The sequence below is a fragment of the Orussus abietinus genome, unplaced genomic scaffold (genome assembly GCF_000612105.2).
Source record: "Orussus abietinus isolate OABI.00-Male unplaced genomic scaffold, Oabi_2.0 scaffold160, whole genome shotgun sequence".
NCBI classification, from domain to species: Eukaryota; Metazoa; Arthropoda; class Insecta; order Hymenoptera; family Orussidae; genus Orussus; species Orussus abietinus.
Window position 1 is genome coordinate 1 of NW_019394352.1, and position 211,146 is coordinate 211,146.

Below are 211,146 nucleotides of genomic sequence, written 5' to 3' on the forward strand. Positions count from 1 at the left end.
CTCTCCGGCACTCTCCGGCACTCTCCGGCACTTTGCGGCAACTCTCCGGCACTCTCCGGCACTCTCCGTCATTCTGCGGCACTCTGCGGCAACTCTCCGGCACTCGGGAGTCGGCGCGTCGGAAAGGAGAATAGGACGAGACCAGGCCGATCCCGGAGCCGAGTCGAATTTCTCCTGAAACTGAATTTGAATTTCCCGCCTGTAAGAGGAGTCAGTCAAGTACCGATCGAAATTATCCTCACTCATAAAACTGACACTGTTTGGAATTTAACTTTAATCGATATCATCGAATTAATTAATTTCCTATTTATCTACGAGAGATTTAAAGTGCTATTGTCGATCGATCATCTGTTCGGATATTGTTTGATGTTCTGCTAGTTCTTTTGACTCTTTTGACTGCCGTCCTTTTGCGGAGTCCGCCATGAAGGTGTAGTTCTTTCGTTGCCTTCGTCGTTGGAAATAATTCTGGATTCTTTAGCTGGTGACCACTTTCTAAACAAACATGCCGAAGAATAAAGGTGAGCGTCGTTTTCCACAGGGATAGAGGTTATTTCGCATTGAGAAAATGTATCGCGAAGGGAAGCATTGGGTGCGCGTGACTGGCACGATTTCACGTATTCAGTGTAATTAGTTTGGCATAACCTGTTAGTGTCAACTTCGACTTCGACGAGCTAATTCGTCATCGAATTCTCGTCGTCCGCGTTCTCCGAACATCAAGTGAAACTTAGATAACATTTTCTTGCAGGAAAGGGAGGTAAAAATCGAAGAAGAGGAAAGAACGAAAATGAAACTGAAAAGAGAGAGCTGGTTTTCAAGGAGGATGGTCAAGGTGAACATTTCAAGTTTTATATTGTAGCTGTGCATTATAGTTTGATGTCAATATGTAGCATAATCCTTAAGATGGTCGGAAAAAATAGTGTAGGTTTTTCTATTCCTTCACTAGATTTACGTACAGGTAATGAAACTCATTCTCTTTGTTACTTTGTAGAATACGCTCAAGTAACCAAGATGTTGGGTAATGGAAGGTTAGAAGCGATGTGTTTCGACGGTGTCAAAAGATTGTGTCACATCCGAGGAAAGCTACGCAAAAAAGTCTGGATTAATCAAGGTGACATCATTCTTATTGGCTTGCGTGACTATCAAGATGCAAAAGCAGACGTCATTCTGAAATATACCGCTGATGAGGCACGTAATTTGAAAACGTATGGAGAATTTCCAGAAACTGGTGAGTTTTTGCCCGTGGACGGGCAACTAAGTTTGACATGGTTTAAAGTTGAAATCGACTGGCTTGTAGATGCATTTATGGAAGAAATTCATTTTAATTCATTAGCGTATGTGTTTTAATTATATTGAGATAATGTTTTAAAATTCAAATTCATTTTCAGTGCGTATCAACGATACGGTCACCTTTGTGGAAGATGGCTTCGATGAAGATATTGAATTTGGTGATGAGATCAGTGACGACGACGAGGATGACGTCGATAATGTAGGTTGAAACAAATCGCAATTATAGTCAACTATTTTTGGTAGTTAATTATCTATCTACTTTTGTGGTTGGATTATCTCATCGTTATACTTTTACAGATCTGATGACCCGTCGCATGAACAATGGTAGGGATTGTGAACAGCAAGGAAGTAGGAATATCCATTGATTTTAGGATCAGTGAGGCAACGATCGAATTACAGTCAGGAAGTCATTTTTGCTTCTCACAGGGACTCTATTAATTGTATCATAAATAAATCACCATTTTTTTTGGTACGTTCTGTTAACATCTAAAACGGTACACTTATGTTCAGTTAACGAAGTGGAGATTCGAATCCTATCGAAGAAGCGGTCCATTAAATTTTCTTACCAAACATTGAACTTTGCATGACTCACCTCAGTGTTAGTCGATAACGGTTGTACCGATCTTTGGCTACATGATATTAAACCTTTGTTTAGATAAATATTTGCGTGTACATGTAGTGTAACATAAATAGTTTCGATGCAAGTGTTTTATTCGACGAGAAAAACGATCGGTTTGTTGTCAACAGACGATTGTCCTAGCTAGCTAATGAAAAATAATTTAGGTGGTATCGAATAAGGAACTTTTTTAGGCATGAAGTCATTCGCCGAAGCCATCTATTGATATCACTAGTGCTGCTCTGTTGTCGGGTATACTATAATTGACTAATGCCACACATCGGTTACATTTAAATATTTTAATCCTTACCGCTTTTGGTTCCATTATAATTGGCTATTACTTTGGTGCAATTGTTTTAGAAGTTCCGGTGTGTGTCCTATTACACGTTCTAACCAGCGAGTTGTATTCGCTTTTATTTCGATGCGTTAAATTTCGGCACTCGTTTCATTTGTAATCGATAACGTCGCTAATTGGTTTCCGATAAACACGATTCGTTCACCAAAAATGTTCAGTGATGTCTTTTCTGGTATTTCGTAGTACGTATCGACCCCCCCTCCCCCCGTAGCGATTAGGTTGGAATTTGAGCTCTATCGGGTGTATTTAAAGTGATCCAATAAAAACAGCCAGAGATTGCGATCACGCGATCCTGGCCCCTTCATCCGACGTGTTTACACGCTACCAGTCTCCAGTGAATTTTTTCTTCACGTATTTATTTATTCAACATAAAGTTAGGTACTACAACTTTGGTAGAAAAACCTAAAATAGCGGCCAATGAATTGTATTTACGTGTTACTTATTAATTCAACGTAAAGCTAGGTACAGAAACCGTAAAGTAGTGGCCAATGGGTTTCGTTTACGTATTATTTATTTATTCAACGTAAAGTTAGGTACTACAACTTTGGTACAAAAACGTAAAGTAGTGGCACTGGAGAGTCAGTAAAAGTTGATCGGTAAGATCGTGAAAACGCGAAGAAAACACCGATTCGATCGTGGCCGGTGGCCACACCTGCGTCAGCCTTCTGCAGAATCGTTTACAATCGCGGACCGGCAGCGCTAACGAAAAATGATAAGCGCAAAGACTGAAGAGTGGGAGGTCGCGGGAGCGGGGGAAAGTAAGCCTAAAGTTTCAGCACCCAATTTAACATCTGCTTCCAGTGTCGGCGAGAAAGGGTTACACCCTCGGGAACCTGACGACCTTCGCTAATGGCCTCGGCCGATGTCCCTCTTTAGGTGCCATTTTCCCAGAGCTCGGCTTTATCATGGGCCGAACTCTCGGACGGCACCGAGGCAAACTCGAGCCGGAGATTCCGAACCCTTTCGATGCGAGAAGCTCACCCTAAGAAAGTAGTTTTACACGAGTACGTCGTACACTATCGATAGATATCAATTATTAATACGTATGCATACGTATAGATTGGATATAACGAGATGCTGGTAGTTATTACATACACGAGACACGAAGAGTTGCGCGGCGTTGAAATCACATCGACGAGTTTAACCTGGAACGGCTTCACCGGGACCCAGGGTCGCGTTAAGGGGATGCGAAAGTGGCATCGGAGAGGTCTCTTTTATGAAACTTTCCTCCGAACTGAGTGTATTGAATCCTCTCAAACTTTACATCGTGAACATGAAGGCAATAAGGAAGGTCCTGACGCTAACGAAAATCCATTTCTTTTTTCTCTTTTTAAATTTGTTTATATGTAATTTCAAAACTTTTGTCGAAGAATGAAGTTTCATGGGTGTCAGACTATTCCTTGTAGCCTTCGCATTAACGTTGTAAGGTTTGAAAGTATTCGACGCACCCAGTTTGGAGAAAAGCTTCGTGAACGATTGACTCCTCGGATGCCACTCTCGCACCCCCTTAATCGTCCTTATGGTTCTGCCGGGAGTTTCCCACCTCGTCCCAGGAATACCCGGAGGTGTCCCCAATGCGAGGACCGGGTTCGGGCATCCCTATGGACGACGCGACCGTGGGACCGCGGTTGGGCCGACCGGGACAACTACGCATAGCTACCTAGCTAGGATAGTAGGAGCGCGATAAAAACGATGAGACTATGAGATGCGTACTTAAGCGCGCGTTCGCGCTGCGCTGAACCGGTACGCGCTCGAGCCAAGGACAGGAACCCCCCCGTGGTTCTAATTCAGCGCCGCGACGAGGCTCGCAAATAGTACCCCCTCGCGACCATACGTCCTGCTTACTGGTCCTACCTAACTTCGTTAGCGTTAACGTTTACCTTTAATCGCTTAATCTTAATATCATCGCGTAGAGTTATCCTCGTATAACTCAAGTATAGTCGGTATCGACTTAAATCGACGGTTACAAAGAGGCCCGACGATCGTCGGTAGCGGCGAACCTAAAACGCATCGGCCTAGTCGACCTCGTTACGAAGCTAGAGGTCGGGGCCGTGCGCGCCCTGGGGAGACTCGACCTCGTCTACGGAGTCTGATGGGTTCGTCATACGGAGTCGAGGGGTTCCCAGGTCGCGCGCGACCCCGCTACAAAATGACTCGCCAGGGAGCGGCAGTGTGGCACAGCCTCGACTCCTCTCTAGAAGAGTACCGTCCGCTCGCGTCACGCTCCTGCTGGATCACAACCGTAGACTCGGGGACGCGACCCGATTAGATAAAAAGGGGAGAGAGTGAGATAGTAGCGCGAGGGTGGCGGGCGACGCGCCCCGTCCTCCTCGAGAGACGGGCTGGTGGAGGCGCGCGTACCTAGGGGGCCGCGGACGGGACCCCTCCTCGGGGCGGCGAGGCTAGGTCGCTCTAAATATCGTTAAATCGTTGCAATTGGACCGACGAGACGCTGGCGGGGACTCGGCCGCAGCTTCGGGACACCTTCCGAGGAGCTCCATGCTGCAGCTGTGCCGGAGGCCTCCGGGAACCCCCTTAGAGGTTACACTGCCACAGTATCGTAGGGTGTGAGGAGTCCACCGTGGCTGCCGGGGGCGGCGCTGGCTTGCCGGCCGGGGACTTCGTTTCTGAAACGTTAATCCTCGTTAAAATGGACCCTTCTCGACGATGAGACTTCCGGTGCTCTAGCTGCGCTCGGTGCGGGTGTTCGTCCTGAGGAAGTTAAAGCCCTCCTCGAGGTTCTCGACATCTACGGATATATACACGTGGACGGACACTCGAAGCAAGCAGTGGTTAGAAAGTTAAGGCGTTACCAGCAGCGCACCATCACCTATGAGCAATTAGCGGTTCACCGGCTCCCGGGGAAGATGAGGAACGTCCGCGGTGGTCCCGGGTTGCTGGCAAGGAGAGGAAAAGACGTTTCTTTTGGAAAAGGCGAAGAGGATGAACCTCCTCTGGGGGTCGACCAGCAAGAGGACCACCGCGCACGCGAAGTTAGTAGGTGCGATTCCCTCCAGGTGTTCGGCCAACCCCGACCAAACCCGATGAACTAGGTGTGCCTCCGTCGACTCTCTTGGATGGAATCGCAGCATGCGGTTTAACTGGCCCCGTCGTGAGAATTTACATGGACGAGGGGAACCACGGTCTACAGCTCTCAGACGAATTCGTGCACGCGGAACAGTTCTACCTCTACTCTAACTACGTCTCGACTGGGACTCGTCCGGTCGCTGGGGATTTTCTACATCCGATCACCGCGTCGACGCGAGTCCCGGTTGTGCCAGGGAAAGCTCCTCTAGGTGCATTCAGGGTCGAGGCTACTCGCGCTACTAACCTCTCGATGAGCTTCCGCATCTCCTCCGTGGTCATGCCGTCCTTGCCGCGGGGATTAACTGAAATGAAAGAACACACGAGCCGGTTGACACAACAGCGATGACTACGGGTACGCGACATGCCGGGCGAAGCTGGTGGCCTGGACCTCGGCTCCGGGGACCGAGTGGGACCTCGTGCACGTATACGAACGACAAATATGTACGTGCTCTTGTTAGACATGCGCGAGAGGTGCAACCTCCTCGCCGTCGGGCCCGGAATACTGACCACCGTAGTTGCGGTTCACCATCTGGTCGCGGTCGCACTCGGCCTCGCTGATCTCGTTGCTCTCCTTGCTGTCGTTGAAGCTCGAGTTGTTCGGGTCGTGGTTGCGGGGAGGAGGTGGAGGAGGCTCGGGGGACCCGGAGGTCGGGAGGTTGCGCGCCGACCCTACGCTGCGTCTTCCTACGGAGCCACGGGATCCATAATGGTCATAAGGTGCTCCGTACTGGCCGTACTGCGATCCGTACTGGTCCTCTTCAGGGGCGCAATTGGCCGGGTCGTCGTATTCAGGAGAGAACATGTGGGGTCCGGTTCCCACGCTGCCGTTTCCGTTGCACCCACCTTGAGATGGCACCCGGGAGTATCGGCCGTTTTGGCGAGGCTGTAAACAAGGGAGGTCATGGTCACTTCTTAGAAATTCTTTCGTATCAACGAAAGGGTCATTCTATATACATTAAACGCCAAAGTATTTATAAAACCGAGGCATCGAATCGTTGAACGGTTCGGCATCTGATTAAGGAAGCTGACGATTTCTCTGTGTACATCCCAGAGTAGAACAAAGGATCTATATACGTATTTTTTTTTTGTTTACAAAATTTCACGAGCATCACGTTCTTCCTCAGCGCTTCCAGAATCACGTGTTGAAGTTTCAAATGATTTGGTACACCCGGTTTGGAGAAAAGTTTTGTAAATATTTTCAAGAATGACGTATATATAGAAGGACCTTAAGATGACGTCAAAGTGACGTCAGAGAGATCTCTTGTTTGTATACATTTTTCCCCGAATTGGGCGCACCGAATCGTTTCAAACTCCACAACGTGAACGTGGAGGAAGGTCTCGACCCCCATGAAATTATAAATTATTAAAAAATTTGATTGTAGAATTTTGGTAAATTCTCTATAAATTGATCCTTTAGGTGCCTCTTTCATATCACTTTGATAGGGTCGAGTATGGATGGCGACTGGTTTGTAGACATTTGGATGAGCATGTTCACCATGGATTGCGAGCCGGAGCGACTGTGAGCGGGGGCGTTGGCAGGATGTCCAGCAGGAGGGCCCATGGTGCCGGAGTGTCCGTTTCCTGGGTGCGGGAAGGTCTGGAACTGCATGGCCTTGCTGGGGTCCATCTCTTCGCGGAAGCCGAGCAGGTGGAAGGTCGCGTACGGGCAGATCTCGTCCTCCATGCCTGGAACGGAAAGAGTCGCGCACGGGTAGACGCTCTCAGGGCCAAACGCTCTTCGCCTACTTACCCACCTGGGCGACCCGGACACGCGAAAGCGCGGGTGCATTGCGAGGGCAAATTAAAACGATGCGTTACGGGCGCAAGCATGCGAACGTGCAACATCGAGATACCCGTCGAGGACTTACGACGCACGCCGTGCACCAGCCTCGGCTTTAGGGGACCACCTGGTGCTCCTCTTCGAGGGCGAGCTTTTTTACTCGGAATTTGGACGGACTCGGGAAGTCGGGACGTGAACATCGACGGGTACAGGGTGGTTCGGACCCTTCATCAAGGCTATATAAAAACCTCATTCTATATGTACAAAACGTAAGGATATTTATCAAACTTTTCTCTACATTAACTGCACCGAATCATTTGAAATTTCACCACACGATTATGAAGGCCCCGAAGACGAACGTCGTGCTCGTGAAATTTTATTTTTCAAAAGAAATATGTATTCTTAGTTCGAGTCTGGGATGAATACAAATTTTTTTTTTATTAAAAATGAAATGTTATGATCACCACGTTCTTTCTTAGGGCCTCCATAATCATATGCTGAAGTTTCCAACGAGTCGGCGCATCCGGTTTGGAGAAAAGCAATATATGTATAGAATGAACCTTTCGTGTCACCTTAAGGAACCATGTATAACAAATGTGCGTGGATTCTATTTAGTGACTGCGTGAGTCCAGGTTGAAGTCGTCACCCTGTACGGGTCGAGCTTGCTGGGGAGAATTGGAACCTCCTATCGAGTCCTATCGAATGGGCTTCTTTTTATAGAGGTTCCTCGTGGGTGAAGAGTGGCTCTTCGGGGACGTGGAGTCAGGATCGAGATGCGATGCTCGGGACCGAGACAGAGACGTCCTGGGTGTTTCTACCAACCTCTGTGCGAGAGACCCTCGGCACTGTCGATGCGCGGCGGGGGCGGTGGACACCTTCTGCTCGGCGCATAATGGCCGAGTTCCTCGTACATGTGCCTCCTGGGGTCCCAAGTCGAGTGACTCCTTAACGAACCTGTCCCACCTGTCGAACAGACGCTACAAAAGACCGTCCTACCGGCTACGACCCACCGAGCCGGCGAATTAAGAAACTCGGTAGAGTTCCGCGCCAAATACATATATAAAGGCGCGAAACCCTGACCTAGTCATTATCTGCGATATTTAGCCTGGCGTGTCAAACTGGACAATTGACATCATTTTCTGAATCTCTTGAATGAGCAATGTCAACTTTAACCAGGTCATCGAGATTGGACTATGCTTCTACGTTTTTTATGCTATGAACCATTTAGATATGCCAACATCTCTAGGGCCCGATTCGCAGAGGAAAAGTTCGTCTGGCTCGGTGGATTTGCAGCTTCAAGCGGTTGAAAGCGTTCCGGGGAAAGAGTCAGGGTGGGGGAACGGAGAGAAACGGTGACGACGTGCCCAGCAATACAGACCCTCCGGGTATGCACCTGCGAACGCGTCGGTGAAAAATATTCGGAAATCAGGGAGAAAAGGCCGAACGAATGTACGAGTGTCGACTCATGCGTTCGTCGATTCCAGCCAAAATGGTCTCGTGTTCTTTGCGTGTGTCTAGCCTGTTTGGTCTAGGTCCAGGGGTTCCTTTGCTAGCGCAATCGCCTTCTTCCTTCTTGGCAATACTCCTGTATCGTTGGGTAGTCATCGATATAGGAATATTAGATATTTCTGTAGTATTAGATTTTTTCTTTCGCTCCAGGTCAGATTCGGCGAGCTGCGCCAGGAAAGGAACACCTTCCACGGTGGTTGTCGTGGGACGAGTGATCGTGTGTACAAAGAGAGAGTCATTACAGAGAGCGACGATCGTGCCGATGCGACAACATCTAGACGGTGTCGAAAATGATCTAGGAACAGATCGAGAGAGTAGGTATCAGCAGTGATGGCTTACTTATCACTGTACCTCGCTTGATGCGATCGCAAGTGTTGTAATTAGAGCCGGGTACCGGTGGCAGCTTGCGGTTGGGAGGGGCGATGTATCCTAGCTCATCTCGAAGGTCTGGTCGGCGTTTGTCTAGGGTGGATCCCACTACTCCGGATTGTTGGTATACCACGTCGTCTGAAAACGTTCCAAAAAAACCCTCGAGCGTGAGATCAATGGCATGGCGTGTGATCTTGGCACTATCAATGTTGATTTCTAGCGAAATGCCGGAATGGGACGAAGGCTGATGAACGGATCGGATGGGCGACATGCGAGAAGGTCGAAGGGAAGTAGGTGAAGATGCTCTGCAATTAATTTCAACACGTTATCCTAAGATGGTGCTTATGATCCTACATTAGCAAGGATAAACTGATTTTTCAACCAGTGCAGAATAAGACCAAAGGCCGAGAACAACCGCTCGACCGCTGCCAAGCCGAGAGGAAATAGTTAACTCGAGTAAATCTCATCATCTAGAAGGGACGGGAAGAAATGCTCAGGAAGTTCGAGAACTCTCATCGGACAGCGGAGGCGCGCCGGTGCTCGGCCCGAGATGCTACTTAACCTAATATAAATAAGAATAAAAAAATGAGTATACATTGTCCCTCGTAATATTTCTCGTCGGCTGATGAGATACCTCGCAGCCGTGTCTGTTCTGGTCCCCGAGTTCTCCTCGACAGGGCGACACAGATGACGACTATGCCCACGACAATGACTACGATGGTGGCACCTACAGGAACTACGACATTGACGTCGAGCCAGGTCGGTAACCAGGGGAAGTACCGTCGCACATCAGCGCCATCGTTACCGGCATTACGAGTGGGTGGAGCAATGGTACCTGAAGACCGCAAGGAAAGGAAGTGAAAATTATGCCTTTACCTTTATCGCCACCGTGGCCCTTCCCCTTAAGGACGCAGATGACGATCACGGCAACGACTATGACGAGAGCGGCGGCGACCACGGGTACGACCAGGTTCAGGTTGGCTACGAGCATTCTCATCGGGTCGTCAGGGCCTGCCCCGCCGCCGTTCACATCAGGGAGCTCGCGGGCCGGCGCAATGGTGCCTGGAAAAGAAAATCAAATTTCGGGAGCTCGTCCAAGCACCATTGCCGCCGACTCGGCCGGGCCCGAGAACGAGGAGCTTACCTCCCGTTACCGTCAAGGTCGCAAACTCGTATTCGGCAACCGTGAAGCCGGCGTTGTTGTGTGCCGTGACGCGCAAGTGGTACCAAGTTGCCGGGTCCAGATCCAACACGACGAAGTTGCCACTGGGTTTGACGTTGTTCGAGACCTGGTTCCATTCCTTCTGGTGCCTGCGGATGATCGCTAGGTTTTAGACTTGCCTAAGTACTGGCCACTTAAGGTGGACCTTAAGACGGGAGAACGGACCCTTGTTCCAGTCCAGTTCTCTTACTTTTTCTTGTGCTCGACCACGAAATAAGACATTGGGCAGCCGCCATCCGACCAGGCACTCAGGTGGAGGGTGATGCTGTTGGTGGATACTTCGATGAATCTGGCAGCTTCCGGGATGATCGGCTTGGACCCCTTCGTGCGGATGTTTAGGATGTCAGATGGGTCGCCGGTTCCAATTCTGAAAAGCGAGGCACAGTCTTAGGGTTGAACCGAGATTTGTACGGTGCAGCAAGGCCGGAGACTCACCCATTGTAAGCGGTCACGTAAATCTGGTACGGGAAGCCACACCACAAGTTCTCCAAGGTGTATTTCTGGGTGGTAGCGCTGATTTGGATGGTCTTCCAGTCGTCAAATTCAGGCTTGTAGTGGATAGTGTAGCCGTGAATAGGTGCTTTGTCAGTGGGGTGGGGTTCCAGCTTCATGGTAAGAGAGTTGGTGGTCGTGGCGGTGAGGATGACTTTCGGAGAGTGCGGAGGTGCTGAGGAGGGACGAAACCCAATTAGCCAAGAGCGATCTAGGTACTCATAGAAGTTATCGCTAAGCAGCTTTTCTGGTAACTCTACCGTGCACGATCAGCTGATGAGTCACGGTGTCATGACCGAACGAATTCTCCACGTAGCAAGAGTACTCTCCGTCATCCGCTCTGTCGACTTCCTTGATGAACAGGGATCCTTCCGGCAGTTGGCGCAGTCTATCGTTGGGTTGCAAAGTCGCTCCGCGGACCTTCCAGGTGACTTCTGGTGCTGGTACTCCAACAGCGAGACATGGCAGCTTAACGTGCTCCTTGTAGGTCGCAGTGAATTTGTCGTCGAACGAAGCAATCTTTGCAGGTACTGCACGAAGAGATAACATCCAAATAATACAAGAACTCTCGGTACACTTAAGATCTGTGCCAGAGTATTTTTGTTTACCTCGAATGCTTGGCGAAAGGGTTACCACCTTGGACCGATCTCCCTCACCGATGTTGGTACTCGCGGTCACCCAGAAATCGTATCTATGCTGTTTATCCAGACTCGTTGCCTCATAGGTCAGTTGGCTAGGAGGGACTTTGTGAGCGGTAGCTTCTTCTGCATCCTCGGCCTTCGTGTAAACAGTGTACTGAGAGATAACACCGTTTGGTTGACTAGGTGGCCGCCAGGAGATGAGGATCGACTCGGCAGACATAACTAGAGCCTTGATAGCGACTGGTGCTTCGGGGGCTGTAAAAAAAACGAGCAATAAATAAAATGTTATATAGGGATAAACAAGAAATAAACTCCTCACCGTCTTGTTCGGTTTGGCAGTGAATCGGCGCAGACTTCACTCCGTCTCCACCGGAAGTGAAAGCGAGGACTTGCATGCTGTAGTTGGTGTACTTCTTCAGTCCATGTAAAATGGTCTCGCTAGAGGAGGTGATCTTGGTGTCCTTACTGTTCTCGTCATACCAGGTGTCAGAGGGTCCGTAGATGACCTGGAGATTCGGCAACGTACTCCATGAACGTTGTACGAAGAGCGGCAGAGAATAAGTCTCTTCGACACCTTGCAAGATGATAAGTTTACCTTGTATCCAGTTATCACTCCGTTAGCCGCGCTCAATGGTGGAGAAACCCAGGAAACTCGAACAGTTTCAGAGGTCAGGGTGGTGCAGGTGGAATCATGGGGTGGTTGTTCCGGCACTCCTTCGGCAGTGTGTTGTCTACGTTCCTCGCTCATGGGGCCAGATCCAACCTTGTTGAAAGCTTGCACGACCACGCTGTATTGCGTGTACGTCTTCAGGTTCATGATCTGCAGGTGATGTTCCTTGCCGTCTTCCTTGGAGAATTCGACAGTTTCGAACATGTAGGGTTTGTCAGTGGAGGAAGATAGTCTATAGCCAACGTAGTAGCCGAGGATCTCGCCGTTCCAGTCCTCACGTGGAGGGGGCTTCCAGGTAACCTAAGGACGAACAACGCCTCAATAAAAGATATATAACAAAGGCAACCAGATTCTCGAAAACCAACCTTCAAGGTGTGCTGATCCAACGCATCCACTCTGACCGAGCTGGGTGGTCCTGATGGGGCTTCTTCTGCCGTGATGATGGTCACAGTGTCGGATGGGTCGGAGGTTCCGATCTCGTTCTCGGCGACAATTCGGAGATGATAGGTCGTAGCTGGTCGCAGATTAAAGACTCCAGCAATGTTTTGCTGAGAGGCAGGCACGAGTACTCTGTCGATATCGCTTTCCCAGGATCCTTTGCTCATCTTGTACTCGATTACGTATCGCTTTATGGGGCTGTTTCCGTCGTAGGGTGAGGCCCAGGACAGTTGCACAGAGCGTCCGGACTTGTCCAGCACTTTCAGGCCATATGGCACTTCCGGAACCTCTGTAAAAGTAGACGAACATGTAGCTGATGCACCCATGGTAATAAAAAAAAATTCGCCACGTGCTATCCGAACCTTGAACGATCATGTTGATGCTGGTGTCGTCGCTGCCGAAGGCATTGGTCGCAACGCAGGTGAAGAGGGCAGAGTCTCCTCGTTCCGTTCTCTTGATACTCAGGTCGGAAAGGACGCCGTTCGCCAAAATCTCTTCGCGGATGGTGTACCGAGAGTCGCTCTTCGGGTCCAGTCGCTTGTTGTTCATGTTCCATAGGATTCCAATAGGCTTTTCACCCTGAGCCTCGCATTGCAACACGGCTGGTTCTCCTCGACGAGCAGTCTGGTTTCGGAGCTTGATTTCGAAGTGCGGTGGGGCTGAATAAATTCAAGATAAACGTGAAAATCAAACGAGGTAACCTAGATATCTAGGAATTAAGGATTCGCAGGATATTGGTAGTGCTTACCTTGCACGGAAATGAGGATGACAGCAGACAGTCCAGCACCAATGCCGTTGACTGCTTCGCAGAGATAATAGCCCTCGTTCGTCTTTTGAATGTTGTTAATCGACAGGGTTCCATCTTCGACGCTGATATCAGGGTTGCTAAGTTTCAGGTCGTTGTAATCGCCAGGCGTATCCCCTGTTGAAATAGTTCGAGGGTTTTAGTAGAAAAAAAACCTGGGACATTAATATCGAGGCAACTAATATGCTTTACTCACCGGCAGCCTTCTTCCAGGTGACGGAAGGCTTGGGGAAGCCATCGGCCTTGCACTCGACACGAGCATCAGAGCCTTGGGCGAATGCCTTGTCAGTTGGTTCCAGAATCCAACGAGGTGGAACTGGATACCCAAAGAACGAGTTAGTTTATGCCCTCTTTCGCTTATGATAAGAAAAGAAACTAGCACCCATTAGCGAAAGCGAAAGAGAAGTCGTGCTTTGGTCCTCCCATCGAAATCGTATCCTTTTCGATGAAAGAACGCCACGAGATTAGTACCAGGGAGTCCAAACCCTCCACGAATGCCTCGATAATTAAATGATTAGTACTCATTAGATTAGATTAGAAGATTAAGACGTGGATTCGCCTTTGCTTTCGGTAACTCGTGCCAGCCACGCGGCAGTGTTCTCCAAAATGGCGGGCGGTGATTGCGTCTCGACTTCCATAGAGTTAAAAGGAAAATAAATTTAAAAATCTACGAAGTATTTCCTAGAACTCCGTACCCAGATTTTGGAGGACGCTGCTTCGTGGGGTTTGTCATGCATTGCAGAAATCAAACACAGCGTGCAAAAAGTGACTCGAAACTTGACTCGACCTGCTCGGAAGGAGCCTACGTGATGCGAGTTGGATTTTACGGTCGAACCTGCGCAGCAAAATGCAGTTAGAGCTAAAATACCTTTACTCGGTTATTTTGTGCAAGTTATGTGCCTCCGATGTAAAAAATGTGCACGTTAGTTTCAACATATAAGCATATACTACTCGAAAGGAGTGATTCCTTCCTCGTGGCGCTGGTCACGTGACCAGTCCGTGTCGCTGCGCGCGCATGCGAGCTCCCATGATGCACCGGCCGGCGGATGGCGGGACTTTCTTTGTAATCATTTTCGAATGCCCCCAAGTTGGGTGGATTAATTTGCTGCACAGGGTCAAACCAGAGTGGGCGACCTCGTGCACCGTCGCGGGCACTCTACGAAAGCGTGCGTGCACTACGGCTAGGCTAAGCTACGTACACAACAACGACCAAGAAAAGGCGAGGTGTAGGGAGAGGTGCAAGGCTCGGAAGGTGCCAAAGGGGATCCCTCGGAAGGGGAAGGACGAGGAGGGCGGCCCGGACGCCGGACGCAATTTCGAAAAAAGACGTCGAGACTTCTCGCGAAGACGAAGCGGACCCGGTCGGGTGAGACGCGCGATGCGAACGAATCGGACGAGACAAGTTGCGGAGACAGAAGCGAGTATCGGGGAGCAGGACCCTGCCAGTCGGGGGTAGGCCAAGTGCGAAGCGATCGGGGCGCCATCTTGTTTTCTCCCCGAGAGGGAAGACTTCGCCGGAGGCATTCAACGGAGATTTGAGGCTGGTTTTCGGGGGAAGACAAGCGGGCGGCGTTCTGTCGTCTCTGTCGGAGGTTCGTGGGTCCCGTGGGTCCTCGTCGGTCGGAAAAGTAGGTCCTCGTCGGTCGGAAAAGTGGGGCCGCGCGGCGAAAGCGCCTACGCGTGCGTGTCACACATCGACGCAAGTGGCAAGAGGCGAGGGCGCGAACCACGGATCCGTTCGAAAGCGCCGCCTCTTTTTTTTTTTGTTTTTCTTTCTTCTCTCCTCTTCGTCGACAGATTCCTCGTCAAGCCGAGTACACATCTGAACGCGAATGCGTACATGCGTACGCGAACGGAACAAATGCCTCGTACTCACTCAAGTGAAACTTAAGTGGGAGTACTTGTTTAATAGATATTACAAAAAAATCTGAAGGGTAGTTCACCCCCTTGAGGTGATGCGGTATTACTGGACAATATCGCGTTTTCACCGTCCTTATACAAAATACGTTTATGCCAAGTTTCGTCAAAATCCCTCCGCTGCTTCTATGAAAATTAATATAAAAATCGAATTTTCGCCAAAATTTGAAGGGTTGTTTCACCCCTTAAATGTGGACCATTGCAGATAAAAAAAAACACGTGTTTTTTAGATTGTTGTGTTCTTCAACATATATGAAAATCAATAAGATCGGCGGCGGACACTTGGGAATGTTTCCTTGTCAGATGTGTACGCGGCGGAAAAACAAAATGGCATGTCATGACGAATGGTATTCGATTATGGACGTATAATATTTGGACCGCTCACTCCCTATACCTGAATATCGCTGTGATTGGGTCTACGCTGGTCTGCACGACGGAAATGCGCAGTGAAGTAATTTGCGTATCTGTATATACATGTATATTGCTATCACCACCTGTCAAGAATTTACTGCGCATTCGACCTGCGCAGACCCGATCGCGATAATTCTCGTTCTCTCACCGATTGTTAGCGACACACAATGCGCGGTCCATGCATTATATGCCGATGCATTCGAACATATAGTGCGCCGAATGATCCGAGACAGTTTGTCGTTTGACATAATCCACCCTCGTATGTTCGCCTTGAATCATACGCGTTCGTGCATAGATGCGTACCCGGCTTTATAAGGGAAAACAATGATTCTCTCTCTCCGTGCCATTCGCGGCGATTATCGTATTTTCCACGAAGTAGTACAAGAAGATTCAACGACATGTATAGAAATCCTCCCCACTTTAGAGGTCCAAGATCATCAGATTTTTTTCCGATTTAGGGCCAAGAGCGCCTCCTCGATGTAATTTTGCAACTAAAAATTATACTCCGCTAGTCTTTATCGCGTTGAAAACATCACATTCTGTATACCATTAGCGAATTATCGTTTCGTTTTGCGTACCGTAATTGCAAAATTAAATGCATTTTAGGTAACTTACGCCGGTAGGAAATATTTTCGTCACGTAGGGATCGGAGTTCCCTGATTTTCCGCAAGTAGCGCTAGCATCGTTGGATCAGCGAAACTCTGAGATCCTGGGTCCCAATTCTGGGGTCATTTTCTGTGATACCTAGTATTGGCGTAACGTCTCCTTATACCACTTCATTTTCCTAGGTAGGACCATATCATGGAGGAGCGCGCGTTCCCGGTCCTTCCGCGCAGGCCCGGGGACGGCGACGAAGAGGGGGCGCGGCGGTTCGAGCGAGGCCGTGCGACGCGGGCGCACAGGCGGCGGACGGCGGAACTAACCGTCGAGCGGGCTTGCAGCTTGGGACGAACGCAATTCAGGAAGCGACACCAGAAAGACGTAACGAGGACGTGCTCGGTGGTATGCACGAAGCTGGCGCGAGTGTCGGTCTCTCTCGACACCCGGATCCCCTTTCTCTCCCTCTCTCTCGCTCTCGTTCTCGCTCCATCGCTCTCTCTCTCTCTCTTTCACTCTCGCGTGTCGTGTCCGTTCTCGTCCTAACCGTGAACTCGTAAGGTGGCTTCGTGAACGGCCCTTCCCGAGGGATTACTAGCGACACACGCGTATGTTCCCTGGTGGTCGGGCGTTACCGGTTCGATCAGCAGGATGCTCGTGCGTGGTCCTAGCTTCCCGACTTTGTAACCCATGAACTCGGACAACTTCTTCCCCTCGAAAGTCCAGGCGATTTCTATGGGCATGTCCCCGAGGGAGACCATGCACGCTAACTGAGCGGCCTGCCCGGAATAGATCGGTCGGTCCCCGAAGTCGAAGGGCGTGATGCTCGGGAGGACTGCAATAGAGAACGCAGAACGAGTTGCGGCGAGGTCGGCGAGGAGGTTGGGTCGTCTCGGTCGCCGAGGAGGTTAGGTCGTCTCGGTCGCCGTCCGGGGGCGGGATCGGTTCCGGGTTGGGACGCGCGGCGGTCGGAAGGGCGACGCCGGATGCGAGGACCGGTGGCCGCCGGAAGTGGCAAGTCGTCCCTTTCCGCTTCCTCGCCTCGGTGGGAACTTCGAGGAGTCCAATCGGTGAAAACGATTTCCTTCTTCAAGAACCGATTCCCTTCGATTTCACAGGATAAATAACAATGACTACGTTTCCACCGTACTCGAGATCTGGGATTTATTGGGTCTAAACCCGGTAAATCCGAATTTAAGGGTCGATCGAGACGCTCCAGATAGAATCTGCGCATTTATTAATAACTACGTCTCCATCGTGGATTTCTAAATCCGGGATTTATCGGGTCAAAACCCAATAAATCCGAATTTAAGGGCGTTTGAAAGTGGCATCCGAAAGCTCAATCGTTCGTGAAACTTTACTCCGGACTGGGTGTGTCGAATCGTTTATTAATAATTATTAATATTAATAATCGTTTATTAATAAACATGGCCGTCCTGGAGTTAATCGACTTAACACCGTGAATATGCAGAGCCTAACGTAGATCCTGAAACTCGCGAAATTTCCTTCTTTTTTTATCAGAAATTTTTAAGGCATCTATAAATAAATTTTAAAATTATTATAATTACACGGGTGTCAGGACCTTCTTCCTAGCATCCATATTCACATTGTCGAGTTTGTAACGATTCGGTATACTCAGTTCGGAGAAAAGTTTCATAAACGAGACATCTCGTCACTTTCACATCGCCTTAATTGTCAATTGAGACGCTTAGGACAGAATGAGCCTAATTATTAATGGAGACGCTAAATGTTGAAATCGTTCCCACTTTAGGGGTCCAAGACCTTCAGATTCCTTCTGAGACAGTGCCGAGAGCGCCTCCTCGATGAAGCTCTCCAATAAAAAATTCCCGTCCGCTAGTCCTTATCGCGTTGAAAAAAAATCCCACTCTGTACATTGCACGTAGCATGGGGGAAAAGAAAAAGGGAATGGATCGACGACTTGCCATTTGCCACTTTCCTTCTCGCCATTTGTCATTTCAACTTTCGCCATTTTCGGCCCTTCCGACCCTCGCGATCTCTACGCGGAGCAGGGTCCGCCATCGCGAGTTAAGATCCCTGCCAAGATGGCGTCGAGTACCGTTGACCTTGAGGCGAGCGCTATGCCTGGCCCTTCCCGCAGGGTTTTCGGCGACGCAGGCGTACTCCCCGGCGTGTTCTCCCCTGACCGCCGGAATGGTCAGCGCGGACACCCTGTCGTCGAGGGTGGTCACTCGCACTCCGTCGCCAGCCTCCAAGTGGCGGCCCTCGAACAACCAGCGGTGGGTTATCGGCATGTCGCCCTTAACGACGGCGCAGTGCACGATAATCAGATCGCCGTGGTTGCTCTCGTCGAAGGTAAAGGGTCTGACGTGCGGTGCGACTGCCAAACAGGAACCAGACGGATCGGTGAGGCCCGGGTCGAGGTCGGTGCGGCCGCCGAGAAGGCGCCACCCTGGTCGAGGTGGAGGCGGGAGGGGCGGGAGAGGGCAACTATACAAAGCTAGGTGAGTTTCGCCCTGGAGCACCGTTTACGATCAGCTCCGCCGAGAGCTCGTGCCTGCCGGCGTGGTTTTCCGCGATACACGTGTACGTTCCCGCGTGGCTCGCCTCTACCGATCCTATGCTCAAAATGGCCCCTCTTCCTCCTAGGTCCAGGATCGACACCCCGGAGTGCGGCGAGATCGAGTGACCGTTCAGGGTCCAGCGCAGCTTCAACGGCTGGTCGCCCTCTATCACCGCGCAGGGCACCATTACTACTTGACCGGAATTTAGGGGCTCCTCGCCGAAGGATATGGGCGACAGTCGCGGAATGACTGAAAAAGAAAGATGGCCGGTCTCCAGGTTCGCATTTATCCTTTCCTTTTTCCTACTTGTCGTCCGAATGGCTGCGGCGATTGTGAGTCTTTTTCAGGGGACTGAGGGAGAGTCGTGGAAGCCAGATATCTACAAAAAAGCTCTCGCGACCGGTCCAAGGATACAGGGACGATCGACGCGTCTTGACAACTATCAACTCCAATATCCAGGTTTGAGGAGAGAGAGGACCCGAACTGGGGATCTGAATGAATATCAATTGAGTTTTCAGGTGGAGGTGGATTTTGACCGTCCATCGGATCCTCTCCCTGGGATTGACCATGACCAAGGACTACCGTTCACTGCCAGATTCGCGGATCGGCTTGCGACTCCTGCCCCGTTGGCAGCGTGACACGCGTATTTCCCCGCGTGCCTGGCGTTGGCGCTTTCGACGCTAAGCATGGCCGTCCTGGAGTTAAACATGGTTGCGGTTATGGTCGCGTCCGTGGGGTCCAGGGGCTGTCCGTTCAGCGTCCACCTGATTCGCAGAGGCAGGTCGCCCTTGGGTACGCTGCACTGTATCGTCACCATGTCGCCCGCGTTTACGAAATCCTCGGCGAAGACCAACTGTTGGATCTGCGGGGCAACTGCGGGAACAACGAGACGACGTGCCAACCCCGAGCGAATGGCAAGACCTGGGGGGACGGCGCCGTGGAGATCTCCCGAGAACGCGCCGAGGAACCGGCCGGGGGGCGGAAGGAAGGAAAAGAGAGGGACATGGAACGCAGAGAAAGGTACCATTGACCGACAGGGTCGCCGAGCGGCTGGTGGTCCCGGCAAGGTTGCTCGCGACGCAGGTGTACTCCCCCGCGTGTCGCGCCGTCACGGCGTCGATGCCCAGCGTCGAGCTCTTTTTCCCGGTTCTGATTACGGTCACGTCCGGATGCGACTCCGGAGAAATCTCCTCTCCGTTGAGACTCCACTGGATCTCGATCGGGGAGTCGCCCTTCAGGACGCTGCACATCGCGGACGCCTGGTCGCCCCAGTTGGCGGGCTCGTCGCCGAAAGACATGGGAGCCACCTGCGGCGCGACTGCGGTCAAGAAGAACTCCCTTGGTTAACATCAAATTTACTCTTCATCGCGAAAATCCCGTTGGTTAACGTCAAGTTTACTCTTCATTGCGAAAATCCCGTTGGTTAACGTCAAGTTTACTCTGCATCGCGAAAACCCCGTTGGTTAATGTCAAATCTATATTCAAGATGGTTGGACGGTCCAGAGGGATGATTCAACCTAGCAGAATCCATCGTGACCATGTCTTACTGTCAACGGTCAAGAAGGACCCCCTTGGTTAACGTTAAATTCATATTCAAGGTAGTAGCACGGTCAACAGCGAAGGTTCGACCTATCAGGACCTATCCTGACCATGCCTGATGATCAATGGTCAAGGCTAGATCTTTGGTCCGAAGAATCGAGGCCTGGGATCAGAAGAAAGGGTCGTGGAAGAAGAGTGCGACCTCGCCTTTTCTCAGGGTTCGGTCAGAAGGGAAACGGTACCATTGACCGCAAGGATGGCCGAGCGACTGGTGGTCCCGGCAAGGTTGCTCGCGACACAGGTGTACTCCCCCGCGTGTCGCGCCGTCACGGCGTCAATGCCCAGCATGGAGCTTTTTTTCCCCGTTCTGGTTACGGTCACGTCCGGGTGCGACTTCGGCGAGATCTCCTCCCCGTTGAGACTCCACTGGATCTCGATCGGGGAGTCGCCCTTTAGGATGCTGCACGTCGTGGACACCTGTTCCCCCCAGTTCGCGGGCTCATCCCCGAAGTATAGAGGGGCCATCTGCGGCGCGACTAGGGTCAGAGGTCAGGGTATACGGTCAATGTATCTCGTCGTGGAAACTGTTAATTGGGTCCTTTCGTCAGCTGGTGCAACCCGTTCCGATAAAATTCCAGAGCCAGGAAAGAGTTGGTGGAGATGAAAGGGCGGGACTATTTTCGCTACAGGACGATTTTACAGGGCAACTGGTACCGTTGACGGAAAGGATTGCCGAGCGACTGGTGGTCCCAGCGAGGTTGCTCGCGACACAAGTGTACTCCCCAGCGTGTCGCGCGGCCACGGAGTCAATGGTCAGGACCGAGGTCTTGCTGCCGGCTTTGGTAATCACCACGTCGGAGTGGGTCCTCGAGGAGATCTCCTCCCCGTTCAGACTCCACTGGATCTCGATGGGGAAGTCGCCCTTCAGGATGCTGCACGTCGCGGACACCTGTTCCCCCCAGTTCGCGGGCTCGTCGCCAAAAGATAGAGGCACCATCTGCGGCGCGACTAGGGTCAGAGGTCAGGGTATACGGTCAATGTATCACGTCGTGGAATCTGTTAATTGGGTCCTTTCGTCAGCTGGTGCAACCCGTTCCGATAAAATTCCAGAGCCAGGAAAGAGTTGGTGGAGATGAAAGGACGGGACTATTTTCTCTACGGGACAATTGTACAGGGTAAATGGTACCATTGACGGAAAGGATTGCCGAGCGACTGGTGGTCCCAGCGAGGTTGCTCGCGACACAAGTGTACTCCCCAGCGTGTCGCGCGGCCACGGAGTCAATGGTCAAGACCGAGGTCTTGCTGCCGGTTTTGGTAATCGCCACGTCGGAGTGGGTCCTCGAGGAAATCTCCTCCCCGTTCAGACTCCACTGGATCTCCACGGGGAAGTCGCCCTTCAGGATGCTGCAGGTCGCGGACACCTGTTCCCCCCAGCTCGCTGGTTCATCCCCGAAAGACAGGGGCGCCATCTGCGGCGCGACTACGGTCAGAGGTCAGAGTCGACGGTCAACGTACCTCAAATGAAAACCGACTCGTTTGATTCCAACTCGCGGTATAAACGCAAACGTTACGGTCAATTCCAGAGCCACCGAAGGAATGGAGAACATGGATGGACAGGACCTCGCCGCAGGACGATTTTAGTAGAACAAAGGTACCGTTGACGGAAAGGATTGCCGAGCGACTTGTGGTCCCGGCAAGGTTGCTCGCGACACAGGTGTATTCCCCAGCATGTCGCGCGGCCACGGAGTCAATGGTCAAGACCGAGGTCTTCCTGCCGGCTTTGGTAATTGCCACGTCGGGGTGGGTCCTCGAGGAGATCTCCTCCCCGTTCAGACTCCACTGGATCTCGATGGGGAAGTCGCCCTTTAGGAGGTTGCACATTGCGGAAGCCTGCTCGCCCCAATTAACGGGCTCGTCCCCGAAGGAAATGGGAGCGATCTGCGGCGCGACTGCGGTCAAGAACGGCAAGGACAATGGTCAATCGATGACTGACTGAATCAGTTCTCGAAATCGGACGGTCCGGGACCGGGATCAAGGAGGAAAGAAGTTGGACAAGGAGTGCAGGACCTTGGGGTAGGGTACCCTATATGGGAAATGGTACCGTTGACGGAAAGGGTCGCCGAGCGACTCGTGGTCCTGGCCAGGTTGCCCGCCACGCAGGTGTACACCCCAGCGTGTCGCGCGGCCACGGCGTCGATGCTGAGGAAGGATATCTTTTTGCTGTTTTTCGTCACAGAGATGTCCGGATGCCTCTCCGGGGTGATCTCCTCGCCGTTCAGACTCCACTGGATATCGATGGGATAATCACCCTTGACGATGTTGCAGGTTATCGACACCTGGTCGCCCCAGTTCGCGGGCCCGTCTCCGAAGGTCATGGGAACGATTTGCGGCGCGACTATGGTCAAAAATCGGGGTCGTAACGTCAGGTCGCACCAGTGGCGGGAGATGGAAACTCCACCGAAAATTCTAGAGGTAACTATGCCCGATACTAGACCTGCATCTCTAAAATGGACCTGATCCGGAAGTATATATGTCGCCGATTGCAATTGGATGAAAGGATCGGAAGCAAGGATCGAGTCAGGAGGAGGTGCGCGCTCTAGATTTCAGACTACTTCCGATGGCTGACGGTACCATTGACCGCCAGGGTTGCCGACCGACTGATGGTCCCGGCCAGGTTGCTCGCCACGCAGGTGTACTCCCCTGCATGGCGCGCGGTCACAGCGTCGATGCTCAGCAGGGAGATCTTCGTCCCGCTCTTCGTGACCAATACGTCCGGGTGAGTTCCCGAGGAGATCCGTTCCCCGTTCAGATTCCACTGGATGTCGATGGGGGAATCGCCCTTCAAGACGCTGCACGTTGCCGACACTTGCTCCCCCGAATTCGCGGGCTCGTCTCCAAAGGACAGGGGAGCCAACTGCGGCGCGACTATGGTCAGAGGTCAATTACCGTTCCCAAGCTTATACACATTTTTTTTTAAAGGATTAAAGAAGAGTCATGGTCAATTCCGGAGCCACCTGGGAAGAATCAGGGAAGGATCAAGAACGTGAAGGCCGGAGAAGCAATTAATTGCGCTGAGGGTGATACCATTGACCGAAAGGGTCGCCGACCGAGTCGTGCTCCCTGCCAGGTTTCCGACGACGCAGGTGTACTCCCCCGGCATGCCGAGCGGTCACGGAGTCAATGGTCAACACGGAAGTCTTGCTGCCAACTTTCGTGATCACCACGTCGGAACGAGTCCTCTGGGAGATCTCCTCTCCGTTCAGGCTCCACTGGATCTCGACCGGGAAGTCGCCCTTCAGGATGCTACAGGTCGCGGACACCTGCTCCCCCCAGTTCACGGGCTCGTCCCCGAACGATATGGGCGAGACCTGCGGCGCGACTGCGGTCAAGGGTCACCGATTACGATATTGCGGATAAATCCCGCAACGAGTACCCCGGAAACGCGGTCCAGACCGGGGCCACCCGAGAGGGAGCGACGGAGGATGGGGTGCGACGTCTTGCCGCGATGCCAAGCAAGTATTCAAGTACGCAAATATGCAAATACACAACCAACGGTACCATTGACCGAAAGGGTCGCCGAGTGACTCGTGCTCCCGGCAAGGTTTCCCGCCACGCAGGTGTACTCCCCGGCGTGTCGCGCGGTCACGGAGGTCACGCTCATCAGCGATATCATGTTCCCGGTCTTGATTATGGCTACGTCCGGATGCGTCTCCGGGGAGATCTCCTCGCCGTTGAGACTCCACCGGATTTCGATCGGGAAATCGCCCTTCAGGACGCTGCAGACAGCGGAGACCTGCTCGCCCCAGTTGACGAGCTCGGCGCCGAAGGATATGGGAGCTAGCAGCGGCGCGACTGCGGTCAAAGGTCAGAGGAGAAGATCGGTACGGGTCAGCCGTGCGATCAAGGACGTTCATGGACCCCGGGGCGGGAGAGAGGACTGCAGGACCTCGCCGCAAGGAAGCAAGTACTCTATTTTGCATCCAACGGTACCATTCACCGACAGGGTCGCCGAGTGACTCGTGGTCCCGGCAAGGTTGCCGGCCACGCAGGTGTACTCCCCGGCGTGTCGCGCGGTCACGGCGTCGATGCCTAACATGGAGCTCTTTTTCCCGGTTCTGGTCACGGCCACGTCCGGGTGTGTCTCCGGGGAGATCTCCTCGCCGTCGAGACTCCACCGGATGTCGATCGGGAGGTCGCCCTTCAGGACGCTGCAGACCGCGGTGACTTGCTCGCCCCAGTTGACGAGCTCGGCCCCGAAGGATATGGGAGCTATCAGCGGCGCGACTATGGTCAAAGGCCAGAGGAAAAGATCAGCATGGGTAAAGCGTGAGACTAGGGAAACTCATTGACTCCGTTGCAGGAAAGAGAACGGCAGGATCTCGCCATAATGCAATGCAACTACTGCAACGAGTGGTACCATTGACCGAAAGGGCGGCCGTCCGGCTGGTGGTCCCGGCAAGGTTCCCGGCGACACAGGTGTACTCCCCGGCATGGCGCGCAGTAACCGAGTCGATGCTCAGTAAGGAGGTCTTTTTCCCAGTCCTGGTCACGGATACGTCCGGGTGCGACTCCTGCGAAATCTCCTCCCCGTTCAGACTCCACCGAATATCGATTGGGAAGTCGCCCTTCAGGACGCTGCAGATCGCAGACGCCTGCTCGCCCCAATTAACCAGCTCCTCCCCGAAGGTAATGGGCGCGATCTGCGGCGCGACTATGGTCAATGGTCAAAGGATGTCGTGAATTTCAATCGTCTGATTTCGTCACGGAGGGAGGGTGCAGAACCTCGAATGTCAACGCGGAAACGTCCTTTAGGATGATTCGGATCGCGGTCGCCTGCTCACCCCAATTAACCAGCTCCTCCCCGAAGGAAATCGACGCGACCTGCGGCGCGACTATGGTCAATGGTCAAAGGAAGTCGTGAATTTCGGTCGTCCGGTTTCGTCACGGAAGGGGGAATGCAGGACCTCGCCACAATGCAACATCATTATGCGAAATTGTACCATTGACCGAAAGGGTCGCCGACCGACTCGTGGTTCCGGCCAGGTTTCCGACGACGCAGGTGTATTCTCCGGCATGGTGCGCGGTCACGGAGTCGATGCTCAGTAAGGAGGTCTTTTTCCCAGTCCTGGTCACGGATACGTCCGGGTGCGACTCCTGTGAGATCTCCTCCCCGTTCAGACTCCACCGAATATCGATTGGGAAGTCGCCCTTCAGGACGCTGCAGACGGCAGACGCCTGCTCGCCCCAGTTAACCAGGTCCTCGCCGAAGGAAATCGGCGCGATCTGCGGCGCGACTATGGTCAATGATCAAGGGAAGTCATGAATTTCGGTCGTCCGGTTTCGTCACGGGAGGGGAATGCAGGACCTCGCCACAACGCGACATCGTTATGCGAAATTGTACCATTGACCGAAAGGGTCGCCGACCGACTCGTGGTCCCGGCGAGGTTCCCGGCGACGCAGGTGTACTCCCCGGCGTGTCGCGCCGTCACGGAGGCGACGCTCAGCACGGATATCATCTTCCCGGTTTTGGCGATAGAAATGTCTGGATGAGTCTCCGGCGAGATCTCCTCTCCGTTGAGACTCCACTGGATCTCGATGGGCGAGTCGCCCTTCAGGATGCTGCACACCGCGGACACCTGCTCGCCCCAGTTCGCGACCTCGTCCCCGATGGAGAAGGGCGCGATTTGCGGAGCAACTGGAGCGAGATGGCGAAATCGAAATCAAAAGATACCCCAAATTTGTCCGATCGCGACCTTGTTCATGCTCATGATCCGACGCCGCCCCACGTATAGTCGTCTTCAGGAGTCAGGAAAGAAAGCCCAATAAACCCAAAGTGGTGGAATACACCCTGAGAAACGGTGTCAAATCTTTGACAATAATCGTACAAAGTGTGTTGGAAAAAAAAAGGAAATCTTTTCCCCGTTCCAATGCCCGACCTTTCCACGACGAATTCACCGTTGATATAACGTTTATTCTACGTTTATTAAACTATCGTTTTAGTCATGTGACACGAACGTCGTTTAAACATAGTCTGTATAATAATCGTTCACAATACGTTGAAATAACGTCAAAACGTTGCGTTAAAGTACACGTTTATGTAAATGTATATTTAACGTAGGGAAAATAAACCGTGGGAGATAAACGTTTGAATTTTATGTACCACCCTGTTTCTCCTAGTTTTAGGTATATAATGAATTGTGAACGTGAATTCCACTATTTTGTGTCCATTGGGACGGAGGAGATGGGAGGACCTCGCCGCGACATAACCTAAATCCACGTGGGGTACCATTGACCGAGAGGATCGCCGAGCGACTCGTCGACCCTGCGTCGTTGCTGGCCACGCAGGTGTACTCCCCCGCGTGGCGAGCGGTCACGGCGTCGATGCTGATTAGGGATATCATTTCCCCGGTCTTGGTCACGGCCACGTCCGGTCGCGTTTCCGGCGAGATCTCCTCCCCGTCGTGACTCCACCGGATCCGGATGGGATAGTCGCCCTTCACGATGTTGCAGACGGCGGAGATACGCTCGCCCCAGTTGACGGGGACGTCCCCGATGGAGAAGGGCGCGATCTGCGGCGCAACTGGAGGCGACGAGGGGTCATTGACCGAAGAAAGGGTCGAGGTCGCCCTCTTGGGGGTGGAAAACGGACAGAGGGTCTCATGGAGGGATCGATCGGTGCCCCGGCGTACCGTTGACCGCCAGGGTCGCGGAGTAGCTGGTCGCCCCGGCCAGGTTGGCCGCCGTGCAGGTGTACTCTCCGGCGTGCCTCGCCGACACGGCCTCGATGGTCAGCAGGCTGACCCTCTTCCCGGTGCTGGACACGCTCACGTCCGGGTACCGATCGGACCCGGCTAGTGGCACGCCGTTCAACGCCCACGACACCTCGATCGGCAGGTCCCCCTTTAAGACCGTGCACACGGCGGACACGGCCTCTCCCCAGTTGGCGGGCAGGTCGCTCATGGTGAACGGCGCGATTTGAGGGGCGACTGAAAGCGAGGAGCTAGGACCTAGTTTTCTGCGATGCGAGGACCTAGGACCTTGTCTGCTACGACGCGAGGACCTGGGACCTAGTTTGCTACCACGCGAGGACCTAGGACCCAGTTCGCTGCGACGCGTGTATCTAAGTCCTCGTCCGCTGCGACACGAGGACCTAGGACCTTGTCCGCTGCGACACGAATACCTAGGACCTAGTTTGCTGCAACGCGGGTACCTAACACCTAGTTCGCTACAACGCGAGTACCTAAACCGAGGAAAAAAAAATCCCTTAAATCAAAGAAATAATTCTTTGAACAGTTCCAGAAAAACGTGTTGTCAATTCCAGGAATAATTAATCGACTCAAACAAATTGCTACAATCCGGAATAAATGTTGCGTCCAATTTATTCCAGTTTATCCGAGTGAGGTAATTAATCCTTGAATTAACAAGATACTTCTTTGGTAGTTCTAAGAACAATATTTCTTCGGTTCAATATTTTCTTTTCTAGCCCGCTACGTCACGGTCAAGCCGAGTCCTACACCCGACCTAGGGCCGCCCTCCCCGCTCGAACGGCTCGAATCGACTCGCCTATTCCGGAGGATTTGGAAGGAGAGGCAATGCCCGGGTCGTGGGAACGCGGCTGCCATTTTGGACCCTCGCCTCCGCGTACCGTTGACCACGAGGACGGCCGAGTGAGTGGCGTTTCCGGCGCGGTTCGCCGCCACGCAAGTGTACTCCCCGGCGTGTCGCGCCGCCACCGACTCGATACTCAGCACGCTCATGTGCCGGTTGATGCGGTTTATGGTCAGGTCCGGATGCACGCGGTCCGCGGGCCGGCCGTCGAAGGTCCAAACGATGCGCGCGGGGAAGTCGCCCTTGACGATGGTGCACGTCGCCGAGACCGCGTCGCCCCAGTTGGCCGGGCCCTCGCTTATGGAGAACGGGCTTATGTGGGGCGCGACTGCAACCAGGACGAGGGGCCCTTGCGGTTAACCGGGCAGAAGACGGAACAGAGCACGAGCGTCCTGCGGTTCGACCCGAGGGAAAACCGAGAATCGCGACGACCGTTGTCCAGGAAGGGGATCGAATCTCTCTGGGAATCGCCTCGACGTTCCGCGTCGGTGCCGGGAATGGAGGCGCACCGAGAAGAAAGTATCATCGAATCAAAGAAATAATCCAAAGGATAGTTATTGCACTCAAACTCTAATTAATTGCCCAGATAGAAATTCACGATTATCGTATGATGAGGAAAATCGATTTGCAAAACAATTTGCGGACAATTCACTGCATGAAATGTCTGCAATGTATGTACGCACGTTACGCAATAAATTTGAAGAAAAATTTCCGATAAATTTGTCGTTAATGGTTGTAGTAATATATTTACCGCATACTCGAGTCATATGCCAGTTATGCCATAACCGACATTTATGAACTGAAAATTTATGGAAAATTTAACATCATTCCGTGACATTAATTTGTGGAATTTCTATAAAGTTAATCAATACTACAAATTTCAGCTAAATATGACGTTGCTCCATGTTCATGTATCCACCATGACTCAAGTATGAGCTACAGATGCTGCAATTGTTAATCAGCAATGCGTGAGATAAATTTAGCTATACATATGCGGACAAACATCGAGACATTGCATGTACTTAACTTTGTTTCATATTTAAGTATTATTCCTCCGTCATTGTGTAATGCAAGTATGAGTTCCGAATGGGACTCATAAGCAATACCCTAACGACTCAATTCCTGATCATTTATGAGGCTAATTTCACGTATATTTTCCATCACTGGTGACTTATTTGAGCGGAATAATTATTCTCCGAATTTGAAATGTATTTCTTTGGCGCTATTCAATGATATGTTTCTTTCTCTCAGCGGATGTCCGGACTCCTTCCGTACCGTTGACCGCCAGGGCGGCGGAGTAGCTGGTCCCGCCGGCTTCGTTCGCGGCGGAGCAGGTGTACTCCCCAGAGTGTCTCGCCGAGACCGCCTCGATCGTCAGCAGGCTGACCCTCTTGCCGGTGGCCACCGTCACGTCCGAGTACTCCCCCGAGATGGGCACCCCGTTCAGCGCCCATTCTATGCTCATCGGCTGGTCCCCCTTGATGACCGTGCACGTGGCCGTGACCGTGTCGCCCCAATTCGCCGGACCCTCGCCCATCGAGAACGGCGCTATTTGCGGCCCGACTGCGAATTCGGACTTTCTCGTCTACGAGGACCCAACATTGACTCCTGCCGACCGTTCGGTCGGCGAGAGAAACTCCATACCCAGAGAAAAGAGACGGGAGAGGAGAGCTTCCGGGATTCTAGACACCTTCGGGGGGGTGGTGGAGGTGCCGCCGTTGTGTCGAGAAATGTGTCTCGTGAATAAACCGCGACAAATAAGACAACATTTGTTTAAACAAAGTATTTAACGTAGCAAAATTGAGGATTTATGGGAGATACACCGAAGACCATGAAAACGAAACAACGGATTTAGAAACGAAAGTATAAACGCGATGTAATGCATACTGTCACGCTGCAAAACCCTGGCTTAAGGGGATGTGAAAGTGGCATCCGAAAGCTCAATTGTTCATAAAACTTTTCTACGAACTGAGTCTCAAATCGTTTCATACTTTAAAACGTGATTATAGAGACCCTAAGGTAGGTCCTGAATCCGGCGAAATTTCATTTTTTATAAACTATTTTTAAAATACCTATAAAGAAATTTGAAAAGAATTAAAATTCCATGTGTTTCAGGACCTTCCTTATAGTCTCCCTATCCACATTGTAAAGTTTCAAACTATTCGGTAAACCGAGTTGGGAGAAAAGTTTTATAATCAATACCTCTTCGACACCACTTTCTCATCACCTTAAAGAGGGCAGGGCTAAAAGACGAAAGAAGAAGTCTCTGTATCCGTCCCAAACCAGGGGCTCAATTTTTGAGTTCGTGTAATCAACTTTCGCACGTGAAATTGGCGATTTCGTTTACTTTCCAAAATTGACCAATGACGGACCTCGCAACAATGGGAAATTTATCATGGGAGTCTATTTGCATGCGAAAAAATTAGCATTAACTCGAGAATCGACTCCTAGGGCGCCGATTATTGAACTCGTATGGATTTTTTCCGGATAAAGAGAGATTTTTTTCAGGAAATATTTCGCATTGTTGCTAAGCCGTGTCGGAATTACCGGAAAAAAGCTGTCTGCGAGTAGCTCTTGTAAGTTCTACTTCCAGGTGGATACGAGTCATTAAAATCCACGAATGCCTGAGTGAATAACCCTTTGATTCCAGGTGCATACGGCGTAGCTTGTCACGTGTTTCCGAGGGTATCATATGATGAATGATCGATGACGCCGATGGAGCCCGGGCACCCAGGAAGGTTCAGGATACGGAATGAGTCGAAGGAGTCGCAGAGGTGCCAGGAAGATGCCGGCCATTACCGTTCACGGCCAGGATGGACGAATGGCTGGTGGCCCCGGCGCGGTTCGAAGCCAAGCATGTATATTCCCCCGCGTGTCTAGCGGCGACGGAATCGATGCTGAGGATGCTGTTTCGTTTAGTGGTGGCCAAGACGTTGACGTCCGCGTTCCCAGGCCCGATGGGCTCGCCATTCAAGACCCAAGAGATATCGATGGGTAAGTCGCCCTTCAAGACCGCGCAGACGACGGATATCGAGTCGCCCCAGTTGGCCGGGTTCTCGGCAATGGTGAACGGCGCGATCTCCGGGGCGACTGCGGTACGATCAGATTTTTTATCAGGATGAGTAACCATTTTCCCACCCACTTTTCTCCATCGATCGCCTTTCCCAGGATCCGACCACCCCTTTGTCAAGAGACACCGACCCGGACACGAACCCGACTCACACTCATCCACTCGCAGCTATCTCTCGACCCCGCGCAAGCTCGTGCATCCCGATTAATCCCGAACCTGGCGATCGGTGCGGAATAATAAATGCATAAAAATATCAGCCCATCCCCCAAGTTCGGGCCTCTTCGTATTTAAGGGGATGTGAAAGTGGCACCCGAAAGCTCAATCGTTCATAAAACTTTTCTACGAACTGGGTGTCTCAAATCGTTTCATACTTTAAAACGTGATTATGGAGACCCTAAGGTAGGTCCTGACACTGGCGAAATTTCATTTTTCCTAAACTATTTTTAAAATACCTATAAACAAATTTGAAAAGAATTGAAATTCCTTGAGTTTCAGAACCTTCCTTATAGTCTTCCTATTCACGTTGTGAGGTTTGAAACGATTCGGTACCCCCAGTACGGAGAATAGTTTCATAAAGACCTCTTTGACGCCACTTCCCCATCGCCTTAACCCTTTGGCCACTAACCCGTTGCGCTTCGATGAAATTATGAAAAAATTTTCCCCTACAGCATACTTCTAATTATGATAACGAGTACAGTTCGTCACTGCACAGTTGGCCATTAAAACCTCATGAGGAGTCTAGCTGGTCATTGTAGCGCAAGGGGTTAAATTCGTCCGACGTTTGGTCGAATGTCGCCTGCACGTGTCGGCGAATTTCGCCCATACGTCAAAAGGCTTAAGAAATGATTTCTCCCTTACAAAATAACGTCTGGAACTTGCGGCCCCATGCGAAGGTGCGAATGCGAGCGGTGTCGAGACGAAGAAAGTGCAGTCGACGGCGTGGCGAGAATGGGACTTCCGGTCACTTTTCCTACCGGAAGTTCCCGACCTGCGTACCGTTCACGGAGAGCACCGCGGAGTGCGTGGCCGAGCCCGCGGCGTTCCTGGCCGTGCAGGAGTACTCGCCGACGTGGCGCGCCGCGACCGAGTCGATGGTCAGGGTGCCGACCCTCCTGCCGCTCCTGCTCACGAGGACGTCCCGGGTGTCGAGGTCGACGCCCACGGGTCTACCGTTCAAGGACCAAGAGATGTCGACCGGCAAGTCACCCTGGACCACCGCGCACTGTGCGATCGCCATGTCGCCCGCGTTCGCCGCTTGGTCGCCGAACGAGAAGGCGGCGATCTGGGGGGCCACTGGAACGTTCCCCGGGACCGCCATAAGTGGTCCAAAGCGCATTTTCGGAACGGCAATCATTTTTATACATAAAAGCCAAATGCCACCCCCTCTCTGACCGACTCGCCATCGTCCAAGACAAACCGCTGAGCATGTAAACGTGAAATTTTGGGGATATGCTCCTTTTGTAACACGGATGCCCAATAAGAAGGGATTCATCGAAATTCAACCCCCAAGGGGGTGAAGAGGGGTGGGACGTGTTTTTTCAAATTTCTTAATATCTCTCAAGCTCGTTGAAATATCGACTTGGGTGTTACTTCGTCAAAATTCGGGGACGATGGAATGGGTACTTGTAGTTTTTCACTTTCTGCGAGTCTAGTATGGCTGTATATGGAATACAAATTAGTATTATATTAATATCAAAATGTCGTAATGTATATGTAGACGAAAGATGAAAACTTGAAGGCTAAGATCGTAAGAGGTACACAATTGTGGTTGCCCTAATGCACTTTGGACCACCGTGCGTCGATAAACGAGATTTCTCCCTCGACGATGGTCGACGGGGTCTTACTTCGAGGACAATGCGCCTTGGAGACGAATCGTAAACGTCGGGGTGGAAATTGGAGCGGGGATTATCGTAGTATTACGTGGGGAGGGGCGAACGAAAACACAGCGACAGAGTACTTTAGCGACAGAGAGAAATAGAGAGAAAAAGAGAGAGAGAGAAAGAGCAACGATAGGAGCAGATAGGTCTGCACGGTGCAGCGGTCGGCCGTCGAGTGCGCAGAGTGGAGGAGTGGGCGGAGCTAAGAGGAACTAAGAGGAGTGGGGGTAGCGGCTTCCCCCACCACTCCGCCTGGCCGCGCGCTGGACGGGCGAGCGCTGCACGCTTCTCGTCAGAGCTGCCAGATAGGAAAATTCGCGCAGGATTTTTATCCCCACTCCACGTACCCCCACCATTCCCCTTATCAAGAAACTCGATTGAGTTTCGCGCCAAATATATTTAAAAGCCTGCGCGAACGGCACCGAATACTTAACGCCATCCCCTTATCTCATTCCCCAACCCCCTTTACCTATACTGGCCCCGCAACGACCCTGACTTAATTTACACCGATCATTTGGTATGCGTACTAAGGTGCAGTTTTATTAAACTCTGGGCGTAAACAATGGAGTACCAAGATGGAACGATCCGCATTTTTCGAGCATACCGTGTCAAGTTGATATACAGTCGTTTACGCTATTGGATTGATAAAACCACGTAATTAGTACGCATACCGAGTGAGCAGGGTAAACCATAGACGTAGGAATATAGAGACAGAGTGTAATGCTGCGGGGAGGGTGACGAGGTATTTGGTGCCTAACTTTGATTGGCTAATATTTTACGCAAGCGTAATGACGTAGAGATGTATTCCAAGGAGGTTATGACAAACGTGGGAAGTAATAACGTGTTTTTGTGAGGTTATAAAAGAAAAATAGTTTTTATAAAAGTGAAAAAAATTGTGCACTGTATTGTATCGTGCTATAAGAACCGGTCGGACTTTCAAAATTAGAAAAAAAAAAAAGTCTGAAAGTAATAATACGAAAATTATATTTCACGGGTATTAAAATTGTTTACCGTATTTACAAACTATAATTAGCGGTACTGAGCATCTGTACAAATTTAACCAATTCGATTCAGGCACCAAATCCTCCTGCAATTCGGCTTCACTCCCCTTGTCTAAGATTGTACTTTATGTTATAGGTTTGTTCGCTTTGTCTGCACTTTCTACACTCGAGGGTAACGAGGGTACTACACTTTTCCTGAAAGGTGCAGAAGGTTAGGTGCACGAATTTCAAGTATTGAGGATCAATAAGGGTCAGAATATTATTCCAGTAGAATGAAAAACAATTTAACTACAACAGGGAAAAATTATAGTTTAGTTCATTCCAACCGCGGTTACGTAGTAATACATAATTATTGCACATTTTTTCAAACATTATGCACAAAACTAAAACGCTAAATCGTTCTATACATGAAGAAGATGCATTAATAATTACTTCTATTTATATTACGTTGAGACGTTAGCATAAATTTTGTATTTTCCTGTTTGTTGGTCTTTTCAATTTTGAAATTTGCCGCCAAATTCGCAGGCTACCCTTCTTGCACGCGCTCGGGATCGAGGGTAGAAAGTGTAGAAAAAGTGTACACTTGGGGTAGATGCCCTCGCAAAACGAACAGCGACGTCACTTCCGTCAAAACGAACGCCAAAGTGTACAGTTATCGTAAAAGTATAGAAAGTGTAGGGAAAACGAACAAACCTTATATTCCTATGTCTATGGGGTGAACTAAGCCATAGAGGGGCAGAGCGGGGCCGGTAGAGTGGGGGGAAAAATCTCGCCGCGGGCTTTTTGAAGGGGCTAATCGTGCGGGACTTCTGGCAACGCTGCTTCTCGCTTCTCGCAGAGGGTGTACCGTTGACGGACAGGACGGCCGTGTGACTGTCCGCTCCTGCCGCGTTGGCGGCCGTGCAAGTGTACTTCCCGGCGTGCCGGGCCGCCACGCTGTCGATGCTCAAGAAGCTGACCCGCTGGGTGGTCATGACGTGCACGTCGGTCGCGCGAAAGTCGACGGGTCTGTCGTCGAAGGTCCAGGTTAGGTTAACTGGGAAGTCACCCTTGACTATGGTGCAGGAGATGGAGAGCATTTCGCCGGAATTTAGGGGGTCGTCGCCGAAGGAAAACTGCCGGATCTGCGGCGCGACTGCGCGAACAAGAGACCAAGGGGGTGGATAAATTCACCGCGGATATTTAGGTCGAAAGACATCGCGACTCGGAATCGTCCGATATTTATGGGTGGAGGAGGGTTAGGTTAAGGTGCGTCGCCTAAAGTGGAGGGCGTCTCTCGAAGATGCCAGAATTCCGTTCGGAATGCTCTTCGGAGTGCGTTTTAACGGTGAGCTCGTTTCTAAAGTCTACAGGACCACTCGAGAACACAGGTTTTCGTCACGTACCTTGAGGATAAGAAATCCATCGAGCGTAAGAGATACTTCTTTGGGCGGTACCGATGAAATGTTTTCGAAAATTCCGGGAATAATTTATGAAGATTGGACTCACCTAAAATCCAATGAAAATCAATCCCCTTGGTTCTCAAATGTGATGAAAACGTCTAAAATAACGAAGAAACAACTCGGCGCTCACCTCTAGAAATACAATTGTTTACCTTTTAATGTGAGACCGTAACGGCTGTTAAACACGTCGCAACCATCGACTCAAAATCAATTCCCTTTGTTTACAAATGTCCTCATTACACCAAATCCGGGCTTGATATATCCACCGGAATGTTTCCATCGCATTTCTTGTACCTTTGCACTACATATGAAGGCTCACCCCAAAAACAAACCTAACCTATTCGAGGGTCCCGTCGATCGCGATGGCGGCAAGACGTCCGTCCTCAACCCCATAAAAAAGACAAACTCAAATACAGAACAAAGGAATTACACACAAAAAAGTTTAATAGTTTAAGTTGGCTAAAATGTCCTAACGGATACTACAGACCAAAATAGGTGCTGCAAAGCACCATCACAGAAAACCAGAACCTAACCTATTCCCGATTAAAGGACCCCTTGAGGATGTTTACGTGTCTGACAGTCGTTACGGTCTCAACATCAAAGGCAAATAACTTTATGTCTAGAGGTGATCGCCGAGTTTTTTTTTTTTTTCTTCGGTTTAGTCGTTTTCATCACATATGAAAACAAAGGGAATTGATTTTGACTTGGTTTTCGGTGAGCCTGTGTTCTTAAATTTTCAACCAAATTCAGAGAATCATTATTTCACTCGAATAAACTGAAAATATTTCTTCTTATTCGTAAGTTTGATAAGAAATTTGTTTCTCAGGGTACGCGCGTTCCTTTCAGGGTCTCGCGCCATCTTCGAGCGGCACCCTCGGCACTCTTCTTCGAGGACTGGGAGGTACCGTTGACTTTAAGGATGGCGGAATGACTGGTGGCGCCAGCTCGATTCGAGGCGGAGCAAGTGTACTCTCCGGCGTGTCTAGCCGCGACCGCCTCGATGCTGAGGACGCTGTTGCGCTTGTTGGTGCTGGCCAGGAGCACGTCGGAGGCCGAGGTCGGGTCGATGGGGACGCCGTCGAAGGCCCAGGATATCTCGACGGGCAGGTCCCCCTTGATGACGGAACACGTAACCGAGACCAGCTCGTTCCAATTGGCGGGCTCGTCGCCGAATGCGAAGGGGAGAATCTGAGGCGCGACTAATGGAAACCACGGTCAACGAATCGGCGGTTAACTAATCGGAGGTTAAGATGATATGAAAGGGTCGTATACATAAACCGGCACGTCAAAATATTTATAAAATTTTCCCCCAAACAGGGTGCACCGAATGATTCGAAACTTTACAGGAAGTTTCAATTTTCGGGAACAAATGATTGTATTTATCCCGGACAAGAAGTAGAAAAAAAGAGATTTTTCATTTTAAACACGAAATTTCCTGAGTTTTAAGACTTCCATCGTTGAGTGTTAAGGTTTCAAATTATTCGGTGCACTTAGTTTAGAGACAAGTTTTATGAACATTTTAACGTTCTGGTATAGACGTATATATTTCCTTGAATAGTACCAACGAAATATCTTGACGATTCGAAGAATAATTATTTAACTCAAACTCTAATCAATTGAAGGCGACGTTACTTCGGAATGATGACAATTTCTTTGAGTTCATTCGAGTCAAATAATGATTCTTCGAATGAGGAAAAATATTTCTTTGGTTCGCTGAATCTTTTTCTCTCGGGGTAAAAAACGACCCTTTCGTAACGCCTCAACGACGACCGGTTGCTCCGATTTCACGACGAGGGCGATGGGTGTCTCGTTTCGGGAGAAAAGTCTTTGCTTCCGTTTCCGGAGGGCTGGAAGGGCGGCGGAGGGCGAGCTGTGCGTGCGACACCCTATAGGTGCTCCAGGAGTTCCGATTTCTCGGAACCGTTCCTGGTACCGTTCAGGGCGTACCGTTGACGGTCAACCTGGTCGACCGGCTGACCATCCCAGCGAGGTTGGACGCGGAGCACACGTACTCGCCCGCGTGTCCGGCGGAGACCCCGTCGATGCTGAGGGTGCTCAGATGCTTCGAGATCCTGGTCACGGAGATGCCGGAGTCCCGGGAGGAGTCCAGAGGCTCCCCGTCGAACGCCCAGGAGATCTCCATGGGGGAGTCGCCCTTCAGGACCGAGCAGGCCACGGACACCGAGTCCCCCCAGTTGGCGACCTCCGCGTTGAAGGCGATCGGGCCCAGTTGGGGTCCGACTGGGAACCGGGAGGTCATCGCCAGGGAGGAACCGACGCGAGCACCCCCGTTTCTCGCCATAGAAATTCCCCATCGATACCCAAGGACCTCGATACTCGGCACCGGCTCATCCCCGGCCATCCGGGATCGGGAAGGGATATGGCGAGTCCTTTTTCAATATTATTTTCATTTTATAAGATTTATGGATTCTTCCCCCGAGTACCAGGAAGCTGTAAATCGGCAACTCGAGGAGCGGACGTCGATGCTCCGTACCGGTTCATCCCTAGCTATGTGGGATCGGGAAAGGAAATCGCAAGTCCCTTTTCATTTTTTCTTTTTAAAACCCTGGATTTTTCACTAGGATGTGAAGAAGTCTATCGTCCTGTTCAGCGAGGGACCAGGAGAGGTGACGGTGACGGAGTGCAGAAAAACCAGGACTGTGCCGACTATCTGGACCGCTCTGGTACCCGGACGTCCGGTCGTCTGACTGTCCGAACGTCGATCCGAACCGATGACCCATTCGAACGATTATTTTTATCTATCCTCTAGATTCGTAATTTATTCCCCGAACGTCGCTTACTCATCTCCACCCGGAAACCATGAAACGCGCACCATTCGTTACCGCGGTAAATGGATGACTCGACGTTCGACGTCATCGATGGGCAACTCGACGTTCGACGTCATCGATGGGCAACTCGACGTTCGATATCATTAAGAAGCAACTGAACATTAGACGTCATCAAAAGGCAACTCAACGTTCAATGTCATCAATAGGCAACTCGACGTTCAATGTCATCAATGGACAACTCAATGTTCGACGTCATCGATGGGCAATTCGACGTCATCAATGGGCAACTCGACGTTCGATACCATTAAGAAGCAACTGAACATTAGACGTCATCAAAAGGCAACTCGACGTTCAATGTCATCAATAGGCAACTCGACGTTCAATGTCATCAATGGACAACTCAACGTTCGACGTCATCAATGGGCAATTCGATATCATCAATGGGCAACTCAACGTTCGACGTCATTGATGGGCAATTCGACGTCATCAATGAGCAACTCGACGTTCGACGTCGGCGACCGGACGTCGACCAGGACCGGCTCTATGCAAGACACATCGGACAAGAATGGACGCCGAACCGTTTACGGTGAGGAAGGTCGAATGAGAAGCCGTCCCCGCCGCGTTCTCGGCCGTGCAGACGTACTCCCCCGCGTGTTTCTCCGTTATGGTCGTGATCATGAGCATGCTCACGCGATCCGCGACCTTCTTCGCGAGCACGCCGGAGGCACCGCCCATCTCCACTCCAGGGTAACTCCATCGGATTTTCAAGGGCAAGTCCCCCGTGGGCACGGTGCACTGGAGATTCGCGAACTCCCCCGCGTTCATAGGTAGCTTCGTGAACGCGAACTCCTGGACCGTGGGCGCCACTGGGGATGACGAGCAACCGGACGTTCAAGAAGAGTTCTCCTCTCTTTCCTTCTCTCTATCTCCCTCTCTTTCCTTGGAGATTTTTCCCTCGTCCCCTAGGATCGCTCCTAGGTTCTCGGTTTTCCTTTCTTCCCCTCTGATCCTTTCTTATTCGGGCTCGATCTCGCCCGGGAAGGATTTTTTTTTCTACTTTCTTTGTTTTTAAAGAGAATCGAAGAAACCGATTCCCTCGAATCGATCGCCCTCGGGTGAAATATCGTTATGGAGATATAGGCGTTCTTGATCATGGACCCAGGGAGACAGAAAACAAGGGACCCTCTCTTTTTCTTTTTTTACCCTCTGATTTTCCTAAACGGGTGCGAGGTGATAATCTGATAGCAGGAGAGAAAATCGTTCCTTGTTCGCCCTCTCTTAATTTTTTTGCGCACCGAGGAAAAAGAGTGGTATACGTTACTACTATAGTGATAGAATAGGCGCCAGTTCCTACAAGTGGTTTAATATGCAACTATAGAAGGAGATAATGCTACTCTGGAAAGAAATTCAATTTTTCATTCCGAAGTTGTATGTCATATGACTTGTAGAAAATGACGCCGTTTTTACCTCAGTAGTGGGAATATATACCACACTTTTTTATCACGGTCACAAGAACATCAAAGGGATTGGGTATTGACGGTCCATCAAGAAACGCGGTAGAGTTTCGAGCCAAGTACATTTGAGCGAGAAACTCGCAGTACCGCATGTTGAACGAAATGCGATATATGATTAGGACGATTCGATCGGTTCGAGGAAACGCGGTTTCTATTCTTAGGTAAACGATTTTTTACGGTACGACCTGGTGAATTTTTCGCACGAATCGGACGATCTCGCGCGAGCGACCTGCAAAGTTCCGAAACCTAGACGCGATTATGGGCCGAACCTTTGTACCTGTTTGGGGACACTTGCAATCGGGCGAATTGATAACAACGTGGTTACCATAATTGCGGTAATCCGCCGAGACGTAGCTCAACGCGCCATCATAAAAACGTGCCATTTTGGCACCGATGTCCTGAAAGGGGAAAGAAAATGCGGCCGAGAGAGCCCAGACAAAGTGGTCGTTCTCGTGAAGTCATCATACAAATTTCATAACTTCTAGAATAACAAGGAATCACTGAGCGTCATATACTAAACGAAGAAAATTCCATTTTTCTACGATTTGCAGATCTCAACCACCGTGTGCCGTCTCTCTCGGTCAGTAGCCATAGACAATGAGGACGGGTTCCGAGAAAACTCGCTGGGTTCACGGCACTTTACAGAGGACATCCTTACTCTGAGAAACAAATGTTCATGAAACCAGCAAAAATATTTCTTCCAAATAGTACCTAAGAAATATATTGTTAATTCAAGGAACAATCATTTCACGCAAATGAAATGGAATAAATTCGACGAGACGTTCCTTCGGAATCGGAATTTCATTTGAGCGAAATAAATTAATCTTTGAGTTGAAAATATATTTCTTTGGTACTACTCAACGAAATATTTCTTTAGTTCAAGGAATATATATATTTTTTTTTTATCTGAGTGCAGAAGTCCATGAATGCATGGTTTACACTTGGGCCTGGTTCCACGACTCAAGTTAACCGAAGTTTAACAGGTTTAAACCTGCCGTAAACCAAGTGAACCCCGGTTAACTCGAGGACCCGACCTTAAAAGGTTCGTTTAAACGCGGTCAACGGATTAGCCGATTCATGACTCAGTCTCAGGTTTCTCGGAAGACGTCCCGAAAGTGATCACCAGGTGAAAAAGTAGATCGACACTTACCCATGACCTGAACTTCGAGGGTTCCTCTTGCGCTGTATCCTTGAGCGTTGCGAGCCACGCAGGTGTAGGTAGCCTGATCGCTCAGCCGTTCGACGTTTTCGATGATAAGAGTGCCATTCGGGAAGACCTTTTGCTTTCCGTTGATGGGCAAGACCCTGGTGTGACGTTCCCAGACGATGCTCTCGATGGGGTAGCCGGCAACGGGGCAGGTGACGCGAAGGTTTTCTCCAGCGACGATGGATTTCTTGTCCATGTGTCTGATAAAAGGCAGGCCGTAGATGTTCAGTCTTGCGGAGTGCTCAGCAGAGCCAACCTGTCGGCAGGAAAATGTCTCAATTAACCCCATAACGCACAGATTAAAAAAAAAAATGGGCTAAAAAAATCAATTTTTATGTAAAAAAAAAACACTAGAACATTGTCTTGGCAAAAAAATAAAATTCTCGATTATATTCGAGGGTGAAAAATTATAATAGCATAAAATACAACGCCGCTCGAATTATCTCGAATGTGCACAGTTTGGCCTGTTTTACGCGCTTGAATTAACTCGAGAGCACAAGTTAAGGGGACGTTACGAAAACGAAGAAAAGTAAGCTGTTCCCAATGCTTATATGTAATCGTTATAGATATTAATCTGCTATTTATACGAATTTGAGTAACGGATGCTTAATCGTAACGCTAACGGACATAATCTGCTGTCCTTATTTCAGCGGATAAAATCTATACATTTTACAGGTTTTTTATTTCTTTTCTCCGGGTACTACGTCGAAACGGCTGCCAAATTAAATTCCATGATCCACACCTTTGACGCGGCGATGCACTTGTAGAGACCTCCGTCATTCGTGTGGCTGTTGCTGATGTTCAGGTGCGAAACGACGTCCCCGTTGACCGTAACGTACTGTCCGACCTGGAGCCTTTCGGTGTTGGATAGCCTCTTTCCATCGAGCTCCCAGATGATCTCAGGAGTAGGGTTCCCACTGGCGACACACTTCAGGAAGACGCTGGGTCCAGGCTGAAGAGTCTCATCCCTGAAGGATTGTCTGATCTGTGGCGGCTCGACTGCCGAAAAAAAAATCGGTATTAAATATCGGTCGAGACCAACACCAGAATTTCTGAACTTCCAAGATCCAATTGAAATTAATAAGAGTGGCAACACAAACTGCGGAAATGGAAAATCGCAAGTAAAATGAAAATCATAGATTGAAGGAACACTGTTTTCACCTAAAAAGTACCTTGACTACGTGAATATTACTTACTAAAGGTAATAAATTATTTGAAATACACATTCTCAGAATTCTCATAAATTCTCATAAATTCTCTGAGGACCTTTAAATTACAGTAACATCCTCGGTTATATTACTGGAATTTAAATTCCCTTATTAAAACTAATAAATTACTTGAAATAATGAATTCACAGAGTGCTCCTAAATTCTCATAAATTCTCTAGGGATTTTTAAATAACCGTAACAGTCTTCTATTCCTCGGATTGAAATTCTCGAGAATTTATAAACCCAACTCACATCGTCCTCCGAGTTTCAGCTCAGCAGTGGCCTGGGCGCTCTCCTGGTCGTTCCTGACGAAGCACTGATACATGCCCTTGTCCTCCTTCTTGACGCCGTCGATCCTGAGAACGGGTTCCTCGTATCCCAGCGGTTTCCCGTCCTTGAGCCAGGAGATGGTCTTGATGGGGTTCCCCTCGACGTTGCAGGTGAAGGTCGCCGGTCTGCCGAAATCTACGGTCTGCGTCCTGGGCTCGATCTCGGCCGAGAGGGGTGCCGTAACCGTCAGGACGGTCTCCACGCTCTCTCCCCCGACGGAGTTGTTGACGATGCACAGGTACTTCCCGGAGTCCTCGACTCGTGCCTCACGGATGATCAGGGTGCCGCTCACCTGGCGGACTCGCTCGTTCAGCTGCACCGGTTGGCGGCGGGAGGTGCCGTTGATGAACTTGTACCATCTGCAACAGGGAACAACCATGCCCCGTCGGACGTCGCCTCGTCTCGTCTCTTCGGGAGCCGACCTGGCCACCGCCAGGGTTGGGAACAGGTGCTCAGGTCGCGACCAACCAGGTGCCTCTAGCCAAGGAAAACGCGAGCCGACTCCCCACCAGGTGACCTTACCGACGTTGCAGTTTTCTGTATCTTTTTCTTTTTTCCCATCCAGTGCGTGATTAACCCTTTAACAACGGCGGACACGGACGTGGAGGTGTACCACCTGTACCGAGGGAATATTCACTCAGGATATCACGGAGAGACATCAGCTGGAATCCTTCGAAATCACCAAAACTTTGCCACAATTTCAAGGCCCACTGCCACCTCCCACCAAACACGGCTACGTAACGATAATATAATCATTAAGTAACATATAATGTAACATACATATAATACATTAGTAAGATTTGTACTACTATGTCCTACGCAGCTATGTAACACTGTTACAAAAAGAGTAATGTAACGTATACGTAACATATATGTTATGTTAATATCACGTTATATCACGTTATTCCAGTGTTATATAACTGCGATACATAGGGTGCTTGGTGGGTTGTTACCGAACGTATAGTTGCGTATCATGAAATCAAAGGCGATCGGTTCTTAACGAAGGAAATCATTTTCACTGATTTCCGAGTGAATAGCCCCTCGACCTGTACCGATAGCTCGTCCGGGGAGTGATAATATTTCATATGAATCCGATATTCATTTGCCGCTTTGAATACATGGGAATGAAAGGGGCCACTATAGTGGCGCTTCGTAAAAAAACGTCGTCCATGCGGAAGTCACTATAGTAGCGTTTCGTAATTAAAGGGTCGAATGCTTCAACCTCCGTCTTCCCAACCCTGGCTGCCAACGAAACTCGCGAGATAGTTTGCATCGCGAAGAGCTGCCTGACATACTCGAGATAAAATAAAATAAAATAGAAATAGAAATAAAAACTGAAATATAGAAAAAAGAGAAAAAATGAAATTGGTCCATTGCCTCGACTATCGCTAAGCCAATGCCGCCCCGCAATCCGCAGAGATCGAGAGATTCGGGATTTCGGGAATTCGGGGAGAGCGAATATTCACACGGGGTGGAAATTTAATCTTCACGAGGGCTGACTAGGATAAAATATAATAGGGATAAAAATATTCCTTCTCGCGACGAAGGTGGAGGAGGAAGAGACGAGACGGGACGCTGCGTGGCCTTCACCTTATCGACGGGATGATTCTTCCGGAGACAGAGGAGGGATCAAAGGGAATTAGTCGGGATTAGGTTTTCGATCGTTTTCGACCAAGAGCCGCCAATCGATACCAATCGATTCCGGTAATTCCGTCCAGGCGCCTTGGTGGGCGCCCCCCAATTTAGCGGTTTACCGAACAATCGACCACCTGTCGCGTTTCCGGCCTTCGATTTGTCGAAAATGTCCCCGAATATCGGCAATCCTGACGTCGACGATGACATCCCGTCCGGGGTTGGGCAAAAACGACATATCGATCGAGCCCGAGATCGATCGGGATTAAGTGATTGCGGTCGGGAAAGAAAATAACGAAAATTAATTTCCTCGGTCGTTCTGCGGACTTTTTCCAGGAGTTCGCCCGGGGAAAGATAATTCCCGAGCATGATAAGAAATTTGACTTTCTTCGACGGATGCGGTACCCTTCAAGATGGGCCGGCTAAATTCTTCCCCGGAAACATGTTACAATGATAGCGGCAAACAAAAGGATTATGATACTGGGCCAACCGAAATTCTATTCACGGTTGCAATATTCTATCCCAGAAATAAGAAATATTGCATATCGCTCGGTTGTTGGAATATTTATCGGACCTTCCTAGGAATTCACTAGCTAATGTAGGGAGAAATTTTTCTAAAGGAATCCCCTCGGTGGGATTATTCTTGAAGTAAGCCCAAGACATTATCAACAATGCCGTTCTTCGCTAAAGGTACACCGAGAACAAATAAATTCATCGAACCAGAGAAATATATTATCAATTCAATGAATTCTACTCAAGTGAACGCGAAATAATTGAACGCGACGTATCTCCGGAATTGTGACTATTTAATTGACTTTATTCGAGTGAAATAATTATTCTTTGAATTCACCCTTATCACCTCAAGGTGATATGAAAGGGTCATTCTAAATATCAGAACGTCAAAATGTTAATAAAACCTTCCTCCAAACTAGCATCACCGAATCATTCAAAGCGTTAACACGTGATTATGAAGGCCCTAAAGAAGAACGCGATGGTCTAAAAATTTCATTTTTTAACCAAAAAAAAATTCCTATTTATTTAGCCTACACTAGAACCAACATATTTCTTTTTTTGTGGAAAAATGAAATTTCACGAGCATCGCGTTTTTCCTTAGGGTCTTCATAATCCCTTGCTGAAGTTTTCGGTGCACCCAGGGTGGAGAAAAGTTTTGTGTGTGTGCAGGACGACCCTTTCATATCAGCTTATTAATATATTTCTTTGGCCCAACGAAATTTCCGTCTCAGGGTATGAATTTCTTTTCTTCCGGGGATTGGTCGATCGGAGCCGGGAGGGCAGAGGGCCAGGTGAGAAGCAGGAGGGACCACCCGAAGGGGACTTACCAGAAGAGACTTTTGAGGGATTTTTGACGGGCGGATGCAGGGCGACCCTCCCCGGGTGGAAGGTTGACCCACCTGGGCCCGGACCGGGGGAACCGAGGAGGAGAGCCTAAGCTTCGTGCGGCGGGACCACCTCATGCTCACGTCGGCCTTCGGACTGAGGGTTGGCTCTGAAACCAACACGCCCAATTGGCCTCGGAACGATGCTTGCGGGGAGACAGACACGGGCACGAGCATCAACCGTACCCAACAAAAGAAACAAAAACAAAAACAAAGTGAACGAATAAATTTCAAACGCGAAAATTCAAAGAAACTCCCGAGGGGTTATTCACTCAGGCACGCTGATATGCCGCTAGTGCAAAGTACTCCATTATAATAATTCATTTAAAAACCGGCACTCCAATTCGATAAGTATTTATCTGTCGATTAAGAGAATCATACTCCCGTATACACGGGAAGAAATAATTTGGTTACAATTACTATATCAACATGGCTAAAATATTGTTTCAATATGAACCACACAAATGAGATTGATCACATCGAATGGCTAATTTAACCTTGCATGACGCCGAGCTAAAAAGTTGCAGCGATTACCATTTGGAATGGTAATATTAAGGTGGAATGAAAGGGTCATTATATATATATAAAAATTTTAAATATTTATAAAATTTTTCTCCAAACTGGGTCCACCAAATAATTTGTAACTTCAGCACGTGATTAAGAAGGCTTCAAGGAAGAACCTGACGCTCGGGAAATTTAATTTTACAAAAAGAAATCTTTCGCGTTCTTCCTTAGAGTCCTTATAATCACGTGCTGAAGTTTTAAATAATTCGGTACACCCAATTTGGAGAAAAGTTTCATAAAGGAGACCTCCTTGATACCAGTTCAACATCGCCTTAAGGTTGAACATCACTTGTTACCGATCGTATTGTCGTTTACCAGTGAATAGCCCCTCAGAAATTCTCTTTTTCAAGATAATCATAGAATTGGAACCATGTTCCATTTAACTAGGAGCGGCGCCAGAAAATCGCCGATGCCCATGTCTGCAGGGAACTCTCTCGCTCTGTCTCGCTCCGTCACTCTTGCCACGTGTGGTTATCTCTGTCTCTCGATTTCGCAATATTTCGCTCTCCGCCTACGTCGCGTCAAGATGTCAGGATAGGTCAATGGAAGAGCCTGGATAGACACTCGGATCCGTGTCATCCGCAATCGGTGCGCGAATCGCGATGCATAAAAAAGAGTCTTATCATCTCGAGATACGGGAACCAGCGAGCTCGTAAAGCGACTCTTCGGTCTGCACGAGTGTCTATCCGAAGAGATGTACTCGGAAGCCTAATTTGCATTTCCGGTCGCTCTTGATCTCGAAGGAGGGATCGACGTGTCGGCAGCGCCGAGGAAGAGAGGCCGACCCAGGGACTTGAGCTCGGAATGAAAACCAAAACGGGTTAAAAAGCGAGGGTGGAGGAACGCGGGGTACTTTCGGGGATGTACCTAGATATCGGGGCAGGGAAACCCTGAACCGAGCACGTCAGAGCCAGAGAGTCGCCCTCAACCCCGAGGTACTTGTTGAGACCGTCTCCGGTCCCCTTCGGCGCGGTGCGACCGGAAGGTTCTGAAAGGAAAACAGTGCTTAAGAACAATCTCGATCGCCAAAATGGCAAAAAGGGCCCTGACTCTGCCGGCGAGAAATGATTCCCAGACCCTGATCTTCATACTAACTGGATAGCTGATACCTATTTGTTGTAAACAGAGAACTTTGAGGATTTTAAGGCACCCCAGCACCACCAGACGCGCGCAGCGGTACTACATAAGTAACGAATGCGCATGTGCAAAAGCTTTGAACCGTCAATCGCGACAATAACAAATGTTGAACCGTCAATCTACATACTAACTGGATAGCTGATACCTATTTGTTCCAAACAGAGAACTTTGAGGAATTTAAGGCACCCCAGCACCACCAGACGCGCGCAGCGGTACTACATAAGTAACGAGTGCGCATGTGCAAAAGCTTTGAACCGTCAATCCGTCAAAAGTTTTATATTCATTTTGACGTTTCAATACATGGAACGATCCTTTGGTATCACTAACATGTAACGTGTTAAAAAACCACCATTATTTATACATCAACAATAGGTAGTATGTAGATCAGTGTTCCTAGACGAGGGACGCGGTCTCGAAGAAGCGCCTCTGAAGAAGACCCCGGAAAACCGCAACGTCGGACAGGTCGATCTCAAGGGTAGGGACACCTCGTCCTTTCCTCGGTATCTCTCACCTAAACATGGCCAAAGGACTCGCCTGTGCCTCGCAGAGCAACGTGGCCGACTCTCCTCGTCGCATGGTCATCTCGTCCAACTTCGAGCGAGGCGGCAGACGAGGAGGGCTACTCCCTACGGGCTCTAGAACCAATCGGAACAAGGATTTACGAGGTCCGAGGGTCCGCGTCTACACGCGGGAAAAAAAGAGATTTGGCTCATTTAACGAATTGGTCCGATCGACTGCGTTTGGTTCATCTGAGAGAACGACTCGGTCGAGCGAACCGAATTTTACGAGGGGCTATTCACTCGGAAAATCAGTGAAATCGATTTTCTTTGAGAATCGATTGCCTTCGATTTCACGTGGTAAACAACAATGCGATTAGGTGACAAGAAACAGGACAAGCGTCTGCCTCAAAATTGTGGCTCGATTTTTGATTGGGATTTACCAGCTGATCTCCAAGTCATTTCGAGAATTAAAATTCATACTTCCTGAGTGAATGTCCCCTCGGAGTTTTAGCTCACTTGACCGAACTCGTTTGTTTCGATCGACTAAAGTGTTTTGGTTAAATTGTTTTCTTGATTTTAGGAAATAATTTAGTTATCTAAGGTTCCCGGCATATCCGTTTGGTGGCGAGTACCCATGGAGCCTCTCTCGCAAGTGAAGTCACGACCCTTTTGTCGATGCGAGCGAGGGATGCCGTGGTGCCGCATTTTTGACGAAAGAATTTCTCATTTACCAGGAAAACTTTTATAAAAGGAAGATTTTCCTCGAAGAGTATTCAGAGAGATTAAAATGGTTTCTAGGGTACCAAGTCACTTTAATATCTGACGTGATCTACCATAATATTTGATGCGATCAACCAAACGTTATTAACTAAAGAATTTGGTAGTGTCAACCAAATATTTGGTCGTTCATATAATCATATTCTGTGGTTTAACCATAAAAAAAATTGTATTAATTCATTGAAATATTTTTCCGCGTGTAGGTATCTCTCCCTAACCCTTGGCCGACGTCGCGGTTTTCTCCTTTCATTCTCTTTTCTTTCTTTCTAGAGGAAGGAAAAAAAAATCCCCGAGATACTCGAACGTCGGTAGGTTCACCTGGTGGTAACGCGGACGTCGAGCGCCCCTGGAAACGCGGTCGGAAAATTCCGTAAGGGAACCGGTCGACCCTAAGCTCCGATGCGTCGAAATTCCGCCATCTTGGATCCTCGATACTGACCTTCCAGTCGCCGCCATGGGACGTCCTCGTTTGATTTTTTCGCAGTTTCGATGAGAGACTCGTGAAAAAAAGGCCGGAGTGCAAGAAGAACGGAAATTTGAATGTCATGCTGGAATTAGGGTCGTTCTTCTTACACTCGGTAGAGACGAGGAAATACCTGAAGACCGGAAGCGGATGGCCCTGCGCAGGACATAGCATCGCCAGTTCGGTCTTTTCAGACCTGGTCAGGACGTCGTACTTCGAGGTGGACGTGACTCTAGGCGATGCGCCGTTCACGGGCTCTACGATAACGGGTAGACAGTGATAGAAGCTCAGGCGGAAAGCGAGACGGATGCATGCAGAAGAAAGGAAGGAAACGGAAGGAGAAAGAGCCGGGACCGAGAGGAGACGCGGACTACCCTGCGAAAAAAATCAGATGCATTAAACGAAAGAAATATTATCCTGATTCCGAGAATAATTATTTTACTCAATAAATTGTGACAATTCCGAATGAACGTTGCATCCGATCTATTCCAGCTTGGAGTGAATAATTGTCCTTTGAATTAACAGAATATTTCTTTCGTTCAATGGCATTTCTTTTTCTCAGCGTGTACTCCCGGAAGTCGACCTATGATTTCGACCAATTACTTCTAACTCGTCCCCGAATTAATTTTATGCTTTTCGAACTCCACCTTCCACTCTCCTTTTTCATCCACAGAACTATAGACTTGGTTGTCGAATTGACGGAGAAAGGGAACATCGATTTAAACCTCGACGCCCTATTGAGATTTCCGAACTCGCGGACGACTCCAATACGCAACTTCTCTGTCGATCGATGCACCCTTTTTTTTTATCGTAAAAGGTTGAAGGGTTTACCTAATCGCCGGAGGGGGAGCCGCTTGCGCGGAACACAGCAAACTGACAGACGAGCCCGCCACCCTCACGTACGTGCTACTCTTGGCGTCGCTCTGAAAGGCCGGCGCTTTGGACCCCACCGGCTCTAAGGGAGAGACGCGTCTTCTTACTACGGAGTCGCTCCCCATTGACACCCCTTTGATACCTATGGTATCCTTTCTCCGCAAGGTAAATCCTGGGACCCGATTCTCGAGTTCCTATGCTCTACTTTCGCATGCGAAATCGAATTTCGCATACGACTTTCAAGAGCCCCAGAAGGCATGAATCCAGAGGACTTCTGGAGTTTTACTTCGATTTTTTTTATAATTATTGCACAGCGAGAGGTGGAGTATGCTATTTAGTACAATATCCAATATAATTCGACACAGCTATCGATAGAAAAACTAACGTCGGCAACGTAAGTATTTCGAAATATCTTTTTTACCGACGTCGATAAAGTTCTCGACGTGTTTCAGTGTAAATGACATCAAAGAGGTCTCGTTTATAAAACTTTTCTCCGAATTGAGTTTACCAAATCATTTCAAACTTTACAAGATGAATATAGAGGCCATAAAGAAGGTTCTGGCACCCATGAAATTTCAATTTAGAAAAAATTTGTTTATAGATATTTTCAAAATTAGTTATAAGATATGAAATTTCGCGTGTTTCAGGACCTACCTTAAGGTCTCCATATTCACGTTCTAAAGTTTGAATTCGGTGCACCCAGTTCGGAGGAAAATTTCATGAACGACTGACTCCTCAGACGACACTTTCACATCCCCTTAAGCTCGCCGAGTCATACCTAAACGATGGAACGGGGAACCCCTGGGCCGGGCACTGAAGAGCATACGGTTCCTGGGCGGGTCGGAAGAACGAGTTGACGCGGTTGTCGCTCGAGAACTTCGGCGCCTTCACTCCAATGGGCTCTAGAAAGGGCGAATAATCGCGAGAAACCTGGAAGTACGATCCTACCCCTCCAGACCCCGATTTCCCCAGGTGGGCCGAAGATGAAAGAAGGAGAATAGAGAGAGAAAGAAAAAGAAGGAGGGAGATCACGAGTACCTGAATGCCGGAACAGGATACGACTGGGCCTGGCAGGGCATCTCGAAGTCGGTCCCTAACCTGGCCAGGAGCCACCGCTTGACGTCGCCCAAAATCGAGGGTCCCTTGCTAGCCAGGGGCTCTGGATGCGCCGGAAGTCGCATAAACGGAGATACCGGAAATAGAGAATGCCGAATTTCGCGGCGCCGAGGTCATCGGGGAACCCGGAGTACCCGAAAAGCCTCCTTCCTCGTCCCCGATGCCGCCGCGACCCCTCACCTCTCTCGAGTTTTCCGGGATCCTACGGCGTTCCCGAGCCCGAGAGGTTCCTGCACCATACCTGAACATCGGCACCGGGTATCCCTGGCCCTGACACGCGACCACGAGGGCGACCCCCGCCCTGCGCTCCATCAGGCTGCCCTTCTCCCCCAGGATGGATGGAGCTTTCGTGCCTACCGGCTCTGCGACACGAGACACGCTAGCTAGACTTTACCGGAAGCTGGGAACGGGGTATCCCTGAGCAGGACACGGCATCACCAGGGCGGACCTCGACCTCTTCTCCATCCAGACTCCCTTGATCTCCCCCGTGAACGCGGGCGCCTTGCTCCCCAGGGGCTCTGATTAGGCGATTAGGCGATTAGGTGATTAGGCACGCAGGGGAGGACGCTCGTCGTCTCGCGATTACGCGATTGGGCACGCAGGTGAGAACGGTGAACCAGGGTAGCAACTTTACCGGAAACCGGGGACCGGGTAGCCCTGCGCAGGGCAGGTCATCACCGTGCTGGACCTCCACCTTTTCTTCAACCAACCGCCCTTCAGCTCGCCGGTGAACGCGGGGGCCTTGCTGCCCAGCGGCTCTAAAAGGCCCATTCGAGGTCGGCTCGAGACGGAACGAGGGACTATTCACTCGGAAATCGGTGATAACGAACCAATTGCCATTGATTTCACGTGATAAACGACAATGCGATCCGATAACGAGTGACACCGCAAGTAGGTCTTAAGGGGGTGTGAAAGTGCCATCCGAAGAGTCAATAATTCATGAAACTTTGCTCCGACCTGGCTGTGCCGAATCATTTCAAACTTGACGACGTAAATATGGAGGCTGTAAGGAAGGTCCAGACACTTGTGAGATTTCATTTTTTCTCAAGAATTTTGAAAGTATCCATAAACAATGTTTTTAAAGGTTTAAATTTCATGAGTCTCCAGACCTTCCTTATACCCACCATTTTTATTTCGATCGATTCCGTACACCCAGTTTGGAGGGAAATTTCATGAAGAAGAAGTCTCTGACGCCACTTTCACATCACCGCTCGATGGCTATCTCAAAAAGTTTCATATTTCAACTTTTTGGTACATATATACTTTCGTAAAACCTTAAAATTGTGCCAATGCTTTTGTGATTCCCAGTGATATCTGCTTGCGATTTCCAGCCGATTTCCACGTGATTTCTCGCATTAAGATCCATGATCACCTGAGTGAATACCCCCTCGAGACGGGAAGTACCGTCTACGTTAATTCCTACCTAAATTTCGGAACGGGGAACCCCTGGGCAGAACACAGCACCGTCAGATCTCGACCGACCTCCCGGTCGAACCAGGCTCGCTTGGCCCTCTCGCTGGGGAACTTCGGGGCCCTGGTGCCGATCGGTTCTAGGGCACCCAGACAGGACGGCTTGGAGTTCGGAGCCCTCGAAAAAGACCCTTAAACTCGGCCCCGGAAGCTTCAGGAAACGGTACTCCAATTTTTTTTTTACAAGGATGTCCCATGGTCGCTCTTCCACCCGGATCGAAAATATGACTGTCTAGGTCCTCTCATCATTAATCATTAATCATTAGTCATTAAACTCGCGTCCATTGAAACGTTTCTCGTCGAGGAAATTTCTTGGCGCCAGTAGAAGTGATTTCCCTTGAATAATCGGTATTGAAATCGGTATTGTACCTCCTCGAGATTGGACAGAAAATTCGGAGATGCCGGTAATTCCGGGGCCGAGTTTGCCTTCCTGGACCCACCGGAGAGGTTGGACGTCGCTTATCGGGTCTCGCGAGCTCCTTATCGCGCCAGGACAGGGGAGACCCGGAGGCTTATTCGTACCTGGTCGAGGGCACGGGATGTGCCTGGACATTGCAGATCAGTCCGACCTCGAAACCCACCCGGCGCACCAAGAGGGACAGCTTTGCATCTCCGGCCACGGAGGGTGCCTTACTTCCAACGGGCTCTGCAGAAACGAGCAAAACGCGCGCCCGACCCTTAAGGTGATGCGAAAGTGCCATAGAAAATCTCTCATTAATGAAACTTTTCTCCAAACAAACCAAATTCATTTCTACCTCTACAACGTGAACACGAAGGCCATAAGGAAGGTCCTGACACTCGTGAGATTTCTTTTAAATTTCTCTGTAGATATTTTTAAAAGTTTTCACAAGGGGAAAAAAAAAGAAAATGAAATTTCCTGGGTGTCAGGATCTTCCTCGTGGCGTCCGTATGCGCGTTGTAAATTTGGAAACGATTCGGTGCACTCAGTTCGGAAAAAAAAAGTTTCCTAAGCGAGACTCCTGCCGGCACTTTAGCATCGCCTTAATCCCTCGCCTCCAGTCGCAGCGGACGAGGACCTCGCACGAGGTGACCCTAGGAGAGACCGAGGAGATTGGGTTCCCGCAAATCGGATGCTGGGGATATCTGGAGGCGAATGAAGGAGTCGATAAATCGAAGCGTGCGACCGGTTCCCTCGGGAGCCAATTCCCGAGACCACAGTGGACCAATTGCCGGCTAATCGGAGGACGAATTCGCGCAAATCGCATCCCGGACATAGATCGGCGAGGATGGGCTCGTATCTTTGAATCTACATTGGAAGAGGGTAGCGAGGGCTCCGCGCGTTACCTCGTCGTCGGGGCCGGGTAGCCTTGCGCGTTGCAAACCAAGACGACGCTGGTGGAGGCGCGCCTCTGGTACGCGCTCAAAGAGTCGTCCGTGGAGAAGCCAGGTGACTTCGAGCCCATCGGTTCTGTGGAAAACGAGGGGATGGTTCATTCGGCTACCAACTAACGAAGCAGAGGTTCAAGGCTAGACGGACGCGACGACTTAGCAGCGGGGAAGCTCGGCCAGGCACGGGAAGCCGGAAGAGAATTCCTAGTTGCTTCTAGCCAAAAGATCGGGAACCACCGTGGTAAACCACGAATAAGGAGGCTCTCTAGAGGAACCCAAGTTAAGCCTAATCCTTCTATCTAAACACCTAGGTACCCGGATTAAACACCGAAGCCGCTAGATTGAACACCGAAGCCTGGATGGATCGTGGGAGAAGAACCAGGAGAGGAGTTACCTTCAGGACAAAAAGGAGGATCAGGATTCCGTCGACAAGGTCACTCTTTAGGGGGCCGCTCCAACCCTGAACGTTACCTCGTGGTCGGGGCCGGATAGCCTTGCGCGTTGCAGGCCAAGACCAAGCTGGTGGAGGCGCGCCTCTGATAGGCGCTAAGGGAGATGTCGGTGGAGAAGGCCGGCGATTTAAATCCTAGTGGCTCTACGAACATTCGGGGATCGGAAAAATGAGCTGCGAAAAAGATGAGGGAACTACCGGGTAGAAAAAAAAAATAAATAGAAGTAATTAAAAAATCCCGAGGCTCACCTCCTGATGGGGACCGGGTACCCCTGCGCCTGGCACAACTGACTCGCCTCTTTTCCCAGATCCGCCTCCACCCACTCGAGCTTGCGACTGCTCGGCAACTTCGGTTTAGCACTCGACGTGGGTTCTACCGAGTTAAATAAAAAATGTCCCTTCTACTCCTCTTCCAAGATATCGACCCTACGTCCGGGACAGGGTACCCTTGACCGCGCTAAACGACGAATGTCGGGGTTCGATTAAGAGGAAGAGCGATAAGAGGAGGGCGGATAGGGATAAATCGAATAGGAAACGCCGAATGGAATCGACAACGCGTCTCACCTTCTAATGGGGACAGGGTACCCCTGCGCCTGGCACATCAAACTCTGGGAGGCGCCCACGCTCGCGTCCACCAACTCCACTTTGCGACTGCTCTGTAACTTGGGCTTAGCACTGGACGTGGGTTCTGCCGAAAATCGGGTCATGAGCGGCTTATAGGATACAACCTCGGACAGAGAACACCGGTACAGGGTACGCCCAGCTAGAATCTTCGTCAGTAATCGAGCCATCGCTCGATGACGCGGAACGAGATCACGGAAGTACCTCACCTTGTTATAGGAACGGGATATGCCTGCGCCTGGCACATCAGGCTCAAAGGAAATCCTGAAAGCGCCTCGAACCACTCGTGCTTGCGATCATTCTGTATCTTTGGTTTGGCACTGGAGGTGGGCTCTGCCGAAAATCCGGGGAACCGAACATGTTAGGATGAAACGTGCAGGAGAAAGCAGAATGCTGAAACAGGACACTCTCAGCTGGAAAGGGTCCCTGGACCTCACACGTCCTCGCAAAAAAATCACACCGTAGCTCAACAATTCGGAACGAGATCATAGAAATACATCACCTCGTTATGGGAACCGGATATCCCTGCGCCTGGTACATCAGGCTCAGGGGAAACCCGGAAATCGCCTCGAACCACTGGTGCTTGCGATCGGTTGGTATCTTAGGTTTGGCACTGGAAGTGGGCTCTGCCGAAAATCAGGGGAACCGAACAGGTTAGGATGAAACGTGCAGGAGAGAGCAGAATGCCGAAACAGGGTACTCTCAGCTAGAAAGAGTCTCTTTTCCCCGTATTGCCTCCCAAAATTTGTGAAAAATCGAGCCATCGCTTCACAACTCGAAACATCATAGGAATACCTCACCTCGTTATGGGAACCGGATATGCCTGCCCCTGACACATCAGGCTCAGGGGGAATCGCGAAATCGCCTCGGACCACTGGTGCTTGCGATCGATTGGTATCTTAGGTTTGGCACTGGAAGTGGGCTCTGCCGAAAATCAGGGGAACCGAACAGGTTAGGATGAAACGTGCAGGATAGAGCAGAATGCCGAAACAGGGTACTCTTAGCAGAAAAGGGTCTCGGGTCCCCACATGTCTTCGCAAAAAATTGAACCAGGTAAAATTTTCGTGACTTATCGTCAAAAATCAAGCCATCGCTCCATAACTCGAAACATCATAGAAACACCTCACCTCGTTATGGGAACCGGATATGCCTGCGCTTGACACATCAAGCTCAGGGGGAATCCCGAAATCGCCTCGAACCACTCGTGCTTGCGACCATTGGGCGGTATTTTGGGCTTGGCACTGGACGTGGGCTCTGCCGAGAAGGGGGATAATTTTCCTTTGGCCCGAGATATGGGGTACTGACCGTGTCATCGGGACCGGGTACCCCTGGGCTGGACAGGTGAGGGCCAGCGGGACCGACCGAGGCGCAGGGGGCACTACTTTGATGTCGGAGCTCGTGAACTTCGGCTTGGCGCTGGACACCGGCTCTGGGGACACCGGAGAACGCGAATGGGTGGCTTACCTAAACCCGGGGACCGGGTAACCCTGGGCGGGGCACAGGACGTAGCATTTCTGGCCCTCGCGAAACGCGACGTCCATCGTCTTCACGGATGCCGCGCTGAACTTGGGCTTGGCGCTCGAGACCGGCTCTGTCGAGAAGACTTTACTAGCGGCCTCGACATTTATGCCGACCTACCCTATTACTAGGAGGTGGAGTCCGCAATAATAAGAAAAGGTTTCATCGAACCAGAGAAATATATCATTAAGGGGATGTGAATGTGACATTCGAGAGGTCAATGGTTCGTGAAATTTTTCTCCAAACGGGGTGTACCAAATCGTTTCAATCTTCACAACGTGAATATGGCTATAAAGAAAGCCCCGACACTCCTAAAATTTCGCTTTTTATAAAAAATCTTAAGAATACCTATGAACAAATGTTTAAAAAGTTAAAATTCCATGAGTTTCAGGGACCTTCCTTATACCCTCCATATTCATATTGTAAAAGTTTGAATGGACTCAGTACACCCAGTTTGGAGAAAAGTTTCATAAACGAGACCTCTTAGACGTCACTTTCACATCGCTTTTAATTCAATGAATAATTAACTGAGATAAATTCAGATGAATTTAAATAAATTGGATAAAGAATTTCCTCGGAAGTATGATCATTTATTTGAGTTTATTTCAGTGAAATAATTATTCTTTGAATGAATATATGATATCTTTGGCTCAATGAATGTTTCTCTAAGTGTAGGAGGAGATGGAGTAAACGAGGAGGTGCGGTCCACTCCCCAGGATCCGACGACGACGAGACGCCACCTCGAGACGAGACCCAAGATCCGCGTTGCGCAGGACTTGGATAGGACAGGCGAGGACCTCGGATCAAAGGTTGGATCCAGGAAGTCTTACCTAAACGCCGGGACCGGGTAACCCTGAGCAGGACACGAGAGGGAGGAATCCTTGCCTCGGCGGACGGTAACGTCCAGGGTCTTTACGGACACTCCGGTGAACTTGGGCTTGGCACTCGAGACCGGCTCTGTCGAGAAGATGTACGCAGCCATTTTTCCAAGATTCCATTATATTCTTTCATCCCGATGACCTAACCTTAAATTCCCCAGGTAGAGGTGGAACTCGCGGTACCCGGGGCATCCTCTTTACCTGAACGCTGGAACAGGGAAACCCTGAGCAGGGCAAAGCAGGGTGGTGCTTCCTCCGAGCTCCGTCCAGGGGTTGGTCGACTTAACGTCAAAAGCCGTGAATTTCGGCTTTGCGCTCGAGACCGGCTCTGAATCAGACGTCGAAATCCGAAATAACGACGGAGAGAGGCGAGGGGGATCTTTCACAGCGCCTCCACCTCTCTGCCCTGCGAGTCGCCGGATGAGACTTACTTGAAGATCGGCGCAGGGTGGGCCTGAGCGGGACAGAAGAATATGGCGCTCTTGGCTCCCTGGACCTCGAAGGTGCGGCTCTTGTCGATCATCGAGAACTTCGGCCTGGACAGAGCGACCGGCTCTACGGAAAGGACGAGGCGTGGGCTGCGTGCGGAATTTCGAGGCCAAGCGGAGCACCGACCGAAGCGCCAAACGACTTCCTCGCGTACTAATCGACTCTCCCATGTACCGATCTCGCTATTTCATCTCGACCCCGAGAAAAGAATGTCGTCGAACCAATTGAAATATTCGGTCAATTCAATGGATCATTATTTTACTTGAATACACTCGGATAAATTGGCTGCAACGTCCCCTCGAAATCGCGACAATTTCTTTGAGTTAAAGGGACGTGAAAGTGCCATCCGAAGAGTGAGATCGTTCACGAAACTTTTCTCCGACCAGGGTGTGCCGAGTCGTTACAAACTTTACAACCTAAACGCGATGGCTGTAAGGAATGTCCTGATAATCGTGAAATTTCATTTATTATAAACAATTTTGAAAATATCTATGAGCTAAGTTTTAAAAATTCATGTTTTATGGGTGTCTGGACCCATAAAATTTCCTTACAACCGTCATGTTCGCGTTGTCAAGTTTAAAACGATTCGGTACATCCAGTTCGGAGAAAAGTTTCATAAACGAGACTTCTTTAACGCTACTTTTACCTCACCTTAATTCGAGGGAAATAAATATTCATTGGTACCGTTCAATAAAATAAGCTAAACGTAACCTAGAACATTTTCAGATCGGCATAGCGTTTAGCAGATGGCTCTAAAAAATCTGCAAAAACTTGCAGGCTTTACAAAACGAGCATTCTGATAAAATATTTCTATGGTTCGATGAAATTCTTTTTTTTTTCTCGGTGTACAACGAGTCGTTCGTCGCTTCTTTCGAGGTCGACAAAAATCCCGCTTCCGGCGACTCGTGGCGGAGACGAAGAGGAGCTTGCTGGGACCGGGTCGGCGACGAAGGAGGGCGTCTTCGGGTACCTGAACGTGGCCACCGGGAACGCCTGGGCGGGACACGGCAACGTGAAGCTCGAGTCCCTGGCGACGCGCAAACCGACGTCGTTCGTCGACGGAAACCGCGGCTTAGAGCTGCCCACCGGTTCTGCACAAGCGGAAGAACCAACGCGTTGGAAACGTGCACTTCGAGCTCGGCCTATGTCGGGTCGATTTTAATTTCACGAGGACATCGGTCAACTTAAAATATTCCCATCGATGGCAAAGCGAGTTACGAAAGGGTCATTCTACATATATAAAACGTGAAAATATTTGAAAACGTAAGAAACTTCACCACGTGATTATGAAGGTCCTAAGGAAGAACGTGGTGCTCGTGAAATTCCATTTCTCCAAAAAAAAAAAAATATATATATGTATTCTTGGTACTAGACCGGGATAAATAAAAAATAAAAAATTATTATTAACCCCTTGCGCCACAATGACGAGCTAGACTAATTCAGCTTGAATGTGTTCACAATTAAATCGAAGCGTAAGGGGTTAAAAATGAGATTTCATTAACACCGCGTTCTTCCTTAGGGCCTCCAGAATCGCGTGCTGAAGTTTCAAATGATTCGGTGCATCCAGCTTGGAGAAAAATTTTATAAATATTTGGACGTTTTATATACATATATAATGACCCTTTCATATCACCTTAAATGGGAATACGCTTGGCTATACTATTTGAAAAAAATGAGCCCTACCTGGGGGGTGAGGTAGGAGGGGGAGGAAGGAAACGGAAGAAAAGAGACAACCCTACCTATACGAGGGCACGGGGAATCCTTGAGCTGGACAGAGCAGCGTGACGTTTCTTTTGCAGGTTATGGAGAACCTCTGCAGGTCGCTCGGCCCTGATAGTTTAGGTCGCGCGCTGGACGCCGGTTCTACGGGAAAAATGGGTTAAGGTGTTATGAAAGGGTTATTCTATAGGCCACTGAAAGACTGAAGGGTTTGAAGCTGATTTTTGCTTCATATCATTTAGTCTTTCATGACCACCCTATATATAAAGAAGATATTTATAAAACTTTCCTCCAAACTTGACGCACAGAATCATTTCAACTTCAACACGTGATTACGGAAACCCCAAGGAAGAATGCGATATTGGTGAAATTTCAGATTTAAAAAAAAACACTTTTACTTATCTCAGACCAGAGCCAAGACGCATAATTTCATTGAAAAATGAAATTTCACGAGTATCGCGTTCTTCCTTAGTCTCTATAATCATGTGCCGAGGTTTCGAATTATGTGCACCCAGATTGGAGAAAAGCTTAATAGATATTTTTACGCTTTGATGTATATAGAATAAAATCCCTTGATAACACCTTAAGGTAGGATGATATACTCGGGCGGCTCTCGCAGGTTTGGCGGCGTGGTCTCCTCGGAGTTGAAATTGATTATGAAAAACAGGAGACGTCGATAAACTTGCGAGACGGCGAGTCGCCCTGGATTCCTTCCGAGGGATATACATTACTTACGGTAAAGTGCTCGCAACGAAGAGGGCGAATCGAACGATTCGACGAGTTAATTGATTAATCGGATAGGCTTCGCCGCGAGCGATTTGAATTTCACAGGTGGGAAAAGTTACCTGTGCGACGGAACGGGAAACCCTTGGGCCGGGCACAGCAGCGTCATGGCACCGGAGAGCGTGATTTTGAAAGTTTGGGAGTCGGCCAGAGACGGGAATTTCGGGCGGGCGCTCGCAACGGGCTCTACGGAACAAAAGAATCGAAAAAGAAGACGATGGAGCCGAGAATCGCGTACCGAAATTCGCTCGAAATTTTCTCGCTGAAAATGGTAGTCGCCGAAAACAGGAAAAAAAAAATCGGGCCCCGGCGGGATCCTCAAAGGAGGGGAAAACGCGAATACCCGTGAACCGGAACCGGAAAAATCTGCGAAAAGCCTAGCAACGTCATGGCACCGGAAAGCGTGACTTTGGAGATCTGGGCTCGAAATTTTCTCGCTGAAAATGGTAGTTGCGACAAAAAAAGAAGAAAAAAAAATCGGGGGATCCTCAAAGGAGGAGAAAACGCGGATACCTGTGAACCGGAACCGGAAAGGCCTGCGCCGGGCACATCAGCGTGAGCACCTGGTCCCGATCGACCCTGTAGGTTCTCGAGTTCTCCGTCATGGGGAATTTCGGTCTAGTGGCGGCGACGGGTTCTAAGGGCAAGAAAAAGGGGGTCTTCGGGGGTGTTCGAAGACGGAACCGCGAAAGCGTACCTGTGCGAGGGCACAGGGAACCCTTGGGCGGGACACGTAATGGCGGACGCGTCCCCGAGAAGAATCGTGAACCCTCTCGAGTTGTCCACCGTCGGGAACTTGGGCCGGACGCTGCTCACCGGCTCTGACAAAAGACAGATCGCAGACTTGGCAGTTTTCCGGTATCACGGACATCGCGGTCCCCCTCCGCTGCGAGGGCCCTGAGGAGAGAGGCGGGGAGGGAGGAGGAAGAGAGTCCATCGCGCGAGATCCAAGATGGCGGTCCCCCGATCGGAAGAGGGAATAGCAGACTTACTTATGGAACGGGACGGGGAATCCTTGCGCCGGACACATCACGGTGACCGATCCACCCTTGGTCGTGCGAAAGCTCCTGGAGTCGTCGATCGTCGGAAACTTGGGCCTAACGCTCCCGACGGGCTCTGAATCGGGTCGTCGTGGAAAGATTAACGCTCGCCCGTAACAGAATGAGAAGATAAAAAAGAATAAGAAAAAAATGGATAAATAAATAAAAATCTAGAAAAAAAAAAGAGACCCGGCGTCTCCGTCCGACTTTCGGGCTCGCAACGAGGATGTTCGAGGCTCCTTGGCCATGTTTGATCCTTAATCGCCTCTTTTCTTCCCCCTCCGTCCCTCGTCCGCCGGTCTACCTGTAGGATGGAACGGGGAACCCCTGGGCCGGGCACGAGGAGGCTAGGCTCCCGCCGATGATGGACTTGAATCCGCGAATGTCGTCCGTCGCCGGGATCTTGGGCCGGACGCTGCCCACGGGCTCTAAAAACGAAGGCCCCGGGTGTACCCTTTGACCCGTCCCGATCGAGTCCCGCGAAGGGGTGCTGTGCCGTCCGGGGTCTCCGCGCGCTGGAGACTTCGACGCGCGGCAGGCAAGGCCCCTCGCTCGCGCCAGCGTTGAAGTCTCCGGCAGTCCCGACCGGCGCAAGGGGGATCGCCGGGATAAGGGGTGCGGGGACGGGGGGAAAGGGAATGATCGAATGAAATATCGTTCCCGGAACCGATGAGAGTGGGCCCTACCTAGATGACGGAACCGGGAAGCCCTGGGCCGGACACAAGAGGGGCACACTTCCGGCCGCGCTCGCCGACAGTCCGTTAATGCTGTCCAGACTCGGGAACTTCGGCCGCACGCTTCCCAAGGGTTCTGCGTAAAGAGTTAGGATCGCCCTGGCATGCGGCCGCCGCATGCGGCTCGCCCGCTGTTCCCAGTTTTTCCCATTTTCTCGTCTTATCCGCACTTCTCGTCTTTCTTTCTCGAGACTTCTCCCCTCTCCTCCCGTTCCCGTTCCCGTTCCCCGTTCCCAGGTGCCAAGCTCGCGTCCGCGCGTACCTCGGGCCGCGTTCGGACTGCGGTCGGCCGCATGCGGCCGGTGACGCGTGCCCGCAGGGGTACCCTGTCCCAGCATTCAGGCTGCCGCCGAATCTGGCCGCTCTGCGCACTCGTTTTCATCGTTTAACGTTGAAAAAAATAACGTCTCCATATCCCAATTCGGATTTTCGACCTCGTGGAGAGATATTCTCCATACTCCTCAGTGACCAATAAAACTCTAACTTTGAGTATTTACTAGGGAGGTCTTCGACTCAAAACTCTAAAGAATCATCTCGACGACCTCGTAGAGTGCGACTTCGAGCCGGCCAAACTCGGCGGGTGCAAATTTTGCGAGTAGACTAACATTTATCGCAAACCCGATGGGATCGCGGAGTTCGAGCGAATCGGTCCTATCCGTAGATCCCCACTGTCCCAATTCGATATTCAAAATTCCCCCGATCTACCCTGCAGAGACTAAATTCTGCATCCCTCAATTAATCGTAATTAAGGTGTCATGGAAGTTTCATTCTATATAATATCAAAACATCCAAGTATTCGTGAAACTTTTCTCCAAACTGGGCCCACCGAATCCTTAGAACTTAACCACGTGATTACGGAGGCCGTGAGGAAAAACACGACGCACATGAAATTTCATTTTAAAGAAAGAAAAATGATTTATCCCAGACTAGGACCAAGGACACATTTTTTTTTTTCCTATGAAAATTGAAATTTCATGAGCGTCGCCTTCTTTATCAATCATGTGCCGGAGTTTCAAATGATTAGGTGCACCCAGTTTGGGGGAAAGATTCATAAATATTTTGACGTTTCATTTAGAAGAGCCCTACCATACTTCATCGAATAATACTAAGAAAAATCAGGAAACAAGGAGAGCACCGATTCGCTCTCTTAGGCGGGGGCGCTGTCGAATAACATCCCGTAAAGAATGTGACAATCCGCTTTAAAATTGATATAATCTGTTATCACCCTCGAGAGCGCCCGAGTCGCGGCCCATTTTTCCGCCCGCGCGTCCGCATGCGGTTCGCCGCGTGCGGACGCGCGCACGGAAACGAGGGCTCACCGTTCGGACTAGAAAAGCGGAGCGTTCGACGAGTCCGGATTTGTTTTTTTTTTTTTGTATGAATTTTTTAATTATTTTGCCAGCGTCGTCTCGAGGTCGGTCTTGCGAATCCGGAACGGTGCGACCCCGCCTGGTCTCCGGGGCCCAACGAGAGAGGGACGCGATTCGTTAATCGATATCTCTTCGATATTCCGATCACTCACCGGTGATGACGAGGCGGCCTTTAGTAGCTGATAATCTGGTCTCTCCGGTGAGGCGATGCTTGGTTCGGCACTGATAAGTCTTGTATCCATCCTCGGGTCCTACGTCTCTGATGTGAAGCTCTCCGGAAGGTAGCACCAGGTATTTGCCCTCTGTATCCCGCCCGAGAAGAAATCTTGGATTAATTCCCGATCTTTCCGAACTCGAACTAGCAATGGTCACAGAGTCGTATCATAGAGAAAAGAGTGGCCGAGAAAAAAAAAAATTAATTCAACCAAGGAAATATTTTATTAACTCGCGGAACAATTGTTTCACTCGAATCCACTGTCACAATTCCGAGGAAACCGTGCATCCAATTAATTCGAATGTATCCGAGTTCGAATAATTATTTTCACTAACGAAACACATTTCTTTGGTTCGATGACATTTTTTAAACAGTGAAGGTGGAAAAGGAGGTAACTACACCCGGTGAATTAAATGATAAATTTAGATGATTCTAAGGTCATTGCATATACACATATCAAAACGCCAAGATATTTTTTCCATCATCAATCTTTTCTTCAAACCGAGTGCACCGAATTATTTGACACTTTAACACGTGGTTATGGAGGCTCTGATGAAAGTCTTGAAATTCACGCAATTTCATACTTCGAAAAAAAAATTTTTTTGGCCCTTGTCCAGGATAAATATAATTTTTCTTTTTTCAAAATGTGAAACTTCGCGAGTTTCAACACCTTCGTTAGGACGCGTTAAAGTTTAAAATTATTCGGTGCACCCAATTTTGGGAGATGTTTTTTTTTATATTCTGAGTTTTTGATATATATGACACTTTCACAACACTTTAAATGATTTCAAATAATTATAACTCTTTTTGTAGGAAACTTCAAGTATCATACGACTCTTGACTCGGGAATCATGCAATGGCTCCCATCTGATAACCGCACGAGGACGCAAAAAAAAAATCGACATTTCCTCGAGAGGGTTAATAAAATGACTTGCGTCCACGTGGGCCGTCACTCGAACGTTCTTTCTGCTGCGACGAGAGTCCCGTGATCATGTCATCTCAAGTCGCAGATGAAGTTCGAAGAAGCGCTTTCAGAGGTGCCAATATGAAGCCACACTCAGTTGCCCATCGAACCTTGGACTCGATCCACTATCAATAACGAGGAAAATCGACGAGTCCTGATTTTCCGGAGGCAATGCTCTCCGACATAAATTCAAATTCATTCCAAGGCTCGAGGGAACGAGCCTCGGCGCGCATGCAAAGCGCCATTCCAAAAACCATTTACTAAAGAGAGGAAATTCTTGGGACGATTCTCGGATAGAGGAGAGGCGGTAATCTGGGAATGAAGAATAAGCACTGATCGTCCCTTCCACATGGACCACTTCCTGTTCTCACCGACAAGGTGATTAAAAGCCTCGCCTATGGCTGATATTAATTTCTTTTTTCTATCTTTTTAGCCAGGAAGATGATTATCCAGGATCGTCTCAGTGCCCATCCCTGCATCGGGGATAGGATCCGGAACAGCGCGAGCAGCGGCAGTCAACGTCCTCGATATGTACCAAAAATCGCGTTCACCTCGATATCGACGAATTATCAGAGTCGGCGAGTCGTCGCTCGCCAGGGCGAGAATTTAAACGATTCGAGCACGACGAGGGAAAATAATCTCAGTGCAGAGTCCGAGCGAGCCGAGCCTGGACGAACGAAAGCGGCATGGACGACGAGTGAGGGAGCTCGCTTCACCGACGATCTCGTTTATCGATTTCCCTCGAAAATCTCGACGTTTTCATTACCCAGGAACGTGGAAGGATAACGAAGGAAACCGTGGAAACGCCGGAGAACGCGCGCCGCGAGGAGTCGCGTTCGACGGAAAAAGAAAGATGGCCGCCATGCGACGTCTTCCCTAGCCGAGGAGAGTCATTGCAGGAATTGGCAGGTTATCGCATGCATAGAGATGTAACCTGGTTATATCATTAATCCCCTAAATATTATCCGACGCACTATTAACAGGCTACTAAATATCAGTATTCTCTGCAATGAGAAAAAAGATTCACCGAAGCAAAGAAAGGTCTCTTCGAATGGTGCCGACGAAACACTCGGTTAATTCAAAGAATTATTATTTAATAGAAATAAACTCGAATGAATTAGACGCAACGTTTCCTCGGAATTCGTGAGAATTCATTGGAGTTCACTTGAATTAATTCGAGTGAATTCATTAAATTAACGATATATTTCTTTGGGACCGTTTATCATCTTTGGTTCAGTGACATTGGTTTTTTTCCTTAGGGCGCTTTCAATGAAGAAAAACGACCAGGTATAGAGTGAGAAGTCTAGTGGGATATAACCAGGCTCGAGGTGTCGTCATTTCTCCATCTCTAGACATGCAGACGGAGACGGAGTCGGTAGTCGGTCGGTCAGTCGGTCCAGCGGAAGCTGCCAATCGCGTACCGTAATCCGCGCTCGGATAAATCTCAGTGGCGTCGTCCTCCAGCCAAGAGTCGACCTCGACGAATTCGGCGACGAAACTCGGTATGTGACACTTGATAATGGCCGCGTTCCCCCGTAGCACGTGCTCGTCCATCACGTTAACCGCATACCGCTGCCCGACGACTGTAACCAGACACGATCACCGATATTTCAGAGGAGTGGGAATGTGCGGTCTCGTTAGAAAAATCCCGAAATTTGGGGAACGACTCCAAGGAATCGAGGCCGCATCCGGTTTGGATCCCCTGGTACGCGAGTTAAGGTTGCCACGAGATGGCGCAGCGGTTGTCGACTCTCGTACCATAGGACCGGTCGTCGGGAAGATAGGAACCGCCGTTCGAGTCGGTCCACCCGACCACGTCAACGTGATCCCCGACGAAGGATGGGACCTGGCACTTGAAAATGGCGGCGTTCCCGCGAATCGTGAAGACGTCGTACACCTGAACCTCGAAGTACTGGGACACCACTGGAACGAGATTAGGATTTAGGACGCGGCTCGATAACCCGATTTCATGTGTTCCTGTTTCTCTAAATCGCGCTAATTATCCCCGGAGGTTCCCGTCGTCGTCGGTCCAGTCTAGGCCTCGGATGCGCTGAAGGAATAGAGAGAGCGGGTGGGCTAGGTTAGTTTCCTTGTTTCTGGGATTCAGGAAGAAATCGTGTACCCTGCTCGCTGTTCGTCCCCGCCGGATAGGAGATCCCATCCTCGACCGACAGCCACTCGATCACGTCGACGAAGTCGGCCACGAAGCTGGGCACCAGGCACTTCAGAATAGCCGTGTTGCCGCGCAGCACGAACTCATCGATGACTCTCGTCTCATAGAACTGCTGCACCACTGTAAGCCGTGGGCGACGTCGTCGGTGAGAGGGCGGCTCGTGACGCTTAGGGACCGACCGTCAGTCGCATCGCGACCGTCGCGGGGGACGGATCGTGGAAAAACCGCCGAGTCGCTGCGCGACGCCGAGAGAGGAAAGTAGAAACGATGGACGGTCAAAAGTCGACGAGAAATCGTTAATAAGAAATTTCTCAAGGGACGTTTCGCCATAATTTCCCCCAAAGAAAGTCTTCGGAATGACCGTGTTGCCGCGCAGCGCGAACTCGTTGATGACTGTCGTCTCATATTAAGTTGAGGAATAACTCCGCACGGTTTTAATTACATTATGTTATGTTAAATACGGTGGGAACTCATTCCTCGACGTAATAGAACTGCTGCACCACTGTAAGTCGTGGGCGACGTCGTCGGTGAGGGGGCGGCTCATGACGCTTAGGGACCGACCGTCAGTCGCGTCGCGACCGTCGCAGGGGACGGATCGTGGAAAAACCGCCGAGGCGCTGCGCGACGCCGGGATAGGAAAGGAGAAACGAAGGACCGTCAAAAGTCGACCAGAAATCGTGAATAAAAAAATTCCTCAAGGAACATTTTACCATCATTTCCCCGAAATAAAAAGTCTTCCCCCCTTCCAAGTCCCCGACTTTTGACGGTACAGGAGGAGTATCCGAGAGATCGTCACAGACTAAGAACTCGAGGCTCGGACTCTGGTACCGTATTCCACTCCGGGAAGGTAGACCGTCCCGTCGCTCGTCACCCACTGGTCGACCTGGACGAACTCGGAGACAAAGCTTGGGATTTTGCACTTGAGGATCGCGCTGTTAGCCCGGATGACGTACTCGTTCTCGGCCTCGGTGACGTAAAACTGTGACACGACTGCCGCCAAAACCACGTTGGTGCAATTAAAAAGCGTTTTCAGGGAATTCTCGTATCCCTCCGCGATAGAAGGATGAGACTCCGGATCCTTCCAACCCGTAAGGAGTTACAAAAGGGTTATTCTATATATATAGTGACCCTTTCATATCGCAGTAAAGACGACGAAGAACCTTCCGACGCGAAATCCAAGATGGAAGGACCAGGATCGCGATGTTTCGTTCTATGGAAGGAAGGAGGCGCTCCGGGTGCAAGAGGTGCCCCTGGCTCGAAGGAAGAAGACCTGCCACGAGTGGCCCTAGCCTAGAAAGGACGAATACCCTGCTCGATCCTGCCGTTCGGCAGATAGGTCTCCCCGTCCTCTCGAATCCAGGCCTCGACGGTTACGAATTCGGCGATGTAACTCGGGATGCTGCATCTCAAGATCGCGCTGTTTCCCCGGATCACGTACTCCGTCAGGATTTCCGGTTGATACGGTTGCGTAACGACTAAAAAAGGCCCCCAGGACTGAGTGATCCCCGCCATCTAGGATCGGTCGCGCTCGTCTGCCGCCGCTCGTCGCCGTTCCGAAAATCTTATCCGGCAAGGGACACAGGGATCGGGTCTATTTTCGTATTTCGACAAACGCTTCCTTCGCCCAACAAGAAAACCCTGCTCGAGATACTCCGGGGACTATTTCTCTACCGGAACCCTTGCAAAGTTCAAGCATTATAACTGGGTTTAATTACATTCCAGGGCGGTATTGGAGATCGAAAGAGCTCCCTAATGAACCGGAAATTCATTTGGCTAACGACTTAACTAGATTTTGCGCGTCGAACGGCGTTAAATCGTCCTTAATCGATCGAGGGAGAGAGGTCCGTCCGGCGCGCCAGCGGAGATGGGCGTGGCTACTCCCACCACCGCGCAGACCACGTGGTACGGCCTCTCCCCTGATTGGCTGCTTTTAATCGTCGATATCTCTAGAACGGTCGATCGTCCCGGAAATTGGAAAAGAACATTTCGTCGCGATTTTACCAGCTCTACGCGAGGAAGCGCTCGCCGAAGGGGTTAACCATCTGGGGAAACCGGGGGATATTCGAGGGATCGTCGAGAAACTCCACGTGCGATACCGTAGTCGCCGGTAGGCTTATAGCTGGACCCGTCGCTTCCTTCCCAGGACTCGACCGACACGTATTCGGCGACGAAGCTGGGAATGGTGCATTTCAGGATGGCTGCGTTCCCGCGGATCACGTATTCGGAAACCACCTCGGCCTCGTAGTACTGGGTCACGACTGTTAAAAATGAAATTCCTGGGTACCGAGTGAAGCGCTACCTCTATCCCGGCCTCTTCCCCGTAAAAACGATATCCTAGACCCTCGAGACCATCCTAGGAGTCGGAATTAACCCTCCACGTTGACTACCGCTGCCGATGGCGTCCGGCAATCGCGGTAAAAGGTATGAAAAAAGTTTTTTTTTTTTAATTTTTTAATTTTCAAGGTCGCGTCCGAGGAGTACCGTCACCGTCGTCCGGGTCGAAGGAGCGTCCCCGCTCGTCCTGCCAGCCGACGACCTGCACGAATTCGGCCACGAAGCTCGGTATGCTGCACTTGAGGATCGCGGCGTTACCGCGTATCACGTACTCGTTGTTCACCTCCGTCTGATAGTAGTGGTGAACCACTGTAACGGGATAGAGAGAGAGGAAGACACGGCGGGACGTGAGGTCTGCCTCGGTTCCGAACCCTACACCCGGAGGAGCCCTGTCTCCAGAGGCCATTTTGTACCGAAATCGCCACCGGGCGTGAACTCCTCGCCCTGGTCGGTGTGCCATGACAGCACCCTAACGAAGTCCGCGACGAACGACGGCACGACGCACTTCAGGATCGCGCTGTTGCCCCGGATGGCGTACTCCTTGTTGACGTCGATATCGTAGTACTGGGCCACAACTGCGAGTCCGACCGTTTAAAGCTCCTGCATTCGGCGACTCCTGGTCCCGCGTTGTCTCCCGTCACGGGAGACGCCTGCGCCCACGGCGCCGGGGCGCGCACCTGTCAGGGCGGAGAGGGCGCAGGCGCGACCGAAGAGAGAGCCCAAAGGACCACGCTTGCCCAAGGTCAGGGCCGTTCGGCCCTGTAGAGCCCAGAGGTCCTCTGGACACCCGGTCTTCGGTACATCGCGAGCGCCCACTCTGGCTAGGACCACGTCCGGTCGAAATGGTCAAGACTTGCGGAGCCATCGAGGGGTTACTCACTCAGGAAATCATGGATTTTTATTTATTAAGACTTTGTCACAATTTTAAGATCGAATATCACCGAATCCCATTGTTGTTTATCATATGAAATCAAAGGCAATCGATTCTTAAAGAAGGAAATCCATTTTCACCGATTTCCGAGTGAAGCCCCTCGGCTTAACTCGAGTTACGGTGGTCACCGAATCGAGGAAACCCGAGTCGCCCGTTTGATCGACCGAACGTCGTCCGTTCACCTGGTTAAGTGACCTGGGGGGCGGTGCGTCGACGCTCACCTGCTCTGACGTTGACGTCTCTGCTGTGCACCGACCCCACGGAAGACTTCGCCAGACAGCTGTAGATTTGGGAGTGCACCTCCTGCCGGTAGTCCTCGGCTCTGAACGGCGGGAAGACCAGGTTTCCGTTGGGCAAGACCTTCGACACAAACCATTCACGTGTTTAGTCAAAGGTCCTGGACATGCAGTGTAATCACGTCCACAAGAAATATTACGATTGTTCCTGTCAGAACTGATGTGGGACTCGATTCTCGAGTTCCGCACGCTCAATTTTCGCCTGCGAAATTGACAATTTCATATACGGTTCTAAAATGTTGACCAATCGACTTCGCAACAATGCGACATTTTTTTCATGGGAATCTATTCGTAGGTGAAAAAAAAAAATTCCCATGAACTCGAGAATCGGTTTCCTGGTCTGGTCTGATCCGATTAGTTGGTAGCGTGGTCATAATCTTCCGCGGGACCATTGCGACAAACCGAGAGCATTAACGTATGTACCAAACAGAAGACGAACGTAACTCATATGGAATGAGACGGATCGAGCCATTACGCCCATGTCCTCGCCCAACGGTGGCTAACGAGTCGCTGGCGGAACAAGTGAATTTATCTCAATGACTGTCGACGAAACAAGGGCCGTAGAGTCATCCAGAGTCGACGTTGAGCGTCCATAAGTCCACTCGATCGTTTTCCCAGCATTTTCTCTGGAATAGAACTTAACCTTTTAAAGGTCACCTCACCTGTCTCAGTCCGGGAACGTCGCCGACCGCGGTTCCGTCAGATCGTACCCAGATGATGTCCGGTTGGGGGTTTCCTCTAGCTTGGCACTCGACGACAGCTCCGGTTCCATTTGAAAAGTCCACTCGATTTGGGGGTTCCTTGACGAAAACGGGTCCCATAGATTCCTCCTCGGCGAGCACTGAAAACGAAGAAATACTCAGTTACTCTGTATAAGTATATAAATAAATAAATATATATATATATATTTCTAGTAAACACTCAGGCAATTTTTTTATAATTCACGTAACCAGAATATATAAAAAAAAGAACATTTTCTGATAAGTAATGCGGCGAGGGATTTTCAATACTGCCACAGGAGATGCATTAATGTAAGTGGTGGTATTCCAGGTTGTGCACTTTTTTTTAAATCCTAAATACAGGATTGCGAGATGAAATCCGCAGGTAAACGCAACTTTGGAAGTATCGAAAATGCCTGCAATTTTTTACGAGATTGTCTACAAACTAAGTGCCATTTATCCAAATTGTTTCGCCGTGTCTCTGGCTAACTTATCCTCTGATTTAATAAGACTGATTCGCGCTGTGTATAATAAGTATATAAATAAATATATATATACACTCAGGCGCGTCCATTCATCCCATCCGAGGCGCTCGCTTTTTGATTTCCCCGAATTGCCCGAGTTTTGCGTCCAAAGCGCGGGAACTTCTCCTTTCTCTCCCTCCAATGTTGCCGCCTCTCCTTCTAATTGCGACCGCTGCAACCGTGCCGGCAAAAAACCCGCGGCGACCCGGTTAGGTAAATGGACCCCTCCAGCCGACAGTTGACACGCTCGGCTACGGCAGTTCTAGTTCCTATCCTACGAGTTGACCTCACTCCACTTAACGCCATTAGTACTCTCCCTTTTCGACCCTAAACGCGATTGAACGCGTTATGCTTATTCATAAAGTGGACGCGCGTCGGCCGAACGGGACTCTCGTTAAAGGTGAACACCGGACGCTCCCGAAATCCTTGCGACCTCTTTATTGTTCCTTTCCAGGGGAATTACGGCCGATTTAATCTACGCGCATATTTTTAGAGCGCTCCCAACTCGGCCGCATAAATGGCGCACTTTCCTCCTCGAGCTAAGTGCAATACACTCGGATAATAATTCCATTGTCTCGATGGGTGATTACGCGGTGGAGGGCCGATTACCCGATGGTGCCCGACCGGCGGTCGCGGCGTTCGAATTCGTCGCCCTTCTTGGCGACGCCATAAAAATAAACCAAGGGGAGGTCGTAACGCCACGCGACACCCTATATTTACGCCCGCGAGTCTGCCCTCTCGCCGCTTCTCGTAACCCGCGGCGCACTCGAACCCTCTTCCGCGACTCCGGCGCGAAATATAAATATAATAAGACGCCCTTCCAACTCGCCGTTAACCCACTCGTTAAGGCGATGCGAAAGTGACGTCAAAGAGGTCTTTTCGTGAAGTATTTCGCGGAATTGGGTATAGCAAATCGTTCTAAACTTTACAACGTGAACGCGGAGATTATAAGAGAGGTCTTGGCATGGCTGTGGGAACCTGGAAACCAGTTTGAGGCGCAAACAAAATTAACAGACTTATTGGAGTGTTTCTGTGGTGCAGACGTTTGCGTCACGTTGAGGTTTGTTTCTGACATTTTTTTTTTCACAAAAACTAGAGCTGTTCAAAAAAGATAAAGAAATTCCGAAATCGTGGAAATTTGGATTTTTCGACTCTAATGAGTTCTCTGACGTTAGGGAAATTTAGAACCGCGAAAACGTTAAAAATGATCATTTTCACGATTTTACTTTTTTTTTTTTCCACGGCTTAGGATTCTCGTAGTGGCTTGCATTAATTTGCGCAAGCAAATCGCGGGAAGTACTTATGCTCAACATTTTTTGGGACCGATAGGAGTAGTTGTTGGCAGTGAGCAAAAGGTAAACTCCTTAAAAACGTCTTTTCATCCTATCACCTCACGTGAGTTTATTCGCCGGGTTCCCCAAGTGAAAATGTGAAATCACTCGACCGAAGGAACTCGGAGTTTCCGGTCGAGCAGTCTCGCGCGAATTATCTCACATTTCTACCACAGTGAAAGTCACGGAATCCCGGGAGATGTTCACATTTAGAATTTTCCCCAGACTCGTCACGAAATGGACCCCCGATTAATCTTTAAGTAGTGTAAGACGCGTTGCACCGATAAAGGTTAAGTCAATCAAGGATTGAAATCCATTGTTTGGGAACCACCTGGGACCCAATTCTCGAGTTCATAGGATCAACTTTCGCATGCGAAACTGACAGTTTCATATAAAACATTCAAACGTTGACCAATCACGCGACTCGCGGCAATGCGAAATTTCTCATGCGAATCCATTCGTACGCGAACAAAATCCGTACGAACTCTAGAATAGGAGCCTTGAATTCGAGTAACTGTAATCACGCGTTAAGTAATCCGTAATTAAGGATTTTATCTCGAGTGTTGGGGGCAAGTCGGCCATTTGTCTCCTGGGAGCCAATCGGAGCGTTTCGCCGCGTACAGTGAGCGAGCTGCGTCCCCCGTTCCGAAATCCACGTGGGGACGTTAAATCCGTTAAACCGCGGAGGGCGGTTGGAGCTCCGCGGGCCGAGGTTGGCCGAAGTCCGCCGAAGGCGGCCGAAGCGAGCCGAGGGCGGGAGCGCGCCGTGCCCGAGGAACATCCGCCGATTCAGCGAGGAACGGGGCCACCCCTCGTTCCCCGAACGACAGATGTTCCTCTTCTCTTCCCCGCTTTGTGAAGGCGCCTCGCCGACAGCTGCGCGAGCGCTCTCGGGTATCTCCTTCTCGGGCATTTTTCCCAAGATCGCGCCGCCATCTTCTCGCCCGGCCGGAAGCGCCGTGAACTTTGACTGAAGAATCTGGACCGCCAAGTTTGGCGACGGCCTTGAATCGAAGACGAGCTTCAGCTATCATTCAAAAGCTTCCTAAACCTAATACAATCGTTCACCTTTCCCTTATCAAAACCCTACCTTTGGTATATATAAATCCCTTATGAACATCTTATGATCAGGGTTGGGTAATTTCGTATTTTTCGAGGTTTTTCGCATACATTCCGTAAACCAAGGGGTTTTCCGTAGAAAATCGTAGTAAAGCAGTAAATTACGTTTCCAATATAAAGGATCACATACATGCACGATATAAACGTATTTTAACATGTGAAAACGTAAATATTTATTCCCTTAAGGGGATGTGAAAGTGGCATCCGAAAGCTCGATCGTTCATGAAACTTTTCTACGAACTGGCTGCACCGAATCGTTTCAAACTTAACAACATAAATGTAGAAGCCATAAGGAAGGTGTCGACACCCACATTTCATTTTTCATAAAAAAAAAAAATTTTAAATACCTATAAACAAATTTTAAAAAAATTGAAATTTCATGAGTTTTAGGACCTCTTTTATACTCTTCATATTTATGTTGTAAAGTTTGAATCGATTCGGTACACCCAATTTGAAGAAAAGTTTCTTGAACAGAACTCTTAAACACTACTTTTGCATCACCTTAAGTGTTTCACGTAAAAAAAAAAACCTCAAATGACGCGTCACTGCACAATCCTGGTTATACCTACTAAACCCTGGTTATACATGCTAAACCCTGGTTATACGTACTAAACCCTGGTTATATCCACTAAACCCTGGTTACATCCACCAAACCCTGGTTATACCTACTAAACCCTGGTTATACTTACTAAACCCTGGTTATACCTACTAAACCCTCGTTACATTCACTAAACCCTGGTTAAGGCAGATGCGTAAACCGAGATTTTGCCCGTAAACTCCGTCGCGGCGAACTCGCTAAAGCGCCGGCCGGAACCGGAGGATTCGGCCCGGCGTGACGCGAGTGCAAATAGCTTCGCTCGCTCGAATCCATCGGCATAGCCGATCTTGACTCACCGCTCGCGAATGCCAGCGCGTTCATCAGCAACATCGCCAGGAAGGAAGGCCGCGGGCCCCCTGGTGATCTCCACCGCATTCTCGCTCCTTTCCGCCGGATCTCGCCTCTCGATTTGGCCGTGGCACTTCCTCTCGCCTACCTGAATCGATCACACACAAACGCACACACGTCACGAGACCGTCACTCCCCGTTACTCACCCCGATATGGCACGTAACTATTAAGAAACTCGGTAGAGTTTCGCGCCAAATACATATACATATAGAGGCGCGAAACTCTGACCTAGTCATTATCTGCGGTGTTTAGCCTGGCGCGGCAAACTGGACAGAGAATGTGGTTTTCTGAGCCCCTTGAATGAGTAACGTCAACTTTAACCAGGTCATTGAGATTGGACGATTTTTTCGCGTTTTTTGGGCCTACCAACGAAACTGTCTCGATTAATTCGAGACAGGCCGGCGAAGCCAATTAAGCGGAATTAAAGGGCATGAGAAAGTGGCATCCGAAAGGTCAATACCCTTCGTGAAACGTTTCTGCGAACTCGTGAAATTTCATTCATTTTTCTTTTGTTATAACAAATTTTGAAAATTTTCTATGAACAAGTTTTTCCTTACTTTTGTGTGTGTGTTACATTCGATTTGGAGAAAAGTTTCATGAACGAGACCTCTTTGACGCCACTCTCATGTTACCTTGGAAAGAAAATAATTAAAATACCCAGGTTAATTCCTTCGAAGAAAAGGAAAGGGTAAAGTCAACCTCGCGTGGGAAGCCGAACGACCACGTGACGATCCGATTTACTATCACCGAACGCGAACCGCGTTATCGCTACGCATGGCACGTCCACGCAGGTAAAAATCTGGTGCACCGGCCGGCACGTATAAGCTAGGGCCCCTTTCAAAGTGGGCCCGAAGTCCTTGAGCCTGGAGCGGCATACCTGCCGGGGTTCGCAACACCTGGCGGTAAAATCTCGGGAAATTTCCTCCCGGCCCGTCCCGACTTCTCGACTTCGAAATACTCGAAAATAACAAAGATTCCTAATTCTCGATCGTTGCACCAAGATTGCACTCTCGTTGCTCTGCCCTCGATACGCGTTATTACGTCCTATTACGTCCGTTACCATTTTTCTTGCTTATGAGTAGAATCGCGTAAAAATTTTTCACGGGATTCCACTGGTGTGCGAAAAGATCCGTATGAAATTGAGAATAGGATCACTAGTACTCAATTCTCGAGTTCATACGATGAACGTTGACCCACGAAATTGACAATTTCATACACGAAATTCGAACGTGGACCAGTCGACGTCGCGACAATGCGAAATTTTTCACGGGATTCTATTGGAGTGCGAAAAGATCCGTATGAAATTGAGAATAGGATCACTAGTACTCGATTCCCGAGTTCATATGATGAACATTCGTCCGTGAAATTCACACTTTCGTATACGACTTTTGAACGTGGACCAATCGACGTCGCAGCAATGCGATATTTTTCATGCGATCTATTCTTAATAAAAAAAAAATGAATATGAATTCAATGATAGAATCCCTAGGCGTTTGCAAAGCCATGGATGTTGCGAAGTGAGGTCGCAAGAATTAAACAATGACGGGATTTCGCGACAATGCGATATTTTTCATATGGATCTATTCATACGCGACAAAAATCCGTATGAACTCGATAGTAGAATCCCTGGGTGACACGTGCCCCCGAGTATCCTGGACGTTTGCATACTATCAAGAAATGGATAGAGTTAATACCCGTAGTGGTAGAATCTTTGAGGTTAGAGTCGCGAAAGGTCCATGAACGTCGCGAGGTGAGGCCGGGAGATGAGGCCGGCAAGGTCGGTGGACCTCCTGACGGGAGGAAGAACGTGGAGCTCGGCGGCGTGGGTCGCGGGGGCGTCCGCTGTCACGCCGCGGCGCTCCGGCGCGACGGAGGGTTTATTGATCGGGCCGAGGGCGCCGAACGCGGCGTGGTCATTCGCTTCGGCACGCTCTCGCTTTCGGCGAGCGCGGTGGGCGCTCCGGGAGTCCCACCCGGCGCGGCCCGAGGTCCTCGCCCGCGACCTCGGTCACGACCCGGGCCTTCCTAGACAAGAGAGGAAACTCGATCGCCCCAGGACCCAAACTGGCGGCTCGAGTCCCAGGACGCTGGGACTCTTAAGAAAGCCAAAACTGGCAAAAATCTCCCGTACAATCAAGAAACTCGGTACAGTTTCGAGCCAAATACATTTTCGAGCGAGAAACTCGTTGATAATTTCCACCATGTAATAAGACCGACGAGGTGGAGTCGGTCGATCTTCGAGTCCGATGCGAAAGAAAAAAGAAAAAGTGGTCCAGGAGCGCCGACACGCGGAGGCTTCTCCGCCTGGTCCAAGAAACGATCCGACACTGGACGTTATGAACTTATCGTGGAGACTCGCACCTCGAAGGTACTCGAAGGTGCGTCGAGCGACGCCTACTCCAGGGGAGGTGGACGCTCGGTGAACGCACTGCTCCGGATGGGTAATCGGACTCGAAGAAGGCGCGACCGTACGCGAGGACACTCTCCGCACACCGGGCGACGACAACGACCGACTCGCTCGTCGGCTCGGCTGCGAATGACGGCGAGTGGCGTCGCCCCGCGGTACACCCCTCTCGATGCGAGCATCGACCGCTTCGAGCTCTCGCCGGGAGAGCGCGCGAAATTCGAACGCGTTCGAATCTCCCGCCCAACGGAAGCGCGCGGTACCTCGAAAAGAGAAATTTATAAAAATTAAAAAAATTGTCAAGACTTCTCTGGGAAGTATAGGAATATACGGAAGCGTGTCAAAAGTAGGGTTGGGTAATTTCGCGTTTTTCGAGGTTTTATATTACGTAAACCACGTAGTTTACTGTAGTAAACCAGTAAATTACGATTTCAACGTGAAGCATACCGCAGGTGTACGATGTATGGCATCCACTGGGTTGTAAACGTCTTTTAATACATATGTAAACAAGTAAATACTTTTGAGGGATATTAAATTAATTCAGGGAGGGTGTTCAAAATTCTTTAGGACTTTACGTTCCCAATATGGCGGATACCGGGAATGCACGCCATATGTTTCCGCCAGGTAATAAACGTCTTTTAGCGCATACGTAGCACGTAAATATTTGTAAGGAATAATTAATTTGGCGCTTGTTTAAAATTATTTCTACTTAACCCTGTTTAATATCAAATTCCTAGCTGGATGTATTATGTCCTATTTAGAATTAGAAGGGCGTAATATCCTTCGCACTTGCGCAGAAAACTAGGGACGTGCTGTACGTGTTAAACGCGTAGAAATTCACGTATATTACGTGACGGATTACATCTACCCAACCTTTGTCAAAGGGCAGGAGAGTTATAGGGAACCGGCGTAGAAAAAGGAAGGGGATTCGTGACTCACGCATACGTGATGATGCTCCGATTACGCATACCTGGATGAATCCTCGGAACATGGCGCTCATTGTTCCCAAAGACGAGGACGCGATTTCGAGGAAGACTCGGGAAAGCAACCGTTGACGATTGAAAAAGTTATCCTCTATTTGTATTTACAGTGAGCGGAATAATATGCAAAGTCGGAGATGCGAGTCCTGGCGTCGTAGGGGTACATGAAAACGTAGACTCTCTATCCTACGCCTGTAAAAATGCGTGTACGCGTATTGTACAAGAAATTGTCTAGAAAATATCGCCGCGATAAAGGATCTGTATCTTACACCTTCGTCGATACAAATGTACAGGATCGGCCGCGAGCACTGATCAAGAAATGCAATTCGCGCTGATTGTGCGAACGAACTCTTTAACGTACGTAAATCCTCTAATAACGCCAACGAAAGATGTCAAAGGCATACGCTTAATGCCCGGAAAGATTTAAGTACTGGAACGTGCGAAGTATCACCTGATGGCGGATATCCGAGTGTTAAAAAAATAATAAGACGGTGAGTTTGCACTTAGGCGACGTTTCGCATAGAAATCGTGACTCGTCCACCAAACTCTCGGTCGGCCTGTCTTTTTAAAGCATGGAATTCGAGTCTAGAGCTTATGCTACTTCAACACTGCATGCTACTGAACAGAAGCGTCAGCAGTTCAGGTTGCGTGAGATTCCGTTTATACTTTTGTACCATTTCCTGGATCTTCAGTCGTCTGCGTACGTGCGGCGGGTGGTAACTGCGGAGGAGAATGAAGCGTTCCTTAGATAAGAGCTAGGCAAGGATTGCCCGTTAGGAAACGGTCATAATTGTAAAAATCCTCAATCTTTCACCTATCGTTTTCAAGCCTTCTCCTGCGAGCCATGTTCAGCGCCGTCTGCCTGACCAACGTCCCCAGCACTCTTCTGGAAACGACCATGCCGTCTACCAAAGGAGACGCCAGGTTGATCCTGGATACCGGGCCTTGCAGTCTGACCCTCATCAGGCCACTGGCCAAGGACTGCAGAAATATCACCTGGACATCCGAGGGTCGTAGGGTACTCGAATGTTCCAAACCCGTGTGCGTGCAAGGTAATACCGCGGCTAAAAGCAAGCATCAAACGTTTAGATACCACGAGGAGCTGACCCTAGAACATGGATCCAGCATTATCAGGACGGCCATACCGATGGGGAACTGAAGATGATCCTCCAAGCTCTCTAGCCAAACCACCATGATCCTCGTATCGACTTGCAGAGGCACGGAATGCTTCGTCGACCTCCTTGGTCTGACCGGATCACTGTTGGACTGCGTACTCGGTGGACCCGACCCAGCCAAGCTGGAAGGTTGCTTGTCTAGGTCTAGAGACATGGTCCTGGAACTCTGGATAACCGACTGCGAGACCGAGCAGGACCTGCTGCTGGTGCACTCACTGATGCTTCGCTCGAACCACACTGAAAAACCGAAACAAACCCGTCTTTCAACGTCCTCGGCTGAGTCTTTAAGGTCTACTCGCGAGGACGATGATCCTCTTTCTCACCCTGGCCACTGCCGGTGTCACTGCCATAAGTACTGTCATCCATGGAGTCGGAGATCAGCGGCCCCGTGGGTTGGGTGGGCACCACGAAAGCGATCTCCGAGCTTTCATCCGCCCAATACAAGGCATGGGTTTCGCCGTTATAAAGCGAACCGCCATGGTCGGAGGCGAAGCGAACGGGATGCGAGCCAGGAGGTTGCTGACACGTCGTCCTCCAGGATGTGGAGGCATGGCCGGTCCAGCCGGCATGGGTGGCCACGGAGATTGGCCATCCCAGGGAGTTCAGGAACTCCAGGAACTCAGGACAGACGTTGGACGCGTACATCTAGAGGCAACGTAAAGTTCCACGTAGAAAATAAAAAAGAATATAACATAATATCCCGAAAAGAAGTTCCTTACCACGTTGGACAGGATCTCCTCGGCGTGCTTTTGGCCAGCCTTGACGTAAAAAATGTGTACGGTGTCGCAGGTCCTGGAGCTGATGCGATCCAGGCACTCCAGGTCGGCGCAGAATCCCGGGATGACGGGGTCCAACGCGATGAGGCCGCTCGCTCCGGAATCCTCGTTCTTTTTCGAGTCCAGATTCAGGAAGCCGAAGTGGCTCAAGAAGAGCCTCGCCGTTTGGAACTCGTGGCAGATCTTGGGAGGGAGGCACTCCTCTATCCTATCCTCGGAGTTTCGATCCGAGCCGCGGTCGGACGTGATCGACTCGAGGCTTATCTGCCGATCGAGCAGCTGGGAGAGCACTCGGTGCTCCTTCTTCGTGGCCTCGTTGTCGTTCATCACGGCCTCCAAGCTCGGTATCGATTCATCCCTACGGCAAGAAGGTCAATTGGGAATTACCTCATCTGCGGAGTCTAAAAAGAGGAGTAGCCAATTTCAACGTACACCTTGCAGCGCGGAATCCTGTCCACGTTTTCAGGGAAGAACTTCGGCTTGTACTCCGTACGTGGCTCTGGCTCGGCTAGGGGTAGAGGTCTTCCAGGATTGGCGTTGAGGACGCTCCTAGCGCTGGACCTGTGTCTCGGGAGATGTCGAAGCTGCATGATCCAGGCGTGTCTGCCGAACGACCCTCGCACCAGGACGGTCACCATCGGTTGAGGATCCTCGTCACTTCCGAGAGGCTCCTCCAACAGGGCCAACATTGTCGCGTTCTCTGCCACGAAATACCGGAAACGTTCCAGGGCAATCTGCCGAGCGATCCGTCCACCTCCTAGCCAGCTGTTGCATTGGCGCACCAAAGAGACCTCGTCGAGCAACGACGAAAGCGACTGCGCCCCACAGGCACTAGGAAAATATCCGACCTGCACGTCCCAACGCATTCATGTATTAAAAATAACATCACGACCCTTTTCAAGGGTTTATTCTCAATATTTTTTATTCCACCAGGTACCTGCTCCAGGATAATCGTCAGCAGAGCGTCCGCCGCATCGCGCACCCTCATGGAGGCCGGCTTGAGCTCTTTCTCGTCCTTCATCTTAATCGGTTCCCCAGGTTTTCCGATGCTCTTCGTCCCGGACACCCCCAGCTCCACGACCTCTAAAACCGTCGTTAGGCAGTCCTTGTCCTGTAGAAGCTGTGGATGGGCGGTCAACCAGGTGGTCAAGCAGCCGAAAGCCGCAACGATGGAGGAGTGCAGATCCTTGGAGTGAGCCGGAGGTGGCCGCCAGCATTGCGAAGCAATGTAATCGCACAACCACTTGACGGCTCTTTTACACTCCAAGGCGTCTGGAAACAGGTGGATACCTTATGGTAAAATGTAGGTAAATAATAAATATCCACGCAGGATTTACCTGTCTCCTGAATCCGCGTCCTTGCCAGGCCGGACAGCGTCTCGAGGGCTGCCAGGGAGACGTTGAGGTCGGTCTTCCAAGAGGAGATCAGTCGGTGGCAAACTAAGTACGTCGCTCGCACGAACAATGCGTGGGCGGAATCTGAAACGCAGGCATCGAGCGAATCAACGACTCCGGTATAAATGGCGTCGCGAGTTTGAACGTCGTCTAAATAATTCTACTTGCATGCCGAGCATCGAGCCACGTGGCAAGTGGCCGACTCAATTCTACGGCGCTTATGTACAAGTACGGTACAAGGATTGATTAAATTCGAGTATTTACCAAAAGCAACGCTATCCTCTTGAAGGGTCGCGATATCGGATGCATCGCCGAGCGAGCGGAGATCACTGGAAATGCTTATCTGACTGGCTGAATCGCTGGTGACTATCAAGCGATGGCGGCGCGGTACAATGGCGGATGCACAACGGAACACAACCCCAAAAAGAAATAGAAAAAACGGCCACATCACAGAAGCACGTGGAAGCAGCAAATATGAATGGAAAGTGGCGACGGTTATAAGTATATAAATATGTAAATATATAAATACAAGTGTACACGTAGATGTAAATAGATTGAAAAAATCAAAAGACCGCTACGGCGGTTGAACGCTTTACTCTTGGCGGCGCTGTCTCCTGCCTAAAGCAACAAGCCTAACGCGGCGTCTTGCGAGCCATACGCTACAAAGTAGACGTATCGCGAGCAAACGCGACGATGGCACGGATCGACGGCGATTAATCTGAGCGGTCGCTCGAAAGGTATACCTGAAGACAGCAAATTATTCGCCGAATCGTTGCTCGCCGGGTCGGGCTGAGTCACTTGATCCAGCTCTTCGGCCGCTGCCGAGTCCTGCACGCTCAGCAGTAACCCACCTGTTGATCGTAGGGGGAAAATAAATTATCAATTATGACGTAAAACTGGAAACGAGTCTCAATCAGCTTCTTGTACTTTGAGCTGAACCGCGTTTTCTCCCACCAGGGATGTTTCTTTGGGTCGATGCGAACGTACCCAGCAACATGTGCGTGTTCTGTGGATCGACTTCCACCTGCAGAGAGTTGATCAGCAGATTCATAAGCCTCGGTTTCAGCTGGCCGAAAGTGATCTGGCTCTTCTCCTGGCTAATGGCGGACAACATCGTGGGCAGTTCCCTGATGGTTAGATTCTGTAGTAGAAGGAACCGCTTATATCTTACTCGGATGGCCGAACGACGAGGTCGATGGAGGTCCGACCGTGACCGTCCTCACCTGAAAGTGCAGCGGCAGCGTCAGCATGGAGAGCAACAGGTGGATGGAGGCCCTTCTCAGCTCGACCTTCGACACCGCGTTGGACCTCAGCTTGAGGTCCTTCTCCGGAAGGACCGCCTCCAAGGCTACCAAGACCGCAGGCACGAGGACTTGTATTCCATCCAGGTCGAGCCGGAACAGGTCGGCCGAGTTCACCAGAATACTGGCCAGCGTCTCGCCGCACTCCCTCGACTGCAGGAAAAAACGTCGACGAATCTGACTTGGGCTGAGAATAGTCGACGAGCAGGGAGACGTACCTCGTCGACCTTCAGGCCGTGGAACATAGCCTGGTAGAATCTGGCCAGGTACACGGGAAGGATCTCTTCGCCCGTCTTCTTTGCGGAAAAAATCCTGCACAGCGCCCCCATCGCCTCGGCTCGACCCGACTCGTACCGGTCGATGTTCAAGGAGGCTGGGATCTCGCTGACGGTCTCCTGCAAAGAGCTGGGCCCGTCGACGAGCACCGACGATGGACGCTTCGACGTTCCGGATGGCTCTGAAGGAACGACTCTCTTCGTCGATCTACTTCTTCCAGAGAGTGATTCGCAAGACGTAGACTTACGTGGCAGGTTCTGAGACCACCCATCCGTTCCTATGAAAGCAGCCTCGAAGAGCCATTCCCCGAAGAGATGCAGAATACTGTTGCACTTTGGTCGTCCAGGTGCCAGGGGCGGCCTGACATCCTGGCCGAGGGACGTAACGGCTGAAACCATCAGCCAGGATCGAATACCGTCTTCAACATCGAGGAACTCTATCGGAAATATCGTAAATAGCGTTCTTCAACGGTGCTTACATGTACTGCTGGACACCGAGGAGGGTCCAGAGCTAGGCGAGGGCACCGGAGGGTTGCTGGAGGCCCGGCTGCTCGTCAACCCTATCAAGGAGGCTTTCGGTATCCCTGTTAAATGGAAACACAGTTGAACTCCAGGAATGCACTCGGATTGATTCCTATCTTTGCGAGCGTAAAAGAGTATCTACGAGATTTCGGGTGCTGAGAAAATTCCCTTATAGGAGGAAGAGTGAAAGAGGTGCGCCTCGGTATCTACCCTTAGTGACGGCGGAAGGTGTAACGCTGAAGCTCTTGGCGAGTCTGCGCTGTGTCGGGGGTGTAGGGGAGGATTGCGGCTGGTCTCTTCCGCCCATCCTGTCCCCCGCCACACCCCCGCCGACGCCGGCTCCAGGAGTAAAGCTTGTTAGGCAACACTCCTCCCAACAGCACGTCTGTGAAACCCCTGAAACATTTTACATCCGCATGCAGCCACCACCCGCACAAGGACGAGGCAAGAGCTGTGCCACGGTTCTCTCTACGAGGTGCCGATCGAAAGAACGGAGACCCGCGGGGAACCTCGCCATCGACTTACCGAGAAAGGCATCGACTTGCCCGGCGATGCCTTTGATGGCTTTTAAGAATATCTGCGGCAAGTTCTGTAGACATGGATGCTGACAGGGATCTACCACGTTCGGACTGGCGATTGCGTATCGCAGAAACGCCTGCGTCTGCGAAATCACAGCTGGTCTGCATAGATCTACCGGATCACCGACTGTACGCAGCAGTCTGTACCATGCCTGGGTGATTGCTTCGTCCGACATTGTCAGTGGTGCCAATTGTACGTCTTCTTCACCTTGAAATCATGTATTAGGATGTATTACGAGGAATTACTCATCACCTGTATTTGTGCACGAAGTGTAATCTAAGTTGACGGAGTAATTTATAAAATAAAAGTGTATCTACGTACTTATTTTTAATTCTGGGAAAGTTGGACCGTACATGATTTGCAGTAATCTAGCAGTCAACGCCAAACACACGCGATTCCACTGCTCGATCAGTGCTAACCGGTGACGCCATCGAAGACAGGACTCTCTAAGCGTTCGCCACAAAGGTGGCGAGGGAAAATTGCGTTCACAGGCCACAAGCCACACCTACCAGATATAACGTACTTGTAGGTTTAAATAAATGATGGGCGTGGAATTTAGAGCATATAGTTTACCTCCAATAACACACCAAGAACTCTCTCGCAGAGTTGTTCACCGGCATCTTCTCTAACTGCGGGTGGCGATAATAATGCATCGTTAATTCCTATTAAAAATATCAGCAAACTTTCCCATGTTTCTCGCTCTAAGATCACAGGTCCTCTTGCTACTTGCTGTAACGTTCTCAACACTCTGTGACAAAGAACGGCTTGCCTGTTAATTGTATCGGCACCTGAGAAAAAGAATATCGATTCTATATTGCTTTATAAAATAAATCAGAGGTTTGTATCTACTGTACCATGTAGAACGTTAACAAAGAAAAATTTGCAAGGTATTATTACCTAGATCCTGATATATAAATGGCCATGCTAGGAACAAGAGATTAGTTTAAATAGATAACTTAATGTACACGATAACACTTTTTAATGAAAATCCAGAGAATACAATTAATGAAACTTCTAGTTTTACCTTCTCCTTTTCGTGGGACGAATAAATTGTGAAAGTGTCCAATGATTTTTCGGGCGTAGAAATTAGGATCTTCTATAATCGGTCTCGGGACAGAGACTTTTGGTGTAGAGTAAAGAGCGGACAGCCACTCGCAGTAAACGTTGACACAGTCTCTAACCGTATCGTGTTCGGCCAATGGTAAAGACAATCCATAACATATAACTTCCATGCACCATTGGACCTCTTTATCCGCATTAAGCGGGCTAGGTTCAGCTGCGCGAGCGATACCAAGATTGGCAGCAAGCTGACGGACTATGGACAGGGCAACCTCGCGTCCAGCACCTTGAGGAAACTTTTCCAATACGCTTTGACTTCCTGCAGAACCTTGCTGGACCAGGCCACTTAAGGAGGCCCATTCGGAATACATCCCTCCTCCGGAGTCCTGACGAATGCGAGTCTTCATGAGTACCATAACCTAGTTACCTCTAATCAACAACTGTCGTAGCACCACCGCCAGCTAACTTGTCGGGGAGTTGCATTTCATACTCTCTACGTACATGGAGAAATATAATTCTGCAGTTACCTTTAGATTGACTCTGTTGAATACGCCTAAATTCATAGATTATCATGCGCGTACACGTCGTACGATTCGATATATCAAGGAGACACCGACGAGCTTCGCCGGGGGTGTTTATGATTCGATGACGACGACTAACCTCCCAGCACGCCTCCGACTCGTTGACATTCGAATGCGAGCGAGTGAAAGGTAGACATGCGTAACCTGATGTGTCGCGTGGCTGGAAATATTTAACCGCGTTTACTGTGCCACGACTACCTCTTTCGTAGATTTAATACAAACGCTCCGTCGATACTTCATGCAATACGGCGCGAAATTTTGTATAAACTTTTTGATGACGCGAACACGCATCGAATCATCGGTTCGCATCGAGCCGAAACAACTTGAAACAAGCTGTGACGATCTGTCAGAATCTGTCACAAATCACAATCAACATCCCCTTCTAGAGTTGGGCAAGTAAGATACCCTAGGTAATTTTCGTGGTTATGTTACAACAGAGAGAAGATGAGAGTAGCCAGGCCCAAGGGGACACAACAGAGATGAGTTGGGAGATTGCTTACGGGCAGGATGGTGAGATCACATTCTGTGCTGCCCTCTGGTTTCGTACGTTAGCTTTCACTGTTTTTTGCCCCCAAGGGCGACGCAACGAATTTCTGATAGGAGCTCGCGTAATCGCAATGGCGGTACCATCTACCAGTCACCATTGGCGGCTCACGTACTCGTGATGGTAATACCATGCGGCAGTTGACGGTGGTGGGTTACCTACGTTTACCGAACTGCTCGCTTTTGATGGTAAGGGAAGAACACTCGTGACGCTTCATTTGACTTTATCTACTTATCTACTACTATTAAGTACATTGTTGCCGCGAAGTCGACGTGATGTGGAGCTTTGGGGCACGCGTCGGTGTGTCGCGTACGGAACTCTCATGCAGCGAATCTGTGTGAGTTGCGATCGCTCCTAGAAATCTTCGCGCGTCCCAACCAGCCAAGCGCCAAGCTACGGGTCGAGACGTTGAGTATGTGTGCGTGCGGCGCTACACTCGCCAAGTGTGCGTGAGAGTCGAACACTGCGAAAAATCCTCCCGAGGCTTACCTAACTGTGGATATAAGCCGAGATATTTCGTGTATGATTTTTACATTTCCCTACTAGCGTTATTGAGCGTTTCCAAGCGTTTCGAGAGCGTTTATGAAGGTTTTCGGGCGTTATCGAGCATTTTTCAAGTATTTTCGAGCCTTATCGAAGGCCGTGCAGTGCCGTTGCGTGTTGTTAAGTGCAGTACAGTGTCGGAGAGTTGCCGAAGAGTACCGGAGAGTGCCGGATACTCGCTCTAGATACTCCTAAAAACTCTCGATAACGCTAGTAGGGAAATGTGAAAATCATGCGCGAAATAACTCGGCTTATATCCGCAGTTAGGTAAGCCTCGAGAGGATTTTTCGCAGTTTTCGAGTCTCCCGGATACTTGTCGAATGTAGCGCCGCACGCACACATATTCAACTTCTCGACCCGTAGCTTGGCGCTTGGCTGGTTGGGATGCGCGAAGATTTCTAGGAGCGATCGAACTCACACAGATTCGCTGCATGAGAGTTCCGTACGCGACACACCGACGCGTGCCCCAAAGCTCCACATCACGTCGACTTCGCGGCAACAATGTACTTAATAGTAGTAGATAAGTAGATAAAGTCAAATGAAGCGTCACGAGTGTTCTTCCCTTACCATCAAAAGCGAGCAGTTCGGTAAACGTAGGTAACCCACCACCGTCAACTGCCGCATGGTATTACCATCACGAGTACGTGAGCCGCCAATGGCGACTGGTAGTTGGTACCGCCATCGCGAGTGCGCGAGCTTCTATCAGAAATTCGTTGCACCGCCCTTGAAGGCAAAAATCGGTGAAAGCTAACGTACGAAACCAGTGGGCAGCACAAGATGCGATCGCACGATCCTGCCCGTAAGCAATCTCCCAACTCATCTTTGCTGCAACAAATTAACAGAGATGATATTAATCTAGGCCAAAATAACAAGTTAACACTTTCCGCAGAAGCCGTCAGATGGCAGAAACGTCGTTTAGCACGGACGAACTCCTTGATACATGTCAACTCCGAACGTTACCTACATATTCGAGGAATCTTTTTTTCCCGTTGCATTCGCTAGGTGATAGAGATGAAACTCAAGCCATGGACACTCTATGTTATTCTTTAACATGCTCAAAGCATTTGAAAATGACACATTTCAGGAGCTTCTCTTGTTATCAGGGATCTCTGTTGTTATATACCACGTGCGCACTTTGCACGGTTTTGCTCATGTTTACGCTACGATACGCAATATTCATGAAATGGAACTAAATTAATTTCTTGACGAAAAATTACATAGGAGAGAAGTAATCATGAATACTCAATGGAAAACATATCTGTTGTGGTTTGCACATGAACACGTTGATTTTAGAGTTGCCGTAAGTTCATGGTTCATCTGTCAATGGAGTAAGTAATTATAGATGTAATTTTTCATAGAAAAATGGTTTCAATAATTTCAGGAGATCGATTCGATTCTAGACATGCTTAATATAAACTTGAGAGCACAAACGAAGCCTGAAGATCATGTAAGTTGACTATTAACGTTGAATATTTGTATCGATGTTCAGTATTTTTATTACCATAATATGTAATCCTAATATGCTCATTTTCAGCCATACTGGATAATCGAGGTACCGTCGGAAAGTGTAGTTCATGAAATCGCTCGCAGATCCGTGACGCTTCGTTTTTGTCTTGAATTGTGGGCTGATGGTCAGGGTTTTGAAGAATTTCATGACAACCTTAGGTTGTATTCTGGAGAAAACATTAAAGTTCACATTAATCCAGATAAATCGTTCAGAATCACGGTTGAAACGTTTTGCAAACATTTCACTCAACAGCAGAAAGTAGAAAAAATAGAAGTAAGTTTGATAAGTATTACATTAAACAGTATTTATTAATTTCATCGCTATTAATCCATTTGCCATTTATAACAGAGTTTTAATTATCTACCATTGGATGGTCCTGTTAACTTGAAAAATCCAGATACATCCTTGTTTTATATAGAATATTATGGACTGGATCCAAATGCAATTCCAGAGAATCCCTGTGGACTGTTTTTTGGGAGATGGGTAAGATAAAGGAAAACATTCAAATTCTATGTAAAGAATAGTTGTCATAAAAAGTATTTTCAAGATCACAGATGGTCAAAGGGAACTGATTCAAAAATTGTCACTCAAGACTCGGAAGTTCATTGGTAATACAAGTATGGATCCCCAACTGTCATTAATAATGGCAAACCAGGCACAAGTTAAAGAAGGAGACATGGTACTAGACCCATTTGTTGGCACTGGATCTCTTTTAGTCGCCGCGTCACAGTTTGGGGGCTATACCCTTGGAACGGACATAGATTACTTAATGCTGCACGGAAGAACCAGACCCAGTCGAATAAAACAAAAGGTAAACGATTTAATCAATGTATACACAAATACACCGTTTCAAAAATTGATTTTACACCTGTTTTAACCATTAGGCACGCAGTGAGGGTGAATGCGTAGCCATGAATATTAATCAATATGGAAAAGGTTCCCACTATATAGATGTATTAGTTGCCGACTTCTCCTTACCACTGTGGAAATCTGACATGCGTGTAGATTCAATCATCACTGATCGTGAGTCGATTCTCTCTTACAAGTATACAGTATTATTGTGGGTATAAGTATAGATTTTTACATTCAGCGCCTTATGGTATAAGAGAAGCTACGGAACGTTTAGGATCGATAAAAATAAATCCTGTAATAGAAGGACACCAGGTGGCCACACACATCCCATCTAAAGTAGAATACGGTTTACCACAGTTATACAGAGATTTGCTAAGTTTTTCTGCAAAACATCTTAAGATCAATGGCCGGTTGGTATGTTGGTTTCCTGTATTTAGGTAGGCCTACTTATGCTCTCATATAAAAAAAAAGAATGTTCCTCTTGTAAAACTAATAAATTGTACTGATATAAGAATATGTATTTTGCAGGGAACATTATTCAGAGGACCAACTGCCTCAACATTCATGCTTATCATTAATAGCCAATTCGGAACAAGTACTCAGCAATTACACCAGTCGCAGACTATTGACTTATAGAAAATTAAGAGAACCCCAGGTTTGAATATATGAATACATTGGTTTAAGGGATCAGATTGGTTCGATTCGACACTAATTTCATAATTCGCATCATTTATTTAAACAGGATTCAGATAATACATTCATTATGAATGTAACCGACTTTCGAGAAAAATATTTTGGCTTAAGGGACGAGTCACGAAAAGAGAGACGAATGAAGAGAGCAGATGAGAGACTGAGGAATAAAACTATGTGGGAGTTGAGTAAAAAGGACACCGCGAGGTGACCATACATCCTTTTAAATTGTAAACTTATAATTATTTCATAATTTGTCCATGCATAAAACATTTCAAATGTATTATCGTAAGTGAAGAGCGATTCAGGATATCCACAAGATAAACTCTAATTGTTAAACCAAAAGTTTGGGATAATATTTTACAAATGTACAGTTTCAAATCTCTCTCAGTGGAATGTTATTCATTAATTAATAATCTGTTATTCTTTGATAAACATGTACATAAGTAATGTCTACTTCGTGATACCGGCTCAAGTATTCGGTTGAAGAAGTGTAAAACGTGAATACACTGCATTTACATGTATTGCAACATTCAGACAAATATACAAATTATTACCTAGTGTTCGTAAATATTTACTAAATCTTCAGTTGTACCCTAACCTTCAAGCTGCAATTGTCCTAACAAGCCTTCTATGCTTTTAAGGTCTTCGTTTGAGACCTTCTCCCTGTAGTGCTTCTCAATTTGATTGGCTGCCCATTCGGCAAGCTTTACTGCCTGCTTCTTCTTATTTGGTGGGCATTTTGACGTTGAAGCAATATTATTCGCCGACTACAAATATTGAAACGTATCGTTAAGGTGTAATCACTGTTTGATTCATATTGACGCAATGAACTTACCAGTAATAATCCATAAAGTGCACGGACGTTATTTGGATTTAATTTTATCGCCTGACAGAAATATGTCTTGGCAATATCAATATTTGCTAACCCTCCCTGCAAATAAGAATTTCTTAGTTACTAACTCTAACATCTAAAATATTTCAAGTTAATACAAACTTACCTCAGAATATCTTATTTCGGCGTATCTCTGATGAATTAAGTGACTATGTGGATTATGCAAAATGAGTTCTTGCATACAAAATGCTGCTTTTGAGTAATCATGTTCTTGTAAATATAAATCACATAGTTCGTGCCATGCTTCTTGATCGCTCACAAATCTGGAAAAATAAAGTTAAAGCCCTGCTAGATCTAATTCAATAAAATTAAATTCATGTACCCTAGCCTGGACATTTAAATATTTCCCAGGTTAGTAGAACAAAGCGTGCTAGGTAATCATTACAAGTACGAGTTATTAAAGAGGTATGTTAAAAAATGTATAGTGTCAAAAAACAATGCCTAAGGCTTTAATCAGATATTCTCAGGCTTGATGCAAAAGCATAAGGAACATAACTAACATTTTTAGATAATCCGTGAGTTCTTTAATGGCTTCTGGTATTCGACCTTTAGCTTTTAAAATAGCTATTCGCCGTTTCCTTGGAGCTGTATTAGTTTCATCCCTTTTAATAATTGAATCCAGTACTTCTAAGGCTTCATCAAACCTAAGGACATGAAATCATTACAATTTATGCCGGTTCATTTCCTATTATCAGAAATATTGTAATAAACGTTACATTTCAAGGGCTTCCAAGTGCATCGCATGGTATTTATGTACTCTTAGACTTCCAGGGAATTTTCTCATTAGTAGTTTTATACAGAATTCTGCCAATAATAACTGGCAGCAATCAAGTGCTGCGACGCAGACTTGTTCCAATACCAAATACTCTAAAAACATAAAATTCACAGCATCACGTTCATTACAGATACCATTTCGAAAATACAGGATATACTTAATAATCATACTTTCATTTCCAAGTTGATCCATTTTCAGCATTAATACATTTTCCCACAAATCAACGACATCTTTACTTCTACGTTCGGATTCTTCTCGCCATGTTCTGAAGAGGTCACGAACCTCTAAATTGAAAATATAAGAAACACCATGACTCGACCCATATTTTAATCAGTCAATTCAACTATACTACGTGTCGCAGGTACACTAATAATCAACAACTACAAGTTTCAATTTTGTCTCAACAAATCGATCGTAAATATATTAGCAATATCCAACTCACCCGTCCATAACATTTTGTCATAATTCCATGCCATTACTATTTATTCAAGGAGTGTAAAATAAAGTAAATAAATCAAACCAAAGGCTGACACGGAGGTATTTATCGACGCCGTTTGAGGTTAGGTTCTAGGAGTGGCAGGAGGAGTCCGCATTATCAACAGAGTGCGATCAGGAAAATGTTTACGCCTCGGCCTTTTAAACCATGTCGTGGGGATTTAAATGGCTGCTAAGGTACGCTCCAAAGGGTTAAATTTTGTTTTTGCAAACCCTGGCAACTGTATCAAAACACAACAATAAACACTGATAAACCCTTTTCCCGAAAAACTCGTCGTCGAATATAATCATTCAATATTATTGAGGGTGAATGTCCTATCTAGTATCACTGTCCATCTTTCCTCTTTCTGTTGATAAGAACAGGGTTGTTAAGTAAAATACCCCAGATAATGTATTTCAGAGATGAGCTGGGACATTGCTCATGGGCAGGGTCACGCGATCCATCTTGTGCTGCCCCCTGGTTTCGTACGTCGGCTTTCACCGTTTTTTGCCCCCCATTTGCGGATAAAATCAGAGATGAGCATCTTTGATAAAATAGTTGGTTAAAATTTATAAAAGTGTTGGTAAGCGTAGGTAAGCCACTACCGTCAACAGTCGCATGGTATTATCATAACGAGTACGTGAGCCGCCAACGGCGACTGGTAGACGGCACCGCCATCACGAATGCGCGAGCCCCTACCAGAAATTCGTTGCGCCGCCCTTGGGGGCAAAAAACGGTGAAAGCTAACGTACGACACCAGAAAGCAGCACAGGATGCGATCGCACGACCCTGCCCGCGAGCAATCTCCCAACTCATCTCTGTCTCCCAACTCATCTCTGATATTTATATCCCGAGATTTATAAATTTATGATTATGGGATCTTAGTTTTGTCCGCCAAATGGCAGATGGCAGAATGTTAGAATAGTCACGAAACGTGGACTGCAAGCACTCTCTGCTATTTTCTGTCTCCATGCTCCGCAATTAGTTATCGAAACACTCGGTAGAGCCGTTTCGGAAGCTCTTTGGAACGTGCGATTTTAATGATTCAAGCACGACTTGTCCGTCGGAGCTAGAGAAATGATTGATCTACGAGATGATAATTCAAAGAATTCCTCTCCGGCCTACGGTAGGAGAAACGACAGCACGAACGTACCGGGTGAGTTGTCGAGACAGATTTTTCATTATCCGATAGAGACTCTACTCCAAATGTATCCAACTTCCCTCAATTCTTCATCGCATTGGGGTGTCGGTATTTCGTTCTAATACCTTAAAATAATCCAATCCATTATGTAACAGTCTTGCGCAATTATCTCACGACTGGTCCGTGCATAAAAACAATACCTAGTAAAGGTTTTTCGGGACATCTTAAACATAACCTCACTTTCGCAAACGTGCCGTATCACATTGCGGTCGCGGAATCACGTGCGATCGATATCCTCGTATTCATTGAACTGTTTCATGGTTGTATTTTGTTTATCAGTAAAAAGTCATTAAGTTTAAATCACATATGTGTCGACGGATCTAGAGGTTTGTGTTGAGTCACATTTTGTATAATTTTTGTCTAGTAAGTAAATAAAGTATTTAGATTATCAATTGGACAGGTCCAAGTGGTTAGTAAACGTACAAGTATGGTTGACTTCGGGAATAATGATGAAAAAAACATGAAAGGTGTGATGACTTCAGGAAGTACCATTTCTGATCATATATACATTTTATCGAGGTTACGTTATCTTCTACAGTGACATCTCAGCGAGGTCTGGCGCCACTTAGTCCATACCTCAACTTTGACCCATCGTACCTGCCAGCCACTCAACCGGAGTTCATATTTCCTGAAGGAGCAGTGAAACAGCGAGGGAGATTCGAATTAGCTTTTAGTCAAATAGGAGCAGCATGTATGCTCGGTGCTGGAGTAGGTGGTGCGACTGGATTTTACAGAGGTCTAAAGGCGACGACGCTAGCTGGTCAAACAGGAAAGCTTAGACGGACACAGTGAGTTTTGGCTTGGCTTTGTTTAACTATTGTCATAAATTTTATGGCATCATGGAACAAGTGACGAACCCTTCTAATTGTATGTAATTTATGTACTTTTTGTGCATAGATTGATTAATCACATGATGAAGAATGGCTCATCACTTGCAAACACTCTTGGAGTTGTCACAGTCATGTACAGTGGATTCGGCGTTGTTCTCTCATGGGTGAGAGGGACGGACGACTTTCTTAATACTTTGGCAGCGGCGACGGCAACTGGCATGCTATTTAAATCTACAGGTTCACATTTATTTTTTCTTCCAACCTGTGATACTTTATCTCACTAGAAGTATTTATTATTAAATATATGTCTTTTGTAGCTGGTCTCCGCAAGTGTGCTCTTGGTGGTGGAATTGGATTTGGAATTGCTTCGCTCTACTGTCTATGGAACAATCGAGAAGCCATCTCACAGTTGAGGCATCACAGCATAAATCCAGCGTAAGACTGTGTGTGTACCAGCAGCACCTTTAGACAAACTTTGTTTGATTCGAAAGCTCCTACTCCGATAGCTGAATTTTGTACATTCTAATACAACTTGTTATCGATTGAAATTTTGGATGATCGATGTCTACGATAGTCATATCGGTATATGATCGTAACTTTTCGTTTGAGATGTAGCATCGTTTGCTCTTCTTTCATATTCTCCTTATATTTGTCACTCTTTTTTGTTATATTATTTAATATATCCTTGAGTGTCCTAAGTTGGTTGGCAGCACAATTATCATAATCGGAGCAGGAACATCGATGTACTTTCCTAACACAGGAGCCAATTTCTATGACAAAACCATCTGTCGTGAACGGTTAACGTATGTAAATTTATGTAAAGTTACCATGTTATATATTTACGTTTAATCGGTGTCACGTCATACCGTGTGTTATTGCAGCACGTGGCTAGATAATCGAAGGATTGGATTTGTGGCAATATGTCCGATGTCTGTATTTCGATTGCGTTTTCAGCTACAGATAGTAATACAAGAGACCGTTATATTGTCCTTAATAATCATTATAGAAAAATTAGAGACGCTTAGATATTTGGTTCCACGTTTAACTTTGAAAAAAAAAAGAAATTGTTTTATCTCTCGATATCCTTCAATAAGACACGGGGAAAGTATTTATTGCATTCACCAAATGAAGTACCACCAACGATGAAACGATAATAGTAATCGTAACTCGCAGTCCATGCTTACCTACCGTTACCCCCTAAGCGATTGTATTTAGATTAAAAATAAATGATTTTGTAATAAATTGGCTCCTACTTAATGTCCTTCCTCGAGTTTCATTCCCCTCCTACAGGTCATTGTAAAGTTGCAATCAATCAGACTTTTATTAGATTTTGAGATAATGTCACTGACAATTAAACGTCGTTCTCTTCCAGATCTAAATGACGACCAGCACTAGTGTGGACTAGCAACGAAATTTGTCTGCCTTGTACATAGAAAATTCCAAGATGGATCGTAAGACGAAACCTTTATCTATATAAGTTACAAAGTGTATCGGAAATAAAGAAATTTTAATAGCGATGCAGCTCCTAGCTAAGGGCTCGTTATGATTTTAGTTAAGCAAAGAACTGTAATTCGATAACATGTTAAGGCAATACGAAAGAATCATTTTATATATATATACAACGTTAAAATATTTATAAAACTATTCTCCTTAGGGTGTCTATAATCACGTGCTAAAGTTTTGAATTATTTGATGCGCCCAATTTGGAGAAAATTTTTTAAGAAAAAAAAATATAAATATTTTCACGTTATATATATATATATAAGGCCCCCTTTCAGATCACCTTAAGTCATTTTTTTTTGTAAGTGAACGGTTTAATGTATTTTTTTCTTTACAAGGCCACGTTTTTTATTGAAATTGGAAGAGATTGACTGTTGAATCTTCACGTCGGAAATAAGTGATAAACAGAAATCAAGACAAAATATTGTTAGTAAAAGCGAGTGAAGTTGATCATGTAGTCGAACGCTATTATCAATAGAAATAAAAAATCCGGAATATTCAGTCGACGCCGTGAAAGTATAAGCGCGGATTTATAAAATGGCTTATTCCCGAAAAATCGCCGGAAGCGAGGAGCGCAATTTTAATCTTATCTATCTTTATCTCCCGTTCGACGCATTCTCGATATCAGAGGAGCAGTGCCATAAGTCTGTACTGCAGAACGAGGTAACGTTTCTCGTCGACCTCGAGAAGAGAGGAACCGTCCGAAGCTCTCTCTCTCTCTCTCTCTCTCTTTAGTGCAACGCATTTATCGCCCTATTAACATCGCTATTAATTTCCTCTTTTTTTTTTATTTATTTATCGCGAATTCCTTCTCATTCGCCGAACGTCGCGAATGGGCCTTCATTCCAGTTCCGACAATACATATACAAAGCAAGGATAAGACGGACTTATGAATAATGAAGCGCGAATATTTGTCGGGTACACAAATCGCGTGTCGTTCGGAGTAAATATTTGATCATCGCCGCTAGCTCCGCCGCGATATTTCTGATTATTTTCGAAGAGGAGAAAATATACCTTCTGGCCGCCTTCGGGGATCGAAGGTGTAAAACCAAATATACGGGGTCTGGACTTCGTCGCAGATCTTCCCTGAAAAGCAGCTCCGATTACGTAAGGAAGAATAGTAAATTACGTAGACCTACAGAAAGTAATTAAAACGGAGTAATTCATATTTACTTTAAACAAGAGACCGCGGAAGAAGTTCCTTGCGGTCGGTCGGGAAACACTCGCTGGGGGAAAGAAAAAAATATAAAACAAATCCCCCGAAGTTCCGGGACTTCTCTCTTCGCTTTCAGTGGTATCTAGAGACAGACAGGGAAATCATTGCAGAGTTACAGAAATAGAGGAAGAGCTAACGAATGGTAAAACCTTGCCGACGTTATCTGACGTTCGGATTGAATTAGGTAAGACGGGCTTCAAAATGGCCGCCTTATCGCCGGCGTCCCAGTTTTCCTGGAGAAAGCGTTAACCGGAAAAATTGGAACGGTTGGCCGTTCCATGTAATTGGAAGTTGGGTACAAAACGACGGACTGTTTTAGTACAATGTTTGTTATATATATATTAACGCGAGAGATCATTAAATCCGGGGAAAAGAGTACCCGTCGACGGTGGTTAGACGATGTCATTAGCCGGAGAGAATGTTGGATCTTGCAGGGGCTCCTCTCAGATATCTGTGAGAAAAGTCCCTCGATTTTCTCATGAGTACATCCATAGATACGGCCTCCGCCTAATCTCCTTTAAGCATCCGTAAGCGACGCAGTCGTTCGCGGATCTTCGCACCAGGTGGATCTGCCTCGCCGCGTGTATCCTAATAAATTAAACAGAATCTATTTATAAATCGGTACGTCGGTTTTGCTGCAGATCTCGCGCCGATTAATTACAATTTCCCGCGCGAGAATTAATTGAATCGCCGCCTCAGTCGGGATCTTACTGACACGCGTTGCGCCGAGTTGCTACACTTATTGAAACAGGTGAACGTCGTTACTTCTCGCCACTTTTACCGACTTTGTTCTAAGAATTGGAAGAAAAGGATAAAATACGATGCGTGACTTCTTCACGTCGCACGGTTAATTTCAGAGTTTATGAAGTCGATTTGATGAGACGTCGCTGGAGGACCCTTTTCGAGTATGAACACGCAGGCTGAGAGTATCCTGGCGTTCTTGTACTCGGCCTCCTTGGTCCTTTCCGTGACGTCGGCGGTTTCGCTGGTGGTAGCTTGGCAGCATTGGTCTTGGACCCTGGACGTGTGCATAAACATTGACTGCGGATGCATTCTATACGGAGTCAACACGTTTAGCACCTTCATGGGTGGAGACGCGAAGCTGTGCCACTTCGGAGTCTCCGGACTCGCTCCTGCGGCGTTCTTCGGATTGTGCTTAGGGGGTTACCACGGGTACAGGGTCTGCATCGACAAAGGCCCGGAGGAACCTCGAAGAGCGTCAAGAGCGGTCGTTTTTCACGACAGGTACCGTCGATATAATAATACAGAGTACATGAGAAATAATATGAGACGATTACATCTATTTCATCGGTAGAATCACTCGAGGAGACGTGGTCGTCATCGGACCGAAGCGAAGAAGTCCTTTCAAACAATGGATGTCTGCAGCGTTCCTTGGGGCCTTGATCGGCTGCTTGTCTCTCGCCCATGCCGTTGTTCTGACCGATGGATACTACAAAACCTGCGAACAGTATAAGAGGAACCTGGTGCAATTGTTGGGCTCCAGAGGACGCGAGATCCAGGTATTCGTTTCTACCCAAAGTACGCATCGGTATCTGAAGTAGCACCCGGTAATATTTAATTACCATCGTCCAGGTTATACATAATCGCCTCTCCTGTGGAGCCGTCCTCGATTTTATGGACTACCTTCAACCGGACGCCAACAATTGGAGGAGAGGGGACGAGATTAACACAGGACTGGCTTTGCAATTGGCGATTGTCGCGTCGTGGTTCAACTTTTTCGCCTGGGCTGCTTCCGTCGTAGTAAATGCGATCATGGCCAGGCGGAGAGTCAGGGACTCGGGCGAGAAACTCTGTTGCTTCTGTTAGGCCACCTAGAAAAAAAAAAAAAGAAACAATCGTGTTAACGAGAAAAAAGCTTGCAAAAGTTTTGCTTACTTGAAATCGTACCATTTTCCTCCCTGTTTATATATTTATGGCGTATCTCTAGCTAGGAATGGAGGGAAACGTCTGATTGAGGAAAGGGACCTCCAATGCCTCTTTCTAGGGCCTCCAGGGCTGTAATCAAGGAAACCGAACTCCGGTCACGAGAAATCCCTTCCAGATCTGCGAACAAATGTCTTTGAGCTCTTTAACGATCGTTAAGAGATACGAATCCGTGCAGAGTACCATTTCATATTGTAACAGAGTTTATTCCAGCCCTCTGTTTTTACACATAGGTACGTGAACGTTCCACTTTTATGTACAAGGTGCGCCGCTCGCACGGAAAGGAAACTAAGTTAAGCTGTCGATGAAAATAATCCAGCGAAGATGACTCGCCGAGTGGAACCTGCCGCTTAAGTTTCTACCTCGTTTATATTTATAATGTANTGTGTGTGTGTGTGTGTGTGTGTGTGTGTGTGTGTGTGTGTGTGTGTGTGTGTGTGTGTGTGTGTGTGTGTGTGTGTGTGTGTGTGTGTGTGTGTGTAATATAAATGAGGAGAGCTGCATCTATTGAAACGCAATCTTCTTTTTCTTTTTTTTTTCTTTCTTTTCCTCTCCCTCTTCCTTCCCGCGTAAATGCAACAGGAATTACGGGTCGCTTTTAGTATAGGGACATTTCCCGGAAAAAAAAAACTAGGAACGACTGCAAACTAGAATTTCCCCGCAGGTTTCCCTTTGGATTCTTTCGATGATCGAGTGACGACTTTCCCGAGAGGATCGTCAATAGGTAATCAATGGACGCAGAAGACGAAGCACCTAAGATAATCTCTCCTCGCCGCATAGTTAATATGACTAAAATCGTGGATCACAATCGCGGAGCAGCTATTTCCGAAAGCGAGACTGCGAGGCAGTTGGATGGTCCTCTTTTTTCTTTTCTTTTTTTTTTTTCGCAGAGTGAAGGTGCACTTAGAGGGCAAAATGCATTTTCTTAACATACCCTGGAAAGTATACGGAATACTGAGACATTTGGTTTTTGGCGGGCAGTGTGATAAATTTTCTTTTTCTTTTTCTTTCTTTCTTACTTTTTTTTTTTTTCGAGCAAAGGAAAGAAATTACGCTACGAAGTTTCGCTTAGCTGCCTAAATGGAGACCAGCGCTCCGGAACGGAGACCGAAATGCAAACGCAAAAGCAATAAATATTAATTAGTACGGTAGGAAGGAAGGAATGTATTCGGTGTTCTCGTTTCCGGACGAAAAGAAACATCGCATTACCCCAGAAAAGAAGCTTCTTTAGCACCGACCCCCGGCTCGGTAAATGTTGCTAAATCCCCTTGAAAGGCCGAAGGATTTGCGATAAAATTGAATCTAGGCGAGATGCTGCCTAAATGTATCTTGCCTTTGAAGGGGAAAAAAGAAAAAAAAAACAACTAATAAGGATCTTTGAATTTGCTCGGCCTCGGGAGAAGAACAATCGACAGTGTAACACCTGTTTCAAACTAGGATGCGCGGCGTCGAAATACAAGCTTGGACATTAATTTAACGAAGAAAGGCACCTAATTACATATGATCTAGTATCTACACTTGTTTGATACAAAACAAATAAATATATACTATATATATATATTTATTTATTTATATCCGGTTACTCTACGGATTCGTTAATAATATTGTCTGATTTTTGCAATGAACTAGATTTCTGTCGATAGACTCTCAAATAGGGACTAAAGGCGCAGCGCGGTAGCAATACTGAAATCCGACGGAACCTCGGTTTCGCAAACAATTGGAAAAAGTCGCGAACGAGACGGCTTTATCAGGGAACTTCGAGTTCGGTCGTCGAGTCGGTTGTTCGTTTCACTCTTTAGACGGGACGGCGTAGCTGAGCAAAGGGGAACTTTCGTCGAAATTAAAGAAGCTCGCTCTTCTCCGCGAGAAGCAGAAAATCACTTCGCCCCTTCCCTTCGGTCGATTCTTGGTCGGAAAATAAATCGTTCCTCGGACGAAGTTGACGTACATCGCCGTTACTATCACGCGTGCCTAGATTTAGGAAACTCATTCAGTAACCGCTAAAATTTCTTTCCGCACGTGTTAGTCCTTTTAATCGGTGTTTCGCGAACATTTATAAACATGCGTTAGATTCGAGCCGTGAACAATTGACACGGTCGGCGAGTAGATGCGTCATACATGGTCGTTGCGGGTCGATATATCGTGTCTTTTTTATTACGGACTTAAGGTGTTACGAAAGTGTCATATATATACATATGTACATAAAAGTCATAATGTAAAACCTGTCTCCATAAAAACCGAGTGCACCGAATAATCTTAAACATTAACATGTAATTACGGAGGTCCTAACTAAGCTCTTGAAACTCGCGAAATTTTATACTTCGAACAGAAACCCAGAAAAAGTTGGTCTTTCTCGTTTTTTTTTTTCCGGAAAATATAATCTCGCGAGATGTAAGACCCTCATTGGGACCTCCGTAATCACGCGTCAAAGTTTCGAGTTAATCGGTGCATCCCATTTGGAGAAAAGTTATATACTTTAATGTTTTTATGTATATAATGACCCTTTCGTATCACCTTTACGCGACTCGCTCGATTCTACCTGATGAACCTGCAAGCAAAGCTTAAGATCCGAAGCGTAATCAATGACTTCCGTTAATCGCTCCCGTTTCTCTAGATCGGAGGATCGCAATCGCCTTAACGTTAACAAGGACTGTCAATGGTATCAGTCTTATGCGATAAGGCATTCTTTTCTGTCGTCGCGAGAACGAAGCGCGGTCGATTTCGAGTCCCAATAGAGAAAGACGATTCCATCGCCTCAACGCCAAATTCAGCGGCCTTAAGGCGCCATCAAAGTGGCATTGAAGAGGTCTCGCTCGTGAAACTTTTCTGCGAGCTGAGTGTACCAAATCTTTTCAAACTTTACAACGTGAACTTAGAGGCTATAAGGAAGGTTTCGACACTCACGAAATGTCCTTTTCTATCGAAAGTTTTGAAAATATCGATGAACTAATTTTTAAAAAATTGAAATTTCATGAGGGTCAGGGTCTTTTATATGGTCTCCATATTCACGTTGTCAAGTTTTAAACGATTCGGTAGACCAAGTGCGGAGAAAGGTTTCATAAGCGTGACTTCTAACGCCACTTTCACATCACCTTAAATCTTGACGACCGTGACTTTGAATCCCAGATTAATATTTCATACCAAGAGGAATCGCTATGAATCCTTGCTCGAAATATTCACGGTTTGTTCCTCGATCGCTTTTGCGTGCACCCCGTGATCAACGAACGTGCACGCGTAGCACGAGTGCGTGCGAAGTGCGCTGAAGTATTCGTTAAAAAGTGTCCCTGCACGTATCGTACTAACGGTAGAAGAAGTCTACGAGTCTCAAAGAGTACAAATGTAGTGAAAACGCGTAGCTGCAAAAATAGATGCGTGTGCCTCTCTAGTAAATTTCCTTGACTTTGTTACGTACCTACTGCCCCATTATTTTTGGTATCGAGCTGCCAAGTTTAACAACCTGGTATCAAGGGAACTCGCTGATGGATTTTTAATCCTTATCGTTAAATCGACGTGGCGGTTCCTTCCATTATCCCGGAATCGAGACAAGGAACTCCGACAGGTGTTTATCGACACCAGAGGGCTTATCGATCTAACCGATAGCGCGATTCTATGAATACCTGTAAGGCTTTACGAGTCGCAGATCGACCCCGGTGTGGATATACACCGTCGAGGTATCAGCGAAAATGGGAACAAACCGAGACGTTGTTAAACTAACGAGATAAAAGTTACCTACGAGCTCCCTCGAACGGAGAGGTACGCTTAAGGTCGACGGCGACCTCGCCTCTCCTCGCTGTCGCACTCGGTTGGTATAAACGCCCTAAAAATGCGAGACTTGTTTAATAACCCTAAAGTACGAATAAATACTAACTCGAGTACCCGGTACTCGGTTGGAACCAAGCAAAGGAGCCTCGGGACGTTCCTCTTGCGCGAGGAAAGGTACTCGCGCGATCTTGGCACTTATTTCGGAGGATCACCGTACGAGGATCGGAGTTCTCGTTCGCCCTCTCCCAGAAGAGATAACACGCCGATAAGAAACTGATTTCGAGCCAGGCATCTCAAATCAAAAGCGATTCCGTTCCTCGCACAATCACCCACCGACCTAGGACGCTAATGGGTTCTTTCCGGCAGGGAGACATCGGAATACAGTTGTAGTTTGAAAATTCAAGCCCGTGTAAACGTCCCCCTGAATAAAATGTCCACGTGTCAGGAATAAAGTTGCAGATGAAATCCCAGTCGGGGGATGTTTCGTCGAGTATGATTTCTGATATAATTCTATATTCCTGAGTCCATGCCGGAAAAATCACGCGCCACCAGGACGCTCCGGGTCGAAGACCTCGTCACTCCGTGAGGGTACCAAGAGACGCGACCTCGGGCCGACCTGGCATCGCCTCCGCGAACAGCGTTCTCCAAGACCTGTCCATCGATCGGTCTGACCCGGAGACATCGGTCAGAGAGCCTCGTACTAGCCGAGGTCGACCCTGTCTCATGTGAAGGGGTTGCTGCGCCTCTTGAGCGAGCCGAACCGCTTCTCCGGCTCCCGAAAGACCTCGAAGGGGGCGACCCCGGAGCCGGCTCTCCTCTCCTCGTTCTCGTCGCTAGGAAAGTCCTCGAAGCTCATGTTGCTGAAGCCGGCGACGACGACGGGGCTCTTCTTGACCTTGTTGTTCCTCTTGTAGGAGCTCTTCGCCTTGTGCGTGGCTCTCGGGGGCAGGACGCCAGGGTCCCCGACGTTATCTTCGATGAGGTGGTACCTCGCCTTCTCGGTCTTGACCTTCTCCTTGCGGTGCTTCGGGGAGTCGTCGGCCACGAGGGGTTCTGGGGACATGGGGGAACCCACGTCGGGCGAGCACTCCTCGCCTGATAGGCTGTCCGTCCCCCGTACCGTCATCGAGACGGGGAACGTCGTCGCCTGGTCGAGGTGCGCCGTGTACCTAGGGATCCTGCCGGTGCGGGAGGACTGGGCGCTGCTCGAGAGGATCGTCGTCAAGGCGCCCTCGACGAAGCTCGGCGACCCGGAGAGCGGCAACGAGGTGGGTCTCTGCTGGCTGTTCACGGTCATGGTGGCGAACTCCTCGAACGGGATCGAGCCGAAGAGGTCCTTCGGCGACCCTGGGGGCAGGGCTCCTCGACCTGGACGGCAGTCACCTGCGGACGAACAAACGAGGATACCTCCGGTTAGAACCTTTGCGTCGAACCCTCAGAAACCGACGTCCTGGACCGAGATCGGGTTCCCTACCGGATAGACACACCAGGGTGACGTGTACCGAGTCTCGCGCCAAGTACGCGGTACCGACATTCGTTACAGTCCCGTCCGAACTCCTCTATTCCGTCCAAAGGCGGACCCGCGAGCCTCGTTCTCCGAAGGTCAAGGAAACCCTTCGTCCTCGGGGGAATTAACGTACGGTGTATTTAGTTCGCGGGACGCGAAACGTCTTCACTACCTGGAGGCCGATAAGGTTGCGACACCAGGTCGACGAACTCGGGATGGCCAACTTGCGGCCCCACGGAGAGCGAGGCTCCCTGGTGGAGGGCCACCTCCGTGGTGACGAGGTCCGATGGGGCCGAGTCGAAGGGATCGACGAAGCCGGTCGAGCTGAACGGCGAGGAGCCGAAGAGGTCCTTCTCTCCGACCTCGTCCTGGCCCAGTGGCGAGGAAGCCACCCTGTTGCGAAAGCCATGACCAAACTCTAGAGCTTCGAAGCTACCGGGCCTGTCCCTGGGTCCGAACCCGCGCTCGGGTCCGTCTTCTAGGTCGACCAGTGGTGAATTCGACACAGGAGTGACCAAACTGGACGCGCGACCGGGGGTCTCCCTGGCAGCGCTGCTTCTCCTGGAGCTCCCTGGCCTAGGAAACGGCGCCAGCGCGAAGACGTCTTCCTCGGGCCTCCAGGCCATCCCCGGTGGTCGGTCGCCCAGGTTCCCGAGACGCCTGGTCCCCTCGTCGTCGGAGCTGTCCTCGTCGTCCAGAAGCAGCGGTTTCTCCCCGTACTGGTGGCCGACGAAGGGGTCTCCTTGCAGAGGACCGGGCTTAGCCTCCGGATCCAGCTCGTCGTCCAGGAGCAGCGGCTTCTCGCCGTAGCGATGGCCCACCACGGGGTCGGCCTCGACGCTCGGAAGACGCTGTTCCCTGTGTCTCCTGGACCTCCTGGCGCACCTGCGAGGTGGCTCATCCTCCTGGGCGGTCGCCACGGATTCGCACTCCGCGTGGTATGCCGAGCTCCCACAGGTGCGGACGCTCTCGGAAACGGTCTCGTCGACCCGGTCGGCTCGACGATCCTCCGCTCCGCTGTCCTCGGCCCCGACGATGGGACCCGGCCTTCCCTCGTCGTCGTTCATCGCCCTCAGGTCGCTCGCCGAGCCAATGGAGTCCTCGGACTCGCAGGCTCTTGTCGTCTCCTGGCCACAGGGTTCTCTTCTCCTCCTGGCCAGGACCACCCCCTTTCCTCGGCGCCGCTTCTTCTTCCTCAAGCGGTCCTCCGTCCGCTGGGCCAGCTCTTCCTCGCTGTCGCTCGACGCCTCGTCCGCGTCGAAGGAGAGCTTCTCGTACTTGGACCTGTCCTCTGGAGGGGCTCTTACAAAAGGAGGCGAAGCTGGACTCGACCCGGTCAGGAGGGAGGCCTCATCGTCAGGACCCACTGACTCCACGGCCCCTGGACTCCACTGTCCTCCTGGTCCCAGACTCGCCCGGGCATCCGCCGGTTTACCTGGAAGACGATTCTAAAATGAATCTCATTGTCATTATATCCTCCGCACTCCCTTTTTCTCGAGAAATATATAAAAGGAGAGCCGAGGTGGCTCGATTATTTTCTTTTTCTTTCTTTTTTTACCTCGAAAATCCTTCGTTATAAAATATGTATATGGACATCTCCCTCAGCTGCACTGATAAAAACGCTCATATAAATTTACATACTCAGTCATTTATTATTTTTATCTCACGATAAAATTCCAGTAAACCTTTCATTGTCTCTACAATATCGCATTCAGCATCTAAATTAAAGAAAATTATAACCTAATATTACTTCTAATTCAAGTACAAATGTACTAATACGGTAAATATACAATGTCACGTGTAATTATACGCTTTATAATTTTTGTAATTTTTCCATTTTACGTATCTCTATGTAAACCTTCGTTTATTATGTGTGCAAAAATGTATGTAAATTTCCCGTCAATTTTGATCAGTGCCGCGAGTTTACTCCGACGACCGAGGGAGGACCTTCGTTCTTGGGAGAGTACCTACCTGGGGAATACCTGCGAAACACGGTCGACTCGTCCACAGAAACGCGAGATTCTTGATAGTTATCGATACCCCGAGGAAAAACGTTCACGGAAGCAAAGAAATATTTCGTCGATTAAAATAATAAGTATTTGAACTCGAATAAACTGAAATAAATGTAATAACCCCGAAGGAACGCCTGAGTCGGTTCATCCGAGTTTATTAGAGTGAAATAAAATTATTCCTTGAATGAACTAACTACTTCTTCGGTATTAATCAAAGAAATATTTCTCTGGTTCGATGAAATTTCCTTTTCCTCGGTGTACAGAGCGAGGTGTCGCGAATTCGGTCGAGGCCCTTTTTTATCGAGGCTCGCGAGTACAAGAAATGAGCCCCGACTCGAACGAATCAGCAGGTGGATGTCTTGTCGCATATTAAAAAATAATGTCAACCTCGCCCTGGAGCGAAGGGAGTCTCTAAGGGCCGGTTGCACCAATGTTCGAGTTGTAAATCCATCATTATTACTTAACGCGTGATTAGGGTACTCCTACTTGATGGTTGCCATACATTGGATTTTCATCCTCGGTTGGTGTTTCATTTTTCCCGGTGCAGCGCGAATTCAAGATAATCTAGTCATGGTTTAGGAACTTAACAGTAATCACGGTCGGTGCAATCAGCCCTAATTCTAGAACGGAGAGGATCAGAGTCTGATTAGGTCTGCCGCAGACAGTTTGCGCCGCGAAAAGACGACCTCTTGCCCCCGACTCGAAGTTCCCTCTTCTCGACTAGCCCCCGGGGTTAATTACACGATAGTCCGTATGTACATGTATGTACAGATATATACAATATTAGTAGTGCCACCACCTCGTCTGGAACAGTCCTAATCAGATTCTGGAGGGGTCGGGAACGTGCGGCGAAGACGCAGCAAAGCTCTAGAAAGAAAAAGAAAAGGTGGAGCTCCAAAATTTCTAAAGCCGCCTCTGCCTCGTCCCGGAAATGGAAACAAGAAAGTGCATTTAATTCCAACAATTCCAACGAAAGAAAACCAAAAAAAAAAAGAGAGAGAGAAAAAAACGAAAAAAAACAACAATTAAGTGCACTTAATTTCGACCTCTTGCAGGGACCTGCGCTGAGAAAAAAGAAAGAAAAAAGAAAAAAAGAATTCCATCGAACCAGAGAAATATTCTATTCATTCGAGGAATAGTCAACCAGAGAGATACATCTTCGAAAGGTACCAAGAAAATATCTTGTCAATCGAAGGATAATTATTTGACCGAGATTAACTGGAATAAATGGGATGCAAGATTTCTTCGGAATTGTCACAATTCATTCCAGTCAGATTTTAATTGAAAGGATATTTCTTAGGTATTGTTCAAAGAAATATTTCTTAGGTCCAATTAATTTTCTTTCTCTTTTATTTTTTTTCAACGTGGAAACTGAATTTTCACGCGAGAATTGCTGCGTCTCGCGCTTCGGTCCATCCACTGAGAAAGAATCGAACTCGGAGTGCTCACATACACGTTTATTGCTGCAACATATTTGTCTCACTCTCTCACTCTCTCACTCTCATTATCATAATTCTCGTAGGTCATACGTCGAGAAATTCAATAGCGCGTCCAAGATTGTCAGGCCCCTGGAGGTAGCTCGGATATTCAGGACTGATAACCGATATCAAACGTGACCCAGACCGTTTCGTTTTCCGACTGTACGTGTCGATGTTTACGGAAAGAAAGAAATGGCTAGAATGGACAGAGAACTCCGTGGGAATGAAAGGCCGATGCGAAATATTCGAAATACTCAAAATATTCGAAATACTCGAAATACTCTGGCGATTCCCTTTGCACCACCGACTCGGACGTCGCAAAGATAGAAGCGACCACCGTAAACCGGAGTGGCGAAAATTCGATAAAATCGCAAAAATCGCAAAAATCCTCGCCCAATAATAAAAGAAACCCAGAATCCTTCAGTTTACATTCCAGCGCCATTATTTCGTAAAGCGCCCAAAATCGCGCGATGAATCCTCATCATTTTTTTAACAATAGAAAAGAGGAGAGTCCCGACCGTCCTTTCCGAGGTCTCATACACGCAGAAAAAGAATTCAAAGTCGTAACGAGAAATCCGACTTGCTTCAAGAAACGTGAACACTTGAAAATGGACCAGGAAAATTTTTTTATCCAGAAACACATTTGTTACATTAAGAACAAAGAGAAAAAAAAATGATTATTTTACCGAGACAACACAAATACTATTCATGGGTGCAATATTCTTTTCTAGGAACGACAAATTATATATCCGTCATTTGTTCGATGAGGGATAACGATATTTTCTTGTCCATCGCTAGGAGTTAATTTGTTGATTAGGAAGTAATTTTTCTAAATAAAGTTCTCCACTGGCCACATCTACGTTCGGTATAATTGCAAAGATTATTGCTGTTGGTACAATTATGCCTGCGGTAAGAGGAAAGAATGTATCAGCAATGTCCTTTGTTAAAAGTGGAAATTCTTTTTCCCGTGTATACCCTGCGCCAGGAGGCGGAAGTATGGGTCTCCATATTAATTTTTGATAACTCCTACCGAATTTTCTCCACTCTGTGCGTATCAAAGACTGCATCTAAGAATCCGGCCTTAAAGCTGGACGTAAGGACATCATCGCTCAGGCCTCCAAAACTAATCAGGATGTTCCAGACAGTGGACAAACAAATGTATATCTATACAATATGTACGCATGTATATAGATATATATCTCTCTCTTTCACATTACAAACATTTTTACAGTGCGCCGGTACGGCCTCACGTCGACTATCGGTAATTCGGATCAAGCTGATCGATCGATCCGATCTCGGCGTGTCTCGCTTCGAACTTAATCTCGCAATCGTCGAAACCTCCGAAGGAAGTCAATTTATCGAAGATTTCATTCTTTCGACCGGTGCCAGAAGGTGAGCTCGGATAATTTATCATTTTTCAAAGGACGAGAGAAGGCGCGACTCGAAGTTACGATTTTGCATATCTACGGATATTCAAAGAGTAGATCTTTCCTCCCGGGGATTTCGACGCCCCCTCGGCGACGTTTACACGGAGACAATTATTTATAACATTCGTAGTGGCAGACTTGTTTACCCCACCGCCTCCGACGAGCCGTGAAAAGTGTCGATGATAAAAGTATTATCGAACATCCGTAACAGATCTGGACGAAAATTGTGTAAGGACTCCGCATGATCGACCCTAATCAAATCTACCCGACGAACAAATCGAATGGCCACCTGCCTACAATCTCGTGTAGACTAATTTCTTCGTAGCTGTACAGAAGGCGGACGAGCACAGACGGAAGACGGAAATCTACGCCAGCGAATGTTGCTAAAGTTTTAATTAATCCTTTCGATAAAATCTGAGACTTCAAATTCCTCGTCCGGGGTGACTCGGAGCAGGTGGACGAACGTCTGCCATGCCGAGATCGTTCGTTATTCTCTATTTCCTTCATTCTCATTCAAGTCGCGGCGGACTCTGCCGCCAGGAAGAGGTCACGAGTCGCAGGACACAAGGGCGAAAATGGGGTAACCGTGCGCGGGAAATCCGACCGTAAGTACCCCGTCGTCGATCTGGCTCGCACAATCGAGATCACTGTAACTTGAACGTCACGCGAGCTGGTTAAACGGCGGCTAATCTACCGCGATGTTAGTGGCTTTACATGACTAATTACTTCACTTTATGTATATATATATAATATATATAATATATATATTCTCTATCTGTATGTATATATGTATAACAGGAGTTGCGGAAAGAAAGAGTGCCCTTGAAACGCATGCTTCTCGGTAAGATTATCCCTCGACTGGTTGAGAAATAAAATTGTAAATTTTGGCAACGTCACAAGGCTGTAGGGTCTTAACGATTACACGACCCGAAGGTCTGGAGGATATCGAAGTCCATCCCTGAATTGAATTCGTGGAGGTACCCATCCTGAGGAGGCTGCCAGAGATAAACGTATACGCGAATCCACGTGTTCTCTTCTTTCCGCACCCACGACACTATACACTATACAATTAAGGTAATGTGTAGAGTAATTTGTGTGTCTTTACGAGTAACGGAGCGAAAATATCTCTTGCCCGGGCAATCTCTCGTGTTTAACGTGTAATAATACATTTGTATAATATTTATAGGCGACATTCGCGTCCGGTTTGGCCATGGGTCTACCAATTCCTGTCTCTCTCTACATCCAGAATTCCAGATCGTTCCCAATCGCGAGTAAATCTTCAAGATAACAACCTACCAGCCAAGCGAAAGGATGCTCTTTGCAATATATATATATATATTAAATTTATGTATCACTTATTATGCGTTGACGGTAGCCCTCAAGCGCAAAGTTTCACAGTTAATTACAGTACTTGACAATGCGCATTCCTTCACTTTTCTCAAGTATATGTATATATTTATATATCATCTTCGAATCTCGGATTCGATGTTCATCTTCGTATGGTTGGCGCAGAAATCACTTCGATACGGATTAACCTTGCCTTACGTGTTACATAAAGTATGTTAACCGTGCTAATTGAGCATAAACATAACTGAGCAAAACTTAATCACAGAATATACCTTCCACGAGTCTAGCCGAGGATCCGGCGAGCAGAACGAAGTGATTCGATCCGCTCTTCCCCCTGCTATGCGTGATCGTTTTCATATTTTTTCTTTTTTTTTGGCCTTTTCATTTTTAACGAGTTTGGAATTCTAGTATTATCACGGCGTCTAGGACGCAAACATTTGCATGCATACTCGGAGCTCTTAAGTAACGACTGCAACGCTAATCGGATCTACTTCGAGTATGGCACAAACGAGCGATAAGGTAATAAGAAAAAATACCTCTATATATACATAAAAAGTCAAAATATTGATATAACTTTTCTCCAAACTAGGTGTACCGAGTTGTTGGAAACCTCGGCATATGATTACGGAGGCCTTAAGGAAGAACGCGGTGTTCATGAAATTTCATTTTTAATCAAAGAAATTTTTTTCATTCATCCTAGACTAGAACCAATACATATATATATTTTTTTTTAATGAAATCTCACGAGCACCACGTTCTTACTTAGGGCCTTCAAAATCACGTGCTGAAGTTTCAGATGATTCGGAGCACCCAGTCTAGAGAAGTTTGATAAATATTTTTATTTTTCATATATATATAGGATGACCCTTTCAAGTCACCTTAATGTCAAGTTGCAAAAATTAATCAAGAGGTCTGGGACATGATTTGAGTTGACCGACTTGGGTCTCACCGGGAAAGAAACGTCCCAACGTTAAATGTGGAGTTCAGAAGTTCTGGGTAGAAAACTTATTACAGGCGACACGGTAATGTTATGCAATGGCGCAAAAGCTTTGAAAAATCAATGAAATCCGATGGACCGAGCTCACCGGTCAAGGACGTGGCCGACTGACGTTAAAAAGCGACCACTAACGACCACTGGTCCTTAAATCGATCGAGAATTAAATTTCAAAGTAAGTACTGGAACGACTAAAAAAAAAAAGAATAAAAGTTAACGCTCGAATTAACCGGATTTAACGTGACGAAAATTTTACGACCCGCGGTTTATCTACCCTTAAGGTTTTACGAAAGGATCATTAAGAAACTCGGTAGAGTCTCGCGCCAAATATATATGAGGCGGGAAATTCTCTGGTTCTGTGTATATATATCGAAACGTCAAAATATTTATAAGAAGTAATGAAGTACGCAATGCTGATGAAATCTCATTTTTAACGACAAATTTCTTTTCGTTTGTCCCAGACTAGAACCAAGGATACACATTTTTTTTCTTCTAAAAAAAAAATGAAATTTCACGAGCATCATGTGCTGAAGATTGAAATGATTCGGTACGCCCAGGTCGGGGAAAAGTTTTTTTTTATATATATTTTGACATTTTCATATGTATGGAATGGCCCTTCCGTAAGAAATAATTAAATTCCCGAATACCTGAAGAGGTCAGAAGCGGACCAGAAATCGAATGTCGCCGGCACGAGTGGAATCCTCACTAGCGAGGAGTATGCAAGAAAATGTTGCTTCGATCGAGCATCAACGGATAACACCTCCGAGAACGTTTATTTTAATTTGCTACCTCCTAACTAGGCAAAAATGTTGAAGCCTACACTTAACGAGGGAGCACTTCCTTCGCCGCGATTATCACTCATCGCGTGGGCTGGAGGCAAACAGAGAGGAAGTAATTTCCTCCCCATTTCAAAGTACCCGCTCCATTAGTGAAATGAAAAGCCACCTCTACTCGCGAATACTCGGGGACCTAAACTCGACGATAATAACTTTAACGCGTGCGCGATTACAGGACGCACGTATAATTGTAAGAAACTAATTGGATATCTTTGGTATATATTGTCCGAAATGAAGAATTATCTAGCGAGGCGTAGTTTGAAATTTCCCTTCTACCAAGAAGTTACGTTGCTCGAGACAGTTGTTGAACCTCCGAAGAATACGATCAATGACTTTCAACCGAATCCTTTAACATCCACCCTATAACTTCTAGAGTATGACAGCCGTCCGCGTGCCTCCGTTCTCCAAACTGCAGGGAGGAACTAATTGCCCTAACGATGTTCCTTCTCTTCCGTTTCCCTAAATTTCCCCGGGAAACTTGCCACCGCGCTAGAATCCATTTTTGACATCCTTAATTATTCCCCGAGAAAGATTCCGCAGTAGTCGGACTACCGACACCCGAGATAAGGCTCCCTTGCGCATCCTTTTTAAATGTACACCGTGTATGTATGTTACATGTATATCGTGTCGTGATGTAAGGTTAATAAGTGCCAAAGAAAGTACGCGTGAAAAGGTAACGGTGGAGTAAGGATTTCATGCATTACCTCCGGCGGTTGCGGCAGCCTTCGATTCGAGCTTGTTTTTCTTGCCTGCTGAAACAAAACGTGATTCGTTAGTGCTAATTGGAATTTCACCTAAATTTCTCTAGGAACACTTGACGTAGATTTCTGAATAAGAGTAGGGAAAATCCCGGAAAAGGAGGCGCAGGACTTACCAGGCAAGCTAAAAGGTGCCAACTCGAAGGGATCCTCCGGTAATTCGGAGTAAGTCATGACCAAGCTTTCGCGGCTCTTGACGCCGCTGATGCTGCTGTTGCTGCCTTTCCTGATCTTGTCGAATTCAGCTCCGAAGATATGATCCTCGGTCAGCTGGCTAAAGGGTTGCGCATCCTCGAAAGGATTCCAGGCAGCAACGTCCGCACTGAGTGACCTGTTCTCCGCACCTGTTACGCTCGAAAGCTCACCCTGACGTTAAAACATTGCGATCAGTGCCAACAATTAGCGGTACAACTTCGCTAAGTACTTCACCTGTTCTCTAAATATCCAATCAACTACTAAACACTAAACTAGGTGCAGTGCAGAAATGAAAGTAAACGACCCAAACGAAAGATTCCCAAATTTGAGGAATTTTCTTTCTTTTTTTCTTCTACAAAACAAAGGCGAAGCGATAAGGAGCGACATACGACCGAAAACGACTGCGTTCGCTGTCAGAGCTTCGTCTACCAGTGGACAGAAGGGTTTCATTATTGACCAGTAATCAACAGAAAAGGATAAGGTGTGCACTCGAGTACTTACAACACGTACATGGGAGGCGCTAGCACCGATGCAAAGCCTGACGTCGGTTGATAGTTCCGGTGGAGTGCCACCACCGGTACGGGACTTCACCGAAGCCTCATACGGAGCCAGGAACTGAGAAGTCTCGTTTGCAAACACTCTGTGAACATTGAAAAATTGGCTATATGATAAACAAAGGATCCTTGGGGAAAGAAAAAAAAACGAACATAGTCATGATTTGGGGGATTCTCAAAAGAGCATAACGCATCGAAAGGGAAGACTTTCGCGTTCCCTCGACGGAGTAACCTACTTGTTAAAAGCACTTGTATCGCTGACGTTCCTCCTGTGGCGCGACGAGGACAGCGTGGGGCTATCCGGGGGAGAAGAGCTGGAGCTGATGTTCTGACTGATGCTCTCGATTTTGTTAACAGGCTTCGACGGCACCGGAGGCGCGGTGGGGGTCAACTTGGTGGGCCGGTCGCAGGAGGCGTTCAACTTGGCCGGTAATTGGCCAGGAACGGTGAACTTCGAGGGTGGACAGATGCCGGTGGGGGTGGTCATCTTCGGCAAGCCCTTCGTCGAGCCCGGTTTAGGGGCAACCGGAGGTGGTATCTTCGCAGGTGGTGGCATGACCCCGGTGTCGTCCTTAAATGGATCCGGATATCCTGCAAGAGAACCCCAGGAATAAATCATCTCTCAGGACTGAAAACTATTCCAAGCAGTGGGATCAAAAAATCCAGCCAGGAACTTAACCGTTCCGGTTAAGTCCAATTAACACGTTAAGCGCGGAGATGAGTTTACTAAGCTTTCCGTTCAGGTGGCACAATTTTTTATATACAGGATTACTGATACTGTGTATTGACGTCCCCAGGGACTGACATCGCGCTTAACGCGTTAAACAGAAAAAATTAAGAGATTCGGCGACCGTACCAGAGGACGGAAAAAGCGAGTCGAGATTCTCCTCGTTGACGGGGGCAGACCTGACCTCGTGCTGCCTCGAGTCGAAGTAGAAGGGTGCCTTTTCCTGAACAGCGACCGGAGACTGTCGAGACAGCGGGGTAACGCCGATCATCGGACTCTGGGTCTGGCCAAAAGGTGCCTGTTGGGCCTGAGGTCCGAATGGCGAGGTCTGACTCGGCGAGGGCACCTGAGCGAATGCTGGTTGTTGCTGTTGCTGTTGCTGCTGCTGTTGAGGGTTTGTAGGCAAACCCTGGTGGAACGACTGGGGTGTCGTTATCGGTGCGACTGGCGCGATCGGTGTGCTCTGATTCGTCGGCACGTAGGGAACTGGGTTGCCGACGGAATTCTGCGGCTGGCCAACGGATATCTGGCCGGCGATTTGACTTCCAAGGCTTAGCGGACCCGTGGCCACTCCCTGGCCCTTCGGCCTCTGTCGAGGAGTCACCGAGGTGCCCTCGACCGTCGACGTCATCATCGGAGTCGGTGGCTTCGCCATCTTCGCAGAGGACCGCCTCGCACTGTCCGACTCCATCGCTGGACACGGCAGCGACTCCAGCGTGGGTGTTGGAACTTTCTGGAGTAGAAAATCGTCCCATTAATTATAACCGCATTGATTTTACTCTAAGTGATAAAGAAGTATAAGCTCTATCGGCGAATTTACGTGTAAATTCTGTACGGGACACTCTTTGTTCTGGATTTGAAAGGCTATCGATGCCACCTGGTAGATATCCGGTCGTATGTCGGGGTCGGGCTCGAGCATGTACCTGATCAGGCAATGCAACGCCTTGCTGTACCTAGTGATAGGAAAATAGAAAATATCGACACTGTTACCGGGATGAGATCGAAACAAAGAACTTCGAGCTCACCTCGAGGTGTCTGGAATGGTAAAGTTACCGGAAAGGATAGCCAGGGTGCTCTCACCAAAGGGTGTCGTGAAGAAGCAAAGCTTGTACAGCAAACATCCCAAAGCCTATAAATGATGACTCGATTAGTTAATATTTTTCATGACCGCCAACCTTGAACACACCGGGATAATTTATTTTACCCATATGTCAGCTTTGGTAGTGATGGCCTTCCCGCAGTACATGTCGACCATTTCAGGTGCTCGGTAGCTGAGAGTAGTGTACTTCTTGATTTCTTCCTCGACTTGAGCAGCACCCTGAATGCTAGGATTCAGGATCTTCCCCGTAGCTGATCCGAAATCACACAACACATAATGCCCAGAATCGGCCAGTAGTATATTTTCAACCTATACATTAAAATATGAACGTTTAGTATTCACATTATTATTTTGTCAATTTTGATAAGTTTACGTTGTCCAACTTGCTTTCAAATCCCTGTGCACAATTGGAGTCTGACAGTGATGCAGCCGGGACACTGCTTCGCAGACATCGCAGAATATTTGCAGTACTTCTGGTTCGGAGAACCCTGTCTGTAACCTGGTACCGTTAATTCGATATTAATTTCTGATTAACTGGAGCGCCACCAATTAATTTCACTTAAATGTAGTTCGTACATCTATTTCTTTTCTCCCTAGTGAACTATTCGTGCGTACCTGTTAATCATTATTTGAAAAACTTGCGACTTGCAATAGGGCATCAGGAGCAAAAGCTCATGCACTCCGCCTCCTGTGTGCGAAATGCTACTATCTATGTATCCAATGATGTTCTTGTGACCACTTAGGTTACTCTGCAAGTAGCAATAAAATAATAAGCTCGGATCCATTATTGACTATGTTAGGTTTTACCGATCTAGGTACTCACTGCAATTTGGATTTCCCGTTTGCAGACACTGAGATCGTGTTTATTGTTGACATACATGCGTTTAAGAGCATAACGACCAGTCGATGACTTGACCAGGAACACCATTGCAAATCCGCCTGTAATAAATTAATAAAATGAACGTAGAGTATTTTACGAATTAAACAAGACTATAATACAGCGATACATCTTATTTTCGGTACAAATTATCAAAAAGGATTACATCGATGAAGTAGATAAGTGAGATAAATCCGTAACATAATGATTTGATAAGGAATTCCGCTGAAGTTATACTGGAGATAATACTAGGGCGTGTTACGTATCAAATAACAGATTATCACGAACCATAATTACAATACAAATATTGGAACTCCTGGTAGATTAGAAATCACCAACCAATTATTAATTTCTGCCTCCGGTCGCTGTCTGAAAAAATTCATACTACTTCGTAGACTATTTCCTGACGACGGCTTGCTCAAAATGAAACATCATACCGACGACGAATGCCTTTTCCAATCATTGCAATTAATTTTGGATCGCTAATTGAATCAGCCTAATCCTTCCTACGATTCGATGCGTCTCCGAAGAAGTAACGCAGAAAGATCTCCCTTCGCTGAGGATCTCAATATTCAATAGAATTCCGTGCGTTCGAAATTTCTATTGCTCGCGAATTTCACATGCCAAGAATTCCGCTTCCAAGAGTTTCACTCGTTATAAATTCTACAAGAATTCAAATGGCTCCGAAAATCCAGCATTCTGAGCTCGACTCCCTCTGGAACTTGATAAGCTCGAGAGTCACACTCGATGTTAAATTTACGCTGGAAAATTCTTTGCGCTGGAAAGGTCTGCTCGTTTGAGAATGCGGAAATTTTCGCCTTGTAAAAAACAGTCGTTTTCCTCGGCAAGCGCGGGGCGTGAGCGGTTAACTGTGTCGGAACAGGGCGTACCTTCGGCAAGGACCTCCTCGACGGTAACCGTGTGCCGACCCACAACGAATACCTTCCCGACGTAGCTGTTCGGTTCCTTGGCGGTGTTCTCGATCTTCGAGAAGAGCTTCTTCATGTTGGTACGTCCGCGCGGCCCTCCCAGCGCCAGAGTCGTTTGACATAAGGCCGCTTCTGAGCGTTGTCGGGGGCGGCGTGTTCCCCACCGAGGACGACCTCCTTGCGGCTCGCGTACCTCGGCGCGCCGTCGGCCGGCACGTCTTCTGCTTATCGCGCGCGAACTTAACCAAGAATGATCGATTCCACCATGATAACGGCCGACGCACTTCACCCAGCCGCCGACATTTTGGGGCTGCGCGCATCGCGCGTGCGTACGAACCCTGCCGGAAACATATGTATCATCGCCGCTTCCGGCGGAACGTCAAAAAACCGAGCACTCGGGGAAAAGAGAAGTGACAGGCTGCCTCATTCATTACCCCTCCCCGTCGGCTGAGAGACCGCCGAGGCCACTTAGAGTGCGAGTGCGAGAAGGATAGACTTATGTGGAAAAGCACGGAGGTAACTTGGGTATTCTCCATGTGCTACTGAAAGAGGAACGAATAAGGATGCTGTTACGAGGATCCTGCAAACTGTTTCGCCCCGCCAACTAGGATACGGATGAAAATTTATTAATGATTTCGAGTTAATGAAGAACTTTGTTCGAGAGGAGATAGGAAGGAATTATTCTTGAAGAACTCAGGAGATTGGTTGTTTACAGGACGTGGAATGACAGGAAATTAAAAACTCGGGGGCATTGAATGTCGTGGGTAATAAGCTGACCAGAGGTGAGGTTAAAGTACGATTAAGGTTCCGAGCTTGATTTAGGTTTTGCCTCGATGTTCTAATGCCTAGAAATATTATTCCAAAATACCAGCAAAGATGAGTGACATCGAGGAAGAGTTCGTGATTCTTGACGATATAAAGGCATTAGAAGATGCCTTATCCCAGAAGAATTTACCTTCATCCAGACCGGTTGATTCTCCTGCAGATTCAAAGAAACAGAAACGTTTTTATAAAACTGAAACATTCGACGAAGGATTTGACTATGAGTCCTCTTTATCGTTGGAAGATTCCTCTTCCTCTGAGACGGAGGACCTTGAAATTGTTTCAGAGGAAGATAATCTACAGGCAGCCTTTAAGTTGAACCAGAAACTCATAGAAATCTTGGAGACCACCAAAGCGGAGCTCGAGTCGGTTCTCCAGGAATGTAGGGCGAAAAAAAAATATGTGGAGGAGAAGCTCGAAACAACAATGAGTTCTAATGTGAAAGTAATAAATACCACTGCGGGCATGCCATATTTCAAAGATAAACAACAGTTTCCAGCCCCAAAAAATGAGGATGCCAGATTCAAAGCAGCTCGAGGAGAATTACAAATTATCAATATCAGAAATATTTGTCGGTGGACGAGGAAAGATAGAATGATACTGTGTAAAGCTATTAATGCAGAGGCTGCTGCGGAAATAGTGGATCCCTTGCATGGTACCGAATCGAGTACGTCAAAGGATAAGTCTACAAAGTATGAGTCAACTTCTACAGATGACAAATTCCTACCAAAGAACTACAGGGACTTGATAGGTCCATTGGGAACAAGAGAATTTGATTGGTTAAAAATAGCTGCAACAGATTTTAACAACAAACACTCTGGCGATGAATGTCAAGTTATGTGGAACGTCTTTTTACACCCGGATATCAACAAAATCTCATGGACCAAAGAGGAGGACAGTAAAATGTTGAGACTAGCCAAAAAGTATAACTTTCAAAATTGGGATGGAATAGCAAGGGAGCTCAAGACTCATCGGACTGGTTATCAATGCTTTATCCGACACAATGTGAGTATACGATCCAAAGTGAACACCATGAGATCTTGGTCAAAGGCGGAAGACCAGAAACTTAGTGAGATAGTGGAAAAAGTAAAATTTGGTGATTTTGTACCTTGGGGCGAAGTCGCATCCTACATGCCCAATCGAACCAAACAGCAAGTGTACTTTCGATGGATGTACAGCCTAGCTCCGCATCTCAAGAAAGGTAGGTTCACCAAAGAAGAGGATCAGATTCTTCTGGATGCGGTAAAAAAGTTCGGTGATAACTTCAAGAGAATCTCCGCATTCGTGATGCCACATAGGAGTACGATCCAGCTCAGCGATCATTATCACACCTTGCTTACGAGGAAAGTGTGCGTAACTGGCTGGACTCTGGAAGATGACGAAAAGCTCATAGAATTACATGGTCAATTCAGAGCCGACTGGTCCGCAATTGCCCAGCACTTTACCCATAAGACTCGGGTACAACTTCGACATCGGTACTCTGCTCTGGAACGATATCAGAAAAAGGGAATAACCTGGGCACAGATTCCAAGGATCTGTAGCACTAGTGAGACGTTAGGTTTGACTGCGCCCTCGAGGACTCTTACGTCAAGGAAGAATGACTCTTACCTGGAAGAGCAATATAAAATGAACTCAGAAAATGAAGATATAAAAGGCACTGACAGGAAGATGGAATCCGTGGACCAACAACTTATGGAGTACTTTAAAAGCTTCTATCAGCCGGCTCGACCTGGTCGAAGAAAAAAGTACTATACTCCAGAGGAATTGCAAGAGAATACAAAGGCGTTGCACAAAATTCTAAAAAAATTGAATGCAAATTTGAAAATGCCGGAGCAACTGGATGTTGAGGACATGACCGAAAAGGATAAACAACTGCTAGCTTCATTCAGGGAGTATGAGAAGAAGCAAGCCTTGGAAGAGGAGTACCGAGCTGCGAATATTGAGAAACTTAGGCAGCGAATGTTCGGTAATGACTCATCACCAGGGAGTGTTTTTGTGCCTTCTGTGCCTTCCAGTAGCAAGGCGGAGAAGACAACTGTCACCTGTATGTCAATAGATTGTCCAAGCACGGGGGATAATTATTGCAGTGAGCCTGACTTAATCTTTGACACTCCTAGAGTAATCATCTCCTTAATTGGTGGTGACATTGTGCAAAATCAGTTTGAAAGTATCAGTCGAATGTTGGTGACTTTGAAGGGTGTAACGATTCAGGACGAGTGGACTCAAAGTGCGCATCCTAGATCGATGATTAACATGGAAAAATTTGCAGCTTGGTCAACTGCAAGTGCAAGAAATCAGTCTGGCTCATCTGCGAATTTAAATAAAATAATTAGTAAAGTTAAACTAAAGACTATTTGTTCAGTGGATGGTAACAAAACTAATGACTCTACGAGGGGGGACTTCTGGAATGTGATAGAACCTTGCTACAGTACTTTACTTGGTTTCCGGAACATGTGTACCTCAAAACTATTATTTGATCTGCAAGAGAAGGAGGGAAGTACATATCAAGGTCAAAGGAAAATGAGTAGAAATGGACATCGAGCTCTCTTGCTTTTAAGAGATCGCCTTCTCAAACTTTTCATGTATCCAATTGGCATGGCTCATACCTTTCCTCCGATAGTACATGAAAATGACTGCATCTTCCTACACCATGGAGAAAATACTCAAATTCAGGGCGATAAGAGAAAACAACAGGCTACGCCAGGTTTTAGTAAAAGAATTAAGGTAGACCATGACAGTGAGATCATATTGGGGGACTGACAGCATGTCGTTAAGTATGACATAAGCTGTTAAGTACAATATGAGCTGTTAAATACTACAAGCTATTTTTACTTGATGTCAAGGTATTATTATTATAGGTAATATTGTTTGACACAGTAATTTAAATATCCACATTAGGTGAGAATTACTAAGACTCTGTCCCAAAAGTTACTTTAAGATTTTATTGCGTTTTAAAACAATTCTTCCAGAAACAATAACATATTTATATGAAATAGATATTTCACTGTTTTTCTCGGTTTAAAAATAACCAATTACAGTTGTTCATGATTTGTGACAATTTTTAAAAATCATCTTACCTAAAAATGGTGCGTTGTCCAAGTACAAATACGTTTAACAATTTTATTATTGCGTTCGCAGTTCAAAGATAGTAATCCAGGAACGCGTATAATGAAACGTAATTTAAATTGTTTTAATACACGCCTAAAAGAAAATAAAAAATAAAGCTGGCAAGATATTTAAAATGTTATTTCATCCAAAGACCTCATCGTTACCCTCTTCCTGCGAAGTAGAGTTACACTCGTTTTATCCAGTCAACATTTTCAGAAATGCATTTGTACTTCGCTGACGTTTGACTCTACATTCTCATTACTCAGAAACTCACACAGACTTAAGTAAATGTTGATCATAAATATAATTCCTATAAACTGATTTACAACTTGATTATTTCCCCTTAGAATTGATTGCATGATTGAGTAGTCCTTCCACGAACAATTGCGTGAATGCCATTGTTGCATAAATATAAAAAGAAAAAGGAGAGAGAAATAGAAAAAAGTTCCTTGAATTGCCAGAGAAAACAGTTGTGCCTTGAAACGAGAGAAATGATACACTTGTGCCGGCAGAAAAGAGAGTAGAAAATCGCTAAAAATATATTACATTGTTAAATCCAAACGACAAAAGAACTAAAAAAAACATGAATTATACAAACAATTATGATTTACATATGAACTTAAATAGTTCCTCGTTTAGAAGAAATTAGGTGATTATTAGAAAAATGAGTACGAAATAGTAACGCGGAGACCGCCTAAAAAACGCGTGTCTCCTGTACACACAGTCGTCTTAGTTTCCATGGTAACATTTTCATTACGAGAAATCACAAAGTTCTTTAAACAAACAAAAAATGGTTATAAAAAAGGAAATGTCAAGAAAGTTTCGAAAATGCGAAATCTCCGGTGCACTGGACTAATCAGAAAAGCCCAATGGGCCGATTTCCCTTTTCGGAATTAAGTTCCCAAGATGACCGTTCATCTCAGTCGTCAGGGAAAAAGTATCCTTGAAGAATAAAGGCCGAAACCGCTCCTCGACCATCTTGAAAAAGGCACCGGCCCCTATAAACGAGCGAGACATCCTCGGGGCCACGTGTCCTTTAGATCAATTCTCTATAAGACTTCTCTCTACCTCTCCCGGATTTCCTTTGAATTACTTTATCCCGTTAAAAATAGTGCCGAAGTTAGCACCCCTAAAGGCAGTAACTACGATCGCGCATCCGGCCACAAGGATCACCCACCGAAGCAGCCCAGATTCGAATCTGCTGGTTTCCACTCCATCGTGGACGGTGATAATAATCGCGCAGCCCGCAGTGATGACGCCCCACAGGAGCAGGTTGACTTCGAATCTCGCCGTCACAGCCCTGAGACTATCCAGGATAAACTTAAACGATTCGTTCACCTCCGGCACGGGCTTGTCGGTCAGGATCTTCATCTTAGTTAAGTACTCCAACAACGGAGTATGATCGCGGCTGAAGATGGGGAAGTACTCGCCGACTTTTTCCCTAGTCCACCAAGCTCGGTCCCTGCAGAAGAAAAGAATGTAATAAACACTATCAGTTGAGAAAAGGTACCTTAAGATGATATGAAAGAGTCAGCCTATATATATATCTGAGGTCAAATCGTTGGTGTTCTTCAAATTGGGTGTACCGATCCGTTTCAAATTTTACCACGTGAATATGGAGGCCCTAAAGTAGGTCCTGAAACTCATGAAATTTCATTTTTCATTAAAAATTTATTGACTTATCATGGACTAGAACCAACATGGCGTGGTCCGTGCACGTTTTCGATGTTTTACGCTTCTTGGAGGCTTAGAATTGAAAATTAAGCGTTTCAGGACCTAGGTCGAACAATTTAGAATACCGTAAAAAAGGAATATTACAGAGTCAGATGGGAAAATATGGAACATAGTTTCACCAACGATTGCAAGAGAATGCTGGCTTCTCCCGTGGGTAAAACATGTTTTTAAAGTAAGACTTAAGTTACAGCGAAACGTCACAAATGGCGCTGGTTAGTCCTTTAGAGTATAAAAAGTCATGAATTCACGGGATTTCGAGTTTTACATCGATCTTCTAATCATTACTTTACCAAAATGACATATGGAACGTCTCATTTCATATAATTCTCAATATAGACTGTAAAAGACTTCAACATAAATATAAATGTCAGTAACGTAACGTTCCAGCTTATGTTACCACTTGAGTATCCAAAATAGCGTTACCGCCAAAAAGGGTAAAGATGAATTTTATTTAATCGCAGGGAAAGCCGTTTAGTTCGCATAAAATAACTTTGCAGGTGCTAAAGCATCGTAAGGATACTTACGAGCCGCTGCTCCACGATGAGAAGCGATAGTGGTAACGGTTTGCTCTGACGTACTTAGGTGGTTCCTTACTAAATGGATTGTGTGCTTGGTCGATTAATGCCAAGACTTCTGGCTGTCCAGTTAGTAGCCGATAAGCCAAAGACATTAACCATGGGTTCTGGTGATAAGTTCCCTGTGCGGCAGATCCCATCTGCCAGTCCAAGCGAGGATGATGAGGTGCTGCACCCAGAATGTAACGTTCCGTTAAAAGTATAATTCACGCTTCGAATCGATCTACTAATATACTTACCAACAAAAGTTAAGGAGTTGTTAACATTCCCCGGCTTGTACAGGAAGTGGTATTCGTACCAAGGTCCTCCGATGTTATTACTGCCTTCGATAATCACCTCTGGCCTTTCGTTGCCTCTCGAAGGGCAATAAGAAGAGCCATAGTTATTAAATATGTGGATACGTTCGATATTGGTGTACATTTGCTTTAGCTGTACAAGTGGAAATTCCGACGTTGTATTGTGTGAAGGGTGCAGATTGATAAGAGATACCTAAAAATGATGGTTAATGCCTTTGAATCATGTTCTATGCACGCAACCTCCGTTTGGTGCTTCACTTACAACGCTAATCGCAAAAGCGATGCACACGACGACGCTGTAGAAAATCGACGTCAAGGTGTTCATGATTTTTTTTTTGAGCCCTTTGGAGTTCGCATAAGAATTGATTACCGCGATGGTTGCAGTGGAGCAGAAAGACCATGCTTCGTTGTATAAAGCGATGAAGATCACGTGATATAAAGCATAGTTGAACTGGCCTTGATTAAATCCTAGAGGGAAAACAAGAATTACGCAAGTTAACGGAGGATCGGGCAAAGTGGTCGTAAGTATAGCCCTGAGAAAATGTAGGATTATTTACCGATATCAGCCTGTATCGTCCGGTTATCTGAAACTCGTAATTTATACCACACCCAAGTTCCGTACATAATTCCACCATACACCAAGATACACGTCGCCGTGGAGACAAAGTCCACGAGAGCAGGATTCGCCGCTTTAGATGTTTTCTTGTGAAAAAATTGGTCATCCAGTAAGGAGACGCACAGACAGATCGTCAAGAGGTTAAAGAAACCGTAGTTGCCTGTGGCGATGGTGTACAACAGGAGAAGAACCTGAAAATACTCTTTATGATTAAAAATTGTCTTGTATCTATGAGGTGCACCGCTCTAGTGCTCACTAAATCTGTACCTGCAGGTAAAACGCCGTAATTCTGACTTTCCTATTGGGAAAGAAAAACAAGAAAGGTACAGCAAGCTCGAGAACATTCAACACTACGGCATTCATTCGCAGGATCCATGTCGGCAAGTGATGGGCATACCATGCCATGGGTGCAGGGATGTATTGCAATTCAAAATAACTGGTCAAAGCTGAGGGATAAATAAGACAAGAATTAGTTTAAGAAGATCAAGCTGATAAATCTTGAAGATTCATGACAATTTACCATTGAGACTCCACCACTGTGGGCAGCCAGTTACAAGCTTCGATACACCTGATGAAAAGATTAATCGGAAGAGCAGCCAGCGAACTGGCCATAAAGATAGAGCATCTGTGGGTGTTGGCACTTTTGCTTGTTCCGCTGAGAAAACTGGTGCCATTATGCCACATAAAAATCCAATCTCTGATAGCAGTTGGTCCCTATTAGTGAAAATTAAGTTATGTACGCACTTTAATTTGCTTCAAGGGCAATTATTTAATGAGCACATTAATTGTAAATTGCGATTGTGGGAAACAATGGATGTCAAGCATCACATTTCAACCTGCTGTGAATTTTCAATCGTGTAGATCATTCGTTTAAAATCACTTGTGCCGTGAATATTAAAAGCATAGATAATAATGTAGATTTTAAGAACTGAAAAACATGAAACATATCCTTGATAACAACATCTGATATTCTATCCTGTGCATTACGCAGCCAACCACATTGTATTTCTATAGTCAACTTATGTAACAAAGATACGTTTTATAATCTGTAGCTAGACGCTGACTAAATAATGTAATATGAACTGTAGCATTGCAATTTTAAATATCTCCTGTTTCTAAAATTTAATAATTACAAACATTAATAGCAGGAACTCTTACCATAAATTCCACATGAACGTCGGTCCTATTTGGCACAGAGAAAAATAGCATTCCCAAATTATCATAAATATTGGTGCTGTACAAAAGGTTTGAGACACGAAACTGTAAATAATAAAAAAAATTAGCATCAGTAGATGATAGAAAAAAAAAAGTCAGATATCAGAATTAAAAAATGTAACTGAAGAAATTAATTACCCCATGAAAGATAAACAGATTCCTGTTAAACATAATATATCCATCATGTACTCTACATTGAGGCCGATGTAAGGTGCGATCCATAGTAAGGTAGGCTTTTGTTTAATTTTCTGTATTAAGTCTGCTTGTAAAGTAAGGTCCAATTGCGTTCTAGCTGGTAAAACTCCATTTTCACCGAACAGTCCTACAATGAATAAAAAATATAAACCATCGTTCATGAATGAGTTGTGGTAAAATTCAGTCAAACAAGAACCGATCTCGATAAATTCTTCTTATCGAACGTTAAAAGTGCGGCCGAGTTTTCATACAATTATTGCTTTTGATCTTGCGGACGCTCGTATACTTTCTCACCTGGAATTTGGGTGTACAAGCTTAGGAACGCAAAGAGATAAATGGTACAAACTCCACGAAGGATGAGGTTCCGCGTGTACCTAACGACCATCCTCGTGTCCGTTGTAGTCCTAAGACGCCGGCTTGTGTCAGAAAATGCACATTTACCTAAAAACGGGGAACGCAGGCTCCGGTACCACCTAACTCTACCGGAGGATTAGCCGATGTTAACTATGACCACAGAGAAGATGAGAGCAGAGATGAGTTGGGAGATTGCTTACGGGCAGGATGGTGCGATCACATCTTGTGCTGCCCTCTGGTTTCGTACGTGAACTTTCACCGTTTTTTGCCCCCAAGGGCGGCGCAATGAATTTCTGATAGGAGCTCGCGCACTCGCGATGGCGGTACCATCTACCAGTCGCCGTTGGCGGCTCACGTACTCGTGATGGTAACACCATGCGGCGGTTGACAGTGGTGGCTTACCTACGCTTACCGAACTGCTCGCTGTTGATGATAAGGGAAGAACACTCATGATGCTCCGTTTGACTTTATCTACTTAACTACTACTATTAAGTACATTGTTGCCTCGAAGTCGACGTGAGGCGGAGCTTTGGGGCACGCGTCGGTGTGTCGCGTACGGACTCTCATGCAGCGAATCTGTGTGAGTGCGATCGGTCCTAGAAATCTTCGCGCGTCCCAACCAGCCAAGCGCCACTCTGCGGCAACTCTCCGGTTCTCTGCGGCCCTCTCCGGCACTCTCAGGTACCCTGCGGCACTCTGCGGCACTCTCCGGCAACTCTCCGGCACTCTGCGGCAACTCTCCTTCACTCTCCTTCACTCTCCGGCACTCTACAGCACTCTGGGGCAACTCTCCGTCACTCTCCGGCACTCTGCGGCACTCTGCGGCGACTCTCTGACACTCTCTGGCCCTCTCCGGCAACTCTCCGGCGCTCTCCGGCGCTTTCCGGCACTCTCCGGCACTCTCCGTCACTCTGCAGCATCTCTCCGGCACTCTGCGGCACTCTCCGGCACTCTCCGGCACTCTGTGGCAACTCTCCGGCAACTCTCCGGCACTCTCCGGCAACTCTCCGGCACTCTGCGGCATCTCTCCGTCACTCTCCGTCACTCCCCGGCAACCCTCCGGCACTCTCCAGCACTCTGCGGCAACTCTCCGGCACTCTCCGGCACTCTCCGGCGACTCTCTGACACACTCCGGCACTCTGCGGCGACCCTTTGACACTCTCCGGCATTCTCCGGCAACTCTCCGGCGCTCTCCGGCACTCTCCGGCACTCTGCAGCAACTCTCCGGCACTCTCCGGCACTCTGTGGCACTCTCCGGCACTCTGCGGCAACTCTCCGGTTCTCTGCGGCCCTCTCCGGCACTCTCAGGTACCCTGCGGCACTCTGCGGCACTCTCCGGAACACTGCGGCACCTCTCCCTCACTCTCCGGAACTCTCCGGCACTCTGCGGCTCTCTGCGGCAACTCTCCGTCACTCTCCGGCACTCTCCGGCACTCTGCGGCACTCTGCGGCACTCTGCGGCACTCTGCGGCACTCTGCGGCATCTCTCCGGCAACTCTCCGGCACTCTCCGGTACTCTTCGGCAACTCTCCGACACTGTACTGCACTTAACAACACTCAACGGCACTGGACAGCCTTCGATTAGGTTCGAAAACACTCGAAAACGCTCGTAAAGCGCGTGAAAACGCTCGAAAAACGCACGATAACGATCGAAATCACTAGAATATCACTCAATAACACTCGAAAACGCTCCGAAAATGCGTGAAAACGCTCGAAAATGCTCTGAAAATGATCAAGAAACGCTCGAAATCGTTCGAAAACTGTCGAAAAATGCTCGATAACGCTATGTAACGCTCGAAAACGTTCGAGAATGTTCAAAAACGCTCTAGAAACGCTTGAAAACGCTCGATAACGCTAGTAGGGAAATGTAAAAATCATACGCGAAATGACTCGGCATATATCCGCAGTTAAGTAAGCCTCGGGAGGAATTTTCGCAGCATTCGACTCTCACGCATGCTCGTCGAGGGTAGCGCCGAACGCACACATACTCAACGTCTCGACCAGTCTTGACGCTTGACTGGTTGGGACGCGTGAAGATTTCTAGGAGCGATCGTACTCACACAGATTCGCTGCATGTGAGTTCCGTACGTGACACCGACGCGTGCCCCAATGCTCCGCATCACGTCGACTTCGAGGCAACAATGTACTTAATAGTAGTGGATAAGTAGATAAAGTCAAATGGAGCGTCAAGAGTGTTCTTCCCTAACCATCAAAAGCGAGCAGTGTCGGTAAGCGTAGGTAAGCCACCACCGTCAACTGCCGCATGGTATTACCATCACGAGTACGTGAGCCGCCAATGGCGACTGGTAGATGTTACCGCCATCGCGAGTGCGCGAGCTCCTATCAGAAATTCGTTGCGCCGCCCTTGGGGGCAAAAAACGGTGAAAGCTAACCTACGAAACCAGAGGGCAGCACAGGATGCGATCGCATGATCTTGCGCGTGATCAATCTCCCAACTCATCTCTGGTTTGAGATTTACAACGAGAGTAAAGAATATCTTGAGGACGAAAAATGCCGAGCCAAGAAGTTGCGATTCCGCAACCGCCGGCAACCGAAAACGAGGAGGTTGCTCCTTCGTCGCAACCAATCGTCGGCATCATCTATCCTCCGCCAGAGGTTAGAAGTATCCTTTTAATTCTCAAACAATTTGTATGTACAATTGTATTTACAACCAGGTATACGTACTTAATTAGGATTTGAGATATCAAAAGTAAATTACTAACGCATTTTGTACTTTCTACATTGGTTACCTATACTGTATTACGTACGCTGGTATAGTATTCTCAAAGTTAGTGCTTCGTAATCGTACATAATAACTATTTGCATTTGCTACTATAATATCTATATAACAAGCAAAATATTTAGAATCTGTATCATCCTTTATATGCCGTACATTCTTGCAGACTTGATCGTTGCAGTTATAAGTTACATTATAAAATAAGAACAAGCGATGTGTTTATAATTATAATATAACCTTGTACGTTTCCTTATAACGTGCTGTAGATATCGTCGATAAGACTGCTAGTTTCGTCGCCAGGAATGGGCCAGAATTTGAATCAAGAATTAGACAGAATGAATTAGGGAATCCAAAATTTAATTTTTTGAACTTCGGAGATCCATACCATGCATACTATCAGCACAAGGTCAAGGAATTTAAGGAGGGCAAAGGCCAGGAGCCGACACTGGGTGCTGGTCTGGGAAAAGGAGTTACGCTTGCTGCTCAGCAAAAGCAACAGGAAATCTTGAAACAAGTGGAACAGCCATTTGTTCCCAAAGACCCACCTACAGAATTTGAATTCATTGCTGATCCTCCATCGATTTCTGCACTAGATTTGTATATATAAATGATATAAGAAAAATAGAAAATTCATTGTTATTAACTCAAACATTATTTGCAGGGATATTGTCAAGTTGACAGCTCAGTTTGTGGCTCGTAATGGTCGACAGTTTCTTACTAATCTCATGAATCGAGAGCAAAGAAACTTCCAGTTTGACTTCTTGCGTCCGCAACATTCCTTATTTCAATACTTCACTAAGCTATTAGAACAATACACTAAAGTGAGTTTACTTTTTATAAGTTTCACAATTATTCGATCGTGTTAATAATTTCTAAATTAATCTTTATTACAGGTATTAATTCCACCAAAAGATTTACTCCCCCGTCTACGAGATGAGTCTTGTAATATGGATAAAATATTGGAGCAAGTTAAATATCGCGCAGAATGGTTGAAGTATCAGGAGGCTCAACGGCGGAAAGAAGAGGAAGAATTAGAACGAGAAAGAGTGGCTTATGCACAAATCGACTGGCATGACTTTGTTGTGGTTGAAACAGTGGATTACCAGCAGTTTGAAGTTGGTAACTTCCCAGCACCGACAACTCCAGACGAAGTAGGCGCTCGTGTGCTGATGCAAGTAAGCTATAGGTCTTATATTATTAAATCTAAATGAACTTTCAGATAAAAAATTAATGACTACTGTCAAAAACTATTGTCCAATTATTTGCTTATGGTTCAGATATGCACACAAGTGTTTTTCGTATAAGGTTTTAAATTTTGCCCGATAAATTAGTAAGCAACTACATCATTTATTTACATTTAACATCTTCAAGGAACGTATTGAAGAAGGAGAAGATGTTGAAATGCAAATCGAGAGCGATGGAGACGATGACATGCAAACTAGAAATGACAACGAAAAAGATCGCGCAAAAGACAATAATCAAGTATGTAACTTTCCTAACGTGATTATTACAATTATCACTTTCCGACATACACGTAATCACGTTGACGAGATTTTTTTTGCAAGGTTCAAGATATGGAGGAAGACTCGAGTGATGAAGACGACGTATCTCCTCCGGGTGAATCACAAAAGAAGGAATCAAAACCACGCGATGGAAGTATGCAACCACCACCATTGCCACCTACCCCTGGAAATGTCGTTGTCAAGAAAGGATACGATCCAAAACAACATGGTGAGTCTTTGTCGATCACTTTTCATCCAATTCTTCATTCTTCAACAACCTTAACTTCAAATAAATCTTACCACAGTGTATCACAGTAAGATTCCTTCAGACTATTACATAAAAATTCAGTAACGGATTTAATGCAATGATTTCGTACTGCGAAAATTTAAAGGTATCATTCCTAAATAATCTCTTTTGCAGCAACTAAAACTGTTCGTCCTGCTGCTCCTGACGAGTATCTGATCTCGCCGATCACTGGCGAGCGTATTCCAGCGAGCAAAGTGCAGGAACATATGCGTATCGGTCTTCTGGATCCACGCTGGGTGGAACAGCGCGACAAACACCTCGACAAGTTAGCCCAGGAGACCGTATTCGCGCCTGGAACCGCCATAGAAGCCAGCCTGAAGCAGTTAGCGGAGAGACGTACCGACATCTTCGGCGTTGGCGACGAAGAAACGGCAATCGGTAAAAAGATCGGCGAAGAGGACAAGAAGAAGGACGACAAAGTCACTTGGGATGGGCACACGTCGAGCGTGGAGGCCGCCACGAGGGCAGCCCGCGCGAATATCACTCTCGAAGAGCAGATTCATCAGATTCACAAGGTCAAGGGACTCTTACCAGACGAAGAGAAAGAGAAGATCGGCCCGAAGCCCGCTAATCGTGCCGCTGAATTGTCGCACATGGCTGCAGCTGCATCGAAACCTCAGGCCACCTTGAAAGCTCCACCGAAACCTCCAGCACCGAAACCCATGCCGGTTCCATCTCAACCTCCACCGCCTACCATGAGCATGCCCACGATGGGAATGCCACAGCCCATGATGCCTTCAGCTCCTATGATGATGATGCCGCCTATGCCTCAAATCAGACCACCTCCACTTATGCGTAAATATTTTTTTTACTCCCTTGTGCTGGGAATTTGTTCCAGCGGCGTATCGGATAACATCTACAAACTGAGGAGTTATTACCAAGCTGAACAGAAATAGCTATTACATATACTATAATATTATTAAAACAATTTATTTTTAGATTTTTTTTTACCTAATACTCGCCTTGTTTCAGCTCCGACGATGTTCATGCCCGCTCCACCTCCAACACAACCACCTATGCCTACATCAGTAAGTAACAAGCTTCTTAGCTATGATTCTTTACGGTTTTTAAATATCGAGTAAACTAAATGTTGTTAATACTTAGATGGGTATGAAGCATCCTTCGGAGCCAATGGAAGAAGAACCTCAGGCTAAGAAACTGCGAACTGAAGACTCCCTGATACCGGAACAGCAGTTCCTGGCCAGAAATAAGGTGCGTTTGTTGCGAGACTCCGTGGGGATTAGATGGATAATTCGGTTTTTATTGTTTCATTGGTTGATTTTTTTTCAATGTTACCAGGGCCCGGTTCAACTAAGCGTCGCTGTACCGATGATGGCTGAAAAGGCAGAATGGAAACTCAATGGGCAGACGTTGAACATTACGTTACAGCCGAGCGATACTGTGGCAACCATGAAGGCACGAATTCACGAACAAACTGGAATGCCTCCAGGAAAGCAGAAGCTGCAGTACGAGGTAAGAACATTGTAGCTCTTTATTTAATTGTATGCCCGTTATAAATGCTAAGGCTGCGCGAAACGCCGTGTTTTGCTTAGAAAATCTGACTTATTGGCTCTTTTCAACATAAAGTCACTTCTTGTGCTAATCTTATCTAAAAGCTGGATTTCATGGGTATTAAATGATACTTTTTGTATTTTTCAGGGGATGTTCTTTAAAGATAACAACACACTTGCTTATTATAATCTGACTTCGGGTAATGTCATCAATCTCCTGCCGAAGGAAAGAGGAGGCAGGAAGAAGTAAGGCGTTATTCGGAGAGGTATTTGAGGCCCATTTATGCAGATTATTGGGTTGGTACCGAGCAAACATTTTTAAGAGAAGGAAGGAAACCTTCAATTTTATTGATAACGATTTAATCTTAATATTAATGAGCGCAATTGTTTGGACTCATATGTGCGTGCATACATCCGATTTAATTGATTGTCAGCTTAAGAAACAGAGGTCACAAAATATATTCTCCCTGTAGTTGCGCCCCGTATATTATATACATATCCTTCATAGTAATTGAACATATATATTAATCTTTATTTCAGTTTCTACTGAAAATCCATGGCAATATTTCCCATGGAAGGAGGTTTTAAGAGGACATGAGCAAACTGCTGTTTTTTCACTATTGGAACAGTAACTTCACTTGGCATTAGCCGCTAAATAAATATTTAACTTTCGGTATACTTGAAATGAATAGAAAATTCACTGAAATGAGCCGACGAGAAATTCGCGAGTCATGGCCGGTTCAATTGGGTCAATTGAAGCAATTATACTTGATCTAGTGCATTGCAGAAAATGCCGGCGACTAAAAATATCGCATAACATTAGTCAATTCCGTTTTATTGGGACGCGTGTCATGCAGCACGTCCCGACGTAAACAAAATCGAGAAAGATTTAACAAATCCTTAACCTGATTAGCTCGGGTAATTATTACATAACGAAGCTCGAGGCACTTGTTTCTAATCGAATAGACCACTTGTCGTTGTCAACCGATCCGATGGACTAGACTTCGATTTTACGTTTTGTCAATTGGTGCACGATTCTTCTGTAACGTTGTACCATAGGTTTATATATCTGAAAACAATTGAGACATACCCTTTCAATGACTTAGAACAGATTGTATAACGATCGCAGACTCGTGCAGAGTGCAAACTTCGTTTGACATGTCACATCGACTTACGGATTCGGCATCGTCGTAAGGCTGACACGCTAATCTCGGTTCGGGCAAATCTTTCGTTATTTCCGCGAAGGTACACCTGTCGCGAGTTAATGCATGCTTCGCCTGATAAGCCGCGCCCATCCGCGCCGAATTGGAGACGTCCTGAAACGACAGACATTGCAGATAACAGATATTCCACATATTCCTAACTTTACAACCGCAGGCGAAGCACGTACCGAGATGTAAACTGGAGAATTGAAAACGTCAGCGAGAACTTGCAGTATGGCTTTATTCGCAGACGCTCCGCCAGTTGCGATTATGCGAGTCTCGGGTCCTGCATTGTTAGTAACAGACATTTTTCACCTATGAAGTACGTAAGGTACTTGGTTTTGACGAATCATTAGATGATATCGCGGTACGATGGGATTATGAGTATCGCTGAAATGAGTTATGATAGCGATGCTGTTGTTCATCTTTAAATCGCAGATACAGATGATAAAGGTAGCACGAATTACCACGTGGTCCGCTAAGCATACGGAAAATCAATCCCAATTACCAATGGTGAATCCGAAGTCCTCGGCATGCGACCTCCTTGCAATAAATTGACCTTCGATCAGTGCTCTAACTTCTACCTCCTTCGAGCTGTAACGATTGATTTCGTCATTGGCTTTATTGAATCTATGATCGCCGATCGCGGACGGTAGGATCTCCTGAGCGTCGAAGTATAATCCCATGTTTCCGAAGTTCCCTCGTGGGGTGCTTTCCAGCAATTCGTTGAATATTTGCCACGAACCGGCCGCTGCACTGTCTCGGATTCTTTCTCGGGTCAACGAGCCATTTTTGAAACTGAAAATGACGTACACTTTGCACTATTTTCTTTCTAGTCGCCCTAGACGCCCTGACTCTTTCACTTCTAGGGATATTAATTGATACAATATCGGTAAACTGTAGTGTCCATACAGCGGCTAAGTATTGCGAATGTTACTTCAATATTGATACGAAAACATTTTACTTTATTGATAGAATATTCCATCATAATATACAAAAGAAAATATTGTATCCATTGTTGCAAACGTATCGTTACAAAATATCGCATGTCTAACGACATTTATCCGATATTGTCCTAATATATTGAATGTATTGTTTACTGGGACACGAACTATTATATTACCTCAATTTTATCTAGTGATTGATAATATTGTACCAATATTCGTCGCTACAGGGGAAATAGTGCGGTAATGTTTCATCCCGGCTTATATTTTCGAGAAATCTCGGAAGCAACAAATATTAGAAAATGGAATTTTACGAAGGAACTTCTTAATACGCGGGTGACCAATTTGTGACTGATATTAATTCTATGAATAGAAAATATATATTACTAGTTTTCTTACCAGAGCAAAGCCATGTAAGCCTTCTCACTTATCGGATTACAGAGTACATGACCATTCGTAGCGGTTTTCGGTTCATCGAGCCACAGAAATAATGTGTCACTCGTACCGAGGCTGCATGCAACATCTCCTTTTCTCAATCTCATTCCTACATACGAATAATATATAGAATAAACAGAAGTACGTATTGTAGATGTAACAGTAAACGAGACAGAACACGTACCCACCAAGGAACCTGGATTGTCTCCCGTAAAAGCGACGACTCTGCATTTCTCGTCGAATCCAAATCTCTCCACAAAGTAAGGAGATATCGATCCGATATCGCTGTGAGATGGAATGGGATTATCTAGTTTCTCCCGAAGCGCTGGGGCACAAACCTAGGTTTAAATGTACGATTAATTATAAACCGTCGTCAAGTTAGATGTATCGTTTTAAGATGATATGAAAGTGACGTCGAAGAGGTTCCGTTCGTGAAACTTTTCTCCGAACTAGATGCACAGAATCGTTTCAAACTTTACAACGTGAATGTGGAGGCTGTAAGGAAGGTCCTGACACCCACGAAATTTCAATTTTGACAAAACTTTGTTTATAAGAATTTTAAAATTTTTTATAGAGAATGAAATTTCATGTGGCAGGACCTTCCTTATAGCCTCTATATTCACGTTGTAAAGTTTGCAGCGATTCAGTACTCCATGTTCGGAGAAAAGTTTCACGAACGATTGACCTCTCAGAGGCCAGTTTCATATCGCCTTAAGGTCAACGAATACCTACTTCTAAGAGTTCTTCGCTCCAGTCCTTAGTGCGAATGTTTAGGAGATTCATTCCCGAGCCATCGGAGAAATCAATCGGTGCGAAGTCCCCGAGGAAGAGTGAGGCAACAAAACTGCTGACTAAAGAGATTCTCTATTAAAAAAAAAAAGAACAACCATTAAATTGATTATTACGCGAACATTAAGTGATTAACGTACGTCACATATTGTTGCGAAATGGACACTCGTCGAGCATGCAATTTATGTTGCGAGAATATCGTTGCGCTGCTTTATTTTCCTGCGGATCAACGGGCGATAGGAACAAATTACTCCGTTGACCTTTTTCTTTCCGCAAGCATAATAATAATTTTTTTTCTTTCGCACAAGTATTGGGATTTTCAATGGAAAGAACTTGGAAGGCACATTTTTTTTAAGTACACTCATTTGAATATATAAAAAATGATCCTGCGCTGCCGAAAGCGTAGAGATTTCTTTTAAGCTTACGGGAGAAGTTGCTAACAACACAGATCGGGTTTGTCACGTGCAAGGAATTAATTATGTCACAAGAAATTCGGAACACAAGTAAACACAGGGTTATTTTTCTATTATACTAAACATACGAACATGCTATTAACTTCAGGCGATGTTCATAAAGCACTGGAGAACTACTTTGGGAATAAAGCATCCTTTGAAGCTTGACGATGTTTGTGGATGAACAAATGCATTGAATAATTCAGTACTTTTGAAGTCGGTTTCCATCTCAATTAGAAAAATGAAGTTCGTTGCAGTCATTACACTTAGCCTTGTAACATTGTAATTCACAATAATGGTAAGGTTCATAGTCAAGCTTAAAGTAAAAACGCGCTTCTTTTAAGCGTTTTACCAGTTTCTGTACTACAAACTTTTGCGGGGTTTCGAGGATGGACACGGTTTCTTAGTGAACACTTTACCACGTATTATTTGATATACCTATACATCCTCAAGTATCTCGATTAATTGGCGCTGTTTTTTCTAGGAATCCAATTTTGACTAGGTGTACCTCAGTGTTACCGTAGGCTTCGGGTTTCTTGCCTGCTACCTTTGCGATTTGAGCCCCCGAGAACCTCTCGTACGCCCGAGATCCCGTAATTTCAGCCAGTCTCTGAAAAGTAACAACAAATTACCATCGTTTTACCTCTCTGAGAAATGCAACGGAACGTATAGAAAATATTCTAGAAAATGTAATGCTCGGATGCTACTGTACCACGGTACATTCATTTTCATTTTTTTTTTTCTTCTGATATTGTGAAATAATTATCGTTACCGTGTATAATTAGTATAATTAGTATAATTTATCGCATTACTTGTTATCTTGAACCGCGCACAATGCTTGTTAAGAAATCTCGTGAATTTCTAATTTTCTGTGTCGACCTTTACCTCAGCACCACCGACTGCATCTTCGAGAATCTTGCATTCAGCTGTAGTACTAGAATCCATCCACACAGGCGATTGGTTTAAGGAGAAGGTCATAGCTAGTTGTTCGTGTAAAAATTTCATAGGGTCCAATTCTTGTAGGTTCGATCGACTGACTTTGCCCCAGTATACGGTGCCGTGTTGCTAGATTCGATATAACACGACAAACAGATTAAATTAAAAGGATGGTGAAAAATTCCGTAAGGAAGGTTTAACTTCATGGTCTTAAAATGATCAATACAGTTTAGAAAACAAAGATACCAACAATTTGAACCACTTATGTTTAACGGTTAGAAATACAGTAAATAGGGCTATTTGCTCGAACGTATTTGGTGCGGAACTCTGCCGAGTTTCTTGATAGCAGATATTTTAATGGCAAAGAGTCTATATGGTTCCTTCATGTATATACCTGGGCACATCCAGAAACGGCAGCGACTTTACTAAAGTCAACCCCGCAGACTCTTAACTTGTCGAGAATCATGTCTAATGCCTTCACCCACATCAGGGTGGGAGCCGTAACAACACGAGGCTCCTCTTTCTTCTGAACAACTCCTCCGTACGTTCTGGAGATAGAAAAGAAAATGAACGTCGTTAACTGGGAAAGTAATTACAGCCTCTGTTTGATGTATTAATGAATTAAATCACTCGGTACCTAAACTCAGGTAAGTCATTGTCAAATTGGACGCTGGTTTCGTGAAGCACGTGGAGATGGTCGTCGACAACTACTGCCTTTAACTGAAACACAATACACCGTATTTAGATTATTAGATTAAATTAAGGAAAATAGAATTAAACATTACGAGATGGGAAATAGGCAGTCCCTAAAAAGTATATGATACATGCAGTACAATTTTTAAAGGTACTTTTTCTATCCATAGTTGTATATCATATTTACTTTAGGGATTAGTGTATATTTCATAACTACTCTTTCTTAGTGTAGGCTGATAAAAGAGCTGAATCGCGATTAAATCGGCGTTTCATCTCTATGTAAAATTTAATGTGACGGCCCTTAAAATCATTGTAGTTTTGGTCTTGCTACATATACCCTCGGTTATGCACATTATCGCGAAGCAAGATAACGATGACCCCGGATCGATACGTCACGGAGAGTCTGACGTTAACACTTCGTGATTTGAATTTTGAGAATCTCGGTTAAGCTTCCCAGTTGCGTCGCATCTCCCTTATCACCGACTTAATTCGATAAAGAACATCGGCTACTTTTTTGCTCACATTGACCCCACTAAAGTCGAAATGAATTTTAGCACAGAAAACAATATTTTAACAAGTTTATGGATATAGTCTATAGATATTAGCTTATCCAGAAAGTAATTATGAGTTTTGCTATTTAAGATCTTACGTTATGTTTTCAAATTAAGTTGTTATCCGGCTTGTGTATGTTGCATAAATTACGCATACTAGCATGATAACGATAGTTGTATTTTAAATATTAATTTCTGTTTTATTTAGATTATTTAATTAAAGAAGGAAATGAATCAAATTCACCCGATTTTTTGTTTCAGTTCAAGATAAGACGTATTTCTACTGCGGTAAATCGCAGTGTCAATAACAATTTGATCCAGTAATTAATAACGAACTCACGGTACAATGGTGGTTTTAAAAGTTCAGAAATGAGAACACTGAAGATCAAGAATATTTTGGATGACCTAAGGCCATTAACCTAATGAAATAAAGCGAAAATACATTTTTAATAAACCATTGCTGTTATCAAAATGTAGAACGAAGGCTACACTTTTAAAAAGTATGGAGCACGGACATAAAATAAAGACATTATTTGAAAACAATGCGTCAAATCTTGAACGACAAATACCGCAATCATTTTCTGGGAAACCTAATAGCAATTAAATTGGAAGAAATAAATAATGATGGCTCAATGGTCTTTAGTAACGGTGCCCTGACTATTTATCAAGCCTGTACTAAATTACTGGACGCATATCTATATTTCCGATAATATGCCGTGGAATGTTGCAGAATTTTTAAAACATCCATAAATTAGAATTCTAAGAACCAGTAAATCATGAAGAATTCGCGATTGCACGTAAAGTGTCCTTGAGGGTAAGTTTACGTTATTTGAATATGGCGCCATCTGTGCGATTTTTTTTCGAGTAGTATATGCATAAAAATAACTATTCGTCTTGTCCACACTTTTACAGTATACTAAACATTATTTAACAGTGAACGAACCATGTTCTTGATAGTACTACCTGTAGCTCATTATTAACCCATATAACGCTCGAAAAATAAACAGTTTCTATAAATCAGTAAAAAAAAAATATACAGCGTAAAGGGAAAAAAAGATGTAAGTTATTTAGTAACACGCGTTGAACTAGGTTCAATGGAAATTCAGAAACACTAATCATTTTTTCAGGTGAGGTCCATACATTTACTTTATGCTTTATGATACCAGATAACTTCTTGCACTCGCAGCGCCTACTTTAAGCGTAATAAAAATGCCCATGCAAATTTGTATACTCAATCGTTGATTACTTAGATGGCCCAATAAATAGCAGTAAAATTACATTGCCTCTGTAATATCGCATTCAGCATATAATTTAAGTTAATGAAGATTCTAACGTAACGTCGCATTCAATTCAAGTAAAAATTCTCTAACACGGTAAACATACCACGTTACGTATATCGATACATTTTCTAATTTGTAACTCTCCCACTTTACGTTTTTCCATGTTTAACTAAACTTATTAGGCGTATAAAACTGCACGTAAATTTCCATGTAGTTTTATCAGCGTAAGCCTGTCGAGTACCTCTCGAGGCGTTTGAATTTGGCGCGCCGCCGCCGCGCACCTGGCGACGCGTCGCACCTGTAGCAAACACGGAAGTATGGCGTCGGATTTCATAACCCCCCGAGACTTAATGCCCACGTCAGGCGCGTAACTCGTCGCTACGCGTCCTCGAGGGTAAACCGTCTAAGAAGGAAGGAGGCATCCTGGAGAACGGCGCGAGGAAGGGAACTAAACGTAGCCGCAGCAAGTGGTTAGGCGGTCCGAGTTCCACTCTGCGTCGGTGCGTTCCGTTCCACTCGAGGAGCCAAACTGTCGGCGAGCCGGCGTGAACTAGAACCCTCCTTGGAAGGTTCCAGACGTTCGATCGCGGCGAGTCGCTCGGACTCTAGATAACCACGCGGTCGATGGTCGTTACCTGCTGCGTGCTGAGATCTACGCCCAGGTAGGTCGCGTCCGAAGGAGCGGCCATATTTGGCGACCAAGGCGCTGCCGGTCGCGGCAGGTTCGGACGGGACGCGAGACGACTCGACTGAAGCACCGGAACGCGGAACGCGGAACATGCGGGCCGCCTCGCGAGCGGCGACTTCGATGCGGCACTCGCCGCTGCTAGGTTCTCCTGGCTGTTCTTAGATGCTGCTAGATGCTGCTAGGTGCCACTAGCTGGTACTAGCTGGCACTAATTGCGAGTACCGCCAGGCGCGTTGCGGAACGGCTTTGAAACGGGGCGCGTTCGTCGTCGGAGACCACCGGAGGAACTAGACTCGAAAGAACGACTCTAGCGGTCACGTTCTTCCACGCGCGGTTCGGGCCGACCTCAAAGGCGACGAGCGAACGGGATTATCTTATCGTATTTAATTGTTTTCTCCTTATTCCTCGGGCTTACTAACTCGACGCGCAAACACGCGATTGCGTGGCTGGATAGTGGGAGCTGGATGAAAAGAGGAATGCTTGCGGCGTCCTAAATGGGAAAGAAGCTCAGGCACGGGTGGAGTTAAACTAAATCGGAAATACTTTGTCTCCTTGGGTTATATAACCCGACTTTGCTCTACCAATGGACGCTGTATATAATTTATCAACAATACATCTCAGATGCTGAACACCTGTTAAAGGACTTTCTAATTAAAATCGGATTATTGCTTGTTTTTACTTGTTACTTCACGAGCTTGGGACTGGTTGTTTTGGGCATGGCAATAGTAATAAAAGATTTGGTTTATTTAAATTTATACTACTGTTGTGTACGAAGTGTTGCGAACAACCGACTGCGCATGACTGCGAGAGTTTTCGCCGTGAACGTAACAAAGAAGGTTTGACCATGTTAGGGGCCCGCAGCATCGCGAAACTAGTATAGAATTAACTCCGAGTCCTCTGGAGGGTCTGCGTGGTCCGCAGATTGCAAAAGGAGGAGCTCGCGATTAAAGGTTACGAGTTTGGGTGAGTAAATACGGCAATGCAGCAGCGGCTATGGCGGGCCGCGGCGAGCAGGGTCGTTAAGGTTACGTTAGTCATCGAATAGGGGGGTGTCAGGGGCTCTAAGGGGCCGTCGGTTCGTCGGCTCGTCGGCCGGTTGCCCTGTAATCGGAGTGTGACGGGTAATGGTTTCGGGCTGAGTCAAAGAACCGGGCCTGGCCGGCATCCGCCGCCAGCGAAACGAAGGAATAATCGGGCCGAAACGATTACGCGAGACCGCGAGCGAAACTTTGCAGACAGGAATTTCACCCAGTAAGGTTTTCAAAATGGCCGCCAAGGTGGCCAGTAGAGATCCTCAAGGGGGTTCGAAATTATTTATCGGACGAGCTTATCGATGGCTTAACTCTATTTTGCAAAACGTGGGCGAGGCCTTATTCTTAACGTTGACCTGTTAATATCTCGACAAGGAAGATCGTTTGACGAATTACACAAAAATTCGAGTGGGACTCTGCAGCCAGAAATCTCACCCAGGGAGCTTTTCAAAATGGCCGCCAAGGCAGTCAGTAGAAACCCTCAAGGGGGATCAAAATTATTTATCAGAGGAGTTTACCGACGTCTTAACTTATATCTAATTTGCAAAATGCACGAAATACTTTATTCTTAACGTCGATCTGTCAATATCCCGACAAGAGGGATCGCTTATCCCCAAAACCACATTCAAGTGATGGAACCTCCGTAAAAGAAAATAGATCTCGTTGGCATCATAGTCTGGAAAAATAAACACCGTGACGTTTATCTATCACTAATTCCTTACTTAGAATTAGGAAGTGGTTCCCTGGCCTGGATGCATTCCTGAATAGCCCTAAACGTAGCTATTTGAGATGTAACCCTCTCAGTTCATTTTGAGCAATCGAAGCTTGAAAGGCGTCGAGATCTCTACCTGACTTCTCTTGGGTAAGTCTTGGACGTACTACACGATGTTTGCAAGAGTTGCGATCGATTTCTCCCTCCGTATGCATCATCAACTTGTTTTTTCGAGGGTGCGAGACCAGTCAGGCGGAGCGACATTAGGAAGTCGGAGCGTAAGTGTGGGCAAACGCGAAATGCTTTGGTGTCGATTATGCGACGCCGTCGAGTCGGGGCCGGGAGAAGAAAGGGCACCGAGCATCAGGGGTGCCCTGACGTACGAGGCGTCGCGACGCCACGTTTCCGAACGTGGCCTGGCTACAACTCGTAGGGAAGATTGCAGGCCATCCCAATAGGGACCTTTCCCGTAAGTATGTACCAATGTAAGTACTTACGTAAACATTTGCATATGTATTCACGCAGCATAAAATAAAAGGCATCGCGTTCGTGGTTACTTTCCCGTTACGTTTAATTACTAAACAAATATTTCTTTGGCACTGCAATAGATATTAGAGTGGTGCTTTTTGTAAATACAAGACTGTTGTTGCACTCACGCCTTTGTAATGAAATACCCGTAAAGCACACTATGTTATTTAACGCTGGAATAACATGATATGTAACGAAAGTTGCTCAAAAGATACATTGATGTCATATAATGTCGAATTACTTTTATTATTACATTATTGTTACGTAACTGTGTTTGGTGAGTATTGTGTTAAGATCGACATTACAAAGACTATTTTGGCCGGAAGCTTGGCCTGCAAACGATTTAACCCTAATTGTCTTGTTTAACTTGTGGGGTTAACAAAAATTCATTCAAAATTTCTGTTGATAGAGTGACGACTTCCGGGGCGCCGATATTCCGGTACGGATGAATGATGCGGTAATGTAATCGCGTAGAAGGAACGTAGTAAGCGGATGAGAATGGTAAATAGTTCCATATCACTCATATTGTTAAACTTATAGAGGTAATTACTCATCTTTTAGATATACGGTGTCCGATGTTGAAAAATCATCATTTATTCGGTTGTAAATCATGACATTCCGGGGATTTGATAGAATCATTCTTAGCATGCATAGGACAATGACATAAGAAGTACATGTGACTCGGATCGCAAGTCGTTCAAATTTCTTTTATTCTCCTGCGTAGCCTCAATTACATATCAAGAACCTCGGTAGAATTTCGAGCCAACTACATTTTTAAACGAGAATCACGCCCTGCGCGTTGTATTAATTATATACAGCGCAGCAGGAAAGCCATGCTTACGTCGAATTTATTTCGTGACATTTGATTCCCAATCTGCATCTCATACCTAAGTCGAAAATGCCTGTTCTATTTAAAAATGCCCTGTTTCCCATTTTTATAGGAAGTTTTCGCTGACCAGCGGTCCCTGGTAAATATCCTTGGCGGTTATTGGGCAGAGTGACGACTCTTAGGCGGCGCCGGTGCCCCGGCAGGGACGAATAATGCGATAACGCGGCCCCGTAAGAGGAGCGTAACGAACGGATGGGGAGGGCGCCTCGACGGTGGCGACAGTCGGCAGAGCCCCGTCGTCGCCTCGACGGATGAAAGTGGAAAGCGCGGAAAGCGAGGAAGGCGAAGGACGCGCTCGCGGCGCTCGCCTCGACGCCGAGCGGCGCGGCGCGGCGGCCAATGGGCGCGCGGCGGGAGGGGGCGCCGCTAGTCGGACGCCAACCAGGAGGGCGCCCTGTCCCGCCGACGCGACGCGACGCACCGATCTCGCCAACCTCCTTATCCCTCGCCCTACCGAACCGAGGCGCCACCGTGGCCGACGCACCCCCGCAAGCCCCGGCTTGGCACGATCTAAACAAAATCTTTCAAACCGTCCGGACCCCCGAGGACGGATCCAACGGGATGCTGGCGAGATTTCCGATTTTTATGTAGTCGCCATTCGCGAGGGATTTTTCATCTTTTTTCCCGGGGGGAAGAGGGCGATGTTTACGCCCACGGGAAAAGTACGACGCGGAGGTTACCGGACCACCGTTTCTGGAACCGACTGCGAACGTACTCGTTTTTACCCTTTTCATTTATTTCATATCGGGGCGAATGCCCGAATCCCAAATTTCAGCCCTACTGCGAGCCCGCGGGACTCAAGCGAGATCTTTTTTAACCCCATTTTGTACATTAGGTTTCGATCTTGCATTTTCTATTTCATTCAAGGAATCTTCCTCTTTTCTCGGAGGATGCACCCTGACCGAGCATGCGGCTGTATTGAGCGAAAATGTACCTTTTAGTCGAAATATTGATAAAACTTTTCAACTAAGTGCCCCGAATCACTTGAAAATTCGGCATGTGATTGCGTAGGCCCCAAGGAGGAACGTGGTGGCGTGAAATTTCATTTTAAAAAATATTTTCATTTATCCCAGACCAGAGCCAAAAATACATGTTTTTTTTTCGTATCATGAGCACTACGTTCTTCCGTGGTTCCTCCACAATGATGTGGGAAGTTTGAAACGATACGATGGACCCAGTTTGTAGAGAAGTTTGATAAATAATGTAGCATTTTTTTTTTAATATAGAATGATTCTTTTGCAACACCTTAAACTCGAACAACTGCCCATGTAAGAGATACGCGTCTCCCAGATTTTGATGCTCTGCAACGTATATATCGGAAGAAACAAGATCGGAGACGGACAATTGGGGTGCTTCCTTGTCGGTGTGCACCCTCGGGCGGGCAGCAGGCTCCAGCAAGGGGCGCCAAGTGTTTTGATGCTTGTTACTCGAGGAGGAGAGCGAAGCGCAGCCCGTTGGCTTGATAAACAAGGAGACGCGCCGCGCCGGACTCGGCCAGCCCGACCCCTACTCCGTGGCCGCGTCCTCGGTCGGCGCCGCTGGGGGCGCTGGGGGGTGCGGAGGGTGCGGAGGGTGGCGGCGATGTGGGCCCCCTTCGGGCGCGGGCCAATTTCCGAGGGGCCACCGACGCCGCCGGTAGCGCGACGCCGCGCCGAGCCGCGCCGTGGCGTCTACGCAGAGGCGTCGGCGGGTCTCTTCCGTCTGTTGTTTTCGACTGGCTCGTGACATCGTCGACAAATGCCCGCGACGCCCGCGACGCCGGTCGCGCGAGCCCCTACCGGGTACCGGCCAATTTTCGGAGCCCACCAACGCTAGGGCCGTCAATGTAAAAGGAAAATCCGCCCAAAATGTCAAAGGAGAAATGTCAAGCGACGTCTTGCCGATGCTTCTCGTTTGGAGAGACACGGTTTTTTTTTTAAATCGAGAGGCTGTGTCGCTCTGAGCTCACCTCTTCGACAAACAAATTATTTATATCGCTCCGAGGGGGGATTTACTCTGGAAATTATTCATTTTGACGATTCAAATCATGGGGAAATTAGCTGAAAATCGCAAGCAAACTTCACTGGAAATCGGTGGAAATCGCCGAGTTTAGAGGCTGAACGTCACTTGTTATCGAATCGCATTGTTCTTTATCATATGAAATACCATCGCCTGTTAAAAAGGCTACACCATAACGCACCTTGTCTTCTTTACGTCATGGACTGTGTGGGTTCTATGTACCCCACGTTCCGTAGTTCGAGGACGCCGCATAATGGAAAATCAAGATGGCGGCGCGCGCAGTTACGTGGTTTGTGTTTGGATTTTTGGGTAACGCCTCTCGAGGTGAACTAGAATGAAAAAAAAACGGCGATCTGCACTCGGGCGTGTTAAAGCGACTTAACGCAAGCGTTCGCTCGACGGAAATAGTCCGAGAGACAAGTGTTTGCGACCGCGGAAGGGGTCGGTAACGTCTTCGAGTTACGCGCCATTAAGAGCGGCGTCGGTTACGCGCCGAGTGCGCCACCGCGAGCCTGTGGCACGTACTTAACGGAGGAGTTCCTAATTAGCCGGGATTCCATCGCGCCGATTAAGCACGACCAGGCCTACCGCCGTTTCAGCGAATCGCCCGAGCTAGTAATTTCATTAACGAGCAGCGATCGACGATTCTCCCCGATTAAAGTATATCCGATGACGGGAAATCGCCCGTGAAATTTCCTCGCTATTCGAACGCCACTCGACCGTTCTATCTTACCTCATCTTACATATCATCGTATCTGAGATTACCGAATAAGAAAAACCACTATTGGTAAAGAAAACGTTGATCGGCCTCGAAGCAAGAGAAGAGGACAGATTGAGATACGTTATTCTCAATCACTCTCTTAATTTCGCACGGGGTCAACAATTGCGCAAACATTTAAACGCATTACAGGGTAAAAGACACGACGCTGAATAGAAATTTCTTTTTTCGAAAAATGCATTTTTTTATGTGGAATGGTCTCAACTCTTCCATAACCACGTGCTAAGATATCAAATGAGTCTCATTTTGTATAATAAACCGTCAAAATATTTATAAAACTTTTCTCCAAATTCGGTGCACCGAATGAGACTTTAACGCGTAATCGTGATGGTCCTAATCAAAGTTTATAAACTCGGAAAATTTCCTTCCTCGGAAAAAAAGCAACCTTTCATTTGGTTCTTGTCCAGGATAATTAACAATTTCTTCGAAAATTGATATTTCGCGAGTTAAATGTTCAATTGATTCGGTGCACCCGGAGAAAAGTTTTATAAACATTAAGACGTTTTGGTATACACAGAATGACCCTTTCATAGCACTTTAAGGTGTTCTGATATGTACCGAAATTTCAGCACGTGATTATGAAAGCTCTGAAGAAGAACGTGGTACTCATGGAATTTCACTAAAAGAAAAAAAGAACATGTATTCTTAGTTCGTCTGCGATAAATAAAAAAAATTTTTTATTAAAAATAAAATTTCATAAGCACCAAGTTCTTCCTTAGGGCTTCCATAATCACGTGCTGAACTTTCCAATTATTCGGTGCACCCGGTTTGAAGAAAAGTTTTATTAACGTTAAGACGTTTTGATATATCCAGAATGACTCGTTCATGACACCTTAAGTCGCCCAACGCCGGGCCGATCTTTACAATGTCGTTAAAAGTATTTGCGCTGCGTCTTCTCCGGCGACGCCGGCGTCGGTGTCGGCGGCGTCGCCGAGGGAGCGCACCCCGATGCTCGGTGCCACGCCATCCCCTGGCGAGGCACACCGACACGCCTTCACTAGTGTGCGGCGACGTGTGGCGATGTGTGGCGACGCCGGCAATGCCGGCGATGCCGGGAACGCGCGGCAAGCATAGATACAATAAATGGCGTCAAGATCCGCGTCGCCACGACCCGGCGCGCCGCTCGTCGCGAATTCGCACCGCGGCCCGGCCCGGCCACCCTTACATATAGGGCTGCCGAACGCGCCACGCGGCCAGTCTTCCGCGACCGCCACCCGCGTCACCACCACTCGCTGCCGATACCTGTCGACCGACCACCACTAACGACGCAAGGGCTGCGACAGCGACTCGGAAATCGTCGTCGCATGCTCCTTGCAGGTTCATTAAGCTTCCCAGTCGGTGCCAATCTCTCGAACGCACCTGCGGATCTGCATCCGGATCTACTAGGGGTGAATACGTTACAAGTATTACGCGACCCAGGCTGTCCAGAGTGTCGGGGGCCTCGCACGCTGCACTTTTTTTTTTCTCTGTATTCTTGGGGAACCCCAAAGCAACCCCCCGGCGAATTTAATTTTTTCTGCTTTGTTGCGTTCCTTTTTTTTTTCAGTTTGCTCCTTTTTTGTGGAGACTGCAATGCTGTTAGATGGTATTATGTGGCTAGTGTGCGGGGTTTATGTGTGGTATTAGTTTCATTGGATAGTAAAATTGGATTTAATTGGGTTTATTAGTTCATGGCCTTAAGTCGCGAGTATTAGTACGGGCTTGACTCCTCTGGGACCTGGATATTCAGGAAATTTTATCCGAAAACACTGCTGGACATTCTTGACGGCTTATTTATGAAGAGTATTGTAATGTTTGCGAATTCTTTTTAAGCAGATGCTGGTATAATTGCGATGTTTTGTTAATTAGTGCAGAGTGCGTGAAGTTGAAGGTGACGTGCTGGGGACTTACTGATTTTCACCGATTTTTATATGCATATTTTTTACACACATGTGATACATCACTTTTAAGGAATGTAGATGCTATGGTAAAACGGATAGGTTAATTTCTTTTGTTTTTAACGAGATTTGAAGAAGTGGTATTTTTTGTTCTTACGTGTCAAAAAGCTTTCCTAATATTATGCAATATTCTGTATAAATGTCACTTTTTACAGTTTGGGTTTACCGATACTTAATACCTGGACTAATACTTGGACTGTAAATGGCTCCCTCGATTCGAAAGTGCGAGGCTTCGGAAGATGTGAGAAGCTAATTTCGTCGGTAAACTCGCACGGTAAATAGCCACTTACGGACTCCCTTAACGATAGATAATCCGACAAATCGGCGTACATAAATGTGGTGTGAAGATCTCGCTCAGCTATTACGATGATTGCTTCAAAGGAAACCTCTAAACTTTCTATTATCGAGCAGAACTCGACAATGACCAGGTGCCACGCAACATCGCGAGAATAGCACTCGAGGGAGCTAATTTTACAAATTAGAATTTGGTTTTGAAGTTCTACCATTGCAAATTATACCGAGAAACGTGACCACTGTTACGCTCTATACTATTCCAGAAAAGGTATGCAATTAAAGACAGTAATTATGTTCTTTCCGTGTCAATTTCGATAAGTTTTCGTAATTAATCAGGTTCTCAGGATTTTCGAGGTTAGGGCACACGGTACCACCTGAATTTCCACACGAACTTATGCAACCAGGGTACAGTTTACCAAGGAAACAGTAATTTAAGAAAGACGTGACTGCAATGATTATTTGGAGGCGATAAATCATTTATGGGGAAAATGTTATCTCCATTATTTTCTACACTGTAAATAATTTGAATTCATAAAATGTTGATGAAAAGTGGAGTAGGAGGAGTGTTAATTCGAGAACAGAACGCCGCGACGATTTAGCTTGATTTTCTGATTTATGGTTTCGGGATGTCCGTCTTGGAGGTCGTGATTTTCCCGGGCGTCGCGGCGCTCCTGTTTTGAACGGCGCTAATGGCGCATGCGCGCTTCTTACGCCAACTCGCAGAGTTTCGTTGCGGGGATCGCAACAAGTAGAATCCAACGTGACGATGGGCAAGCACCTCGAAGCCAACGACCCGACAAATTCCGCCCGAGGAACCCTCTCGATGAAACTAGGCAAACACCATTTAAAGGAGTTCCAAATGGATCCTTCGCTGCTCCCCACTAAAATTAATTTCTCGTTATTTTTCAAACCTAATGCGCATAAACGTCTAAAACTATGACTTATACATTATACCTACGCTAAGGGGATACTTTCGTGATAATGAGAGTAACTATTTGGAAGTGAATTTGGATTTTCTTGAGATTTAAACATGGCCCATCTGATCGGTCGCGCCGCCATCTTGTTTTTTTAAATTGCACGTAGAAGTAGGAATCCATAACTTCCGCAGCCGAATGCGATTTTTACACGTCGCAAATGGTTCTCTCGATCTAGATATACGCCTATCAGAGATTCATTAACTTCAAAGGACTGTAAGAAAGTAATTTGTCCGCGAAGGCACGCGGTTAAGAAGTCATTTTCGAAATCTCTTAACTCGTAGAAGATCGGTGGGGCATGCACGAAATTTCGCGGCAGAGATCGCAACAAGTAGAATCCAATGTGACGATGGGCAAGCACCTCGAAGCCAACGACCTAGCGAACTCGAGAAACCTGGCCCACTTCGAGGGAACCGAGAAAATACTATTTTTACCGAAATTAGGAAACAGGAACTGCATCCTTAAAATACATCTTCAAACGGTAAAAAAAAGATCAGACAAGGCGATGAAGTATTTAAGTGACAGCCTCCCATATCATCTCAATCATAAAAACGTAAATCCTGAACTCTTTCAATCATGTTCCATAACATCAACTCTTCTTAATCAACATCGTTCAATCCGAAACATCGGTTTCCAGGCCCTCGATCCCCTTTCTTACCGTCCCCCCTCTCAAATAGAAAAAAAAAGAAACTCGGCAAAAAAGACTCCCTCAAGGCCCCCAACCTGAAGAATCTGGAAAAATAATTAAAAATGCCGGGCAAAGAATTCCCCTCGGGGAGTGTCCTTCCATTAGCTATTTGCCCATATTTTCGTTTGATTTTCATCTTCCATTGTCACCGGAAAAAAGACTCGGTGGTTTCAATCGGGCGAGACAAAGTAAAGAGCCTCATTCCCTTTGTCAAAATGTCCGCCGCGGCGTGAAACGCGCTTTAGGCGGCCGTCGACGCCCGGATCGAAATAATTCGGTTTGACCGAGTTGCAGCAATCGATATTCCCTAATCGGAATATCTCTAGGGCGCGCGGTCGTCCGCCAGGGGGCGCGGGACGCGTCGAGACGGTTAAAGTTAGAAGAGGGGCGCCGGCGCCCGGCGGCGCCCCGGACGGCCCGTGGCGCCGACGGTGGCGCCAGCGGCGGAGCTACTCGGAACTCGCGCGCGCCCCGCCGATATCTGCCAGGAAGTTGCGGGTCTCACGAGTCGCACCTGTCCCACCATGCCTCTCTCTCCTGCCCGCTGGATGGAGACGCCGACCCTCTCTCTCACGCAGCGGACGCGCGCGTTTCCAGGGTATCGAGTCGTCGCGACGGCCAGGTGCGGGGAACCGTGGCCGAGGCGCCTCGCGACTTCCGGTCTGTCTGGCCCCGCCTGCCGCTACTCGACACGGTCGGCGCGCTCTTTTTATACGCTTTATCTCCTCGTCTTTTGTATGGGTTTTTTTTTTATTACTCGGGTTTATATAAGAGGAGGCGTCATCGCGCCGAGGGGAAGAAAAGAAAAACCCGCCGACCGGTGTTAGGCGATTAAATTAATCGATTAAATTTCTTTTCTCGACAGCTGATTCGAACGATTCCTGAATCGGTCGTTATTACGTCCTTATCGCGATCGCTCCGCGTTTTTAGCTTTGCCCGATAATTTAGTTTCCGATCGATACGCCGTTTTTCTCGAATTTACATCACGGGTTGGATGATGTGAATAATATATAAACGCGGAGCAGGAGTAAAAAGGCACCGTTAACGAGCTTAATTCTGGATCCCGTTTTGATCGTGAAGACTCAGAGTTTGCGCTTTCGACGTAACCCTCTTACCGTTGTATATTGTTCGAGCTCTTTACCATTTTTTGGGTACTTTAAAAGGCCGAAAGTAAAGTTCGGGGATGGCTACATGAATCGATCTCATTTAAGATATTCTTACTGAACATTACGAGGTTAGTTTGGCTTATGCTTCGTCTTGTAAATGCCTTCTAAGAGTATGATGTCACCTGTACGTCATGGTAGAGCATAAGTTCATGGACGCATTTTTTTCAAGCGAATTTTCATTGAAAATAACTGCATGCTTAAATGAAACTGCTGAACAGTCGGCAAGGAGTAATTAACAATGCCGAAGAATGCATTATCAATTAATACGTGGGTTCGTGACAAAAAAAATATACATATATTTGAGCCTTTATAAATTTAACCGCGAATTTATTAAATGTCTCAATATGATTATTCGACATATTCTATCGTCTGGTATTATGTCGTGTATACAAAAACGGCGCCAATATTTCTAATAAATGCGTATGTTTGGTGAAATCTACGTCGGTTGAGCACCTCCATGTTGATACAAGTAGAACGGTCGAATTTCGGTCAACATCGAATCCTCGTGACGGCCAGGTACGAGGAATCGCGTAGACACGTCTCGGTGCGTCGCGGCGCCTCGCGACTTCCGGTCTGTCTGGCCCGGCCCACCGCCACTCAACACGCTCTCGGCGAACTCTTTTTATACACTTTATCCCTCTACTTTTTTTTATTACTCGGGCTTATGTAACAGGCCGCGTCATCTCGGCAAGAAAAAGTCGCACGAGATGAGCATACGAGAACAGTTTGAGGTTAGGGATAACCAGCAAATAAAATGGCCCAGTTTCGAAGACCGTTATCATTTCCACGTTTTATCTTTCATTTAATATCTCTCATTCTGGAATTCTTTAGCATCACGGTAGAAAAGTGTCCTTAAACGAAGCCTATAATTGCAATTGGAGGTTAGACACCTTCTTGTAGGCGAAGCGGTTGTTTCGATAGGATCGAATCATCGGCTCGAATTTTGTTTATACATTTTATCATTTATTCACACTAGCCGTACCAGCGGCGGGTCAGTTGACCGTTCTTCAGTTCTTTCGATAGAATCGAATCATCGCGTCCAATTCCTTTTTTTTTTATTACATCTTATCATTTATTCATTATCTCTAATTCGTGAATTCTACGGCAAACTGTATCCTTAGAGTAGATTTATAGGTACGATTGGAGGTTAGACATTTTTATTGCAGGTAGAGAGGTTCAGTTTCGGTTATAATCGAGTCATCGCGTCGAATATTGTTTACACATTTTATCTTTTATTGATTATTTCTAATTCGTCAACTCTACGGCAAAATGTACTCTTAGAGTAAGTGTATAAGTACGATTGAAGGTTAGACATTTTTATTGCAGGTAAAGCGGTTCAGTTTCGATTACAATCGAGTCATCGCCTCGACCAGGTGTGGAGAAGTGGCGCCTCGCTACTTCCGGTTCGTCGCGACTCGGCACGGTCGACTAACTCTTTTTCTCACTTTTATAACCTTCTTTAAGTCGCTTAAGGAGAGACGCTATCGCGCCAACAAAAAGGAATAAAGGAATTAGGGCAGGAAATCGAAGACTCCCAGTTTAGGTAGGTAATACGGTCCAATTTCGATTAGAATAGAATCGTCGCATCGATCAGGTGCGGAAAACCGCAAACGCGGCGCCTCGCTACTTCCGGCCCGACGTCCGATCGACCTACCGTCATTTATTTCCATTTTTTGTTTTCCATCCTATTACACGTATGTTTCTTAAATATTAATACAGCATCTTTTAAATGTTAGTAATGGGTTAACGTATTCTATCGGGTGAATGTTTTCATACGATGAAAACGCGGAAAAGCCACCAGACAGGAGGTGCCTCATTTCGCTCCACATTACCCTACCTATTTCAAGAATGAAATATTCGCGATTCCTAGAATCACTTAACCTTTGCGTCGCGGTTATTCCTCGAAATATCTCCTACGCAAATATTTTCAACGGAGTTTATTATTTCACGGAGAACAAATGATTCCTCTGGAAGGACCCGTATCTTAGCTGGCCAGTTTCAACTTCTAGACGCTTTCCATACAAACAACCAACAGGTGACTCTCCCGAGCTGGGCGGCTTAAAAACTTTTTCACTACCGAAGTTGCCCTCTGATACTGAACCTTCGAATTGTTAGAAAGTAGTTTTCAGCGGGGAGTAACCGGAAACTGTGTTGGCTCTTAAGACGGCTATACACGTAACGATAAATCGTAGCGATTCATGATCTATGCAATTAAATTCTTCAACAACGTCCACACGTCGTCCACGTGATTATTAAATTTATACAGATCGATTTGCATATATTTATTGTTACGATTTAGAATTACGCATGTTGTCACCTTTTACCGATCAAAGTTCCATTTTTCTGATTTGAGGCGATACAAAAGTGGCGTCCGAGGGTCCTTTTATGAAATTTCTCTTCGAACGGAATTGTTCGAAACTTTACCCCCTTAATATGAATTCCTTAAGAAACGATCCGACACCCATTAAATTTCATTTTATAAAATTTCTTCATAAATATCTTATATTTTATTTATGAAAAATGAAATTTCATGGCGGTCGTCAGACCCTTTCATTGAGCGTCCATAATTCCATGGAAAAATCTCAAACGTTCGAACTCTCTCAGCAACTTTCATATCACCTTAACACATGTCCTACCGTATGACTAAAATTAGTAATTTCGCCCCCAATCGCCAACCGTAAAATCACCGATATAAGTAATTTATGTCTTGTAGCGAATAAGTGACTACAGTTTCTATAAATCGAAATGCCCTAAAATAATCCACAGACGTTAACGAAAGACGGCCGAATTAATGCCGACCGTTAGTCGGCGCAGAAACATGCCGGTCGGATGTGTACCACTTGGAAGTCAGCCATCTTGTGTTGTGTAACACCGTCAGATCCTAATTTCACGTCGAGTTCCTAATTTACTGGAGAACAGAGTGTATAGTCGCGTGTTTTCAAGAATCGACGCGATCTTCGTTTACGGCGTAGACAAAGAATTCATAAGTCCCATAGAAGCCCAGATTCTATGTTAGCGCTTGATGCTCTAAAAGTTGGCTAACAAACCAGAAGTGGGGGTAAAAGAGAGATCGCATGTGTTAGCCAACGATATCTCACATTCGGGAGGAAGAGAGACGCATATAGAAAGGCAAGTATTGGGGGTAAGATAAAGAAAGAATGCAATTCGCTATATATCGCCATAAGATTAAGAGAGATGGAGAGATGACTACAGCGCCGCCATCTGTTGGCTAACGTACTATTTATCGAGCATCGAACGTCCGTATCCTTCTGGGCTTCCATGGAGACTTCTGAATTCTTTGACGTAGATCTAAAAGATCCGTTGTGCGATCTCGGACGCACTTTGGACCCTCTTAGAGGGGCTCGGTCGGTTGCAAGTCTGGCCTCGACGGAACGACTCGGATTCCTGGTAAAGGTTCAGACTCGTGTAGGACGCGCGACGTCTGGATCGGCGGGCGCCATTGCCGAGCGATCATTCTATTTGCCCCTTCGGCGTTCCCGAGCTGACATTCTTCCGGCCGAGTCTCGGACACGCAATGCCACGAAACTGCTCGAGACGCGAGCAATGTACTGGCGTAGCCGTTAAGGTGTTATGAAAGGGTCATTCTATATATAGAAAACGTAAAAATATTTATAAAACTTTTCTTCAACCTGGATGCACCAAATCATTTGAAACTTCGGCACGTGATCATGGAGGCCGTAAGGAAGAACCCGATGCTTATAAAATTTGTTTTTTCACAAAAAAAAATGTACTCTCGGTTCAGGTCTGTGATGAATAATAACAATTTTTTAGTAATAATGAAATTTCATGAGCCCCGCGTTCTTCCTTAGCACGTGATTGTGGAGACCCTTAGAAAAAACGTGTTGCTCGTAAAATTTCATTTTTCAAAAAGTTTCTTTATCTAACCCAGTCTAGAACCAAAGATACATAAATGTTTTTAATTTCATGATCACGTTCTTCCTTAGGAATAAATAATTTCCAGACTCCTTAACGTGTTCTACGTTCATAATCTCACATCGCGACTTACGTACAATATGGGACGGTTTCATGAATTTACCAAAGTCTCGATTCCTCTGTCTTTTTATAGGTTAGGAGTATTTTGCACGTAGAAACTTAATATAGAATACACATTTTTTTTCAGCAATTAAATTCAAAGCAATCGTATACTTGATGGTCGTTGCTTAATCCGATTCTTTTATTGTTAGAGATCTGAGGGAGATATCGGATAAGTAGAACTTATGGAATCAAGAACTACTCGGTAGAGTTTCGCGCCAAGTGCACGTACAAGTGCGAGGCGCGCTCCTTGTTATCCTGCGAATTTGGTTTTCTCGCAAAACTCGGGTCTGCGTGCGGAATGCGATGTAGTATATATAGGGAGATATGTATTGCACAGAACTTGGTCCGCAGTATGCAGGGCGCAATACATAGCTCCCGGTATGGTGTCCGCGATACGCAGGGCGTACCGCACGCATTGCAGGCGCCGTATGCGTAGCGGCGCTTCGTTCCGCGGCGCGACGCCTCAAGAATGGCGCCACACGCCGCGGAATGGCAGCGGGAATGCGAGTAATCCTCGTGTTTGGAAATAGAATGAAATAAAAGCATCGAATGAATGGACCGCGCCAGCTTCTGCTGAGCCAATGAGCCGATCTCGGTGGCGCCCTCCACCCTCCGGGAGTGGACGACGGAAGCGCATAGTTCGTTTTTGCGTTTCTTTTTTTTTTTTTAAACGCCACTATAATGGTTCCAGTTTGAACGATGGTTTCTATCATCCGTCTTAATGGCGGGTTTTAACGAAACGTAACTATGGCGGACTGTCCCTAAAAAACGCTTATTAAAGAAACATCATTGTGTTGACTTGTCTCCAAATGACGTTTTTAATGAACTGCGCCATAGTGGTTTTTCTCTGGGCCACATTTTTTTTTTACGAAACGCTAGGGTTGTAGCTACCCCTGAATCGCGTTTATTTAACGAAACGCCAATATAGTGGCTTTTCTTCGAGTGGTTTTTTTTTCAACGAAACGTCACTGCAGTGACTTGTCTATGAATGGCGTTTTTAACATAACGATTTAAATCATGAAACGCCAATATAGATACTTGGAAATTGAATTAAATATCAACATCGAGCATAAAGCACAAGTCTTTACCAAATGAAAATCCTAACATTTTTCTAATGCAAAAAAAATCGCGACTTCCGCCACTAAATGTTGCCAACGTAAGCTAAAAGTCGCCCAATGATAAATAGTTACAACTGAAGGCCGTTTGTAGTAAGGCGATAATATTATTAATATGGGATTATAATAAAAAGCACGATTCAGGCTATAAATTTGTATCATGTAACAATGTTAATAGTACAATTTGAATTAAATGGTAATTTAAGACATTAACAAATCCGTTAATAGTTTAAAACTCGCCCAATCCGCGACTTGCGACTACGTTAGAAAAGTTGTCGCGAAAATTCAATTGAAAAAGGGAATTTCTGATAAATCGCTCGATTTGGCCTCTGTGTCCCGAATTAGCCTCACCTAATCGAAGTCGCCGGGAATGCCTCGGGCGGCATCCTTCCTTACCGATCGAGCTTTATGGCCTTATCCCTCTATAACTGTTCGATATCCATTGCACGAAATAGCATACCGAATGAAATTGTAATATACCGAACGTTCATGCATCATTCAGTCGGCGGAAGAAGGTCTATTGTTTCGGAAAAAGGGAGTGGAAGTTTGCGGGCTCGGAAGAATCTTATATAGATGTTAGGTTATGGTGACTTTTAATGGGTCTGGTTAAGCGGATTGAATTTCAACCATTTCAGAGAAACGAGTCGGATGCATTCTGCGTGTTAATGGACGTTTACGTAAATTTATTTTCTGAGCTATGGCTTTTAACGGCGCTAAATAAGGGGGCCGAAAAATTTTGGACGAGCCTGTATGCGGAACTTGCATTATTTCGTAGAAGAGGACCGACCACGCTCCAAAGAATCTTACTCGGAAAGAGATATGAAGCTCCGATAATCTCCAATTATGCCGTGTACTAGGAAACAGGGGATTTCGAAGCCTGTTTCGAGCTCGGCAACAAAAGTCGCAGTTTCCCAAAGAAGGGAAATCCTGAATGACTTCACGCGGGAGAGGAGAGAACCGGAAGTGGCAGCAATTTGGAACAGTGGTCTTTTAGGTAATTCCACGAAGTAGTATAAAGAGAAATAACGCCTACGGTTCCACTGAAAGTGGCCTCAGAATTTTCAACAAGGTGAGCTTCCGGTATTTTGTGATATCACGTCAAAGTTCACATAAAAAAGCACCACCCTACCAAGCACTATGTTACAGGTACATAACACCGAAATAACATAACATATTGCGAAAGTTATTCAAAAGATACATTGATATCATACAATCCCAAATTATTATCATTTCGCAAGATTGTTACAAACCTACACGAAGAAAAATAAAGGGCCTTAAAGTTAAAGAAGCCTTTCCGGCGCAAATTGTTATTACGATACGGTTAAAAAGTGTCCCATTAACGGATTAATCCAGTTAATTTTACTTTCTTACGTGTACAATTAGCGGAAACATTTCTGTAAAAGTTAGCCGTAACCGTAGCTGAAAATGTCGGTTAATATTAATAGCGACGAAACTGGTACATATAAAGTATTGCAACATTGTAAGTGCAATGAAAAATATCCGTAGACATTACAGATTCGGTTTGTTAGGTTCATATTTTTATTTTCAGACAGATTAAAAATATTTGTAAGCCTTACAGAAGAAATCCTCAGATTTAATAGACTCAACGGGTTAAGGGCAACATATATTTATCCATAACTCTTTCAAATACCTATATTTAAAAGGATAAAATCTGTACATTTTGCAGATTTTCCAGTAAGTTTAACAGATCTTTTCTTCTCCGTGTATTTAACGGTAATATCGTTGTGACGAATCCGTGTTTGGTGGTCGGCGTTCCGTTCGTTACGCAAGGAGTCGATTCTGTAACTCGAATCTAATGAAAATGCTGAAAAGTGAGTACCTCCTGCGATTCCGGACCTTTCACCGCGATGAAAATGTGAGAAACTTCGCGTGAAACTAGTCGATGAGCTCTCGAACCGAGTTCTTTCAGTCTAGAGATTTCACATTTTCACTCGGAGGATATAAAATCAGGTAAATAAATTCGTGCGACGTGACAGTGCGAGAAATGAGCACTCTCACTAAAAATACAGAATCGATCCTCAGACTTTACATGGAAATTTCCTAAGAAGAGCAGTGAACTCTCGGAATGACCTAACGGAAGGGCACTGCAAATTTTGAAGGAGCCTGTATCGAGTTCGGCGACTGAGGTGGTCCTCGATCGGCATTCGATCCCTACTATCGGAGACGACCCTGGCCCCAACTTTCCGACTGTCCGACAGAAGAGGGAGGTTAATAAGACAAAGAGAGGAAGACGGGAGGGGGGCCTGATTGCTAGCCGACCGCGGCTCAGACGCCAGACGTACATAACTAAATAACTTCCGAAATTCTATATCATTTCGAGGCGAGATGCGCCGTGGAAATAATGCGTCTAGACGCCGGCTGGACGCGACTTGGCCAGGGAAGGAAACGTAATGGAAGCGACGTGCGACGCCGAGATCGAACACTGCGGATTGAATACTGATTCGAATAGGAATTTTCTTACCTATTTCGAAATTCACGCCACGAAGAAAATCTACTCGAATGTAACATTTATCGATCATATCATTTTTCCATCGTATGCAGGAGGCTATGTCAATATCTGAAAATGTTTCAGAAATTCATTTTAAGGGGAATATGAAAGTGGTACGATCGTTTGCGAAGCTTTCCTCCGAACGGTCTTTACCGAATCGTTTGAATGTTTGAAAATGAAGGCCCCATGGAAGGTCTTACAGCCCGTGATATTTAATTTTTTATAGAAAATTCATAAAATATTAATAATTGAATGTAAAAGAATTGGTATGGGTGTCGAAATCTTCCTTAAGGTCTCCGTGGTGAAATTGTAAACGATTCGGGAGAACCAGTTCGGGGAAAAATTTCATAAATGCCCCCTCGGACGGCACTTTCGTATCACCTTAAGGCGTTGTGAAATTGCGTTTTAAACGTGGCGCCACCTGGCGCGAACCAAAGCGGGTTCTCGAACTAAAAGAGGTGATGGCCGCTGTGTGCACACCCACGACATCGGTATTACGGGTATGCACCGTAGACACGTATGATTGAACTTTTCTGAATTAGTTCTCACGCGGAAGTTGCGGAGATCCTGTGGGTTTAATTATAAAGTCGTCCGCAGGGAGACGTACGGCGGAGAGCTCGCGGATTACAAAATCCGCGTTTCCGTCTATCGGACGGAACGGGTTTCTAAAGTTAGAGAATTTATGAGCCGCGGCGCGGCGCTTCCTCGCATTTCAACTAATTTCCACCGGCCATTTGCATACCGACTGGGGAACGGGTTTGCCGTCAACGTGGAAGCCCACGCGAGAGCGACCGAGCCCCGAGTCTTTCGCCGATCCTGGAATCGTCCAAGAGCTCGACTTATCGCCGATTTCTTCCCGATCGGCTCTTGGAGTCACCAGGCAACGTCTTCTAGTTTTCCAAAAATCAGCGGCGCCATTACTTTTGGTTGAAGGAAACACCTTTTACACAGAGTAAAACCTTTATTCCAGCAAATACAAGAATATTGTTCACAATCAGGAAACTCGGTAGACTTTTGCGCCAAGTATGCACATTTCCATACGTATACAAGTATACTCCACGTCTTTCACGTGAAAAACCTTCCTATACGCAGTCTTCCTCCAGACCAGATCTACAATTCCCTAAAATCAGAAGCGTCATTGTTATCATTCTAATGAAATATTTTCTATTAACAGTAGAACATTCGCTTGACCGAATACAAAGATGTCGGCGAAAATACAAGTATACGGTATGTTTTCATTATACGTTACCCGGCAGTTTTGCAGGTAAATCCTATTTCTGCAGTTCCTCTCCAAGCCGCGTCTAATTTCCTGAAATGAACAGCGGTATTATTTTTAGTTATGAAAAAGATCCTTCGTTAACATGTTGACGTCGGGAAAGAATCTCATTTCCTACTAAAATGGCGTCACGGACGGGAAATATGTCTCGTTAATACTTCGCAGTGGGCTAATGTGGCCCAAGCTATTTTGATGACTATAACCTCAAAAGTACCCGCGACGTCTGTGTTGAATAAAATATTGTAGACTTTCGTACAAACCGAAAGGTTTCTATCAAAATACGCTCCACGCCTTTTCACAAGGAAATCCTATTTTTACGGTGTTCTTCAGCAGGAGAGTCATTAATGAATCCGCAATGTGTTCACAGGTCCCGGTCGCGCCTTGTCGCAGGTGCGTCTTCGGTCCTGCACCCAGCCTTGTAAGTATCTTAAGTAAGCGCAAGGATGGGCGCCCCTGCTCGCCTCGGCTCGTCGGCCGGCCGTTTCTTTGTCATTTCAAAGTGGACGTGGGCGTTTCTTTACGAGATATCGTGACTGAAATTCGCCTTGGAATGTTGACCCCCAGTGGGACAGAGGCGCTGGCGCTGCCTGGCGCTTGCGGCGCTCACGGGCGCTCGCGGGCGCTTCGGGCAGGCGCTGGCGTCTGTCTGCCGGTAGACCGGCAAACCAGCGAACCGGCGCAACGCCGAGACGAGACCGCCCATTGGCGTAGCGCGCCCCGTCCCATAGGCGGCGCGACAGCCGAGTGGGCAGGTGGTTACCAGTGTTGCCAGGTCTGAAGCATTTTTTCCTCAAATCGGAGGAAATGACGGTTCAGAATTAGACAGGACAGACCGAAGAAATGAGGAATTTCGAAGGAAATTCTCGTTAATGAAATTTTTTATCATACTTTTGTAGTCGGATATGTATTATTAATTTTACGAATCTGTTAATTCCAAAGTGGGATACTGAATGATTAACCGGATATGAAAGGGTCATTCTAGATATCTCAGAACGTAAAAATATTTGGGTAACTTTTCTCCAAACTGAGTGGACCGAATAATTTGAAGTTTTAATGCGTAATTATGGAAGTTCTAATGAAGGTCCTGATACTCCGTGGCGTCATTTATTAATGAGAAATTCGTTTATGGAAATCTGAAATGAGTTGTTCCGATCTGCGGATTTTTGTTGTCATGACCTGGCAACATTGGTGGTTACCTCTAAACGTAGTCTTGACTACAGACGGGAATCAGGCCAATCAAACATTCTACATTGCTCGCTGAAAGAACTATAACATCTAAAAAAAACTTATGATGACCACGCGTATTGTGTTGCATAATGAAAGAAAACTGTAACTTCCTTAATTGCGAATATTTCATAAACCAAAATTGAGTCATACATTGCGTCATCACAAACAACATATGTTTGTCTCTATTTTAAACGACTATTATCTTTGATATTGCAACTTTTTCAACGAGCAGGGTATTCATGAATATCAGTGCACATTTGATTTTCCAACGTGTAATATACTTGAAAAAAAAAATATTGTTTCATTGAAAAACACGATGAGCGACATAAAATGGTCAAGCTATAATCCTAGATAGTCTACTGTAGATACGTTTCTGGAGGTCTGTTTCCGAAATTATGAAATAATTAATATATTATCATTCATCGTTGTTTTTTATATTAAGATGAATTTCGGTGAGGGCGTTTAAAAATGCAAGGGGTTGCATATGATAATTTCCAAATAGTTTCGAAAATGGAACTCCAGGTTTCTCGGGCTGCGTTCCAAAATCTTGCTCTGGGCGGTGACAAGCGGGAGACGGCTGACCAGGTTCCACGAAATGGTTCCAAAGAATGTTGCGGCGAACTAGTGTTCCATTTTACATTCCAACTCGCTGAGACCGCAGAAGTCGTGGGATAATATTTATAGAAGTATATCACATATCTTACTTAAGGAGCCTCGTTAATGTTGACGGCCGAAAAAAAAAAGAAGATTTTCACGAACAGAAAAAGGAACTATACGTCCGAACTTGTAACATTCTGGGTATATCCAACCGTAGATAAAGAGTTAGTACTAGAAAGTTAAAACGTATTTTAAAACAATATAACGGCATCTTCAGGTAAAAATAATAAATCCAGAGTTACACGTAATTTACTGAAGTGGCCCAAAAACATATTTTCCAAGGTAAACATAATACTGGCTGGAAAATCCGTTTAATGTTTTACAGTTGTAACGTTTCCTTCCTCTTCTTCGTGAAACTGTTTTTGATCGGTCTAAAAAGAAATCGATTTTAGAGACAAAACTAAGGAGGCCTCTTGAAACGATTTTTCAAACCCAAGAGTCGGTGAGAAAGAGCGAGGTTTTGGAATACGAGCCTTGGAACATTTATTTCACCATTTCATCATTTGATTGACGTCGGAGAGAAAACGAGACTTTCAAGCTCTTAACAAGGACGGTAACAATGCGACAAGTCGAGTACTTCATCACCTCGAGTTACTCGAATTCGGAAACATCGACAAGTCGAGTCATTTCCGCGAGATTTCATTTTTCAAAAAAGAAAAAAAAGGTATCCATCCCGGGCAAGAACCAGGAAAAGGAATTTTCTATCGAAAAACGAAATTTCTTGAGTTTCAAGACCTTTATTAGAACCTCCATAACCACGCGTTAAAGTTTCAAATTATTCGGTGCACCCAGTTTGGAGAAAAGTTTTACAAATATTCTCACGATTTATGAATACAAAATCATTTTATATCACTTTAAGGCGATACGAAATTGGAATCCGAGGGGACAAACGCCGAGTCGGGAAATTTTCTCCGAACCGGGTGTACCGAATCGTTTGAAACGTTCCTCGAGTAAACTCTCAACTTTCGATACGAGATTTCGCCTTCTTGCTGCCGCAATTTTTATTCGTTCTTGTCGATGAGGCGAATATAACAATATCAGCGACTCGAGTCGACTCGAATGCCCGCTGGAGTTGAATCAAACGAGGCGAAATATTCGACTGGTCGCCCCTTGGTGGGTCGGTTCCACAAAGCGCTCCTGGGTGACGGAGTTCCACCGAGTTTTGAGCGCTTCGCCGCTGCCCCGTTATAAAAAATGCCGACGGGACGAGCGCCGCTCGTGCCGGTCGACGTCGCTAGCATTTCTGGGTAGTTTTCGAGTAAAACACGGTCTCGGCCCGGTCTCGTCCTCGGTGGAACTCGGGCCGCCGAGCGATTCTCGGAAGGGGCTCGCCGGCCGGCGAGTCGCGTCTTCTCTCCGCGCGCCACGGCAGCGCCCCTGGCGGCGATCGAGCGCACCGCGTGGCCAGCGCCATATTTAACCGGCCGCCTCTGATGTGTTTAGTATGCCCGGGCTGGCGTGTCGGCGCGGCGAGCGGCAGGACGGCCGGGAGGGGGAGGCCGGCGGTAGGATGGGTCGGCCTCGGAGACCTCGTGCTCGCAGCTCGGGCCGAGTCGAGTCTCGCCGAGCGGCGCGGTAGGGCCGAAAGCAGCGCGCGAGTGCCGTGTGCCGCGTAACGCGATACGTCTTCTCTCCTCTGGGTTCTGGCTCTGCGTCCGGGAGCCAAGGGGCTCCGAGAGGGAGAGTGGCAGCGAAGGATGCGATCCGTCGGGCGAGGTCGCTCGTGTCGTCGGTGCGGCCGGACCGGCGAGGGCGATGCCTCGACGGGTGGGGTAAAAAAATGTCGATAGGCGTCCCCTGCCGGATCTCCGTGGAGGCAGGCTCGGTCGGTCGTTCGCGGGTGTTATGCAGCGGGTCCCGGGTGCCGGCGCGCGTGTTACCGCCGGAAGTGCCGGGAGTGCCGGAAGGGTCGGGGGCAGCCCCGAGGGGGGGCGGTAGGAGGCGGACTCGGTGGTGGAGGAGAGCGTCTTCGCTCCTGTCTGGCGGCCCCCCGGGGCGGAGGGGCGCCGCCGCTGCCGCCGCGGGCGTCGCGAGCGTCTCGAGCGTCTCGGGCCCGCCTCCAAAGTACTGGCCGCCAAATGCGCAACCGGGAAATCCTGTTTCATGTTCATGTTCTGGAGCAAGCGGACGGTGCTCACTAGACGTCTGCTAAAGGCCAAGGTCCGCGGGGAGCATGAAACCGAGCGTGAAGCTCAAGAGGTCGAACGGTATCACCCCGCTGCGAACGGTAGCGACGCGAGCCCCGGCATCCCGACGGCGCCGACCAGGGGCTGCTGCTCCGGGGCCGACAGCGACCCCGAGGACCCGGCCGACGACCGACTGCTGCGCTGCAAGGACCTCCTCAAGTCCCTCAAGGAGACGCAGCTCGAGATGCTGCTGGCCGCTGTCGAGGGCGGCGGTGCCGACCTCGGCGAGTGCGTCCTCGTCCCGCGCCGAGGCCCGCCCGCCCCCGACGACTGCCCCGAGGACTCTGGCGAGCGGCCGCGCCGCCACCCGCACCTGCGCCACTACCACCACCGCCACCCCCACCGGCGCCGGCACCTCCACCACCCGCAGCTCCCGCCGGCGCCCCCCGAGCCCCAGCGTTGCCGCGTCCGCGGGGCGCCGCACCTGCTCTGCTGCCAGATCTGGCGCTGGCCCGACCTCTCGCGGCCCTCCGAGCTCAAGAGACTTCCCGTCTGTCATTCCGCTAAAGACCCCGTCTACGTGTGCTGCAACCCCTACCACTGGAGTCGACTCTGCAAGCCCGGTAAGTCCGCTCTCCTTCTCTCCCCGGGGGTGGGGCGGAACCACGTGGCCACGTGGATGCTCCTCGCCCGCTCTTTAAGGACTAGGTGCTCCAGTTACGATTGCCGTGCAATTTATTCATTCTTGCCTTCGGTCGATCTCGGATTAGCGATCAAAATTAGGTTAACCGACGTTTTACCTACTTTTCATTAACCGCGTCCTATTGGGTCCTGAACTCCAACCGCGCGTTAAGTTCCGGATAAAATCCTTAATCAAAAATTAAGGCGTGATTTGGGGTGATCGCCCAATTTCGGATGGTCGACAAACGGTGGAATTTTAAACTTCGGTTGTACTAACTTCCGTCGGTGTCGCTCAGATTTCACTAATCCGAGATTAAGTAACCACAGGTAAGGAATTTCATGAGAATCACGGTTGGGGCGCTTAACCCTTCCTCCTAGTTTAAAGCTCGTGCATCCAATTTAATGAGAATTATCACCTAGTTCGGGCCCACGAGGAGAAATGGAAATCTCTTCCATGTTTATGAAATAAATGAGGACCTCGATTATACGATAACGACCCTTATTTCGCCCTGAGAAAAAATATTAGTCGACTGAAATAAAAATATATATTTTTTTACATACATATTGTTGCCTGAATCATACACAATTGCTTTTGTTCAGAAAAAAGATAATATTGCAGATTTAAACTAATTTCGTTTACTCCATCTGACATTTCTTGGAACGTATTCGATCGCAGGATTTTGTTGTTGCAGGACATATCTTTTTGAGTTAATCAACTTTTTTTTTTCTCTCTTAGGGTGTTAACACGTGGACGGATTTCTTTCCTCATCTTTCCTTGTTTTTCAGAATTTCGACCTCTTTTCACCGAATTTGCACGTAGAAGTGTCCTTCGATGTGTATGGTATACATTTGTCCGATGTTCATGTAGAGTGCCGGTGTTTTTGATTAGTGGAGATACGTTTCTTCGGCATTTGAAGGTTGCCATAATTATAAACCTCGTTGTTGTTGGTCTTTTTTTATTTATTTCTCTTTTTTGTTTTTGCTTTCTTTTTGTCTTGAGCAGCTGAGTTACCGAGTCGAAAAGCTAGGTTGTTTAACAACCCTATTCCTTCGAGAGGAGGAAATTGCGAAGCGAGCAAGTCGGTCTTGCGATCCATCGTTAAACGGTAAACCCCGTTTGCAATGTACGTGCACGAACCGCGAAGTAAACTAACCTAGGCTCGAAGCGATTACATCGGTAAGCGTAATTTCAGGAGTAATCTCCCGACGACGGATCGAATACTTCATTTATCCCTGGCAGGTGATACTAATTGATGTTAGTATTTTCAATTTCGGCAGAATTAAGTACCATGACCGATATTGCTCGTCTCCATTGCGTCCAACAATGCGCCGTCCGGTGATAGTGGAAATGAAATTTGGGAATCGCATATTTCAGATTGATAAAATATTATTGACTCGTTTACTCGCGCGAAAAGCTTCCTCCGCGGCCACGTTGGGGACGAAAAAGGCGGAGCGTGACTATCGAGAAACTCGCCGCGCGATACGTCCGATTTGCTAAATATATGTGCTTAACGTACGCACGGTACACATGGAAATTCCGTGAGTGTATCCCCGTCGATTGCGTATTGGCCATCCATTGGCTCGGTAGCGAAGTAATCGGCAAACAGGGGTGTGATCGAAGCGAGCGCGAGTGGCGTAAGAGCCGCCATCTTGAGAACCGGTGCCGCCATTTTGCGAGCTTGCGCAGTAGAGGTGGGAATCCTTGGCCGACTGCAGCGCCGCTGCATGTCAACTAAATAGTGTCCTTTGACATCTTAGGGAGAAACCGAGATAAGCTAATAAAATTTAACGCTTCAAAATCTGCAGATTCGAGGAAGCTGGAAATTTGTTCCCCCCCCTTTTTTTTTTTCACGTCATGGTGTACATTGGCGGACACAAATGCCTTATAAGAGAAATTTCATTCTTTTTAAATACTCTTCACGGGCGGGAGGACCTTTAAGACCTTCCGACTTTCGTGGTAAAATTTCAAATGATTCGGTAGATTTAGCTCGGAGAAAAGTTTCGTAAGCGGGCTTCAGATGTCACTTTCGTATCGCCTTAATGCGCCGTGAAAGCGGCATCTGAGGGGTCAATCGTTAATGGAACGTTTCTCCTAAACGAGTGGCACCGCATCGTTTCGAACTTTACTCCGTGAATCTCGAGGCTACAATGAAGGTCCGGACCTCCGTAAAAATTCATTTTTTTTTCTTTCTCTTTTTTTTTTAATACAAAGTAATAAAAATGTCTAAACAAATTCTTGAATTATCAAATTGTTATGAGTGTCGGAACCTTTCTTGTAGCCTCTATATGTATACTGTACAGTTTGAAACGGCTCGGTTCACCCGGTTCGGAGGAAAGTTTGATAAACGGGACCTCTGACGTCACTTTCGCATCGCCTTAAAGGCGCGGGGAGTATGGAGGGAAATGCCGCGAAAGGGTGCGTCGGTGCGACGATCCCCTCGGCATTCCACGTTCTTTTCCCAAGTTAAAGAGGTAACGAGATGAGCCGGGACGGGGCAAGACGATTGCCGAGGCGGCTTCAATGAAGTGCAAAATTGCGCGGCGGGGGGAGGGCACTTTGCCGTAGCCAAGTAAGGCGGACGCGCAAAAGGCGGCACTCCCGCAGCCTGTAATTCGCCGTGCTTAACGTTAATGCCGTACCGCCAATTATCGGTACTGTCTCCTCAAATCGACCCCTCTCGTCCCGGCTCGGGAGGAGCCGTGGAAAGGAGAGAGCACTCCCATCGCCTCGAGAATCTTAATGAGCTTTTTGGGGACGCTTTCAGAGTCTTTTCGGAGGCAGAAAGAGAAAAAGAAAAAAAACGTTTCGCGCCGTTTACGTCGTCGGCACTCGGGGATATTTTCTCCCGCGTTGAGGTTAACGTTTGAATTTTAGAGTGGGAGAAGATTAGGGTCTTAAGGTGATACGAAAGTGGCACCTGAGGACGCCTTGCTGTGAAACTTTTCTCCGAATTGGTTGCATTGAATTTTTCCAGAATATTTTCTCACGCGTTGAGGTTAACGTTTGAATTTTAAAGTGGGAGAATATTAGCGTTTTAAGGTGATACGAAAGTGGCACCTGAGGAGGCCTCGCTATGAAACTTTTCTCCGAATTGGTTGCATTGAATTTTTCCAAAATATTTTCTCACGCGTTGAGGTTAACGTTTGAATTTTAGAGTGGGAGAATATTAGCGTTTTAAGGTGATACGAAAGTGGCACCTAAGGAGGCCTTATAACCTCCACATGCGAATTGTAAAGGTTGAAACGATTCGATACACCCGGTTCGGTGAAAAGTTTCACGTGTTAGTATCTTACGTGGGAGAGAAGAAAAAAAAAAAAAGAAAAAATATACGAATCGTCACCGCACAACCCTGATTACCGCCCAACCTTGGCGCGCTCCTCAGCCTCGCGGGACTTTTTCGGGCCACCCTGTATCCATACCGGCCAGGCGCCAGTTTGTTTTACGTAACACGCGAGGATCAATCGGTCTCAACTCGGCCGCCACTCGGGGTCGGACCTCGGCACGACGGCGGAAAGGACGAGAGAGCGGCGACGAGCAGGTGACGATCGCCCGGGAGAGCGCCGGGTCGTCGCGACGGCGGCGCCAAAGTCGCGCGCCCGAGGGTCCGCCACTTACCAATAGCCGCGCAATCAAAGTTATTGCCAGAAGGAAATGAATCTAAAAATAACGCGTATATTGGGCGAGCCGGGCGCTCTTGCGCGCCGGCGGGGGCGACGGGAGAGGGGCGACGTCGCGCTGCCGGCGGCGGCGGTGGCGGCGCGGCGAGGGGGGCGCCGGCCCGGCGCCGCTGCGTGTCATTGCTGGCGCCAGCTAATTGTCGAGGCCAGCCGACATAAGCCGAGCGTGCTGACTGCCGCCGCCGCCGCCGCCGCGCTGCTGTCGCTCCTGCTGACCGTACCGTATTATACTCCGAGCCGCTGCCAAGGAACGCCGCATGCCGCGGGCCGCAAGCGGCGACCCGCGACCGCCCCGCGATTCCGATTCCGTCGGCGCAACCGCGGTTTTATATAGGCGGGACTGTGTGCGTCCGAGCGGTGGATCTTCCGATTATGCAGCCGCTGATCTTTGAGTTCGACATGGACGGTCACGTGACCCCGCGGATTCGTGTAAACAGGAATCCCAGACGGACACGCACCGTTAAGAGGATACGACAGGCGCTAAGGAATTTAATCGACGTCGATAAAGTAAAATTCATCTCTACCCTATTTGGTGGTAATGTCGTTTTGAATACTCAAGGGGGAAGATAAGCTGACGCGTCCCGTTAACGACGTTTATATTTACGTTGAAGTCTTTTACAGTCTGCGTTGAGGGTTATACCAACTTAAGGGTTCGAGATGTCATTTCGGTAAAGTAATGATTAAAAGATCGATGGAAAACTGCCGAAATCCCACGAATTCATGAATGTTTATATTTTGACGAACCAACCAAGCCACCTGTGACGTTTGGCTGCAACTAAATCTTTGCTTCAAAAGTACGTGTTAGTCGCGGGACGAGCCTGCATTCTCTTTAAATTTGATAACGTATGACCGTTTATCCGATTGGTCGAAAGATATGTAAATCTGACAATAAATGATTGTTATCCGATTGGGATAAAAACGTGTGAAAATCTGGTAGTCGCGACTGCACTCGGCTGCGGCAAAGTCGGCGGAGTAGAAGGCACGCTCGTCGAGTCGGCCGGGCGTCTCGCTCGCGTCTCTCTCTCCCTCTCTCTCTGTCTCTCTGTCGCTCTGTCTCTCTGTCTCTCGACGCTCTCGGTGAACCCCGCGATTGGTGAGATACGCTCGCATGACGTCCACGTTCGCGAATCAGCGGCCGAGGAAATGCACGCGATGCGGGAAAAGCACTGCTCGGCGAGCCGCGAGGGGGAAGGGATGACTCCGCGATCGCGAATGTTTTCTCGATTTCTACCGCTTTCTTCAGGCCTCTCTTCTCGTTCCCTTTGTCTTCCGGTTTTCTAATTTGGTCTCGGTTTTCTCGAATACCCGGGGAAAGACGCGCCGCTTTTCCCCAGGATTCGCGAACGCCAGAACCAGAGTTAGCATCTGCCTTCGGTCCAGAGTTAAGGTGAAGTGAAACCCCCTTCCAATCAGTCGATTCGAGTACAACACTTTTTTTTAAAGGGTATTGGACCAAACTGTCCGAAACTTTGACACATAACTCGTGATCATCCGAGAATTGTCCTGACCCATTCAGAATTTGGATTTTTGGAAAAGATTTTTTTAACTTATCCCAGACCAGATTCAAAATGGCGTCGGGCTCTCGTATTTCGATCAATATACAATTATCGAAGGCTCCGATATGAGAAACGAAAGGGTCAGGACAATTTTACGACAATTTAGAACACTCTGGTAATCGATAAACTCGCATTTGAACGGGATAAAGGCAAAAAAAGTGTTTTATGCGCTTCTATACCAAAACGATGGAAATACGAGGTCTCGGAGCGAAAATTTAATTGACCTGGTATCGACGTCGGTCAACTTCCTCGACGTGTTTCACTTCACCTTGATAATAGGTTTGCTTTCCCCTTCCCCCCAGATCGGTGGCCGTAGGACCTTGGATCCTGTAAAAAACGCGAAAAAGCAAGCTTCGGCTGAAATTTGGGGTCGTCGTGGCGTGGCCAAAAATTTTTTTTACGCGTTAATGAATTTCACCCATATATCAGAAGGGCTTGGCAGAAGATTTATCGAAGAGGGTATTTTTTTTTTCTGTGCCGTTTTCGATTTGGACGAATCCAATATGGCGGCGCCGGCTGTCTCATTGAACGAACGGCCGTTGCGTGAAATCTCGGCATGCGTGCCGAACACTCGTGATGTAACATTCCTCGATGCGGTCGGCTTCGTAGTAGATCCGACCAGTCACCGCGTGGGCAGGATATATCGAAGAGCGTGGCTTGAACTTTCGATATTGCTTAGCGTGTCCCGCGCGCCTCTGTGACAGAAATACGTAAGTGTCATTCCGAGTGCAAGGTGCCACTTACCGACGTTGTCTTATCTGGCGCGGTTGCTCGACGTAATTAAAGAAAACTATTCAATTGAAATGACCGAGTACTTGCGCGTTATTAGGTATCCCGCTGACTAGGATTTCCTACTTTCCTGCGTTATCTGCTACAAGGGAATTTATTTATAATAAAAAGTACGGAACACTGCTTAACTCGGTGTAGGTGATAACAAACTGTTAACGTGCTGTTTCATTTTTCCTGTTTTTGTAATTATCTTCTCTCTAAACGCGTTTTCAATTCCACATTCCTTTCGTACTTGGGAATAATTCAGTTCTCCATTCTACACGTTCGAGAGATTCAAGGTTCACGGATTATCTAAGAGTCTTGAAATCCGGAGTAGATGGGAATGAATGGCGGCGAGGGACACATCGCGGGGATCGTTTTCCCGAGATTCTTTCCCTCTCGGCCCCACGCTTTTCATATCTCTCCCTCTCTGTCTCTTTCTTTTGATTCCCGATATAGAACGGCGATTATTCCGCTCGATATTAATGGCCTCCACCCGATCGCCTCGGCCTGACGTTTCCGACATTCGTAGCGAGCTTCGACCCTCGCGCATCACGCGAATGTAGATGTAAAAGGACGAAAAAAAGGTGCGCCAGTTTCGCACCGATAATAGAATATCCATTTGCGGGCGCAAAGGAGACGGACCGCGTGTGACGTCAGTCGCGCTTCACGCCACAGGGTCATGTGGAGCGAAACCGACGGCGAAATTCCATTTCCCTTCGCACGGATAGGTCGCGTGCTTTTGTCGACATCTTAGTTTCTCGGGGTTTTTCGAGGTTAGGTTAAAGTCATTGTTTAAATTGGCTCTTAATTGCCGTATGAGAGAAAACAAAATGGCGACACGTCACGTGACGGGCGCTTGGCGGTGTAACGAACTCTTCACGACTGTTGAATAATTATTATTATAGGAAATAGACACAGATATGTACTTCTTGGGGTTTCGGAGGGTTTCTTTGCATTAATCTTGAAGAATTGAAATAACAACTATGCTTATGGATATCCTTAAAGTGTTCGCATCGATTATAGAATTTCCATTTTGCGGGCGCAATGGAGACGGACCGCGTGTGACGTCATTTGCTGTGTTACCGCAAAATTGAATATCCCAAGACAGTAGATATCTAAATTATGGCTGTCTGCCTTTTTAACTTATCAAAGCGTCCCATTGCGTGCAATTATGCAACGATACACCGAACAAAAAGTTACCTCTGAGTCCCCCCCTCCGTGGAATGCGCGACGCGGGATTTTTGAATTCTTTCCTCGTCTCGCGTTTCGGGGAGGCGCGAAACGCTCGTCTCTTTGCCTTGCCATCGTCTTTGTCGCTTAAGTCTCGAGACGGGCGCGATGTCACGATTTTTTCGTCCCCGTTCGCGGAGTTGCACCCGCCGCGAACATCTTCCATCAGTGAACGACATGTAGATTATTAGGTGGGTCGCGTAATACATCATAAAGTGCGTTAACTCGTTGAAGTAGAATATTCCCCGCGTGTCATTAAATACGCGAAGCAACTCGTTAGGGCAAAAATGCCCTCCGGTACCCTGTTTTTAGGGGTTTCGATGGCCCGCACGTTTACACGGGAAAACCCGCAATTTCGACCGAAAACCCAATTTTCATTTTCACCGTAAACCGTGCCTTGCACTTTTCTCCCCACTGGCGCAAGTTCGTTGAAGCCGAGCGGTCGTTAAGCCATCGACCAGCGTTGCTTCGTGGAAATTTCTTCGACTCGGCGAAGCGGCTTTGGTGGATGGTAACTCGTAAAATCGCCTCGTCGTAACCGAAAAGAAAAGAAAAGAAAAGAAAGAAAAACGCATCGCCGTTACATTTACGCACTTCTTTGGTTTTTCAGAGTCGCCGCCACCCCCGTACTGCCTGATCGCCGAGCGTCTGAGACCCGAGGGTGAGTTTTTCCTGATTTTTTGTTCCGACAAATTTTTAAGCTCCACCCTGTTTTCATTTTCATTTTAAGGAATATTTTGTTAATTCAACGAATAATTAGTTTACTCAAATGAATGCTCGTATTTCCGAACATCGCAGCCAATTCATCCGAGTTTATTCGAGTTAAATAATTATTCTTTGAATTAACAAAATATTTCTTTGCCACTAATCATCTTTATATATCTTCGGCTCAATGATGTTTTCCTCTAAGTGCATGAAACTTCAAAAAAAAAAAAAAAGAAAGCAAATAAAACAACCGACAGAATTTTCGAATCTATAATTGAAGGCTATGAAACTACTCCTAGCCGCACCTTAGAGCCAAACATTATGAAAGAACGAGGAAAAGTATGCACAATATATTGTGCTGTATATCTCCCTGCAAGTCATGAACGTTATACCTTGCCAAATTACTGCGGTACTTAAATTCAAAATGGTGCACATTTAATAACGACATATACACCGTTTGGCGTAACACATTTCCATAGTTAATGGTATTTTCGAATTAAAATTGATTCGCCATATCTTTCCGGTGGTCTAAAATTTCTAGGATTTTTATTTCTAAGTATTGCGACATCTTTTTTGTTAAGGTAGATCTGTTAGAGCGCGGTCGAAATTGCCGAGTAGCTGCGGCCTTCTTCCCCATTCATGCTCGAAGGAGACTTCTCGAAAACGAGAGGCGAGTCTCGAGGACGACGAGAGTCGCTTTCGGGAAAAACCAGAGCGGGAGTCGTAATCACGTCATCGGCAGGGGGGCAATCCGATCTCTCTCCTCCGAGGAGCTGTAACCAGGTTTCAGGGTATCGTCGTTTCAGTGGTCGACGATCCGCGAACCCGATCCAGCTCGCTCGGTCCGCCTTGACTCGCCTCCGTCGGTCGAGCTCCGATCATTCATTCCGAAGGAAATAAAAAGGAAGGGACAAAGTCGCATCCTTACGCTAATTCATGATCCTTCTTTGCATCTTTCTCAAATAATTTCGCTGTGCCGATGTCCTTCGACATTTTAATTGGAAAATAGTCACGACGTACACTAGCAAACGTGGATGTGTATTCCCGAATAATTTCGCTGCGCTCGTGTCATTTAATATTTTAATTGGAAAAACGTCACGATGTACAGGTGCAAACATAAATGTCTTCCCCAATAATTTCGCCGCACTGACGTCAGTCGATACTCTAGTTAGAAGATAGTCAAAATGTAAAATTGCTATTATGAATGTCTTTCTCCAATAATTTCACTGCACTAACGTCATTCAATATTTTAATTGAAAAATCGTCACGATGTACAGTTTCAAATATAAATGCGTTCCCTGAGGAGACGATGCTTCCGGTATACAGGGTGAACGGAGCGAACCAGATACGGAGCACAATTGTAAGAAATTTGTAAAACAGGGCATTTCTTCATTTTTATGGTGCGCGACATATCCAGTTCACCTCGTATAATGGAAAGGCATTCGAGACCACGTACGACAGAAAAACGAAAGAGTCTCTTTTACATTGAAAAGCTTCCGTGGAATCGGTTTTACTACATGGACAACGAGAGAGAAGCATTATTTCCCTGGGGCGACCCAAATTGTACGTTTCTTTTTTTTCGCTATGATTCCGCGTGGCCTTGAAAACTAACTGAAATCACCATGCCGTGCCCATAGAAGTTTGCCTGAAAAAAGAAATTGTATTGTCTAAATCGAAATAATCTTGCACGGCCTCGAGGACCGACTTGAAAAAATTCCACTTTGCAAAGAATGCCACGCATAACGATTATACTTCAAAATGGTACTTCAGAAATTGATATTGTATAAAATGAAATGATTGATCGATGTCCTCGGGAACCGACATAAAAGAGTTGTCCTTTACAAAGAATGAGGTGTTTAAAGTCAGAAGCGTGCCTTGCTTCCGTCGCCTTCGATCGCGTCCCGTATTGAGACAAAGAAAGGTCAAAAGATGACAGGGCGCGTTTTATTTATTTGTTTTCACGTATGAATTTTTGTCGGACCCCCTCAAGACGAGGCCGACTCGAGATCTCCGTCGTAGGCGATCGATCGTCCGCCCACTCGCGCGGCGGTCGGCGGCGTAAAAAAGGCGAATCGATCGGGCGTCGCTCGGGGACCGTCCGAGAGAGCAGCTCGCTCGCGCCGACTTCGATGTGACGAAATAATAATGGCCGTGTAAAGCCGCGCTGGAACGGGCCGGCTCGCATGTACCATTGCGAGCGGTGGCGAGGTCAATACCTTTTGTCGATCCTATACCGGGTGCGAGCTAACTCGCCGCGAGTCGAGCCGAGTCGAGGCGCCACCCTGGGCATCGCCCTCGCCGTTTCCCCCCTTTCTATTCATTCTATTCATAACTTTGGATAAATGTCGAGGTGACGTTCTCTTAAACACTCTACGCGTGCTTTTTACTTCATTTCCCCGCCGTGGAGTAAAACTCGTAAGGGGTAAAAATTCCCGCGGTAAGAAACGCACGTTCCGTGCGTGGAAAAGTGGGACGCTATTTGTTCACTTTTTTTTTCACGCTTAAGGTGAAGTGAAACACCTCGGGGAATTTGATTGATGTCGGTGAAAAGGGCTTTTTTTTCTAAATACCTACTTTTCCGGCGTTCTTTTTTTATATTTACGGCTGTGTCGAATTATATCGAGCATTGTACCAAAATGGCATACTCCATCTGTCGTTTTCGTACTATAATTATAATGTTAATCGAAGTAAAACTCCAGAATTCCCCTGGATTCGTGGATTCTGAGGCCCTAATTGATTGCAGAGGGACCCCCTGCGTCATCTGTGATTTCCAGGTCAACTAAAGTTTCACTTCGAGACCTCGTATTGCCATCGTTTTGGCATAGAAGCGCATAAGACACTTTTTTGCCTTTATCTCGTTCAAATGCATGTTTCTCGATTACCAGAGTGTTCTAAATTCTGGTACAATTGTCCTGGCACTTTCGTTTCCCATATCAGAGCCTTCAATAATTGACGTTGGTGCGTTTTTCACACAATTATTGACTATTACAGTGAAATTTGAAAAAGGAGGGTCCACTTCCAACGTGCGTGGCGCGTTTCTATTTTATAACTGCTCTTTTAGTTTTATGTCTGTGTTAGGTTATGTTCGCGGTAGATAACCCTTAAACCGCGCTAGGCAGGCTCGGGACAAAGGAAATTCCATAGTTGGGAAAGAAAGGAAGAGAATGGGAGAAAGACCTTTCCGGAGTTTGTTTCACGGGTGGGTAGGGAGAATTGTTGTTCCGCGTTTTTGTTCGCATGGGTTATAATTCACTTATTTCTATGATGATCTAGGTTACATAAAATGGCGTCGCTTGTGGCGCATGATGTGGTAACGATGACGCATGCGTGGAAGGTGGAGCCCTTATATATATATCGCAATGTTAAAACCGCCTTGTACAGTTGACCGATGATACGGAAGTACGACATATACATATGAGTTTTGCCTGAATGGAGCGAATCGGATATCTCTAAATCGGTTCGAAGATAAATAACCTCTAAAGTTGACAAAAGTGTAATATCTCACGGTTTTCTAGAAATTTCAAGAAATTCGAAATATGGAAATCTGGACTAGAGGGCTCGAAACGGTGACATTCGACTAAATGAAATTCGATCAAGAAAATTCATTTATTCTGGCTTATCACCATGTTAGGATAAAATTACGTTATCTTTAATATTATACATATTTGAACTTACGAGGACTTGTAACTCTTATTTATATAGTAATTTCCTTAGCCAACATATAATCACTTCGGTTCGGGCATTCGTGCAAGAATATTCAAGGTAATTGCACGTGTACTGTTAAAAAAAAAAAACACGTACTGGAAGTGTTATTCTAATAGCGTATATTAAAGTTATGGTAAACTTGCGGATGTATTTAAAATACACCCTTTTTAATATCGCAGGCTAGCTTGAAAAGTTTCCAACATAAAGTGTCATAAAAATCGAAACTCGTTCTCGCATTTCAGACATTGCATACTAATTTCAAACGTTATGTATAATTCGTAATTTTAACACGACTTATACTTGAATGACGTGAAAATTACATTTCTTAATCGATATGCCATCTGAAACAGTTACCGACATTTATATTTATATCAACAGCTGTATCATACTACAATGAGTATTCTACAGAATGGCATGCTTATTATATCGTTTCGGCAAAATTATTATAAAGAGATCGTTGCAAAATTCACCTTAAAGTGTGGCGCCCGAGGGAGTCGATTGTTTGATAAATAATTTTATAAGGGAAAGTTTCATTAATAGTTTGTCTCCTGAGATACCAATTTTCATATCGCCTTGTGATGTAAAAGTGGCGTCCGATCGTTGATGAAACATTAATTCGAATTCGTTGAAATAATTTGACGCTTTCGTATCATCTTAAGGATTTGTTTTAAACGGCGACACGGTGCGAGAAAGACTGGAAGCGTCGGTGGCGCCTCTCGCGAGCGTCCCGTCGTTCCGGCGCCGCGTCTGGCGCCACGGCGCCGCGCCGGCAGGTGCGAAGAGGCGCGCGTGCGCCGCGACGACGGGCGTCGAATGGCGTCGAACGGGCCCACGGCGCGACACGAGGCAGCGCCCTCTCGCCCACGCGCGAATACCCTCGAACCGGCTCCACCACAAACCAGGTCACCTTAAGGTGATGCGAAACCTGCCGCGAGTGGTATTTCCCCCCCACAGATAACAGGGAAAAAAGAAAATCAAATATGAATTTTCTCATTACTCGAAGACCACCATAACCCATCGAGGCAGGTTTACTATCAGCCATGCAACATTCCCCGAAACTCGCTTAATAGATTCTCTCCCAGATATAGGAAACAGTGAAAGCGTTCGCAGATGGGCGCGGAGTTGCCATTTTGGGCCCCGTGACGTCACTAAACATGGAAATGCGAGATATTGTGCGAGACTCGCGTTTTACAGAAACTCAGATGTCGCGTATCGTAATGATAATAATCGCGTAACGGTTCCGCGTTTGTCGTTTCTCCGGGCATCGCGCATTTATTTAACAAGCTCCGAGCTCTAGGCGGCCTTATTTTAGAAATGGATTCTCGGCCTGACGTAACGCTTCTCGGAACCACTTGTGTCCGACGCAGCTCGAGCCTTCCGCTATCTTTCCTCCGCCATCTCTATTCTCTCGGCGCGGCCCGAGGAAATCGTTAAGCCGCGTTTCCATCCGCGGGGCCTCGCGATCGCGGGACCCCGCACGAAAGCGAGGATCCTCCACCTCGGGCGCTTTCTCTTTCTTCGGCCGGCCGAGAGAGCGCCGGCGGCGCCTCTGGCGGCGACCCCGTCGCTGCGGCGCCTTTCCGGGCGGCGCTGCCGTCGCGGCCGGCGCCCGCCGGGGCAGGTGCGAGCGGACGCACGCGCGCACCGTGACGACCGGCCGGGCAGGCCGCGTCGAATACCGTCGAATGCACACCCACACGCCGACGCGTTTGCGTGTAAACCGCACTAAACACTCCGAGATATTACCCCCGGTAATACATGGCGAGGCTTGAATGACCGAAACGGCACCGGCGTTGCGCAATTTCATCATTAGAGAAGGATTCAATAAGACGAACGTTAATATACAGGCCTGTCTTATATAGCGTTAATATATAGCCGGTCTTATAGTAATCGCCCTTGCATGTGGAACGTGAGAAAAAGTTTCCCGGGAGCGTTCGTATGGAAAAGTCAAACTCTGTGTTCCTGTGCCATGCCCCTTTCCTTTGCGTAATCAGAAAATGAGGATCTCCTCTTTTAGACCGAAGGCGTCAATCTGGGAGGTGGCAATAACGATTGCGAAATAAAAATAGGAAACTAGGGACAGAGTGCTCGCGCCAAGTGCGAGTGTAAGAGCGGGGAAACGCGAAGCACTTGACGGATTTTTAGCTGCGAGGTTTAGACGGGACTCGGATTCGAGTTTTAATGTTAAGAATGAATTTTACCGTGGAGTCGGTAATACACGGGTTTACGGTTCGGAAAAGCTCTAGTTAATTTAGGGTTAAGTGCAGGCGTGAGTTCCTCGCGAGGCCTCCCGGGAGAAATACCCTGGAACTTTTATTATTAAAAAAAAATATATATTTTAATAAGAGAGGTATTAAAACGCGGTAATAACGCTTACAACGAAAAATCAGAGGACAAGGGCTGAGTCTCGTACCAAATTACTAATGCGATCGTGTATATACTATGCGATTCGAATTTTAGTTTGCGCTTTGGGAATCCCGGGAGAGTTTCGCGCCAAGTCCATGTACACGAGCTCGAAGCGTTTACTTAGGCTTTGTTCGCGCGTCGGATTCGATTTTCGATACTGAGATTGGTTTGTATCGAGAATTCCGCTACGCCAGGGGGTCTTCGGATCGGGCGAAGAAGCTGCGGCGCCTTTCGGGCCGAGTGCGCAGGCGCCTGTCGCCCGGCTTTATGCTCCTCCATATGCTCGCCTATGCTCGGCATCCGCCGTCCTTGATGTACACCCCTCTCTCTTCCGCGCTCCCTTTCTCTCCGTCTGGAGCGTACCTCTCCTCCGTCTCTCTCCCACTCTCCCTGAATCCGTCTCCCCGGCCTCCGTCTCAGTCCCTCCTTCCCTCCTCTTCGCCGCCCCGGGAGAGTGGGAGAAAGAGAGACCGCGCTCGGGCACGCACTTCTTTCCTTCTCTCTTTCGCTTGCCCTAATCGCGTCTCTCTCGCCTCCATCCTTCTCTCTTCGTCGCTCCTCGAGAGTTCGCGATAGAGGCGGGAGCGGCTCTCTCGCATTCCAAACCTCCTTCGGCGCTCGACTGGCACGACGAATCTTAGCTTTTCCGCATTAGGAGCCTCCCAACCGCCCTTTTTACACATTTCGTGCACGACTTTACACATTTCCGACAACTCGAGCGGCTTTACACGGTAAACTGGGCATTGACTCGATTAGTACGAAAAATCTTCGCCTTTCCGCATTAGGAGCCTCCCAACCGCCCTTTTTACACGTTTCCTGCCCGACTTGACACGTTTTGGACACCACACGAGAAACTGGGCTTTTGCTCGCCTACTTCCCTACTTTAACACGTTCGCTACCAGCGCCGCAAATATGCGTCGTTTCAATTCTTCTCTGGGAGCCCGGAGCCGCAAATATGCGACGTGTATCATGGGCTGGAAAATTTCATGGGCTGTGGTACAAAATTTTCTTCTCAAGCGCTGGTAGCGAACGTGTTAAGGTGACGCGAATGTGGCGTCTGAGGATTGAATTGTTTCCGACACTTTTTTCCTAACTGAGCGTAGGGATACGTTTTAAATCTTACTACGTGAATATGTAGGCCCTAAGGATGGTCTTGTCGACCATGAAATTTAAATCTTTCATTAAAAATTAAAAAATGATTATAAACAAATTTTTTGAAAATATGAAACTTCATGGCTGTCAGGACTTTCCTTAAGGCTTCCATGTTCACGAGATGAAATTCCAAACGATTCGGTACACCCAGTTAAGATAAAAGTTCCATAAACGAGAACCCTCAGCCGCCACTTTCGTACCACCTTAAGCTCTCGAATAGGCTTTTATGTTAATACTCTCTCACATGAGAGGCTCTTGGGTCAAAATCGGTTTTTTGTTTCACGCATTTCTGCGCGATTTTCCTCGATGACACCCTCTCTTGGCTCCGACACCAAATTCATCTCTAAATTGCGCAACGCCAACCTTCGGTGGGAACGGAGACGCGTGAAAATTTCACATGCCTCTTGATTATTAGGATATCGAAGAGACCTTGAGTATTTTCAGGTGGGATCCAATTTTTTCGTCTCTAAGAAATTAACAACTGGGATATAAATATATTCGGGTCGCGCACGTACACCGAATACGTATGTGTTCGTCAGTAACATGGCGCGAAACTCTACCGAGTTTCCCGATACGTGGTACTAATTGATCGTAACGTAACAACATCTTTATCATTCGCGAAGCATCGACTTTGCACCTTGAGTAGACTTGGTGCAGCGATGAATTTCTTGCAGAGGTGCAGCAAGCTGCGAGAATCGCGCTTTACACTTTGTATCGCGATACGTCACCGAAAATACATCAAAGCGGCAATTAATCTGTGATCCTCGTAAATACGTTCTGTAAGATGACGCAAAAGTGGAGTCGAACGGGAGGAATCGGAGAATTTGCAAGGTTAAATAAAATGGGTACCTGTATACTTCATCTATCCAGAAACTCGATAGAGTTTCGAGCCAAATACATTTGTGCAAGAGATTCCTAGGGTCGAGGGTGTTTTTGAAATGTATTTTTTCCATGCCCAAAATCAAACATTCTATACTCTAAAACGATTTGCATCGTATTTCCACGGGGTGAAACTAACCATTGGAAAGGGAAAGAAAATTAAAAACGATTTCTTCTAACCTTATCTCTAACTTAACTAATCTAAGGGTGGCCTAACCCCTTAAGGTGATATGAAAGAGTCATTCGACCGAATAGTTGGAATCTTCAGCACGCAATTATGCAGGTCCTAAGTAAGAACACGGTGCTCGTGAGATTTCATTTTTAATAAATATTTCTTTTATTTATCCCAGAGTAGAACCAAGAATGCCTTTTTTTTTTTAAATGAAATTTCACGAGCATCTCGTTCTTTCTTAGGGCCTTCGTAATCACGTGCTGAAGTTCCAAATGATTCGGTGCACCCAGTTTGGGAAAAAGTTTTATAAATATTTTGACGTTTTATATATTTAGAGTGACCCTTTTATGTTGCCTTAATTTTATAACGGAGTTTTCGCTATCGATAAGAGAAAGCGATTCGCCAATTTCTACGCGGAACCTTCCCTAGCTTTTTTGGCCAGTCGGGCCCACTAAAGGTCCCTTTGGAAGGCCCGTTAATAAATCCTAGGGGAGCGGTCGCGTCTGTTGGGCTCCCAGAAGGTCCCGACGTCGGGACGCGAGGCGACGCCGTCTCCTTCCAGCCGGCGAGACGCGAAAATAGCTCGGAGGGCCAAGTCGGCACCACCGAGCCCCTTTCAGCTCGAAATCAGGGCTGGCCAGAGTGCTTTTCCCGTAAACCGAAGAGGCTCCAAGAGTTTCGAGACCCTTGGGCTTCGATCGCTCTGTATAGTCCTAATTATTCGGAATTTCGCGAGTCCCTATTTTCTTCTTCCCCTTATCCCTTCTTTGTCAAGCAAATGCCGAATTGCCCAAAATAATTACTTTTTTCGTCAGGCACCATTGTGAATTCATTCAAACATGACGCATTTCTTTACTCCCTCTCATTAATGAGAAACAGGGTTAAATGTGTGCTCTTCGTTTGTTCCTCTCAACACGGTTCAACATACCTTTCGGCCATTTCGGGCTCTAATTCTGCTATTCCTTGTTTCTTATTCCTTTTCCGCCGAGTAATCCTGGAACTGCCCAAAAAATTGACTTTCTCGCCACGCACTATTATACGCTTTTTCTAAAATCAAACCTTTCTTTATCCTCCGGCATTAATAAGAAACAGAGTTGATACGTGCTTTCCGTGTGTTCTTCTCAACACGGTAGTGGGCCGAAATGATGATAGGATCTTTTGCCAAGAGAACATATTCCAACATATCTGCCCTTTCGGGTGTAAATTTGGTTATTCCCTGTTTCATCTTCCTTTTTTCTTTCCCGCCGAGCAATTCTGAAATTGCCTTAAAAAATTACTTTTTCGCCACACACCATTGTACACTTTTTCATAATTTAAACGTTTCTTGATCCTCCGGCATAAACAAGAAATAGCGTCGAATACGTGTTTCTCGTGTGTTCTTCTCAACACGGTAGTGGGCCGAAATGATGATAGGATGTTTGCCAAGAGAATATATTCCAACAAATCTCTCGGGCATTTCGGGCGCTAGTTCGGCTGTCCCTCATTTCGAGCCCTTTACGAGGCCAGCCTCCGTTTGCCCAGAGGCACGTAATGGGCCCGAAAGATGAAAGGAGGTTCGCGGGAACGAGGGGCCCAGAAATACCCCCAATTTTCGGCGAAACGCTCGCGCACTGTATACTTCTTTTTCGTCCCGTAAACCCGAGTTCTTTCGAGCCCTCCGCGAGTCTACCCCGAGGCGGGTTAAAAAGCGTGCTTTCGAGAAAAGAGGAGAGAAAAAGCGACCCTCCGGCGAAATCGCGGCAAAACTCGAGGAGGGCGGCCTTTTTTTTTCCCCTCGATGTCGGGATTTTCAAGGCCCTGTGATTCCTCCATAGATCTATGAGGAGACAAATGGAGCATAAATTGAGACTTTAGCGAGGCTACACGACACTTACATTAGTAAAGACAAAGCAACGTGTTACAGAAAGAATTACCAAAGAAATGAATTTTTTTTCTCAGGGTACACCCGCCGGGTTAAGGTGAAGTGAAACGCCGATTAAAATAAGACACTTTTTTTTTTTAATTTCTTAAAAGGAATCGCACCGAACCAGCCTAAATATTGACACCTAAGAATCAGCTTGATATTAAAAGAAATTTGGATTTTCGAAGAAAATGTTGTCATGTATCATAGTTTGAGAGCAGTATTCTTAAATGAAAGTGGCATGCGATCGGTTCGAGGGGGGTTTCCCTCCACCTTAAAAAGCCTAGAGGAGGGTGTTCCCGAGAAAAGAAGAGAGAAAAAGCGGCCCTCGGTCGAAATCGCGGTAAAACTGGGCCCCCTTCTCCCTAGTCGGGATTTTCAAGGCCTGCTGGCGATGATGCCCCGTTTAGTCGAGCCGAATAACAGGAAACGAGCGCCTCCCCTGGGAAGCGGGGCCTCCCAGGAATTCCGAGGCAGGAATGCGACCGCCCTGGCGGACCGCTTGCGGCAGCTCTGGGCCCCGTGGGCCCGCTTCTGACATCATCCTCTTCTTTCGCTTAATGAATCTCCCCGGCGACTTCGCCTTGCGCGAGCGAGAGCGAAACGAGCGAGAGGGGGCGCGACGAGCTCGAGAAAAAGCAAAAGCACCCGCAAAACCCATAAAAACTGCCCCGAGGCCCGCGGAACTCGTTTCGAATAGGTACGGGAGAGCCTTTATCTCTTCTTTCTCTCTCTCTTTCTCTCCCTCTACCCCCTCTTTCGCGACTTATTTTTGGCCTCCGATCCTCCTTACCTCCCGCTCGCTCCCGGCCAAGATGGCCGCCCGCTTATATTCAGTCTTGCCGAATTCGCGCGACTCTGCCGGCGATCTCGCACCTTGTCTTCCTCCTGAGGCTCTTAGTCGCTTCTTCTCCCTCGCGCCGATGATATTTTCGATGATCCTCTCATCGCTGCGTCACGGGACCGTGCGGCTTCCACGGTCTGAATCATCGTCGGCGATCTTCGGTCGGAAGGACCGCTGGGTCTGACGGCTCCCTCCAGGTTTGCGGGAAGGAAACGCTGTGAGGTTAGGTGGAACGGTTAAAACCTCTTTACTTTGATAAATTAGATTCGTGATAAAAATGTTGTGTTGAACATGAATTTGACGGGTCCTGCCGGGTTGCGGGAAGGAAACGCTGCGAGGTTAGGTGGAACGGTTAAAACCCTTTTATTTTAATAAATTTGATTCGTGATAAAAATGTTGTGTTGAACATGAATTTGATGGGTCCTGCTGGGTTGCGGGAGGGGATCGCTTTGAGGTTAGGTGGAACGGTTAAAACCTCTTTACTTTCATAAAAATGTTGGGTTGAACATGAATTTGACGGGTCCTGCCGGGTTGCGGAAAGTGAACGCTTCGAGGTTAGGTGGAAAGTTTAAGACGATCCGAAGGTGACTGTTTACATCTGGATATTTTATATTCGGACCTTAAGTTCTCGCTATTGTTTCGCGTTGCGGATATAGAATAAAGGTTTCGTCTATAAACGATCGTCGTTTGGTTTCAGATCGTGCACCGAGCGAAGGAAGCCCCGGGCAATACGGAAACACATTACCCATGCCACTTCCAGGCTCTCTCACCACCAACGGAGAAGGTAAATATGGGTCAAACCTAACGACTGGGAATCATTAACCTGCGACAAGTAATAATCGATTCCATAGACTTTGCCAGACCGAAAGCGCGAAACCTAGGAACCATTTATTCATACAAGTAAATGGCATTTCGATAGGTCAATTTAATATAATCAGATACAAGTAGGTGAAATTTAACAACTAGAAGTATTTGAAAATAAGGTACAAAAGGGAAACGGTGCCCATTACGGACATTCGATCTCTTTTCCTCACGCCTCGTCGCCCATTTCAATTTTTTTTTTTATTCATGACTACATCAAAACCTTTGGATCCGCATTTCAGCGATTCCATCGAATTATCTGAAACTTTAACACGTGATTTCGTAGGCTCTAAGGAAGAACGCGCTGCTGGAGAAATTTCATATTTCGCAAAGAAAATGTCATTTATCTCGGAGAAGAACCAATAAACGATATTTTTTGTCGAAAAATGAAATTTCACGGTTAGCGCGTTCTTCCTTAGAGCCTCCATAATCATGTGTTAAAGTTTCCGATAATTCGGTGTACTCAGTTTGGAGAACAGTTTTATTAATTTATTTAAAACTTTTCTCCAAACTGGGTGTGCGTGTGTGTGCGTGTGTGTATATATATATCACTTTCATATCACTTTAAGGGGATGTGAAAGTGGCATCCGAAAACTCAATCGTTCATAAAACTATTCTACGAACTGGGTGTCTCAAATCGTTTCATACTTTAAAACGTGAATATGGAAACCCCAAGGTAGGTCCTGAAATGCGCAAAATTTCATTTTTTATAAACTATTTTTAAACTACCTATAAAAAGAAAAGAATTGAAATCAAATAAACAAATTAGAAAAGAATTGAAATTTCATGAGTTTCAGGACCTTCCTTATAGTCTTCCCATTCACGTTGTAAAGTTTCAAACTATTCGGTAAACCGAGTTAGGAGAAAAGTTTTACAAACGGAACCTCTTTGACGCCACTTTCACATAACCTTAAGTCTTAATTCCTTCTTGCATCGCGCCTCGCAATTGTAGTCCATCCCTCGAAAACTTATTCCTAACTCCTCGGATGGCCTCAGCCGGGAACGCATTCGGGCGGAGTCGGTCGCAGGTTTGAAAATGGCTTGGCACGGCGTCGGCTCGGCACGATGCGTCGGTTAGGTTAGGTCCGCAAAGGTGGGTGGCGGCCGAGTCGGTCGTTTGGGGGAACAGGGGGTTCCCTGGCGCCAGACAGCTGCCGCGTGTCTCGACCTCGCTCGCTCGCTCGCTCGCTCTCCCGCGACTCGGCGACGACTCGGGCTCTACGCGAGAGCGCGCCCCGCCATTTTCTATCGATTTATTTAACCGACGCGGCGTTTCCTCGGGCCGACCGGCCGCTACGCCGCGACGTCGCCGGGGGCATAGAAAATCCCCCGAGGAAGAGCTAGGCATCCGGAGAAAGGGGGGAAAAAAAGAGAAGTCAACGAGGTTTCAACCGAGTCGACCTCGTCGCCGAGGTTAAATACGACGGACCGCTAGTTGGGGTTGAGCCAAACCGCGGCCCCTCGTATGCGTCCGCGACTCGAGGAGGTTAGGTTGGGCGGTGAAAACGACCGCGACTCGGCCAGTCCGTTAGAGGTTATGTCGGGAGGCAGTGCTAGGGCCGGGGTGGCGAAAGTAACCGCGACCTGGCGAGGTTATGTCGGGAGATAACGCAATGAAGGTAGCGGCTTGATAGGTAACAAAGGAAGCGACTTAAGGGGGTGTTAGAGTGCCATCAAAGAGGTTTCGTTTATGAAACTTTTCTCCGAAGTGGGTGTACCGAATCGTTTCAAACATGACAATGTGAATATGGAGGCTATAAGGAAGGTCCTGACCCCCATAAAATTTCAATTAAAAAAAAAATTTCTTTACAGATACCTTAAAAATTTGTCATGGAAACTGAAATTTCACGGGGTTCAGGGCCTTCCTTATAGCTTCCATGTTCGGGTTGTAAAGTTAGAAACGATTCGGTACACCCGTTTCGTAGAAAAGTTTCACGAAGGAAATCTATTTGACGGCACTTTCGTATCATCTTAATTTTGGCGATCGCGCGAGTACCAGTGCTTTCAATGTGGCATAAGCATTGATAAACATGGCGAAACTAGGGTCTTTTTGCCAGGTAAACTTACCGGCAGCTTAGTTTTCCCCTGGTTTTCGAGGCTGGTTGCAAACTTCGACACGTGTATATTTGAACGAGATCGCCCGTTTGTTGATTGAGGAAATAACCGTTTGACAGTGTACAAGAGTTTATAACGATTCGGACATGTGCCACGTGGCAGGTCGTAACGTTGCCTTCGCTGTTTAGGCTGCGAATAGTAACGAGAGAAATCGTTACTGGATTCTGTTTATTTGAATGATGCTTTCAAGCCGATAATTACTTCTTTCGATTTGATTGTTTCCCTGGCAATATCTAAAACAATTTAAACGGTTCTTTGTGCATCGCCCTTAATAAATAATAGAAAAGAAGTAGGATTTCGGTATGCTTACCTGGCAAGGAAGGTTTACTCATCGGTACGCATTTCGTGAGGAATAATTGTAAACGTTCGATTATTTGAATGTCTACATCGTTCTAACGAAATTACGAGCCGCTATTCACCAGTGGCTTATCTTGGGAGAGAAATCCTTCGTGGATTTGGAGCGGAAGGAAGTTCTCTCGCTTTCATCGGAGCAACAGGTTCGCTTTCCCAGGCTCCTATTTCTGGTGGATAGTTTCGCCCCTCTGGAAGCACTTCCGGTGTCTTTCACCCCTCGTGACACGACGATGCCCTCGGATATCTTTAAGAGCGGTGCGTGTCCTATGAAATGTGCGCCACCGCGTTATTTCCTTTCCTTTTCTTATTTTTTTTTTCTCTCTCTCTCTCTCTCTCAATCAAATCCGTCGATCTCGTAATAAGATTTATAAACAATGTCGGAAATTTGCACGCGTCACTTGTTTTGTATTTAATAAGAACGCTTTAACAGCATTCCGAAAGCTGTACTTTGGAACAGAGATGTTGTTTGTTACATTGCAGCTTGATCGATTATCCATTTGTTTACGATTTTGTAACATTCGTTGTGGCTATTTATACTAGGAATTTAATATGTACCCTGGCAGTCACGTGTGCCTTCTCTATGGATAATTTGCTATCTGTATGATGGGAAAGCATTCGTGTCCAGTGAGTATAGTGACATATTTACATAAATGCTTTTCCTTCGTATATCAGAATAATTCGGAATAATTCAACTCATTAGATTCGAGTCGGTTTAAGTCAACTCGAGTTAAACGTGTGATTCAAAAAATTCGAGTCGGTTTACTCGCCGTACACTCGATTCACCGAATATAGGCGGCACCGAATTAACGACTCAAGTATATACTCGAATTGGCAACGTATTCGAATTCGAGTAACTCGAGTTGACGAAGTATTCAATTCGTCGCATGGCCAGTTCTCCTTGAATTCCGAGCGCGGTGGCGCAACAGGAGTCACATCGGAAGTGCACGGTCTAGGTACAGGACGAGGGCGAGAGGTTAGGATGATGCGGGAAAGAGGAAGCGTTGACCTACGAGGGGGCGACGCCGTTTACGTCGGCTCGTAACTCGCGGGATTTACGAGTTCGCGGTTCCACGCGGTAACATCCGCCCCTCCCCGTCCCTCATCCCCACCCGCTGGCGGTGCTCCTTCCGCAGGACTCGGAGGTGGAAAAGCGTCGCCCGACCTCCCTCCTACCCACCCCTACCTCCCCGCCGCTCCGCGCGCTGCATCTCGTGGAGCAAGGCCAAGGTCAAGGTGAAGCGGCGGCGCGGCGCCCCTTTCGCCCTCCCCCCTCGCTCGCTCTCCGACCGTGGCCATTTAAAGGGGATGAAGCGGTCCACCCCTGCCAGATGGCTGTCGCGTTCGGGGGTGGAACCACGCTCACCGGGGGACGACTACGAAGACCCTTCGCAAGGATCTCGCGTAAGTGTAAAAGTACACGTGACGGGAGAATTGGTCAATGAAATTGCAGAAAAATTGTTAACTTTCGGCAATTTGATGGGTCAATTGTTTTACTTATATGTTTACGGTCACCGTTGTGCAAGATACGGGTAAATGATTTTAAGGCGTTCACGGATACGCGTGTGTAATAATGGTCACGACATTTAAGACCTCGGCGGAGTTTCGACGATTATATTTCCTGAGAACAGTTGAGAAATAAAAGCCTCGGAATCCTCGTTTCGAGAAGCCTGGAACGACGCTCGTTTATCACGGCTGATGCGCGGGCAAAACCTTAAAAGCCATTTTATTACCCACTATTCGTGGCCGAGCGGCAGGAAGGATCTCGACACGTCTCGGAGCGGAGATTTTACTGCCGTAAGGAAAATACGTAACACGAAACAGGCGATTTCCCGTGATTTCCGTCCGCGATGTATTAGGGATCACGCCCTGGTGTTCCCCGATCAGGATCTCTCGGGTTTAATCGTTTCACCGGAGACTGCACGTTTTAACTTCTAAGCTATACATTCCTCGTAATGGTATTCTAGGTACTAAAGTTGTGAAAAAATTCTACGGCCCTAAGTCTCGGTCTAAGTCGTGCCGCATCTCGTATCTTGCACGGATTCAAGGTCATCCGGGTACACCTCCCCGGTGAATCGATTTCTCGCTCCTTGTTCCCGATTCCTCGTATCTCGCGGCTCGGCTCGAATTTCTTATTCCTCGTTCCTTCGCGCCGTCCGCGGGCCTACGCCAACTGGTACGCCGCCATTTGCATTCTAGTCGAGCGCTCGCGAGTCCGGAATTCTCCAAACGTCCCTCCCTCCCTCTCTCTCGCTCCCGCGTGCCGCGGATCGCCCCCCCTCTCTCTCTCTTTATCGGCCGCGTACTCGCGGCAGAGATCTCGAGACGCCTCCGAGGCGGGGCGCGAGGGCGATAACGATAAATGGTTATTGATCGTCTAGGAGAAGACACGCGCGGGCGATTAACCCAAATGCGTCGCTAGGTTTACGAAGCCGGCCACACATCTCGGGCTATCCGTCGAGTGACGATAGCCGGCCCGGCTGTCAAAGTTCGCGCTCCTCTTCCGAGAAGCTCTCTCTCCCCCCTTCGTATCGCCTCTCACCGAGAGCGCCGCCGAGAGCGCCGCGGAGATAATTCACATCTCGCGGCCGCCTAAGCGCCGCTTTTGGCCCGCTATCGCCGCCCCCCTCGCTCCCCCGCCGCGGCGAGTCTCGCTTCCCGGCCCCGCCGCTGGGGGCGCCACTTTTGAATCCCTCCCCGGCGTAATTGAAAAATAAAGACGAGCCGGCGGTCTTTGTCGACCCGCCTTGTATCGCACGGCGTTTACAGGGTTGGGTAGGTGTAATACCTCATGTAATAAACGGGTTTTTTTACGTGGCTATTAGTACGTATAATACGTCCCTAGTTTTCTATTCTAAGTATAATATGCTCTTGTGTTTCTAAATGTGAAATAATAGATCTGGGTAGAAATTTGATATTAAACGGTGCTAAGTCGAAAGAATTTTGAATTAATTCCGCTCCTAATTAATTACTCCTTAAAAATATTTACGTGTTTACGCATGTGTTAAAAGACGTTAACGCAAGTAGTATAAATAACACGGTTGGGATGACGATTGCCATGTTCAATGTTGTTTTCTGGTCAAAGAAAACGGGTACGAAGTTGAAGAAATCATGGATTTTAATGCTTGAAATCACTGGAAATCGTTGGTAATCACCGAAACGTTGTCACAATTTTAAAGCCGATCGTCCCCTGTTACCGAATCACGCTGTTTGTCGTATTAAATTAAAGGCAATCTGTCCTCGAAAAAGGAAATAGTTTTCATCGATTTCTAAGTGAACGCAGCCCGTCGCAATAGGCTGTGCTATGCTCGACTGAAGTAAACGGGGAATGTCCGCATTTTGTTATACGTCTCGTTGTACGAGAATCGAATGAAAAGTAAAAAAAAACCGTCCTTCTTGGTTTCTATTATCGCTTTTCCCTCGAGGTTTAAGACGGTGCATCTGGGATTTTCCTTTCTCTTTTAAATCTCGCCGAGGCTCCAGCCTACCTTAGGTACCTGTTCTCCCACGAGTCGTTTTAACAAATCCGAGCACGTCATCGTAATGACGTTACCATATACGCCGTGGCGCAATGTGAGAAATTTCCTCCTAAGGGGTGATCTTATAAATTGGAGTCATTAGCACGTCTCGCGCGTAAACGCGCAGCCCGAGGGTTTCCCTTACGCGGAATAATTTTCCAAGTACAATGAGTACTCCATACCGGGTCGAATACGGGGAACGATCCTCGCATTTGCTATCGTTTTCTGAGAACAAGGTGGCGCGGTTAACGTCATCGTAATATTATCATAGAGGGTAAGGCGGCATGAGAATTTCCCTCGTCTGGGGGGATCTTGTAAATCGGGGACATTAACATGATTCATGCGTAACTGCGACGTAACTCGGATCTAGTGCACATACCGGCTTGCTTCGAATCCGAGCTGTGATTCCACTTAATCCGTCTCTCTTTTGATCACGAGAGCTCCCGAGGGAAGTCGCTCTCGACGGCCGCAAATCCCGTCCATCCATCAGGAGCGAGATCCCCGGAGGCGTGAGAAAGTCAGGAGTTCTCGTGAACGCGCACTTACTGCAAGAATTCCCGGTTACCATCCTAATTTAATACTCGATATCGTGGATTTTCAAGATTCTTGGACTTGGTCGTTATATTTCATCTGGCTTGAGTGTATGCTCGTCGGTGTACAGCCGCACCTGATAAAAACAATTCCGATATTGCGGTCCTCGTAATACTGCAAAAATGTCCAGTTACATTCCAGATATAATATTTATTGGTGATTTTGAAGATTGTTACGTTTAGCGGGTGAATTTTATTCAATTTAAGTCCGTTCTCGTTGAAACAAAGGATTTGAATAACACAACTCGAATATTGGAGTGCTCACAATCGTCCTTATGGTACTGCAAAAACTCGCAGCTTTGCTCCTAATCAATGCTCGATATTGTTGATTTTGAAGATTCTTGGATTTAGTCGTTGAATTTCATTTAGTCCGAGTTCATTCTCATCGAAAGAAAGGACCTTTAAATAAAAAAAAAGAAACTCAGGATTGAGATTCTTATAATCGCGCAACCACTGCTAGAATTCTCACCTACATCCCAAATGTCGCGTATAGTCTTTGAATATCATCTATTCCGAGTCCTCCCATTGAAAGAAAAGACTTGAAAAAAAAAAATCAACCCTACATATGCAGTACTCGACCACGTACTCGCTGCAATTGACATTTCAATTCCGACGCCCGATTTCGTCGACTTCGATGATTCTCACATACTCTTTGAATTTCATCCAATTCAAGTTTCCACTCTGAACGAAAGAAAAGATTTGAAAAAACTAACCCTAAATTTGAGGTTCTCGACCACGCAGTCACTGCAAACGAGTTTCTCGCACAAAAATATATTTGTCTCGAAACTCTACCGAGTCTTTCGATTGACATTCCAATTCCGACGGCCGATATCGTCGACTTCGATGATACTCGCATACAGTCTTTGAATTTCATCCAATCGGGGACTCTCAGCGAAAGGAAGACTCGAAAAAAAAACGGCCCGAGGTTCTTTTCCTGATACGCGGTGGCGTCTTTTTTTAGCCCAACCGGTCCGGGATCGGATGAAGAAATTCCGATTCCAATCCTATCCTTGCAGAAGTCGACGCCCGGTGCCCTTACTTTCGCTCGGGGCCCGACCCATGAATGGCGAGCCGAATGGTCACCGAATGGTCACCGAATGGTCACCGAATGGTCACCACGGAGACCGGGAGAGCTTCCCACGAGGCGAACCTCTCGAAACGAGCCGGGTTCGATAAGATACGAGGGAAGGTTCTCGCCGCACGCCGGGATTGAATCGAGCCGGCATATATCGGGCCGGTATATCGCAGGCCGACATATATCGGGCCGGTATATCGCAGGCCGACATATATCGGGCCGGTATATCGCGGGCATATCGCCGCTATAAGGCCGGTATATCGGCGGTACATCGCCCGAGGGATAGCGGAAAGGAGGGCCATTCACGAGAGCGACTCCGAACCGGACGGGGCCCGAGATTATCCGCCGCCATTGGCGTGGCCGGGCCGCAAAGTGGCGCGACGGTCGCGCGACCGTGGCGCCACTTTAATGGAACCTCCGCGGACGGCCCCTCTTGTCCTTGTCCGTACCTTTATGGGCCGAGACGAAGAAAAGGAAGCGATGATCGATCGTACCGAGAGATTCGCTAAATTACTCGTTTCTAACTTCTTTTAATGAACACACAGTGGGCGCGAAATAGCGGAATGCAGAATTCACGTACGCAAACGTATCTTAACCTTATACATAAAATATAAACTTTTATCCACGCGATTTTACCCTCCACGATAAATATGTCCATAGAAAGACGACGATCTCCCATGAAAAATCCTGCATCTTAACGTAACGTTCTTACCAATAATCGAGAGTATAACCAACGATTGTTTCTTTTTTCTTTCGGAACTTTTCGGAATCTGTTTTTTTTTTTTTTTTTTTCAAGAACCGCGTTGAACATATGTACTCGCTTATGATTTATATAAAATCGTAAAATATGTGTAATGTCAATGTTGGGTTCGACACGGATAAGGCGGCTATTGGAACGTGCGAGGCATGATTTCTTGCGATATACTTTATACGATTAACAATGAAATATCGTGTCCTACTTCTAGACTACCGCGTGTTTATTGGGTATTTTCTCTGTCCGGTATAATTGGACCTAGGTATATTTGTTCTCTATGGGGTAGTCTCGGAGGTTCGTGTAACCGTGGGAGTGGTCGTGGTTGGTGAATTATGGCTTCGTGGATGGTAACAATACGAGGGTGTTGGTTTTGCTTGAAATGACTTGTTGAATTTGGTCCGAGAATGGACAATGTGCCTGCACGTCCAGGGGGTATGTGTGCATTATGTATGGACATATATATATATATATACATATATTTATATATTTATGTGTCCATATATATGTCGGCTGCTGGCCGGCAACGTCGAGACGGCGCGACCGGCATGACCGGCATGGTGGCGTCGCGGCGTCGCGCAGCGCCGGCCGGCGCTAGACTGATGTCCAGGAGTGGAACTCTAAACGCGGTAAGTTACGTCAAGAACGATGAGAAATTTCTGGCAACTTATCGATAATTTCTCCAAATCTTTTTTTCTTTCCGAGCAATGATTAGAAATGGGCCCGAAGAAGGTACGAATATTAAATAAACCGCCGGGTAGGTGGCAGGAAGTGATGAATTGCATGCATTATTAAGGTGATATGAAAGGGTGATTTTATACATGTATATAAAACTTTCCTTCAAACTGGGTGCACCGAATTATTTGGACCTTCAGCATGTGATTATGAGGGCTCTCTGGAAGAACGTGATGTTAATAAAATTTCATAAAAAAAAGTTTGTATTTATCCTAGAGTAGAACCAAGGACACGTTTTTTTTAGTGAAATTTTATGAGCACCACGTTCTTAGGACCTCATAAATACAGAATGACCTTTCCATACCATCTTAACCTATTCTTAACCACAGAATACATGGTTATTTTTGTTGCAAAGAAGTATATTTTTGAGCCTTTAAAAGTTCATCCGCGTGCTTATGGAACTGCCCAACAATTCCACAGTCACGCGGTCACCGTAAGTCGGTAATTTGCGCCGAGGTTGGCGAAAATTACTGCAAGTTACCGTAAGTTACCGCAAGTTGCCGAGAGTTGCCGAGAGTTACCGACAGTTACCGACGTAGCCGGTCCGCCTTTGCCGGCGGTAGGCGAGGGCGGGCGGGCGGGGAGGGGGGAATGCCCGGCAGGCAGGGCCGCGCGGAGGACGGCGCCGGGGAGGGGAGGGGCGCCGAGGCAGACTGGCGGCGGCGGCCGCCGAGAGAGGTTAGGCGGCGCCTGGTATGTGGCGCCTTCACTGGCGTCGGGCCATCTTTTATTCTGCCATTACAAAGCGTCAACGCGTAGGTGTGCGCTGCGCGGGTGGACGGGAAACGCAGCGCAAGGGGGTAAAGGGCATAGGTACGCGCGCATTTTGTCGCTCGAAAGCCACGAGCGATTTTAAAACTGTCCCCTGATATGGATAAATATCGATTGGAGATTGCCACACACCTACCATACCACTATTTAAACGAATCGAGGAGCCAGTAGAACGCTGTTCGACCGATGTATTATATTAAGGGAAAATGATAAAATGTACAACAAAGAGGGTATATTCGTAATTTATTTCAAGGTGATGTCAAAGTGGCGATGAAATTTCATGTGTTTTAGGACCTTAACCCTTTTAGTGCCGAAGAACGATGTATCGTTACTTTACCAGTGCTAACAACTTCGGCCGGCACTGAAAGGGTTAAGGTGATACAAAAGGGTCATTTTATATATAATATATAATATAATATTTTCGGTGAATGTAATCGGGGATCCGGGAAATTGAAAGATAGGCATCTTGGAGCATGGACTTTAATCGACGGTATCTCTCGTCTTCCATCCCTGTATATCTGACCGGAACACGTGTAGATCCTTCTTGTAGTTCATAATTAGTGGTGCTGGAATTTTAACGTCCATTCGCTTCTATCTCACCTTAAGAAACGACATCCAAATCAGGTACACCGTTGAAGATATTTCTATATTTGAAACACTTTCAAATGCCATCCGCATTTCAGAGAACACCATTTCTACATGCAAATTCGTACAAAAGTATTGAAAATCTCAAACGAAACGGTAAAACGAGAGAAGAGATCGAGACAATTGTTAATAAATGCACTACAACGCGCTTTCCGTAAAGTGCATACAATTGCGTTACCTGTACTTAATAAAAAAAATTACTCTACAAAATGTTTCGAGATTTACAATATACACAAACTGAAGTTCCTATACTCGTGCGTCAAAATCTCGAGCGCAATTGTGCACAAAATCTCGAAACATTGCATCTTGAAGAAACTTCGACTATGTATTAATGATTTGTTCTATAATTCAGTGGAAGGTATGCCATATGCAAATTGAAGCGCGTTTACAGTGGTCCGCTTATAACGATTACGTAAAAGATAAGACTTTAGTGGGACGGAATTCCAACATGCCATTTTTAGGAATCACCAGACTTTGCGGGTCCCCTTCTGCCTGTCGTCCGTCATTACTTGTCTTTTCCCTCTCGCCTGAAATGCTGCTGACTACGAGTAGCTACGAGCGTCTTCTTATCGCAGGCAACAGCGTTCGGCTAAACTCGCCATCCACTCCTATCGCTCTTTCCCGCCGAGCAGATATCGCCGTTTCGTACGTATTTGCGTACACGCGTCTACACGTACGAAATTTATACATCCGATGTATATGCATAGCCACCCGTACATACGCGGGGAGACTTACGTGCCCATACTTATGCCGCGGGTATGTACGTCGAGGACGTATGTACGATATGTATTTATAAGGATACGCAAATATGTATGAAACACTCGCTCGGGATATATGTATGTACACACTCGAGGGCAGGAGTGGATCGCCGAGCAAATCCGGGAGGGAATTTAATTGATATCTTAAAAGTCGGGGACGGGCGCGACAATTCGTTCGGTATGTCGTACTCGTTACTGACGTGCTCCCGATACTTACATGGGATTATGGCCGATGCCAGTTTTGTTGCTAGGCGCGTGCACACTTCCAATATGGACGCCGAAGGTAGACCAAAAGCGGCGGTTAAAAAATTCCCTCGTGGCGCCACTGAATCTCGACTACGATCCACGTACATGGATGCACCCCTTCAAAATCTTACCGCTAAAGGTGAAACGATTAACGCTTTACGTTTTTATCACTTTCCGACGATATTTTGCCGACATTCGTGACGCTGAGGAGATAAGGTGTGCTGCCGAGCGCTACTTTCGACGGACCTAATACGCAGTCGTGCTTGATAATTAACTAATGAAAATACGGAATAAATTTATTCATTACGTCAAGTTGAGAAAATGTGCTAACGAGCACTATTTTCGACGGATCAAGCATAGTACATTAACGATATGGATCAAGCATGGTGCATTTCCAAAATACAGCCATGCTTGCTAACCAACCGATGAAAATAGATAATAAATTTAAAAGAAGTATAATAAAAAACATGTAGCAATGTTTTCTCTCTTTTTCTCCGGTATGTATATGATTTTACCGAATATCCAGGCATTGTCAATTTCGAAATCGTTTTCAATCGCTCGTACGAAATGTGGAACTGTGGTTTGAGGGTACGATGTAAAGGAGACAAGGTGTGTTCCCACGGAGGTCTTATTTTTCACTAATTCCGCGCCTTCCAGAGCGCCGCCATTTTGCAGTATAATAAAAGTGTTATCGGTTGGTTGGCAAACGTGGCTACCTTTTGGAAATATACCATGGCTGCACCATAAACACATCTCCTTGTCTTTTTTACGTCATGGCTCGAGGATATGTTTTTCGGAACCATTCCGCGTCACCTCGTCAGCCCACTTTCGGCTTCTCTCCGCTCTATCCGTCTCTCTTGCAGTGCGTGCAGCGTGCACGCACGTTCAGCCATGGCGAGGCCGCGTACGCGGTACGCACGGCACGTATTTACCTACACAGCGGAATGCGCTGCCATAGAAAGGCCGTAGAAAGGCCGTTTGAAGGACAGAGGTCACGTCCGACAACGGCCCCGTCTGTGGTCCGTCTGTACAAAGGGTCACCCTGGGCGATTTTATAAGAGCTTTTGCAACAACTTGTCGACATTTTTGCTTGAAAGTCGCAAATCGCAATTGAGTAATTTTTAAAGAGCTTTCGCAACAACTTGTCCACATTTTTGCTTGAAAGTCGCAAATCGCAATTGAGTAATTTTTAAAGAACTTTTGCAACAATTTTTGCTTGAAAGTCGCAAATCGCAATTGAGTAATTTTTAAAGAGCTTTCGCAACAACTTGTCCACATTTTTGCTTGAAAGTCGCGAGTCGGAATTGAGTAACTTTTAAAGAGCTTTTGCGAACGCTCTTGTTTTAAAGTCGCGATTGAACAATTTTTAAAGAGCTTTTGTGACACTTCTGCTTGAAATTCGCAAGTTTTAAATTTGCCGACATTGAAATTGCCAATGAATTTCCTAACGTTTGACCATTTACCTCAGATCGTTTGCGCGATTATTGTTGTACATTAAAAATGTATAGATAGCATCAAATTATTATATTCCATATATCACGCCTTAATGTAATATACGTGTATAGATCTTTTGAATACTTTTAAGGGTACACGCATTTTCGCGATGTATGAGAATTTGTACATAGAATTCCCATTCGGATGAACCACCTGATAATAGAAAACCTATTAAAAAAAATCTATATTAAATAGACCGCCAGTGGGAGATCCTTATCGCTTTATCCGCCAATCGCTAAATTAGGATACTTCGTTGAAAGATATTTCTTTTTCGCTCATGCTCGAGCAAATAGCATCTGATTTGACGCACAGATATCGTTATCTGGAGGAGGTAGATTATGTTTAGAGAATAAAATTATCTGATTCTTCGGGGTTGTATAATAGGTAGCCATTGGGGGTGATGGTACCTAAGTGCTGCTCTGTCTTCCAATCTCCAGTCCAGATTTTATACAAATTTCCTGGGATGCGTGTATCCTTCAACTCGATCTTGTCTCCAACGTCTGGGCATACGCGAGGGCATGAATTTTAAGCAGGAACGAAGGTCCAGATAAGCAGAACGTGCATTGGAAGCTCAACAGTCGTCCAGACTTCGGGAAATTCTGGGGTCTGATGTTCAAGATAGGCGAATTCAAGTGTCTTTCGCAGAGATAATAACACATGTAAGTCTGCGATCTTGAACACACGAAGGCTCGTCAGACACCTTCGTCTGCATATTTGAAAACGAAAAAAAAAAGGAATTATATTAAAGGCATAAACTGCGCTTCAAGCGAAAATATTAAAACTTTTTAACTGCGATTAGTAAACCTCGGATTAATGAAACTCGGGTCGCGTCGTCAAGAATTAGGTTAACCGATGATTAAGATCCATTGTTGAATAGCCACCCGAAATCGATTAGCTCTAATCACGCGTTAAGTCATCCTTGATTAAGGGCCGGTTGCGCCAACATTTCATTTAAAATCTTTAATCGAGTAATTACTGCGTAATTACAGTTAATCGCACGCTTTTGGGTGGTCACTGAACAGTGGGTGTTAATCACGGTTAGCTTAATTTTTTCTTTTTGTGAATTTTCTTAATTGGAGAATAATGAACGATAATCGAGAGGTATTATGCTAATTATGGTCGGTGTAAATGACCCCATGTCTGTTATTACGGGATCCAGGAAAAATCTGGTCCAGGTCGGATTCTATGTGGATTTCTCAGAGGGCAGCGCGTGACCTTTCGCAACCCTTAACTCGTATCTCCCGTATCGGCGTCACTTGGGACGTGCGCGCGCGCATGCGCGTATGTGCACCTACGTGGCATCGCTCAGTTACGGCTCGACCGTGCCAAGGTTGGGAACCTTATCTAAGCACGGGGTGTTTGACCCAACTGGGAAAACACATTGGCACTCCCGGCGCTCCGTGTCCTTCCACTCGGCGCCGCTTGGCGGCGCTTCCATCGGCGGAACTGCACGTTCCGCGGTACTAAATTGTCCAGAAAGTTTTTGAGTTTTTCCAGTTTAAAAATTGACGCTTCCTTCTCAAATAAAGTTGTTTCTCCTTTATGTCACGTGCCATTTTAAATCACAAACGTCGCTACACATTTTGGCAATAATGTAACGTTTTAAATTTAACAATTACTGGCTACGAAGTATTGGGAACTCTGCCTTCGTTAACGGTTCCTGGGTATTGTGACCCCACAGCCGCCATTTTGAATTCGAACAGGAATATCTCCCGAATTTGTTTAATTTTCATCCTTAAGTAAATAGTCTAAGTAAAAATTAATACTTAATACAGAATTGCTATTAGAATGTAGAGCAATGTTTGTGCTTTGAAATGGTACATGGCATGGGCATAACGGACAAATAAGTTTGAAAATAGAGCATCGATTCTTAAACAGCAAAGAGCGAAATAAATTTCTGGATTATTCTGAGATGCTATTTGCGCAAATTATTGATGACGATAAACGTTTACAAGGCAGGGGAATCACGACTAACTTTCAAAACTTGGTGAGACGTGGTACGCAGTAGCATAAATCACGAAACGATAAGTGGATCGTAAATGAAGACTGTCACCTACCTTTGTCTCAGGTTCGCTCGAAATATTTTGAAATTTGAGGAAATTCTAATGTTAGACTTTTGCGAAGCCTTCTTGGAAGGCACTTTTCTAAATTGCTCATTCGCCGTGATTATATCGTGGGATGTGTTATTGCCTCGCGAAAATTGCCGAAACAGGTCGATTTATCAATTCTGGTCGCGTAAGCCGGCCACGGTCAGCGAAATTCAATTTTTGAGCCGTGCAATTTATTGCCCGCCATTATTTAACCCCCCCTACGAGTCTACCCCGACGTGGATGATTTATGAGGATCGCTTCGGCGAATCCGCGTCTCTGGTGATTTTTCCTCGTCTGGAAGCCCGCCGCCCTGTTGGCGCGTTTCCGTTGCGGCGACGCGACTACGTGGTTCCGGAGGAACTTCCGGGTCTCGGCCGCAGCGGTCGGTATCGGCGGTATTTTTCCGACGTGTTTACAAAGCACGAACTTGCTCGTACCTATTTACCATATATATGCTTCGGAAGAAGTTGGACGACGATTAGAAGTCGTAAATTCGATCCGAGAGCGATAACAACGCCATCTGTACGCAGAGGGCGATACTACGGCTCATTACGCGCGAATATTCAAACAGTTTCTTTGCCTCGCGATCTAGAATATTAAAAGATGTTACGTTTCATGCACTAATAAGTGAATAACTACGTCATGTTTTGCGCATTCCATACCAGTGGAATTATTATTGCAAGAAAAGGTGCGGCATTCGGTACGGTAGATGTATCAATCGTCATTAGCGATTTATGATGGTTAGAAACGTCAGTTTTATAGGTGCGCTCGCTGTGTAGGGAAGATTACGGCACTAAATTCTTCGGGATATGAAAAATTCATCTAAACGTTAAATACCTGTCCAATGATTTTTACTTCTCGCTTATGCGGGAATGTATATGCTTAAATTTCGAAATATCAGGATTAAGCGAAAGAGAGATATCGGAATTGCATACTAAATTGCATACCTGATGCTAAAGTAGTCTCTAAGAGGGCAGCATCGTTTTTCTGTCATCGTAGACTAAATTAAAGACGTGAGTTTGCCGAGTAGACACCCTGTGTGATCCTTCGCGAATGTCCCTCTGAAATGGAAATTCCATTATTCCAGCTCTACTTCAACTATAAAAACACCTTAGTGTGCAAAAACTAGTTCAAATGCATAACCTCATCAGTTATAATCTCTTCTCGTATAACGCGCCAAATAACAAGACACATTATCCGCGTTATACGAGAAAAATGTCCATACAGCACGATTTACTATAACGCGAATTCATACAGCGTGTAACGTATTAACCGCGTTATACGGGAGTCAACACTTAATGAAACGTATATAAAGATCAGCGAAAGTATAAAAAACAGCTTCAATCGGAAATAGGGCCAGAAATTCCTCGGTCGTTTCCGAGAGGTGCGAGAGACATTGCTCGGCGTTCCATTATCGCGCGAGGCGCCATCTCTGTGTCGCCGGTCGCGGCTCGTCGCGGCGGACGATTCCGGGAATTTTTCCGAAGTGGGCCAGGAATAGGGCCGTCGTTTAAAATAGTTCGATTCGGCGCCGTCTGCCGTGGCACCTTTACGGCGTGTTTACGTGCCGCGCCGGTAATGCCGGGGCTGGCGCTGAATATTACGCAGTGCGCGGCGGCGACGCGGCGCTGGCGTCGCCGACAGCCGTCGTAAATAAGGCCGACCGACGGCGGGGGAGAGGACGTCGCTCGCGGACGGAATGGCCATTGTAAGGACGAGACGCGACGCTCTCCAGGGAGGCGACAGCGAGGGCGACGCCGACGGCGTCTCCGGCGACGCGACGGCCGTCCTTGCTCGAGCCGGGCGCGCGCGCTACTACCGATGACGTAATCGTCGCGATACTCCGCAATCTTGGCGCCGTGGTAAACTCGTAATATCTATTTTTATCTGGTGGAAGCGGGCCCCCCTCTACGTCGCGCACTCCACGGCCAAGACGATGGCCCGACCGGCGACGCCATGACACACGCCATTGGCGACTCCGCTTTTCGATCGTTTCGTGGTGACGTTTACGTTCTCGGGACGTGCATCGAAGCGTGCCTCACAAATTCGAGCGCTTCCGGCACGAGGAAATTCCCAGTCGATACGGGAAAAATACAAGTCGGGACTGACATTTTGTTTTGGGAACGGTACTCGAGGGAACGCCGAGTAGGGTTAGGTTCGCCTTGGAAAAGGTCGCTCTCCAAAAGGAAATAAACGATCTTATTTTGAACCTCTTCCCACCGATGATAATGCGTCGTTCGATTGGAGTTTGCGGCTTTCGCAACCGCTTTATATAGTCCCGTTCGCGTATTTTGGGACACTGGGAATTCTTGAAGCTAGAAAAAGACGAATCGGGGAAATATTGTAGGAGACGCGACGAATGGCACCATTAAACGAACAGATAAATGGATGCCTGTCCATTATAGATGTGGAGATGCTTGCCGCCATCTTGAATCATCAAGGGACGTTATCGAAAATTTAGCTGTACGGAGTTTATTGAAATTGGAGGTTGTACACTATTGTCGTAGAACTTAGATAATGGAATTTTCTATTCTTGGCGATCCCTTTATGGTTTCATTAAACTAATGTATAAATGAATGCCTATCCATTAAAGACCTATAAACTGTAAATGCGCTACCGCCATCTTGATTTGTCAAGGGACGCTATCGAAAATTTAGCTGTACGGAGTTTTTTGAAAATGGAGGCTGTACACTTTTGTTGTAGGACCTTGATGATGGAATTCTCTATTCTTGGCGATCCCTTTCATGAAAATCTGGTAATCGTACCGTAGGATAAGCCTTGAGATGGGTTTGAGTGACCGCCACGGTCGGTGGGGAATCCACTCGAGGCGTTATCGCGATTAACCCTTTATCGAGTGCGGATAAGAGGCTCATTTATTTCGGATCGGAAGGCCCGGCGGCTTGCGGTCGATCCCCAGCGGCCTTCAAATATCAAGGGTGTGCTACTTGCACGCACGCCAACTCGCAATGTCGACGATATCGCGTTATCATAGCCTCCGTCGGCGACGATCGATTTCGGGCAATGGATCGATCGTATACGGTCGTGGCGCCGGGTTGTCGGCTAAGGCTTTTCCTACTTCCCGATGTCCGGAGTTCGATCCGCCCGCGTTTCTTTATTCACCTTAAGGTATTACATAAAAGCCATATACCAAAACGTCAAAATATTTATAAATCTTCTCCAAACACCGAATCATTTGAAACTTCGGCACATGATTATGAAGGTCCTAAGGAAGAATGTGGTGCTCATGAAATTTCATTAAAAAAAAAAAAAAATGTATTCTTGGTTCTAGTCTGGAGTAAATAAACATATTTTCTTGAAAAAGGAACTTTCACGAGCATCGCGTTCTTCCTTAGAGCCTCCATAATCACGTGTTAAAGTTTCAAATGATTTGGTGTACCTAGTTTGGAGAAAAGTTACAAATATTGGTGCATTTTAAAGTGTATAGAATGACCCTTTCGTAACACCTTAAGGTAATGTGAAACAGACATTCAAGGAGTCTCGCTAATGACACTTTTCTCCAGATTGGACGTACCGAATCGTTTCAAATTTTACAACGTGAATATAGCGGCTATAAGGGATATCCTGACACCCCTAAAATTTCAATTTTTTCGAAATTTGTTTATAAACATTTTTAATACATACATTTAATTTTATAGGTGTCAGGACCTTCCTGATAGCCTTCATATTCATGTTGTAATGTTTTGAAGGACGTACCCGGCTTAGAGGAAAGTTTCTTAAATAAGACCTTTGACGCCACTTTGACATCACCTTAAGGTTCATTGTTGTCAAAATGTTTGTCATGATTCTTTTGTAGCGAGAGTTTAGAAAATAAACACGATCGTATGGTTGCAGGTGAGGCCGGGCAGAAGGAGTGGTGCACCTTGGCGTATTGGGAACTGGGTGGCAGGGTCGGACGACTTTACCCCGTCGAACCGTCGACGGTGAACGTCTTCGACTCTTTACACGACGGCGACGGCCTCTGCTTGGCGACTCTAGCGGAAAACCACACGGCGCCGCCTGCCGTACAAAGGACGCGCAGCAAAATCGGGCTTGGTAAGCAAAGTTAACGACTATCAAAGTGTAGCATATATACTTCGGTATTTTGTCGCGACTACAGAATTTTACTACGAATGCAAAAAGAAGAATAGAGGAAAATACAGCAGTGCTCTAATCTAGAAATTCGTTCCCAGGTCTGATGCTTAGCCAGGAAGCGGACGGCGTGTGGGCGTACAACAGGTCGGAGAGCCCGATCTTCGTGAACTCGCCAACCCTGGACGACCCGGAGTCGCGGACATTATTGGTGTATCGGGTGCCCCCAGGTTTCTGTTTGAACATTTTCGACCGGTCCAAAATCCGCCAGGGTCCATACCATGGCACGGGGTCGTCGGCGACCTCGGGCTTCGCCTCGGGCCCGGTCGACGTCAACTCCGTCCGCATCAGCTTCGCCAAGGGCTGGGGTCCGAAGTACTCCCGGCAGGAGGTGACCTCGTGCCCGTGCTGGCTGGAGGTGCTCCTAGCACCTTGCAGGTGATCTCCGGGTTAGCGGACTCCGGTTTCAGCCTGGACTTCGCGGTTGGACCGCTTCGTCCTGGAGGGTTCCGAGGGAGCTCGAGGGACCTGGTGCGAGTCTCGCGTTATACTCCGGAGGAGATGCGATGCCACTTGACGGGACTTGGGATACTCTGCTCCTAGAAGAGCAGATCCTGGATCCATGTCCTGGAAGCGGCTACGGAGCGTCGTTCGAAGAGGAGCTTCATCGGGGAGACGCGGGTCTTTTACGCGAAAGTTCAATCTAGTCCAGCACCGTTCTCTTTAGCTTAACACGGTGCGTGCAAGGAACCCTCTCGTCTCCGGGAGTCCCTTGAGTGCGACCGGAGAGACCATGATAAGGGAAGGCAGGGTGCAACCATGGGCGTGATAACAGGGTCGGCCAGATTAGGGACTCGGTGGAAACTGGCCTTATGCAGAGGTGAAGTGCTCGCCATCCGAGCACCCTTTGTTGAGCACTCCCTTCGTCCTGGGAGAGGAAAGAAGGGGATTTGTAGGTTAAGATTAGGCCGCGATCGGCGTCCTCCTCGAGCAGGGCTGCGAAAGACCCCATGAGTTTCGTGGAAACACTCTCACTGCTTTTAGTTCTCCTTCTGGGCTCTTTTATTCGTCTCTCTTCGTCTTCTTATTGCCTTAAGTTTCCCGCGGAATGCACACTATTGTTATCACGAAATATGAAATTAATATTAAGGCTGGGGCTATATGAGAGTCAAAAACGACGTACCGTCCGCCGAAATTGTATTATGATCTATTATGATCTACACAAGAATAACGTGCGTCGCCTCTGTGAAAATATAACGTCCGTTGAAACGCACGTTACTTTCGACGCTCGAGTGGCCCTAGCATAAGAATATAATCTACCGTTTGTTATTGTTGGCAGAAAATATTTGTCTCCATTTCTCCGTGTTTCTAACCAAGGATTTCGTTCCTTGTTATTTATTTACTCTTTTAGGCTCTTAAAAAAAAATTATTCTCATAATAAAAATTAGAGTCGTGCGTTGTAACATCGAGTCTCGTTCATTTCGCAGGGAGACTTTCTGCCGAAGAATTCGATAGAAGACCAAATAAGCTTAAAACATCCGGAGCTTTTTAGTGAATGAGGCTGAGAAAAGTATCAAGTTTTTGTCTGGGGAGAAACGTTGGCAACCCTGACTCCGATGCGAGGTGGAACTGTCGAAGACGTGCTCCGAATGGAGGAGCACGTTTCAATTAGAGACCAGCGTGGAGTAACGTCGTGTGTGTTTTTAAGCCCAGAAAGAGTAGATCGTGCTCTCGTTTCGCAGCTAAATATAAATATACAACCACTCGACATTTAATTTATAAGCATGGACGGAGTTATCCCACGTTGCTCTTAAATTTCCGCCAAGGAGCACGCGGTTGGTCCCCATTGCCGTAAAGCTTGCATGTACTCGCCGACTTCCGGGCTGATATTGTTGCAAGCCTCGTGTTGGATTCTCATAAGTCGTTAACTGAGTGGAACGCGTATCCAATTAGCGAGGATTAATTTATTTTAGTAATAATACTGTCAATAGCCATTCGAAAAAAGTTTTACTGCCTTCGGTCCAGCAGACTTTACAAGCCTGTCTGGGTGGTATAGACAATGTTGTAAGACTCGTTCTAAGCAGATACTCAATCGATTCGGAAGAAACACGATCAAGTACACCATTACATTAATGGCGACGGCACGCTCAATCGGTGTAATTGATTTTAACTTAAGGCAGTTGCAATTTAAACATGATGGCGAATTTGTTGCATGCCTCAGTACATGCGGTAGAGTCTCAAACAAGTTCATGGACCTCAGCTGATCGTGTTTTTACTCTAGACATGCCCCTCCAGGATTTTAATTTTCGATAAATAACCCGTTGCTGTTAAGAAACGCCGTACACTTTAACATACACTGATAGATATGTATTGATTTTTCATTTTCTTTGCAGACCGAAACCGTTGTAATGGACGAAGACATTCATGGGGTATGGTCGAATCAAAATTTCAGTAACGTCGGTTAAACTATAGTCACTGCAAATACACTTAACTCGCGTGAATCCAACACGAGGTTTTCAGACCGCGCCGTACCCTGCAATGAGGTAAATTCCATGATGTAAAGAAGACATGATATTCTCCCACGGAGGTCTTTTTGCCTCTTTCTACGCCTTCCGAACCGCCGCCATATTGCAATATGGCCGCGATTCATTTGCAAGTATCAAAACAAATTAATTGTTTTCAAGACTGCTCGCTAAGATCATTACAAAACGGGGGGAACACGAAACGTACTATTTATACAGATATTTATGTCGTCACTTTTAAATTTACTTTCTATCTGGCAGTATATTTTCATTGATCGGGTAGTGGCGACATTTTGGATGTACACTGTGTTCCGCACGCGTCCTTTATTTCTCGTATTAAAGTACTTTTACCTGTAATCTAATAGCCTCTTTTTACACTAATAGTTCATCTGTCAAAAGAGCCACGTGGTAGCATGACTTGTCTACTTTGCATCATGGTAGATATTCCCCAAATATCCTCAACTCGGCAACCGGAACTCGTCGAGGGCGAGGTCTACGAAAAGTGGCGGCTCGTGTCGAAAAATTCCCTAGGGATTCTTGTGACACTGTACCGAATGCATTACGCAGCTGCGTGCGTACCTAGATCGTGCCTTCCCTGCTTCCTTCGCGAGAAAATTCGCGTACCGAGACCCCCCGGAGCTTCGTACTACGGTAATACCGTACTGTGATAAGAGTCCGATACGTCTGTCGGTATCCAGGCCTGCCAACCGTCCGTCGATGGACATGCATCACTCGCCAGAAAAATTGCAACACCACACGAAAAATTGGGGAAATCGTCTAACAAGTATCGTTTAGGATAATGTAAAGAGGTGATGATTCAATTTTGGTGTATACTTAAGAAAATAATGTAACCGCCGAGATATGGCCGCACTCCATTATACTAAACGATACATGTGCCGATATGCACATCTTCGCTTTCTTAGGTGTTGCATCACCTTTTGGTAGCAGTCTCTTTAAGGCGATATGAAAGTGGCATCAAAGAGATCTCGTTTATTAAACTTATCTCCGATCTGGGTGTACCGAATAGTTTTAAACCTTACAATGTTAATATATAAGCTATAAGGAAGGCCCCGACGCCCATGAAATTACAATTTTAAGATAATTAGTTTATAGTGATTTTCAAAATTTTTTTTATAAAAAATGAAATTCACGAGTCTCAGGACCTACCTTAGGGTCTCCTTATTCGTGTGGTGAAATTTGAAACGAATTGGTACACCCGATTCGGAGAATACTTTCGCGAACGAGTGACTCCCCAGATTCCACTTTCACATCGCCTTTATTTATGCCTCGGAACAAGAGATTTCAGGAGTAACTATGCTACGGGTGTGAACAATTGAATAATTAAGGTTATATACGATTTAATTGGATGGTGGTGGGCTTGAATGCTTTTTCTGCGAATATAGTGCTCTCAGGGCTTAATGAGAAGGATTTGATGTTCGCTAGTGTACAGTGTAATCGCATATAACTTCAATTATCCTGGGTTTACAAGAAATAAGGGCTGTAAGACGGTTCTGTGGAAAGGATTCTCTGATTATAATCGATGTGTTCATATGTCGGGCACGTCTTAATTTTTTTTCTGACCGAAGATTGGCAGACCTGGTCGCGACGCGAGCGCACCAACCGGCCGCGCCGTGAAAGTGTAAAAGTAATACAGCATCGTTTGTGTAAATATATACCTCTAATAATGTATCTATATGTATAGATTTTAAGTGCGAACGGACCGTTCGACGATGACGTTACGTACCGCCATACGTACGCGCATTCACACTCAATTGACTGATCGACCCGTAGCCCTGACCATTAGTTATTTTTGTACAACCACTTTTATCGTGTAAAAGTGGACGTTACTTAATTATTATCGAGTAATCGCTACGCGGACCGTAATGACGGGCTGCGCGTGCGAGAGAGAACGAGAGAGGGAGCGAATGTGTGAGAGAAAGAGAGATATGCTGCGAGCCGATGCGTGATGTATACATGTTGCGTTATTGTTACATACATAGCTAGGTATTACATGTTATATCTGCCCGAAGAGAGCCGATTATTTAGGATGTCCGCGAAAATAATTGTAATAACGACTGAGGATGCATCCTGGCCAGACCTCGTCGGAGCAATTCGTCTTTCTTCCTTGGGAACTGCGAAAAAACAATTGGGACGTTGAAAGTACAATTTTTCTTTATCTACGTAGACTAACGGTACTGCAATATGAAGTCATTTTTTAACGCCGTTTACATGTTCTTTTTTTACTCGTTATACAATCTGCGGCTATCACAAGAAATTGTTGCTGGGGATGGAAAAAGTATGTTCACTTACACGACGAGCCGAATTTAAATTCAAACATTAGGTTGGCCTGCCTGAACAACGATTTTGAAGATGATCCCGGATTGAATAACTCTATTTATTTATTGCCGATTTGCCTCCCTAGGCTGTCGCGTTTTTGTCTGCAGGGTAAAAATACTAGTACCGGTATCTAATAATTCTTGTTTTAATTCCTGGAATTCGGGTAAGAGAATTAAATTTCATTCCGACCGTGTCGGGAATATTTAATTTCAAGTTCCCACGGAAATTTCTCGATTTTTTATATATTTTTTAATATCTTTTTGTTTAGCGAGGTCTGTCTCAGGACGAGAAATTTGAAGGGCGGAAAGCCTTGAACTAATTGCTGGGCTTTTTACCCTTGAGAAGTCTGTTAGAGTATGTACATCAATGAGCAACCGGGCGAGCGCTCGTTCGCGTAAGTCTCGTTGAATGAAATGGCGAAATTGTTAAACAAGTGAGCGCTTTTCTACCTCGAAATATCTGAGACTAGAGGGAATCTAACAACAAGGTTTCGGAAGATATCGCGTCGATTTCATGTCAAATTGAAACACACTGCAGAGTCCGCTACCACGACTTGAACGTTCGTTACAGATAATTCAATGTGTAAATTCATAATTCATTAGTTTCCCAACGTTTAAGCCCACAACTGCCTCGATATAAAGAAATGGAACCACTTTTACGAAATGTTATAAAATTGCGTCAGTCTTTCAGTGTTTTTTCTTTTGCAAAAGTTGTTAATTGTAATCCTACATAATCGAGACTTTCTTGAATATAAAGAGGCTCACGCGACGCGGCGACGCTCGCAGGAAAATCAGAGCCGACTTCAAATAATATTTCGTTTACCAATTATTTCTTCAGATGAGTCTGCGCTATTTGAATTGGTCTCGTTGGTACTACATGCTCTGCGGGAAGTACAGCTTAGACACTCACACCGTCACGTGCCTACGCACCCTCGCGCTCGAATGTGCGAAAGTAGCGAAACAAAAGTGAAGCCAAAAATTTTCCCGAATGTGGCGAGAGGGAACGATATATAAGTAACCGGGTTTCGAGGAATAAAAAGGGTAGGAACAATAACGCGAGAAGCGTCTCGAATGTTGCGGGGAGGTGCGGTAAAAATGAACGTTAGTTCCGCCGAAGCTATGGGAAATTTTGTGACGTCATGTAAGAAGACGAGCATTTCGATATCTGCGTGTTTGCCGATTTTCGTTCCACCGGGAATAGACAATTCGACTTGCGGTCGGAATTTCTAATAGTTGGCAATAATGGATTCGTTTGGCAGTGACAACATATTGCGAACACGCCGTTGTCGATGGCTCTAGTTTCTTGGCGATTTGTTTTTCATGCCAGAGAAGAAATTCAGCCGTGCCTATAAACTTCTGTCAATGGAATTAACTAAAGTTGCGAGTTCAAAAATTCGATAGTTTTGACACTGTGCTTAAAAAGAAAATCCTGATACACTGTTTAGCTGACAATATGTCCAGTTGATTTTACCAGAATTCATTCTTTTCATGCGTCTTCATTTGGTAATTGTAATACTTTGAATTGAAAGAGCGAAGGACCCATTCTCCAAATGCATCGACTTACTCTGATTGGTTGTTTTTCGATGACGTCACCGATCCCCCAACGAACCGACCAATCACATGCGTCCGGTTATACGTTTTAGCAAGATGGCGGATGCCGGGCGAACCGTCGAACGTTCTCCGCCTCGAGGCGCATTGTTATTACAATTACTTTTCTGTACACTATAGTCTATTTATAAATTTTCTAATCGACTACTTGTAGATTATATTCTGTATAAAAACAATAAAGCGAAAGGCAAACATGCACATATACGAGATTAAGTTCACAGTACTTGAAGCGTCTCAGCGATGGCGGCATTGAAATTACTTCCAGTGATGCCAATTTCGCTATCTATAAACCCCTCTCAGAGATGAGTCGGGAGATTGCTCACGGGCAGGGCCGCGCGATCACATCCTGTGCTGCCCTCTGGTTTCGTACGTCGGCTTTCATCGTTTTTTGCCCCCCATTTGCGGATAAAATAAATAAGGTAAGTGAAGGGTAAAGTCAAAGAAGGCGCAACGTGTGTTCTTCCCGTACCATCAAAAGCGAGCAGTGTCGGTAAGCATAGGTAAGCCACTACCGTCAACAGCCGCCAGAGATGAGTTGGGAGATTGCTCACGGAAGGGATCGTGCAATCGCATCCTGTGCTGCCCTCTGGTTTCGTACGTTAGCTTTCACCGTTTTTTGCCCCCAAGGGCGGCGCAACGAATTTCTGATATTGAACTCGCGCACTCGCGATAACGGTACCATCTACCAGTGACCGTTGGCGGCTCACGTACTCGTGACGGTAATACCATGC

General features: G+C 46.8%; 18 protein-coding genes across 36 annotated transcripts; 7 read left to right on the forward strand and 11 right to left on the reverse strand.

The window, feature by feature from the left end:
• The first annotated feature begins 359 nt into the window (after positions 1-359).
• LOC105702881 (eukaryotic translation initiation factor 1A, X-chromosomal) lies at positions 360-2,562 on the forward strand. Its single transcript, XM_012430818.2, has 5 exons — positions 360-518; positions 746-829; positions 989-1,225; positions 1,386-1,486; positions 1,585-2,562. Exons 1-5 carry the CDS (start codon positions 503-505, stop codon positions 1,588-1,590), a joined length of 444 nt encoding a protein of 147 aa, XP_012286241.1. The 5' UTR covers positions 360-502; the 3' UTR covers positions 1,591-2,562.
• A 189-nt stretch (positions 2,563-2,751) lies between these two features.
• LOC105702869 (Down syndrome cell adhesion molecule-like protein Dscam2) lies at positions 2,752-13,091 on the reverse strand. Of its 3 annotated transcripts, none has more exons than XM_012430791.1 (16): positions 12,829-13,091; positions 12,394-12,755; positions 11,954-12,328; positions 11,678-11,864; positions 11,326-11,613; positions 10,978-11,247; positions 10,661-10,892; positions 10,416-10,592; positions 10,148-10,314; positions 9,880-10,065; positions 8,986-9,141; positions 7,948-8,088; positions 6,841-7,031; positions 5,853-6,228; positions 5,590-5,647; positions 2,752-4,885 (listed from the first exon to the last, which is right to left on the reverse strand). In XM_012430791.1, exons 1-16 carry the CDS (start codon positions 13,013-13,015, stop codon positions 4,801-4,803), a joined length of 3,438 nt encoding a protein of 1,145 aa, XP_012286214.1. In that variant the 5' UTR covers positions 13,016-13,091; the 3' UTR covers positions 2,752-4,800. The 3 variants fall into 3 exon arrangements, with proteins under 3 accessions (XP_012286214.1, XP_012286215.1, XP_012286217.1); XM_012430794.1 differs by having other exon boundaries at positions 4,802-4,885; positions 5,872-6,228; positions 8,974-9,141; XM_012430792.1 differs by lacking the exon at positions 5,590-5,647 and having other exon boundaries at positions 8,974-9,141.
• Positions 13,092-20,491: 7,400 nt separating this feature from the next.
• On the reverse strand, positions 20,492-22,653 carry LOC111673900 (hemicentin-1-like). The gene is made up of 5 exons (XM_023431953.1): positions 22,380-22,653; positions 21,850-22,227; positions 21,465-21,758; positions 20,993-21,286; positions 20,492-20,814 (listed from the first exon to the last, which is right to left on the reverse strand). The coding sequence occupies exons 1-5, from the start codon at positions 22,651-22,653 to the stop codon at positions 20,492-20,494; spliced, it is 1,563 nt and encodes a 520-aa protein (XP_023287721.1).
• A 233-nt stretch (positions 22,654-22,886) lies between these two features.
• On the reverse strand, positions 22,887-32,193 carry LOC105702858 (hemicentin-1). The gene is made up of 13 exons (XM_023431954.1): positions 31,953-32,193; positions 30,686-30,976; positions 29,162-29,449; positions 27,924-28,214; positions 26,968-27,264; positions 26,565-26,858; positions 25,680-25,979; positions 25,279-25,572; positions 24,696-24,989; positions 24,269-24,562; positions 23,837-24,130; positions 23,370-23,657; positions 22,887-23,203 (listed from the first exon to the last, which is right to left on the reverse strand). Exons 1-13 carry the CDS (start codon positions 32,191-32,193, stop codon positions 22,887-22,889), a joined length of 3,783 nt encoding a protein of 1,260 aa, XP_023287722.1.
• Positions 32,194-36,098: 3,905 nt separating this feature from the next.
• On the reverse strand, positions 36,099-37,536 carry LOC111673901 (Down syndrome cell adhesion molecule-like protein Dscam2). Its single transcript, XM_023431955.1, has 2 exons — positions 37,224-37,536; positions 36,099-36,475 (listed from the first exon to the last, which is right to left on the reverse strand). The coding sequence occupies exons 1-2, from the start codon at positions 37,534-37,536 to the stop codon at positions 36,099-36,101; spliced, it is 690 nt and encodes a 229-aa protein (XP_023287723.1).
• Positions 37,537-38,551: 1,015 nt separating this feature from the next.
• Positions 38,552-38,890, reverse strand: LOC111673902 (Down syndrome cell adhesion molecule-like protein 1 homolog). The gene has a single exon (XM_023431956.1). The coding sequence runs from the start codon at positions 38,888-38,890 to the stop codon at positions 38,552-38,554; it is 339 nt and encodes a 112-aa protein (XP_023287724.1).
• A 1,150-nt stretch (positions 38,891-40,040) lies between these two features.
• LOC105702859 (Down syndrome cell adhesion molecule-like protein Dscam2) lies at positions 40,041-77,184 on the reverse strand. Its single transcript, XM_023431957.1, has 11 exons — positions 77,120-77,184; positions 74,706-74,845; positions 70,781-70,959; positions 70,044-70,182; positions 69,305-69,466; positions 63,359-63,508; positions 57,273-57,399; positions 42,247-42,683; positions 41,529-41,785; positions 40,730-41,042; positions 40,041-40,060 (listed from the first exon to the last, which is right to left on the reverse strand). The coding sequence occupies exons 2-11, from the start codon at positions 74,782-74,784 to the stop codon at positions 40,041-40,043; spliced, it is 1,863 nt and encodes a 620-aa protein (XP_023287725.1). The 5' UTR covers positions 74,785-74,845; positions 77,120-77,184.
• A 1,036-nt stretch (positions 77,185-78,220) lies between these two features.
• Positions 78,221-86,249, reverse strand: LOC105702880 (ral GTPase-activating protein subunit beta). 5 transcript variants are annotated; one of them, XM_012430814.1, is made up of 21 exons: positions 85,751-86,249; positions 85,189-85,609; positions 84,738-84,952; positions 84,486-84,669; positions 84,111-84,371; positions 83,796-83,981; positions 83,543-83,647; positions 83,312-83,452; positions 83,007-83,245; positions 82,711-82,941; positions 82,475-82,628; positions 82,231-82,338; positions 81,752-81,853; positions 81,431-81,571; positions 81,031-81,383; positions 80,526-80,941; positions 80,037-80,451; positions 79,641-79,962; positions 79,288-79,554; positions 78,957-79,206; positions 78,221-78,862 (listed from the first exon to the last, which is right to left on the reverse strand). In XM_012430814.1, exons 1-21 carry the CDS (start codon positions 85,784-85,786, stop codon positions 78,745-78,747), a joined length of 4,665 nt encoding a protein of 1,554 aa, XP_012286237.1. In that variant the 5' UTR covers positions 85,787-86,249; the 3' UTR covers positions 78,221-78,744. The 5 variants fall into 5 exon arrangements, with proteins under 5 accessions (XP_012286237.1, XP_012286236.1, XP_012286235.1 ...); XM_012430813.1 differs by having other exon boundaries at positions 81,031-81,365; positions 82,711-82,965; XM_012430812.1 differs by having other exon boundaries at positions 82,711-82,965.
• Positions 86,250-87,534: 1,285 nt separating this feature from the next.
• Positions 87,535-90,187, forward strand: LOC105702870 (tRNA (guanine(10)-N2)-methyltransferase homolog). Of its 6 annotated transcripts, none has more exons than XM_012430796.1 (11): positions 87,535-87,690; positions 87,781-87,893; positions 87,976-88,191; positions 88,273-88,338; positions 88,426-88,671; positions 88,747-88,881; positions 88,946-89,209; positions 89,283-89,421; positions 89,489-89,687; positions 89,779-89,905; positions 89,993-90,187. In XM_012430796.1, the coding sequence occupies exons 3-11, from the start codon at positions 88,126-88,128 to the stop codon at positions 90,149-90,151; spliced, it is 1,401 nt and encodes a 466-aa protein (XP_012286219.1). In that variant the 5' UTR covers positions 87,535-87,690; positions 87,781-87,893; positions 87,976-88,125; the 3' UTR covers positions 90,152-90,187. The 6 variants fall into 6 exon arrangements, with proteins under 6 accessions (XP_012286219.1, XP_012286220.1, XP_012286218.1 ...); XM_012430797.1 differs by having other exon boundaries at positions 87,995-88,191; XM_012430795.1 differs by having other exon boundaries at positions 87,781-88,191.
• A 138-nt stretch (positions 90,188-90,325) lies between these two features.
• Positions 90,326-92,472, reverse strand: LOC105702871 (ER membrane protein complex subunit 2-like). Its single transcript, XM_012430800.2, has 7 exons — positions 92,053-92,472; positions 91,781-91,894; positions 91,552-91,702; positions 91,336-91,479; positions 90,942-91,098; positions 90,779-90,874; positions 90,326-90,710 (listed from the first exon to the last, which is right to left on the reverse strand). Exons 1-7 carry the CDS (start codon positions 92,084-92,086, stop codon positions 90,537-90,539), a joined length of 870 nt encoding a protein of 289 aa, XP_012286223.1. The 5' UTR covers positions 92,087-92,472; the 3' UTR covers positions 90,326-90,536.
• A 613-nt stretch (positions 92,473-93,085) lies between these two features.
• LOC105702873 (mitochondrial import inner membrane translocase subunit Tim23) lies at positions 93,086-95,633 on the forward strand. Of its 2 annotated transcripts, none has more exons than XM_023431952.1 (5): positions 93,086-93,241; positions 93,825-94,074; positions 94,184-94,353; positions 94,434-94,561; positions 95,489-95,633. In XM_023431952.1, exons 1-4 carry the CDS (start codon positions 93,163-93,165, stop codon positions 94,553-94,555), a joined length of 621 nt encoding a protein of 206 aa, XP_023287720.1. In that variant the 5' UTR covers positions 93,086-93,162; the 3' UTR covers positions 94,556-94,561; positions 95,489-95,633. The 2 variants fall into 2 exon arrangements, with proteins under 2 accessions (XP_023287720.1, XP_012286228.1); XM_012430805.1 differs by having other exon boundaries at positions 94,434-94,551.
• Positions 95,634-96,655: 1,022 nt separating this feature from the next.
• Positions 96,656-98,746, forward strand: LOC105702872. 2 transcript variants are annotated; one of them, XM_012430804.2, is made up of 4 exons: positions 96,656-96,723; positions 97,690-98,077; positions 98,148-98,352; positions 98,426-98,746. In XM_012430804.2, exons 2-4 carry the CDS (start codon positions 97,740-97,742, stop codon positions 98,657-98,659), a joined length of 777 nt encoding a protein of 258 aa, XP_012286227.1. In that variant the 5' UTR covers positions 96,656-96,723; positions 97,690-97,739; the 3' UTR covers positions 98,660-98,746. The 2 variants fall into 2 exon arrangements, with proteins under 2 accessions (XP_012286227.1, XP_012286224.1); XM_012430801.2 differs by lacking the exon at positions 96,656-96,723 and adding an exon at positions 97,356-97,583.
• A 1,049-nt stretch (positions 98,747-99,795) lies between these two features.
• LOC105702868 (BMP-2-inducible protein kinase) lies at positions 99,796-117,670 on the reverse strand. Of its 4 annotated transcripts, none has more exons than XM_023431958.1 (14): positions 117,240-117,670; positions 116,296-116,411; positions 116,088-116,221; positions 115,860-115,971; positions 115,578-115,781; positions 115,399-115,502; positions 115,194-115,326; positions 114,503-115,106; positions 113,883-114,237; positions 113,603-113,732; positions 113,014-113,263; positions 112,844-112,891; positions 104,218-105,480; positions 99,796-103,921 (listed from the first exon to the last, which is right to left on the reverse strand). In XM_023431958.1, the coding sequence occupies exons 1-14, from the start codon at positions 117,352-117,354 to the stop codon at positions 103,260-103,262; spliced, it is 4,230 nt and encodes a 1,409-aa protein (XP_023287726.1). In that variant the 5' UTR covers positions 117,355-117,670; the 3' UTR covers positions 99,796-103,259. The 4 variants fall into 4 exon arrangements, with proteins under 4 accessions (XP_023287726.1, XP_012286213.1, XP_012286212.1 ...); XM_012430790.2 differs by having other exon boundaries at positions 112,844-112,888; positions 113,594-113,732; XM_012430789.2 differs by having other exon boundaries at positions 113,594-113,732.
• Positions 117,671-117,805: 135 nt separating this feature from the next.
• On the forward strand, positions 117,806-120,919 carry LOC105702876 (snRNA-activating protein complex subunit 4). Its single transcript, XM_012430810.2, has 2 exons — positions 117,806-118,060; positions 118,150-120,919. The coding sequence occupies exon 2, from the start codon at positions 118,155-118,157 to the stop codon at positions 120,858-120,860; it is 2,706 nt and encodes a 901-aa protein (XP_012286233.1). The 5' UTR covers positions 117,806-118,060; positions 118,150-118,154; the 3' UTR covers positions 120,861-120,919.
• A 100-nt stretch (positions 120,920-121,019) lies between these two features.
• LOC105702879 (lipase maturation factor 2) lies at positions 121,020-126,398 on the reverse strand. The gene is made up of 10 exons (XM_012430811.2): positions 126,134-126,398; positions 125,783-125,966; positions 125,588-125,689; positions 124,950-125,143; positions 124,697-124,875; positions 124,371-124,620; positions 124,076-124,281; positions 123,757-124,006; positions 123,467-123,686; positions 121,020-122,670 (listed from the first exon to the last, which is right to left on the reverse strand). Exons 1-10 carry the CDS (start codon positions 126,222-126,224, stop codon positions 122,298-122,300), a joined length of 2,049 nt encoding a protein of 682 aa, XP_012286234.1. The 5' UTR covers positions 126,225-126,398; the 3' UTR covers positions 121,020-122,297.
• A 2,210-nt stretch (positions 126,399-128,608) lies between these two features.
• On the forward strand, positions 128,609-132,869 carry LOC105702874 (splicing factor 3A subunit 1). Of its 2 annotated transcripts, XM_012430807.2 has the most exons (12): positions 128,609-128,816; positions 129,197-129,527; positions 129,592-129,751; positions 129,824-130,105; positions 130,302-130,412; positions 130,496-130,661; positions 130,854-131,534; positions 131,712-131,767; positions 131,844-131,951; positions 132,039-132,212; positions 132,399-132,547; positions 132,791-132,869. In XM_012430807.2, the coding sequence occupies exons 1-11, from the start codon at positions 128,705-128,707 to the stop codon at positions 132,498-132,500; spliced, it is 2,283 nt and encodes a 760-aa protein (XP_012286230.1). In that variant the 5' UTR covers positions 128,609-128,704; the 3' UTR covers positions 132,501-132,547; positions 132,791-132,869. The 2 variants fall into 2 exon arrangements, with proteins under 2 accessions (XP_012286230.1, XP_012286229.1); XM_012430806.2 differs by lacking the exon at positions 132,791-132,869 and having other exon boundaries at positions 128,610-128,816; positions 132,399-132,726.
• Positions 132,566-140,566, reverse strand: LOC105702875 (xylulose kinase). Of its 2 annotated transcripts, none has more exons than XM_012430809.2 (12): positions 140,168-140,566; positions 137,646-137,728; positions 137,403-137,556; positions 136,958-137,137; positions 136,581-136,682; positions 135,564-135,695; positions 135,016-135,169; positions 134,796-134,940; positions 133,961-134,250; positions 133,641-133,738; positions 133,426-133,566; positions 132,566-133,319 (listed from the first exon to the last, which is right to left on the reverse strand). In XM_012430809.2, the coding sequence occupies exons 1-12, from the start codon at positions 140,219-140,221 to the stop codon at positions 133,248-133,250; spliced, it is 1,605 nt and encodes a 534-aa protein (XP_012286232.1). In that variant the 5' UTR covers positions 140,222-140,566; the 3' UTR covers positions 132,566-133,247. The 2 variants fall into 2 exon arrangements, with proteins under 2 accessions (XP_012286232.1, XP_012286231.1); XM_012430808.2 differs by lacking the exon at positions 140,168-140,566 and adding an exon at positions 139,774-140,014.
• A 23,008-nt stretch (positions 140,567-163,574) lies between these two features.
• On the forward strand, positions 163,575-207,545 carry LOC105702867 (mothers against decapentaplegic homolog 6). The gene is made up of 5 exons (XM_012430788.1): positions 163,575-164,804; positions 172,708-172,758; positions 184,558-184,644; positions 203,713-203,913; positions 204,051-207,545. Exons 1-5 carry the CDS (start codon positions 164,159-164,161, stop codon positions 204,389-204,391), a joined length of 1,326 nt encoding a protein of 441 aa, XP_012286211.1. The 5' UTR covers positions 163,575-164,158; the 3' UTR covers positions 204,392-207,545.
• Positions 207,546-211,146: the final 3,601 nt, after the last annotated feature.

Excerpts from the sequence above, each read along its gene's own strand:
- LOC105702859 (XM_023431957.1), bottom strand. The coding sequence starts at position 74,784 with ATGCGGTGGAGATCACCAGGGGGCCCGCGGCCTTCCTTCCTGGCGATG. Across the intron at positions 41,043-41,528 it reads AGTGCATCGCCGCGTCAAAG|GTTGGCTCTGCTGAGCACTC; the intron begins GTGTGGATCATG and ends TCCTGCCGACAG. Across the intron at positions 40,061-40,729 it reads CCTCGAAGTTCAGGTCATGG|AAGTTATGAAATTTGTATGA; the intron begins GTAAGTGTCGAT and ends TTGTTATTCTAG.
- LOC105702875 (XM_012430808.2), bottom strand. The coding sequence starts at position 139,866 with ATGAAATCCGACGCCATACTTCCGTGTTTGCTACAGGTGCGACGCGTC. Across the intron at positions 137,138-137,402 it reads CCGTTTCTGGATGTGCCCAG|CAACACGGCACCGTATACTG; the intron begins GTATATACATGA and ends TATCGAATCTAG. Across the intron at positions 133,567-133,640 it reads ATTCTCCAGTTTACATCTCG|GACGTCTCCAATTCGGCGCG; the intron begins GTACGTGCTTCG and ends CTGTCGTTTCAG.
- LOC105702871 (XM_012430800.2), bottom strand. The coding sequence starts at position 92,086 with ATGGCATGGAATTATGACAAAATGTTATGGACGG. Across the intron at positions 91,480-91,551 it reads CACTTGGAAGCCCTTGAAAT|GTTTGATGAAGCCTTAGAAG; the intron begins GTAACGTTTATT and ends TCATGTCCTTAG. Across the intron at positions 90,875-90,941 it reads CCGAAATAAGATATTCTGAG|GGAGGGTTAGCAAATATTGA; the intron begins GTAAGTTTGTAT and ends TCTTATTTGCAG.
- LOC105702869 (XM_012430791.1), bottom strand. The coding sequence starts at position 13,015 with ATGAACAACAAGCGACTGGACCCGAAGAGCGACTCTCGGTACACCATC. Across the intron at positions 12,756-12,828 it reads CATCAACATGATCGTTCAAG|AGGTTCCGGAAGTGCCATAT; the intron begins GTTCGGATAGCA and ends CTACTTTTACAG. Across the intron at positions 12,329-12,393 it reads TGGATCAGCACACCTTGAAG|GTTACCTGGAAGCCCCCTCC; the intron begins GTTGGTTTTCGA and ends GTTCGTCCTTAG.
- LOC111673901 (XM_023431955.1), bottom strand. The coding sequence starts at position 37,536 with ATGACCTCCCGGTTCCCAGTCGGACCCCAACTGGGCCCGATCGCCTTC. Across the intron at positions 36,476-37,223 it reads GACCAGGTTGACCGTCAACG|TCGCGCCTCAGATTCTCCCC; the intron begins GTACGCCCTGAA and ends GGTTTCCATTAG.
- LOC105702880 (XM_012430812.1), bottom strand. The coding sequence starts at position 85,786 with ATGAATTTAGGCGTATTCAACAGAGTCAATCTAAAG. Across the intron at positions 82,966-83,006 it reads ACGGCCTGAAGGTCGACGAG|ATTCGTCGACGTTTTTTCCT; the intron begins GTACGTCTCCCT and ends AGCCCAAGTCAG. Across the intron at positions 79,555-79,640 it reads TGACACCGGCAGTGGCCAGG|TGTGGTTCGAGCGAAGCATC; the intron begins GTGAGAAAGAGG and ends TCGGTTTTTCAG.
- LOC105702879 (XM_012430811.2), bottom strand. The coding sequence starts at position 126,224 with ATGGTCGTTAGGTACACGCGGAACCTCATCCTTCGTGGAGTTTGTACC. Across the intron at positions 125,967-126,133 it reads CTTGTACACCCAAATTCCAG|GACTGTTCGGTGAAAATGGA; the intron begins GTGAGAAAGTAT and ends TATTCATTGTAG. Across the intron at positions 125,690-125,782 it reads ATCTGTTTATCTTTCATGGG|TTTCGTGTCTCAAACCTTTT; the intron begins GTAATTAATTTC and ends TATTATTTACAG.
- LOC105702873 (XM_012430805.1), top strand. The coding sequence starts at position 93,163 with ATGATTGATCTACGAGATGATAATTCAAAGAATTCCTCTCCGGCCTAC. Across the intron at positions 93,242-93,824 it reads CGACAGCACGAACGTACCGG|TGACATCTCAGCGAGGTCTG; the intron begins GTGAGTTGTCGA and ends TATCTTCTACAG. Across the intron at positions 94,354-94,433 it reads CATGCTATTTAAATCTACAG|CTGGTCTCCGCAAGTGTGCT; the intron begins GTTCACATTTAT and ends TGTCTTTTGTAG.
- LOC105702868 (XM_012430789.2), bottom strand. The coding sequence starts at position 117,354 with ATGAAGAAGCTCTTCTCGAAGATCGAGAACACCGCCAAGGAACCGAAC. Across the intron at positions 115,972-116,087 it reads TTTCAAATAATGATTAACAG|GTTACAGACAGGGTTCTCCG; the intron begins GTACGCACGAAT and ends TAACGGTACCAG. Across the intron at positions 113,264-113,593 it reads GCGCCTCCCATGTACGTGTT|GGTGAGCTTTCGAGCGTAAC; the intron begins GTAAGTACTCGA and ends TTTTAACGTCAG.
- LOC105702872 (XM_012430804.2), top strand. The coding sequence starts at position 97,740 with ATGAACACGCAGGCTGAGAGTATCCTGGCGTTCTTGTACTCGGCCTCC. Across the intron at positions 98,078-98,147 it reads GCGGTCGTTTTTCACGACAG|AATCACTCGAGGAGACGTGG; the intron begins GTACCGTCGATA and ends TTTCATCGGTAG. Across the intron at positions 98,353-98,425 it reads CCAGAGGACGCGAGATCCAG|GTTATACATAATCGCCTCTC; the intron begins GTATTCGTTTCT and ends ACCATCGTCCAG.
- LOC105702858 (XM_023431954.1), bottom strand. The coding sequence starts at position 32,193 with ATGGCGATCGCACAGTGCGCGGTGGTCCAGGGTGACTTGCCGGTCGAC. Across the intron at positions 28,215-29,161 it reads CGCCGCCCTGGCGGTCAACG|TCGCGCCCCACATAAGCCCG; the intron begins GTACGGAAGGAG and ends TCCTGGTTGCAG. Across the intron at positions 25,980-26,564 it reads GGCGATCCTCTCGGTCAATG|CTCCAGTTGCTCCGCAAATC; the intron begins GTACCCCACGTG and ends TTCGCCATCTCG.
- LOC105702876 (XM_012430810.2), top strand. The coding sequence starts at position 118,155 with ATGAGTGACATCGAGGAAGAGTTCGTGATTCTTGACGATATAAAGGCA.
- LOC105702867 (XM_012430788.1), top strand. The coding sequence starts at position 164,159 with ATGTTCATGTTCTGGAGCAAGCGGACGGTGCTCACTAGACGTCTGCTA. Across the intron at positions 184,645-203,712 it reads TCTCACCACCAACGGAGAAG|GTGAGGCCGGGCAGAAGGAG; the intron begins GTAAATATGGGT and ends GTATGGTTGCAG. Across the intron at positions 203,914-204,050 it reads GCGCAGCAAAATCGGGCTTG|GTCTGATGCTTAGCCAGGAA; the intron begins GTAAGCAAAGTT and ends ATTCGTTCCCAG.
- LOC105702874 (XM_012430807.2), top strand. The coding sequence starts at position 128,705 with ATGCCGAGCCAAGAAGTTGCGATTCCGCAACCGCCGGCAACCGAAAAC. Across the intron at positions 131,768-131,843 it reads AACCACCTATGCCTACATCA|ATGGGTATGAAGCATCCTTC; the intron begins GTAAGTAACAAG and ends GTTAATACTTAG. Across the intron at positions 131,952-132,038 it reads AGTTCCTGGCCAGAAATAAG|GGCCCGGTTCAACTAAGCGT; the intron begins GTGCGTTTGTTG and ends CAATGTTACCAG.
- LOC111673900 (XM_023431953.1), bottom strand. The coding sequence starts at position 22,653 with ATGACCTTCGGAGACGGGCCCGCGAACTGGGGCGACCAGGTGTCGATA. Across the intron at positions 21,287-21,464 it reads GGCAATCCTTTCCGTCAATG|TCGCGCCGCAGATGGTGCCT; the intron begins GTACCATTTACC and ends CTCTGACCCTAG. Across the intron at positions 20,815-20,992 it reads GGCAATCCTTTCCGTCAACG|TCGCGCCGCAGATGGCCCCT; the intron begins GTACCAGTTGCC and ends CTCTGACCCTAG.
- LOC105702881 (XM_012430818.2), top strand. Across the intron at positions 830-988 it reads TTTCAAGGAGGATGGTCAAG|AATACGCTCAAGTAACCAAG; the intron begins GTGAACATTTCA and ends GTTACTTTGTAG. Across the intron at positions 1,226-1,385 it reads TGGAGAATTTCCAGAAACTG|TGCGTATCAACGATACGGTC; the intron begins GTGAGTTTTTGC and ends ATTCATTTTCAG.
- LOC105702870 (XM_012430795.1), top strand. The coding sequence starts at position 88,126 with ATGAATACTCAATGGAAAACATATCTGTTGTGGTTTGCACATGAACAC. Across the intron at positions 88,339-88,425 it reads AAACGAAGCCTGAAGATCAT|CCATACTGGATAATCGAGGT; the intron begins GTAAGTTGACTA and ends GCTCATTTTCAG. Across the intron at positions 89,906-89,992 it reads GAAAATTAAGAGAACCCCAG|GATTCAGATAATACATTCAT; the intron begins GTTTGAATATAT and ends TTATTTAAACAG.
- LOC111673902 (XM_023431956.1), bottom strand. The coding sequence starts at position 38,890 with ATGAACGCGGGGGAGTTCGCGAATCTCCAGTGCACCGTGCCCACGGGG.